We start from the raw sequence: 282,768 nt of genomic DNA on the forward strand, positions 1-282,768 counted from the left end.
AGGAGGTATATTGTTTTGGTGATGGCTTGAGCAAAGCATCCCCTTGAAGCTCCTTCTGTTTTTAATGTGAAGCAAAATAAACATAATGCTTCTCTTAATCTGTCTCAATCAGGACTTGCAAGGACTTGATGAGAAATCTGGGCATAGTCAATGCGTATGAAAAAAGTTCAGGTTTCCTCAGTGCAATCTGAGACAATGTAAAGTGTTTTGTTGAAACAAATTACAATTGCCCCTCTGTCTCCCTAAAATAAATTGCATTGGAATACTTTTCAGGGCAAATCAAAGCCATTGTGCACACGTCAATAGGATAGGATCTAATCTTTCCATGCTTCCTTTCATGAAGATATTTCCAAACTGACAATCTGACCAAATGTTAGCAGTTCTAAGATAAAGTGATTTTCAATGGGAGAACTAATTACCTCCTATAAAACTTTGATATTCATATGTAATTGCTTCCCCCCTTCTAAAATTTATACTCATAATAATCTCATAAAATAGGCCATTTTAAGAGATAACCATAAAATCATACAATTATATTGAGTTGCTTATGACTTGGAAGGGAATCCATCTAGTCCATCCCCTTGCTCAGTACAGGAGTCTACTAAATCATTCCTCAACGACTGCCTATCCAGTTCTCATGAAGTTGTAAGCCTATTGAATGTGTTCAACCCTTTACAAGGATTTGAACTCATAGGCCTTGCACCTTGATGACTATAAGACAGAGTATTCAGCTTTTAATGTTATACTCATCAAGATGCAAGGTCAGCAATCTCCAGAAAGCTTTTGGCCAGCCCAATTTCTGAACTCATTTTCCTCTGATTCCTGCAAGATAAAGCTCCTGGCAATGAGAGTGGGCAGTATCACTACCTTATCTGCTATCTCTCCCTGCCTCCCTCTATCCAAAGCTCCTGGCCAGCATATCTGCTATTTGCCTAGCTTTATCCAGCACTGGCTAATGAGTTGATGCCAGTGGGGGATGTGGAGAAGAGTGTTGCTGGACAATAAATTATGTTGAGGCAAGCAGATGGTTTTACTTATCTACTGAATACCTGCCTCTTTCTGATCTCTGATAATTATCAGTTTTTGGGAGCGCGTTTTGTGAAATAATAATTCAACTGGTCACTGCAAGTGACTAGTTGAATTACTAGTTCATTACTATGAAAATTCAAGCTGAGACTATATTCAAAGCAAATATTCAATAAGTACTTTATTACCTTTTCAATTGCATGTCATCGTTTGTAAAGGTAAGGTGACAACAAGGATTGGAGTTCTACACAACTTAAAATGTATTTAATTTTTCTTGAGTTCAAAGAAAAGTTTTTCCTGGCTTTGGCAAATATTATAGACCAACTTCCATGTGTAATTTTTCCAGATCTGAAAAGTGACTTGTTCAAATGGCATTGACAGCATCAGATATCTGCAACTGGCTTTATCTCAGCCGATCCTTTTCTAAATAAGTCAGACTGCCAGGAAGATCTATTTGATCTTTGGCATAAATCCAACTGTAGCACAACTTTTCTATTCATATCAGATCTCATTGTGTTTTTAGAACTGTTCTCTTAACATTGTGCCTTGCATAAAAATCAGCAAACATATGGCAGTGCACACCACTGAATGCCTGTCAGCTTCTTCTGCCAATACATCTAAGCCCATTTTCTATGATTATCAGTGAACTGAGAGCCCTATCGATCAGTCTAATGATTGTACTATTTATATAAAAACCAATATATGTGACCTTTCTGATGCATACATATGACTCCATTCGTTTTAAATAAAAGGGGGCACAGCAAGGAGTTGAGTTTCATCTCCTTCTATAAACTGCAGGAGGATATTGCTGTACACAGCTCTAGGTCAAGCAAGACTTGTTTGGTCTCATCCTATTTCCATAATAATCTCTGCATTTCAGAACGAATAAGAAGGTAAGTGAACTTTTATTGCAGCAATAAAAACAGCAAAGTGATCTTCTGATGGTACTTAATTAGATTCATTTTATCTTCTCTGACTGATCATGACATACTGTAGTTCTTATTTATGAAGTAAAAAATGAATATCTTATGGTTACTAACACAATTGTAAAAGAAATTACCATGGTATTCAGCTTAATCTGTGTTTGTATCTGACATAAATGATCTTAAGATAAATTACAGGAAATTATTTTCTACTTGTAGTAACCATAACAACAGATGAAAATTGGGTTCTAGTTCAATATACTGGCTTTTGCCTGGCGTTTCCTTAAGGGTTAAATAGAATGGAGCAGACAGACTGCTGGCACGAATTTTACACGAGCAAAATCAATTTGAATCTTAAGACACTTCTGTCTTTGGATGACTGTAGCTCTTATTCTGTCTTTGGATGACTCTGTGATGAAACAGGTTAGTTTGAAGTCCAAAACAAGACTCTCAGAAATAAGCCAATAAGTTGTAGAAGAGCTATCTACAAGGATTCTGAACAACTCAGAATTATTTTGTTTCCATATAGAGTTTTAGCAAAGGAAATAGATCCAGAAATATTTTAGTTTTTAGTAACTAAATAGTGATAACAAAATTTTTAGCCATTATAAACCAAATGTCTCTTCCCCAATAATTTAGTTGTGGTTTTCGGTGGGTTAATATTAACCTTCTCATTTTTGTTACCCTTTTCCCCCTTCCTATGTTTTCTTGCAAATAAAGGTTGTTGTCTTTTAATCAATGAAGGGTTGATCGATTTATGGCAACAGAAATTGACTAACTAGCTTGTCACCCAAGCCTGGCATCATAGGCTAGCAGAGAGTGACTGGCCTAAAGTCACCCAGCCAGCTTTCCTGTTTAAGACAGAACTAGAATATGCAGTTGCCTGGTTTATGGCCTTGTGCATTAACTACTAGACCAAATTAGCTCTCTTTCTCCTATTATTTCTCTTATTTTCTTAAATATTAAAACTTTTAATAAACTCAATATTCAACTTATTTTGAATTTATTTTCTTAAATTTAAGAAGGAATAATAGCAAATCAAGCAAGAGACAATTCTAAACAGTTCCTGAAATCCTTATGTCTATTCTATCAATTGACCCAAAGATGCTTTTTCAAGAGGCAACTGGACTTTTGTGTTTTTCTTTGAAGAAGTTTTACTTCTCATCCAAGAAGCTTGGATGACTGGATAGTAGGGAATGGAAGGAGTTATACTCCTTGCAGATGCTGATCATTTCCATTCTTTTAGAGAGTTGTTGAGGCCACTTGGAGGTTTGTCTGTGTCCTCAGGGTCACCAGAATAGTGCAAATTGGTGTGGAGCCTTCTTGGAACTGCTGAAAGGGCTATGTTGTAGAGCTGTGCTTTCTGCAGGATGTTTTCTGCCCTGTGCCCCTTCTGTCATGCCCCTGGTGGAGACTGACTCTGAGGGAGAGGAGGAACAGCCAACAGGGAGTGGAAGTGTGGCTCAGGAGGTTGTGGAGGAGGCTGGGGAAGGACAGAGGCCGGCTGAGCAATCAGAGAAGGACCTAGGCCCATCCCCTATCCATCCTAGGGCACACAGGGAGGAGAGGATAAGGGAGAGACATAGTCTACTCAGGAGGAGAGGGCCTTGATCCTCTTCATGGGCTGCAGGTGTGAGAACTTCATAAGAGTTTGGACCTGTGTACTGGCAAACGCTGGAAACAAAGCGTGTTTTATTTTGGTCTGAAGTTATCTTGGTTGGCATCCTTCCAACAAACTGTGCCTTGTTATCTCCTTGAATTTGGTAAATACTTTTCCTGTTCCGTTGTGGAAATTTCATCATTGTAGTTTGATTTTTTATTTCACCTCTATCTGCTCATTAAATTTGGACTGTATTGTTTTCTTTTGAAGACTATTTTTGAGTATGCTGTTTCTCCATCTGAGTATTATTGAACAGTGGAGCCAAGTTGGAGGCATTAAAGGACATTTATTTACATTTTGGATTTTGTTACATTTGTGGTATACTCTGGGACATCAAACCTTCACTGTTGAACACAGGCACGTTGTTTGAGATAAGTCTGTTGTCTGCATCTCAAACTGAAATGCAAATGGGTGAGGAGCCTTCTTGGAATTGCATATCTACAGACCCCTCACATCCTGAACATAAATTGTTTCAACTTCTACCCCCAAAACAATGCTATAGGGCACTGCACATGAGAACAACTAAACACAAGGACAATTTTTTCCTAATCCCATCACTCTGCTAAACAACTAATTTCCACAACACTGTCAAGCTATTTACTAAGACTGCATTACTATTATTCTCCTCATCCTTCCTATTACCTATCTCCTCCCACTTATCACTATAACCTTGTTATATTGTTTCTTTACAATTTATATTGTTTTGTTTCCTAGTATGATTTTATTGCTTATTAGTAACCTGTGACTATCTTATAATTCTTGATGAATGAAATTTTCCCTTTATGTACAATGAGAGCATATGCACCAAAAACAAATTCCTTGTGTGTCCAATTACACTTGGCCAGTAAAGAATTCTAAAGAATAAAGAATTCTATAAAGGACTCTGTTGGAGACTACAAGAACCATTTGCACTTCAGTTTGAGATGCAGACAACACAGACTCACCTCACACAACAGGTGTCTGTGTTCAACAGTGAAGCGACGCAGGGCTGAAAACATCATGCAGGCAGCACAGCTTCACAACAGAATCCTTTCAGCAGTTCCATGCAACCTTCTACAATGCTGTAACAAACCTGGGACTGGAATAACTAGTAACCAACAATACTAGACTGAACTCATCTTCTGCAATAGTTTGAATTCAATTTACGGAATACAAATTAAAGAACCCTTTTCCAACAGTGACCACAGCAGACATCCACACAAAAATCAACACAACGATGTGATCCCCAATTATAACTTCAAAAAGGGCAACTATGATCTTATAGACAACGACCATGGAATTTGATCAATGACAACAACCTGGATTGCAGAGATTGTCATCACTAAGCAATGCAGTTGCTCTTTACATGTATATCAAAGACTATCTGTAATTAGAAACTCTAACATTAACTTATTTGGGGAGGAGCGGGTTGGGTCTATGAATGTGTATATTTGAATAATTTTAAATTTGTTGGATCAATTGCACACTGCTCATTTGCAAGTTTCAAATCAATCTAAAGTGGAAGAAGAATGACAGGCACATTCCATGATATGTTCTTAAAATCACTATTTTCAAAGAGAATAACAGAAATTACTTTGAAGCCATGAACATCGTTGAAAGAGAGCCTGAGGAACTATGGATTGAAATTAAAGAAGTTGCTAAAGATGAATGTGAAAAAAGACTGCAAAGATGAAGAAACTGAAGAGAGTAAATTGGATATCAGAAAAATGGTGGAACCTTTGTATTTCTTCATTTTGTTCCAACAATCTTCTGTTTAATTCATTCAGATGTTGTCATAGGATTTAATCTCTCTTCAGTTTTATTTTTCCCATCTCAAAAGTTTCTTCAAGGTTTTAGAAAACTATTTTTTATAAGTTTCTTGAATTAAACTCTTGTTTTTAAAGAGCTTTTAAAGTCTTTATTTTTTTCCATTTATTTCAAATTCTTAAGCATATCATTAATTTTCCCTGTAATCTGGAATGAAGATCAATTCACCAAGTAGTTTTACCAACTTGTCATTTTGAAGATCTATATTAGGCTTGAGATAGGTAAATAGGTAATTTCTAAAACTGATTAAAAAGTGAGGTTAGCAAGGTCAGGAGGCTGTGTAACAACTGAGAACATGATGGCTTCCCTTTATCACCTGAGCTCAAACCTATGGGAAATTTCTGCAAGAAGCAGCCATTTGGAGCCAAAGTGAGCAATCTTCAGTTCTCTCCTAATGCAGAGAGCTTCCATAAGAGCAATCTACAGACTACTCCTTCAGTCATAGCAGCAATGTCATCTCCACTTATTTGGAGAAGTGCTAACTTGCCATTCCTTACTTGGAAATGCATGCATTGGTTTCCTAATGCCTTCACACTCGGATACATTTGTGCCAGAGGTGGTATTCAACCAGTTCACACCTATTCGGGGGAACCGGTAGCAGTTATCTGGCGTGGGTCGCCGAACCGGTGGTGACCCCTGGTTGGCCACACCCCTAACCTGGTCACCTGGTCGCTCACTTGCCCCTATTGCTCCCCTAGCTTTCCGTTCCCCATGTCCTCTTTCTCCCCGGGGAGGAAGAAAGGCATGGACGCTGCAAGTATTGCTTTCCCCATGTGAGTTAAAGTGCCTGGAGTGAGAAGGAGTGTGGTCTGACAGAGGGGGTGGGGGAATCCACTCCAGCCTTGGAGAAATTTAAGGGAGCTGCTTCAAAATGCGTGTCTGTTAAGCTACAAAGTGCTTTGTGTGTGTGTGTGTGTGAGAGAGAGAGAGAGAGAGAGAAAGAAAGGAAGGAAGGAAGGAAGGAAGGAAGGAAGGAAGAAAGAAAGAAAGAAAGAAAGAAAGAAAGAAAGAAAGAAAGAAAGAAAGAAAGAAAGAAAGAAAGAAAGAAAGAAAGAAAGAAAGAAAGAAAGAAAAGAAAGAAAGAAAGAAAGAAAGAAAGAAAGAAAGAAAGAAAGAAAGAAAGAAAGAAAGAAAGAAAGAAAGAAAGAAAGAGGGAGAGAAAGAAAGAAAAAATAGGAAGAGAGAGAGAAAACTCTGCGCTATTATTTTTAATTGTTCCATTATTTATCATGTGTTAATATTTTACACTGTCCCTACACCTAGAGTAATTTTTCTGCCTTTCTTTTGCCCAGGGCTACCACATATTTTTCAGGGTTTACATGCATTCAATGTCAATAGTCCAGAGCATAAAATACACATGTGTTTAACAAGAATTGAAAGGGACTTTGGAGGTCTTCTAGTCCAACCCCCAGCTCAGGCAAGAAAACTGAGGATGCCAGACTCTGAGTAGAGATCCTGGGAAAGGTGTCAGAATAACAAAATATCACTTAGAAGGGACCTTGGGGTGAACCCTATACCATTTCAGAGAAATGGCTGTCCAGTCTTTTCTTAAAAACTTCTAGAGATTGAGCACCCAGAACTTCTGAAGACAGGCAGTTCCACTGGTTAATTATTCTCACTGTCAGGAAGTTTCTCCTCATTTTAGATTGCTTCTCTCTGTTCAGTTTCCATCCATTGCTTCTTGTTTGCATTCTGCTTCTTTGGAAAATACATTGTCCCCCTTTCTTTGTGGCAGCCCCTTAAAAGCCTGTTGCCTATCACACTCTTGGGTAAAGCATGTGAGCCATTTCCTCCTTTCAGTGGTCCATGAAAGTACATCTATAGTATGCAGATAATAAAGTCAAAAAAGGTGAACAACATTTTTACAGAACTATAGATAAGTTGAGGCTGGGTGACAAGGAATGGCTGGGAGGGGAGGGGCCAGGTAAGGTACCCCTTGATGTGAGTGACATTGAGTTGGCCATGCCCACCCAGTCACATGACCACCAAGCCATGACCACCAAATAAGCAACACCCACAGAACCGGTAGTAAAAAAAAATTGAATCCCACCACTGATTTGTGCATTTAAAAAATCTACCCTGTATTTTTTTCTACTTTAAATATAGGATTATCTACCACAAAACTAATGCAACCAGGCTACATGCCAAAATTCTGATTGTACAAATCTGTGAAAGGCTGAACATATCCGAAGCATATGTGGAATAGTTTGAATGAATTGATGAAAAAGCAAGTTCAGTTTCTTTTAGTGCTTTCAATCATATTTTGTTATTTGACTCCACTTGGTATTGCTTAAACAACAAAAAATGACCAAAGGAGAATATGTTCAGAAAGGCTTTCTGGAAAGTGAAGATAAAAACATTTCAAGGAAAACCTCAAAAGTGTTTTCTAAGTGCACTTATGGCTGCTTTTCAACATAAGAAAATATAAGCCTTCTTTTATTTTTTGGTAAACCCTTATACTTCATTTGCTTTTCATCATATGAAAAAAAAAAGTAATCTTCCTTTTTTCATGTGAAATAAAATATACAACAGATACTGTTCTACACCAATGGTTGCCTATGAAAAAAAAAATCAATGATGGACAAAGCTTTATTTCCCTACAACAAGAGAATAACAACTTTCAGATTAGAAATACAAATGCTATTTTTTGATTGGTTCATTTATTTCAACATTTCTGCATTTGTTAACCAGATGATTGGGAGTGCTGAGATGGCTTATGAAGCAATAATAGAAGAAAGAATATTCCCAGTGAGGGCGGAACAGGTAATCCTCACTTAATGACCACAATTGGGACCGGCAAGTAAGTGGCATGATTGCCAAGCAGAAAATCTTGTGTCCATCTTACTTCTCCTCCAATCGTAGAGTGAAGTGGTTCTGTCACTAAGTGAAAAATTGTGAATATGACATACAATTTTACTTCTGCCTTCTGCTTGTTATAAGACAGTTGCAAAGTGCCTGAATGGTGATCATATGACCATGGGATGCTGCAGCAGCCATAAATGTGAGGAAGTTAGAGTATTTTCACTGTCATAACTTTGAACAGTCACTGTAGGAGACAGTCAATAAGCAATGATTACCTGTATTGTAATCCTCACAGGATTATGTCTAGCAGCAAAATTACCATCTTTTCAATGTCTGCTAGGAATAGATATATTCAACTACCATTTTAAACTTTTGTCACTGTTTACATTTGCCTATTTTTCATTCTTCTCTACAGTTTTATAAAGACTGTCCCCTTGTTATCTTGTACTGTTCAGCTAATTCCATTCATATTTATCATATGTTGCCCAGATTCCTTATAAGGATGAACAGAAGATTAATAATAGTTTACAATAAAAACATAATTAGTAACTCTACAGGATGTTATTAATTACATACCCAAAGTTTTAATCACATTAAACTTGGGAAACAGAGGGAATCTTCTTTTAAGTAGCACCCTTTGATTTTTGGCAGCCATGGCTCACCTTCTATAGTATCTAAAACTAAGAACTGAACAGTTTCATAAAGTAGAAAGCTTTGAAAGTCTGAAAAAAAGAGATTACAAAAGGCTTCTACCAGAGACAGCCACAAGGCACAACTACTAACACCTCATTAGGCATATGTTTCCAATTTATGCCCAGTTCCAATCACATACAAAGGGAGAATAGCATCAGCTTCAAGAGCCCCATTTCCTTGAACAAATATCTGCCACTTAAGTCACCTATTTTCCAAAGGCTGATGAGTAATTTTCTATCAAATTCGTGCTCAAAGAAATGGATGGACTCTATCTTCTAGTTCTTCCAGATGAAAAAGGAATGCTCCGACAATATTTCAAAGGCAAGTTTGACCTTTAGCGGCTATCTACTTGAATAGCCCAAAATTTGTCAGTATGTATAAAACCCATAACTGAAGATAAGAAAATTATTCTTCTCTCTCGGTTATCACTCAGAGATGGCCTTTTCTGCATTCTGTTGTACTTCAGCCAGGCACATTTCTATTCTCCCCAAATCTCATGGGATTGCAATTATAGCATGTGAATATTAAGCTTAAGAAACATCATAGGTCTCTAAAACCGCTTCTGGAAAAAAAAGAGAGAACATTCACAGTAGGGTGTTTTTTTACACCCTTAATACATGCATGAGGACATTGAGAAGTTCAGGTGGCCATTGTATTTAGAGATTTCCAAATAACTTCTATATCTCAATTTCCCAAGATCCTCATACAAGAGTTAAAATCTTCAGAAAAGGTCCTGCTGTGCATATACTCTTTTAACGTGACCTGAAAATACATTGGAAATCAATGCATCTCTTTCAAACTACTGAGGCAACCTCAATTTCAAGTTCCATAAACAGCATGACTCATATGCCGAACCACTTTGGGTCCTGTTCAGTAATGCTCTGATGCTCCCTGAGGGGATTGCAAATTGGATTTTAAAAAAATCACTTAGGTGGAATCTGACTGCCACCATGCTGGATCTCTCCTATGATGCTGAACTTCACCTCAACTCTTAAAAGCTTGTTTTAGTTTCTCTGGTCTTCAGAATTTCATCACTGACCCTCTGTAGTGCTGTATTGTTTAGGCAAACATCTTTTTGACTCAGAAACAGTGCTTTCTGTGAATGTGCCTTAAATTACTTCTTATTGTCATCCTTTTTTTATTATACATCGCCACAATTGCTTTCATCTTCTTGTCTATGGTAACTGTAGTATATCAAGAATTAGGGTGGCACTACATCTTCTTGTCAATACCTTTTGATACTTTAATGTTTTTGATGCTTTAGCTGATTTTTGTTATTTTTTAATCTCTACACTCTAAACCAGGGGTGTCCAACCTTGGCAACTTTAAGACTTGTGGACTTCAACTCCCAGAATTTCTCAGCCAGCTTTGCTGGCTGAGGAATTCTGGGAGTTGAAGTCCACAAGTCTTAAAGTTGCCAAGGTTGGACACCCCTGCTCTAAACTGTTGCTTCTTCTGTCAAGAAATAAAGCTATTTGTATTTATGGGAAACAAACTTTCATTTATATGGCCCAATTCTTTTTCATCTCTTGGCAAGATGCTATAGAGAACAAAGACATCTAACTGACCCTTGAAATCTAGACATATAACAAATGCTGTTGTTATCCATGGAGATTCTCAGTCATCCAGGTCATGGTTGTCCCAAAAGTGCATTTTGAAGACATTTCACTTCCCATCCAAGAATCTGAAGCTTGTCATCCAAGAAGAAATGTCTTCCAGAGAAGCGAAATGTCTTCAAGGAAAAAACAGAAAATCCAGTTGCCTTTTGAAAAAGCACCTTTGGGACAAATGCTTTTGTAGATCGACCACATCTGAAGTTTTCTGTTTTCCCAACTAAATCCAAATAACAGTATGCAAAGGTCAATAACATTCCAGGTCCTAGTTATATCTTTACAGGAGTAATCAACATTATGAAAGACCAATTCTTTATTTAACAACTATAGAAAGAGATGTGGTGGATTTTAATACTAACCAAAGAAAAGAAGAAAAATACTAAACATAAGTAACACATACATTTTTGGAATGTGGATATATAAAAAAAATATTGGAACCAAAACCAAACAAGCATTTATTTTAACATTTTATGATAACTATTTTACAATCCATTAAATTCAAAGAACCATTTCTATTTGGAGTATTTATTACTTAGATCTTTGAACTTCAACTATAATTTCTTGTATTATAGTGTAATTTGCATCACTTATAGATATTTTTGATATAATCGAATATGAATTCAAAAAATATGTTCCCTAGGCTGATGCCACTATCAGATACCACTATCCTTAAACCAAAGATAATGGCACAGGGGGTTTCTTTCCCATCTTTTTATGCATATGCTACTGCACACTGTAAAGTTCATGGCCAAAACCAGAATGTCTTTGAGTAATTCCCACATTGTAAATAATGATAAGAGAACGTTTGGTTGAACATACAAGTAATATACATAGGTATTGTGATACCTGCAGTGTCCACCCCCCTAGCCCAGGAGACTAAGAACAAAGATTAAAAGGCTCAATTGGTCCAATTCCCTTTTAAAAAAACCTCTTTAGAAGGATAGTTTTCTTTGAAGGAACAGCAAGCAATTTTCCTTCAGATACCTGCAGGAACAAACTGATGTCTATTGGGAAAATATTGCTTCTTGTTAAATAGTAATACTCCAACAAATGTTAAGGCAAAATGTATTCCACATTATATCAACCATTCTCTCTCAATTTGATCAAGATCAAATTGCTTTAAAAACAGAACACTTTGGTGAAATTCCTGTCGCTCCAAAGTAGTTTTTCAATGCAGTTACCTTAGTAACATGGTGACCAATGGTTATCTTTCACTAAATAAACATTCCTTAGATATTTACAGTAGCTACCTGCCTTTAATATAATTATATATTAAGTAATTATACATTCACGTACTCCCATGCATAATCAAGTATTACAATGTGTGGAAATATAGAGATAAAAACAATCAAAATCTTTTGTTCATAGGAACTGTTCTAGAATTTTTTGGCTAGGCTGCTTCTGTCCAAAATGTGCACTTTGAGTTATTTCTTTTATATCCTTAATCCAGAATAATAATATATATTGAGACCAAAGAGTATCAATAGTAACAGGAGAATATGTCAATGAACACAGTGTTAATAGCAAAATGTGTTTGATTTCAATATTACATCCTATAAATCAGCAGGAAAAACAGCCAATGCATCCAAAAATATTCCAAGTTTCACCGTTGTTTCAGATAAATTACATTTTTACTGGAGAGAGGTGGGGGGAGAGAGAGTGAGAGTAAGAGTGAGAGAGGCTTTTTAAACTAGTACATTTAGAAGATTCATATTAGAGATGGCAAACCAGCCCCATTTTTTTGGCCCTACCAGTATCCTAATTCATATAACTGTCTTTTCTTAAGAAAAATGAACCCTTAAAGTATATGTAGTATGCTTCTCTAGGGCCAGAGGGTTAACATGGGGTTTCCTGACAGCTATCTATCACCCAGCTTTCTGCTAAAATGAAATATATAAATTTCAATCTCACCTCACTGTTATTTACCTATCTCACACATGTTTTCTGACATTTGGAAATGGAAATAATGCCATTGTTGTTGTTTTTAATTACTCCAATACAAAGAAAGTTGTTTGATCCAAAATGTTTAAAATTATATGTTTTTTTCTATTTTGTGTACCAGTTTAAAATTTCAGAACATTGATATTGAAGTTTACAAGTATTTTCTGTAGTTTGAATGCAACCGCAGACTGGAGCTCATCAGTGTTTCTGTGTCTCAAAAAAGCAGTGACTGTTTAATTAATTAATTGGAAGGACAACCCCCTCCTCGTGTGATTTAAGGAAAAGACATGTGCTGATGTCTAAGTAAACAATAAAATCAAATTGCTTCCCAGTTTATGGGACTACTGGATTATAAGTATTAGACCGAAGAGCTGGTGGCTTGTATCTATTGATTCTCTGCCACTAGGTAAAAGTACAAATGCCTCCACCAGAGTGATAAATCTAGGGACCAAGATGTCACAAGTCTATGTTCTTGAGATCCATGGCAGATTGTGCACATAGTGGGGGAACACATAAAAGATAAAATGGCATCAAGAAATCTACATGTTTTGAAATGTATAACCTCTCACAAAACAGAGAATGCTAAGCAACCATGACAAAAATCTAATTAAGAGATTTCCTTACTTGCAAAAGAAAAATTTGCATCCCAGTTGTCTTGCATACAGTTGTCAAAGAGGTAATGTCTAGTCCTCTCCAAAAGCATCAGCATCGGGAAATAGGGCAATGAGATAAGAAAAAGACCATAAGACAGAACTATAGGAAAGAACAGGAAGTGAAACCTGGCTAACTTTGCGCTCTGAAGCATCTTTTGGAATCAGTATCTTTTTTATTTCCTATGAAAACTAGCCATTCTAAAAGCTGCCCTATTCTATGCATCCACCAAAATGAACTAAATAGAGAAGATAGATGGACAACCTATGCATTGCCAAAAAAAGAGGAAATGCTTTTACAAAAAAAAAAAAGAGAGGACCAAACAGGATGCATCATGGCCTAAATTTAGCAGATGGTGTTTTATGTGTGTCAGTACAAATTTAAAAATCAATCATAGATTTTAAAAAAGAAATATATCTCATATACTAGGGAAAAGTATGATATATTGAGGACATCTGCCTGCTGTTCAGCCTACAAGCCAGGAGTAAATGTTCCAGGGCAATACCATGGGCTCTAAAATAGAAATTTTCTGTTCTTTATCTTTTTTCACCAAAAACAAAAAAGTCTTGGACTGAATCTGTATATGAATTTTTTAAAAAAAAACTTTAAAGGGAGGACTTCACCCATCCTAAGTGGAATGGAAGAGAAAAGAATAGCTCAACTGTGAAAATGGATATTAACTTGTGGCAGTGGAAATCAAGAGTAGTCACAGTTTTTGAAGAGATAACTACTAACCTGATCACAGCATGCATTGAATGCTGCTGGATCTTCAAAAGTTCTACCCTGTGTTGGCACATACAATCCCAGTCATTTTCTTACCAGTCATGGCTGCTGTAGCTGCTAAATATAACTCCTACTGTCAAAATCAAGGCATCTCCTTTCCTTGAATGCTTTCAGGAATAATAGACGAACACTACCTTCATGTTTGTATTCATTCAGCAAGCTCCACCACTGACTGCTGGTGGTAAATTACTTACAATTTTCAGTTAAAAGGTAAGAAAAGTGATGATGCTCATTACTCCACGCCCAATATATCTCTTTTCTGAGGAAATCCATTGATATTTCCATATCTGGTGATACAAACCTCAGAGCTTTGTCATTACCTGTCTTCCCCTCATTATATCACTTCCCAATCTGGAGTTTCCAGGGATGAATACAGATGCCTTAGGCATTTTAGGTCACTTAGGTTGTCAATGTGAAGCCAGAATGACAAACTATTGGCCTTCCAGGACCAAGTGTGGTTGGAGCTCATTGATTATTTTTGAGTTGGGGGAGGGGTTGAAGAAAGAGAGGGGGAGAGGGGGAGGGAGGGGGAGGGAGGGGGAGGGAGAGAGACAGAGACAGAGAGACAGATGGACAGACAGAAGTCTTATTTTTCATATGAGAAATACTCCTATGTTTTGTATTTTGCTGATGTAGAGATCTGAGTTCCATGTTTCCAATGTCCTCTTCTTCAGAACCATTCTGTTTCCCAATCCTAGATCTGTAACTCAGTTTCAATCTCTTCAGTGTTTTTTCTAACTTCAAATTTTAAACAAAAAAAAAAAACTTTACTGATACTAATGCTTATACATTTAATTGAAAATTAAATGGAAATTTAATTGGAAAAAAAAAGGTTGGGGTCCATTGGCATTTGATTAATATGAAAACAGTAATGTTTGGAAGGTATTATAAGATAACCTTTACTGGCATTTTGTTTCCTGTGGGTACTTTGGCTCATGTTAAAAATGAAATTCTGTTGCCTGCTCTCAAAAGTGTAGACATACATAACAGACATATATTTATTATTTTATTTATTTATTTGATTTCTCAATCGCTTACAAGATAATAGGTATAAGTATAAACATGAGTAAGAATACAGGAAATAGGTACGAATAAATGGGGACAATAGGACAGGGACGGTAGGCACGATTGTGCACTTATGCATGCCCCTTACAGACCTCTTAGGAATGGAGTGAGGTCAATAGTGGATAGTTTAAGATGGGGGTTAGATGATGTAACAACAGTCAGGTAGTGCATTCCAGACATTGACCACTCTATTGCTGATGTTGTACTTTCTGCAATCAGGAGCGGTTTACATTGAGTTTATATCAGTTGTGTGCTCTTGTATTGTTGCGGTTGAAGCTGAAGTATTCATTGACTGGTAGGACATTGTAGCAGGAAATTTTGTGTACTATGCTTAAGTCCAACTGTAGGCAGCATAGTTCTAGGTTGTCCAAGCCCAAAATTTCAAGCCTGGTGATGTAGGGTATTCTGTTGCGAGCAGAGGAGTGTAGTACTCTTCTCGTGAAATACTTCTGGACTTGCTCAATTATATTAAAGTCCGATATACAGTGCATATTCCAGACAGATGAGCTGTATTCGAGTATTGGTCTAGCAAAGGTTTTTTATGCCCTACTTAGTAATTCAATATTACTGGAGGACAAGCTTCATAAGATTAGATTTACAACTCTATATACTTATATACATCCATTTGTATATACTATACCCTAACATATAATTACATATAAATATTAATCACTGTCCATCTTGAATACATAGCAGAAAGAGAAAGTTTAAGAATTCACAAAGCTGATACTGTATGGAACAAAACCATGGCTGAATCTGGATGTTTTGCTTCGGATATCATGAAGCCTCCTCCCAGAAGGTAACAAGGAAAAGGGGTCATGAAGAGGATGTATAGCATCCGTGGTGATACTGTGGACCCTGATCAAGCAGTGCTTACATGCTATGTCCTGGATAGAAGGGGGTGAACTGCCAATAATTTTTTCTGCCATCCTCACCACTCTCTGCACCGCCTTCCTGTCTGAAGGAATAATGCTTCCAAACCAGAGTATAATACAATATGACAGGATGCTCTCGATCATCCCGCTATAGAAAGTGGTAAGGGCAGGTGGAGGAAGATGTACTTTTCTCATGCGACACAGAAAATGCAGGAGCTGCTCTGCTGTGTCTGTGAAGCTTCTATCTTGCTTTTATCTTTCCCAAACAATTCTCACATAGAATTCTCACATATAGTCCAATACAGATAAAGCTTGAGTCCCTTAAAATAATTTTATAAGCCTAATTTCCTTTCCACAACCCATTTTCACAAACAAAATATAGACTGCGACATTTTCAGTAAAGATTTAATTTATTTGTGGGAGTCCTAGGGGAAAAAAGTCATATATATGAAAACCAGAAAGAGAAAGAAAAGGAAACATTTATTTCAAAATGTTATTTCTGTTATCAGCACAAGTATGCATGTGTCTTAGAATTGCCATATTGAAGCATCAGTTAAATGGAATGTTGTTATTCTTTTCATTATGTTAATACATTTAGCAAAGGAATAGGGCAGTGATAAGATTTCTCTCCAGCCATCTCTTATATCAGCAGAAAAAATGGGATCATTCAAATTAGAAGGTACAGAGAAATAAGCGTTTAAATGAGCAATTATGTGGGAAAGATTGCCATCACTTCTGCACTAGTCACCAAAAATCCATAAGCAGTCTGTTCCATTAATTCCGATCTTATATACTATTTGTTCTCCCATATATCATATTGCCAAACACCTAGCCACACTTTTACAATATTACATTGGACCTATGTCAACCTATAATAAGAATCCAAGCTCTTTCACTGAAAAACATTGCAAATTCAGTCTGAGACAATAAGATAGACTGGTTTCCTTTCTACCAAAGAACCAGTTAAGGGAACATTATTATAAATTAAGGATTTTTTTTTTTGTCAAAGACATTACCAACTTAATACATCCTTGCTTCTCTACTAGTTAGTTCTGATGGAATAATGAATTCTATGAACAAATTGCATGGGCTGCCATGAGCCATGAGTCTAGTTTCTATATTATAAATATGTATATAGAGAGAATGAGTTTTGGACTTTCCATGTATGTATGTATATGAATACATATACATATATGTATACATACATACGGGGTGGGCTGCGGGGGTTCACAGGGGTTCAGGAGATCCTCTTGCTAAGATTCTGCACAATTCAGAGAACCCCCAAATCCCATTCCTGGCTGGCCCCGCCCCTCCCATGAGTCCCCACGTGTCCCATTTTGGATGCAGGTAAGTGCACGGTGCATGCAGAGGCTTGGGGAGGGCAAAAACCAGGCCTCCCGGAAGTTCAGGAAGGCCTGAAACGGGCCTGTTTCTGGATTTCATAGAGTCTCCGGAGCCTGGGGAGGGCAGAAATGCCCTCCCCCATGTGTGGTGCAGGAGGCCGACTAGGCCACGCCCACCATGGCCATGCCCACCCAGTAACCAGGCAGAGAACCCATTGTTAAAAATTTTAAAGCCCACTCCTGAATACATACATACATACATAAATACATACATACTTGTGTGTATGTATATGTATGTTAATATAGTTGGTAGTTACCCAATTGCTTAGCTTTTTGAGAACAAGATTGACTTTCACATAGCTGGGGTGGGGGGAAATTAAAGAAATCCTTGAAACATGCTCAACTCCTGATGACTATAAGGACAGAACTATGCAGACTCATTGTGGTGGGATTTTTTTTTGTTTTTTTTGTTTTTGTCATCAATATAGATGTGGCTTTGCTGTTGTCTTCTTCTAGGATTATTTTTTTTAATATTGAGCCTATAGCCCTAATACCTGATATTTTCCCCTCCATCTATCAATCACTTGACACTTTTGAGGCTTTTCAGTCAAGAAAGATTGACCATGCTTTGTCGTCTGCTTGAAGCTAGAAGATTAATTTGTCTAATTTGTCTAATTCTATGATAGGTTGATGACCTATGTTGGAATATGTTTAAAAAAATGACCCTGAGGCCAGCTTTCACCACTTCTGCATCCTTTAGACATAGATGGGAATTTGGAAATTTGGGGAAAGAACATCTGGATGTCGTTAAGTTGGAAAAAGCTGCTTGTTGGTAAATTAGTCTTTGGGAGAGCACCATGTAGTACATATTCATGTAAATCATGAAGGACTGAACCCTGTTTATAAAATCAAAGTGATCAACTGGCAGGAAAATACAAGCTTTGCTCCAGAAACATTTGAAACAGCTTTTAAATATAACTTTTTTTTTATTAAAATGTGCATAGTCCCAGATGGTATTCTGCATATATTCAGAATAATTAAGATGCAAATGTATTCTAGCATCTTCAGAGATTGTTGAACACACACAGAAGCATAACACACACCTTAAATTAGAAATGCAAATGAAGGAATAAGCTTAAAAACTGAATATTTTGCCAAGTAAAGAATATCATAAAATACAGGTGATATAAATGTCACAGCCTATTAAACTAATGTCCTCTTAAAATTAGCAAAATGGCATCATTTTCAGCAAGAGGTGAATTCTTTTGTTACTGAAGCATAGTAGAGAACTACAACAGAATTTTTTTAAAAAAAAAATCCAGGAACATGTTTTTTTTAAAAAAATACATGAAGCAGTGGAAGCTCATTCATTAAAATGTTTAATGGGTTGCATCAGTTGCATGTAATTGAAATGAAACATCAGCTTTATTCCTGAAGTAGTTTATACAGACTTTGAATACAGGTTCTTTGATGCTGACATGGGTTCTCAATAACAGAGGCATGATATAAAAACAGAAAAAGAATGTTTTTATTCAGTTCAACATAGAAAATACATGCATACTTTTATTTGTATTTAAAGAGCAACCTTCTCCAATTCAATAAATGAAGATGATGTGCACATAAAGCATTGAGATGAAATGAGTGATATCATAATGCTATTATTTAATCAAGGCAACATACAGTACATAAAATTCCGTGTGAATTCTGATAGGTCCTTTTCACATTTGAAAGGATTCCAGGCTATCCTTGAACGCACTGTTACCTTGTTTCTGCTGTTAATGTAGATGACAGATCTTTTTAAAAGTAAGAAAATGACTGGCTCAATTTAGATTCAAGGTGTGATTGAAACCTAGGAAGCTACTTAATACCTAAACAATCCATTCATCTGTCATGCCATCCATAATCCAAAGGCCCAATGTTGCAGGTGGCCCAAAGACACCTTTAAAAGTTAGTACCAAATAGTTGTTTTTAATGTGGCCTAAGGAGAAAAATGTTTAATCACATCAAAGAAAGAGATATGCAAGTAGCATTCAATTTATGAACACAATTGGGAGTTAAACTTCCCTCACTAAGTTGGATCTGATTCTACAGCCTTTGGAACATAGTTGTTAAGCAAATCATCCAGTCATTAAGTTAATCATATGGATATTAAACAAATCTTAACAAAGATGTGAGGATTCTGGCATTAACTTCAGAGGTGGTATTCAGCAGGTTCTGGCCAGTTCTGGAGAACTGGTAGTGGAAATTTTGAGTAGCTCAGAGAACCGGCAAATCCTACCTCTGACTGGCCCCGCCCCCATCTATTTCTGCCTCCTGAGTTCCAGCTGATTGGGTGGTTCTTCTTTTGTTGCCCTGCACAGGAGAATGGAGCTGGAAAGCAGGTTAGTGAGATAGGGAGAGAATGGGGATTTTTCCCCTGCCATGCCCTGCCCACCAAGTTATGCCCACAGAACCGTAAAATTTTTTAAATCCTACCACTGATTAACTTCTTTGTTGGAAACCAGCTGCGAAGTTTACAAATGATGATCATGTGACCTCCAGGATGCTGCAATTATTATAAACATATACTGGTTGTCAAGTGCCCAAATTGAGATCACATGATCACTGAAATGATCATAAGTGTCAGAACCAATCATAAGTCACTTTTTCCAGTCATAACTTCAACTGGTCACTAAAGAAATGGTCATGATTTAAGGACTATCCATACAATGTATGCAATATATGAAGACAGTATTCTTATGTATATGTTAAAGGTTAAGTTTTTTTAGGATGCTATGAAATAGCCATAGATCGTTCACTTTGGTTCTGAGACTTCATAAAGCTACATGTTTATTTAAGCAGGAACCCCCCAGTGACTTATTGCACCTTCTAGAGCCATCCAACCATCTTTGTGTTGATATAACTATAATGAGAACAGGCTTTTTATCACTCTAATGATAGCTGGATATGCTAGAAGTTGCTATAAGTCACTTATAGAAAATGGTCTTATTGACAAGTTGGGAGCTCAGAGTCTTAAGTCAATGGATGATAGAAATCATCCTGAGAGAAAACATTTGTGTAGAGCCCAATCTCTCTCAAGAGAGTCTCTTTGAGAAACAGGATTGCATTTTATTATACAGGAATGTGCTTTGACAGCTACAGAATACCACTTGAAAAATTTGGCCTTGCTGTGCTGAAATAATTCCCAGACCTCTAAAAGTTGTTATCAAACTGTAACTTTTAATGTACTAAGATAAATAAATTGGAGATAATAACTAAATTTAATTTGAATGAACTCTCAAACAACAATGACATGAAATCAAGATAATTTTTGACCTGGTTTTATTCTAAACAACCCCAAATAAAAAGAATTTTAATTGAAATGCAATGGGAAGGAGTCTCCATTAACTTCTATATGAAACTATAATGGACTGTACAGTTTTTCTGGACATGTTCTTTCACTTCCTTTCTGAAGCTGGTCTGCTCATGCATTAAAAAGAGAAAATACAGAACATGGAATTGGCTAATATAAAATGTGGATTTAAGAATTCATCCAACTAGCCTCCCCGCCCCCCAAAACCCACATAATTATGACATTAGACTTGAAAAATGCAAATCTCATAAGGAGCAAGATAAATTTCAATCAGTATATCCATTTCCCCTTTCCAATTCTTCCAAGCAGCTCAATAACAATAGAAAAGATTGTCTGTAAGAATCTTCCTTCCTAGTATCTTAAGCACTGATATTATGGGCATATTATATATTCAAGACTTTCAGGCATTGGGATATCTATGTTGCATCCTTAGAATGGACAGTGAGAATGGTTAAGGTAAAGTTTTCCAAACAACCAGTCTATCAGTTCCTCAGAAAGTTACAATAATTTCATTTAACAGAGCCCAGAATATTTTCAAACTGTCTTTCCCTTTATCAAAGTTATGCTGATATAACCCTAGGCATAAATTTATTTTTGCAAATCTAGAGCTTTCTGAGAATATCAGCCTTTTGCCTCCAAGGTGGCCAATATTTCAGTGTCCTTGGTGCCATCTGCATATCTCAATCACCCCTCTCGAATGCATCATGTAACAAATTCCTTCCAAAGGCATGCCATCTAACTCCAAGGACTCCAAAGGTAGAGATTTAGTAACTAAAGAGAAAGTTGGCCTTGGGGATAGAGATAAAGCTTATCTTGGATGGACCAGAGACAGCAGCTTTGCTGTTTGAGGATATTCCTTGATCCCCCAAATGACACTGGATTTGCAAATAATAGTGGAACACATTTGTGTAACTAAGATTAATAATAACCTTTTCTGAGCCTGTCATCTTTGACAATAATTATCCTTGGTTACAACTCTTTTTCTATGTGGATCTACCCTTGAGTGCTCCCAAATTGCAATTTATTTGAAATGAATGTTATACATTAAAGTATAGGAAATTAAGTGTTTTTTCTTACTTACTGCCAATAAACTCTGCTCTTTGGCAAAAGACCTCAACTTCAGGATGGAAGCATGAGCTATTAACATATCCAATGAACCACAAAGATACAATCCACATTAGTTTTTATTAAAACTGATTTTTTTAACTACGTGGTCAGATGTTTATTCTTTTGCTCATCTTCAGACTTCAATGATATGAAATTTTCAGTGTGTGAATATGCATAGATGAAGTGTCCTATGTTTGATAGGTACCATCATTCCTAGATGGTAAGATGTAGACATAGTCTATTGGCTTAGAAGATGCCATCTAGATTACCTCTAGATTTTGAGTAAAATGTGACTCTAGTTGCTCTTGCGGGATACAGGCTAAAAATTGCCAAAACTAACTACAAGTAGTTCTTCTTATGATTGTTGATTTAGCAACTGTTCAAGCACTCAGAATAGTGGCTTACAACCATCCTCACATTACAATTGTTGCACAATCAATATTTGGATGCTTGGAAACAATCACACATTTACAATAGCTGCAACATTCCATTGCCATGTGATCACCATTTGCAACCAAGCCATCAGGGTAGATCACAAGTCACAATCACATGATGTCCCATTTAATGATTACAATGCTGTGTTTAATGTCCATGGCAAAAAAGGTCATAAAATTGGGTGTGGTCATATGATGCTCTAATTAATCTCAGTGCTTATGTACAAATTTTTTGGTCCCTATCATGATCGTAAGTTGAGGACTATGTGTTAAGAAGGAATACTGCATATGACAAGGATTTAATTATGATACAATTACAAAATTAAAAATAAATATAAAGACCAAATTGATGGCAACAGGTACAACAGCTAACCTGATTGTGAAGATATTGAAATCATAGTTTCTGCCTTTTTAAGATCAACCAACAATCACAAGCAATCAAGAAAAATGCCACAGATTAACACTCAGTAGAGTAGCCATGAAGGCCTTGAGAAAGATATTCAGATGCAGTGATATGTATATGCAGCAAAGATCAGAACAGTGCATGCCATGCTATTCCCTGTGACCCTCTATGGAAGTGAAAGTTAGACTTTAAAAAAGCACATAAGAAGAATATTAACACTTTTGAACTTCGGTATTGGAGAGGATTTCTGAAAATATAATGGTCAACCAAAAGCAAACAAACAAAGAAATAAATAAATAAACAAATGGATCATTAAATAAATCAGCTCAATTTCACTACAAACAAGACTCAACTTATCCTACTTTGTATAAATTATGCAAAGAACTAGCTCTTTAGAAATTCTCTAATGGTAGGAAAGATTAAAAGAAAGTAGACAATTAGTAGCATGATAGATGGACTCAGTTACAGTGGAAATGGGAACACCAGTAAAAAACCTGCAAAGACCAGTTGGGAACAAATCATCACGAGGAAATCTATCTATCTATAAGAGCCATCATGGCTCAGTGTTAGAATGCAATATTGCTAGTTAATTCTGCCAACTGCCAGCAGTTTGATCCTGACCAACTTAAGATTGACTCAACCTTCCATCCTTCTGAGGTTAGTAAAATGAAGATCCAGGTTGTTGGGAGCAATTTACTCTTAAACCAGGGCCCCCCCCCCCCCCCCCCCCGCCCCCCCCCCCCCCCCCACCCCCCCCCCCCCCCCCCCCCCCCCCCCCCCCCCCCCCCCCCCCCCCCCCCCCCCCCCCCCCCCCCCCCCCCCCCCCCCATGCTGACTCTGTAAACCACTTAGAGAGGGCTGAAAAGCACTATGAAGCAGTGTATGAGTGCTATTGTTATTGCTATTGCTATCTGATTGTTAGAAATCAACACCAATTTGGGTGTCACATACAACCAACCAACATGCAATTTATAGTGATATCAAAGAGTTGGATAAAAATGAATCTTATGCATGTACATGTCTCCAAGAAAAAAAAAGTGAAAAGGAAGTCATAAATGTAGTGAAATTTGAAAAAAACGATAAGACTTCAAGTCTAGATGATGTTATTGGAGAAGTGTTCAAATATGATTTTGGCTTGTTTATGAAACGGCTATGCAAACTTGTTTAGAGCCTCATCTGCGCCTGACACATTGAGAGACTATGGAAGCAGGGAAAGAGTTGGAAGAGTTCAGTTCATTTGAGAAGATGGAGCCCAGCCAAATTGCATGTGCGTGCGTGCACGCTTCAGAGAGACTCTTGAATTGTCTTGCTAAAAGTCTGCTTCAGTTTTTCAGATTATGGTTTTGTAGCATTAAAGGTACCTTTCAGAAATTTGGTGGTTCGACTTGATTTTGCCAGTTAGTGGGGTTTGACATGATTAGAAGTGTGTTCCTGTTGCTGGTGGCAAGAGTAAACTTCAGGGAGATTCATTTCTTCCCTGTGCCTGAGTTGGATGGCCAATAAATTTAAATCAGCAACAACAACTTTGGACCTAAAGCTTGATTACTGAATTTTATTTATTTATCAACTTTAGATAGCTGCCCATCTCATCAGAAATGACTCTGAGCAGTGTACAAAAATAAAATAAAACAGCAATATAAAAGAGACATTATAAAAACAGCATTATAAAAATGTAAACAGTCACAATTATTTTTTTAAAAAATAGTTAAAAAGTTGAATGCAGTGATGATGTAAATGAATCTTTATCCATACATAAAAGAATAGGTGGCATGCTTACCATATGGATCACAAGGCAAAGAGAGTAAGATAAAAAACAGCTGGTGTCCTTTTGATTTTTTTAATGTGTTTATGAATTGATTGTTGATGTTGAGGAGTGATGATTGGCAACATGAATGCATTTGCACTTTTTGCAGGCAAACAATGACATTATTTTTGCAGCAAATACTTGAGTGTGATGGCCCAGGGCATGGCACAAAGGCAACACAGTCAAATAAGCAAGAAGAGTCCCTTTATTATCTCCAAGTTTGCCCCCAATGTCCAGGTTACTTTCGGCTGAAGAAAAACTCCCAGGAACTGCCTTTAACTGGAGAAAATTTAGTCCAAAACAAGGTACATACAAAGTGTAACTAAAAATCCAAACAAACCAAGCTGCAGTAATTAACTTGACTCCTTCCTGCATACCCTAGGATAAAGAGAGGGTGGGCCTGGTTCTTCCTCTGAATTCCCTCTCCCTTGCTCTACCTCTCTGCTGCTCTGCCCAGACAGACTTTGCTCTTCCCCAGTTTCTTCCACAGCCAATGGAGCCACACTCCCACTCCCTGTTCAGCCTCACCCCCCGAATCAGATTAACACTTGACTATTAATTTTTCATAGACCAAAAATGAAGTGAAAATTTTCACCATAAAAGGAGGTGGATGAATTTGTACCTAAATAGAATGTTTATCAAAAAGATGGGGAAATTGAGAAAGATATGTTAAAACATGCAAATACTTCTATAGGTGAGAGAGAGAGAGAGAGAGAGAGAGAGAGAGAGAGAGAGAGAGAGAGAGAGAGAGAGATGATAGAATTTGATTCACCGACTCAATGTCTATGGAAATATGAAAAAAAATAGTTGTGCTTCTGCCCATGTTGTTATACAGAAACCTGAGCAGGATCTATCAGAAGAAACATACAAGTAATTTGAAGATGGTGAGAATGGATTATTTAAGAAGTATGTGTAATAAAGAATGAGAAGAGGTAGGGTTAAGAATTAATGGGTGCTGAATGGATGGAGATGGAATAGAAAGGTGAGAATCCAGCACAAGAAAAGCATACAGAGAGATCTGGACATATAAAGAGAATAAATGAACGTCTATAAAAGAAGAAAGGGTTTGTTGGTCTAAAGCAGGGGTGTCCAACTTCAGCATCTTTAAGATGGACTTCAACTCTCAGAATTCCTCAGTAAGCCATGCTGGATGAGAAATTCTGGGAATTGAAGTCCACAAATCTTAAAGTTGCCAAAGTTGGACATCCCTGGTCTAAAGGTGGGTAGGTTGGTGAGATTCTGAAAAAGAAAGAGAATTTTAAAACAAAAGGTAATGACTGAAGCAGAGAATTGATGTAGTGAAATAAAAAATGGTTTTCAAGAACAGAAAGGTTTAGGAGGAATAGTCAGTAGTGTTATTTATAATCTAGATTTAGTTAGATCTCCTTTTCTTTCCTCTCATCTCCTGCCATTCATTTGTTTTGCCTAGCACTGCTCATTCTTTTTCTCTGGCTTTGCATAATATTTTTGTCCCAAAAGGGAATTTTGTGTGTGTGTATGTGTGTTTGTGTACATATATAAATAAGCATCCACTGTCAGTTTTGGGTTTATGTTTTCAGAGAGTTGGCAACCTTTGAAGGACTGGCAAGCCAACCCCAGTCAGCTTCTGATCAGTTAAGAACACAAATATTATCATATCAAAAGGCAATTATTTTCTGAGCATTTTATAGTCCCTAAGGACTAGCCATGAAACACACCTCCTCTTCCAGTGCAATCATATTTCATCTACCAAGGACATGACCCTAGTTATTTACAGACTGTAATGAGACTGCCCACTGCTTGATGTTACCATAAATAAGCAGGTAAGACTGCTGAGTTTCACAAAATCCAGAATGATTGCTTAGTAGACAGGATCATTTTAATAAAAAAGAATGGCATATGTAATCACTAAATTTATATTATGTGTGCCGGAGTGAACTCTCATTTCACACAAGTGCCTAGGCTTCATGCAGATCTATTACCTTTTCAGAAACCATCCTGCCTGTGTTTTTGTGATATGATGGAGTGGCATTTCTCAACCTTGACAATTTTAAGGTAGGTGAACTTCAATTCCCAGAATTCCCCAGCTGGCACAGTACAGAGTTAAGTCCACCTATCTTAAAATCACCAGGAGAGGGGAGGGGAGAAGAAGGGAGGGGAGGGGAGGGGGGAGAAGAGAAGAGAAGAGAAGAGAAGAGAAGAGAAGAGAAGAGAAGAGAAGAGAAGAGAAGAGAAGAGAAGAGAAGAGAAGAGTGGAAGCATTATAATAGCTTTCTCTGTATATCTGGTCAGAATCATTACATATCCCAGGGTAAGCATATATAGAATTGAAGCTTCATGCAATTTTGGGAATTCCTACTTATTACAATGCAATAAAAATAAGTTATGAAATTGCAGAAAGCTTCAATTGAATTGAGGAAAGTTGATCAAGCCAAGGTCCAACAGAGAATATTAACTTTTGAAACTGCATACAAAGTGAAAGGGAGATGAGTGCACAAGTTGCCCCGTAACAATTTGGCTTTCCAGTCAATCACAATCCTGAGAGACAACTGTTGTTACAAACAAATAAAATTAAATAGTTCCACACTTCAAGCTAGAGCAGATGATGCAAAAAATGAAATGAGCTAAAAAAAATTAAATGGAAAAATTATAATAGCTATGCAAATCTTCAGTGAGATAATTCAACTCAAAGATAATTTAATCAAACTACCATACTGAGTATATCTGTGAAGTGAAACATTTTTTATATGGAAAATCAGAGAAACCACACTATTTTCCACTGGACATTTCTCTAGCCCATCAGCATCAAATTCCCTTCCAGCTCTGTTATTCTATTCTACATTGGCTTAATTAGTTATTTGCATATTCCTGTATGATGTGGCATCATGCTACATAATATGTAATACTATAGATTAACAGGGGTGTCAAACTGGCAGCCCAACGGCCAGATGCGTCAGGCACAAGCCACACCCACCCCACCTCTACAAAGGGAAAAACATTGTGATACGTCATGTGATGGCAACCCGTGGATTAAGTGAAATTTAGGCAGGCAGGCATTCAACCTGATCATTGCATCAGGCAGTATTTATCACATTCAAAACTGAATAATCTTCTGATTCTACTCATGCTAGATTTCACTTTATTTTTAACTAGTTTAATTTGATGGAAGAAATTTATTTCAGAAACTCAAAAAAGAAAAACCCTTCTTAAAAAATGATTTTTTTCATGGATGGAATATGAGTCAGGGGTACATGTGGATGCCCTGTTTTTTCATTGAAACAATCCTGTCTTCAGCACTCTGTAGTCTCCACAGAGTTTTGAGCTTCAGCTACATCCTAAGAGAACATTTTGCTTTTTTGATAGTTGTATTATTGTAATTGCAATGGAGAAGTCCGACCTTTGAGAAATTCTTCCATATCAAGAAATTCATACGTGTCTCTGCCTATATATTTGGTGGTGAATTTAGAAGAGTAATTTCAGCTCAGCTCTCACTGCAAATGAAAGGCAGCACAGTTGTAGTAGTTCTATTGTTTGTACAGCCTAGTAGATGGCATGTCAAGTGACACTATTTATTTATTTATTTATTTATTTATTTGATTTGTCAATTGTTTACAAGATAATAAGTACAAGTGTATACATAGTTGTTAATATATGAAATGGGTACATATAAGAAAAATAAAAGAATAAGTTACCACTCTAACGTGAGAGGTAAATTCAGAGTTAACAATTTCATCTGGGACCTGAGATTTGAGGCTTCTATTTTATTTTATTTTTACTACAAGCTCAAACATTCGCTATAGCAGGTGTTGGGAAAAAGACAAAAACCTTTTTTTTTATAGTCCATTATTCTTAACTTCAACATTATGTGGGAAACTGCACTTAAAATGCTATGGCAAAACAAACTGAACAAACAGATTTACTATGTCATTCATCCTAAAGTAGACTTTCCCAGTACATTTTCCCATTGCCGTCCATTAGTTCTAAACAAGCCCATAACTAGTTTATGGTCTCTATAAGATATTTACAGTTCCTTTCTAGTATTTCTCTCTGGCGTGACCTCCCGCTCTCTATGCAGCTTATTTGAAATCTCTAGAAAAATGTTTCCCTTTCCCTTTCTCCCTCTTCAATGGCAATCTCTATTGCATTCCTTCTTAGCCTTGTAAATGACATGTTGATTTCTCTCCTTAGAGCTTCTTTATATACCAGCTTCATTTTTACAACAACAAAAAGGCTCATTATGCACAATGTGGATGAAGAAGGTCTTCCCTTTATTGACTCCTAAAACAGGAGCAGCTTGATCTTATTTTTTCCTTTATTCATCTAACTTTGTCTAGTGTCAAACTCTCCTGACAGTTTGTAGTAAAAGCTTTCTTCACTAGCCCAACTTATTCCTCTTAATAGAACTGATTGGAAGCAGCAGTGGAATCCTACTTGTTCCACTATCATTTCAGTGATTGCACGTGCACACCTAATGCGCATGCACCTAACACATGCGCACAGCTTTCCACACACCAGCTGCTAAGGCCTGCAGCGCCAACCAGCTGAGAGGACAAAGAAGAGAAAAGTGCAGGGGTGGGTGGGAGGGCTGATCCTGCACTTTTCTCTTCTTTCTCCTCTCAGCTGATCATTGGAGGCTTTTTTTTTCCTCCTCTCAGCTGATTGTCGGAGGGTTTTTTTGACTACCGGTTTGGCGGTCCGAACTGGTAGCATACCCCCACTGATTGGAAGACAAATGCTTCCATCAGTAAAATGCAGATTAGTAATACTAAAGAGATGGAAGTTTCGGATCACTACCTTCTTATGAATTTTTTGCTGTATATTCACAGCAGGTTTAAAATGTTCTTCAAAGTTGCCTTTTTTTGCTTAATGCTGTTCCTTGTCAGGGTTGAATCTACCCATGTGATAAGGATACTGTGAGAAACCATGCTGTGTGTCCCCATTCCATGTGTGTTTAGGAGAGCATAGGCTTAATTATAAATCTGCTTTTTTTTTGGTTAGCCCTGTAGAACACCTTGCCCCCAGAGATTCATGAAATCCTAACCCCCAACACACACATAATTTTGTTATTTTGTAAGGCCATCAAAACAACACTTTTCCATCATGATTTTAACCATCATTGAATGCATCTGGTGGTCATCTTGAGAAGATTGATTGTATGCTTTTCATGTTTGTTACTCTGTATTTCATTACTCAGTTGCACCCTCTCCAGAGTTTACAAAAAGGTATAAACAAACAAATAAACTGGCTTTTTAATTTGGATGGCTTTGAAATAGGTATCAAGGGTTATTAAACTTCAAAAATACAATGTTATTTCTGGATTGGTCCCAAATATAAGGTGCAGGGCAGAGGCAATAGGAGAAGGGTATACAGAACCCCATCTCATCTGTGAGCACTGAAAGGCATCTACTTGACCAACTTGAACAAAAAAATGATGAACTACAATGGGCCTTGCCCTGATGCAGTAGAGCTGTTCTTACAGTTATGATTTATAATGTTTAAAAGAAAAGTTAATAGGGTATGATATATAGTCTAATGGGTACTACAGAAGATGTTTTGTGAGCATTGGTACCCATAGAGACCAGGCTGCCTACTAGTGAATTACACATTTCATACAATTTTAGTTAGTCACACAGCAACCACTTGAGAAACATTCAGTATATCTGACTGTATCAGATAGGCAAATTATATGTAGATGGCAAATCAACAACTGGACAATGCTATTATAAATGGCACATGCATGTTCATTTTGATGTGCCGCTAAGCATAAATCCCTGCCAGTTTTTCATCTGTAGAATCATTTATTTTTCTCGTTTCTTTTTTGCACAGATGCGGCTTCCGTATCTGTACCCAGGCCAGAGTCTGAATTGGTGCCACAACAGCAAATGCAGCCACTTGCCATTTCTGCGAGAGCAATGGTTAGAAAAGATTCTACTGTTAGGCAGAAATAGGCAGCTACCACAAGCAATTGATTTTGTTTGGAACTGCAAGCTTTTTATTGTTCAGCAAACTTTTTATTGTTCAGTTTCTTACTGTAGGCTCTTCTGATTGCCAAAAGAGAAAAGACATACCGGTGAGATTGTATTTATTTCATGCACCAAAATAACTTGACCAGCCTTTAATTCTAATGGTAGAGCATTTAGGAGAGGGGGACATTTGTTGCTCTACTTCAGGTTGCTTATTATGTTGGGCTGTTGTGACATCGTTTTCCATTGCCATATCAGATTTCCTTAATATATGCTATAGTGCATGCTCAAATGGAGCATGCTTGCTTAATGCTACATAATGGAGCCTGGTTTCCTATTTCTGCAGTTTTTGCATTGTTCTATTCAAAAGTTAGACACAGTCAATCTAAATTTGATAACAGAGAACCAGATTCTGTTCCGTGTGTTATTTAGTACTCAAGAAAGTCTGAAATATAATGAAATAAATTGTAAAGTTTTAAGGTATGTTTGCAGGGGTATGAAAGATCTTCATAGGTAGTAAAATGGAAGAAAGTAAAAGATTGAGGGAGGAGGGAGGGAGGGAGGCAGAAAGGAAGGAAGGAAGGAAGGAAGGAAGGAAGGAAGGAAGGAAGGAAGGAAGGAAGGAAGGAAGGAAGGAAGGAAGGAAGGAAGGAAGGATAGATTTAGTTTTTCTTATTTCAGGCAAGGCCCGTTTTTCTATCCATTTCACTATCAGAAAAATAAAGCTATTATCCAAAACAGTCCCAGGATTTAGTTAATTTCATGCATGGGATTATTTCACTAAAATTGAACTCACTCGAGGAAAATAGAAAAAGGCTTCAAAAGTATAGTTGCAGTTGAGGTTGTGCCTGGTTATATTATTATTTAATCTGCAACTTGAAATAGATTTTCATTGGAGAGCTGACGGTTACATTCAAGGTTGGGTAATAAGGATTCTTTCCAAATCTATCAGAACAGCTTTTAATTTAATATACATTAGACATGCAACTATAATGTGTAACTTAGTCTGAAGTGTTAGTCCAAATACTGTGGCTTGTTTACTGTGCTTTAGGCTTTGGTGTATTGTGTGAGCCTAGCTAGTCATTATTTTATTTAGTAAAGCAATTCAAATTATAAGAATGCAGCCTTTGTCTGGGGGTCTTTTATGGTTGAAGAGGACAAGCATAGTCTGTGAAGTGTCCTTTTCCTCTAATCTCACATTCCAAATATGGGAAGAAAGGAATTGATGGTTGATCATCACTTAATAATATCACCTCATCGAAAATGTTGAGCAGAGGTGGTATTCAGCAGGTTCTGACCAGTTTTGGAGAACCAGTAGCAGAAATTTTGAGTAGTTCGGAGAACCAGCAAATACCACCTCTGACTGAAGATTTAACAGTACCTTTCCCCTGCCAGGCCCACCAAGCCATGCCCACAGAACCGGTAGTAAAAAAAAATTGAATCCCCCCACTGATGTTGAGATATCTCCTAGCTTACCCCAGTTTACCTTGCCCAAAAAGAATGTTTGAAAACATGTGTACCAGAAAAGTTAAGTCCAAGGTTGAAATGCAGAAGGGTGCAGAAAAAAATGATATTTATGCACCATCTGAAAATATTGCTGTTAAAGAAATTGTGCAAAAAAAATGATGCTACAGGTCTTGTTTGGGTCTATATTTTCCATATTTTATCTCATAGGATTGCGGATAAGGATAATTCTGTGCACATAATCTTGTATCCCTGGATGCAATAATATAGGATCGAAATATGATAAATAAATTAAATGCTAGTTCCTGGAACATAAGTCAAGTGGTATCATTGTGATCTATCTAGGATTATGTGCCCATTCTATCGGCTACCAGAATGCTTTATATGAGAACACTTTTAATTTAATTCTCATTCTCAGGAGAAAGTTATGTTATTAACTCAACTTTTCCTGCTATGCCATGTTTCATATTATTTTCTTCCTGGGAAATCAACTTGTGGTTGCACTTGTCTCAAGTCCCTATAACACCTACATCAGAAGTAAAAGAAAATAAAACAGGCTTTGTTTTATTTCTTTATTTATTGTTATTCAAAGTCATTCCCTGAAATATTCAAGTAGCACATCAAAAATGTGTGATACATCAAAAGCCACCCACAGAAGGTCCTTGCAATCCACAGCAAGTTTTCCAGTTTTACATCCTGTGACAATATAACTGCTATGTAAAATTGGCATGTAAAATTTCCATAGAAGGAAAATAATTCTCCCAATTATACAGTGTCAGAATAAGTCAGTTAAGGAAGAAAAAATGTCAAATAATGGTTGTGAATATTTTAATTATACTTTGCCACTAATTGAAGTCCTTCAAGCAGATCATAACATTAAAATATTGAAATAAATTCACTTTCAAACGTAGCTCCTTGATGACAACATAAAAGCATACATGTTGTTTTCACAACAACATGCAATTTGCCACTGACTTCTTCCAATATTTTTTCTCAGTTTCTTATTCTTGGGAGTTCTGGATACTATCCAACTGAAGGACTAAGTCAGACCCAGCTTAACTTTGTTGAGATCAAACAAAGTCAACTAGATAATGCCATTTTCTGGGATATATTAAGTTGGGAGGGATTTTAAATTCCAGCCATATAAAGGAGTATGGCCTTTAAATGTTTTAATCATTTTATTTATAATCTTATTTCCTTGCATAGCATAAAAACTGTTTACCTTTAATCATAAACACATGTCCAAGCATTCCATTCTTGAGAAAATGATATTTAATGTTCCTTCAATGTCGAATTTGTTTCTGTAGATCAGGTTGCACATGATGCAAATGACTATCCAACTTAGCTACATTTCTGCAGGGCATTGATCTAATTTAACCAAAAGTACAATGTAATTTGCACAGATTTGCACAGTACCCCAAAAAGACATTCCAGTCCACATAAGGGACTTTGAAGCTTCAGCTCTCAATTTCCTGTTGTGAAAATCTTGACTCAAGTTATTCTGAAAGAGTGTATTTTTATACATTCTGCTCAACTGGTGCTGATGTGGAAGAATGAGCATTAATAGGCAAGCTCAGTCTTGCTGAGTAGACCATAGAGATACAGATGCTGCAGTAAGATAAATTCTCATTTTCATGTGCACAGGGAAATGGCATTTTGACATGTCTGGGGATCATTAAGGGGTATCAGCTGAGAAAAGTTGGCCCTGCCTACCCAATTCTGACTCCTTTTATTCTCAAAAACCTCTGGTGTGAGGCCAATCAGAAGGATGGACTATTGGACCAGAAGAGCAAAGGTAAAATAAGTCCAACTTTTTCTCAGCAATGCTTGGTTGCTGACATTATGCTGGAACCTTGTGGAAAAAAAGAATCTTGTATCCTTTTTCAGAGATAAAAGCAGCATGATGATGAACCAAATGCTACACATAATTCTTACTAAAATACTAGGAAATTTTCTTGCCACTCAGATATCTAGAATAAGAAGGAAGAGCTACATAGAATGGAGCAGCTTTGTTCCTTGGAACTAAGTAATTATAATTTCTTGGAAGATCTGCAACAGGGTTTTCACTCGCCTTGCTTCACTGCAACAAAAGGACAAAGCAAAGTCTTATTGGTCTTTTTTTTTTAGAAGGCAGAGTTATTATTTGCCTAAATAGCTAAAACTGGCATGTTTGTTTAATTTTGCATCATCTCAAATTCATTCAATCAGCTTCTGAAGAAATCTGCTGTTCTTTCCTAGAATCTTATGAATAAAAAAGGAAGTGAACAAAATGATCGCTAATGGTCATAATCCCCACTTGTTTATTTGTTGTTTGTAAAACATCATTATATGTGACCTTTTTGTCATGAAGACAACTAATTAGATGTGGTATTTCTTCCTTACTTATTCATGCATCTGTTCCCTTAATACAGAGCTATGAGTCATGTTTGATGTTGGGCAATATGCCCAGCAATTGTACACAAAAGTGAGGTTATTACCATGAAAAGTAGATGGAGCAGACAAAAACAAGGTCTGATGAATTAAAAAATAACAGGCATTTTAAAACAGAAATCTTGCATTTGACAGTGGTTGCCTAAATGCTTCCAATCAGTCCATTATTTCTGTAATTATTATTTTCCCCATAAAATTAAATCTTGTGTGTGTGTGTGTCTGTGTCTCTATGCGTCTGTCTCTGTGAGTGGTTTTCATTATTTATTTTTGAAATGAATTTTAGCAGCACTACTACTTATTTATATGCTGCCCCAAACAAAATTACTGTGGGTCACTAACTAAATTCAAATACATGAAACAATCAATAAAACAATTAAATAATAAATAATATCAGCCAAAAATTGCAGCAGCTGCAATATATTGGGCTCCAAAAGCTCAGCAGAACAGCTCTACCTTATGCTACCCTCCCAGAGGTTAACAAAGAAGTTCCACAAGGCAAGGAAAACCATTGATAATACTTGCTTCTGGATTCTCATCTTTCTAAGAGCAATAGCACCTAAACTTATATACCACTTCACAGTGCTTTACAGCCCTCTCTAAGTGGTTTACAGAGTCAGCATATTACCCCCAGCAATCTGGGTCCTCATTTTTACGGACCTCGGAAGGATGGAAGACTGAATCAATTTTGAGCCGGTGAGACTTGAACTGCCAAACTGTTGGCCACTGGCAGATCAGCAGAAGTAGCCTGCAATACTGCATTCTAACCACTGCGCCATCATGGCTCATGTTATGTCTTCTCATAGGATCAGCAAACCTGGAGAAGATTGTTTTGCAGATAATTAACATCCAAGCCACAATGAGCTTTACAAGTCATAACCAGATCTGTGAATTCTATCTGGAAACATATCAGCAGTCAATGAAGCACTTGCAGTATGCGTGTTATTCTGCTGAAATAGTTACCTCATCAGCAAGTAAACTGCAACATTCTGTTAAATTAGTTTGTGAAAAGACATAAGCCTTATGGTACCCTATGGGGAAATAGATAGGGGCTCAGTCGCTCAACCCAACTAGCAGTAACTGGAACCAGCCATTCTGGAGAAATGGAACCATTGTGATACAGTATCCTCCACTTTGGAAATTGATATTTCAGAAAGATATCATGATCAATGGTCTCAAATGCAGTTGACAGATCCAGTACAACCAGGAGGGCTACACATATACCTGAATCCCACTACAGGTAATCCACAAGAATGATCTGTAATATTGTTCTGCTGTCCTACTGTCAGGCCTTGAATAACCTTGGATGGGCCATGGCTTTTATGGTAGTCATGAACTTCTGAATCACCTCCAACCCAGCTCCCAGAGAAAGCAAATTGATATTCCCTTGGACTATATACCTGGATACCTGGGGAAATCTACCAAGGTTGAAACATATGAACAGTCCCAAGTGATCTCTTGAGTTCAGCTTGATGAGCAGAGTCTCACATCCAATAACTAGCCAAAAGATATTCCCAGATGAAATCAGCATGCCCTCATACTTGCACTGAAATCTCAGCTTATACAATACCTGAAACCCATCTGGACATATTTCCAATAGGTGAATTCCCCTTTCTAGTCCAGTCATGTCTTGATTATGCACACCAGCCCAACCGTCTTATCCAAGGTTAAATCACAGGTGAGTGAGGCTTTATTACAGTTTGACCTGGCATTTAGCAATAGTACTTAGACTTATACACCACTTCACAGTGCTTTACGGCCCTCTGTAAGCAGTTTACAGAGTCAGCATATTGCCCCCAACAACCTGGGTTCTCATTTTACCCACCTCAGAAGGATGGAAGGCTGAGTCAACCTTGAGCCTGATGAGATTCGATTTGCCAAATTGCAGGCAGCTGGTTGTCAGCAGAAGTAGTTTGCAGTACTGCACTCTAACTACTGCATCACCGAGGCTCTATTTAGTAGCAACAACCAAAGACCAGGACCTCTGAAGACCCGCTGTCCAAGAACTAGGGTTGAGATTCGAGGGGGCTGGAACATTAAACCAGTACAAGGCACTGGGGCTTTGTTTTTGCAGTTGGATTTTCTAGGCTTGTACAACTTTTCATAATCAAAAAGTGTATAGAGTGTATGGGATATGAAAGAAGCATTTTTTGGAACTTGAATCCAAAACACTGCCTTTTTTTAAACTCCAAATGTCCTCAGATGACATTAGGCCTAGGACATTGTGAAAAACAAAAAAAAAATGTTGTTGCCAGCTCACCTATTGTTGATGACAGCTATCACGATAGTGGAAACATAGTAACTTAAAACTGAGTTATGCCTAGTGTTGTAACTGAAAGTTACAACTAAGACTTCCAGGGAAGATGGGACCACCTGGCCAGTGTTGACCATTTCAAGACAGAGCTGGGCCTTCCCGGTACCCAATTACTCTCAGATAACTCTCCAAGATTATGATGTCTTTTTGCTAGGAATTAAGTAATGTGTCCACCCCCACCAAGGTCATCAAGGTTCCATTACTTCTCTGGGCTTCGGGATATTTGATTCCGCAAAAAGCCAATAGCCATTGATTAAAAAGGAATATACAAGTTTGCATCAGACACAAGAGGAGCACAGCTTACTAGCCTCTTCCTTCTCTTGACTTATTATTCAGCGTTGCTTAATTTAGAACACAAATCAATATATGAATAAAGAGGCCTATAATTTTTTAATGTCATCACTGCAATCACACTTAAGATTGATTCCACCTTGAACTCATTGTATTATTTCTAATGACAGAAAGCCCACACTCTACTTTATCAACTGAAGTCTGTCTCAGGGAACTTTCTAATTAGAGCTACTAATCACTTATTCCTTCTCTGGGAGAACGATGCATTATTAGACTGACTGGTGAAATACGTTGAACAACATATACATCTTGTTAAAATGACACTTAGGAGATACCATCCTTCACTTCCATCAGAGACAATCTATCAAAAGGAAATATTGCTTTAAATACTGCTTGCACAGTTAGCTTCATTTTAGCATCTTCCCCCCTAGTCCCTGCTAGCTTCTGCATCTCCAAGCTTATGATTTTGGAGAGAAGCCAAGACTCTTAGATCACCTAGCAATTAATGTAACCATACTTGGATAGCTTGAAGTTAGGGAGGCAGCCGAAAGCATCTACAGAGTGGAGGCAGCTGATGAAATTAGCTTCAGGAAATCTATTTTGCAATAAAACTGTTCATAAAAAGGGAAATGTCATTTAAAGGCACAATTTCCATGGAGAATAACTTTTTATATCTGCGTGCTTCTTTAAAACAAAGGAGCTTTGCTTTTAATATGCCTTTTATTTTAAATAGGTTTACCGAAGCTTGGAATTGTCAGAGACCCCAGGGAAACTTGTTATCTTGGTCTTGCAATTCTTTGTCAATGGATTTTTATCCCCTGCTCTACTTCTACATAATCTTGCAGCCATTTCTTTTCATGTGAAAAAATCATCAAATTAACACCTGTAATTAATGGTAGGAACAAGAGGAAATAACTTGTTTTCTCTTTTAAAAAGAAAGTTGGAAAACATGGATTGGCCTGAGTAAAAATAAGGACTGGTTGCAGTTTTCAAATGTGCAACTTAAAAAAAAAATAACCATGTGCTTTTAACAGTAGAGGAAACTGCAAACAATAGCAGATGATTATGAATATCTCAAAAGTGGCATGAACATTTTCTTGGGAAAATTCCAATAGTTGTCAACACATAAATCTATTTGTCACCATTTTATATTCACAATTTTAAGAAAAGAAACCAAAACAGATTATTTTTGAACCATCTTGGAAATTATCAACATGGATATGGATGAATGGATCATAGCATTTCCTAAATCATCATACTAATTTAGGAAAAAGAAAAAAAATGTGGGATTCCTCAAAATCTTTCTGGACAGTTATAAACCTTGCAGGAGCCCTGGTGATGCAGTATTGCAGGCTAACTCTGCCCACAGTCTGGAATTTGATCCTGATGGAGTCAAGGTTGACTCAGGCTTCTATCTTTCTAGGGTCTGTAAAATGAGGACCCAGATTGTTAGAGGCAATGGGCTGATGTTGTAAACCACCCAAAAGCCCTCATGGGTGATATATAAGTCTAAGTGCTATTGCTATTGCTATTATTTTGAAGAAGATGGCTGCCAAAGGCTAGTTGCTGTTATGGCTCTCTAGAAATTTGTGTCATGAATATGGGAAAATATCCATTTATCTGTTATGTTAGCCTTAATAATTCTTGATTTTAAAAGGCTGGAAATAAGGATATATCGTTATTAGTATACACCTGGATAGATAAGAGAAATGGCAAAAGAAAAAAATCACAATAGGCAATTCCAGTGTCAAGGTTCCAAGTAATACACCCATTGCAAACAGAACAGGTTAATTCCTGTTCCTGTAATTTTATTAGGAGATATCATCTTGGCACAGACTGGTGGAAAGCCAACCCTGAGTCTTCCCGTGCTTTCCACCTCATTAAAAAGTAAAAGTTTCCTGTTTTCTCCAACAATAAATCACATTGTCCAATCTGGGTACTGGCTGGTATCCTGGTTACTGTTCTCCCCCTCCTCTGGCCAGCCATCCATTGGAATGTCTCTGACTCATAAGAGAACTATTTTGTTTTGGCTACAAAACCCCAGCTATCTCTATTGCCCCCTCAGCTCCAGGCTGTGTCAAGCCTGAAGCCATGTGAAAAGCAATCCCTATAGAAAAACTAAGAAAATAAGAAAAGAAAAGAAAAGAAAAGAAAAGAAAAGAGCCACAGCCCTGTCAGCTTCAAGGTTGATATCCAGTTTATAAAATCCACAAACCCTTCATTCACATAAGAATTATGTGATATGGTTAAAATCAGTGGTTGGGATTCAAATTTTTTACTACCGGGTTTATAGGCATGGCTTGGTGGGAGTGGCAGAGGAAGGATACTGTAAAATCTCCAGTCAGAGGTGGCATTTGCCGGTTCCCCAAATTACTCAAAATTTCTGCTACCGGTTCTCCAGATCTGGTCAGAACCTGCTGAATACCACCTCTGGTTAAAATGTTTATAATATTAATCAGAATATGCATATCTACAGACATTCCCCATTCCAATGAACACAATTCATTGTATGCAAAACAGAATTTTGACAAAAATAACTAACATACACAATTAGAAGCTCTGAAAACCTGAGGTTTATTTAGCAAGGTAAATAAAGGTTTATTTATCTTGCTAAATAAATGCACAATTGCAATTTTTAGATTAGATTAGATTAGATTCAACTTTATTGTCATTGCACATGAACACAGGCAACGAAATGCAGTTAGCATCTAACCAGAAGTACAAAACAGCAATGAAGTATAAATATATATATACAGATATACAAAATATATAACTATATATGGATATACAGAATATCTATGAATATACAGAATATATATCTATGGAAGGAATATATACAACTGTACAGAGTGTTTATGAACATATTTAATATAAGTAAAATGCACAGAAAGTTTATACAGGATATGTTATATATTATCAGGAAAAATATCAGTGTGTGTGGGGGGATAGACTAGTTGAGGAGTTCAATAAGGAGACCGCTGTGTGGTAGAAGCTGTTCCTTAGCCTGCTGGTCTTGGACTGCAGGCACCTGAACCTCTTCCCAGATGGAAGAAGGGTAAACAGTTTGTGGGCTGAATGGAAGGGGTCCTTAATGATGCTGTGGGCTTTTCGCAGACATCGTTTCCTCTGAATGTCCACAATGGCAGGAAGTAGGATCCCTATAATGTGTTGGGTGGTTTTCACCACCCTCTGTAATGCCTTCTTTTCTTTAATGGTGCAATTTCCATACCAGCCTGAGATACAGCTGGTTAGGATGCTCTCGACTGCACAGCAGTAGAATTTGATCAGAATAGTTGGGAAAAGGTGGTTCTTGCTCAGTAATCTCAGAAAGAAGAGGTGCTGGTGAGCTTTCTTAATCAGGCTGGTGGTGTTGATCTACCAAGACAGATCCTCAGAGAGGTGGATCCCCAGGAACTTGAAGCTGGTGACACATTCTACTGTTCTCCCATTGATGTATATAGGAGAATGTGTGTAAGCATTCTTCTTCCTGAAATCCACAATGAGCTCTTTGGTCTTGTTAGTGTTGAGTAATAAGTTATTGTCAGCGCACCATGTAGCTAGGCTCTGCACCTCCTCCCTGTACTCTGAGTCATCATTATCATTGATGAGGCCGATCCCATGGTGTCGTCTGCGAACTTGATAATGGTGTTAGAGCCATGCATAGGCCTGCAGTCATAGGTGAAAAGAGAGAACAGGAAGAGACTCAGCACACAGCCCTGGGGAACGCCAGTACTTAGTATGATGGTGGATGAGGTGGAGTTATTCAACTTGACATGTTGTGGTCTGTTTGTCAAGAAGTCCAGTATCCAATTGCAGAGAGTAGTATTGATGCCATGGTCGCCAAGTTTAGTGATCAGCCTGGAGGGAATGACTGTATTGAATGCTGAACTCAAGTCAACAAACAGCATTCTTGCATAGGTGTTCTTATTGTCCAGGTGTGTTAGAATGGTGTATAATGCTATGGAAACAGCATCCTCGGTGCTCTTGTTCTTGCTATAGGCAAATTGATAGGGGTCCAGTGTGATTGGGAGACAAGTTTTGAGGTGTGCCAGGACTAATTGCTCAAAGCACTTCATGATTGTAGGTGTAAGTGCTATAGGGCGGTAGTCATTCAGACACTCTGGCTTGGGCTGCTTAGGCACCAGCACGATGGAGGTGGTCTTGAAGCAAGTTGGTACCATTGCTTGGGAAAGAGACAGGTTGAAGATGTCACCATAGACAACTGTCCAGCACAGGCCCTAAATACACGTCTTGGAATGCCATCAGGGCCTGCAGCTTTGCATGTGTTGATCCAACTCAGAACAGTGCAGACTTCAGTGATTGAAAGTGTGAGGGGCTGTAAGTTTACAGAGGGTCTGGTCTTGGTGGCTGTTTCCTGGTTGTCTTGTTCAAAATGAGCATAAAAGTTATTTAGCTCATCTAGAAATGAGACATTAGCGAATGAGGGAGTAAAGCAGGCAGGCTTGTAGTCGGTGATGTTCTGGATGCCCTGCCACATTTGCCAGGGATTGGAGTTAGCGAAGTGATCCTCAATACTTAGCTTGTAGCTATGCATCGCTTTCTTGATGCCCCTTCTCAAATTAGTCCTGGATGCACTATAGGCCTGTCTGTTACCAGATCTGAAGGCAGCATCTCGGGCCCTGAGCAATGATATAACAGTGATAAAGCAAACACATTTATCTGATTTTCTACATTCAATGTGGGGAAGTATCTGAGAACCTATTTCCACTCAAGATTCAAACTGGAAGCAGGACAAGGAGCTGGTTCATGCTCTTCAGGAACTAAGAGCATGCTTAGGACATACTCCCAAAGGAAATGATGAGAGGCTATGATGTCCTAAACCCCTTTCTGTCATTAACTATCTTCTCTTCACAGGTTATCATGAACAAAACCTCTTCCCATGTCCAACAAAATATGTTGTCTTATCAATAGAACATCAGTGCTGTCTCCAGTTCATATCATGTATTCTTATGGCTTTGGTGATGCTAGAATAAGGAGAGTAAATAATCAAGGCTGCAGCATTTAATAATAATAATAATAATAATAATAATAATAATAATAATAATAATAATAATAATAATAATAATAATAATAATAATAGTAATAGTAATAGTAATAATGTTTAGTGGAAGAAGAGATCACATTGTTTAGAAGAAAGTTGTCTGAGATAAGATCCTAAAGACAAAAGCATCCAGCAGTGACAGGTACAGGGGGGGGACAAGGAGAAAGGATGGAACATTTGTTAGCTTCACATTGGAATTATATTGTTAGCAGTATAAAATCTGGCCAGTCCTGTAATGCCATTGCTATCTTAAAAGAGTATTGCCTCTATCTTAACCTAGAAGTGACACCAACTATGTGGTAAATATTTCTCCTTGTGGAAATATAGGGGAGAGAGATTAGAGCCTGGTCCATGTCATTATTTATTGTGTCAATCTGGTACAATTCAATATAGTGGGTTAATTTCCTTTCTCTTCCTTTTTAAAGAAATAATCTATCAGCCTGGTTGTAACGATCCTGTCTTTTTAATGGAAGCACACGAGGCAATGGCATTGAAATTGGATTGGTCCAAATGGAATCATTATTGTGTGTCCATTGAGAACATAAATGGCTCTATCAATCGAAGAGTATAAGACAGTGCCCAAGGTGTTTGCAGGAGACTTTGCACTACATCTAAAGGAACCTGAGCCTTTGTGCATCTTGGAAGTGTGACAGTGTGAATTAAAAAGGCACATTTCAAAAATCTCCCGGAGACCCATTATCTGCAGATTGTATCCACAATGGACTTCTTTGGCACCATGACTGTCCATCATGTCAATATGCATTTAGTGAATCAGCAGCACAATAGATCATCAGGCTTTTCACCCATCAGTAAGAGAGCTTTTCCTTCATAGACCTTCACACAGACAAGGTTTTTAGGGCCATTTTTTAAAAAGCAATCCTACGGATTTTGTTTTATTTTCTCTTTAGAAAAAAGTTGGCAAGGAAAAAGAGAATAACTACAGTGAAGAAAGAATCCCAGTAGATGTGAATGCTGTTTGCAATGTCATTGTGTTGCATTATGGTTTTAAAGCTGGAGCTGTCATTTGCCTTTCTTGTGCAAGTGTTGATTTTTACCTAAATCACACACACACACACACACACACACACACACATTATTTTTGTTTGTTTTTTTGAGCATGATAAAAATATTATCCACCACTGTTTCTTCAACATTATTTCCATTTTGACAATGGAATTGTCCCAAAATGAGTTGTTCTGTGGTGAGTTGGCTGAAGTGAGTTAGCTGCAGTAAGATGGGTGGGCCAGGTTGGTCATGGCAAGATGGCTATGGTGAGTTGTCCCATGTAAATAAGTATATGCTTGAAGACCAAGCAATTTTTTCTGAACTGATAGTCACACTTAATTCTTAAGTAATATTCTGGGGTCTTCCTCCAATATGCAGATAAGTTCAGGATGAGACTTAAATTTTATTTCCTTTATACTAACAAAAATGGCATTACTTAGATCTAGGGAATATGGCTGACCCACAGTTAAATATTTAGTATTTTCTCTCTTCTTCTATATTAGAAATTCAATTTGAAAACAACTTTTTCACTTTTCGGGTCTGCATGTAGTACTAGACATTCAGACTATGAAACTCCAAATGTAGGCCATGTTAATGCCAATTTGTGTCATCCATTTATTCATTCACTCATTCATTCATGATGGTACACAATTCACTTTTTACTAAGGCATCTATGGCTATTCTAACATGAATAGCAAGTGGAAAAAGAATACCTTTAACACTTAGAATCTTTTGTTGTGTTACTTGAGATTTTGGTCCCAGGCAAAATGAATGTAACATACTTCTTCAGATTTTGATCTTCTATACCAGGAGTCGTCAACTTTTTGGACCTCAGGGACCACCAAACTCATAATTTTAAATACCAGGGAACACTAGCCAGTTCTGTGGGCGTGGCCTAATTTGTGGGTGTGGCTTGGTGGTCATGTGACTGGCTGGTCATGGGTTGTTTGTAAATATTATAAATATTTATATAAATATTGAATTTTTTATTAAAAAAAGAGCAACTTTTACCCAAAATCAGGCAAACAGGCAGATTGAGTTGCTCACAAAATCAGAAATTCATTCAGAGATCTATCTATCTGCCATCGGCTAGCTCAATCTGTCACATAAAATTTGCTTGCAAGCAAACTCACAAAATTAACTCACAACACATCATGTATGTAAATATTGAATTTTTTATAAAAAAGAGCAACTTTTACCCAAAATCAGGCAAAGCAGGCAGGCAGATTGAGTTGCTCACAGAATCATTCAGTGATCTATCTATCTGCCATCGGCTAGCTTAGTCTGTCACATAAAATTTGCTTGCCATGAATCTGCACTGAATAATAGAACCTTCAGTCCTAAAGGAGGTTTGGCTATGCTTAAAAGCAGAGCCGAAGATCTAAAGACTAGCTAGAAAGCAAGAAATGCAATGGTTTCGTGCTTTCTAGCTAATCTAAATCTCCCAGCACAGCAGAACAGCTGATGGTTGGAAAAAGAAAAATAGCAATTTAACAGGCATGTTTGCCGGGTAAGGATTGAGTGGCGGGAAGGGTTCCCACGGGCCACATGGGCAGCGTAGCCTTGTGTTTCTGCACAGCCTGGATTAATTGTTTGGGGGGGGTGCTCTGGGGGTGAGATTTCTCTGCAGCCCACCAAAATTTCTCACGGCCCACTAGTGGGCCATGGCCCACCGGTTGGTGACCACTGTTCTATATAATTATGCACTAAGCACAAAAGTATGAGTTCTGCTTGTGCGTTTTGCTCTTAGGGACACTTTCTCCATAATGTCATATCTCCTATCTTTCATTTCAGTCAAACAAAGTAGAAAATGAGCAGTGCTTTTTAAATTACTGTATTATTTTTCTTTTTATGACCCTTATCATGAAGGAGCCAGGGCAACTGAATTGAACTGTGCACTTACTGGCCGGATGCCCTTCTTGACACCTATACATAGTTTGCAGCACATTCTCTTTGTGCGCTGATAGAGAAGCAGGTCTCAATCTTCTACCTAGGTCTGAACTCTCAATCTTCCAAGTGGGAGCCGAGCATCCTCACTTCTAGGCCACTGCACCATTCTCATACATTATTGTAAATATCAGTGATAAAAAATTTGATCTAAAAATGACATCTTGAGACCCTGTATAATTTATACTTTATACAAAAAGAAAAAGAAATTGTAGTTGGAAAGCAACTATAAAATGTGATTCTTCATTATTTTTCCCCATATGTGCAGTGAACAAACAGAGCAACCAGAGAGAAAGTTTGATATAAATCCAATGTTATCTTTTACATTGATGGATTGAGTTTGTATCTGCTGCAAACAGACTCTCAGTGGTTCATAACAATAGGAATAACATAAACAATAATTAAAACATCCACAGGAAGTAAATTAAAATTAAATCATAAAATAGTATCAGAACAAAATATCACATCATGTACCACAACAACAACAACCCTCAAAAACAGATGGCATCAACTAATTTTCTGTAATTCCTCTGAAGTAATTCTTTTTTTCATTGTCCTGATTTTTAAAAGGTACAGTGACAGAGAAGCAGCCCTATGATGTCAGCTTCTCCCACCTTACAGAAATCGGGACTAACCACAGCATTTTCTGGGATGAATAAATCGGTTTGTTGCCTTCAGTTGGAGTAGGAAAAACTACTCCATTGCAAAGCAATATATGGCTTTATAAGTCAAAGGCAGCACTTTAAATTGCAGCTAGAAGCCAAAGGGGAGACAGTGCAGAGCCCAAATTATGTTATAAGCTTGTAATAGCACACACTGACCAATAATTGACCAGCTGCATTCTGGACCAACTGTAGCTTTCAAGTGGTTTTCAGAGACAACCTCTGTAGAACACATTGCAGTGGTGTGAGCAAGAAGAGATAATAAGATGAATCACATTCTCTCACATAGGTAGGACCACAATTGGCATACCAGCCAAATCTGGGCAAAGATATCCCTGGTCACAGCCTCCACTTGACCACCTGCAAGTCCAAGAAGTCCTCCAAGTTGCAGGCTCAGGTGCAGTCTGTTGTGAGCTATGACAAGCCATCATTTCAATAACCTTCCCTAGAAATAGGAAGTTACAGAAAAGTATCTCAAAAGTGCTTTTTCAAAAGGCAACTGCACTATTTTTTTCCTTGAGGAAGAAGAACTACCTCGAGGAAGAAGTTGTTCTTCTTTTTTAAGGAAAAAACAGTCCAATTGCCTTTTGAAAAAGCACTTTTGAAATACCCTTTTTTCATGCAATTATTTGTACTCAGGCTGCAGTTAGTCTTTGAAATCTTCTTGTAGCAGCATATTAATATTATAATTTTGTAATACATTTTAGGTATCCTCTTTTTTCTGAGCTTTTTCTGAACTACAGCAATGATTTCAGCATTCCTTTGAAAATATCTTGGTAAAAAGGACTTGCCAAAAGTCTCCATCCATGAATAGAATGGAGAATTGCAGGTATATTTGAGAACTCCAAGTGAACTTCATAAAGTACCTCAAGTCTTCACCATCCTTAATTAAAAAGTCATTTTCATGTAAGCAAAGTGTTTTATTATTCCTTAATGTAAGTAACCGTCATCCATTTTACTTCTTGTCTCTGAGAGCATTTGATGAAAAAATATTTCATCATCCATAAATGCTCTGGAGAATAAGAAGAGACCAGTTTCCTCAACCATGTATACCACCTGTCATATTACTTTAGGCACATTACTGCATTATGAGCCAGAATTACAGACAGTATAAATTCAGTCTTAAAAACACACATGTGCATCTATATATATATATATTGCATGAGTGCACCTGCACACACCATGCATACTTGCACATAACATTTTCCTTTCTAGACACTTGCACTTAAAGTTAGTCTCAGCTATTTTATGTTTCCATTTGTTTGTTACAGTTTGATTTTGAAAGCTGAAAATATACCTCTTACACTAATCTGATTCACATAAAATATATGCAGAGCTTGAGCAAGGGAGGCAATTCTTGGTTTTGAATGGCCTATAAATCAGGGCTGTTAAACTCCCCGCCCACAGGCTGGATGAGTCACCTGTTGGCCATGCTCACACCTGGTTTAGCAAAGGGAGGGAAAGTCCCGATATGTCACATGATGCTTCCATGATGACACAACTTTGAAACCCCTGCTATAAACGGACACCCTGAAAAAATATAGGCTAGGACCAATCAAAAAGTTAGGTAGGACCATGACTAAAAATTTATGCCATTCTTACAAGGTGACTCAAGGTAGCTTACAGATATTTGTCTTTCAATCTAAGTTAATTAATTAAAAAGTTAATAAAATACCCCCGAGTCCCTAATTCCCCTGCCATCACCTTAAAACCATACTTCAAAGGAGATTTCTGGAAGAATTGTATATTCCTAACAGCACCTGTGATATGAATTTAGATAGGAAATATCATTTTTGTGACTTGTCAATCACAGGCAAAGAAAAGACAACCCACGTATTCCTCCCTGAAGGACTGCTTTTTCTCTGGTACCTCATCAGTATGTTTCTTGTAACAATTCTTCTTTGGAATTGCCCTGACTATAGTCAGACAACTGTCTCACCTCATCATCGTCTCCATAAAGTCAAAATATTAATCAGAAAGCCATACCCCTTACTTCAATATGTTCTGCTTCAGGAGTAATCCAACAAGAGACTTTTCAACCACACGGTAATTTATGAGCCAGCTGGATTGCAATATATTTTTAATAAAAAATTAGGTACAAGCAGATACATAGGATTAATAGTTGTATTATAATTTTATAGTTTTCAATATATGCCATCATAGAGAAGACAATCAAATATGTGTATCATCTCAAGAATATAAAATAGGATATTTATTTTTAATGGAAAGAGAATTTCAGGAATTATTGAGGCATGAAGAGTTGATGAATCCAATCGCTGAGAAAAATAAAGTCCTACCTGTAAGACTATAAAGGACAAACAAAGGAATTGCAGTTGTTTATGTTGGATTAGAGGTATCCTCTGCAGAATTATTTATCATTTCTGTATTTTATTAATGTATAAAGTGTTCTATATGAAATATATATTTTAGATTACTGGCAATGTGCTATTCGTTATGGCTGGAGGTGTCTGGGAGACAGGACTGGGAAATGCAAAGCATCTTTATTTCATTTATTTATTACATTTGTATGCCTCCCATCTCCCCTACAATCTGGGCAATTTAGGACAGCTATTCTTATGAATAGATACATTACACATCTTTATGCAGCATAGTCTTGCCTATCAATTGCAAATGTATAGTGCTTCACATTTTCCATTATCATTGTCAAAGGAGAAGCTACAGTATACATGTCATGCCCTTGGTAGAGTCCGACTCTGAGGGAGAGGAGGAACAGCTGACACGGAGTGGAGGTGTGGCTTTGGAGGTTGTGGAGGAGGCTAGAGAAGGGCTGAGGCCAGCTGGGTAGTCAGAGGAAGAACCAGGCCCATCCCCTCTGCATTCTAGGACACGCAGGGAGGAACGGAGAAGGAAACAACTTGGCTTGCAAGAGAGGAGGCGGCCATGATCCTCCTCATTGGTTGCAGCTGGGGAGATGAGTATATAAGAGAGATGGTTAAAACACAGTATGTTTTATCTCCAACTGAGTATTATTGAACAGTGGGCCCAGGTTGGAGGCAATAAAGGACATTTATTTACGTTTTGTTATGTTTGTGTTACACTCTGAGTCAATCACTTGACAAAATAAAATAAATAAAATAAAATAAATAAATTACATGCTGTCCCTAGACTCAACCATTAATTATTAAAAAAAAATAGGAATTAAGGTTTGGTGCCATCTAGACCTGGTACACCAGGAGATAGCTTCATGGAGAAGCAGTCCCACTAATAGCAACAGCACTTATACTTTAAGCAATAGAACTTATACCACTTCATAGTGCTTTACAGTCCTCTCTAAGTGGTTTACGGAATCAGCATATTGCCCCCAACAATCTGGGTCCTCATTTTACTGACCTCAGGTGGATGTAAAGTTGTGTCAACCTTGAGCTGGTCAGAATTGAACTCTTGGCAGTGAACAGTGAGTTAGCCTGCAATACTGCATTTTAATCACGGTGCCACCACAGGTCCTATAACCTGGCCCCATGCCAGTTTCAGCTTCCAAGGTGATAACAAGCACCTTGAATTGCTACTATATCTAATCTACCAGTGCAGTGCATGCAATACAGCTGAACATTTACAAAGCATGAAGGACCCAGATCTGCATGCACTGGTGTACGCTCTACTAGTTGTAACTTCAAGGTGGTCTTTGAGGATAGCCATGTAGAGTGCATTGCAGTAATCCAACCAAGAGGTGACTAAAGTTCAAGAAAGGGCACAATTGACCCAAAAGCAAAGACCACAGGTGCCACCTGTTCCTCAAACACAAACTGTGAGTCAAGAAGGGGTCCCAAATTGTTTACTGACTCTATTTGGGGGAATCCATTGCACCAACATCACAAAACAGTATGTTCCATGAGCCCAGCCTACCACCAATTCATAATTGATGCCAAGACAGTTTGGAGGGCCATCCCGAGTCCTCCAAAAATCATCCATAAATGTGATTAATGATTTCTGAGAACAATAACCTAGCCTGAACCTCAAATGAAAAGGGTCTCAATCTGCTTCATCTGCATGGATTAAAAATTGTCCAATTTAGTTGGGCCCATGAATTTTATCTTTTCAGAGTAGGTACATACATTTTAATCCTCCACATATGGAAAACTATTACATTAGGAAAATAATTGCATTAGGAAAACTATTAGATTAGGAAAATGATTATATTATGTTTTTCTATTGCATTGTTGTATACTTGTTCCCATCCAGACAAAGCTTCTGTTTTACAAATTTAACATGCACATGATAAAAAGCCAAGGAGGTATCATCTGAATAGTATTTAAAATAGGTAGTCTCGAAAGTATTTCAAACCAAAACTGTTCAGCTCCTTAGAGTAATGGTACATATTTAAACTTGCTTAACAGCTGATGACTAGTTGAACAGAGTTTCTAAACATAGGCCTTGATCTCTCCCCTGTGAAGTGTATAATTTGATATGGGAAAATGACTGTGGTACCAACTGAAAAATGTGTTCATAATCCATCTGTAGCACCAGCATAGCTCAACCTTTAGTTTTGTTTCTTAATCATGTTAAAATGTGACAGATGAGGCATTTGGGCAACTAATTTAAATATTAAATGTTCATCAAAAGATTCCGATGAAAAAGTCAAAGAGGCATTATGGTGCCTATGAACATCAGTATGCTCTCAGATGTCTGTTTGTCCAACAACTCCATACCTACCCAGTTATTTATATTTATATGTTATTTATATTGAAAACAAAATACCAGCAATTTCTAGCATCACCCAACAGTGCCACAGGTCCCTTCCTAGTTTCTGCAAAATACACCCTATGTTCTAAATGTACCCACTAACATAGAAAGGTCAAGCCTTGAGTACTAGAACATCCTACCCTTAAAATGTTTTTTTCATTATGATTTGATGAAGCTTATTGTCTCTATGTTTTAGCAAGCAAGAAATAGGGGGAAGGTACTACTTTAAAATTTCCAGTATCCCACTAGCCTAGAGTGCCTAAGAATTTTATAGCATAGTATAATACTGTAACATCCCATTCAGACAGCTGAAATGCAACAGATTAAGACAGTGTCAGTAATATAGAACTTCTTATTAAATCCTTCCACCATGAGATTATATACAAAGGAAGAAAGGCTTTTCCCCTTCTTTTGCCCAGACTTATAGAGATATACAACTGAAGCAACTGCAAACATTGTGAAGATAGTCATTATATACTCATACTAGCTCGATACCCATGCTTTGCTACGAAACTATGTGGTTGGGTTTAGTATTTGGGGAGGAAAATAAAGGGGGAAGATTCTGCCTCTGCCTACCAGCATCCATTCGTATTCATCTGGCTAGCGCCCTCTCAGTGTGTGAGGGAGTTGAAGGCTGTTTGGAAACTGGAACAGTATTTGCTGTGTGAGCAAGAAGGAGACAGCAAGGAGCCTGGGCATAGCTTAGCTCAACTGTTCTATACTAAATCTGCTTGGTGCTGTGAAACTAAAACTGAAATTGAAACTCCTCTCTGCTTGTGTTTTGCATTTGGAACAGATTTCTTTTCAGGTGGGGAGGGGGAGTAGAGTTCCTTAGCATCAGAGTGTGTTAGTAATAATATATGAAATACTAATGCTCTGATGGACATTTTGACTTAGTGAACACCTAGAAGCCAAGAGGAACATATGTGCCAAATTTCAAGTTTGTAGGCTTTACAGTTCTGGAGATTTTGTGATGATGAGTGAGTGCTTTTTCACTTTTATATATATAGATTACTCCCTGCCCCCATATTTCTCTCTATATATTTCTAAAAATAAACTTGGCAGAACTCAGAAAGCATAAACTAAGAAATTCAACAATTACAATTTTGTGAAAAAGAAATATGCCAAACTGCATAACAAATCTCTCCCTGGACTGGGCTTTCATCAACAAAGATTCACTAACCAGGGGAATTAGCATAAGAGATGGAAATTTTGCAGACATCTCCCTTTCCAGAAGGGATAGCATCTTTAAAGTTACTAAACATCAAAAGGATGTTTAGTAAAAATGAAAAAATATTTCAGCTTCAACCATAACAATGCAAGAGCAAACAATAGATACAAACTCAAGGTTAATCGCACCAAACTTGATTGCAGGAAATACGACTTCAGCAACAGAGTGGTCAATGTCTGGAATACTCTACCTGACTCTGTGGTTTCTTCCCCAAACCCCAAAAACTTTAACCTTAGACTGTCTACTATTGACCTCACCCCTTTCCTAAGAGGTCTGTAGGAGGCGTGCATAATCACAGCAATATGCCTACCGTCCCTGTCCTATTGTTTCTTTTATTTTTCTTATATGTATCCATGTATTCATAACTATGTTTTTACTTATACCTATTATGTTGTAAGCAATTGACAAACCAAATAAAATAATTAATTAATAAATAAACAAACAAATAAACAAACAAACAAACAAACAAACAAACAAACAAACAAACAAATAAATAAATAAATAAATAAATAAATAAATAAATAAATATTTCTATAAGAGAGTGGAATATATGTCAAGGCCTATGGGATGGTCTTTCACTATTTTGTCAACAAATGTGGTACAGTGTTAGAGTGCAGTACTGCAGGCTACTTCTGCTGATTGCCGGCTGCCTGCAATTTGGCAGATCGAATCCCACCAGCCTCAAGATTGACTCAGCCTTCCATCCTTCCAAGGTGGATAAAATGAGGACCCAGATTGTTGGGGGCAATAGGCTGATTCTATAAACAGTTTAGAGAGGGCTGTGAAGCACTGTGAAGCGCTATATAAGTCTAAATGCTATTACTGTTGCTATTATCATGTACAAGCCGGTGTCAAATTTACAGCAGAACACTGCTTTGATGTGAATTAATGTGGGAAGTGGTTTGTTTTCCTTTTTTTCTATAATAAAAATAATGATTCAAACAACAATATTTGCCTATTCCAGGTCTTTGGGAAGGACTTGATACGCAGATAAAAATGCCAAATCCAGTCAAAACATCTGACTATACAAAAAGAGGAATATATGGACAAAACTGAAGCTGACTGCTTATTCCTGATACAGAGAATAAGAAATGTCCCCTCTTCCTCACAAAAAGAAGAGAACGTTAAACACAGATCTGCAAAAACTAGGGGCAGGTCTTTCATATGTGAACTTAAAAGCAATTCTTTTGTTAAATTCAAGGCATCCAACAAATTAAGGTAAAGAAGTTTCCTTCCACATAAAATAGCTGCAGAGATTTTGATTAACTGTTATCTGTAAACTACAGATTCAACTTATATTAAATTTCAAATCAATTCAAAATGGAATGCAACTGGGAAAGATCATGGAAGAAAGAATTACAAAGATTTTAGTATCTTTAATGCTATTTGAGGTAAACACAGAATCTTGAAGATTTATTTATAGTGTATTCATTAAGTGGAGTCTCTTTGGATGATCTGGAGTGCTTCTCTTCCTATTTGTTTCTGTTTATAAGATAAGCTGTCAAGTAATTTTCCCACTGTCTTTTGATTATTTAGGTCTACTCTCTTTCCCTTCTATTCCTTTCCTAGTCTCCTGGAAATCTTGTTGACTTCATATTTTGAATTCAAATCAGATCTAATCTGATTTTCAAACTCTGTATCAAGTTACATGTGAAGAATTATTGCTATTTCACATAGAAAGGTAATATTTTGTTTTGGATTTATACCTCTCTAGAAGATCAATTATGTGACAACATTTAGTGTAATTTTCCTCAAGAATTCCTCTTCATCCTCTAAAGATTGGACTTCCTCCTTCACTTATAGTGAGATCAGCAAGTGTAGTAGCTGCAATTAAAACTTTCTTTCACAAATAACGGAGTTGGGAGGGACCTTTGGGTCTTCCAGTCCAACCCCTTGCTTAAGTAGGAGACCCTATATCATTTCAGACATATGACTGTCCAATCTCTCTTCTTAAAAGCCTCCAGTGATGGATCGCCCACAACTTCTGAAGGCAAGCCATCTCATTGGTTCAGTTTGTGGGACCTCAAATCAGTATCTACAAGAAATGCTTGTAAAAATTTGTCAAAGTGTAACATCCTTATGCTTCAGCCTCCATTAAAAATATCTTGAGTATGAGGAGACATGGAGAAATTTTTCTTCACCTCTGGCATGGAGAAAGCAACATAGTAAGGCGTAAGAGATATTAAGTGTTAAGTTTGGAGAGTAATGGAGACCAGACATCTGACCAGTGACTTCAACTCTTTATTAACAGTAAATAGAACAGAACAGAGCAAGGCTATGGGCAGCAGTAACCCTTTTATAGGGTTGGCTGCTACCCTATTAACCAATAATAAGTGCATAAGGTCCAAACCAATAACCAATAGGAAGTGTCCTAAGTTTGGCCAATCAGGGGCTTTTATGAACCAATCCTTGTTTGCTGTTCAAGGACCAATCAAATGTGCAGGCTTCCAAAACCTACTTTGCATTTGGGCTTATTTACTTTATTCATTCACAACACCCCTCCCCCTTGGGTTCCTTTTGAGGGGAGCTGTAACAAAATCTTCAAGATAGACAGGCCGTTTGGTCTGTCTGGATGATTTCCGTGGCTCCACCGGATTTGTTCTCAAGTCCGGTTCCGGTGGAGCGTTTGGATGATCTTTATTAAGTTCCGTTTCGCTGCACGGTGATTCCGTGCTGCTTCCATTGTTGTTGTCTCCGCCAGTCAGTGTTTCTTCGGGGTTTCGCAGTTCGGTTTCCCCGTGTTCAAGTCCCATGGAAAAATCAACTCCTCCCCGCTTCAATCCCCGGTACTTCGCTGGGCCGTAGGTTTTCCGTTGGCCTGCTATTCGTTATATCGAAGTCAATTTCCTCGATATTTCCTCCCCCCTCAGTTGGTGAACCCGGGGAGTCATGGGCGCTGGGTAGTAATCTCGAATGGAGTTGGTCTATGTGCCGTTTCCACACCCTCCCATCATCTGTTAGCAGGCGGTAAGATTTAGGCCCAGTGAGGTGGGTAACGGTTGCGGGTATCCATAAAGGGTCGCCGGAGAAGTTTTTGGCAAAGATTAAATCGCCTACCTTAAATTCCCGGCATTTGCTGCTGGAGCTGAAAGGCTTTTCGGGTGCTTATGCGGGGTGGAGCCGGTCGAGGTGCGATCGTAGTTTCCGCCCCATAAGAAGTTCGGCGGGCGTTTTGTTGGTAACGCTGTGGGGCGTGATGTGCTGCAACAATAAAATCCGATTGATTTTCTCATCGATGTTTCCGAATTCCATTTTGTGGAGGGTCTTTTTTACAAACTGTACCATGCGCTCTGCACGCCCGTTCGCCGCAGGGTGTGCGGACGAGGTCAGCGCATGGCGGATGCCCCGGTTATCAAGATATTGTTCAAATGATAATGCTGTGAACTGTGGGCCGTTATCCAAGACGAGGACGTCCGGAAAACCATGTGTGGCAAATAACCTGTTTAATTTGTTGATAACTGAGTCCGTTGTAGTTGTGCTCATTCGATGGATCTTGAGCCAATTTGAATAGGCATCTACTGTAATAAGGAAAGTGTGCCCTTTTGTAGGCCCCGCAAAGTCAATATGGATATGGGACCATGGTCCCCTGGAGTTTCTCATTCGGTTGGGCTTGCTTTAGGTGGGGCGTTGCTGACGTCTTGGCAACGTTGACAAGTAGCGACCCAGGCCTCGATTCTTTTGTCGATTCCCGGCCACCAGGCGTAGCTCCGTGTGAGTGCTTTCATCCGCACGATGCCCGGATGTCCGTCGTGCAATACTGCTAAAACAGTTCGTTGCAGTTTGCTCGGGATTACGACTCTATCGCCCCACAAGATGCAGCCCTTTTGAGAAAACAGTTCGGTTTGGCGTGCTTTAAACGGCGCCCATTCAGGTGATAGCTGTTCTGTTGGCCAACCACGCTCAACCCAGCGTAGGAGGTGTTGCAGGACCGGATCTCGTTTTGTCTCGAGGGCAATGTCTCTCACCGTCAATGGTGGCGCGTGTAGAGTCTCAATTTGCAACGTTGTGATGGTTGGGGCTGGATCTTCAACCGATTCTGGAAGCGGTGTTCTGCTCAATGCATCAGCGTGGAGAATTGATTTCCCTGGGCGGTGTTGCAAGGTGTAATTGTACGCCGCCAAGAATTCAGACCAGCGGGTCATTCTGGGGGACAATATATACGGGGTTGGTTTATTACCCGCAATAATCCCCAGTAGTGGTTTATGATCAGTAATTATTGTAAACGCACGCCCATACACATATTCATGAAACCTTTTAACTGCCGCCACAATAGCTAAAGCTTCTTTATCCAGCTGACTATAATTTCTTTCAGCTTTAGCTAAAGTTCGTGAAAAATATGCGACGGGAGCTTCTGCTCCATTCGGTAATACGTGGGCCAGGATTGCTCCAACCCCAAAAGGTGAGGCGTCACAAGTAATAGTTAACGGCAGAGTCTCGTTGTACTGCATAAGTACAGAATCAGAAGTTAGCAATTTCTTTACTTGTTGGAAAGCGTTTTGTTCACGTTGTCCCCAAACCCACGTTGCTTTTTTGTCTAAGAGTCTATGTAATGGTTCAAGCTACGGTTGCTTTATTGGGTAAAAAGACGTTATAAAAATTGATAAGTCCAAGGAACACCTGTAGATCTGCCTTGTTCCTTGGAGTGGGGGCCTTCTTAATTGCCTTTAATTTGTCCTCAGTGGGATGGATTCCTTGACTGTCCAGGAGGTATCCCAAAAACTCCACCCTTTCGGTACATAACTGGCATTTATTTTTTTTAACTTTGAGGCCTGCATTTTGGAACCTTTGTAACACTATGCGGAGTCGTTTTTCTAGAATGTCTCTGTTCGGGGCGGCGATGAGCACATCGTCGAAATACGGTACGACCCCTCTTATTCCTTGTAACAGCCTTTCCATTAAGCTCTGAAAAATTCCTGGAGCGACGCTCACCCCGAACTGGAGCCGGTTGCATTTAAATGCGCCCCTATGCGTGACGATAGTTTGCGCCTCCGCGGTGGCCGGATCTACAGGCAATTGTTGATATGCCTGGGCTAGGTCTAGTTTAGCGAAAACTTTCCCGCCACCCAGGGAATGGAGCAGGTGTTGCACTACTGGCACTGGATACGCACTTTGCTGAAGTGCGTGGTTTAGGGTGGCCCGGTAGTCTCCGCAAATTCTCAGTGACCCATCAGGCTTGATAGGCGTCACTATTGGGGTTTCCCATCGGGCGTGGTCGGTGGGTTCCAGCACGCCCTGTTCTATTAGCTTATCGAGTTGTTCATCGATTTTAGGTTTCAGGGCGAACGGCACCCGACGCGGCTTAAGGCGGATGGGTGCTACCTCGGGGTTCAAGTTAAATGAGATCGGGTTCCCCTTGTACTTGCCTAGTCCGTTCGCGAAAACGTCTTGGAATTCTTGCACGAGGGCTTCCTCCCAATCGTTGCTCTCGGCACGGTGGACTCCGGCTACTGTGATCCCAAGCGGTCTGAACCATTGAAGGTCTAAAAGACTAGGCCGGTCACGGTCCACGACAGTCAGTGGCAATGCGACGGTGCGGTCCTTGAAAGAGACCTGGAATCGTCGGGACCCGACAACGGGAATTCGGTTACCCTGGTAATCTTTGAGGATAACCCTTTGTGGGTTTAGGTCTTGGCGGCGAATCGTCGGAATGAGCTGTCGAAGCGTCTTCCAGGACACCATTGAGAGGGATGATCCTGAGTCCACCTCCATTACACAAGGTTTGTTTTCGATAGCGACCTCTACTCGGATTTTCCCGGCATCAAGGGATGTAGCGTGGCCTATGGTAATTGTTTGGTGGGTCTCTTCCCGCCTGGTTTCTTCACGCCTGGTGCAAGTGGTGGACGGTTTGTTTCTGGGTGTGCCGACGAATCCTGAAGACTGGTATCCAGCCTGCCGGGGTTTTGAGTTTTGTTTGCTTCTGCAAACCTTTGCGATGTGACCTCTTTTCCCGCAAACGCGGCAGAGTGCGTCGAGGAATTTGCAGCTGGATCGGGGGTGATTCGCCCCACATCCTGCACAAGGTCGAGATGAGGGTTGTGTGAACTGGTCTCGTTCCGTTCGGAGTCGGTTGACCTCTTCCTCATCGCTTTCTGATGGGGATTCTAGGTCCTCGTGGTGAGTCGATACCGGGTGTCTCTCTGAGCGAGGCGAGGTATCTTTGGCGAGTTGACGTAGCGGTGCGTTGGTGCGGCGCATTCGGGCTGCCGACTTTTGGTCGCCTCCACTGCAGTGGCTTCTTTGAGGGCATCGGTGAGGCTGATGTCCCCTTAGCCATAATTTTGCTCTGGATCGTGCCGTCTTCTAGGCCCAGAACCAGGCGGTCTCGGAGGGCTTCTTCTAAATCAGAGAATCCGCAGAGGCCTCCAAGGTTGCGGAGATCTGCGATGTAGTTGGCAAGGCTTTCACCTTTCCGTTGGTCCCTCTGGTAATATTCGTGTCTTCTGACTAAGGTTGGCACGGTGGGCGCCGTAGTGAGCCCGTAGTAAAGGCTCGAGGACGTCCCAGTCCATCTCTTTTACTTCGGCTGGCTTGGCAAGTGATTTTGCCATTTTAAACACGGTAGGCCCGCAGTGAGTTAGAAATATAGCTCTTTTTTTGCCGGTTGAATTCTCATTTTTGCACTGTTGGTCTCCTGAAACATCTGGAACCTATCCATGTACGACTCCCAGTCTTCGGTTTCTGGGTTGAATGGAGCGGGTGGTACGGCACCGCTGGCCATGTTGCCGTTGATGGTGCGTGTTCGACCACGTGCTCTGTGTGTTGCTCTGTAGATCAGTCAGCTCTTCGGTCTCCGTATCCCACCCTCGTCGCCAGTGTTAAGTTTGGAGAGTAATGGAGACCAGACATCTGACCAGTGACTTCAACTCTTTATTAACAGTAAATAGAACAGAACAGAGCAAGGCTATGGGCAGCAGTAACCCTTTTATAGGGTTGGCTGCTACCCTATTAACCAATAATAAGTGCATAAGGTCCAAACCAATAACCAATAGGAAGTGTCCTAAGTTTGGCCAATCAGGGGCTTTTATGAACCAATCCTTGTTTGCTGTTCAAGGACCAATCAAATGTGCAGGCTTCCAAAACCTACTTTGCATTTGGGCTTATTTACTTTATTCATTCACAACATTAAGCTTCTCCTACTAAATACAATGTATACCTAATCATCATCCAGTCCACAGGTATTACTCATTTTCCACTTCTTTTTGGAGATTTCTGGATAATCCCTTCCATCTTTTAACTTGACCTCAGTCTATAACAACAAGCCCAGAGGTGGTATTCAGGAGGTTCTGACAAGTTCTGGAGAACCGGTAGCAGAAATTTTGAGTAGTTCAGAGAACCGGCAAATACCACCTCTGACTGGCCCTGCCCCCATCTATTCTCTGCCTCCTGAGTCCCAGCTGATCAGCTGGGTGTTCTTTTGTTGCCCTACACAGGAGAATGGAGCTGGAAAGCAGGTTAGTGGGGTGCGTAGGGAATAGGATTTTGCAGTATCCTTCCCCTGGAGTGGGGTGGGAATTGAGATTTTACAGTATCCTTCCCCTGCCACACCCACCAAGCTAAGCCACACCCACCAAGCCACACCTAAGAACTGGTAGTAAAAATGTTTGAATCCCACCACTGAACAGGCCCCACACAAAAATAAAAATGCTGATCTTGCAAATGCCCATTGTGAAAGTGGAGATTCTGAAGCACCGTATCAATTAGCCTGCACAATAAATTCCCTTTTTCTATAATTTCTCATATAACTTGATTAAAGCAAGTCTGTGTTAGAAATTATTTCATAAGAAAAGGGGAATTCTCATTTTTGCACTGAATAACAAGGTGATTAAGAGGGGTCCAGAAATTACTTGTCTTTTATTCTACAACCATGTCTCCAGCCATCAATAGTTTCCTTGGCTTCTCATGTTTCAATCAAAACTCAGAGGAGGTCATCATACTGGATCTTGCAGAGTTTATTCATTAGCATTGGTGCTGGAGGGTTTTCCTTTCCTAGGAAAATTTCACAGAAATAATTCTCCACTGTCTATGCCCCCAAATGTGAAAATATTGAAAGATTATTTGTCCCCAGCTAAAAATAGATAGCAGTTTTGCTCACAAAGCAATGAAACTAAGAAAAATGTATAGGAAGCTTTTATACAAAAGCTCAACCCAGACCTAAATGTCTATGAACAGCAATTTTTACCAACTGCTTTGGTAACAAATGCATTAAAAGCCGACTCAAATCTCCTGGATTTTTGTTTCATCAGTTGGGATCAGTTTCTCCACACAGCAGAAGCTTATGGAAGAATTAATCTTTGGCACAAATACTGCTGTTTGGATGTATATTTCAAAACAGTTTAACAAGTTACAAAATCCCTATTAAGAAGACAAATTATTCTGAGTGATCAGCACTGATGCACTGTTTAATTATGCAAACATCAGTGCTGAGGATATTTAAATATTAACCAGATTTTTTTTTAGCTAGTGATGACCCAAAGCAACTTGTGTATTTAATAATTGCTCTACTAGCAGTGATAGGGTTCCACAAACTACATCCTTGCAATTTAGGTTAAATAGAACCATATTTTAACATAGTTAATTTCTACTTTCATGGTATCTCATGTTATCCTTGTGGTATTCTATTAGTATTTATTTACACATTTGCAAATGTTATAGACCTGTCCAAAGAGAATACTCTGGTTAATATACAATAAGGAAGCATTATCCACACAAATCCATATTAAAAGCATTAAACTAATAGAATATAAGATGGTTATCCCCAACCACACTACAAGCTAAAAACATATTGGCAAAAAAATAGCTCCAAGATATAACAAAGGGTTAGAACCAAACATATTTCTCACCTTGTGGCGAGATGGGCAGCAAATACTTTTAATAAATAATATTTCTAAGGACAGTGTAGACCAAGGTTTCTCAAATTTGTCTACTTGAACATGTGTAGACTTCTCTCAGAACTCTTGAGCCAGCATGCTAGTCTTCATTCCTCTGACCTCACATATGAATGGGACTTTGAGCACATTCTTATTTAACATTTATACCAAGGAGGCAGAATCATACTAAATAAGGCTGTCTCTCATGTATCTGCCAACTCTTCAAAATAGGCCAGATTATGAAACAGACATTGTAAGAATTACACGAATCCCAAAGGTGCTTTTTCAAGTGGTAACTGGACTGTCTTTGTTTTTCTTTGAAGATATTTCCCTTCTCATCCAAGAAGCTTCTTCAGTTCTGACTGAATGGTGGAAAATGGAAAAATCTATATTCCTTGCAGTCATCTGGTTGTTAGCACTCTTTCTGAGAGTTATTGAGGCTACCTGGAGGTTTATCTGTGTGTTCAGATTCACCTGAATAGTCAAATGGGTGTGGAACCTTCTTGGAATTGCTGAAAGGACTGTTTGTGGAAATTCTCAGGCATCCAGGTCATGGTTGTTCCAAAGGTGCTTTTTGAAGAGGCATCTTTGTTGAAATGATTATCTTATAAACAGAAAATAGGTGGTATTGTATTCCTCCTGCTCCCTCTCCCACCTATATTGTAATTCTAATAAGATCTACCCACACAGCACCAGTTCAATTGGAGCAACACAAACATCATCATCCACACTACCATCTGCCATGCTTGTGAGTTCATCAAAGCCTCCACAAGCGATTTCATCAACAGACACATTAACCTACAATCAGCCTATGAACCCCTTAGAATCCAAATTAACCACACAGCAAACCAGAGATAGCATCAACCCTCAACCAACCATGCAACTTCACCACTTGCAGCAGTTCACTTTCCAATGACCTTGACTTGATGCAATCTCCATATCACAAGGACCATCACAAGACCCATCACAAGACTCACTGATGACTAACAGTTGACCCAACAGTAGATCTTCACTTGACACCTATACCTGAAGCCCTTATAAATTGGAGGAACACAGATATCCCCTAAACTGTGCTGAAGATGTTACCTAGCCTAACAAAATGTTCAATAACCAACACACAAGTTCAGAGAATGAAGCTTCACCCAAGCTACAGATATTCTCCACTATTGCAAATAAGATCTTTATTTAGTGCCCTTCTGACAAGCAAACTCAACGGGGAAGCCAGATGCACTTAACAATCATATTACTAACTTCAACTGTTCCATTTAGCAACAAAAATGTGGGTCTCAGTTATGGTAATAAGTCAAGGACTACCCATATTACACTTTTAATCTGCCCAGTAAAGAAACCAGAAGCCAAAGTTCATATTCATGGTGCTTTTATAGCAACATTTTGAACGTGATAAAAATGAATCCGAATATTAGAGAAGTCAAAAACTGGTGTGGAAATGCATTCAGTCTACTTCATAGTGTAGAAAGTGAAGACCAAGTGAGTTTCAACTGAACTTCACAAAAGCAGAATGCACCTCCCACAACAATTGCTAGTGAATCTTGGCTGTCAGGCAGATAGAAACAGGAGCAGGTGGCCATTTGGCTACTCTGCTCCCAGCCCATGATAGCAGCTTGCACTTGGCAGGTGTTTGGATGAATAAATAATAAAATACCAAGCCTTTTAATGTTCTGCTGTTTTAATGTTGCAAGTTTATTGTTTTAGATTTTAATGTTTTATACTTCTTGTTTTTTAATGAGATTTTATTATAGTCTTTCTTCTGTTTTGTAAAGTATCCAGAACCACGAAGGGTACTTGCTGGCATATAAATTATCTAAATAAATAAATAATCTGAAGGATCACACCAGAAGATTGGTTCACTTCCTATTAAAGAGGCCAATCCACTTCATTTATTCACTTACGACACTCTGGAAGAAAAGCTGGGTATCAACAATCAGAGCTAAGTAATTAGCTGACTCTTTGGCTATGGGTATATTGCATTAATTAGTACAATAACACTTTAGGGAAGAATACTGCCAATGAGTTGATCCTTGCAACTGTTGAGCTCAGGGACTAATTTGTACAAAATGCTAATCTCCTGAAAAACAATGTTTTCTTTGCTGGGAGAAAAAATCCAGCTGCAAAACAGCTTTGCAGCATCCATGAATCTCAATTCAGGCCACTTGCTTTACTAAATCCACAACTGTTTATGGTGATTACATTCATTTTGTTGCAGTGTTAAACTCAAATATGCTAGGAGGAGCTTCTCATTGGCTGACAGTGTATTTTCTACTAGGATCTAGGAATGAGGTTGTCTTTATATTGTAAAGTTTTGTGGGAGAAAATGGAGCTATCAAACCCATCCCCTTTTTTAAGGACACCCTGCTATCTTACATTGTATTGCAAAATGTAAAGATTTTTTTGTGCAAGAAACAAAACAAGATGGAAGGAATGAAGCTCTGGAAGCAGTAGATCTTTCAGGACATTTTTAGGACCCAGTCTTCAAATATACCAGGGCTACCCATTTTTGAAGGAAGTAAGGCCATTGGAAGAGAACATTTAGTTCAGGTCTAAAATGTCATAGCACGTCTACACTGTATTCCTTTCAAAAACTCAAGCACTTCTTTGAAATGTTGGAAACACTTAAATAGAATGTTTGTAGACTCCATTTTTGGAACAAGTCTAATGTTGCACAAATACCTACTTAAGCTGTAGTAGTGCTTTTCACAGTTCGGAAATATAAATGAGTACGTGCATCTGAAATCATGATGTTATGGTGCAAATACAAATATTGATTTAATTCTTATCCATTAGAATAAGCTCAGTTCAAAGTGAGTCTTAGAAAAATTGGTCATATAGCTTTCAGGAGGGAAAGCATCAACATTCCCCAAAAAAAGTTTAAGTGTAATCATGAGTTTATGATTACAGGCTTCAGTTTTCAGTTTTATAGAAGGCACAACATTTATAAGAGCTGTGGTGGCGCAGTGGTTAGAGTGCAGTACTACAGGTTATTTCTGCTGACTGCGGATTGCCAGCAGTTTGGCAGTTCAAGGTTGACTCAGCCTTCCATCCTTTTGAGGTGGGTAAAATGAGGACCCAGATTGTTGGGGGCAATATTCTGACTCTAAGCGTAAACTGCTTAGAGTGGGCTGTAAAAGCACTTTGAAGCAGTATATATGTCTAAGTGCTATTGCTGTAGCTACTGCCTTTCTTCAGAACAATTTTGTTTACCCTCACTGATGTCATTACATAGGCAATTTTGATTGGCTGTGTGGGACAACCTCGTTGTTTCCTTTAGGAATCAATTTCATTGAAATATGAACTGAAATTTTATTGAAACATAAGTAGGTGCATCTAGCCAGGTGAATCTATTTTTTGAAACTTTCTAGCCATCCTTAAACTACAACTTTGGGGTCAAACATTAAATTCTGAGAAAAGGGATGTAGGAGGAACAAACAGAAGAGCCTGCCTAGTTATTTAGGTAAAAGCTAGAGATAATTAAAAGTTTCCCATGCAAACAAACAACAATATATGGCAATGAATAAAACATGTAAGTCCATAATCACTCCTCCTTTCCTGTAACATTGAATTATGATGTTCTATGCTATAGAACGAAGATGAAGATGTGGCTACACACCAAAGAAAATCTGGAGATGCAATATCATGTCCATCTGTTAACTAGAAATCAAATGCTTATAAAGTTCTCTCAAGACCACTAGCAAAATATCCTTCACCTTCAAATTATATGTTCAAAAACAACTACAAACACACATAAACACATACCTTGCAAGACAAGATACCTTCTGAAAATTGCAAGGGTGATTTTGGTGCATTATTTTTAACAAATTTATTTATTTATTTTTATTTATTTATTTGATTTGTCAATTGTTTACAAGATAATAAGTACAAGTGTATACATAGTTGTGAATATATGAAATGGGTACATATAAGAAAAATAAAAGAATAAGAGAAACAATAGGACAGGGACGGTAGGCACGTTGGTGCGCTTATGCACGCCCCCTACAGACCTCTTAGGAAAGGGTGAGGTCAATAGTAGACAGTCTAAGGTTAAAGTTTTTGGGGTTTGGGGAAGAGACTACAGAGTCGGGTAGAGTATTCCAGACATTGACCACTCTATTGCTGAAGTTGTATTTCCTGCAATCAAGTTTGGTGCGGTTTACTTTGAGTTTGTATCTGTTGTGTGCTCTTGTGTTGTTATGGTTAAAGCTGAAGTATTCATTGACAGGTAGGACATTGCAATGTATGATTTTATATACCATGCTTAAGTCGGACCGAAGGCACGGCGTAATTCGAGGTTTTCTAGTTTTAGAATTTCGAGTCTGGTGGCATAAGGTGATTCTACAACGGGTAGAAGAGTGGAGAACTCTTCTTGTGAAATACTTCTGGACTTTCTCAATTGTGTTAATATCACATACGTGATAAGGATTCCAGACTGATGAACTGTATTCGAGTATTGGTCTAGCAAATGTTTTGTATGCTCTGGTTAGTAGTGAGATATTACCAGAGAAAAGCAACGTAGGATTAGGTTAACAACTCTTAATGCCTTTTTGGCTATGTAGTTGCAGTGAGCTCTAGCACTTAGATCATTAGAGGTGAGTATTCCCAGGTCCTTTACAGAGCTTGGGTCATCAACAAGATCTTGACTATTCAGCTTGTATTTTATTTTCTGATTTTTTTACCAATATGTAAGACAGAGCATTTATTTGTTGAGATTTGGAGTTGCCATATGTTAGACCATTCAGATACATAGTCTAGATCTTTTGTAGGGTAGTAGTATTGTCTGATGGTATTGAACAGCACATCATCAGCGAAGAGAACGCAATTGCTCTTGATATGATCACAAAGGTCGTTTATGTAGATTATGAAGAGTTGGTCCTAGAACACTGCCTTGGGAACACCACTATTGACAGGTACTGGATTTGATAGGGCGTTTCGATTTTGACCCATTTGTTGTCTGTTTGACAGGAATGCTTCTATCCAGTTATTCAGTTGTCCAGAGATACCATAAGATTTTATTTTTTAGGAGTAGTTTGTCGTGTACCACTGAATCAAAGGCTTTGCAGAAGTCTATGTAGATTGTGTCTATTGCTTTGCCCTGGTCGAGTTGTGTAGTCCATATGTTTTTGCAGTGTAAGAGTTGCAGATTACAGGATAGTTTTTTTCTGAAACCAAATTGTTTATTGGAGAGTAGGTTGTTTGTCTCTAAATGGAGGATGATGGATTGGTTAATAATTGATTCCATGACTTTACAGGTGACGCAGCATAAGGAGATTGGTCTGTAATTTTCAACTAGGCTTGGGTCTCCTTTTTGAAGATGGGGATGACTGTGGCTTGTAACCATAGGTTGGGCAAGGAGCTGGTTCTGAAAGATTTTTCAAAGATTATGCTTAGAGGTTTGGCTATGGCAGCGGATAGTTTTCTTAAGAAGTAGGCACATATTCCATCCGGTCCAATAGATAGAGATGGTTTTAGGTTGCGTAGTGCTTTTTCAACGTTGTCTACTGTAAAAAATCGATATGTATTAGATCATTATTGTTATCTGTGGTGCGGCTAGGAAACATTGGGCATGATCCATTACTGTTTACAAACACTGAGCCGAAGAATGTGTTAAAGATGTTGGCTTTAATGGTGTCGTCGCTGCAGTCTTTACCATCAGGTCCTATCAAGGGAGGGATGGACCTTGAGTCTTTTAGTTTGTTGTTTACAAAATTGTAAAAAGCACGGTGGAATTGGTGCTTAGAAGGTTTTCCTCTTGTTTAATGTGGTAATTGGTGCATTCGGTCTTTATCTGGTGGCATAAATTTTTGTATCGGTTTTTGAAATTAGCAACGTGACCAGATTTGTTTTCCGCCAGAGTGATCTCTTTTGGATTGAAGTTTCCTTATTGATATGGGTAATCTGCTTTTTGTTTTGTTTTTGGAGTTGTTGTTGGAACATATAGTTTGATGACTCTTTTGACTTCAAGTAAAAAATATGTTGTAATGGTCTTCAACAGTATTGCATCCAGTGAATAGAGATTGCCAATCGAGGGATGAGAGATCGTTATCTATAAGATCATAGTTGCCTTTTTGAAGTTACAACTAGGATGATATCATTGTGGTGATTTTTGTGTGGACGTATGTTGAGGCAAAAGTCAATCATATTGTGGTCACTACTGGAAAAGGGTTCTTTGGTTTGTATTCGTAAATTAAATTCAAACTATTGCAGAAGATGAGATCGAGGCAGTTGTTCAGTCTAGTGTTGTTGGTTACTAGTTGTTCAAGACCTAGATTTGTAATAGCATTGTAGAAGGTTGTGTGTATGATTTCAGTTGTACAATTATTTAGGGTCCAGTCAATATGAGGTAGATTGAAATCTCCAAGAAAGATAAAAGGGTATGGGCAGGATGTAGCCCATGTTAGTAGTGTATTTAGCTTGTTTACATGTTCGATGTCATAATCAGGTGCTCTGTAACATAGTAAGAATCGAATTGTGATATTTAAGGATAGTTCACAGATGATGGTTTCAGGAAGGGCAAGCTCCTGGGTAACTTGGATACACAAATGTTGTGTATTAGGAAATAGCAGGTCTGATTAATCTTGTGTCGGCTCAAAAGTAAGCAAAACACTTAGATGGGAGGCCACCCGAGAAACTTAGGACTGAAAGCTAGACTGAAAAGTTTAAAAAGACCCCCTGAAAAAGATTCTGACAATCCCTTTCTGTTAGCTCTTTCGAGAAGCAACAAATACATGTCTACATAAGTCAGCTAAGAGATAAACTTGAGTGTATCTTTATCTCTTCTTCTTTATTCAAAGCTTGAAATGGAAATCCATCATCAGCACTCTTTTTCCCCATCCCAAGCTTTGAGAAGTAGTGCTTGCTGGTCTGATGCTATATCCTTTTGAAAGTAGATATCACACCATTGTGGAACTGGATCTGTGATTCAGATATGAGAACGTTGTTGCATTCTTCAAAAATCATCACCCATGTTTTAACTATCCAATCTTCCAGTGAACATTTAAAAGTTATGAAACAGTTCATTGACAGGTGATGCATGTTTCAGAAATTTATTTATAATACAAAAGAAGCATTCCTGTCAAACAGACAACAAATGGTCATAATTGGGAGCGTCCTATCAAATTCTGTACCTGTCAACAGTGGTGTCCCCCAAGGCAGTGTTCTAGGACCAACTCTCTTCATACTCTACATAAATGACCTCTATGATCCTATCAAGAGCAACTGCGTTCTTTTCTCTGATGATGTAAAGCTATTCAACACCACAGACAATACTGCTGCCCTTCAAAAAGACCTCGACTATGTATCAGAATGGTCAAACAAATGGCAACTTCAAATCTCAAGAAATAAATGCTCTGTCCTCTGGCAAAAAAAATCAGAAAATAAAATACAGGACCTTGTTGATGATCCAAACTCTGTCAAGGATCTTGGAGTACTCATCCCTAATGATTTAAGTGCTAGAGCCCACTGTAACTACATAGCCAAAAAGGCATTAAGAGTTGTTAACCTAATCTTATGTAGCTTTTTCTCTGGTAATATTATACTAATAACTATAGCATACAAAACATTTGCTAGACCAATACTCGAATACAGCTCATCAGTCTGGAACCCACATTATGTATTTGAAATTAACACAGTTGAGAAAGTCCAGAAATATTTCACAAGAAGAGTTCTCCACTCCTCTACTCATTGCAGAATACCTTATGCCACCAGACTCGAAATTCTAGACCTAGAAAACCTAGAACTACGCCGCCTTGGATCCGATCTAAGTATAGTATGTAAAATCATACATTGCAATGTCATACCTGTCAATGAATACTTCAGCTTCAACCATAACAACACAAGAGCACACAATAGATACAAACTCAAGGTTAATCGCACCAAACTTGATTGCTGGAAATACAACTTCAGGAACAGAGCTGTCAATGTCTGGAATACTCTACCTGACTCTGTGGTTTCTTCCCCAAACCCCAAAAAATTTAACCTTAGACTATCTACTATTGACCTCACCCCTTTCCTAAGAGGTCTGTAAGGGGCGTGCATAAGCGCACCAACATGCCTACCATCCCTGTCCTATTGTTTCTTTTGTTTTTTTATTTTTCTTATATGTATCCATGTATTCATAACTATGTTTCTACTTATACCTATTATCTTGTAAGCAATTGACAAAAATAAATAAATTAAAAAATAAATATCCTAGGCATGTTGTGCATCAGCAAACAATGATGGACTTTAAATACACATCAGTGCACAGTAATGAGCTTCAAAAAGAGTATTTTAATGAGCATTAGTGTACAGCCACAGTCTAAAAATGAGTCTTTTAATTCTGCATTTGTTTTAAAAGGCAAGCATTTATACACATCAGCACACAGTGAAGTGGGTTTAAAAAGAGTCTTTTAACATGTATTTGCATATGCATCAGCTCACAGCAGTAAAGCTGAGAAGAAGAAGAAGAAGAGAGAGAGAGAGCTGAAAGGTAGAATTTTTTTTCCTTATGCTTCCTTTTCTATACACTTCAAAGCAACAGATTTTGCACAGAAAATCAAACATCATGAAAATTCAGTACAAAACTACTGCAGAGTTTAGATAGTTTCATGTCTATATCCACTCCCCAATATTTATCACCAGCATTCTTCATAATATTATAGTCACAAACAAAAGAGAAACTTTTTAAGTAGGAAAACCAGTAACTACAGTGGATAATACACCTAAGAAAATCTATGATTCTTTAGTATTAAGGCATTTTTGTTATTATTATTTACATACTCACTGAGCACTCATACATTCCAAGATGCTACCCCAGATTGGAATTGTGGTAAATGATGTTTACTACTTTACCTTGAAACTGGGTTACAAAATGAGTAAGCGATTCCACTAGAATAAATCCCTTTGAAACCCCTATTGGTTTTAGTGAAGGAATTAACATATTAGTTCAATTTTTGCTGGAACTTATATGTGCTGTACACCTATCAATATGTACAGGCAGAAGTTAGACAACCATCTGTTTGGGATGCTTTAATTCATATTCCTCTTCTAACCAGGGTGATTTAACTGCCTGTGATTGTAAGATTCTTATGGCTGAGCTCCTATTTTTTATGGTAAGTGGGATCCAGCTGCCAGCTCTCTTTTGGCATAAGTCTCTCTGTAAACTCAGGAACCTATGTTGCGGGGTCTTGAGGCTTGGAGTTGCTATAAGTCATCACAACTGCATTTTCACAACATGAATCCACTGATTATCAGACTGAAGCCAGCCCAATGAAAGTCAGCACTCTGTACCTTTGCTGCCCAAGGCAAAGGCAGCCATCCTATTTCAAACAGGGAGTCATGGTGAGTATTAACTTTCAGACAGGGTCTTGTAATGAGCCTGAGGACTAGTGGTCAGCTTATATGTAGGAAGCCTATATTGCACACACAGTTCTCTTTAAGCTCTGCCTTATCCCTCCTTCTGCTGCTTCTGGCAACTGCATCATTCTGTCTATTAATAGGACTGAGATCTCTGGGATGAACTGTCTCATTCAAACAATACTTGGAAATGCAGGTTGTGTCAGCTTTTCATCCAAAATTCCAAATAATAAAAGCTGAGAACTGCTGAGAACATTATCTTACAAGATTTGCAGTATTCTCCAATGATATTTTGGCTATGTGCCTTCCACACATGCTAGCTAATGTTCTGTTTTCTATCTCTAGAATCTGCCCCAGAAGTTATGTGATTGTTTGGCCAAGTTATACTATAAAGTAAATATGAAGAGTGAGTTAGGTGGAGGTTTCCTCTTCATTTTATTGTTTCTTACTTTTGAAATGTAAACTACCCAAATATATATATAAGCCTCAAGTAAGTATATTACAGTTGAAAAAGCCCAAAATGTCCTCATCCATGCACATTTCTGATATATATAGTTGCCTCCCCTTTTGTTGGGCACATTTGGAATTTGCAGATGTTTTTCCATTTACAAACTCACAGCCAGATGCTCATTTGTGCTAATCCAATTTATAGCACAAATTCACATGAAAGGAGGAAATCATCAGAAATGTGCATGGATGAGGACATTTTGGGCTTTTTCGACTGTAATATACTTACTTGAGGCTTACATTACAGTTTTTATCGATCTCCCATTTCAAAATGGCAGGAACCCATTTCAAAATGGCTACTTTTCAGAAACAGTGACCTTTCAGGACCCTTAAAAGGGAACTCAAAGGCCACATGTAGCTCCAGGACTAAGTTGCCAATCTCAGTTTAAGGGAAAACACTATGGAACAGAAAGCATGCATTCAATACAAGCTCTGCCTAATAGGATACTTTCCTCAGTACAAGGAGGGGGAAAACAAAAACTACCTAATCGACATTCTGTTATTAGATAGAACAAAATGCCTCACAAGACTACAGCGCTCATTTCTCACACCCACATCTAACAATATGGTAAGCAGCATAGCGTTACACTGGCCTGATTTGGTATTCCTATCCCGAGTAACTGCAATGGGAATAAGATACTAAAATGAGATCTGCAGTTCCTATGACATAAAGAAAGTTTGTGAAGGAACTTTGATTAGTGTTTCTCACCCCCTATTGCCACATGGGCCTGGCTTGTATTAATATATTTTTCACAAAGATAGCCATGATCAACCAAACATGCCATAACAGTATTGATATAACCAAGGGAAAGAAAAGTTCCAAGAAGTGCTGAAAAACACATTTTAAAAGAAAGACACTTTCCTGAGCTGCTGCAAATAATGGCTCAAAAAAAGTGAGTAATTTCAGCTCAACTTAAATTCAAAGGATTTTCAAGAACAATTCTATGAAGTTCCATTTCCATTCATTTGCATTTGATATACAGTTCACACTTTTATGTGATGTGGTAGTTACAATGAATGCAGTTGTGAAATCTTAAGTTATTACAAGTTATATTCAATTGGATTTCTGCAGCACGATGTCACTTCGTCTTATTATTATTGCTTTGTATTTTATATTGGAGAGCTTTAAAAGCTAAGGCAGACAATTAAATGGACTAAAATATTTATCAGTTAACAGTCCATGGCTGGGTTGCATACTGTCCAATTTTTTTCACTGCTGCATATACTGTTGACATCTGAATACAGTAAACATAAAATAATTGTTGCTATTTTGTCTGACAGTTTCATGAAATGGCTACAGAAAACTCAGTATGAAAAACAAAGCAAAAAATGGTAATTCCTTCAGAGTTTGATTACCCATCATCTATTAGCCTGACATCCAGCATTTGGGCCTAAAATCTCTAAATTACAGAGCAATCTGAGCTTTTCCATTGATCCATAAAAGCAGGCACTTAGCAAAATCCAAAGACAGGTAGAAGCTGCTCAGCGCACATGATGGGTTGCCTTTTCATGATCTCCACCGAGGCATGCAAAAATCAACATATGCTGCGGGAGCCGCACTGGGTGCTATTTGTACAAAGTAACACAGCAGTGACCCGAAGCAATAAAAATATCTGCAGATTTAAACTTCAAGGACCGTCTGTTGCATAGCAATAACAATGAGAACAGCAAAAAATGGACATGTATTATTTATAGGACTATTTATATTTTTAAAAAAAAACTAAAATACCTTGCTGCAGAAGTATTTTCTCCAAACTGAGCTGCTTTTTTATTCTAGCACATTGTGTGGTTTTATGTGGCATGAAGGAAGATCCATTAAGGAAAAGAGTTGCAAGCAAGTGCTAGATTTGCACCCCTAGAAGCACTTTTTCAGAAATGAATCTGATGTGTTCTAGAGCCCTAATGCCTAGCATTAAATAATTTATATGTGAAGTTGAGAACAATGAGAGTCAGTCTGATATAGTGGTTTAACCACCTGGTTAGAAACCAAGAGCCTGTGAGTGAAGCCAGCTGAGTGACTTTCGAACAGTCACTCTTTCTCAGCCCTAGGAAGTTTGCAAATAGAAAATCACTTTTCCTGCCAAGAAAACTACACAGACTTGTCCAGGCAGAGATGATTAGACAGACAGACAGACAGACAGACAGACAGACAGACAGACAGACAGACATGATGGGTAGGAAGGGAGGGGGAGGGAGAAGGAGAAGGAGAGAGAGAGAGGAGAAGAGTTTTAAAGCTGCATTATCCACATGCTACATACATATGCATATGCATACATACACTTCTGTATGTAAACACACACACACACACACACACACATATGTATATACATTACTGTACACTATTTTCACCTGAATGCGTGTTTTATACATGCTTTCCTCTACATGTGTGTCTGTGTGTATGGTGTGCATTTCTTACCTATATCAAGTCTTTCTTTTGCTTGGAGAACACTATTGCAATTTTTTTAAAAAAATAAATGTAACTTTGAAAGTATAATTATTTTTGTTCAGGTAATCTTTTATGATTTGTGAGTGAAGTTAGGTCCATTAAACTAGGAACTCCAAACAAAGTTCTCTCTCTTTCCTGCCATTTCTGATCCATATGTTTCTAAAGTGTATGGAAACTAATTTATACATGTCTGGACCCTAGGCATTCAGGCAACATCTGTTAGGAGGAAACAGATGTGTTTCTTTAAGAAAATCTGGTCACAGACTTCCTGTAGTAGTAAATAAATTTTACTCTGTTATTCTGTATACTGTTCCTTTTAAAGTTTATCTTCTTTTGTGTAGCAAAAGGGGCATACGTGCTCCTTGAGATTATCTACAACTTTCTGGTCCTTTAAATACATCAATTTCAATAATTTTACCAAACGTTTTGTTGTTTTGCTATTTTTTAGATTAAGTAACTTGCAAGCGTGTATTTCATTTACTCTTTAAACCAGAAACAAGTAAGATGATTGATGTGCTTCCCTGATTATTTGAAGTCCAAACAGATGTTGGTAACATAACAGGTTTACTTAGCAAAATCCTACAAAGGGCTGTTAACAGTAGAAGAGCAGTAAAAAAAAATCATCTAATTCAAATTCAAGACAATGACAGAGGGGAAATATGGTGGTTGGGTTGCTTTAATGCATCACAATTTGGGACTGATAAGCAACTAAGGGGTCCTCCTGGATTTGCAGCTACTCTTCAGGCAGCAAATGGCACCTGTGGCCAGGAGGCCTTTATCCAGATTCATCTTGTGCACCAGTTGTGCCCTTTCCTCAATTTGAAGGGCCTTGTAGACAATCTCTCATTCCTGGATCACCTCACAATTGGATTCTTGCCATGAGTTCCACATGGAGCTGCTCTTGAGGGTCACCTGGAAACTACAAAGGTTCAAAATACAGTGCCAGCAATAATGGGCACCTCTTGGTATGGTCAAGTGTTACCATTGCTACACAAGCTGCATTGGCTGCCATCTGGCTTCTGAGTGCAATTCAAGGTGCTGGTCAAGGGTGGTATTCTACTGATTCGGTCCGGTTCAGCCAAACCAGTAGCTACGGGGATCATCTGTGAGCAAACTAGTTTGCTCTGATGATCAGCTGCTGGGCCCACCCATCCACCCTGGCTCTATAGTTTATTTTTTATTTATTTATTTATTTTTATTTGATTTGTCAATCGCTTACAAGATAATAGGTATAAGTATATACATAGTTATGAATACATGAGATAGATACTTATAAGAAAAATAAAAAGAAACAATAGGACAGGGATGGTAGGCACATTGGTGCGCTTATGCATGTCCCCTACAGACCTCTTAGGAAAGGGGTGAGGTCAATAGTAGACAGTCTAAGGTTAAAGTTTTTGGGGTTTGGGGAAGAAACCACAGAATCAGGTAGAGCAGGGGTCTCCAACCTTGGCAACTTTAAGACTTGTGGACTTCAACTCCCAGAGTTCCTCAGCCAGCAAAGCTGGCTGAGGAACTCTGGGAGTTGAAGTCCACAAGTCTTAAAGTTGCCAAGGTTGGAGACACCTGAGGTAGAGTATTCCAGACATTGACCACTCTGTTGCTGAAGTCGTATTTCCTGCAATCAAGTTTGGTGCACTTAACCTTGAGCTTTATTTCCTGGTTTTGAAGCTCAGCTGCTTCGCGTGGCACAGTGGATTGCCGTGCCTCAGCTGTTGAACACACAGAGAGAGTCCAGGATTGCAGGAGGAGGTCAGTATCAAACTCTCTGCACGCACGCAAAGCACGCCCATCAAGCCACACCCACAGAGTTGAATCCCACCACTGGTGCTGGTTATCACCTAGTAAGCCCATCTTGTGGGACCCAGGAAGCATGACTTCTCTGTTGTGGCCCCCACCCTCTGGAACTGCATCTCCACTGAAAATGGATGGTGCCCTCTCTCCTGAGATTCTGGGATGCTTTGAAATTTAGGTGTGAAAAAACCCCCTAAAAAAATTTTAAAAAAAAACTCCCAACAAAAAAAAAAAAAAAAAAAAACCCCCCAAAATAAAACACCCAAAAAAAAAAAATATTTTTAAATTTTAATTTTTTTTTTAAAAAAAAAAAATTAAAAATTATAATTACATCATTAAATTATAAAATTTTTTCCCCAAAAAAAAACACCCTTATAAAAACAAAAAAAAAACCTACCCAACCTTTTTTTCCCCCCCAAAAAATAAACTCCCCCCCCCCCCCCCCACCACCCAAACAAAAAAATCACAAAAAACAACAAAAAACAACACACAAAAAAAACACACCCACACCCCAAAAACACCAAAAAACCCAAAAAAAAAAAAAAAAAACACAACAACCACCCACACACACCACACCCCCCCACCCCCACACACCCCCAAACCCCCCCCCCCTACCTGGCTTTGGTCCCAGGCCTGGAATTGACATTTATTATTGGTTCAATGCCCCCTGTTTTGTTTTGTTTCTTTTGCGATTTATTAGTTTATTTTAGTCCGGGATGTCTGTGTGATTCAACGTTTTAATGAAACCACTGTGTGTGAGTTGGGCAGCTTTATAAATTTAATAGATAAATAAATGAAATGATTTTAGCTGTTTTGATATTTTTCCTAGTTTTGTAAACCACCCAGAGTCCAGTGAAGTTGGGTGGCCAATACATTTAATAAAATAAAATAAAAGAATACAGACTCTAGCAGTGCCAAAATTCAGCACTGCATTTTCTAAGCTGATCTGATAAGGAATGAATTTTATTTAACCTTCATCCTAGATCAATGGTTTCAAACTTGGCTAGCTGGGGAAATCTGGGAATTGGACCACACATCTCAAAGTTGCCAAATTTGAGAAATATGGTCCTAGACATCTAAACCTAATCATAAAATTACATTGGCCTAAGCATTGTAATATCACCTGATTCTCAATCACTGATATGGTTTAATTTTGAACTTCTGTGTACCAACAGGTCATGTCACAGGTCTGGATTTGGAGGCTGCTTGGTGAAGATGAACGGGGACAAATGGATAAGTAGGATAAGGAAGGGACTATATGGAAAGACGAGTTTCAAAATCTCATGTTTCCAAATAAAATAAAAACAGTTTTAGTGATGTTAATGTGTACAGGTAGTCCTCAGCTTACAACCACAACTGGGGCCAGATTTTCTGTTGTAAATAGGGGCAATGGTTAAGCAAGTCATCAATTTTATATTTTTTGACCCAATTTTACATTTTTATAGCAGTCATTACATGACTCGCATGATCATTAAGCAAATCACATATTCATTAAATGAATCCACTTTCCCCAATTGATTTTTTTTGGCCAGAAACTTACTGAGAAGGAACAAATCACAGTCATGTGACCATAGGTTGTTATAACCAGTTGTAAATATTACCCCAGTTGCCAACATCTGAATTGTCATCATGTGACTGTGGGGATGGTAAGTCCAAGGACAGGTCATAAATCATTTTTTCTGATGCTGTCATTACTTTGAACCATCATAAAATGAAAATTAAAGAGTACCTGTATTAGCCTTAAAAACATTTAAGCTGCATTTAAATCTGTAACAGTCAAATTAATTGCACTGTTGTAATATTTTATTTTATATATCTTCTGAATAAGCAGAGCAGACTCTTAATCGTTATCAAAGCTCTAGCTATTGCAAAATGGTGAGCTATCTTTCTGAGTCCCATACTTGGCTAGGAAACTAAAGATCCTGTAGCATTTATCCTTAAATCCTCAAACCTTTTTGCATATATACCTTTGTGCGCTTACAAAGGGTCTTTCTTACCAATCAAAAACTAGTGAGATGGGATTTTTCTGATGATTCAATTAACTGACAACAGTGCCATCTTGTGTTGTACTTTGTCAGCCAGTGTATATTTTATATGTGTCTTTGTACACACAGACAAACAAATGCACATTTAATATAAAAGCTCATTTAAGAAAGTGTTTGAAACATGTCAATTATGCAAAATACTTTACTTATTGCATGATAATGAATAAGTGCTCTTTATTGTTACTTATTTTTCCTTCCATTGGATTTGTGGTTTACTGTTGGCATGAGGGCAATTCAATGATAGCAACAGGGAACTTCTCAAAAAGCTTATGTGGATATAATTTGATGGAGCTGCAAATCAATATTACTTTTTAAATTTTTAATGTTTGCTCTGTGCATAATGCTGCAAATAAAATAAGCTCATCTGTAAAGATTCTTCTTGTGTGTGTGTCATTTCAACAAAATTGCTAACTACAGACTATAGATATGGCCTTAAAAATGTCTAGACTAATAAATCAAGACTAGAATTTGAACAACCTCTAGTGGCAGGTAATTTTTCAGAACTTCTAAACTCTTACTGTATTTCTAACAAATTGGGGAAGGTGGGAGGACAGATGGGAGGAGAAAAGAGTCAATGCAGTGGGTTACAGATCTAAAAGTAAAATCAGACATCCAGTTTCATTATAGCATATCTGTATTTAGTGAAGTAAAATGCAAATGGTGGCATTGATTAGCAATAGCACTTAGACTTATATACTGCTTCACAGTGCTTTACAGCCTTCTCTAAGTGGCTTACAGAGTCAGCATATTGCCCCCAACAATCTGGATCCTCATTTTACTAACCTCGGAAGGCTGGAAAGCTGAGTCATCCCTAAGTCGGTGAGAATCAAACTGCTAGCAGTCAGCAAAATTAGCCTGCAATAATGCATTCTAACCATTGTGCTACCACAGTTCTGAAGAAATAAAAGGGATACAATTTACACAGCTCATGCTGAAACTGAAAACTGTTTAGAATCTTTATAGTGTAACAGCTTTGCAAAATGTTTAAAAGTAACATTGCTTTCAATGTATTCTCTTAAACTTTGTCCATTAAACTAGCCAAAGGGGAATTAACTTAATAGATTCATGATTGAGTAATACTGAAGTAGAATGCCTGTCCCTCATTATTTCTACCCATTCCATAACAGTGGGCATGATTCATAACCCATCCATTAAGCAACAATATTTGACAGAATTTAGGAAATGTACTTTTTCTGTTGTTTCACCTGTTCTGGAATAGCATTACCAGGGAGGTCAAAATGCCACTGCCTGAAAGCCTTTAAATGTTAGAATGAGATGGATAGGTGCATGTCCATCTGGTATACAGTATCTGTTTTGGTTGGGCTGTTATGGTTGAGCTCTTTGGTTAGGCTTTCACATAAGTTACATTCACTATTTTTTAATTTGCTTGTAGCACCTGATTCTGTTTTTAATCTATATCCAGAGTCAGTTCTGAGATGGACAGTCAGATAAATCATGATTCATTGAAGTCACGATAAAGGAAGTTGTAGTTTGCTGAAGAAACCCTTTTTGCCTTCAGAATATTTCATGAGCCAATCTCAAATATCCATTTTCTGGGCAGGTTCATTGAGAAAGTGGTGCTTTCAGGTAGCTGCATATTCTTGGGGGAAATTTATTATCTCTACTCTCTCAATCTGAGTTCAGACCTGGTTGAGAATAGCATCAACCATAGTTACCCCAAAGGCTGCCTTCTGTGGGAGAGAGACAGAGGAAATATCATTGTATTGTTTCTGCTCTTTCTCTCAACAACTGTTGTGAGTACATCATTGTCAGTAGTGCATTTTCTTGAGATGGGGATTGAAGGCTGTATTCTGTGGTGTTTTCACTCCAACTTCTCAAAGCGAAGTATTAGATGACCACCATTCTGAACTTGGCAGTCAATGGACATCTGTAGGAAGTTCCTAGAGGAAGCAATGAAGAATTGAAGTGGGGGGAGGGACTAGATGTCATCAGTATTTATTATGATACTCATCTATATGTCTCCATAATACCAGAATCAAAATAGATTGTTATGTACATGTTATGAATCATTGCTTGAATGCAATGATGAGGTAGATGGAAATTAATATACTAAAATTGAATTCAGATAAAATGAACACCTTGTAAGTAGGTGCCACAAGATCTCAAAAACTGGAGAGTTTGCTATCTTAATAGTTATGCTCCCTAAGAAAAAATAGATACATAGTTTGTGAGTCTTCCAAAAATCATGACTGCCACTGAAGACCTAACTGAGTTTTGCATGCCTTTTACCAGTTTAGGTTTGAGTTAGTATGCTACCTTCCCTTTTCTGGATAGGCAGAAGATAGTTGCAGTGGCTTATGTGGTGATAATCACATATCTAGACTACTTAAAGTGAAATTACCATTGTGAGTCTGCCCTTGAGCTCAGTTAGGAAATTATAGAATGTTGCCACCAAATTACAGGATGGTACATTTAGCTATACATTTGTAAGACTAATTCTAAGCAATTGCACTGTTGCCAATTAGATAATCAAGCCAGACTCAAGGTTTTTATTTAACCAGTGTGAAACCTGAGAGATGTCCTTCACTATTATAAAAAATGAAAATGATTCAGAGGGGTTGGATACATTATATTTAGGCTATTAAAACTTTTTACATTTATTTTTACATTTAATTATTGTTCACAAACTGATTCAAGATTTGTAAGAATGGAAAGCAGTACGAAACTTGCATGAGGCATAGATCACTTACATAGTACAATAGTTTTCACTCCTCAAGTCCTCAAAAAGCAATTTCACAACAGCTTGCTCTTCCTTGCTGCCCAAATCATTGGATTACAAGCCTTGTGGGAGTTTTTTCTTCCTAGCATTTTTTGAATCAATGAAATGTTGATTTAACTGAATTAACTGACTAGCTTGTCTCCAGAGCTTAATATTATAAGCTGAGAAAGAATGATTGATTCAAAGTCACCCAGCTGACTTTCATACCCAAGGCTGTACTGGATACAGGGGTGTCAAACTCATGTTGTCACGGTGGTATCACATGATGTATCGGGACTTTTTCCCCTTCACTAAACTGGGTGTGGGCATGGCCAACGCATGATGCATCCAGCCCATGGGCCAGGAGTTTGACAGCCTTGTACTAGAAGTAAGTCTCCTGGTTGTAGCCTGGAACCTTTACTCCTAATGTTTTGAAAGAGTCTTTAGAATGGATCTCTTTGTGCCACAGTTAAGTAGAGTTACATCAGCTCAACTGCCTAGTAGACACAATGGTGGAGATTACAAGAAGGCTGAGATAATTCAGCACTGACATAAACGTTACATTTAGAAGAGATATTAGATCACAGATCTCCTTTTAAAAAGGAGGAGACAGGAAAATATGCTCCCAGCTATGACCCTTTATATATTATATCCAGGGACAATATCATAGCTAAATGTTTCCCCAGCTGTTACTCAGTCAGAGAGGAGCCAGAGGGGCATCAAAGCATGAAGATGGTGACCGCAACCATCTGATCAAAGCCTTGCCTCTTTACTCCCAAGCAGTTGGCAGTTGGAGAGTTGTCCCCAAGAAGTCCTGCTTCCTAGCACCCTACTTTCACTTTTCCCTGAGGAAGGGTTCCTCAGATTGCCTTCTTGGCCTGCCTAGAGTAGGCATGCCAAGTCTACCCGTATTGAAGCAACTCCGTAGTAAATTGATGATTGGACAGTTTCTATGAATTTTTCCCCAAACAGGACGAATTCTCCAACAGTTGCTCAAATGCAGTACTTCCCCTTGACAAGGAAAATACCTTGAAAAATATAATGGAAGGAGTTCTTTAGAAAGTTCTCAGTTGTTATTTAATTCAATAACAAGAAGCCAGGTGTGGTATACGGGATTATTATTATTTGTATGTGTGATTTTATATTGTTACTTGGTTATTTTAACTTCCTGGTATATATTGTAATTCTTGCAGAGTATCTGAAATGTGTTCATCTGGAGGTTTCAGAAAAGCAAGCAGCAGAAAAAAAAACATAATCCTGACTCAAGTATCATGAGTTTCATTGGTTGAAAAGACACACCAGGAAGGCTGCAATCTGCTAGACAAAGAACTGAACCATAAAGAAGGCACAGCTGTGCAGATGGCCTGAACATCTTGAACAGAGCAGGTACATCATGTTCCACTTTCTCCAAAATTATCTCCTTTTTGAAGAAATCATGCAAACAACTTCATGAGACTGGGTGAAGACTGGTAGGAAAAAAATACACAATTTCTCTGGCTAACTCTAGTCCCATTAGTCACAATTTCCCTGACCATTGGAATATCAAGCAGCAGCAGCAGCAAATGATTGCAGCTTCTTAGATTGCCCAAAAATATTTCTAAAGGGCAGAGTGACCCCCCCCCCAAAAAAAAAACCTGCCTACCACCTGCTTCAAAGATTCCCATTTCTAATATTAGTGAGGTTTTCAAATTGCCTGTTTCCAAATCCAAATGCTCACGACAGACCTAGATGTAGCCCAACCATACAGCTTTTGTGTATTTGATGGAATATCCTATAACTAGGATGGAGGAAACTGTCAACTTTGTTGTTAACATTTTTAAAAATTCTTTTTTATCCCTATAGTATTTATGAAGAAGCTTGCAAATGTTAGGAGTTAGTTGGTTGGTTGGTTGGTTGGTTGGTTGGTTGGTTGGTTGGTTGGTTGGTTGTTTAGTTAATTTATATTCCACCCATCTCACTATCCAAAGACAAATATGGTCAGAGTGCAATCTGAAATTAAGAAATGCTGACTTTAATGTCTAGAATTAATCACATCACACCCAACAATTAAAGATTTTAAAGCAGATTAAGAAATAAAGTGTCTATCAATGAAATCTGACAGATACAATAGATGATAGACAAAAGTTGATGGATGGATAGATGGATGGATGGATAGATAGATAGAATATATATATGTATGTATGTTTGTGTATATATATATTTGTTTTCTGAGGTTTTCGCGGGTATTTGTATGTGGATCTTTGGTTATTCAGGTTTTCTCCTATGTAAAATTGGAAGTATTTTGGTGACGTTTCGACGAAATCTCATTCGTCATCTTCAGGTTTGTGTCTTTGGCTTTGTGCTTCTTGGAGTAATGTGAGCTTACAGCTGTTTTTTCTTTTAACTGCCAGTGGGAGTGTGACTTGACTGGGTGGGGGCTTGGCTGTGTTCTTGGATTCCAAAGAAAGAAGATTACCCACCTAATCCAAAAACAAACCCCAACCAAAATCCAAGACAGAGAATAAGAGAACGGCAAAGCCCTCCTCCCATATATAAAAGGCACTACAGACAAAATCAGCAAGATCCTCCAAAAACACAACATTAAGACAGCATTCTGCACAAACAGAAAAAATCCACCATCCTAAGAAACTCTAAAGACAGAATCGAGTTAGAAAACCAAGGAGTATATGAAATCCCATGCACCGCCTGCCCCAACACATACATCAGACAAACCAACAGAAGAATTAGTGCAAGCATTGAAGAACACAAAAACTCAATCAAAAAAGAAGAACCAACCTCTTCCCTGGTCCAGCACCTCAAAGCCACAGGACATGAGATTGACTTTAAAAATACCAGAACTATCGCCAAAACTCAACACTTCAACAACAGAATAATCAGAGAAGCCATAGAGATAGAAAAATGCCCACACAGCATTAATAAACGAGATGATACCTCCCGCCTACCAGCCATTTGGAAACCCGCCCTCATTAACAAACGAGTACCTAACATGAAGAATGACACCAGACCCACACCCACAAAGGCCACACAAGATGCTACCACTACACTTCCACGTAGAAAGCAGATTCACATTCACACAGATGATGAGACACCACCACGGACCAGAAGCCGTACCGCAGCTGCATCACTACCCGCTTCAAACCCCTCTGACCCATACATGAAGCGAACTGACGCCCAATATGAAGATGTGGCACGACCACAAACGCGAAGCCAAGCAACAGGATCACAGCTCACCAGCTCAAATCCCCCGACAACTAAGACTAACCTGAACACAGCCAAGCCCCCACCTGAACAGAACACACCCCCAGCCAATCAGAACACAGCCAACCCCCCAACCAATCAGATCACAGCCAGGCCCCCAACCAATGAGAACACACCCCCACCCAATGAGAACACAACCAAGCCCCTACCCAGTCAAGTCGCACTCCCACTGGCAGTTAAAAGAAAAAACAGCTGCAAGCTCACATTACTCCGAGAAGCACAAAGCCAAAGACACAAGCCTGAAGATGACGAATGAGATTTCATCGAAACGTTGCCAAAATACTACCAATTTTATGCGGGAGAAAATCCGAATAACCAAAGATCCATATATATATGTTTTCTTAAGTTTTCATGGGTACTTACGTGTATGGTATTCAGCTTTGTTCGGGTATTTTCCCACGTCATTATAGTTGTGCGTATAGTTGTGACAAACACAATACAGAAGCCTGATGATGGCAGATGAGATTCTGCCGAAACATTGCTACAACTTTAAAAGCACAACTATAATGACGTGGGAAAATACCCGAACAAAGCTGAATACCATATGTGTGTGTGTGTGTGTGTGTGTGTGTTTGTTTTCGTAGATTTTCACGGGTACAGGTATGTAGGTCTAGGTGTGTTTGGGTCTTTTCCCATGTAAGATTAAGAGTATCTTGGTGACATTTCGGCGAGGTCCCACTCGCCATCCTCAGGCTGGTGCTTACGGCTTCGTGCCAGTGCAAGCAGTGTGTGATCAGAGCTGCCATCTCTCTATAAATACTGGGGGTGGGGGCTGGTGTGCTGGGCTGGTTGGCTCCTATGCTGCCTCTTGATTGGTTGATGTATTTGATGTTGGTATAATGGGCTGTGTGATGGCCTTGTGAGTTTTGTTGTGGAGATATCCTGGATCTTGTGCTGTAATCTCCTGGGTTGTTTGTTTTGTAGTGATCTTTTTTCCATTAGCCTCTCATGTTTTAACAGCTTGGGTAATGGGTTGTGTGATGGGCTTGCAAGTTCTTTTGTTATGGTATCCTGGGTCCCGCGTTGTAATCTCCTGGGTCGTTTGTGTTTTGATCTCTTTTCCATTAGCTTCCTGTGTAGTAACGGCTTGGGTAATGGGTTGTGTGATGACCTTGTGAGATTTCTTGGTGTGGTATCCTTGGTCTTGTGCTGTGATATCCTGGGTCATTTGCTGTGTTGCAACTTCTTGAGTTCTTGTGGTGTAATTTCCTGAGTTTTCTGATGTGATGTCCTGATGCTACATCACAGCCATCCACTCCACTTAGTAATGCTGATTACAATTGCTTAAACATCATCCATTCACCCATTAATACCCACCAAGTTTCACTAACTAGGTAATACTAACTAGGTAATACAATGACTATTGGAAGAAAAAAAAACTGCTCAATAGATGGTTGCCTGCATGGATGAAATCTTCTGACAAGCCCCTATTCAGTTGTTGTTTTTATTTCAGGCCATCAGTCCTCCATCGTAAGTCACCTTCGCTGTTGTTGTGCTATTGCTTGGTTAAGTATGTCTTGCTTTCTTTTGGTTACCTTAGCTTCTTTATTCTTTCTCAGTCATATACTTTTGTCTGGTTTCGGCTGGTTTGCCATTAAGCATGTGCATCATTCTCTCTGGGTTTTTCTTGATTATTTTCTCTTCTGCTTCTCTCAATTTTGTTCACTTTAGTTCATATGACACATTCTTTTACATCCAGACCTCTTCACAATGTCCTAATAGAGGTAGATTTTCCTGATCTTTGCCAAGAAAAATGAAATAATAAAATAAATGAATAAAAATGCATAATAATCCTAAAATATATAATGTATTATTTCTGTACCATGTTTTGTCCTGTTCCATCAATGTGGTTTCCTAAAACCAACTAAGCTGTTGGTTTTTCTGTATGTCTTGTCTGTGCCTAATTCTTAAATATACATTATCTTTTTAGATTTACATTTCTATTGGCTACCTTGAATTCCAGTGGTTTGGCAATGTATGCACTTGTCCAGTTTCTCAATCTTACAGGTCATATTACTGATGTCAAACACATATGATAGGCATCTTGATAGGCATCTATAAGTACTCCTGGAATTTCTGAAGAGATCTTACAGAGTCCTACTGCATATCTCCTTGCAAAGATTGCATATTCCAAATGCATAGATAAGTGTCTTATTAATGAATCTCACGTGCACGCCAAGAAAAGCCACTGAACATTGGAGGGGTTTGTTTTTTTGAATAATCTATGTATCTAGTTCCAAATTCACTGTCTTCTTAAAAATGTACAGTCTAATGTTTGGGAAACCTATATTATATGGAAAATAAATATATATTTAAATTAAATTATAGTCTTTTTCCTTGAAAATTACAACTGTGCAGAGATGGATAAGTTAACCTTAGCACTTAAGGAAAAAGAAACATCAGAATATTATAGAAGCTGGGAATGCTGGTTTGACTGGATAGAACAAAAATAGAAAATATATTAGTAAACAATGTAAAATGTAAAAGAGGTAGTAATTATATATTCTCAATAAGATGTATTTGTAAAAATATCACCAACATTGATAACAAACAAGGAACCATAGACTGTCGATAATAGAATTGCTAGTTTTTAATCATTTTTTTTCCTTTTTCCTTTTTTTCTCTGTGTTTTGTGTATGTGTTTGTTTGATATTTTAGTTGTATAATCAATAAAGTTTGTTTTTTAAAAAAAGAAAATTACAACTGCCATACGCAAACTCTGATTTTTGAAGTAAACTCTCAGTGAGAAGAAAGAATCAATGACAAGCTGAGGAAAGTGGTAAAGAAAAATGATGTGTTAAAAATGAAACATGCAAATGGAGACCAAGCAAATGAGTAAAAGAACCTTCAGTCCCTAAAACATTAGAGTCTAATTTCTAACAAACCATTAGCAGTGTGGGATATTGTCAAACATTATTAAATGTAATTTGCCACATCTGTTTTATTAGGGAATTCATTTGGCACATACATTATTGTCATACATTATACAGTATTGGAGGGATTTTGCTAGAGTTGCTGTCATCATTGTTAAACCAATCTACATTTCTTGTCTCACAGATCTTTGCATTAATTCTTATTAGTGTAAGATTATATATTTATTCCTTTAACCAGGTCTAATTTTTACTAATGAATAAAATTTTGTTTTTAAATCATTTAAAACAGAGAGAATTTCCCATGAGTGAAGTGTGATTTTTAAACTTTATTTATTTGTTTGTTGTTTATCAAACTTTCTGCCCATCTCACCAGATTTTGTCACCTTAGCACAGGGGTGGGCAAACTTTTTGGCTCGGGGCTGCATTGACTTTTAAAATTTGACAGACGGGCCGGGTCAGCACAAGATTTTTTGGGAATCGCCCCCCACACTTCCCCCTCTTCTCCTCCTTCCCCTCCCCTCGGAGGCCCCTGAGTCAGGAGTTGCTACCGCCGGCGTGGCTCCGCGGCTCCAGTCCCGTGTTGCCTCGGGAAGGGAAAGGCAAAAAGGAAGAGCCGCGGCGGTGCTTTGCAATGGGAGCAGCAGCACCGGGAGGCTCAGGCTCAGCGGCTCCTGGTTTTGCCTTTTCCTTCCCAAGGCAACACGGGACTGGAGCCGCACGGAGCTGCGCCGGCGGTAGCAACTCCTGACAGCCCCAGCCGGACACCTGAGCAGAGCCGGGCGGAACTGCCTGTTGCTGCTGCCAGAGCACCGCCGGTCGCCTCCTCCAAGCAGCCGCCCACCCGCCGGGCTTCCCCTCCGCCAGCGTGGCTTGGGGCCAGGCACGAGCGCCCACGAGGAAAAAGGAAGCCGCAAGTTGCTGGGAAGTTGCTCGGGTTTCGGGGGCTTCAGGCTTAAACTTTGCACAGGCAAAGTTTGCAGGCGGAGCGTCTTCCCGCCGAGGAGCGGGAAGGGTTCCGCCCGGTGGGCAGGTGGGCTGCTTGGAGGAGGCGCCCGGTGGCACTCCAGGTTTCCTCCGCCGCGCGGCTCGGGGCCAGGCGCGAGCACCCGCGAGGAAAAGGAAGCCGAAGTTGCTGGGAAGTTGCTCGGGTGCTGGGAGCAGGCTTTTTAAAGTGCCGCCTGAGCAAAGTTTAGCAGCCCGCCCGCCCGCCGGGCGGAACCCTTCCCACTCCTCGGCGGGAAGGCGCTCCAGCCTGCAAACTTTGCCTTTGCAAAGTTTAAGCCTAGAAGCCCCGGAAAAAAAGGGGATCGGGCGGGGACTCACCTTCGAGAGGTCGCACTCGAAGGTGATTTCGAACTCCCAGCCAAGGCCTTTGCAAAGTTCTTTTCTTTCCTACCCCCGAGAGCGCTCCACACTGTTTTGCAGCTTTGGGGGCCATGCAGCACAGGGCAATACACCACGCCCAGTGATTTTTTTTCAGGGGCGGGCGGATTGGACAGACCAACGGGCCGGATGTGGCCCGCGGGCCGTAGTTTGCCCACCCCTGCCTTAGCACATGCCAGGAAGGAACTTATTTTGTGAGGTTTTTTTCAAGCTGGAAAGTCAGCAAGGGAGATGTTAGAGGGATGGGGGGAAATGGTACAAGAGGCATAAAACTACTGGCTGTTCTGATAGCAATGAAGTACGTAAACTGAAAGTTTTTTTTTTTTTTTACAAAAGAACAGAATTTGCAATATTTAATTAGGAAAAAACCTGGCCCCATTTCCAAATATCCCTTACAAAATTCCATTCCCCCATACATTTTAATTGGAGAAGACTCCTCAGAATAACATAGACTGCCAAGAAAATAAACAAATGGCTTACCAAATTAAACCAACCCAGAATTCACAATTGAAGCACAAAAATCCAGGCACAATTTATCTTACTTCAGGCACAATTTCTGAAAACTTAGGTCTTTGTAGAAGGTCTAATGCTAGGAATAAGGAAGAAAGGAGAAAAAGAGGACAACTTGTAGCAAGATAGATCACCAGTTACAGTGGTGATGAGTGTATTGTTTGGAGACCTGAAAGAACAGGTTAAGGACAGATTATTTTAGATTATATATGCTAGGATTATTTATGCTAGGAGTTAAAACAAACTGAAGATATAAAATTAATCAATTCATAAAATCCTAAATACTATCCCATCTGCCCCTCCTTACCTCCCAATATACTTGGTGGCAAATGAATGGCAGCAGTAGTAGCAATATTATACAGAACAGGAGATTTTAATGCAGAATTGCTGTGGTTTTAAAAACATAGCATAAATTTTTGATAAAAATGGAGAGAATTGGTGAAAAATACCAAGGCAACTGGAGGTTTGAATTCAGAAACAATGTGTGAATGTGAAAAATAAGGCTTTCTGCATATTTGGTAAGTTGGAGAAAACATACTAAAATGAATACACCTGAATAAGGGAAAGTCTTTTGCCAATAGGGAGTTGGAGGTGATTGCTGAATGTGACAAGAATGGTACAGTATATGTTGCAAAGGAAGCAGGCACAAATGGAAGGTTTAGCATATTGTTTAACACTGAAGGAAGTAGGAAGTAACATAAAAAAAGATACAATGTCCCTTTGGCTTAGTGTATTTATGAATAAAACTAAATAAGATGTGCTGATTGGGAATGGAATTGTAGGTGCATTTTTATAAGCAGACACTACTTTATGGGAAGGTACCAAATGAGCTTTGCTACAAATATTTAGTAGATTGCATGTTGCATCGTACATACAAACTGTATGTTGCAACATCTTTCAAACTCAGTCAATGTGGTGTAATGGTTAAGGTACCAGCCAGGGGTGGTATTCAGCCAGTTCTGGAGAATTGGTAGTGGAAATTTTGAGTAGTTTGGAGAACCGGCAAATACCACCTCTGATTGGAGATTTTACAACAGTATCCTTCCCTGCCATGGCCACCAAGCCACGCCCACAGAACTGATAGTAAAAAAAAAAATTGAATCCCACCACTGGTACCAGCCTAGAAACTGGGAGAGCATGAAGTTTAGTTCTATTTAGGCATAACGCCAGTGGGACCATCTAGGGCCAGTCATTCTCTCTCAGACCTGGGAAGGAGACAATGGCAAAGCACTGCAAAAAAAAAAACCTTGCAGGAAAACTGCAGGGACTTGTCCAGGTTGTTAAGTGAATTGCCACAATTAAGTGAATCATGTGGTTGCTAAGTAAATCTGGCTTCCCTCATTGACTTTTCTTGCCAGAAGCTCCCTAGGAAGGTTTCAAATGACAATCCCAGGACCTCAGGATGCTGCAACCATTGCAAATACATGCTGGTTGCCAAGTACATGAAGTTTGATCAGGTGTGAATGCTGCAACTATCATAAGTGTGAGAACTGATTATAAGTCACTTCCTTTAGTGCCATTGTAACTTTGAACAGCCATTTAAAAATGGCCGTAAGTCGAGGACTACCTGTGCTTAACAGGAGAAGAGACACAAACAATTGCAAAATGTACATAAATAGTGAAAAGCTAAAGAAGGTAGAATGCTTACTATAGACATGGGAATGGATGGAGATATTTTAAGACATTAAAAGTAATGGGTATCTTGAATGAATATTGAAAGAAGCAAAAATAGTTGGATAGGGCAGGCTTCTGCCCACTTTGTTATATGAAATGAAATATCTCAGAAGGAATATACAAATAGGTTGAATACAGTAGGAATGGGCTACAAGAAACATATGAAATAAAACAAGAAGAAATGGGATTAAGAATGAATAGATGTGACCGAAAACAAAAGTGAGTCAACGGTATGAAAAAGCACATTGAGTGATTGGGTCATACAGATAGAATGAATAACATATGAATTGGAAAACATATGTAAGAAGGAAGAGCGAACAATCTCAAAAAAGGAAATGGAGAAAATTGGGATGGGGTTTGTCAAAAAAAAAGAAGTGGTGAGAAATTTAAAGAACAAAAAAAGCACTGGGTGAAGCAGATGTCTATGGAGATTCTCAGTCATCCAGGTCATGTTTGTCCCAAAGGTTTTTTTTTTTTTTTCAAAAGGCAATTGGACTTTGTTTTTACTTAAAGAATCCAAGAAGCTTCTTCGGTTCATCACTTTCTTCAGTGTGAACCAGAGTATTGATGTGATGGAAGCAAGAATGGTTTGCAAGGTATAGAGAGGTGTAGCAGCATTTGTTTATTTGTTTAATTTTTATGCTGTCCATTTAGCTATCCCAAGCTACATTTCCTTCCCTGTTTTATGTATACTTTTAATTTCTTTGCCTTGGTATTTCTTATTTTCTCTTTGCACAATGCACACAGACACATGCCTTCATTCATTGGAGACCTTGGGGAAAGAGAATTTTTTTTAAAAAAAACCTCTTCCTGCGATATAACCTGAACTGAGTTTCTTTTTTAATGAATGTTTGTAAATGAAACAGAGGGAAGGCAGAAATGTTGTTCACCTACATATATGTGCCATATAGGTGGACCAAAATTTAAAACAGAAACGGCTGTGAAAGCCTGACACACAGACAAACCCGATACACAAGTCTGATGATGGCAGATGAGATTCTGCCGAAACGTTGCTACAACTTTAAAAGCACAACTATCAGGACGTGGGAAAATACCCGAACAAAGCTGAATACCATCTCCCTCCCTCCCTCCCTCCCGCCCCGCCCCCTCTCTCTCTCCCTCCCTCCTTCCCAGGTCTGAAAGAGTGTGACTGGCCTAAAGTCACCCAACTGGTTTTGTGACCAGGAGTAATATCAATTTACTGAAGATTTTAAACTATTAGAAATGAACTGGAAGATGAATAGCTGGCTCCCTTAAAGGACTTTTTAGAAGCAATTAGACCAATCCTTTCAAAAGTTTTGATATCTAGGCCATGGGGTTAGTTAGATTGTCTAGATTTGGTTGATCTGCTTTGAACAACAGGAACACTTGCAAAATAACCGACTTTGGTCTTCCATGGCTGATACCTCCAGCAAGGCAAGGATGGAGAAGAGGGTTAATGTTGTGCGGAAGTATCAAGAGGTTTTTATATTCTTTCCTCCTATCCTACAATGCACACGGGTACTTCAGGGGCAAGGAAAGTAATTACACTAATAATGACACCCAAGATACCTACTCATTTAAAGCAATAAAAGCAGAGGTGGGTAACCTTGTGTAGCCTGGGCTATTCCACTGCCAAACTTTGGCATGAGGAATGCATGGTAATACACAAGGAATTTGCTGAATATTATTAAATGAACTTAAATGCATTTAAATTCAGTTCAGACTTATTTTTGTTTGACTCCAACATCATTTTCAACTATAGTAGATGATGATCCTAGAGAGGGAATAAAATTCACTTATAAGTTGGGTGGGAGAGATGCTGTTCTGAACTGTTTGCATCTCTTTATTTCCATCCATTTGGAGAAAACAGTAAGTGGTTGCTAACTTCTTCTATCTCTTTTTGAATTGACAAGGTGGGAACAGGGATAAGGGATTGAGCAACGTTGTGTGGCAAATAATTTCTTTTAATAACTTATTTGAGAAAGAAAAGTCTCCATGTCATTCTGGGAGAACAAGATTAAACAGTTTTTTCTTCTTTCCTGTAGATTTAGAAAAGCTGTTCCCCACTGTCCATATTTAGTGTATTTTACTAGATCCTCTTTCTCTTCTTTTTCCTTGCATCAACAGACCACATTATGATCGGGTGATCAGGTTAAAAGTAAACACCCTTTTAAAGAAATTACCATAAAGCAAGAGTAAACAAGAATATCCTAAAACAAAACAAAACAAAACCAATACAGGAAGAAAACAACTCCAGCTGAGTCTTCCAAGTGGATAGGAAATTTTCTCTTGTTTCCCCCTTTTCCATGTTTCCCCCCCTTAGGTGACGAGGAAGTGATGAGGAAGCAAAATCATTTTAATCTATCATGAGCAAGAAGGGGAAAAGCAAGTCTCTTTTGCAAGAACAAAACTCAGCTGGGTGGGTGTGGAAATTCAGACTGCCTTTAGGTAGAACTCCAGTTTATGAGTCTCTACAGGCTGTAAAACCTCTAGTTCAGCTATGCCGATAGTGCAGAACTTTGGATTCAATGCCTCAGACCCCATTTAGTAGTCTGAGATGATTCCACACTAAAAAAAAACCCAAATAATTTTGGAGTCAGAAGTAAAGAAGAAATCTTAGGTCCTCATACAAATTGGATTAAGGTATAGGTACATTTTAAATTGGTCATGGGAACACCATCTTTCCTTACATATAAAGACCTCAAGACAGCCAGGGTAGGTTCAGAGACATCCAGAGTTCTATTCTCCAATTCCTCCTCTTCCAGAATCTGCTGCCTGAAATGAATACATCACTTTCTACCAGACAAAGGCAGGGGTGGGATTCTACAGGTTCGCACCTATTCACTAGAACCGGTTGTTAACATTCTAAGCAGTTCGGAGAACCAGTTGTTAGAAGAAATTACTGGCCTAACCCTGTAAGGAAGAAAGGAAGGAAACATTCTGGTGTTGCTTACAGAAACTGCCTCTCCATTAACCCTTATTACATTCTTGGCAGGACTAGACTTCCTGTCTCAGGAACTTCTCTGGAGTTTTCTTTCCCTCTTTTGCTGGTATTTTGCTTGTGTGGAGTGACCATTCAAAGTTACAACGGCACTGAAAAAAGTGACTTATGACCATTTTTCACATTTACAACTGTTGCAGCATCCCCACAGTCATGAGAGGCCAGGTGAGGAGATGTGTGCCTCGATGTGAGTGATATTGAGTTGGCCACGCCCAACCAATAACATGACCACCAAGCCATGCCACCAACTAAACTACGCGCACAGAACCGGTTGTTCAAAAATTTGAATCCCACCCCTGGACAAAGGGCTAACATTCCTCCAAACATAAGAGAGCTGGCTTGTCCTATTTTGAAGTCAAAGTAATAGAAATACAGATCACTATCTAGAAGGAGAAGGCTATAAGGCCACTAAACTCAGAACATAAAATTATCCAGTTTCATTACTGACCTTGATTAAACCCAGCAAGGAAATGTTGGTTCTGTCATATGATCATACACTAAAGAAACATGTATACAGGTAATCCTTGACTTACGACCACAATTGAGCCCAAAATTTATGTTGCTAAATGGGACATTTGTTAAGTGAATTTGGTGCCTTTTGTGACCTTTCTTGCCACATTTGTTAAGTGAATCACTTCAGTTATTAATGTAGTAGCAGGATTGTTAAGTCAATCTGGCTTCCCCAATGTCTTAGCTTGTCAGAAGGTCGTAAAAGATGATCACACTGCAATTGTCATAAATATGAGTCAGTTGCCAAGTGCCTGAGTTTTGATCACAAGACCATGGGAATGCTGCAATGGTCATAAGTGTGAAAAATGGTCATAAGTCACTTTTTTTCAGTGCCATTGTAAGTTCAAATGGTCGCTAAATGAACTGTTGTAAGTCAAGGACTACCTGTAGTTCTAGACAGAGTCATCAAGTAACTATGCACAGAGACTTTTGTGTGGAAGTTTTGTAGCAGGTCATTTTTTTAAAAAAATATGTTTTCTTCCATGCAATGCCTTGCATTTATACTGTTGAAGAAATGCAGAAATAGCTTTCCCATCAATATCAGTGAGGTATTAAATATTTTAATAGAAGTATGCTCTGAATTGCATTAGCTTTCGTCTTTTTAAAGAAAGTCTAATATGTGAACTGATAGCCCATAAGCATCAACATCAGCCACATCATCAAGTTTCAGCTCTAATCTTGATCAGAACTAATAACACCATCCATAATGCCACAAAGATTTATTAGTTCTGACAGATCTATACATTAAACAAATCACATTGCAGTCCTGAATGCTAAGTCAATGAAGCTGTGCCTTGAAAGGGAGGTTCTTGTGTGTGCATGTGTGATTTACAGTTGTCTGAAAACTCGATTCCAAAGCAACAAGGGCACGGGAATTCTGCTATTTTCATGCTGAAAACAGTGATGGAGTTGAAGGATACTGAGACTCACCAGGGACAATAATTAAGGCTGCAGATCCAGAGATGTGATGCGGGGGGGGCAAAAGCACCAAGAAGGGTGGGGAGATTTTTCAGCTAAGATCAATTCCTTTGATCTTAGTTGCAATCTCACCCAAAAAGTACCACCAGTACACATTATCCTCTTATAAGAAGGTACTTAAGGAAGATGAATTGAGAGTCATCTCATGCAACTTCCTGTACGTGGCATTTCCCTTGATGCAGGAGGTACCTGTGGCCTTTCATCACCTAGGAATCTCAACTAGCATACCGAGAGGTGCTAACAGCATTAATTCAGAAAACCCTGGAGGACCAGAAAATTCATATTCCTATCCATATACACTGTCTATACGACTGGTTTGCTCATGTGTAATGGTATGCAGGAATGACTTTGGGAGACAGGACAAAAGAGATGCAGCCAAATCAGGGATCACATCAAAGACAACTTTGCCCATAGCAGGAATGTTGGTGAGGTAAAAGGCAGAGAAGGACTCTTCCTAGTTTAGAATAGAATGGAATGGAATGGAATGGAATGGAATAGAATAGAATAGAATAGAATAGAATAGAATAGAATAGAATAGAATAGAATAGAATAGAATAGAATAGAACAGCCAAGTGTGATTGGCATACAAGGAATTTGTCTTTTTTTTTTTTAACAAATTATATTCAGTTTTTCACATTAAAAACAAAAATCTCTCTTTAGTGGACAACATATTTCCGGGTCATCACCTTTACATACAAATATGACAGCAATTATACATTCATACATGCATATTTAATTTTATTATTACCTTTTCCATTCCAAATTTTCAGTAAGGAGAGAAACAAACACATTAATTCTAGCCTCTTTCATTAATCTCAATCAAAACATCTTTTTGTTTCATTTCAATTATTTCAAATATAATCCTTTAATATTTATTTTAAAAATAAATATAAACAATATGTGTTTGTATATCATCATCATCATCATCATCAGAGGTTACCAATGTCTCTCCTTGCTTTTGAAGAACAAGAAGAAAGAGCTTCAGAGGAGGAGGAGTCGACTCAAGGAGAAGACATTTTAAATAGACAATTAACACAAAGAACACTACAAAGAAGTGGGGAAAGAAGGAAGGTTAAAAAGTTGAGATTTAAGAAGGCAATCAAAAGGGGGAATACCTGTGAAGTCAGGAAAGGCAGAAAGACCCAGCAGAAAAGGGGAAAGGAAGTTATTAAGAAAGAGAGGGATATAAACTGGAATGAGAAAAGATATGGGGAAAAGAGGGGGAGGAGAAGCAGTAAGAAACAGGTGCATGAAATAAAGAAATACGGAAATAGTAAAATGTTGAAAAGAAATGTTTTTTTCAGAGATAATGGTTGATGAATTAAAAAGGGGATTCTGCAGGGTGACAAGGGGTAATATGAATATTTCTGCAATTAAAAATATTTAGAAAATAGGGGAATATAGATACTGATAACTCTTATTAAAAATATGCTGTGGAATCCAAATGAAAAGATGTAATGATTATTATTTTAACTTCTTAAAAATAATGGTTTATTGGTAATCAAGATGAGGGAATAAAGGTATATTTTAATCATTGAGGTGTCACACTCAAAGCAGTAAAAGGGGTGAAACCTATACTTGTTTTTTTCCCTTAGTGTTAAAATTTGTATTAATCTAGAATTTATAAAAAGAATGTGTAATGGAAAGGAAATATGACAGACTAAAGAACCAACTAAATTAATAAGTTAATATAGACTATTAAAAGCAAGGAATTTGTCTTTGATGCATATGCTCTCAGTGTACATAAGAAAAAATAAAATATATTCATCAAGAATCATAAAATACAACACTTAGTGATAGTTATAGGATACTAATAAGCAATCAAATCATACTTGGAAACAGTAAAAATAATATAAGTTTAAAAGATACAAGCAACATGGGTATAGCCATAAGTGGGAAGAGATGGTACTAGTAAGGATGAGAAAAAGAATAGTAATATTATTCTTGGATTCTTGGATTGTAAAGGAGACAGGGAGAGACAAGTACTTTCAGACTTGCAAGATTCTGTTTATATAATCTTATCCAGTAAATTTAGCTTATGTAGTCAGGTTTCCTGTCTATTCTGATATCATCTCCCAGAGACAGCAGAAAATTATGGTCCTCTAAATATTGCTGCCTCCCCAACACACAATTATCATGTGTTTAAAACTTTTTGGCTATTAGGTAAAGAGTTAGAATGTGACATCTCTTGGCTGCCATCTGATGATCACCCAGGTTTGTGCAGTTGCTGAATAAGTGCCATGGAAGAGATAAATTTTAAACAAGAAGTTAATGTGAGAGCTGTAAATTCTCATATTATTGCATGAGGAAAAAAAATGAGGAGCTAGGGCTTCAGGAAGCAGAGGCATACTGACACATCCTCTGGAAACAGTGGGTGCCTTCACTAATGGCAAGAAGACTGTGTTGATTTATCAATATTCACTTCTTATTTCCACATGATGATTTCACTTCTGCCTTTTGTGTAACAACATAAAACAAAATTGCTCCAGCATCACCACAAGTCATTCTGATATACAAAGGCTGGTATTGAGGTTTCGCTTTAATTGCTTTTCTCCAATATGTAAATATGTGGGTCATTCTTGGCATAGGTTGGAATGATAATTAAAATCATGTTTTATAAGGTGTTAAAGCTACAAAATTGAAAAAAAAAAAAGCCAGCCTTCATTTCTTTAAAAGTATTGTGCTATTAATTAGCAATGGCTTGTGGCCAATCTTATCTTGGCTAGTTAGTCTACTCTGAAGTTAAACTTGAATGGAGACCATCACTATTGCCAAGAATATGGCCAAAAATATTATATGAATGTGTCCATCAATCTATCATGAATCAGGCTCAACTTGAACAATATGTTTCAGTAGCCCAGTCCTCTTCTAAAGAAAGATAAAGATTTATGGTAGTGTACATTTAACCTAAAAGGCATCCTCATTTGTGTTTTGCTTTCAGTCACTAAAACCTGTCATCCAGCTTTACCGTGTCAATAGTTTCTAGACCTTTTCATTGTTATTGTAATAAATCTCTCTCTCTTTCTCTCTCACTCTCTCCCCCCCTCCCCCCCACACACACCATGCACATCACAAACATAGACAGATGAACACACCTGCACAAACACTCCTAGCATCTTTTTAAAATTTTAGGGATAAATCTGTAAGTTCTTCTGTCTTCCTTTTTGGCAATGTATTTTTGTCAACCACATCTAAGTAGCTACTCTAGTAAGGTTGTATAAAGAAAAACAAATATCAATACTGTTCAAGAGTTCAGTCTTGTTCAGTCTAAGATGGAAGATGGCTTTATGCACTGGAGTTAATCGTGGTCAAGACAATGCAAAACCTAATAACTGAAACTCGTGTAAGAAGAAACTTGCCAAAATGTTATCACCTCTCACTCCCACCTAAATTCCACACAAAAAATATATTTAATACCAACATGAAGATATGTTTTTTGTCATTTGTCCTTAAAAATGTAGACCTATTAAGAAAAAAAGAGATTACAATCCTCAATCTTCCCCAGTTTTAATGAAAACCTCCAAACTTGCTGAATCACGAGGATCACATCTTTGAGTAATTATTCTCTCTCTTCTGGACAAGTAGTCTCTCATGCTTTTTCCCATATTTGAAAGATGCATTAAGCGAAAGAGAAAAGAAAAGAGTTTGACTGAACCTAAATTTTTAATTTAGTTTCAGTGATTGCTGCTACTTCTGCTGCTTTAGGCTTTTTCATCCTGAAATATTGCCTTTACCAGAATGTTTAATTTGATCATAATTAAAATTTCTTTGAGATGCCTTGAAAGGTTTCTTCTAATAAGAAAAACTAACAAGCTTATTCGAAAGAATTCAGTGCCTTTGTTTAGCATCAAAATAAGACCCATTTATTTAATATGGTGGCCCAGGAAGAAAGACAGAGTCTACCAGAGATGCATCAAGGCAAATAAAACAAATGTGTGATCCACCTATAAGAAGCAGAAAATTTTATTCGTCTTCAGGATGTCTCCAAATATCACACTCTTTTGCAATAGTGTCATAAATTTCCTGTTTCTGAAGAATTCTAAGCAGTGCAATTGACTGTAAATGTACAGTCATACTGCATATCTCTACAATTCATTTGTGCTTGAACTCACACAATATCCAGTGATGGACATTATGATTGTAGTTGCATTCACAATCATAAATCAAAAACAATATTTTCCAGAAGAAGGCTTTATTGAAATAATATTTCTGAGTACAACGCTTCCTCACCCCACTCCCACCCTCAGAAAAAAACTGTTCCATTAATAGAAGAGATGCTACAGCTTATCTTCTCAACCTGGGCAATTCTCAGGAATGGAAAATTCAGCTATTTAAGCCATACCCAAAGAGTCTCAAATCTTTGAGATAAGTAGTATGGAGTACATGGTCTTTGTTGAATGTTATTCTTATCAGAATTCAGAATGCTTCTTTGTGATCCCATTCTTAAGAGACTAAAAAAAGGAAGAGTGGGGCTTAGAGAGGACTTGCAGCTTAGAAGGGCAATCTGTGTTTTCAATGCAAAAGGGCCCAGATACAATCCCTGCCAACGGCATGAAGGAAAAAATTCTGTCCTGAAACTCTGGAGAACTGCTGCCAGTCTGTGTTAATGTATCTCGGCAAAATGGTCTCAGCAGTCAATATGGCAGATACAATGTTTGCCATATGGTTTGTTGTTGAGGGATTGGTTGATGGGTTGATCAGTTTATAAGTAAATGCTAGTGTGGGAAGGGGGGTTGTGAGCCATGTTATAATAGAGGAGAAGGAATAAATTTAATTTTTTAAAAAATATATATTCCCTTCTGTGATTGGCTACCTTGCAATAAAGTGTCTCAGAATTAACTTAGCATCTGTGCAGAACTTTGAGAGTTAAATATCCTTGCTTCAGCCTGGCCTAAGGAAGATTAATTCATCACCATGGCCACAGTTTTCATCATGCCTTTTTCTCAGCCTAATAAATCTCTCTGAGTCCTTTTAGTTCCAGCAATTTGTCCAGAAACAACTCTGCCATAGTCCTTTACAGTTTTCAGCACTAACAGATTCCTATTGCAGCTTTCTCATTTTTCCTGACCCCCAACCCAAATCCATCTCTCCTCTGTTGTTTAGATGGCTCCCTTATTCCCATCCTGGTATTGATCATGATATCCCTGACTTCCAATACTCCTCCAGTCTTTGAAGATACTTGCAGGAGCCAAAGGTTTTTGTTCAACTGACAAGATAAGGTCAAAACGAATGCCCATCCAAGTTTTCATATTTGCAATGGCTAGTTTACTTTCAATGCTGGGCTGAATGCACAATGCATGTAGCCAAGTATTAGTTATTAGAGTTTGTAAATCCCAGTTCAAACTATGGTCTGGACATACCAGGCCATGGCTGTTTGAAATTTTCCATCTGATTTCTCTAAATATCTCTAGAGGAAGGATAAACTGTCCATCAATTACTCAAGGACAGGATACTCTTTTACAAGTGACAAGGGAATCACTCTTTTTTTTAAAAAAAGCCAGTGAGAAGAATTCGCTCAGGAGGACATACCTTAGCTTTGAATTTCATTATGAGAGCCTGGGAAGCTTACAGATCATTGTAGAGACATCAGTTCAATAAAAGTTCAAACATTTCTACACAGCTCTGTCAGCCTTCCTGGGAAATTAGGAATTTTATTACCAAACCATGTTACTCACTGTCAGCAGGTAAGATAACAATTTATTGCAAATGCATCTCATCTAGATAGGCGACAACAAGAAAAAAAATCTGTATAAAGCCAGTGCTGAGAGCAACTGCCTCTCAGCACCTCTTATCTACATACTCTACCCTTCTTAATTAACCTAATATCTGCCCGCCTGGCTAATTCCCCATGCCTCCTCCCCGCAGGCCTAATCGCAACTCCTCCCACTCCATTCCCTATGCGTGCAACCCAACACCACCACCCCGCAGCATTCCTCCCCGAGAGAGCAGCCACCCTCCAACATCATTCAAACAGCAATCTCTCAAACAGCCTTTGCCCCAATTAGAAGTTCCATGGGCGATGACAAATGTAGCAGGTCAGCAATGTGTCGAACCATGTGTCGGGCTTCATGCTGGGTGGTGGATTGCCGAAGCAATCCACCAATATAGCTGGTAAATCCATTGTCAGAATTGTAGTTCGTAATGAGTCAACATGATCTATACCTGATATAAGGGGTTGAATTGTATTATCCCATTGACTTTTATACTGGGGAAGGCATGGTAAGGCATTTGCCGTAAAATTCTTCCTAGTTGGAACATATCGTTCCAGTCGGATCATTTAAAAAATAACACCCATCGAACTTGTTTCAGAGATAACCTACATGGATTCTGAAGTGCTTCCAAATTCTTGTGATCTGTCCACACCTAAAAAGGGTGTGGACCCTCTTCCAGTAGAGGTCTCCATGTAAGTAATGCCCACCGAACAGCAAAGCTTCTTTGTCCCAAAATGCCCAATTACACTCAGCAGAACTAAATTTCGAAGATGTACACAGTTGTAATATTCCTTCCAAATTCTTTTGTAACAAAACAGCTCACACTGCTACATCACTGGAGTCTGCCTGAATAACAAATGGTAGGTTGGTATCCGGATGTTTTAAGGCCAGTTCCTGAGTGAATAGACTCTTTAAATTATCAAAAGCTGTCTGACATTGTACTGTCCATGGTAATATACTACCCAGTTTTGGCTTCTTACTCCCCCATAAGTTTAGTTCTCAATAGGTCAGTCAATGGGAGGGCAATATCGGCAAATCATGGTATAAATTGCCTGTAAAAATTGGCAAACCCCAAGAAACTTTGTAGTTTTTTCTGTGTGGATGGGGCTTGCCATTGCAACACAGCCTCCACTTTCTTAGGGTCCATTTCTATCCCATGTTCAGAAATACAAGGTAGCCAAAGTAGTCTAGTTGTTTGGTGTGAAATTCACATTTAGACAATTTTACGTAAAATTGGGAATCTAACAATTTCTTGAGTTCATGCCTCACTAATTGAATATGTTCCTCCTCTGTGTTGGAGTATATTAAAATGTCATCTAAATAAACTAATACAACCTTGTACAAATGGTCATGCAGAACACCACTGATCAATTGCATGAATATTGCTGGGGCTCCTTGCAAGCCAAATGGCATTACATTGAAGTAATAACTGCCGAGTGGACAATTGAACATCGTTTTCCACTCATCACCTGGATGAATCCTTACTCAGTAATAAACCTCCCTTAAATCAAGCTTGGTGAAAATCCGTTCTTTCACCAGTGTAGCTAATAAATCTTTGATTAATGGTAGGGGGTACAAGGGCTCTATGTAAATGCTATTTAGGCCCCTATAATCAACACATAAAGGTAGCCCTCCATCTTTTTTTTTCACAAAACAATACTGGAGCTGCCGTGTGAGATCTACCTGGGGTGATGAATAACCTTTTAAAGTTTTTTTTTTACGTATTTCTTCATCTCATCTAGTTCTTTTGGAGTCATTGAGTACATTCACGGTTTCAGTAGTTTTGCTCCCAGTACTATCTCTATAGAGCAATCCATTTTCCAATGAGAAGGTAAAAAATCAGTACCTTCCTCTTTGAACAAATCCGCCAAATCTTCATATTCAATAGGGTATTGTTGTTGTGACATTTTCTGTTCTTCTTCTTTCACTAATTTATTGGAAGATGGTCATACGCCATCAGGTGTAATTGGATGTGGTCCAATCGCTAGGTCTATTTTGTGAAAAAAACCTTCCCAGTGTATCACTGGCTCCCACTTGTTAAGCCAAGCTAAACCCAAGATCAAGGCTTCGGTCATGTGGGAAACCACCATGAAAGATATCCACTCCCAGTGCTTTCCCATCCCCAGTTTGATATATTTTGTTCGGTGGGTTGCTGGAGCCACACCCAATAGAGATCCGTCCACCTGTTCAAATTTGATAGGAGTGCCCAATCAGATCTTCCATAATCCAAGCTTGTCTACCACCGCCTCAGTTATTAAGCACTGTGTATACCCTGAATCTACTCATGTTCCCAATCGTGTCCCCTAATTACTACGTGTATTCCATAGAGCAACAGAAATAATAAAAGGACGGATGGGCCTACCTACCATCATATCATCAGGCACCTCGTCCTCCATCTCACAATCCTCCATGGTGGTAGATGATATGATAGACGTCTTTTCTACATCCCGACTGATTGGTGACTGGATCACTAGTCCTCTAGCTCTCTCATGCTCTTGCCAACCTCGACCTCCCAATTTAACTCTGTGCAACATTGAAGCCACCTGGGGATCCCTGGGTACCGACAATGGTGGTATGGGACAGTCCATTGCCCAGTGTCCAGGCCTGTCGCATCGGAAACACCTCATTGCCTTCTGCCACTTTGGCTTTGGGGCAGTCTGGTTGAAAGCCTAGTTACCAGGCCCACAACCTTACATTGTGGTATAACTCCTTCAGGTCTTGGATTCAATCAACATAGTCTATCATCCAGTTCAATAGCTACTTTATACCATTCTATTAATGTTGTATGCAAACCGAGATATAAACAAGCTGGTTGAGTTTATTGTCTAGTCCTTCCTTGAATAAATGGATTAATAAACTTTCTGGTAGAGTAGGGAGTTTACTGACCACTCGGTGAAAATCACCCACATACTCCCGGGCTGTCCGGCCCTTTTGTTTAATAGCCAGCAAATCCTCCTCTGCTTGTTTATTGGTTGTCCCATCTTCAAAACATGTTTGCAATGCAGCCCAAAACTATCCAATATCTCCTAACTCAACTGCTCAATGGCTATACGTGTCTGCTGCCCACTCATGAGCCTCCCCTACTAATACACCTGTCACAGCAACTACCAAAGACCAATGTGAGGGGTAACATTGGCCGTAGTCAAAATGGTCCCAGGAATACAGCTACTTTATTGGCACTGCCATCGAAAGTCACAGTCAAGGGAGGGAGTACCCACCTCCCTTGTGCTGGTATCTCCCAATGTCCACTTTGTTACTAAATGAATGAAAAAAAAGAACCTGGTGCTTAAAACAGATTTTCAAAAACCCTCTTCGCCTTTTAAAGAATCTTCAATGCAAATTCTCAGAGGAAAGTGAGTGACAATTTGATTATGAGCCCAAGTCCATAACCTAATCCAGGCAACCAAAATCTGCCTCCATCCAGAGGTTTTGAAGTACAGCTCCTATTAAATCAATCCCCAAACACCAATTACTAGAGATTGTGGGAGGCCTATTTCAAACTATATCTGGAGGGTAGAAGGCTGCCTACCCCAATTCCTGGTTTAAACAGAGATGAAAAATTCCAAAATTATAGCTCAAAGCCTTCTTTAATACCAATTTAAAAATATTTTTATTACTGTATTGTCTGACTCATGTCCTTAAATGCAGGTTTTTAATATAGTTACTGAATCATATTATTCTCTTTCTTGAAAGTTTCCTAACAGGAAATTGAAAGAGGACGTGGAAAGGGCTTCATCAGCTTTGGTTTTCAATCCAAAGAGTTGAAAGAGCCTCCATCATCCATGATTCATTGTTTCAAAGGAAAAGAATTTATGAGTTACTGGGAATTTAATTGGCTGCCCTTTTATTTTAATTTCCAATGCTTTGTATTCAAGAATAAAATATAAAGAGGATAATTTCTAGTAAACAGTACTATGTCAGATACTACTTGCCCTTTGTTTTTTTTGTTGTTATTCTTTAAAGACATTGGGTTTGGGTCTTCCAAAAATCCAAGGACTGTAATGAAAATCTGTCTTCAACATCACAAAACATAGTGAAAAGACCACTTTCCATGTGAAAACAACAAAGACTCTCTTCGCCATCATTATTTTTTCAGCTCACCTACCTAACCTGAAAATCACAGACTGAACCATCAAGAGGAAAGGCAGGTCCAAAATGCCATTAACATTGACACAATATGTTCTTCTCCTGCCCGCCGCCAATGCTCCTTACAAAAGACAGAGAGCACCATATGAAAAGTCATCATGTAAAAAAAATTTCAAAATACTTTTCACACACCAGAAGTAGAATTAGAAGGCAAGCACGTTGTTATTTTAAGAAATCTTGCCATCAAAAAAATAGCAAAGGTGAGCAAACCTTTTAGCATGAGGGTGCAGTTTATGGGTCAACCTCTCCCCCCTCTCTTACACACACACACACACACACACACACATGGAGAGAGGGGGGAGAGAGAGACCTTTAGATACAATGCACTCATATAAAGCATCCCTCCAATGATGTCTAATGATCCAGTGATATCACCATCAAAAGTAAAAGGCACAGCCATCTGTTTCATTAACATTGCTGGGTAAGGGGAATTAAAGTATGAAGCTCCCATCTCTGGTAGTCTTAACTGCTTTAAGTTCATCAGGGAGAAAGGTTTTCTTTTATGAGGTTTCAGTGGAGCCAAGGTAGTCATCTTTTCACTGCTCTAAGCAATGGGGAAGCAGTCATTTCAAGCAGCATCAGCAAAAGAGAAACAGCTTTAATTTCCACACCCAACGAATCTCAGCTGCATCAAGATCTCTTGGAAGGGAAAATTGGAGTGGGCTTTCCTCATTCTAGACTTCAATCTCACTGAAATCACTGGTAGCAGAGGATGTGGAAAGTTCAGTGGAGTAAAGAAGTCCAAGAATACATGGCACATTGAAGAAAAGGACTTCAAGAAGTTGGGTGCAGTCAATACATGTTGCCTATATTTGCACTAAAACTACTGCAGTGCAAGCTTCCTATTGCCCCTTTCTTTCCTTATTTTGCTAACGTTTTCTATCTCTATTTTATCCTCTTAAGAATCTGGCTGGTTGATTACACTATGAAGTAGTGTTTGATGGAAGATCATCAGTCATCCAAACAGAGACCCAATGGATTTGGGTCTTTGTATTTCTAAGTCAAAATCAAGCATTATACCACTTGATGCTGACTATGTTGGCCTTTATTGTGTTGTCTTCGGCATGCAGTTCTAGATTTTAATTTTACAAAGACAAGCTGGAATTTATTCTGAGGATAATGATCATGGGTGAAGGATCTGAAAGGAAGGAAAAACTTAGCCTGGAAAAGGAAAGATGAAGAGAGGAGCACTGTGATAGTGTACAAATATCTGTTACTGGATCATGCATGAAAATTCCAGAGAAACAAAATTCTCTTAAAATTTAAGATAGAATTCTCAATGTGAACTTTTAAAGAACAAATCCAACTATCTGAGACAATCTCTCCTTTATGGAATAGGTAGCCAGCCTTCTCTTTGCATTCTCTTTACAGTATAACTCAGTTCAAGATCTTTTCCTGCTTGCATTTCAAGAGTTTCTGAAATTCTTTGGAAATGTATAGGCAGCTCCTAAACAAAAAGACTGAACGATGAACCAATCCACTGGAAAATGCCTTGTTGCTTATCCTTTTTTATTTCCTCGCAATGTGCAGTATAGGAAGTCATTTTGTTTGATGACTTGTTCAGCTGACCTAGGGGAACCAGAGGCTTGGGCAATGCAGATTTGTAAGAAGTATATTAATTTTAGAATATGCCTTTTGAATTCTTTGCAACATGCTGAACTGCTTGATCTCCCAGTATAAACAACTCAATTCAATCCTGTGTTGATTCATTTCACAAGAAGTGAAGCAAAACTTTCTAAATTACTGATAACCTCTTTTCTTTGATGAACCCAGGATGATAGCAAAAGCCTCCACAGAGAATTGGGTTGCTTAGTAAATGTGAAAATTATAGAGAGGTTGGGAAAGGAATGGAAAAGGTAGTGATGTCAGTTGACATCTAATTTCATAAATGGCGAATCCATCCAGATGGGGAGAAATCTGGGAAAAGGAATCTGGGAATCTAAATATTTATAGCAGGTATTTCAACAGGAAAGAGGAATTAATTATTTTGCAGCTCAGTCTCTCTGAAACCAGTCCTGATGATTTGCATCCAACCAAACACACACAATTTGGAGAAAGAATATGAATCTGTGCAATTTCTTTCTCATCCAGGAAAAAGAAGCGAGGGGATTTTTATTACTGTTAGACAGCAGCTCAGAATAGATCAGTGATTGTTAATTTCATGTTCTCAGAATTGCAAGAAAGGGAAGATTATCGTGACTCATTTTCAAATAGCTCTTTCAATAGAAATGATGGCAGTATGGAATCATTTCTATTATGATTACTCCCGTGTGTTTAATAATTGGCCCTTTTATGCTATTAAAAACTGCAAACTGCCAGCAGCTTTATAAGGGACCTAAACCTTTCCAGACTTCAGGTTTTGCATCTCTGCTCTTTATTACCGTAATGAAGTGAAATTATTGCAAGATAGGGGGACCGAAGCTGGCAGTGTTTCTTCAGTTTTCTGGAGCCTGTAATGTTCAATTCAAGACATATCCCATATAAAATCAACTGAGCTTATTTCAAGAGGAATCTAGTATGGATGCCTCAAAAGAATATTTCGTAAAAGCAAAGCTGTGCATAATGATGCCTTTTACAAGTCTGCATTTGATGCATCATTACCATAAATTTGTGCAAAGAAAAAAGAAAGAAGAATGGAAGGACCACCCCTCTCTCCATTCTTTTCAGAGCTGCAGAAAAAAGAAAGAAGAAAAAAGTGTTTTTCTGCTCTATCAGGTCCTGTAATACAGTGCAAGCCTGACTGCTGAGCAGACCGAATAATACCAGAGAATCTCACTAAGTACCCAGCCACAGCTTCAAATTACAAAGCTCTGACACTCTTCAATAACCTTCTTTTAAAAAAGAAATAAAATTGAAGGAGGCATGTGGAATTAAAGAAAGGAAAAGAAAAGGCATGAGGAAAACCCCAAAGGCATCTTAAATGCCTTGGAATGCCATTCAGAGGGATTATTTAATGCCAGCTGAGATGCTGAAAACATGCTGGGTTTTCTTTGCTTTTAAAAAATATCTGACTCCTTTAGGTTCAGTAAATCTTCAATGAGATAGTTCATATACTGTGTGGTGTGCATTGCCTTCCAACAAAGAAATGAATCCTGGACTATCTATAGATGCTGAAATTTTTATATCAAGCATAGGCATCACTAGAAAGTGCATCAGCTCCTTGATATGATTTCACATATCTTTTTTTCCATTCAAAGGGATCACTCAAGGATAATACCTCCTGAAAATTAATATATGCATTCATAGAAAATATTTTTGTTTTTATAGAAAAGCATACCTAAGACTAATCAAAATAGTTAAAAAATAAAGTGGCCGCTTCTAAAACATCCATCTGGAAAGCTGAAGCCATCAAAATTATATTTTTATCAAAACTTCAAAAAACAGGAAAAATATCAAGAGTTCATTCCATGCTTCAAGACTGTTTGGAGAAGAACAAATAAGTATGCCCTCTACAGCCCCCTCCAAAAAAGGAGAAGTTTTTAACTCCTGAGTCCAGGTAGTGGCTACTGATGATAAATTCCAGGCATAACAAGACCACTTTCATCCAGGATTTAATTGTTGATGAACAAGCAGACCTTAGCAAAACCTGGTTGGGCAGCGGAAATCCTCAATTTACAACAGTTCATTTAGTACATTCATTCAAAGTTACAGCAGCGCTGAAAAAAAGTGACTTATTACCATTTTTCACACGTATGACCTTTGTAGCATCCCCATGATCATGTGATCAAAATTCAGATGCTTATCAACTGGGTTCATTCTTATAACCGTTGTTATGTCCCAAAGCCATGTGATCCCCTTCTGTAACCTTCTGATGAACAAAATCAACGGGGAAGCCAGATTCACTTAATAACTTTGTCACTAATTTATCAAGTGCAGTGATTCACTTAAGAAGGTTTTAAAATGGGGCAAAACTCACTTAATAAGTGTCTTACTTAGCAACATAAATTGTGGGCTCAATTGTGGTCCTAAGTCAAGGACTACCTATATACCCTTTCTGAAAAATGCCCTTCAGGATTTTGGGTTCTTTAGCAGTTCAAACTTCAGGGATGGGAATGAAGTAGCAATAGTCTTAAAAGAAACCTTGTGTGTAGCCTGCTTGACAATAGGGACAATTTGAGGTGGGGTGAGCTCCCATTACTTACCCCAGCTTGAAAGCATATGAATGTGAGGAGATAAATAGATACCACTTCACTATGAAGGTAACAGCATTCCATGCACCTTGGAATACATTCATGCTGGCCACATGACCACGGAAATATCTTCAGCAAACACTGATTACAACAAATAAGCTGATTCAGCTAAGAAACAGAGATGAGCACCACCCTCTAGAGTCAGACACAACTGGACCGGGGAAACCTTTACCTTTACTTTTGTCAAAAGCAGAAGGTAGAGTATGTTCAAAATCCTAAAGAAGTGCAAGCAGAACATGGTCCATACTTTTCCCACCTGTAATCTGCACTGGTTGTAAACAGGTCTTCAGAGACTACTTACCCAGTCTTGCCTAGGAAAACCGGGGACAAAACCTGAAGTAGAGCATGTGTTCTGTTCATGAGCTATAGGGTTTTCCTTCAGTAACTTTTGCTTTTCTCAGTTACTCACTTCACTCTCTCCGGGGATTAACTGATTGCAATGGATACAGGTGAGCTGTGTTTTGTTTTAGCAGGACATTTACAACATCGAGAAAGTTCCTTTAGGGATGATGGGTTACCCATAATCTGTCTGACCTTTTCTTCACTATTAATGGCACTATCCATGCAGTAGTATATCATCATCATCTTCCTCACTCACATGATGCATTTCACTAATAGATCACTAGGAGGGAAGCTCCATCTGAAGATATATTAGTGCAATACATCATTGTGAGAACAGACGTCCCCATGGCAGAAGAAGGCAGTAACCAAGAAGAGGCAACACCAAGAACCAGTTTAATTATGCAATGATTAATAGTCCTAGTTGCTGTTCATTATTGCAAACAACATTTTAGATTATTAAATATCACTGTCCCTTGCTGTTCTACATTATCCTTTCCACACAGGAGCAAATGGCTTGTCAATTTCATACTCATTTCTAATTAGTTTCCTTTTCTGGGTCTTTTGGAAATTAGCACAATGCTTACTGTTCAGATTGCCAATTATCCAGAAGAATATTTTACCATTTTAAAACAGCACAAAAAGCTTTTTTGCAATTAACATACTGGGTAACAGCTCCTGTTAAACTCACTATATTAGCCATTGGAACAATATAATTTCCAGAAGGCAAAGGAGGAAAACTTCTGCATTAAGTAATCAGATATTAGTAACCCGACAGTCCCATTTTACAGCATCTCTGTGATAATCACTATTACCTGAAAGAAAAATCCAAAATAAATTTATTTTCTCTCCATAAATATAGCATGTATTTTATTCCTAAAATTCTGTTAGTCCTGCATTCAGAAAGTGAAATATTCCTAATGCATGAAACAGAATATACAACCTCTATTACAATTAATACATTTTAGATTGCTTTAATAATAATAAAAAGCTTCCTTTTTATTAAAATATCCCTTTAATATACATCATCTAATATAATAATGATTAGAGCTAAAGTGGAAGAAAAACTCAGGAGTCAAATGGAGGGCAAAGTGAGAATACAGGTTGAGTCTTCTTGGGTTGGGAAAGGGATTTTTTAAAAAATATCCAGATGTTGTGGAGAAGCAATTCAGAACATTTGCACTCAACATGATCATGGGAAAGAAAATCCATTTATTTATTGAGGTGTGACAAAAATGTTTTCACATCACCGCTACATTCTCAATATGCAAATATAAAACTATTCTATTTACAAACTCAAAGGTAGACGATTTATAGAGTCAATACATGATGGAGTTGCAAAGAGAAAGTCACTGGGGCTTCCCTGCTATGCGCTCAAAGGGCACTGTTCCACAATATGTCCCACTGTCTGCTTTGGAGTACCACGGCTGCATTCCCAAGAGGAGAGCTTTCCCCATTTATGGAAGAGACTGGTGCATCTGGCATGTTGTGTCATAATCCTCTTGAGGGTTGACCAAGTCTTATGGGATAGATTGAATCTTTGTGGTTCAGCTGTAAAGCAGAGAATGTTGTGACACTCTGGAGGAGCAATAGAGGACTATTCTGCTTCTGGCCTCAATGCAAGAATGAGCCACTGTTGCTCACCCAGAGTTCCCTGCTTTACTGCTGAACAGCAAGGATTCAATCTACCCCATAAGACCTAGTCAATCCTCAACAGGATTAGGACTCAACATGTCAGATGCACTAGTCTCTTCCATAAATGGGGAAATCTCTCCTCTTTGGAATGCAGCTGTGTTGCTCCAAAGCAGACAATGGGACATATTGTGGAACAGTGGTCTTTGAGCACATAGCAGGGAAACCCCAGAGACTTTTTGTATGCAACTCCATCATCTATGGGGAAGAACATTAAAAATGTAATTCAGAAGCATCTGGGGACCATATGTGCCATATCTAATCTATTCTTTCAGATTTTTCAAGTGGTAGTACTTAATTGATCATGATGATTACAAAAAAAGCTAAGTAGGGTTTGACTTGGTCATTAATTAAATAGCAACTGTGAGCAAATTCCTATGTGCAGGCTAGATTGGGAAATTTTTAAAAATCCTAGAAGAAAACAGCAGCAAATCACTTCTATGTTATACCCAAAGTATTTATCTGGATACAGACCATTGCAGGTTTAATCCTTGGAACCTCTTGAAGATAGAGCAAGAAAAACTACCGCCTGAAATCTAGACAGTAGCTGACTGTACAGTGCATACATCATTCAGACATGCACATTCCTAGCCCATCCATAAATTTCATTCTTACACCCAGCACTGCATTTAAGTTTTAAAACAGCCTTCATGACTATTTTAAAGCCAGGTCAAACTCAGGGGATGATTTCTTCAATGGGATTCACCATGGGTAGCTGTTTGTCTTCCTACCCTTCCACAGAAGCCTCTCTCCTGCAAGGCAGTTAAGAATTAAACAGCCTTTGTATCAACAGTTATTTTAAAGTTTTCAGAAAGGCTTTTTTCCCCTATTTTGGAGGTTAGACATTTACCTGCTATCCTATCCTGGATACAAGGACAAAGCCTGAAAAAGTTTGCAAAACTTGGAAAAACCTCACTTCCTGCCTTAGGATAGTGGCTTGGTAATTCCTGCTGCTATCTCATATCTTCTAGGAATATATCACCAGAATCATTCCTCTATTTCCAGGGTGTGAGAGAGAGGCACTGTTTTTCTGATGATTAAAAGGTATGAATGCAAAAATCTCAATAGTTACCACCGTTAGCATAGAGATGTGCTCTCAATCCTATATCTTCCTCTTAACAAATAAACCAATCCCATTGGAGATAAACAAAATCCATACTGATTTCAGAGGAAGAAAGAAAAGACTGAATGTAAAGCTTTAAAACATTCAAATACAAGCATTCAAGTTCTGAAGGATATGTTTTTATCTTCTCGCCAATCAATTGGCAAAAGTGAGCAAACAGGTATTTGGCAAGACAGCTGGAAGAAGCAGAAAAGAGGAGAGGAAGAGAGATTGCTGACTTTGCTCTTCATGCTGCTGCAGATTGACTCTTAACTGCTGCTGATAATTTCTTAAGTGCTAGTGGTTCACTGCCACTAGTTTCCTGAGTCTTTGATTGGATCTATGGTTTTGCTGACCTAGATGAAGCAGCTCAAGGTGGCATGTAATAAACTCCAGTTTCCAGGGGTGAATTCATTGAACTGTCAGCTTGAAGTCTCTGAAGGACAAGGTCCTGAAGCCGATTGTTAGATAGCAGATCGTTAGTATTTGTAAATACTTAGATATGCATATGAGGGGAAAACTGGATCCAGCGTAGGTTGGTTTCAAACAATCATATATTAAGCTTTATATATTAAACTTTCCCCAACATTTCCAATCTACAATTGCATAGGAAATTCTTTTCTGATTCTTTCCACAAGTCGATACAAACATGGCAGGATCTGAATCTTCACTCTTTGTCATAATGGAGGAGGCAGAGCACCGCTTCAGTCCCCAAACTGGTACATGCTGACCTCTAAGCATGCAGAGTTAAAAGCATGGGGCAGTTAATTTGCTTGGAGAGCCTTCACTTCGGTTGTCATTTCCTCCACTGCTTTCTGTTTAAAGCCACAGTAATGATGTGGCAGGCAGTGAGAAGTTCTCATACCCATCTCTACCTGAAAGAGTAGAACGCTGATACTTCCAGAGCCTGTACTGGCACATTTGCTTATGTCTGTGTACTGTGACAGTAACACATTAATGCCATCAATGCAATAACGAATAAATCAATTTCCCACAAAAGTGCAAGGAGGGTATAATGTATAATGTTTTGAATAATGACATACAAAACATTTTTATTTTACAGAAAGGTACAAACGAATGAATGGATCCATAAAAAGGAAGAAAAATAACAGATCAGAAGACTTTCCTAATTTGTTCTTCCATCAGCAAAGGCTCCATCCTAAACTACTACAAAAAGAAGAGGGACTGTTATAAAAGAAAATGCACTATTTAGCATAAGCAGAATGGATGGATCAGGCCCAATGGGTCAAACATATTTATCTTTCAAATCCAACTTCTTGTCAAATGATTTACTGCTTCGTTCTATAGGATATGAAACAATTATTCTATTTGTGGCGCTTAGACAAATGATACTCCCAAACTGACAAGATTCGTCTGCTGGCATTTATAAATCTAAGACTGCAGCTGTTGGACTTGATCTAGCTGTCTCTTGTGGACACAGGGTCTAGGAAGGAAATACCAGGGAATCCCTCCTACAAGAGCATCTCTGTTCCTTGAGAGACCGCTTCTTATATAAAAGGAAATATGTGCCAAAAACTATTAACCTCTTCCAAATGAAGACTGTCTCCCCATACAGGAAGTATTAAATAACAGCCCGCTGTCTATCAAACCACATCATATGAGGTTAGATCAGTAATTGGCAACCTCTGGCATTAGGGCACTTTTGCTCCCCAGTATGTACCTTATTTTGTCATGTAATTTTAAACACAAATCAGCAAAATCAGCCTTCAGCCTCTGTTAATTAGAATGTACCTAGTTCACTTATTCTTTTTCATTCCAGCCCAAACAAAAAACAAACTTGCAAAAAAGGAAACCATAATTCCAGCCCCATCTCCTCTGTTATATCCACTGGGTCTGCAAATGCTCTATTCTAAAGGAAAGTGCAGCATTCATTTGAAAAAAAAATCCCTCTTCTAGGGAGAAGCAGGCCTTTCATTCTAACTTCTGAGAAAGCAGGAAAACAGAGAGAAAGAAGAAGAGAGAAGAGAAAGAGAAGTGGAATAAATAACTATTTCAGATCCATAAATTGAAATTAAGCACTGTATGCTGGCTTGTCAGGCAATCTCTGATCTAGAGATTCTAGTTTCAATAGAATAGCAAAAATATACTTGGGATAAAACTGGGTTTGATACCACTTGTGAAATACATGTGGAAATATAACCAACTGAAGGCTGATCTTCATTTTTTGCTTCCCTCAGCACAAGGACAGGCCACCTACTATTCCTGGAGGTTATGTTGGATGGTGTTGTTATCATCCTTCCCCCTATGTTGCTGGAAATGCATGCTCTAGCCATGTTTTCTTGCTCTGCACCAAAATTTAAGTTTTTGATTTTAAGTCATTGATACAGGCAGGATAGACCTATCTTTCTGATGTGTCATCTTCATTCCAGTTTTTTGCTGGAATTCCACTGATGTGTTCTGGCAGGCATGCCCACCTCCACACCTCAGTACCACTCTCTCTCTTCAGTGGTCATTCAGTGGTCATTCTATAGGGAACATTGCTTTGTTCCATATTGTTATGTATGTATACCCTTTTGAAAACAGGCAATAGTCTTTCATTTTTAATGTGTGCCAGTGTGCCCACAGTAAAAAATGACAATAAAAGTTATCTACATTGGACTCCCTGTCCTGAAGGCTGCCCCTTCCTTCCTTCCTTCCTTCCGTATGTATGTCCGTATGTATGTATGTATGTATGTATTATTTATTTATTTATTTATTTATTTATTTATTTATTTATTTATTTATTTCCTTTCAACAGTGTAGGCAGAAGACATAAGCCCACCAGTAGGAAAGCAGTTGCTTTTTTACTTTACATGAGTGGGAGTAAAATAAAGGTGATCCTTCAATCTGAGTCACATTAACCATGGTGTGGACAGAACACCAGACCATCACTTTCATCAAAGCAGAGGAAGAAGCTAAAATCCAGAAAGGAATTTCTCCAACTGACTTCATTTCTAGCCAGATTATGCATGAGTATCCAGCTGCTGAAGCAGCAGCCTTAAATCTGATACAGATTTTTTGTCAGGCAATAAGGGGTTAGGTTGATCTGCTGAAATATAATCTGATGTGGCAGGAACAGCCTTTAATTTATTGGCTTTATTAGCATCAATCTTGAAAGAACTTCTTGGCTCAATGGCTGCAGATAAAAATGGATATTAAAGAATATTGGATGTGTGTGTGTGTTATATATTATAATTTATTATATTATGATATGATATGAAATATAATATAATATAACATAACTCTCTCTCTCTCTCTCTCTCTCTCTCTCTCTGTGTGTGTGTGTGTGTGTGTGTGTGTGTGTGTATTAGAGAAGGATATTAGCAAACTTAGATGCTGGAGAAAGTTATTTGTAATTGTAGATTTACTTACTACTTTAAAATACAATTAACTGAAAATTGGCAAACTTACTAAAGGTTTGAAAGCATCAACTGCTTCAAGGCTGATGAAGAAAACAAGAAACACTTGGATTTTGGAAAGAGCTTGATTGCTAATATGGCAATTTAGCAAAATCTTGAAAGCCTGCCAAAGCAATTCTCCAGATCAATTTATACCTAATACAATTAAGATTTACTCCCTTCTCCATGTTCCCAGCATTTGTTAAACATTCCATCATAAGAAGTATGGTGCATTGGCCCAGATTTAGCATTTTAAGCCTATACAGTACATGGCTACTTAGATTTGAAGAATGTTTTTTCCTTAGTGCAGAGTCTTGGAGGACAGCTGCAATGGCTGGACAATGTTGCACAGTTGCATTCTGTACAACTGTGAATGCAAGATGAAACGGATAATTCAGGCAAGGAAGAGCGACAGAGGCATTTTGCTTCAGTATTAGAAGTGAGGGATCCATGTTATTCCACAAAGCAGCTTCATGGAAGAGCTTTAACTCTTCCTCAAAAACCTGTACCAATGTTTCTTAATTTCAGCCTGTTTAAGACGTGTGGACTTCAATTCCCAGAATTCCCCAGTCAGCATGAGTTGAAGTCCACACATCTTAAACACATCGAGATTGGGGAACTGTAATCTATTTATACAGTCCTAATTTACATATTTTAGAATACTAGCTGTGCCCACTACTGGCATGTTGGCTCTGGTGGAATTATCTTGAAGGAATATAGTCCTCAACAAGAAGTTTCCTTAATCCCAGGGACTTCTGAGGGGCACCTGATAGTTCAGAAAAGTCAGGATCACAGCTGTGATTGCACCATTGAAACTAGAACTTTTTTCCCCCATCATATGTTAAAAGAAGGACTATCTTCAATCACATAGTCATGGTTGTCATCTTCATTTTTTTGTGACTCCCACCTACTCCTGCTTGGTCCTTAGTTGTGTCTTTGTCCTAACCCTCCACAAAGCAGCCTAACAGAGTGAGACTGTTTCCTTTTTTCCCTCTGATTATACTTGAGAATTATAAACTTACAGAAAATTATTTTAAACTCTTGCATCCTATCTTAGTCTAATGGCTCCTTTTTATTTCTCTCTGATGAAATAATATAAAAAAATATACATAGCAGAGCCATCATAGTAATTTTCAGTGGATTTTTTTTTATTAAACTTCCATAAAAATTCAATTAAAAAGCAATGAGCTCCAAGAGTTTTTTTTTCAAATATGCAGTAAACAAAATTATTATATATATATATTCTTCCTTTTTTATTTTCTTACAAGAATATTTCAGCATGAAAATAGTGTTGCTAATCTCAGGGGAGCAATGTGTAATGTCTGCCAAAAGCAATTTTCTTTTTATTGTTATGCTGCCTTGAGCAACTTACTGTTTTCTGAGATGTTTCAAACTCTAGAAAGATCCCAAAGATCATGCACTGAGACCCCTGAAGCAAGATGTCATCCATCCTTGAAGTGTAACTTTCCTTATGAATAATTCCTTTGTACTACATAAAACCTGAGTTATAAATTCACCATAGATGCCAGCAAGAAAAGCAGAGCCTGTACAGTCCTTGTCTTTTGAATATACATAAGACTCAAGATAGGCAAATTCTGCAGTCCTTAGCATTTTTCATGAGTTCCCCATAAATCTATTTGCCCCACTTCCACATAAAATGTTTTATCTAATTGTATCTCTCTCCACCAATGGAGAATTGTGTGTCTGGGACTGAAAGGGGCTTGGAATGGAGAAGTTGGCTATATTCAGAATCCAAAAGAAAGATGCATTGGGAAAACTTTTTTTTCTTTTTTTTTCCATAGCCCCTGGTTCCATGTGGCTCATTTTCAAATTCAGTCTACCCTTTGCCAGTTTCTCCCTCCGTACCTAATTTGGTCCAGCTCTGTTTTGTTATGGGCAAATAATTCTGTTGACAGCTGGAGTCTCAAGCCCCTCCCCCCTTACTATTCTATTTTATTCAGTTGGAAAGAGTAAATTCCTAGCAAGAATGACAAGTTTGAAAAGCATATCTGCTTTTAAACATCCATCTCATTCTAAAGCAAATCTTAGAAAAATCAGTTGCTATTAAGTCTCTTTCTGTTTTTTTTTTTTTTTTTACCAGCCAACAATTTGTACCAGCCAACAATTTCCTTGCTCAGGCAATTTTGCAGTTTTGTCATATATTTTGACACAGTACAATATTGTTTTCTATAAAAGGCAGCTTTCCTCTACTCAAAGCAGCTTCTGATCTTGAAAAACTGTTATGAAGTCCTTGAGATAGTTGTAAGGTTTATTCTTAGCATGAAAGCATTGCTTTTAGAATCTTATTCCGTCTAAAAGAATCTGAAACTGAAGAAGGAATTTTCTCACAATTATAAACCAGTGATAGGAACAAAGGGTGTTTATGAAATTTCCTGACTCTTTCCCAATGTTAGCCAAATTAAGTTCCCTTCACAGCCCTTTTGTAAAAGGAGAAGCTAAGGAGGGTATTACAAAACATAGAGCATGGAGCCTTAAAAGCATAGAAAGCTCCTCCTGCTATTCTCCTCAAATTCCACAGATTCATAAGATCAAAGAAGAACTGCCCTCGTGTTATTTCTGGAATATGGAAATATGGAAAACCAATAAAGATGATTTTATAAGTCCCAGAGGTGCTTTTTTCAAAAGGCAACTGGACTTTCTGGTTTTTCTTTAAAGACGTTTCGCTCAGGGGTGGGTTTCAAACTTTTTAACAACTGGTTCTGTGGGTGTGGCTTAGGTGGTGGGCGTGGCTTGGTGGTCATGTGACTGGGTGGACATGGCTTGGTGGTCATGTTATTGGCTGGGCATGGCCAACTCAATATCACTCACATCGAGGCTCACATCTCCTCGCCTGGCCTCTCATGACTGTGGGGATGCTGCAACAGTCATAAGTGTGAAAAATGATCATAAGTCACTTTTTTCAGTGTCATTGTAACTTTGAATGGTCACTCCACACAAGCCAAAGTACCAGCAAAGGAAGGGAAAAAAACTCATCATATCACACTAGAAAGAGAATATACACCCAGTTTTCAACCATGGATTATTAACATGCTTTGTTGTCAACATTTGAGTTTATTTGTTGGAGTTGTTTAACAAAAGGGCAAGGAAAAAGACTTTCATATGGTCAACATTTCTGGGATTATTCTATTTATAAATTAATTTTCTAGGCTCCCTTTTTTCCCCTTATTATTATTAGGCTTATTAATTTTGAAGCTATATTATTCCATTAATATTCTTGGGTGCATTTATGCTTTTTGTTAATTAGTTCTCCATATTAGTTTAATATAATAAAATATATAAATATAATATAAGCCAATTAAAAAGGCAGGATCCTCTGCTTTCTTGCGCTCTGTAAGTTATGTTCACACTCAAAAACAAATACAGATTTCCTTTGTACCCTTGGTTAAAAGTGTGAAAGATGGAGAGGATAGAGATCAAGTTTAGCATGTGTTCATCCATTTTCAGGCTCTCAGGAATTCTGGTGAAGACTTGAGATGAGGTCATTTATAGTATGCCCATCCTGTTTCCTCCATTCTGCCATACCATCAAGCAGAACATGGATCATTTCAGAGGTTACTCTGGAATCCTCTGCTGCCATCCTTGTCTTTTCACTGTTCTAGAAGATAGGACATAAGTAGTTCCAGAAAATATCTGACCTAACAAAATGTTCTCTCTTCTCCACAGCCTCATCCCCATCTTAATTACCACATGCCACATAGAAATGGAAAAATGCCTTAAGCCAGCTGCACAAATGTGGGCCCTCTTGGTCTTCTATAGCAGTAAGTCTGAAGATTTTTCTTGAATTAATAGATAGATGCATCCCAGTATACTAATGCATTTTTCTCATCTTCTTTTCTCATCTCTTTGTTTCTTCAGCTTCTGCCTCCGGAAATTACTATTGCTCCTCCATCCCCTGTTTTGTAATGATTATAAGTTAAAGCTTTATTAATATGAATGGAAGGCTTGCCAGAAACATTATACTTGAATTTAACCACCGTGCAAGTGACGTCCATATGTATTTCCTTTTATGTGACCTTGATAGATGTGGTTGCCTTAATAAGGCTAAGATGAATGAACCAATAATTTTAGACAAGACAGCTGACATGTGGGTCTCTTTGATTTACAGTGCTATGGTAATAAATACCAATGGCATGTTTAGTTTTTTAAATTCCTAGATGGGTCTCAAGCTATTTTCTTGCTCAGGTTTCTGGCTCATATTCCACTAGGGTGTCAGCCATTCATCTTAAAATAAGCAAGTATTGCACAACCAGATGGTAACTCCAGAAAAAAATAATTTTTTGTAGCCCCCTGTTGATGTGCTGATCATAATGCATCAAATATCAAAATAGGTGATTAGGATTATCAAGTGTCAGAAAAACAAACTAACAATAGAGCAGAGAAACCACGGTGGATAAAAAGGAAACCAAGACTCAGGCAAAAGAACTATGTTTCAAGACTGGACCCAGAATGATTAGTAAGATGAAGATTAAGTCTTGGGGGGGGGGGAGTTGACTGAAAGGAATCACTTAAAGACAAGCACAGACAAAGTGTATCATGCATTGTCTGGTTACTCATTGTATTTAGCAATTTCATTGTATTGGTTTCCTTTCTGAATTATGGAAAGTTTCTCTGCCTTAATATGGGGCAGAAGGGGTTAACTTCCCCACAGCCAACTGCTGCTTTCTAGTGAAAATTCTGAATAACAAAAGCAAATTCCTTCCTCACTATTCAATCTCAAGAGGAAATTTTTCTTTGCTCTGGGATTCAGCCAACTGACCATCATCTTTCTTGAGGTAAAAATGATTTCTTGAGGTAAAAAAGATCTTGCCTAACCTATGGTCACAAGCCACGGTCATCCCCATCTTCAAAAAGGGAGACCCCAGCCTAGTTGAAAATTACAGACCAATCTCTTTATGTTGCGTTACCTGTAAAGTCATGGAATCAATTATTAACCAATCCATTATTCTCCACTTAGAGACAAACAACCTACTCTCTAATAAACAATTTGGTTTCAGGAAAAAACTATCCTGCAATCTGCAACTCTTGCACTGCAAAAACATATGGACTACACAACTCGATCAGGGCAAAGCAATAGACGCAATCTACATAGACTTCTGTAAAGCCTTTGATTCAGTGGTACACGACAAACTACTCCTAAAACTAAAATCTTATGGTATCTCTGGACACCCGCATAACTGGAGAGAAGCAGTCCTGTCAAACAGAAAATAAATGGTCAAAATTGGGAGCGTCCTATCAAATTCTGTACCTGTCAACAGTGGTGTCCCCCAAGGCAGTGTTCTAGGACCAACTCTCTTCATACTCTACATAAATGACTTCTGTGATCATATTAAGAGCAACTGTGTTCTCTTCGCTGATGATGTAAAGCTATTCAACACCACAGACAATACTGCTATCCTTCAAAAAGACCTTGACTATGTATCAGAATGGTCAAATAAATGGCAATTTCAAATCTCAAGAAATGAATGCTCTGTCTTACATATTGGCAAAAAAAATAATCAGAAAATAAAATACAGGATGAATAGTCAAGACCTTGTTGATGATCCAAACTCTGTCAAGGACTTTGGAATTCTCATCTCTAATAATCTAACTGCTAGAACCCACTGTAACTACATAGCCAAAAAGGCATTAAGAGTTGTTAACCTAATCCTACATAGCTTTTTCTCTGGTAATATCACACTACTAACTAGAGCATACAAAACATTTGCTAGACCAACACTTGAATACAGCTCATCAGTCTGGAACCCACATTGCGTATCTGATATTAACAGAGTTGAGAAAGTCCAGAAATATTTCACAAGAAGAGTTCTACACTCTACTCATTGCAGAATACCTTATGCCACCAGACTTGAAATTCTAGACCTAGAAAACTAGAACTATGCTGTCTTCGGTCCGATCTAAGTATAGTATATAAAATCATACATTGCAATGTCTTACCTGTCAATGAATACTTCAGCTTCAACCATAACAATACAAGAGCACACAATAGATACAAACTCAAGGTTAACCAAACTTGATTGCAGGAAATACGACTTTAGCAACAGAGTGGTCAATGTCTGGAATACTCTACCTGACTCTGTGGGTTTTTTTCCCAAACTCCAAAAACGTTAACCTTAGACTTTCTACTATTGACCTCACCCCTTTCCTAAGAGGTCTGTAGGGGGCGTGCATAAGCGCACCAACATGCCTACCATCCCTGTCCTATTGTTTCTTTTTATTTTTCTTATATATATCCATTTCATGTATTCATAACTATAGTTATAGTTATACCTGTTATAATTGCTTGACAAAATAAATAAAATAAAAAAATAAAAATAAAAAAGACATTTCTAGATCAGAATGGTTTGATAATAAAACCCAGGATCCTTTAGAAACACTATTGGGTTAATTTAGAAGGAAATGACACCAAAAAAAGAAGAGCACACAATAAATAGCAAGAAAAAGAAGTGGAAAAGAGAAGAGACAATTAAATTGGCATTAGCACAATTTAAGTGTAATTAAAAGTACACTTGATTATTGTACAGCTCAGAAATGTAATTCTTGTAAATGGTATTTAATTATGAATTGTAGCTTACATAAAATAAGGGCTACATAAAGGCCATGACTAATATTATGTACTGCTTTGCTAAGGAGATTTCAGCCTTTGGATAGTCCTAGTTAAACAGAATTTACGTTACTGGATTAGATAGATTAGCACTCTTGCTCAGTATAAAGCAGCATCATGCATCCTGAAAATAAATAGCATTCAATCAGTATAGTTTACTTCTGTGTAAATAATTTCTTTCCCCCCCCCCCTAAATTTAGTGGGAGGTTGGGATTTTTTCTTTCTTACAAATCATTCTCAGTAAAGAGTGTTAAAGATTCATGCTACTGGTCTGCTATGTTTTCTGTCTCTAACTGGCAGTAAAATGTTGGTGCTGACAATTCATGTTTATGATGCTGTACCAGAACAATGGCATGATTCAATATAAAACATCCAATAGAAAAGAAAATTTGTAGCTTCAGCTGGGTACCCTACAGTATAAAATATATTCTTATGTTCCGTGGATTCATATGTTCCTTGTACAAAAAGAAGAGGAAAGTTCCATTAATTTTATTTGATTGATTGATTGATTTAATTTATATAGCCACCCATTCACTCTCAGTGACTTTGGGTGGCTTAAAATTTTTTCCCCACTTCTTCCTTTTGGGTTATGTTTCATTGGAGTAAGCTCAATTGTTTAACAAGGTCATTAACATTCTAGTGACTTAGAGCATATTCTAGAATCATCCAACCATCACTGAGATGATACAAAGTCTGTCTGCAAGATAACTAGATGGTTCCAGAAGATTCTGGAAGTCTTTATCAAGTTTCCTGTTTATGATACATTAAGCTCATTCCTAGCTGTTAGAATCCCTTACAGCTGAATTGTGGTCTAAGTGTTCAGGCAAATTACTAAAAGTTTTTCTGAAACTGTAAATCGTTTCTTCCTTTCAATTAGAAAAAGCACTGCCATGTTAGACTCTACAATCTGCAGCATTCCTAGCCTTATGACTGATTCTTGTTGCCTAGAAGTGCTGTTTCAGCCATTCTCCATAATCATCATTGCTGTGAAATAGCAACCTCCATAAGAATTTCATGCAAGTATATTAGACTTATTATAACAGTCATCCTATTTTAATAGCAATTAACTCATAATAGGAAAGGATATTAAATTTGAAGCAGCAAGGCTATAATCCCTGATGCATAATAGGAATCACATCAGTTTAAGTGTTGGTTGAATTTGAATTTCCCACATTTGTAAACAGAATGAACAAGCTTTTGTTGGCTAAAATAGCCATTCAATTCTGAAAGAGCACTTCTGCTTCCACACTAATTATTTTTTCTTTTTCATAAAAGCATTGAATATGCCTTTATATACCACTTTAATGTCTCCAAGTATTTCATTTTTTTAACAATCCTGTAAGATAAAACCAGTTTTATTATTTTGACCTTGCAGATGGTAGAGACTGAATGAGTTCTGAACAAAGAATTTCAATGCTTACAGTTTACTCCCTTAGTATAAAGTGTTTAGAAGACTCTTAAGCAGAGTATCCAGGAGCCAATTCCAAGGCCTCTTGTGCTACCAACATTTTTATTCCTGTCAGAGATTAGACAGACTTGGGTTATGTGGCAGGGGTGAAAAACTGCTAATCTTTTCCAGCTGCTGTTGGACCATCATCAACATTTGGTCATGCAAGGTAAGGTTCATGCAAACAACCCTATGAACTGTCATAGTCTCTCCTCAACTGAGATGCTACCTGATTCATTCTTTCTTTCTTTCACTGGCTATCTTACTCTACAAAGCAACTCTGAATAGCTTCCAGTTGAATGAATAATATTAAAATATTAACAAGATCAGGTACCAAACTATAAAACCAAAAACAAGAACAGTACAGTAGTGGCATCTTTCCTATTAGTCCACCAGCCGCTTCCTTTGGCATCTATTACTTCTGGATCTTCTCACCTTTGATCATATGCACTACTTTGATGTTCAGTCATTAATATGTTTATAAGTGATCCCAAAACTGCATTCAGGAGTAACTTAATGTTTCTCCAAAACAGGGATAAGCAGTCCACCAAACATGAGCTTTAAGAACACCTATCTCCTTCTCCTCCTCTTTCTCTTCCTGACAAAAAATAAAAGCTAAAATAGATGCTTTATGCCATGAGTATGCCTAACACATCAATGTTACTTAGCTCCTCACTAACCTTCCACCAAGTTTAAATATCCTTCAATACCTCTGAAGACTGTTTTTTTAAGTGCAGGTCTGGCTGCAAAAAAAAAATAGCCATCAAAAAATTCAGAATGAATATTTTTGTTACACGCATCCTCTAAAGCTCTATTCTTTCTTTCTTGGCTCACCTCCCTGGTTTTATTCATAGTTTCCAATTTCTTGATACTATTGTTTGCTGTTATATCTATATAAGCACACCACAGTGTTAGCAGTCTTTCCAAACCAATATTACAATGTATAATTTTATTGTGGTTCATTTTCTTGGAATGGAGAACATATTCAATTTATATTTTAGTCACTTAGCTATGACAAATATGGGTTGAGCTTACTTGCAAGTCATTCTTAAGTCAGGCATGGAATGACAGGAGATAAAGCACAGAAGTCATTTTAATTCTGGCTGCACCAACAAACATCCTAGAGGGTCATTTGTGTGAAAATTGAAAATATGTCAAGACTGGATAATGTTTTTTTAAGAAATGGGGAAAGTATAAAACGTTCCCACACAAAGAGAAGCTGAGTGTAGCAAAGAGGAAACCTGAGGAAATACAGTATTTATTGCTACAATCTTGTAATATTTTCATATCAATCAAATTAATATTTTCTTTCGATACCATGATTATTTTATAAGTTCAAGTTGTACAATGGCACTCTTTATGACTTTAGTAAAGAACAGATCAGTATGAATCAACCAAATACAGGCAGATCTAAAGATTTTGTAGATATAGTTTTTAAATGAATTCTAAATCATCTTTCTTGAAAATCATAACAAAACACTTTCAGGCTTTGGAGAGGCATTTGGCCTTTATATGTGATTCTGACAACACTATAGTTATTTGTTAGTTTAAAAATGCTGGTATCTTTCTTCCAAATAATGCTGACTATTTATTTGCTTCCTTGTTGTATTTCTCTCATTCCTTTTCAAGGCAACTTGAAAAATTCATAGATTAAACTCACAGTTTAATCCAGTTAGAAAGAAATATGCACTTAAATAACACAATGAAAATAGAGTAATAGGAATAATATACTGCATAAAACTAACATGTTGTACAAACCATTCCAAAAAGAAGAAAGAACTATAGTATTAAATAATAAACAATGCTTTTCTTAGTTTCCATTAAATTTCAGTATACAATACATGATTGCCACAATGTCCCTGATCTAAAGAACTCTCTGACACAATATGATGCCTTCAAATTTTAATTGTTTTAAAAGGAAATTTCATCAGGGAACCATCAGCTCTTTTACCAAGCCTCCACATGTTTTGAAGGCATCAGGTTGGGAAATGTATTTGGTGACATTTATGGGGAAAGAAAAACTATAAGAAAATGGTTAATTTTCTTTAACAGCAATAGCTCCACTCTCTAAAGGTTTTGCCATCTTATTTGCCATCAAATTTCTGTCAAGAAATGGGAGTTTAAGAATCATCTTAGCTGAGATTTTGAGCCTAATATCACTACATCCTACTAGTGGTTACTCTGATGGAATAAAAGGGTCCATCCTTTACTTTCTCCTTTTATCATTTCCCACATCTAGGTAATTTTTGCTCCTGTCATCCAATACTAATGGGAGGGCAGAGGTTGGTGACTATGAACAGAAGCTAAGTTGTCCATTAGAGCAACTTGTCTGTTAGGATATGTCAATCAGGGTGGAAAGGGCAAGAAACCTCCTGACTTCAAAACATGCCTCATTTACTCTTCTTCAAAACAGAGAAGCTGGACCTAATGATCACCCAGGCAAAAATTTCTCCTCGGTTCAGCTCCTCAACTCTTGGACTGAGAGATGCTGCTTGATTGATGGGGTGGCGAAAATGTATTTGTGTATCCAACAGTGCTTAATTCCTGAAGGGTTTTACTGCATTTTGAAAGAAGCTGATTGAAACCTAAAAGCAGTGATTAGTTGCTTTTGAGGGTCCAGTGCAGAGATGGTATTCAGCAGGTTCGGACCACTTCTGGAGAACCAGTAGCGGAAATTTTGAGTAGTTCAGAGAACCGGCAAATACCACCTCTGACTGGAGATTTTACAGTGTCCTTCCCCTGCCAAACCCACCAAGCCACGCCCACAGAACCGGTAGTAAAAAAAGTTGAATCCCACCACTGGTCCAATGGTACAACTGATGAGGACATCCCTCCTTCCTTTTAATTGGCATCAGATATGTTCCTCTATTGTTTTTTGTTTTTTATTTTTTTTCTTCTGTTTTTAATATTACGTTTAAAAGATGCTGCCCAGAGTTGCATGGCCAAATCAATAAATATGGAAATTTCCTTTCAGGACAACAAAGCCTAACAGAGTATCCTTGAATAGTGGTAGAAAAAGTGGGGAGTGACTAATTTACAGTTAATTGTACAGCTGAGCTTGTCCTAGTCATGATCACACTTGAGATGATAGAGAGAAAATCAGGTTACAGATCATGTTGGTGCCAGGGTTTAGGCAAGAGCTAATGGGCCCATAGACTTGAAAATACGTCAAGCCCTACAAACAGAAAATGGTTTTTGAAAATTTTGCCTCCCCATTCTCCCTACCTCAAAAGTTACCAATCCAGGAAAACATTTTAAATCAGGCCCAATAGAACGAATTGGAAGAAGTTATTAGAATAGAGTTAGGAGATGGAAAAGAAATTGGAAATCTCAGCAGGGGGTTCTTTTCCCCTCCTTAATTTATCTTTTATCTTTTTTGGAGAGAGAGACTCTAAACTCTAGAAAGAGTGCAGAGAAGAGTAACAAAAATGATTAGGGAACTGGAGGCTAAACCGTTCATCAACAAATGATGAACAATTGCAGGAACTGAGTATGCCTGGCCTAATGAAGAGAAGGACTACGGGGCAACATAATAGCATTCTTCCAATATTTGAAAGGCTGCCACAAAGAAGAGATGGCAACCGATTCTCCAAAGAACCAGAGAGAAAAACAAGAAGTATAGATGCAAACTTATCACAGAGAAATACAAACCAGAAGGAGAAATTTCCTGACAGTGAGAACAATTAACCAGTGGGTTGCCTTCAGAAGTTGTGGGTGCTCCAACACTGGAGGTTTTTAAGAAGAGACTGGACAGCCATTTGGGCTAATGTATTCTGCTTGGGCAGGAGGTTGGACTAGAATAGTGGCTGCCAACTGGTGGGCTGCGAGAAAATTTGGGTGGGCCTAAGAGAAATCTCCAGAGCACCCACCCCCCAAAGCAATTAATCCAGGCTGTGCAGAAACACAAGGCTGTGCTGCCCACATGGCCCGCGGAAACCCTCCCTGCCCACTCACTACTTCCCCAGAAAACTTGCCAGCTAAATTGCTATTTTTCCTTTTTCCAACCATCATCTGTTCTGATTAGCTAGGAAGTAAATGGTTGGATTTCTTGGTTTTTTGCTAGTCTTTAGATCTTCGGCTCTGCTGTTGAACCTCCCTTAGGACTGAAGGTTCTATTATTCAGTGCAGACTCACGGCAAGCAAATTTTATGTGACAGACTGAGCTAGCCGATGGCAGATAGATAGATCACTGAATGAATCTGTGATTCTGTGAGAAACTCAATCTACCTGCCTGCTTTGCCTGCTTTTGGGTAAAAATTGCTCTTTTTTAAATAAAAAATTCAATATACAAGCCATGCCCAACCAGAACCGGTTAATGGTCCCTGGGATTTAAAATTATGAGTTTGGTAGTCACTGAGGTCCAAAAGGTTGGTGACCCCTGGACTAGAAGACCTCCAACGTCAATTCAAACTCTTGTTATTCTATATTCTGACAATTTTGTCTTATGCTTTCTGGAATGTGGTCTTTCTTTAGAAAGATTTGCTTATTTTTAACATCCACCTTTGATTTTTGTGATAATCTTGGTTTCTTTTGTTTTGATCTTTGGGACTGGAATAAATTCCAGTATGCTTATTTTTCTGGTTTCCTAAGTTTTCTTCCTCATCATTTTTATTTTAAGGCATTCTGTTGCACTTTTGTTGCTTAGCAGCACTAAGTTCTATTTTTGCACTTTATTTTCTGCATTCCATCATGAATTATTTTCTCTGTCAGGACCTTTTTGAAGACCTTTGGCTTCATCCCAATTTTTATCTGAATCCTCAGGATTCTACAGTTTGCTGCTGTGGAAAGCTTTGGTTCCTTTTGTTTAACATCTGATATACTTTAATTGGGAAAGTTATAAAGAGTTACTTTTACAGAGCTGAACTGCAGGAAGTCTTGGTGAAGTTGAAATCGATTGATTGCTGGCATAATTGCATAGGCATTTCAACTGATTGAATTTTATATTAGTGGATTGTTTCTAGCCAAAGCGATTGTTTTATTTATATATTTCTTTCAAAGTGATTTGGCAATCTCATTTTCAGAGAAACAAAGATCACAGACTTTTTGATGGTGCCTGATTGACAAGGTAGGTATTGATTGAACTGCCAGCTGAGACACAGTAAAGTTTCAGACCCATCTGGGACTGGCAAGGTCTGAGAGTAGTTCAGTGGAATCAAAGGATAAATCCAGAAAATTCTATGCTAGAATTGGGAAAGAAAGAAAATTGGCATATAGTTAAATGTATAGGGAATCTAGGACTGGGGTGGAAGGCAATTGAAGAAATTAGGAATATCAGTGGGAACGTGCTATGATTTGGGGTAGAGAAAATATATTTGGAGGTGGATGGAAAGAAATGTTGTCTGTTCCTAAAAGAAAATAAAATATAAATTCAAGGAAATAATGTTTCTGTTAGGACCCACTATGTTTTTTGAATTCTGGTGCACAATATTTGTACTTTAGTTTATTGATTTACTTGTTTGTGGAATGGGCATTCTATAAGGGACTTCACACACTACAGATGCTATTTTGTACATGAGTATCCAATGCCTGTGTCATCTGTGTTCTGACAGTTCCCATGACATTTTCTTCTGTTGCCACTGCTTCTGAAAGTCTGGCTCTTTCTATTAATAACATTTACCCAAATTCCAAATTGTTCATTACAGCCTCCGTATCAACAAATTGTGTAGTTTAGCAAGACTCCTGAAATTACTGAAATGTTTGTTACTTGGTGGCTTCTGCTTGGGATGTCTTGAGTTTGATGTTCTGAACATCCAGACAAACTAAGAAAAGTGTCATATATCCCCACATTACAGTGAATTAAGTCTACTCACAGCTCACAGACTACCTGCCATGTCCTGCTTATTTTTTGCAAAATACATGGCCACAAGGTTTCTGATAATGTCAATAGGTGTGACTCTCCCAGGAACGTGGTAAAGAAGCTGCGTTGCACCAATTACCTGCCAATAGTAGCTTAGACTTCTTATATGATAAATGAAATATAATTATTTATTTAAAAAATGTACTTTTAGTTACAGGTCACAATGTCCAAATGTTTAGGCAATTCAAGACAGATGCAGAGATTCCTAATAAACTTATTTTGAATTGTCATCTCTTGCTTATCAGTCATTATGAAAAGAAAGAGAAATAAGAAAATGCATTTTGTGTTGCGAACCCAACTTGTATTCTGATTGTTCCAATTATCTGGTGGTGGACCTCCTTTAAATCATCCATTGCAGAAATATCATTCAAAAGCACAGTGAGTTCATTTAGGTAAATAGAATATTTTATCAGATACTACTGAAGCTCATATTTGGGACTGGCCTTTTATAATGGTGCCTCTTATCCCAAATCAAGATGTACAATATCCAAAACTGGTCATGTTATTTTACTCACTTAAAAAAAAAACATTGTTATTTCTAAGAATAAAAAATATAATAAAAGTGCATTAAAAAATCACCACTTGCTGTGCTTAAAGGCAGATTCAGATGGCCACCCAGCCATGCTGCCTAATGAGAAGGGAAGCTCCGAAAAGGGCTCCAGGGCACAATTCTGCATTGCTGCTTTTCCAGTTTGCTCTTGCTGTTTTATTTTTTATTTATTTTATTTTATTTGGTCTGTCAATTGCTTACAAGATAATAGGTATAAGTAAAAACATAGTTATGAATACAAGGATTTATATAAGAAAAATAAAAGAAACAATAGGACAGGGACGGTAGGCACGTTGGTGCGCTTATGCACGCCCCCTACAGACCTCTTAGGAAAGGGGTAAGGTCAATAGTAGAAAATCTAAGGTTAAAGTTTTTGGGGTTTGGGGAAGAAACCACAAAGTCAAGTAAGGTAGAGTATTCCAGACATTGACCACTCTGTTGCTGAAGTCGTATTTCCTGCAATCAAGTTTGGTGTGATTAATCTTGAGTTTGTATCTATCTGTTGGTTTGCAAGGCAGTGTAAGAAGGAACAACTGTCTGTCTTACTCTAACATAAAGCTTGTTTTGGGCATCCCAAAAAGAAGCAGTAGTAATAATGAGGAAGAAGAAATAAAGTGACAGCAGAGAGTCTGGGAGTCACCTTGGGAAATCCCTACCACTCTGGATCCTTATTATATTCTGTAGGAATTTGTTCTCATGATGCATGAGGTTTGTGATCCTCTGAGAGCTCAAGTATTGTATAACAATAAAGATTAGATTAGAGATTTATAAGAAAATAGTGACTATTTGTATTTGTAACTGAATACATGCTTAGCTGGTACCTCTGAATCTAAAAATTTGGAGAGCAAGAAGTTTGGAGAAACAGTTGCAGCTCTGTTGGATCTATTTCAAGAATATCAAAAGAAGGAAGAGAGATTTTGCTCAGCCGTTTTGTATATAAATGCAAGCTTTTGTAGGTCAAAATAAGCCAATGTTTATGGCCCAAGCTATAGTGCTTTTTAAAAAATTTCTTGGCATTGGTGTTTTTCTCACTTCATCCTCAGATAAATGACAGGAGCATTAAACATCCTACTCCAGTATAAACACACAGGAACACTCTGTATTTAGCTCATATCCAGATTGAGTCTTTGGCAAGCTGTATCATGCATGGAGGTTCAGGCAAGTAAATGTCTTGACAGTTCCATACGCAACTGTATCTGGGTGTGCATTGTTATTGTATGCTTTGTTGTGCAATTTTATAGATATATACTGTATCTATATTAGAAGCAGGAAGCTCCTTTCAAGATGATGTCTGGAATTCTCCATTGAAAGCTAATGTTCTAGTTCCTAAAATAAACAGTGTATTGATAGCAGTTTCCTTTCTTTTCAGTGTAGAAGTTATTTTAAAGACAGACATCAAGTGCTTTTCCCAAACTTCAAATAGGGATTTAAACCTGTTTGGTATAATAAGCAAGTGAACAGGACTTCTAGATCTGAGCTACAAAAAAATCCAAAGATCCATCAGAAGACATCAAATGGGTCGTGTAGGTCCCATTCTTAAGATGGCAATATTGTTTTCCCATCGTTATTATTATTAATACCACTTTATAATGCCTTGGTAAGGCCATACTTGGCATATTGCATTAGGTTTCGGTCACCACCATGTAAAAAAGATGTTGACACTCTAGAAAGAATACAGAGAAGAACAACAAAGATGATTAGGGGATTGGAGGCTAAAACATATAAAGAACAGTTGCTGGAACTGAGTATGTCTACTTTGATGAAAAGGACTAGGGGTGACATAATAACAGTGTTCTAATATCTCAGGGGCTGCCATAAAGAAGACGAAGTTAAGCTATTCTCCAAAGCACCTGAGGGCAGGACAAGAAGCAATGTGTGGAAACTAATCAAGGAGAGAAGCAACTTAGAACTAAGGAGAAATTTCCTGACAGAACAATTAATCAGTAGAACAACTTGCCTCCAGAAGTTGTAAATGCTCCAACACTGGAGGTTTTTAAGAAGAGATTGGATAACCATTTGTCTGAAACGGTGTAGTGTTTCCTGCCTAAGCAGGGGGTTGGGCTAGAAGACCTCCAAGTTCCCTTCCAACTCTGTTGTTCTAATTCTAAATTTTTGTCCTACCTTCCAGACACAAAGACAACCAATGGGTTCCTCTGAATTTAAATGCTCTGGGCTATATAATAGTTCTAGGTTCAGAGACATTTCCCAGATCTCTGCCTTTCAACCTGGTTCCTGGTCTTTCCTTATTTCTGCCTGCCTCACCTGCTCTCAGTCTACTAATGCTCCAATCATTTTCCATTTTCTTTTGCTTTTTATTTTCATTTCAACCCTTTGGATTTTTTCCCCTCTACTCCACCAATCCAGGATTGACCCTGAATCTAATTTCACTCTCCTATAAGTCTTCTCCATTGATTTTGGGTGTGATTAGGGCCCACAGATTAACTTTCTGTATGCACAGTTGTTTCTTGCCAGCCCCACCAGTTAGAAAAAGGCATGTGCTCAGAGTTTCTGCCCTTTTCCTTTTTATTTCATTTTTAATGCCTTCTTTCACAGACTGACAAGTACAGGCAACATGCATGCACTACTAAGCCAATTCATAAAACAGTGTCCATCTTCCACGTCAACAACTTTTCTTCTGCCTAAATACAAATGTTCTCCCTCTTTCTTAACAAACTTAAGTAATCCACAGATTTCAGCCTTGACTTTCCTGCCAGATGCATCTGGCATTTCTGCCTCTGCCTCTCATTACACATTAACCAATGGATATTGTTAATGGCAAACTGCAAATCAGGAGATCAAATTGTTGGTAGGGACCATTACTAACTACAAATGTGTAGGCCCTTTGGGTATCTTAAATCCTCCTCTCTTCTGCTACTTTCTTTGCAGACATAAAACAAACTGCAATGTTCTTTGTTTTGTTTTCCAAATCTATTTTTGAGGCTTTCACATTACAGACTTGATCAAATAAAAACTTTAGATTATGAATCTTTTTTGGCTTCTGCTGATTCTCCGGTAATAAAACTACTCAGCTGTAAGAGGGGGAGGAATTTGCCAGGAAAACTGCACAGCTAAACATTCAATCCTTTGCAGAATTTGTTCCCATCAATAAATGTTTTAACTGCTTTCAGATTCCATTATGGGCCACATAGAACTTTATCTCACATCAGTTAAAGAAGCAGCGCAAAACATCAGTCCTGCTTATAGCCTTGTCGAAGCTTTGCTTTTCACTCTTGAAACAATTCAAGCCTCTTCATTTAATTTCAATAGAAACATTAAGTGTTCCAGCCTTAGTCCTACTGCAGCTGAACTGCTCATCTTTGGATCTTATTTCCAGGTCTCAGGAGGATTGGGTTTGATAACCTCATCTGATTACAAAATCTTTGACAGCTTTAAAGGAATTTGCAGACAGAAAAGAAAAACAGCTGCTACTTCTTGAAGGATTTGTTAAGCATTCCTCCCAACTTAGATGCACAGGCTTCAGACTTCAGAGTATGCTTTTAACACATCATGGAACAGGTATGTGACTGATCCAGTGTAGAGTTCTGATCTGAAACAGTGTTTTTCTTTGCAATTTTGTCTTTTTGACCTGGTAAAGTACTTAGTACTTAAGAGTTTTAAGAATGGGGAAAGAAGCAGATATGAAAAGAGGAATTGACTGCACTATAATTGGGAAAAGATGGACTGACTAAATGGTTAAAAAACACATACTAAAACAAAATCTAAGAAACACAGTCCAAAGGAGTAACATAGGAATTTTGGAAGAAAAATAAACATCCCATAAGTTCATACCATTTCCATATCCAGTGCCTGGGGGATGTTATGAATCTTCTTTCAATAAAGAGTTGTGTACTCACAATTATTTAAAATCTGATAAGTCTTTAGCAGCAGAGGTCAAAACCAGGGCATATTAATGCATGTATATTCAATGGATACTCTAATATTTAAGAGAATAGAAATATTAAAATTGTATTGGGAGAGAAGCAGCAGTTAAGATCAATGAACACACAGAGAACTCCAAGGAGACTTTTCAGTAAACTTTAAAGGCTTGTAATACCAGTTGAGAAGACATTAAATATTTTCTAATACTGAAGATCATCTAACGGATATGGCATAGGCAAGAAGGTTTTGTTGAACATTTTAGAAATCACAATCCAAGTAATTATTAAATTCATTTTTAAAATTTAAAAATTAGCTGACCTGCCTCATGTTGGAGATCACATGCATATTTTGACAATGCTCTTAGCAAGCATGGGATTAGAGTACAGATCCCCTTCAGTGGTCTTCTAAGAATATTTTTGTTGCTTTTCTGGTGCATCTAAAGCAGAGCATCAGTTATGATTGATACGAGAGTGGCATTGAATCAAGATTCTCACAATGAGCCATTTCTCATTTCACTGTAGACCCTAGGAGTGTTTCATAGTCCCAATTTTTCAGGGCCTTCATTGGCTGCTTTGGGAAGATGCCTTTGTGGTGGGTTTGAATGATATTCCAGGAGTTGCATTTCAAAAAGCAATGGGACTAGAACAAACACTATGTTGGTTTGCATTTATAATTAAGAGATACTAAGAATATTAATATAATGCCATGCATTTAATATAGTTCTCCTCCTGATATGTACAAAATTACCATTTGGTAATAATACTTAGCAATTGTTTTTGGTTGCAAATAACTCTGGTCTTTGGACTTTGGACTGGACATCTCTGTGATAGATAAAGATAATTTAATATAAGACAATGCTATGTATATTGAGCCTTACCACATTTCCTTAATAATAGGACATGTTTTCTGATAAGCTGGCAGATAAGAGAAATGTCCATACCATATCTGTAGAAGTTCCCCTAAGTGTGAATAGAGTATGGAGCTGTTTCTTCCTAGCCAAAACCTGTGCATATCCTACAAAGTGTATTGCTATGAGACAAAGTGATTGTCCAATTTGCACCTGGCAAAAAGGGCTCCGTTCCATCTTTAAGCTAGTGGAGATGGCTCAGAGGCATTAAGTATTTTTTACTTAATGGAATATTATAGCAGGAATGTTGAACAGGGGATCAGTTGGCACCTAGGAAGCCAAAAGAACTCTGGAAGGATCCTTCCTTATTTATTCATTATTTGTTTCTTCTGTGAGCCTTGATATGCAAGCTTCCAGTTACATTGGCATACTTTGCTGCCTGCTCTTACATGGTTTTGTTTTCAGATTGTACAAGATAAGGTTACTTCATTATTAATATATACATAAGTGCATGAACGTATACATATGTATGCGCGCATTCATACCTATGCTTGTACCTACACATATGTAAATGTTGTATTCAGGCAGACAGACATGGCCCCTGGAAGTGCCAATAGTTAAGGTAAATTAAGTCCATTATTCCTGAGAACAACTATTTCTGTGACCTTATTTGCAATAAAACCAGATTCAATGATATGAGAAAATTGCTAGGTTTTGGACTAATTGAACCACACTGTATGAACCCATACAAAGACATCATTTACAAAATACTTTGTTTGTCTCGAGTATTTATTCCTGCAGAAGGAATTGGTGGGAACATAGAGTTCATATTATTTCTGCTGGTCTCCTGTGTGCACAAAAGTGGGTTGGGGGAGTATCACAAAAGGTTTATTGTTTAGACTTTTTACCGCTGGGAAGTATAAAAAGGAAATGGTACACTCCTTTGCCTTTTTGCAGAGTTATAATTCTTGGTGGTCTGCTTTAATACTGCTACTCTGTTCCTACACTGTAAATGGTTTCAGAAATTTTTTGTGCAAGCAGAGTGTCTGTGTTATTATATTTTAACAGCACTTGCAACAGAGAAATCTTTCTGTTATAAGAGGAAGTGAACTGGCTGCCTCAGGCAATGGGTTTTCCTTTTTTTCACACCAGACATTATTAACTGTGCAATTCCATACAGAATGAGGTGATGGCCCTCAACTCTGATGACTTGAAAGGGGGATGAGGCCAATTAAAAGAGAATAAAGCTACTGAAGGCTGCTAGTCATGTGGCTATATGTTACCTCAAGTAGGACTGGCAACATGTCGCTCTGTTGGTTACTGTGGAGCCCAGGGAGGTGGATATTATTACTCATGTCCTGGTTATAGGATTCCTAGAGTGGGTTAAGTTTTATAGTGAATTAGGAACAGCTTGCAAATTAAATTAGTTGTGGTACAGGTCAGTATTAAGGCTGTGCAGCATTTCAGATTCAGAGAGGGGAAAATATTCAGAGTACACAAGGGTAAATATAGCAACTGTTCACTATTCCTTAATCCAAAGGCATATTTTCCCAAGATTGTGCTGCAGCTGTGAAGGGCAGCTATGCAGTCCCAATAAAAGATACTGCTTTAAAAATTACCAACAGGTGACACACAAAGCCCTACATGGACTCCAATACAGTCTTTCCTTCAGATCCTAAGTCCTGCCTAGCCCTACTCAATATTGTTCTTGGGGAAATGAGATTAGTGGATTTGATTCATGGATGCTTTATGATGATAAGAGAGAATGCTCTGCAGAGTCTGCTCCATCTCTAGTGGAATGTATTGGGCTTGCTGTTTGTATCAGTATTCTTGTTTATGTATTTTCATCAAAGAATAGAGTTTTTGTACAATTTCCTTCAATTCAGTTTATAGCTAAGTCTTATTCATGTGTTGCAATAATGAGTTAGGGCACTAAACAAGTCAGGGAATAGGGTGCTGCAAATTGGGACTGTCTATATGTACTCCTCTTTAGATCCCTTGCTATGTTGACCAATGAGATCTCCACAGAGCTAAGTCAAACTCTGCTCTGACAAAGATTTTGCATTACCAAGAGCCTAATCATACAGAGATTTTTATCCAAGTCCATGTGAACACTGGTAGAATTTCTGCTCGTTTCTTTCTGCTCAATTCAAATGAGGTAGGATTGCAACAGAATGGCCTTATCTACAGCAAGAAGCAATGATAAAGGAAGGTTTTTCTATTGACCACATGAATAAATTTTAGAGCTGATGTAAAATAAAAGGTTAGTAGCAGCAAAAGCACTAACTCTTCTTCAACTTTGTTTTTTCATAAGAAAAGGTAAAAGGGTCTTTACCAGACCCTTTTTACCTTTTGGTAGTATTCAGCAGGCTCTGACCAGTTCTGGAGAACCAGTAGCGGAAATTTTGAGTAGTTCGGAAAACCAGCAAATATCACCTCTGCCTGGAGATTTTACAGTATCCTTTCCCTGCCACGCTCACCAAGCCACTCCCACAGAATCGGCAGTAAAAAAAAATCACCCCACCACTGGTCTTTACTAAATGAGGGTGATGTTGATCATGAGAGTAGTGTTGATCAGTTTGCATTTCTTGATTTTATTGATCTGTGTCATTCTTCACAGAAGTATTGAAGGAGCTTCTTTTCCAAGGCTTTCAGAAGTTCTGCAAATGTCATTTTTTGCAGCATAAATGTATGCCTTCAATTTCTCCAATGCACAAGAAAGAAAAGGTAAGAATCTGGAATACTTGTAGCAGATGGTAACAGATGGTAACTAAACCCACAGGATCTATAATGATGCCACAATGATCCTGACTGGGTATGAAATGGAAAGCCATCTGGGCTTAAAAGATTAAGGACTAGAGGAGGGGTAATTTGCATTCTCTAGATCAGGAGTATCAAACTCATATCATCATGGTGGTGTCACATGACATATTGGGGCTTTTTCCCCCTTTGCTAAACTGGGCATGGGCATGGCCAACATGTGACGAATCTGGCCCGTGGGCTGGAAGTTTGACAGCCCTGCTCTAGATCCATAAATTTGTCTGGTTTTATTAAAATGTCGACATTTAAGACAAGCTACACACTTTCAGATGACTTTTTCAGTATATGCGCTTTTTTTTTAAAATTTCTTGATGGCAACATTCAAGGTTTCTTATAATAAAAGGCTTATGTTTAGATGTGATTGGGTCTAGTACGTAAAAGTAACTGACACAATCTATACCACAAAATCGAGCCATTGTAAATTAGATTTTTTAAAAACGGAAAAAACCTCTGGATACATGTGTTTCTCCTTCTAACGCCCACACACACAGACAGAGACACTGAATGAATAGTGTTATCAGCCCAATGTAATAATTTGTCTGCAGTATTTTCCTTGAAGGACAAGATGTTTCTTGCACCATACAAATACAATATTATCATTAGGAATGTAGTACTGGGAATGAATCACAGCATAATATAATACCATACATGCAACCAGGAACCTTGAAAAAAAGACCCCTCAGGCAAAAGGGTTTTGCAGCAATGCAGAAACAGTTCCAGACCTGCTGAATTTCACAAGATCAATTGGTTTGGAGAACTACATTTTCTTCTGCTGGGGTTTGTATTACTTTACTTAAAGTTAAGCAAATATTTTTATTTCTTTGGTAAATGCAGTTCTACTTTTTTTTTTTTTTGCTTTAATATACATTCTTGCCCATTATATCCTATATGTTGATGTAATTTAATGTGATGTTAAGTCATCAGAAAAACCTTGCCAAGAAAACTGCAGGGTCCTGTTCAAGCAGTCTCTGAGAGCTAGATGTGACTGAACAGAGGAAAAATGCATTCTGGTCTTTTTAAGCAGGAACTATATAATTAGAAGAAATTGGGAGAAAACATAGAATTCCTATGTATTCTTCCAGGGCATGAAAATCAGCTTAGTTTAAAAAAAATGAATGAAACTGTTTCTCAAAATCCTTGAGTGGTTCCTTAAAAATGTGACCCATAAACTGTCAATTTTGAAATGGATCTGGCCTATCACAGACATTTTCTCAGTTTCTCAGCTTGAAACTTTGTAGTGGTGGGGAGCTCTGGAATGTCAGACCAGACATCAACACCTTGCTATCTCATGTGAGCCAAGGTCATCCCAACAGGCCAGAGACTGAAAGAGTTATCAAGGAGATGCCAGAACACCTAATTGGACAAGGTGACCTGTGACAAGGAGAGAGGGAGTTGTCTATTCTTTAATTATACTGAAAGTGCAGGAAATAGCCAGAGCTGGTTTTGCTTTTAAATGTGCCAATAAATGAGTCCTTTGAGAAAGCTGAAAGTGCTGAATTGGTTGGGTTAATTAATCGGAACCTTGACATGAACATTAGAAGAGAAATCTAGAATTACAAACACTTTTAAACAGTTTTTTTTCCCACCTGGTGTGCAGAGTCGCTATGGATTTCTTCACAGTTCTGTTCATGTTGAAATTCTTAAAATGGAGGTTTTTCTATTAATAAGGGCAACAATTTTCCCCTTCTCATATGGCAATTCAGGTAGCCTTCACTTACCAACCACATTTGGGGCTACTAAGCAGCATAGTCATAAAATGAAAGAACATGTGATCAAACCTGACAATGACTTCAGTTCCAACTGTGGTTGTTGAGTGGGTCACCACATATTGTTAAGCAAGGAATTACATGACTGCCATTTCTGGCTTCCTCGCAGTTTCTTCACTGACTAGGTATGTCGAAAGCCAACTGTGAAGACCAGAAATATGATTGAAAAAGTGCTTTTTTCAATCACATGACCCTGAGATCACTGTGACTGCCTAAATTTTGAGAACTAGTTATAAGTGTCCTTTATCAGGACCATCATAACTTTGAATGGTTGCTGAATGAATGGTTGGTAAGCAAGGACTATTTGTAAGAGGTATCATCTCTTCCCCATCTGAAGAAGAGTCCAAAGCAATGCAGCCTACAAATAGCTTTAGAAAAGAAACTCTCCCACAGCAGGAACAAATTTTAAAAACATATTTCAGCAATTGGTACTGAATCATCTTAATTCCAGGTACATATTTAATGATGGCAGGACTAGAATATTAAAACTCTAGACTATGGTAAACCACCTTGCCTTCCAATAAAAATTTCTAGGACAATTTTATTATAATATTGGAAGGAAATTCTAATGTTCCAATTCTACTTTATGATTATAATTGATCTAATTTGTATCATATATGTATAATATACATATTACATTAGCATGAGAAAGATAAATGAGCTGTCCACAACTAGGCTGATATCTGAGGATATTAATCTATGTACAAAAACAAACTAAAAGAAACATTGTGCTATTGAGAACATTGGTGTTTGGTCCAAACTGAAAGAACATACTGTAATTCAGAGCACATGTGAGAATATTAAAACAATCACCAGGAAAAATGTACTTGATATAAAATTTTACCCATACTTAACTCTATGAAGATTTGCATCTTTATATAGCCCATATCAATATTAAAAACATACATAGAACAGCAAATAATATTTTGTACTTGGGTCCAGATAACTAACATCATTTCTGTATCAGCTACCCACTGTAAAATAGATATAAAGTTTATCTGCATTACTATTATTTTGGCACAACAATGATTGGATGACTCTTAAGGTCCCTGTTATGTACTTGTTTTGCATATTTGTAATACTGCATTCCTATTAGACAGTGCCGCCTAGCAATTGGTAGATAACAACAATTCTGATTGGCCGCCTAAGCGGCGGAAGTTTTAAATAAATGCCATTGGTTGCGAGCCTCGAGCAGCCGCTATAAAAAGGGCTGCCGCGGCTCAACTTTAGTTGAAGTTACTAACCGTTAATAAAGAGCTGAATTCAACTCCGGTCTCGAGTCTGCTTTGTTCTGGCGATAGAACAGTCCCTTTAAATCATTAGTGGAGAGGGGACTTGTGTATCTCAAGGAAAAGTCTGTGGGCTTCTTTGTGTCCATGGATGTCCAAATGTGGGAAGTAATGTCAAAGTTATTTGCCCTGTTTTTCCTCCAATATGTTTCTTTTTTAACTTTGCTCTGTAGCCTACAGTCATGGGATGTCTGATAGTCTGCCATCTAAATACTAGTGAGCTATAATCCTGTTTAGCTGTTTGAAAAACAGCCAAGGTCAGCTAGATGCTATTATCTGCTATAGGCTTCATATTAACGAACATCCATTGCTTAATTCCAATTGAGATAACACAGCGTTATGGACATTTTAACTGTTGGACATGTTATTTAAGAAGAAAAGTTCAGTACAACTCTAATTGTACTAATCACTTTTAGTGTTTCATGGGTCAAATTTCCCTCCTCTGTTTCTTCTGGAACTTGACTTCTACTCAAAGCTGATTCCCAATTATGGCCCACATTAAACACATCTTTATTTTCTTTATTATCACCTAAGCTTCTTTGAATATTGCTTTCCTATTTAATAGGATTTATTTCCTTCAGTATGGAATACTGAGATATGGACTTGTTACCCAGTTTTGAATATGTTATTTTCATCAACTAAAGCCTACATGGAGGATTCAGAGGTAATAATTATCTGGAATTATGGTAATTTATCCCACTCAAAATGATATACTTGCACCTATAATTACTGTAGATAGCACATTATGTCAAATTCTTAAGTACTTCATATTGTTACTTCCTCCCAACTTGTTTTTTAAAAAAAACAGAATTGTTAAATCATCTCCTAAATGAAATCCCAGATTTCCTTCCTTTTCTTTCCTCCTAATACCAAACAAGCCATTTCTCAATTATTATTCCCTTTTTTTTTCTTTATCCATTCATACCAGTAGTTGCTACCAATTGACTTGAATCAGCTTGGTAATCAATCCTTTCATGCTTACAGTAGTACAAAGAGATTAAAAGAATCTTATAACCAAATTACCAATTCTCACACCATCACATAAACTAACTGGACATTTATCTTATGCTCAACAGTTTTCTTTTTTCTTTAGCCACGTTTTACCCAATGTCCTCCATCCATACTAAGGAAAAAATCTTCCATGAAACAAGCATTGAGAGAAAAGGAAAAAGTAGAGAGAAGAGTTCGATTCCAGGAACCAGGAGAAATTATTACAAATGGTATGTTTCAGGCTTTCTCAGTTATGATCTGTCATACTCAATCTTTTTGAAGGGTTCTTAAATAGCTTTGAATTATTTTTAGGATATCTTTGTTGAATTGTGGCTGTATCCCTATGCAACCCTTGAAGTGACCTCTAAAGGGGAATATGAGATTCAATTTTCTAAGATCAAGAGAAGAAAATCTTATCTTTTGGGGGTTGCTCTTTGGTGTGCAAGACTCATGCTTTAGATTTAAATTGAAAACAGAGTCAATGAATAACCACAAATCTCATTTACACATATTGCATGGGAGTTGTTTTGTTTAAATATGTGCAAATGCTCTACATGCAAATGCTCCCAATTATTTGGTCATAAAAGAATGTACCTAGTGATATTGTTTCCATGCAGAAAGACCCAGGTCAGACAAAGAAATGTTTGAGGGATCAGAATCCAAATATAAGAGGACTCCAAAAGGGCTCTTGAGAACCTGACGAGTTACCATCATTCAAAAAGGATAACTAAGATTTATAAGAATAAGTGGTCTGAGCGGGTATCAGGAAGTTTGCAATATAACTTCACATGAAGATTGATTGATGTTAGAATTTTCTCTGTGAGCTCTCTAGGTGACATACAGTGTACACCATCTATCCCCCAATTTTTTTCTCACAAGAAAATGCTGTTGAAAGAAAGTCATTCAGTGAGTTGAAAGAAAGTCATTCAGTGAGTTACGACTGAGACCGGAATTTAAGCTGGGTTTCACTGAGCATAGCTCTACACATTAAACATTATGCCACTTTACTAAGAAAAACAAGTAGGGGCAGGTAAATCTTCCATAACACAGTAAAATTACAAATAAATGACTTTCCAAAAACTGTTCCTTCATTATCTCAAGATTTAACCAGATTTTTACAAACCTGTCCATCACCACAAGAACATTAAAAAAAACTCAGATTATGTTTAATTTGTGCTTTTATTTCATAAGTACACTTTACTCCCCTCAAAAATGAATAGAAATCTTTGAGAAAGAATTTCAGGATAAAAATTGAGGATGGAAGCTAAAATCAAAGACTATCTTTCAGTCCCAACACTGGTTTTACCCTGGAAATATAACTTTCTCATGCACTAATAGTGCTAATGGGGCTCAAATAAGTTTCATAAGTGTATAAAGAGTACTGGGATGTTCCTTTATTCTCATTTCAAAAATTGCTTTTCACACTATCATAGTGCAATAATATGTAATAAAATGTTTTGTAAATTTCCCTATAACTTGTTAATGTCACCTATTAAGTCAACTTCTAAGCAAGGTCAGGATTAGACTTCTAAGCAAGATCTTCTAAGCAAGGTCAGGACTTCTATCTAGAAAGTATAACTTATCTTTCATTATTTCTTAAGCAACTGCTATTAGTAGTTTGAGAACAATACTAAAATGTGAAAGCCAGAATCCAATTTGAGAAGAGAGGAGATTTGAGATTTTATAGACTGAAGTGGGTACCCAAAGGCCTAAAATATCACCATTTCTTCAAAAAATACAAAAAAGGCAACTTTTTTGGGACAGGCACCCTCAGAGGAACTGCAGAAAGAATGCTGAAAGAGCTCAACACCAAAGTCACTTTTTGCCTCCTCACCCCATTTTAGAACATTGTTGAACAGCAGTATGATAAACTTAGATGTTAATTGTTCTGTTTTTATTCACAATTCAACAATACATCTGAAAAATGAGCTGCTACAATATTATGTATGCAATAATGTATACTAGCTGAACATGTTCATTAAAATGCCTTATTGTAGAGTGAAGTACGTACAGTGTACAGATAAAAAAAATGTATATAGAATTGCACACAGAAAAGGTTCACAAATGCAGAGATTTTTAAAAAGAAAAATACTACAAAAAGTTGAAAGCATATCGAACCTAATTCAAAGTTGTGAACATGAAAAATGGAGTGAAAACAAAACATATGAATTGTTTGTCCCTACTTCTATTTAAAACAGTTACTATAAAGTTACATGAGCTATTTTAAAGTTGCCATGATGACAAAGCTCACAATGAAAAATCATGTTTGGAATCGTAGTAAGAAATCCTCATTTTCTACTGCCAACTCATCCATTTATATCCTTTAGTGCAAATGGTCTCTGATAAATTTTACGTTGCCAAATGACAACACAAACCATCAATCTGGCTCAGCTATATAGACTGAAAAATGAAAGCATTTTGGCAGAACAGACATTTTTCCATTTGCAGTAGATTTCTCCCTAAATCAAGATTTGGATGGCTTTTATCAACAAATATCACTCCAAGATACAAGCAGATGATGTATCCTTATGTACCAAGAATGACTCTAAAAAAACAGATTATTTTTTTTAATTCTGTCATGGGTTTTTTTTTTTTGGGGGGGGAATAAAATAGAAAGCATGGTTACAAAATCATTGTTTTCTCACAACAGGCTATATTTCTGCAACAAGCAAAGCCATATCATCATTCTTATAATTGAAATGGATTTATAAAATGTATTTCTACTCAAAACATTCTATAACATAGATTTGTCTAATTTGATATCCGGGGTGTTGGTTAGTCTACAATTCCCAGAATTTTCAGCCAACATGGTTTAAATATTCCTAACCCAATGACTCCCCATCCCCCAAAAACTCCCTCCCCAAAGTTTTTTCAGTGTCCCAAATAACCCAACTAAGCCACACAGCCAACAGTTGCATTGGGACGATAATACTTGTGTGAAAATCCTGGCATGTATTCTATTCTATGTGTGTGTGTGCATGTGTTTTGTGTGTGTGTGTGTGTGTGAGAGAGAGAGAGAGAGAGAGAGAGAGAGATCTGAGTAATGGAAAATAGTGACATCATATTAGGATCCTGTCCCCATCTGCCATGTCACTGTCCATGTGTAGAAAGCAACCAACCCCTACTTCATGTCTAAAGTGGAGAGCCCCATCTTAATATAAGAGAAGAGCTTGATAAATTAGGATCCTAAGTCACATGGCAATTGTTCCATTGACAGAAGGAGACATCTACTATAGATATTTATCTTGGAGGACAGACCTAATTGCTTGATAATACTTCCCTTAAAAATTAATAGAATGTCATTTTCCAGAATATTCAGAGAAGGATTCATAGTTATTTTTGGAACTTCTTTCAAAAAGAGTAACATGATTACAAAAGAGGTTTTTTTTTTTGTAGGGTAACATATCTTCTTCAGCTGGCATATTTAAGGCACCTGAATAGGTAACAATCCAATTCAAAGTTGAACTATCTTGTGTAAGACCCTCTGTCATTTAAAGCTGCATATAAGAAGAACATTCATTTTGAAACAAATAAAAAGTTGAATCAAATGCAGCCATTTTAATTTATTTCTAAATGAAGTCATAACATCTTACATGGAAGTTTGTTTTTTAAAAATCATGGATATATTAATTGTCTTTTTAGTGCAAAAATGTCAAATAATTGGTTTATCATTTTTCATTATTCCACAATTGTTTAACTCTTCCTTTTGCTTCAATAGATGAGAATAGTGGAGCTAATTTTTGTGGCAGTTTCTGATGGCCACCATTTTGATTTACTGAAAATATATTTCAAAATATGCAAATATTCCTCACCCTGGGGCATCCGTTATTTTATGAAAAAATAATCACACTCTTCAAGGAGAATTCAGCATTGTGTAGAGTCATGTGTCTAGTGGCTAACATTGTTCTTCAGATGTCCCCAGTGATGCAATATCTGACACATTTTGAAGAAATGAAAACACATCTGCAGAGGTGAGATTTTCTATTACCAGCTGTACTTACAATATAGTTAAAGAAAAGGAAACAACAATGAACATAAAAAGGAAATGAAATGCCAAATAATGGATTAGTGACAAAACCAATATCAAAGAAAGACTGAAGAAGTAAAGCCAATAAAGAAAATTGCTGCATAGAGTAAGATAGAGGGGTCAAAAATTCAAGATGGCAGTCATAGCCATGTACTTGAAATCCCACCTGTTTTTATATGCTCCAAGCAATATATTTGAAAAGTACCTCAACTGCATTGATTGTGCCTATCAGTTTGATTTTTGACCCCCCACTAAAGATACCCTGATTGCCTATTTCTCTGTCCACCTAGGAACATAATCATTATTTCGTATAAAAGGCAACATTTAAGTTTTGCCTCAGGCACCATCATATTACCAGAGGTGCTCTAATAGTGAGATGGGTGGCACATACATTTAATTAATTAATTAGTTTAGCTTGGGAGGCTGATATCAGGCTATAAAAAATCATATTTGCTGCCTTCCCTATGCATTGGATTTGTATTACAACAGCATCCAGCCAAAAATCCTAGCATTTCTTAAAAAAGAAAGAAACTAGAATCAGCTAAATTAACTTGAATGACTTTTGAAATAGAAATCTTACTCACTTTGTTTGAAGCTTTTTAAAACAGTTCATTACTTTTGCAATTAAGTAAATCAGCTTTTGCTTCTTAACTGGGCAATTTCCAAACTTACAAATTTGCGTTTTTGTATTAATCCCCAAAGATTTTCTTGGCGATATACTACAAGTGTGCCTGTTATTTTCTAGACATTTCCTACTGTGACTAAATAGCTGTTTAGCAATAACCTTTTATAAACTGACTGTGACATATATATTATTTATTGCAATTCTTATTAATAATGCCTAATGCACACCTTCTATAAAAATACAAATCAGGTGGAATGGATCCAAAGTATTATAATTCTTCCTTAGCTCAAATATCACTCAGCCAGGAATTCATAAGGTGGTCTTGGGCCAGGCATTCCATTTTAGCATTGACCCCTCTTTGCTTTTGAAATAAGATGTTATGTAATAACAATGGCCTGTCTTATAGAGCTATTGTATGTATATTAGGCGTATACATACCACCTCTCCACCTGGTGGAGAGATGCATCAATCAAAGAAATGAAGATGGTATATAGCAATGATGAACTAGCTATACCAAGCATCTCACACACACTGGAATGCAAGATAAAAGATTTCATTTTATTTTTATTCTGCCACACAAATACACACACAGAACTTCTCAGCAAAACTTCAGAGTGAAAGCAAGCAATTTTATGGATTAAAAGAAAATTTTAACTACCAATAAAGAGAAGTATGACTACTAATGACACAGGCATAAAACAGGAGAGAAAGGACAGTCATAAATCATTCTTCCCAGTCTAGGTGGACCTTCAGCAATATGGAATTGCTCAGAATTCCCTTGTCAGCATTGCTGTCCTGAGTATTCTCAAAACCGAGGTCTACTCATTTAAAATATGTGAAAGTTGGGTAAGACTGAGATATATTCTTAACTATTTCTCCTTCTGGTTTTGAATCAGGACTTTTAGAGAAAAATCCCGAGTGCTTTCATGCACCAAATCTGGTCATTTGCAAGCATGTTGCAAAGACTTACTAAAAATATCCTTAATACTTGACATGGGGATTCTGCAGAGCTTTGAGATTTGGGTTTCGTGAAGACTATAGAGGTAAGGTTTGCAGGCATGTCCTCTGTTTTCATTTGGCACATGGCAGCTGAAAGCCTGGCCTAAAAGGATGAATTCCCAAAAGTCTTCTTTAAAGAGTTGCTTTCTAGATAGATGGAGACTATAGCAACCTACATGTTCTGTCCCCATAGCTAGGAATTCTGGGAAATGAGTTGCAATGTCTCTGGGGCAAGAAGCTAATATCAATTAAAATATTACATTTCTGAATACATAATTTGAAGATGCATGGAAGCAGATCGGCTTTTTCTTGCTCAGTTAAGAAACAAGCAATCTAAGATCATTTATTTCAGATAAATAAGTCATGGTACAGTAATACACTGCACTGATTGCTTGTTTGCTTCTGGGTGCAATTCAAGGTAATCATCTTTAAAGCTCTTCATGGCATGGGTCCAGCTTGCCTAAGGGACTGTTTCATTCCCCCTGGGATTGTTGTCCCCCACATCCGTGCCAGCAGAGATGGTATGCTCAGGGGTGGGATTCAAATTTTTAACAACCGGTTCTGTGGGCGTGGCTTAGGTGGCTTGGTGGTCATGTGACTGGGTGGACATGGCTTGGTGGTCATGTGACTGGCTGGGTGTGGCCAATTCAATATCACTATCACATCTCCTCGCCTGGTCTCTCATGACTGTGGGGATGCTGCAACAGTCGTAAGTGTGAAAAATGGTCATAAGTCACTTTTTTCAGTGCCATTGTAACTTTGAATGGTCACTCCACACAAGCAAAGTACCAGCAAAAGAGGGGGGAAACTCCAGAGACGTTCCTGAGACAGGAAGTCTAGTCCTGCCAAGAATGTAATAAGGGTTAATGGAGAGGCAGTTTCTGTAAGCAACACCAGAATGTTTCCTTCCTGCCTTCCTTACAGGATTAGGCCAGTAATTTCTTCTAACAACCAGTTCTCTGAACTGCTTAGAATGTTAACAACTGGTTCTAGCGAATACGTGCGAACTGGTAGAATCCCACCCCGGGTATGCTCTTTCCATTAACCAGGGAATTCTGGATAAGTCCAAGAGAAGGGCCTTCTCTGCTGTCATTCTGGCCCACTGGAATACATCTGCCTCCCCTCTGGAGTGAGGACCTCTTCAACCCTTTTGACCTTCCATAAAAGCCTAAAGACCTGGTTCTGCCAGTTGGCTTGGGGGTCCAAAGGAGGGGCTTCGTGTTGGAGGTGGCTTGCAGATTAATATCAGATTCCACCTCTTTCCCCACTCATGCTACTCCTTTTCTCTCCATCCTTTCTCTCCATCTTTTAGCTATCATATTTTCTATTTTTATAGTTTTGCAACATTCTATTTATAGAGTTTTATTTTTAATTTAATATTGTAAGCTACCCAGAGTCACCCTGTGGTAAGATAGGTGGCTAATAAATTTGATAAATAAACAAACAAATACATAATGAACAAATGCATAAAATTGAGAAGAGAGCAACAACAGCTAATGTCACCTCTGCAAAGAAGGTGAACAGTGGACCACCTAGTTAGGTGTTGCAAGAAGATCGCACTGACTGACTACAAACAAGGGCCTGACAAAGTAGCAACAATGGTGCCTTGGAACAGCTGCAAGAAATACCATTTCTCTGCAAGCAAGAATTGGTGGGACCACGAAACAAAGTAATAGAAAATGAAGAAGACAAAGTACTCTTTAGAATTCAAACAGACAAGCACCCGCCACATAACACCCGAGATTTAACAGTTGTCCAGTAGAAATACTGTACAGATTAAAACATCTGTACAGTGGGCATGGCAGTACTTGGATGCAGAAAAAATAGAAAAGAAAGAACTAGAGAAAATCACAAAATACAAAGAGCTACAAATAGAAGTAGAATGACTGTGGCAAAAGGTCTTGGGTACAATCTCAAAACTCCTGGAGCATCACTTGAACCACCTTCAACACTGACCAAATCACCATCAGTCAATTGCAAAAAAAAAACCACCACCAGTCTATTTGGAACACCTTACTTTCTGTGACAATACCTTGAGACCATGAAACAACATCTGCCTTTCCCCTGTCCTTGGAAAGGACTTGATGGATGGATCAAAATGCCAAATCCAGTCTAAACATCTGGCTGACTATGTGACCAACCATAAAAATAAATGAGATGGAAGCAGAATAACTTTTGCATCAGCATGTGCATGGAGCAAACAAGCTACTGGCAACTATTCACAGAAGGCACAAAAGAGAGTAATTTTAAATAGCAATTGATTTAACAAAGAAAATGGAAGGCTGTTCAAAGATAATTTGCAAGCGGAAAGAACGGCTTCATGAAAGATGAATAAATCATTTGCTGCAAGTAGTTCCCCTGACTCTATTAGAGAACATTGATTCAGTTTCTTGGGTGTTTTAAAATGATTTGCTCTTAGCATTGTGCTTCCCCCTCACACATTTTGATACATTATTATGGGCTGGGTTGCCTGACTTTATGACTTCTGCTTTCGTCGTGTGCCTTGGCCTGACAGCTTAAGTGTGTTTACCATGAATTCTGGAGCGGGTAATAGCAGGTAATTTAAATAGGCCAGAGTGAATGGTGGACCTTTACCCATAATGATACAGCAATGGCAGGGTTTTGTTTTTTGTTTTTTTTTAAAAAAAATCCACTTACTAGCTATATGCATATAACAGACAAATGGCTGTAGTCTATTCAATTTTTAAAAATCATTATCTGAGGCGCAGATTTTCCATGCACAAATAGCTTTATAAAAGAATACCATTATTACAAAATAATAGCAAAGCACCTTAAATAAAAATTGCCATGTTGGGTGAAACAGATGTTTTAACTGGCTCTGCAACCCATCAGCATGTCCTGGCTTGACACTTGCGTTGCTTCCAACACAGAGCAGGATAGAGAGAGGGGAAGCTGCTTTATATACAGACTGCTCATAGGTTCTTCCAGCTTATTATTAATATGATTTATGCAGATCAGTCTAAATCTAGTCATTGTCAGGATAATAACCATTCAACTGTTATTCTGCCCCATTACACTTTGGATAGATTGACTTTCAAAAATATTCATGCACAAATTACCACTATTCTCAGAAATTACTGTTCCTAAAACGCCAATGGTAAGCATCCATCTTTAATATCCATATGTTTATGGACAATTGACCCGGAGGCATCCCAGGTGTGTTTGTGTGTGTGTGTGTGTGTATGTGTGTGTGAAATATTTGAGACATTCAGTACAGGTAATCCTCAACTTAAAACAGTTCATTTAGTGACCATTCAAAGTTACAATGGAACTGAAAAATGTGACTTATGACCGTTTTTCACAGTTACGACCTTTGCAGCATCCTCATGATCATGGGATCAAAATTCAGATGCCTGGCAACTGACTCATATTTATGATGGTTGCAATGTCCCAAAGTCATATGATCATCTTTTGTGACCTTCTGACATGTAAAATCAATGGGGAAGCCAGATTCACTTAAACAACCGGGTGACTCATTTATCAACTGCAGTGAGTCACTTAACAATTGAGGCAAGAAAGGTGGTAAAATGGGGCAAAACGTACTTAACGAATGTCTCACTTAACAGAATTATTGGGCTCAATTGTAGTTGTAAGTCGCGGACTACCTATATTTCAAGAGTGGCATACCCACTGGTGCTGTTTTGACAGTCAGTTTGTTAAGGTGTTGTTTCACTTACAAATAAAACTGAATATCTGTTGGAAATGATGCTTTTTCCATCTTTTATACTGAAATACATCGGATTACATACTTTTCATGAAAAGCATGAGCTTATTCAGCTTTTATCCAGTAATTAACTTCATCTCCTAGCATTAATCAATGTTATCAATGGGGGAAGTAGGATGGTTCTCCCCCTTGTGGTAATTCATTTCTCAAATGATTAAGCATAAGGCTCACCACCATCAACCTTTGTTCTCATTTAGGATACAAAAATCAGGAAGAGTCTGACATCACCTTTTCAGATTACGTAACAATTTTTATTGAAAGACATGAGGTTCTGTGAGCTTATTATGCCTTTTAACATCATGGACATTTAACACATTGCAATTGTTAAGTGATAAGGTACTTATCATCTGCCTCACATTCAACCTAAGCTATATAACCAACCTCCCTTACTTGCACTTTTCTTGCTCCCACTTCACTTCAAATTACACTAAAACAAAAAGATAAGGAACACAGCAAAGAGGTGAAAAATGGCCAAAGTTTGTGAGGATACCGAATATTACACCTATTAATGTCACTGCTACTTGAGCTGCAATGTAAATTAAGCAAAAAGCCAGCTGATATGTGAAAAACTGATATACCAAAACTGGTATGCCAAAGGTTTAGCAGGTTGCCTAATCAACAAGCGCCCCTCTTGGTCAGCTAATTACAGTTTCCAGTAATTCCTAGTGGATGGGTTCTGTTCTGGGAGGAACAAAGAAAAGGTATAAAGGCAAATACTCGAGAACTGTAACTTGGTGTAAGTTCTCAAATAAATGATGCCTCTGCTCCAAGCAACTTGCCCTGTGAGTTCCTTGGATGACCTGGCTTGGTTCTGAACCCTGAACTTCTGACAGTTTTGAACAGTTATATATCATGAGTATCAAGATGGCTGAGTTAGGGTGAGGCTAGTAGGATGCAGCAATCCAGGTGCTGAATAGCATTAGAGTCAATGATTTCAGTAAGCTGGGTTCCTGAGTATTACATGCAAAAAAAAAAAAGGGATTTTTTTCAACTTTCCAGTCTAGCCAATATCTCTGAGATTTCATGATATTGTCTCACTCAGTACTCACGTGTCCTGCTGAACTTTTATTAAACTTAGCCAATGTGTTAGGTCTGTGAAAATGCTTTGCTGAAATCTTTGTGCAAATCCTCATTCCTTTCTGATCATTATATTTCTACCTTTCCACTTTACCTCACAGATATGATAAAGCCACAAACCAAGAGAGAGGAAGGAGCTTTTCAAGCTATTCTGAGCTTCCCAGAGATAAGCCTGCATAAAAAGGACAATAAAAACAATTCTAGAAAAGAATTACCTACATTATTTCATAGGGAATAGAAGCAATAAAGATTTTAACCCTACTGTTAAAGCTTAATATTTTTTTTTACTAAAACTTAAAGTTATGGGTCCAAATCTTCAAACCTCACCAATATTCTGAGCTTTACTCTAGAAAACGGCCAAGATTTCTTCAGATTTTTGTTCTTTAAAAAGATTTTTAAGTGTTTAAGGAAAGATTGTCGAATGGAGAGTAATTGCATCAATTTTACTGTAATTTTAACAAACTAGAATTCAAACCATATTAAAACAAATGTAGCTTTGTCTGACCTCTCTATTGAAGTCTAAAATGGAACTGGTTGAATGAAGTTATAACAGATCTCTCCAGATCTCTCCAACCCTGTTCCAAAGTTCTGTTGGCCACACACACAACCCCATGGTCAGTCACATGATCATATTTTGGGCACTTCACAAACAGTTACCCTTTGTGACTCTTTGCAGTGTCCTTCAGTCACATGACCAAAAATTTTAGCATTTTTTTTGCCAATTTCCAGCATTAACTTCTGGTTTCCAGCAAAAAAAAAAAAAAAGCCCATTGAAGAAAATGGGTCACTTAATGACCACAGTATTTGCATAACAATAACTACAAAAAAAGATTATAAAGACCCACTTAATAACTTCCATGACTTGTAACCATAATTCTGGGCTCAATTACAGTTGTAAGATGAGGACCACCAACTCAATCAAGTATTACAAGAGGAAACAGGAAAAAAGGCAGAGGCAACAGGTGAACAGTATACACATTTTTGTGTATTGATTCATTTCATAGACATAATAGCTTCCCTTTATGACATATATCAAGAATGAATAGTCATTTGGCAATTATTGTTGTTAGTCGTGAAGTCCTATCGTGACCCCATGGACAACATTCCTCAGGCCTTCCTGTCTTCTACCATCCCCCAGAGTCCATTTAAGCTCACACCGATTGCTTCGGTGACTCTATCCAGCCACCTCATTGTGAAAACCCCATGGACAGTACCATTTGGCAAAGGGGTTCCTTAAAGGAGTCAGGACCAAATAGGTAATCAAACCAATTGGTGAGAATAGGAGTCATAATATCCAAATGCCAATTCCACAGATTATTTGGTAGGGCTCCAAATTGTCCTAAGAGCAGCCCCACATATGCAGTACTTCAATCTGCAATGCATTGCTGTTGAGGCAAGATTACAGTCTATCAGGCTGAATTACAGTAAGACAGTAGTAATTACAGTACAACAGGTCCCAGGGTGCTATGGAAGGCAATATGGGTTGTTGAGCAGCAATTTTTAAAAAGCCAAAAAGAACAGGAGCAGGAGATGGTGAAAATTATTGAGTTGGAAGAACAATATTTTTTATTTATTTTGTCAAGCATGCATTTGATAACATATATATATTGATATAAACATGATTATTAATACATGAAATAGATAAGAATAAAAGGGAACATTAAGACAGGGATGGTAGACACATTGGTGCACTTATGCATGCTCCTTACAGACCTCTTAGGAATGGGGTGAGGTCAACGGTAGACAGTCTGAAGTTAAAATGTTTGGGATTAGTGGAAGAAACCACAGAGTCAGGTAGAGTATTGCAGGCATTGACCACTCTGTTGCTGAAGTCGTATTTCCTGCAATCGAGTTTTGTATGGTTTACCCTGAGTTTGTATGTATTGTGTGCTTGTGTATTGTTGAGATTGAAGCTGAAGTATTCATTGATGGGTAGGACATTGTAATGGATAACTTTATGCACTATGCTTAGGTCAGACCGAAGGTGGCGTAGTTATAATGCTGAGAGGAACCCATGCTCCTTCTCAAGTTCTTCAAGATTTTTACTAAGTGCGAAAAGGTTCTAATGTGATAAGGATTTCAATATATAAAGAACATTAATCCATTTCTCTGTTTCCTTTGTTTCCCAGCTCACAAGCAGACAGTTGGGATCCTACCTTTGTTCCTGGGCCTTTCCTTTTGCGTTGTAATGCTGTTAGCCGCAAGTCTGTACTACAACAGCAGGAAACAAGATTTCAAAGTCCTGGAAGAATTTCATTCCCACCTTGTTACAATCCTTATTCTGATCAGACGTATTGCTTTGAAATTGTGGACTTGGTTTTTGAGGCAATAGGCCTATAAGGCTAGAAGTGACAGCTGGCTTATTTTAGATTACATCTGAAGAACTCTGGAGTGAGGGGGAAATGCTTTTAGGAAAATTAAACAGGACAAAGCATTGTCATGTGTAGAATAAAAGTTTGTTTTCAGGCTGCAATTATCATCTATCAGCCATCTTGGTAGCAATTAGAGCCCATTGTTTTAAGATAATTAACATACTGAGAATAATCTTAGTGATGTGCGGGCATTACAAACAAAAGAGCAAAGTATTGCCAGTCAACTTCTTAAAAAATAAGAACTTTCAAACTAGACAACACACAAATAACTTCTTTGTGGCTGTTAATGTGGAAACAAATGTTGGACATCATGTACAGAATGATGTATGGACATAAACACGGAAAGGTGAAAATAATAAAACATTTTTTCCTTAAAATTATCAACTCCTCCTTCAGGCCAGGAATGTCTAAAAACAGCTCTATTTTTTGTATTTTCTGTCAACCAGATGCTATATACGAGATGCTATGCAGGTAGTCCTCAAGTTATCACCATTTGTTTGGTGACCATTTGTAATTACAGTGGCACTGGGGGAGGGAGTGACTTATGACTGGTTTTCACACCAGAATCCATTGTAGGATCCCCGTGGCCACATGATCAATATTTGGGCACTTGGCAACTGGCATGGCAGGTTGCACCATCATGTGATAACCATTTGGAACCTTCCCAGTCAGTTTCTGACAAGCAAGGTCACTGGTGAAAGCTGGATTTATTTAAAGACCGCATGATTCACTCAACAGGTGCAGCGATTTGCTGAACAACTATGGCAAAAAGTTGTAAAATGGGGTAGAACTCACTTAAGTACTATCTTGCTTAACAGTGGAAGTGTTGGCTCAATTGTGATAATAAATCAAGGATTACCTGTAAAACTGAACTGGGAATTGTCTCTTCTTGTGCAGATTAAATTTTTGGCCATAGGTAGACAAGGTGGTTTGTATTTATAATACATTTTATCCATTTTGTTGTTTTAATCTAGTCTATGATTAAAATTATGGGTAGTCAGAAGTCAGAATATGGAGAATCTAAACATTTAAACCAGGGGTCTTCAAACTTGACAGCTTTAAGACTTGTGGACTTCAACTCCCAGAATTCCTCCTCCGGTCACATTAGCTCAGGAATTCTGGGAGTTGAAGTCCACAAGTCTTAAACTTGCCACATTTGAAGACCCTTGATTTAAACTGATAGAAATACTTCTATAGCTTAATGGTATATTTACAAATGTTTTTTCTAAAATAATCATTGAAATATTTTTTTCTAAGAGTGGTATATTATATATATATCTTATGAATGGATTAAGTATTCTGTACTTTAATACAGTGCAAAATACTTTTTGTTTTAGACTATAATAAAATATATATTCCAATATTTCCCCACGTCAAAAGGGAAGTCTGTATATTGCTCTGAAACATAACTTGAAAGATACATGGTTTTTTTATTTATATTTACTGCATTTGTTAATGGCCCCAATTGTGTGATTTTATATGCAAAGTAATAATGAAACAAAAATAGCATAACAGACATTACTACTTAAAATAAATTATATAATACTGGTGATTGGCTGTAGTCATTAATCAAGTGGAGCTGAATATCTTATAAAATAGGGAAAGTTTAGCAATCTTTCTGAATCATTGTGCCATTCAGGCCTTCAGAGTTGCAGGTTTCCATACTATAGAGTGTAGGAGTTATTTGGATACTCAAGCTGGATGTTGACACTGCCTCACCCAGGAATTTCACATAGAGAAGGGACTATCAGAAATAATTTATTAATCAAATGCTCAGTGAGCTAACCTACAGCCTTTAGAATTTAATTAAACATGAAGTATGAATCTGTTGAAAGTATCTAGTCATAGCTTGATTATACTAAATCATAAAGGACTTAATATCAGCTTTGTCCATGATAAAGCAACAGAGATCCATCCAACCAGATGGTATAATCACTTCCATTCTGAGAAAAGTACCAGAGCTGTGCTCTTTCTCCCCTAGGAATAACATGAGGCAAATGCAAACAAAATTATAAAAATTATAAAAGAAAACTATATTAATGCTACCTTCTTCAATCTGTTACTATACATAGGTAAGCAAATGTGGAAACTCTAACAGTTATCTCTACAATTGATCACTCACCTTATTTTACGTTATATTTCCAGCTAAAGGGGTTCAACTTAGCTCCCAAACCCTTCATAATTAAGGTTAATAACAATAAACCCTTTATTAAGGCTATTCACACCTTCAACCAGATGTTTAATCTGAATTTGGCATTTTTGTCCACTTACCAAATCCTTCCTGAGGATCTGGTATAGGCAAATGTTATTTAATAATATTAAAGGTATGGTTGCAGGAGGTAAGCTGATCTAAGTACAGTTGTCTTTTGCAAATTGCCTGATGATTTGGTTAAAGCGGATAGTGTTCAGATGTTGCAGCAGATACCTATTAGTATATTTGGTTTTCTTTTGCCACAATCGTTCTATTTGCATATCTTTGTATTTTGGGATTTTCTCCAAATCTTTCTCTCCTGCTCTACTCCATCAACCAGTCTTTTTTGTCCTACTTGTCAACAATTGTTAAGTTGCATGGCAGATGTCTAAATTCTAAAGTCCCTCAGCATTTTTCATTTTCTGTTACCTTGACTATTTCTTATTTCTGGACAAATGGTATTTCTTGCAGATACCCCAATGCACCACTGTTACTACTTTGTCATCTTATTGCTTGTAGTCAATCTATGTGATTTTCCCCAGAAGCTAACCAGGTGAGGTCTATTGTTTCCTCAGCTTCTTTGCGGAAAGCACTTGCTTTCTGTGTTGTCTACTCAATTCTGACTTTGGATGTGTCAGCCTGCAAGATTTTCTCCCTTTGCTTTGCATCTTTCGGCTGTCATAAGTAACGGGGGGAGAAGGGGGGAATGGTTATGGGAAGTGAGCTGGAGGTGTTACAAACCAGAACTGTATAAACTGGGGGGGGGTGTACATTCTTGCTTAGGTTTCTATCCTATGCTATGCGCAGCTGCAACCCTTTATCAAACTATGTCAAAGTCAACGGACAGAAGCCTCATCATTTTCTAAGATTTTTTTGGCACAATGCTAAGTGTTCCAATAGCCATTAGGATCACCATCACCAGTTTATGTCAACATCTTTCAATTTCAATTTTCAGATCCTAAAACTTTGTAATCTCCAATTCTTTGTCTTCTATTCTGTCTCATGAAGTTGCCACTTCCATTTTCCACACTTTCTTCTTTTCAACAAGAGTTATATCCGGTATGACTTGAGCCAAGACTTTTATCAATCTGTATTCAAAAATGCCACAATAGGTTAACGTGCTTTTTTTTTAAACTACTTTTTCAACTCTATGTTTCCACCAATTTTACATTACTGGTTCATGACAATTTTTAAAGATGCTCTAATGAATCATTTTGGCACCTGTATTAATGTTATTACTTATGATCAGTTTTGTGGGATCTTCTACTTTTCCTTCTTTACGGACCCTGCACTTTGAATCATTAATGTTTTTTTTCCAATTCTGGCCTGATTGCTTTAGTTTGAATACCTTGCTCTTCAAAAACTAAAGCAATTAAGCCTTCAGTTTCTTTTGTAATGTTCCAGTTGTAAACAATTGCCAGGTTTTATCTTTATCCACTTTCCGCTCGATCTATTGTAGAAGTTGATCATGTAATGATTTTTCCTGCCAGTACAATATTCTGTTCATGTTTTTATTACATTATCTCAGTATTCACTTTTTAATTTTTAATGTTAATTAAATTTTAATGTTAATTAACTTTTTAATGTTCCAGTTGTTAAGCCATTGCCAACTTTTATCTTTATCTACTTTTCTCTTGATTCCCCAATGATGGTGGTGGTGATTTTACTATGGGGATAGTAAAAAGCTCCTAAAAACTCTGAAAATAACCCTGGAATGACTGATCCTGTTTGTCACGTTTTTCTGAACAAATGAAATTGGAAAAGTTTGAAATCATTAAAAAGAAAAGGGGGCCCACTAGTAGACTATTTCATCTTGTATCCTCTTTAGTTATTTTTGTCTTGGCTTCTGAATTTTGATTTCCCTTCTGTAAATTCCTATAGAATAGGGTAAAATGTTAAAAAAAATCAAGTATTGCTTTTAAGATGCTTTATGTTTATGTATATACACAATGTGCCTGCATGTGTAACAAGACACTTTATTTTCATAAACATCATAATTAAAATCTATTTGTTATGTAGGCTAGCAGGATTTTTATTTTGACAGATGCTCCTTGATTACATTTAAGCAATTAACCCAGCAGTGCTAAGTTCATTTTAATTAATGTTATTTTTCATACAGTCAAACCGGACTATTATCAGGTTGATTCTGATCATGAATTGTCCTTATTTTCATTAAAAGATCTTTGATGAGCACTGTGATACTACTCCAAAATAAAGGAACAAGGGGGAAGCTAAGCATCAAACGTGATTTAAAATGTAAAGTTCATGTAACACACATATTCATTTCTTCCACTTCCACACTAGAAATCAAACTAGTAATGGGGAAATATTAAAAGAAGTATTTTGGTGCCAAAGTAGGACACTAGAAATATAACCCAACAGTCAATTAGGTGGGTTGGATATTGTTGTTGTGTTACTTTGCATCACAGCTTGGAAAAGAAGTATATTAAAAGAGTGGTAGATATCAAACTCAGCAGCAGCAGCCTTAAAAATTGATAAATACAATCCAATTATGATTCCTTTTAAAGATGAGATGAAAATCTATCTTAGAGAAAAATATAATTTGATTTATAAACAGGCTTATTCAGTTCTTCTAAAATAACATGCCAAAATACACTAAATTTTAGGACCATTTATTTAAGCATGGCACTGTATCAGAAGCTCAGTATGCGCTCCAAAGGGAAACAAAAGCAGTTGATATAAAACACATTCATTAAACAACAACAAGAGTATACAACACTACAGTACAATGCTGTTTAAGCCAACTAAATGCACCCCAAAACCAACATAAGGTCAGCCATTCACATAAGAAAATAATGGACCTTTAAATTTCAGCTTCGCTTGATATTCATGAAGAATTGCAATATAGAATTCTCTGAATGTAAAAAAAGACACCCTGCTCAGTTCTGAAAGAAATAAATACCATCAGTATTGTTAAAATTTATTCTAATATTTGCATGCTATTCATGCCTGAATAAAAAGACTCCAAACACAATGGAAATCAGCCAGAAGATGCACTTTCATTAAAAAAAAGTGCAAAACAAATAAAACAAATGCAAAAAAAAAATTTAATTTCAATTTATTTTATTTTGAATTTCATCTGTTGACCTGGTACATTTTAATATGTTTAGAAGCTTAGAATTCAAATTTGAGGACACAAATAGATCAGATGAAAATGCAGCATTTTGGTTATTTTTTTTTAATTCTGTCCTGATCTTATACCTAGATGGGGGTCATACGCTAAATAAATAAAGCTAGATGGGTGTTAAAATTATTGAATAATGTCAAATTCTAACAAGGCAGTAGAATTTTAGATCATTTGACAATTTCAGTGATTTAATGATTGGTGCTCAGATCTAATTTTTCTGTTTTAATGAGGGGTTTCTGTTTCAAAAATCCATCCTTAGTTTAACCAAAACATTTGTAGGATAGCAGTGAAGGTGTGGTTGACTGCATGCATTGTTTCATTATAATGTACTGTTTCATATGAAAATCACCGATATTGTTTTAAATTCTGAAATTAAATAATAAAAGATTATTCCCAATATGCATCTCAGAAAATGTATTCAGGGAGCAGCATCCAATCTATTGTTTTTCAAAAGACATTTGGAAAACAACTATACTGTAAGGACAAGAGTCCAACAACCTTCTACTATGCTGTAGGATTGTAAGCCCTCAAGAGTCAAAATGGAACTGGAATAGTAAACTGCAGTAAAACAAAATAATAATAAAATATGCTACAAAAAAGTTATTTAGGATTCTGAAGAAGATTTTTAAAAGTTGTAAAACTTTTTAAAAAGTATTTTAGAGTTTATAATCCTAGATTGCCAGGCTTGTAAGCCTAATAATCAGAAAGCATAGGAAGGAGTAAAATCAATGCATTTAATACCTACGTTATATACAATTAACATTAATGATTGATTCAGAAAACAAAGAAATGTCACCTCTGCAGCAATATAAAAAGGGAAGCATCTCAATCCAATATAGCTGCAATGGTGTAGATAAATGCAAAAATGACCAAGTGTCTCCAGATACATGTGCCCATTATCATGAAGATCAAACAAATTATCCCATCACTCAAGTCTCTTGGCATTCACTTCTATTAAAAAAAATTGACAATGTAAGACATGTCTTCTCCAACTACTACCCTCTTGAGATGATGGGTCCACAATTGCCAGCCATCACTAACTCTACCTATGTGAAATGAACCTATATTATTCAAAAGCAACAAATATGTTAATTCATCATTAAATGTCTCTACTTTGTTGGGGCAAACTTTGAAGCTGTAAGAAGCCAAGAACAAGTTATAGAGACTCCTGCATTAGGAGAGGGGTTTGATTGCTTCCATTTCATCTTGAAATAAATAATGAAAGCATGTATAAGATTACATTTATTAAAGATGTAGAAAAAAGGCAAGTTTATTGTATTCTTACTCTCATTAAAGCTTTGGAACTAAGTAGTTAAAAATCCTACTTATAATTCCTTGGAAGAGAGCCCCATTGAAAATGTTTTGGTTTTTTAAATAAATACCTTTGGGACTGACATTCAGGTTATGAAATAAGTAACTTCAAAGAGATATAGAATAACCTGAGATACTGAAGATGAATTACTCCACAAATTTATTCTTCTTTGTAAAAAATAGCTGTAGCTGTCCATCAGTAATGCAGACTAAATTGTTTTATCTCTTGGAACATCGGTAAGAATTGCATCTAACTTTTATGTATTATTATAATTCACTTCAAGCTATAGTATCATTTTCTTGCCTCCCCGTTTTTAAATTCCATGTACATTTTACTACCATAGGATCCCTTTCAAGGGCACAATTTACTTTTCAAACTATATTAGAAAGTTGATTTAGTTGGGGTTTATATTGCAAAATATAACACTAACCATGGAAGAGTATTATGCCTGTACAAGTTTTGAAAATGATGTTGAAAAAGATATATATTAGTTCTACCAATCTTTGAAAAGCAAATTCCCTGGATTGATTAATTAAAAGCAATTCAGTCTCCTAATTCAACCTGGAAGAAACTGCCCAACTATTTAGATGCTTATTTTATAGATTTGGGTAGTTGCACTCAATACTGTATATTACACTCACAGATTTTAGCTAGCAACATCTAACATCTAATACAGTGGAATATATAATTAACATTTTAAAGCATAAATGCTAGTTCCATATAGGAAGAAGCAAGCAAGATATATTAATTGCTTACAAGAGATATTGTCAACTATTATCACTATGTATATTGTCACTATATTTTACTAAGCAATAATAATATCTTTTACGTGCCAACCTCAAAGCTGAAGCTAAGCAAGAGTGCAAACTGCAATTCCTTGAGGAGATCTGGAGAGTATACTAGGATTATTCCTTACAGCAAGTTGTCTACCTCATTATAATAATATAAGAACATGTTATTTATGTATAACATGTTATTCATATATATAAGAACATGTTATTTATAACCATGTTTATACTTATACCTGTTATTTAATACTTGCTTGACAAATAAATAAATAAATAATAAATAAATAAATAAAATGTACCAGCAGGACATTGTTGGGAGAAAAACAACTTTTCAAAAAGAAACTTGAAAACTAAAAAAAGCAAAATACAAAGTTGCAACTTCACACAGACAATATCCAGAAGCATTGGAAATGTTGCATTAAACAATAAGTGTAACAAATAAGTGTAACAAATTACCTGGCAAATCTGCAGTATTTGATGGAGATTTTTAGATGCTAATTCTGGAATATTTTCAGCTTAACCTTAAATAATCAAGATAATATTGTTATCTGTAGAAGACTAGAACTGTTGAGTCACATGATGAGCAGCTAATAGTATGCTTGAATAGCACAATTGGAACACTAATATCATTAAGTGCCATACTTAATGGGCTAATAAAGTGCCATATTTTCAATACTGAACCACAATTGCTATTGTTCACATAATTGTGGCGTCAATTGATGGAAGCTAAATCATATAGATTGTGGTTTCGGACTACTTTAGCAAAAACACCCCCCCACCCACTCCACATGCATCAGATGTATATGATTTGGCCCATAGCTGTGTTTAAAAATAAGAGTTCATTTATCTTGTTCTTCTTAATTAAGATTTTGTCATAGAAGCCAAAAGACAATATCTAAGGCTTATTCACTGAAATTATATATAGAGAGAGCACCAGTGGCCACAAATAATTTTGCCCAAGACATATGGCCAACTCCTACTGAGGTATATATTTAACATGAGCTTGTAACTTTCCATGGATTTACCTACTCCATGGATTTTACCTATATCATGGAAACATTAAATCCCTCCCTTCAACATTATATTTAATAGATACCCAATCACCGACTTTCATTTCCACTCTACTTTGAGAGGAAAAGTCACATCATTTGGATAAATACACGATTAGATATCAATGTAGATTGATCGTATCATGCAGGACACCAAAGAAAGTAGAGTTCAGCTAAGCAGATGGATCAAAATTATGTCTTCAAACATCTAAAAAAAACCTCACAAGCAATGGCAACTTTATGTAAGTAAACAAATCCACACAATGGCAGTCCAATACTTAGTTCAAGCATGTATGACATGTCCATTTGCAGCATCATATCACAATTTGCCCGTGTGAAATGGTTTTCCTAAATTATTTCTCAGAAATTAATTTGATATCACAGATTATTCAATAGAAAGAATATGCGCACATGGTTGAAAATCACAAAGTGCTGATCAATTAAAGGAATCATAAATTGTGATCCAGGTAACTGTGTGAGCTATAGTTATATTTTAACAGGGATATTTTATGGACAATATCTATTTAACAAAATGCTAAGTTCCAGGTTCCATTTTTTTTCCTTAAAGGTTTTCTAGGCATGCCAATTCAGTTTCTATCTTTACCTCCAGCTAAGGCCCATAATGTACAACCAACAACCTGCTATGCAATGAGACTTATTAGATATTAGATTATGCCACTTTTCTCTTCCTGAAAAGAAGTTCGTGATGAAGATCGTCCCAACAAAAATTCCTTCTCATGAATCAGGTTATCCAAGAGATCTTCCTGCCGATAATTATGATAAACCTTCAAAAAGGCTAATATTGTAATTCCTAGCCAAGTCAGCCAGGCAGCCCAGAGGCCAAACTGGAAACAAAAAAAGAGAAAGAGATGATGAGAATACTTTAAATATATAAATATATACCTTTCCAAAAACTATATCATCTAAAACTGTTAATTCCTACAATCCCTAAATTATTGGAATTGCAATCTCAAAATACCTGAAAACCACCATATTGGAAAAGTGAATCTAATACAATATGTAAATCAGTACATTTTTGGCTACAATTTATCAACACTAATGACTGAGTTGATGCAATATGTTAGGCTTAATTCAAACAAACAACGTTAATGTGATAGTTGACTCTAGACATTTTTTTTAAAAAAAAATCTATAACATCTTAAAAAGTCCATTACAGTAAATGTATTTTCCTAACCCCAAAGAACTCAAAAATGTATGAGAATGAATTTTTCAGCAAATGTTCAAATAGATATTTATATAGATATTTATTATATTGAAAGTAAAGCTTTTAAGTATCAAAACAATACCCATGCATTTTTATCATGCTTGCAGTTCAACTGCAACCATAGAAAATTGATATCTACATTTTAAATGATACGGTCAACTGATGAAGAGCAATAGTGAGGCCCATAGTTACACAGTTACTGAGTATTTCCAGGACAAGCCTGTAGATTTCTCTATATCATGCTTGAGTACAGTTGATGAAACATCTGAAAATTATTCTATGTAGCCATCAAGTTCTATTCCGACTTTCTGGATGACCCACTTTCTATAATGGGTGTCAAATTCACGGCATCACAGCGTCATCATGTGATGTAACGTGACTTTTTTTCCCGTTTGCTAAACCAAATGTGGGTGTGGCCAGCATGTGATGAATCCAGCCTGTGGGCCACAAATTTGGCAGCCCTGTTCTATAATATCTCAGAGAATAGTGGCACATCTCTTACATTACTAAAAGGAATCCAGTCCAGATTGACAACACATATTCAGCCTTTTTCTTAGCCTAGTCCTTCTTTATGCTCTATCACAATCTTGCCTTTCCTAGAAATCTCAAGAATGTCATCTAAGAACCAATACACATAACAGTATTACTAGTAAGAGACTAGAGATGCAAATGAATAGAAACTCATCTTCATTTTTCTTGAAGATTTATTTTTGCCATATTTATGTCTGGGTGTGGTGCAGTTTCCAAATAAAAAACTATGCTGTCATCTTAGGGTGAGCTAAAATATGCATTTCCATAATTTCATGACTACAACATTCACAGAATCACAGAGTTGGAAAATTAATTAGAGATTATCAATTCCAATTCTCTGTTTAACACAGAGTCTGCAACTACACCTGTTGGATATCTACGCAGCTTCTTCTTCAATATATATAATGAAGTAGAAGCCATCATCTTCCAAGTTCCACTGTTAAATTGCTCATTGTTAGGAAGCTTCTCTCAGTATTTAGCCAAAATTGGCTTCCTTAGAATTTCTATGCACTGGTTCCAACTGTCTTCTCCAAAGTAATAAAGATCTAATGTGTTCCATCTTCCAAAGTTGACAGATGGTAATAACAGCGGTCCCTTAATTTTCTCTACTGCATAATGTCCAACCATCTCTCCCAGAATTTGGCTTCTACCTTTTTTCCATCTTGATTCATCTTTGGATCTGCTCAAGCTCAACTAGTTTACATGAATGAACCATGTCAGATCAATTACTACAGACAGAAATGTTGTTTCAGATGAAATACAATGCAAATCATCAAGTGCAGTGTGAAACAATGATGAGTGTAACATTTGTGAACTGATTCTAGATAGCATTAAGTGAGGATGGTGCTATTTTAGTAGGAAGAAGACATTTTGTGACATTTGAAGTCTCTCCAAAGTTATGTGTCAGTTCTGTGAACAAAGAGGCTTAACTTACCTGTGTGATGGCAAACTGGTCATAGAATGATGAGTTTTCTAAATTCAGCTCAAGATCTATATCTTGTAATTCTTCACAGCTAAAGGAAGAAGGCATTTTGGATGAGAGAAAGAAAGGAAAAGTAATTTGGTAGTTATAAATTATCTTTCAATAGAATCCATCCTCTATATCACTAACTCGCTAAATCACTCTTACGTACACTGCTTCTCTCTCAAGCACACCTAGACATTCACTAAGTACATGACAACTGATGATATGTCTTATTATCACACAATCTTGTGGCTGTCTTTGAAACACAGATAAACTTTTGTATTACAATCTCCCTCAAGTGTTTCAATGAACCAGTCACAACTCATTGTAGTTTTATTGCAGACAAGAAATAATAGAGCAAAGGGTCAACATGTCAATGTTTTCTCCAACATTTTGTCAATTGTTCCCATTCTGGCCAATTTCCTAAAGATTATAAAAAGAGACAAGCTAATGAAGGTTTCAGCTGAATTGGTGTCATCTCAAACTGCTTTCTTACTTTGCCAGGACCTCTCCTTGGATGTCCTTTAAAAAGGGGGTCAAACAGCCAGTTAAGCCATTACAAAAGACTCATATTATGGACTTTTTTTGAAGACTCAATGGCACAGCAGCCCGTCACTGCATATAAATCATGGAAGGAAAATCTTGTTGAGCAGCACTTTCTGTTTTGTTAATTCCCTGTTTCTGTGCAAAATTTCTAGTATGATCACCTAGAAAGATTATGGCAGAGTCAAACAGTTTCATGGAACAATGAAAGACTAGATAAAACTTTGCTGTAAACTTGCAAGATTCCTTTTAAGGTTCTTCTTCAGATGAATGTTCCTTTATAGGAGAAACTCAGCAAAGAACAAGTATATAATATTGTACAATTACAATAAACAAACTGAGTAAATAAGTTCAAATAAAAAGTTTACAGAAACTTGTAGGAATGGGCAAAATTAACAAGATCACCAGATCAATGGCCACTAGTAATGCACATATTGGGAATCTACCTAATTATAATTAGCTATTGTTAAATCAATAAAAGAATCCAGAAATCATATATTGCATTTTCAGTGCACAGGATCTATGATAGCCTTGCAATTGAAGCTTTTACTTAAGAGATTATGTACAAACTGTAATGAGAGTTCAAGCCTCAGTGGCAAAGTAATTTGCACAGAAAAATCTCAGGGTGAACAACAGTCATTAATCTGGGACTTTGGAAATTGCCACCAATCACTATAGCCAACAATGAGCCAAATGGTCTGATGCTATGTCAGAAATAAATTTCAATAGTCCTATCAGCTGCAGCTACTATTTTCTCTCTACCATTTTGGCATTGCAGGGATGCTGCTTCATGATAGCCCATCAGTGATATTACCACCCAACACAGGATATTTTATCATTGGTCTGTGCATGGGTATCTATTGGAGGGAAGTGCCAAAGGACAGGGTTGGGGTCATGATCCATGTTGTAGATTTTGCCCTTCCAAGTCAAGTCAATGCATACTATTTCACTGGCCATGTACCAGTACTATACAACCGGGGTCCCCAACCACCAGGCCCCGGACCGGTACCGGTCCGTGCATCATTTTGTACCGGGCCGCCTATTTTGCTTGGGCGCCGCCATCTTGTTTCGACGGCGCTTGAGAAAGTGCTTCCGGGTGAGCTTGTCGGTCGTCAGTTGGAAAGCGGCGTTTGGGTGCTGAAGGAATCCTCGCGCCTTAGTTTCGTCGAAGGGGGGGTTTCGAACGAAGAGCCGTCCCGATGGCGGTGGAGTTTCGCGTTACTTAGGAGATTAAGAAAGAGCCCGAAAAGCCCATCGACCACGAGAAGGTACAAAGGAGGAGTTGAAGGTGGCGGGGAAAAGCGGGGGACAGCTGGCTGGCCGGTCGCTCAGCTCGCCTTGCCTTGGTCGTGCGTGCTGATGCCGGTACCGGTCCGTGGATCATTTTGAACATTTTGTACCGGTCCGTGGTACAAAAAAGGTTGGGGGCCACTGCTATACAACACAGAAGTTTTACCTCTACCCTCCAATATTCTCTATAGCGTTTTTTTGTAAGGGACTAGGATTTCTAAGTACTGTATTTCCAACAATATAAGTATATCACGTTTATATGTATTATATCAACAAAAGAGGTCTCCAGATTCTAAATTTAAAATCAATACACGTCCTTTGTATTATATCTCTCCAATTATCCAACCCATATGAAAATGCCCTCTTTGGCATCATGCCAGAGACTTTCAACCATGATGAAAAGAAGCTTGATCAGAAGATAATATTTGCATGTTGATCAGAAGATAATATTTGTATATTTTATTTCCAATGTTCCTGGCAAAATTCAATCAAAAATAAAGTCTGCATATAGATTGTTTTCTGTTTTCATTTTTAATAAGTATCTTGGAGTTTTACTTGGCAAATCACAGGGTTTGAGATTCCTGAAGTTATTTTCTCTCTTTCTTACCTTTCTAAAACTGTCAATCACCTTGGAGGCTTATCTAAATATTTAATTAGCTGGTTAGATTTTAAAAAAACACCCTGAGAGAATATTTTAGCCAAATATTCAGATAATCATGGCAGTCTTAAATAAAACATTCACTGATGGCATATACAATATATGGCAAGGCAAAATGTAAAATCAGTGCTTTAATCATTATAAGACATAAATTCTCACTACATACTGTACTTATTATTCACAAGATTTCTATTAAATCACACACATTTAATCACTTTATACTCTTTTCCAAATCCCATAGGTATTGAGTATATTTAGTTAATATGAATATATTTAATGTGCAGTATGGAACTTTACACACATCTGATTTCAGTAGAAATTCCCTGAGGCCAATTCAGTTGAGTAAAGAACTGAATACAAGTCCCAGTGAATATTTTTGTTCACCATAAGGCCATATTAATCTTCCAAGTTCTTATATTCATTTTAAGATGTCAGAAGAAACTAGTGGATCTCAACCACATATAATTTGCAGTGTTCTAAATATGGCAAGAAAAACTTTATCATTCTGGAGTACAATCACTTCAAATTCCAAGATTTTCCAGAAAGAAATGCAGAGGTCTTTTTATTTATACAGTTATCAAAATCACTTATTTATTTGATTTCTATAACTTCCCATCTCAAGCAAATTACTTTCATGCATATTAGGCTCTTGCCAGGCAGCCTTTCAATGTAGTACTTCAATAGGGATGATGCTATTCTCCATGATGTGTCACAAACATAAGACTCATTATATTAAACCGTTCTCTGTCACTTTGGTAGCGCACTGGAAGTGAACTCTGTGAACTCTGAAGGGAACACATGGGTATCTTCCTTTAGCTGTTGGGGTGGAGAGTCCTGAAGCAATGCAAATCAGTGGTTTTGCTCCTCAGAACCAATGCAAAGCTATGTCACTTGGCAAAGCACCTTCAAATCATACTGTGCACTAAGTATCATAAAAACAAAGCAGCCCTTCAAAATTTTGCATAATCCTAATGCATCTCCATTTTTATTTTTATTTTTGGAATTTGGCTATTTTGGGATGCATACTGTACTCCAAGTTCTGAAAATTATATTTAATTCATATTTCAGCCATTTATTTATATACTATTATTTATACCATTTTTTTCTAAAAAGCAAACAAAAAAGCACACAATAATAAAATATATGTAGTAAATTCTACATTTTAGCTGGCTATAGGTACTCTAGTATTTAGCTACGTGCACTAGCTCTCCTCAGCTTTGGTTCCACCATACTTCATGAATTATAGAAGACAATTTATTTTTAAGTATAGCCATCAACTGAAAAAGAATTGTCCAACCCTTTTCTTTATAATAGAAGCCCCAGACCTTAAGAACACGATGACAGAAATCTATTATTCTCCAAAGCACCTGAGGGCAGGACAAGAACCAATGGGTGGAAACTAATCAAGGAGAGAAGCAACTTAGAACTAAGGAGAAATTTCCTGACAGTTAGAACAATTAATCAGTGGTACAACTTGCCTCCAAAGGTTGTAAATGCTCCAACACTGGAGGTTTTTAAGAAGAGATTGGATAACCATTTGTCTGAAGTGGTGTAGGGTTTCCTGCCTAGGCAGGGGGTTAGACTATAAGACCTCCAAGGTCCCTTCCAAATCTGTTATTCTATTCTATCTCTTATGTAACCAGTCTTGCTTTAATAAAGCTCCAAATTATACAGTTCCTTACTTGTTTTCCTTGTTTTGTTATCTGCATATATGTGCTATTTCCCATTTCTCCACCCCAATGTATCATGTTCAATACTCACCTATTTGGCATGCTTCCTTTTTCAGTAATAGCATCACACCACATGTTAAACCCAACAGTCACAATAGTGCTGGCAATAAAGGTGACAAAAACCACGAAGGCGCTAATCAGAAGATTCAGGAAAGCATAAAAGAAAGAGCTGCAGTGAAAATTGGAGATTGGGAAGAAGAAAAAGGAAAACATATTTCATCAGTAACACAAACAATAACTCTGAACCACATGCAATGCTGGAGTCAAATCAAAGGAAAGGAATCTAATCCACATCTAGGTCCACATTTCCCAACAAGTCTACTTCCTTCTGATTCTCCAAACCTTCTCTGGTTTGAGTCGTTTTTTCTAACTTGGCAATGGTCAGAATAATACAAGATTATCTCCCTCCTCAGGATGGGATACAACAAACAAAAACAACACTGAGTTTGAAACATTCTTTTGAATGCACACCTGAGAAGGCATTTTTTCCTTATCTCAATCAATTCTTCAGACTTTGATTTTCCCAGATCAGCGTCAAGTTTTCCTTTCAGTCCTTCCTGCCTGAGTCTTTGGGGGATGGGATTTCTTCCCTATCTCTACCATAATGAAGACAATCTATTTAACATGTAAACACCAGCATGCATTGACTCTATAACCTCGCTTGATCATTCCTATTTCTGGTTGCATTAGGTAGAAGATGACATTTTTAATTATTCTCTCGTGGAGAAGAGTTAACAATTACACGTACATATATGAAAGGTTCTATCCAGATAGTTCTAATCATTTGGCAAGCCATAAGGAACAATTTAAATGACCAGCAGAAAGAAAAACTAAAAAAAAAGGTATGAGCAAAAGTATTGGCACTCAAAAGTAACTATAAATATTATCTTGCAAACATTACTGCCTGGATGCAATAACCAAAAATGTGATGTTTCTCATCACCTGCATTACTTTGAATAAATCAATAGAGTCAGAAAACTTCTGAAATTGATTTTAAAACCTGAATATGTTCATATGATGACAACTGGTTTTTAATAGAAGTGCTGGTGCTAAACTGTTTAAATGAAATGCCATACATAGTCCCCTGAATGTAATGTGGACCTCATAGTATATACTAAACATGTCTCTCCAAAAATACATATCTATAGAGGTTATGGAGCTCTCTGAAAAGTAATTTTCTTATAGGAGAGGGGAATCCTAAATCCTTAAGGGAACCACCTGTGGACTTAAAATTCCTTCTTGGGATATGCAGAGTTCCCCCCTCTGATTCTGAAAAGAAAAGCAAGTATTTTTAACTGTTGATAGGACTGAAACTTCTCACAAGTAGACCTTTCTGATTGTCTGCAGCCAATCTCAAATGATCTTCTGATGTTAAGTTTCAAAGATTTTGGAAACCATATTCATTGCTGTTTCTATAATGTATATGATACATTATGAGGAGGCCTGAATATTATTTCCAGGCTGTGCAAAGGTTCAGATTTGATTTGTGAATGGTGTCTTGAAATCTAAAGGGGTTTTTATGAAAGTTCTTGTACTCAGCTATGTACATTACAGTAGACCATTTTAAATGCAGGATTGTCTATAACAATTGAAAAAAAGTAATCTTAGCTGCAGGATTTTGCTGTTTTAGATTGAATAAACACACACAAAATGTGCATCACAGGGATACATAGAAAAATAAGCTGCTTTAATGAGTTGGAGATATTTTGGAACTGATATGACTCATTGCAGCATCCTGAATGTTTCTGATCCTCAGATGCAGCAGATCCTAGGATAATTCTATATTCTGATAATTTTATTTTATGTTTATGAAATCTGCTAAACCAAAAACTTCCTCTCCCCTTTCTTTGATCAAATCATAAAGAAGCAGTCTTAAATAACTTCATAGTATAATATCAGCAAATGGTATAGAAACACATTTGCAGAGAGATCAAAAAAAAAGAATTTGTTATACAAATTGGCTTGGGTTGCTTAGCGGAATATGTCTGTTTAGCCCACATTAAAATAGTACATATTGTCTGTTTTAGCTTCTGCTCATCATTCTGCTTTGGGTTAATCTGGATGCTAATTTTAAGAAAATAAAACTATCTCCAAGTCACATCTCCTCTTTAAAAATATTCATTTCTTTCTTATTCTCCACAAAGTTTGAGAAATTCCATAATGCAACTTAGCACAATCTTTATATCTGATGAAACTTTCATGTCTGAGATGTGAAATTTTCTTCTATTTTCCAAATGTTATAGCTTGATGCTTCATTTTAGGGTATACATAAAAATGCTTTCTACTTGGAATGGAAAAGAAATGTAAAGACAAGACTCACAGGTGATTTCAAACCGGCAAAGTAACGAGTCTGAAATTCTGGTTCAAAAGAAGTATATGAAACACATATATACATCCTCAGAACTAGAAGAGCCATACCGTTATGGAACATTCACATCTTTAGAGTTTAGAGCTGAAACATCTCATTGGTGGTAAGAAAAAAGCTAGACCCAATGGAAGGAAAATTTTGCACTGATGTAGGTCTTCAATAGCTGTCACATAAAATTACAATAATGAACTATGCACAAAGAACATTGAAGAAGCTGCCTGGAATCACTCCTACTTTTCCATTGAATAGACAATGCCAACATAAATTTTCTAAATGGTCTGATTGACTTTTATAGCAATAGAGTAACACAGGATATGATGGGAATAATTCAGTACAACGTAAGCTTTTAGGAAAATATTTGCAAGTATTAACGAAAATCTTGTATCTACAGATCTATTGCACTACAATTTCCAGCATCTCATTCATCTAATGCAGGCCTGCAAACTCACAACCCGCAGACCAGATGCATCACGCACTGGCCACACCCACACCCAGTTTAGCGAAGGAGAAAAAGTCACGATACGTCATGACAATGCCGTGATGACACAAGTTTGACAGCCCTGATCTAATACATCCATAGGGCACCCAACTGGGGAATGAAAGGTCTAACTAGAATTAATCACTTATCTTTAGTCCTGCAAATGTTTTTGATTTGTTTAGCTTCTAGGTATGTATGTATTCTATTATTGGTTTTACAGGTAATCTTCACTGAACAATCAGCAACTCTTTGAAGTTAAGGTGGTGCTGAACAAGGCAAATGTATGACTCTTCCTCATAGCTGTGCTATCTCAGCATCCCCACAAACACACAATTGTGATTCACAATTGTGGCTCACAATTGAAACAGTCACAATGTCCTGTAGTCGTTTGTGAACTTCACTGCCAGCATCTGACAAGCAAAGGCAATGGGGAAGCCATCAAGAGGTTGAAAATGGCAATAGTATGACCAAGTAACACTGTAAACCACATGGGATTCACCTAACAATGGCAACTGGGACTGCCACCACTGCCATTGTAAGTTGGTGTGGTTACATGATGTCATGCTTGATGACTATGGTGCTTAGCAATACAAATTCCGGTCTCAATTAAGCAAAATCTGTATTTATACATTGATTTGGACACTTAAAATATATATTTAAATAGTTTTTGGATGTTTTATCCATCTGTTTGGATGACCTTGCCTGTTTTATTAAGTCATCATCTTGTGCAGCCATATTTCAAAGTAAATCCCATTCATCAAAGAACTTGGTCAAGTTATACAGTTGTACAACAATTAAGCAATGAATATTGCTACACTTTCTATCAGGATACTCTCCAGATTAGATTTACTCTAGCTGGCTGTGAAAATCTGGAAGGCCAGTAAATGACAGCAGAGAGATACAAAAAAAAATTATGCCAACAAGTAGTTGGCTGGATTTATGAAGTCCCAAAATGGTATGCCTACCCCAGTTGTCTGGATTCCACCTCTCACAGACACTACTCCAATGACAGGGTTGTTCAATATTATGGGAAGTAGTGTCCATTGCAGTAGGAGAGCTCCAGATTATAGAATCTTCCCATCCCAGATCAGTCATTGTTTATTTAACCATAGGGATCTTCAAACTTGACAGCTTTTAGACTTGTCGACTTCATCTCCCAGAATTCCTCCTCCAGTCATGTTAGCTCAGGAATTCTGGGGGTTGAAGTCCTCAGGTCTTAAACTTGCCAAGTTTGAAGACCCTTGGATTGCCCCCAAATTCGTTGTGAGATAACAGAACGAAGAACTGTAAACAAGGGTGGCAAAACTCTGGGTGAGTGTGTTGCAGGAACCAAGCCGGCCAGAGGAACAACGGAAATCCCCCTCCCCAGGGAAATCAATGTTTGAAAAATCCCATTTGGTCCCCTGGAGCCCCAGGCATTGCATCTGCAGGGCCCCAAGCGCAGATCTTCCCCCCTTTCTTCTTCAGTCCCCTTGGTCGCCTCCCCCGACCTCTCAATAAGCATCATCCCCTTCGCTTCGGTTCCCGGCCCAGGTGGAGACAAGACCAACACTTACTCCTCGTGGCCTTTGCAAAGGAAAAAGAGGGTCCTCCAGGCCTGCACTGCGGCGAGAAGAAGGGAGAGGAGGCCGGCGAAGAGGCTGAAGCGACAGGCGGATTCAGGTCCCCACTCCTGCACGGTGAAGCGCTGCCGCTCGGCCGTCAGGTTGGCGTTGAGCCACATGCCCTCGGTGAAGAGCAGGCAACGGCCGTGGAAGTCGTTGCTGTTCTCCGATAGCGGCACCACCACGATGAAGCTGAAAAGGAAGGCGAGGAAGTAGCAGATGCACTGCGCGAAGAGGAAATTGCTCAGCGCCATGATCGCCCGCCTGCCGCAGACCGAACCCGCCGGCAGCCCAAGAAACAAGGAGCGAGCCCGAGGATGCGCAATGAGAAGTGCGCCTACGCCTTTTCTCGCAACTGCCCTCCGAACCCCCGCGCCTCCGAGGGGAGGGGAGGGGAGCGGCACCTGCCAAATCTGCTTATGGTGAGGTTTCTCCCGAGTGTCATTCTCACTGACAGACATTTTAACTCTTGCCTAAATAGGGCTAGGACTAACCTCGGGCCTTCGAGATGAGTTGCCTGGCCTTGAATTAATAACAATTCAAAAAAAAAAGAGTCAGTTTTACCTCAGAAATATTATTTCACAATGCAGTTTCAAAAAAAATAAATCAAGTAATCAATTATCTGAGCCTGCAAAAAATATGCATGTCATGCAACATCCTCCCCAATGTTTTAAAAGTATCAAGGTACTGAAATCCAAATGGTAAAAATCAATGGATGTATATATAAGCTCAACTGAATTCCATGATTCTTTTATTTAATACAGAGACTAACTCATTCACTTGTACATATATTTTGTCCATGGACCACAAGATACATGAGTTAGCTGTGATTAAATACCATGCTATTGTATCTGTACAGTACAGACTGTGATCCATGAAACCAGCAGGAGCTAATGTCTGATCTAGAAAACGTAAGTGGGGTCAGTCCTGTTTAGTGATGGATGGATGAATTCTCCTTGAAAATCCTGATGTGTAGAATTGACCAGGAAAATAATATTAAGGTGACCTCTCAGAACACAGCCATGGCAAATGGTGTCAGCATTATGCCAAGAAAACTGTGTGAATGTGTCCCTGTAAGTTACCAAACTTTTATTTTCTTTAATATGCCACAGAAAACTTTATCATGCTGAAAGAAATGTACACAACTGTCTCTCTAACTCCTAAGTAGTTGTGCTTAAAGTTGAAACATTAATAATTGGGTGGGGAACCTTCAATTATATAGAAACTAGGCACTACAATCTACTACATTTTTCAGTAGTAGTTCTTTTCTCAGGTCATTTATTTATTTACACAAGAGGATAATACCTTATGATACCTAGATTTCTCTACTTTTGAGTTACACCACAAACTTTTATATGATATAAATTATACAGGAACCCCAGTTGACATATTGGCAGTGTCTCTCTCTCTCTCTCCCTCCCCCCCTGTGTGTGTGTGTGTGTGCGTGTGTGGTGTAGTGCATTGTGAGATATCATTTGTCCAACTTGGACCAGTCATTGGCCCAACAACCTTGGTCCAATTGCTTCAAAGTGTTTTCTATAATTGATCAGCCATCAGATTATTGTGGAATGCATTGATTTTTCCTTAAGGGACCATCTCTCACCATATGTTTCTACCGATCCTACTCTCCTTTTATAAAGCAGTAAAGATTTGGTAGTGTTCTCAGGCCCAGGGCATCGAGGGTGTGAGAGGCCCTATTTCTTGGGTGTTTTAGCATCTATTGATTTTATATCTTCCTCAACTGCTATGTACTTTAATTTTTCTATTGTTGCTCTATTGTTTTAAGTTCATTTTAATTTTGTTTGCTACCTAGAGTCATCTATTAAGATGGGTAGCCATATAAATTGATTATAAGTAAATTTTCCTCCTACATAAAAAGTTGTAGGCAAATATACTGGAATACTAAATGAACTTATGATATGGACCTTTTTATGCACAATGCATATAAGTTTTGAGAGAAATGTGTGTAAATGGAAATATTTGCATGTGTGTACACACACACATACTTTATCTTTGATGCACAATACAATGAGCTGTGGTGGTGTTGTAGTTAGCTAGCAGTTTGGCAGTTCAAGTCTCACCAACTCAGGGTTGATACTCAGCTTTACATCCATACATGTTAACTTATTTCATTCAAGATTCAGCATGTTGTATTTTGTGTTTATTCCAGCAAAGAGAGGAACAAAAAAATAGATTCATGCCACGACCTAATGGTTCCAGTGCTTTTTAAAAGCAATTGGATTCTCTTGGCAATACGACTCTATTCTATACATGATCAAAAATGTAAGTAGCATTAATCAGCACCAAAAAGAGTTCCCCCATTCTGAGTGCAACCAGTGCCTTGCTTATGTGGATGCCGCTGTCCATGGTTCTGACCTATGGTACTGTTGAAATTAAAATTGATTCTGGCCATTTACCCCATGAAGTATGGAGACTTAGTTCAAGTAAAATTTAATAGTCTGAACTGGAAAAAATGTTGACATTAATAGCCATGAATAAAAATTATATTAAAATTAAGATATATGTATTTCTAGTCATTTTTTTCAAATGTTTTTAGGGCTATGCGGGTTAAATTAAGTGTATGTGTTTTTAATAAATATATGCTTGATCCTAAAAAAACACATACACTTAATATTCATCTGGCCCCATCCTCTTTTTAGAGTGCAGTCTCCAGTATGCTTTTTATAATCAAATTCATGGTCTGAGAAGGTTAAGAAACTTTTCAGAAAAATGCCCTAAGAAGTAAAGTGACTAAATATGTCCATTGAGAACTGAGCTCAATGGGCAAATATTATTCAATGACTATTGTGGGGGGGGAGGGGGAGAGAAAATGATAATGGTGAGATAGTTTCTTGAAAATGGCTATCTAGAAATCTTTGTTAGTTTCCACAACTGTAAATGGCTGATCTCTAGAATTCCACATCATGTATAAATAGAAGACAAATTTTCATATTTGTTTGTAATACCCTTTTTGTCAGCACTATTGCAATCAATAATCTTCAAATAAACACTTCAAATAAACACTTCAAATAAAAATAATTGCCTCTACCCCACCATTCTCAGTGAAGCACTCTTCCCTTCCTCCACACACACACCCCCTCAGAAACCCTCAAATCTTTCTTATCTTAGGCTACTTCAAAAATATGATAGATAACTAATCAACTACATTTTTTGTATTTAAAAAATATCAATTCCAAATTGATAGTGGTATTCTACACTTCAGTGATAGGTACTATTATTTCCAATACTGAAACAAAGAATATACTGTGGATTTAGATACACTATACAGATTATGGCAATAATGGGAATAGCGAGCAGTTTACATTTGCATACTGATGATCCCTCCAAATGTACCATTTGGAGACAGTGGTAGTCTGAAGCTGCATCTAGGTTGGACAGAAAAAGCAGAGTTAGTTTGTGCTAATTTTGTAAGAGGGGATAAATATAGCAACATTTGCCAACTGGTAATCAGCATGATGGCTGTCTCCCATATGAATGCCCAATCCACATTGTAGAAAAATTATCATTACAGCAGCAATGGAAGAAATGTCTTCAGAGTAATTTCATATTTCATTGTGTAACATACAATGATTTCTCCCTCCAGACTAACTCACTGGACTTTGTATCCAAGGATAAATAAAATACCTAAGACTGAATATGGCTATTTTTGTTCAGGGGATAGCGGGGTTGTTGGGGGGGTTGTTGGGTGGAGAGTGAGAATTACAGAGCTAATAGACAGATAAGGCCCTTTTGAAAGATTAAAAAATGCAGCTTCAATTCTTGCCTTACTAAAACCAAAACTCACATTCTGAACTATGTTTTCATTGTAGGTATAATCTATTATCCTGGAAGTTGTGCAATATTCTATTTCCACTGCTGAGAAATTGATTAATTTCTAGTAGAGCCCTAGCCCATTTTTCAAAGGATGGAACAAATTGCAAATGATGATGCCCTGGGGCAAAGTGATTTTGCTGATAATTCAAGGTCTTAAGTGTGAGGACAAGAGCGGGTAGCAGTAGCCTTTTCATTAGATTCCCAGATATTTCATTTTACTTGTGTTGGGAAGATTGGGAAAGAGAAAAATCTAAACTGCTGAATGGCATTCTCAAGTTATCTTCTATGAAATGTAAACCTTTATGATTCCTAGGTATTTTCTACAATTAAAATGGGAATCAATGAAGATATGAAGCTCAGTTTGTTCCTTACTGGAGGAAAAGTAGGAAAAATTGCTTCAGTTTGTATCAGTGATCTTTTTTCTATTGCAAGGTGTGGAAGATGAAATGTTACTCACAGACTGTAAATTCTCTTAAGACAATTCCATTTTCTCTCAAAATACCAAATTCCACACCATCTACTTCTTAGAATTGATACATTCATTCACTTTTGAGACTAAAGTCAAACCAAAGATATAAAATAGAAACTTCAGAATTGACTTGAGATGGTGCCCCATTTACAAAAGAAGGAAGAAATGATAGTCTGTTCATATGAATCATGCAAGAGGTTCTCAAAACAAAGGCAAAATGTGAGAATGGATTTTAGAAACAGCCTTGTGCAATCCTACACAATGCAAAACTACACAATTCAATCAATAGCAAAGACATCAACATAAAGTGGGAACTTGACCAAAGAAGTCCATATGAAGTTGATGAAACTAAACCAGTGAAGATAGCTGGAAAAATTATATAACAATGGAATCACAACCAAGAAGGATATCACTTGTTGGTTGGTTTGTTTATAAATTTATTTGCCACCCATTCTGTATCCAATGACTCGGGGGCTTCACTAGGGTAACCACTTGTAGAATATTGCTCAACAGCACTACCATAAAAATTGTTTCAAAAAAAAACAGCTACATAGTGGGAGAAAGCCATATTTGTCATCTTAAAAATCAGAATGCTGATATTGTTAACAGTACTTTAAGGGAACCATTAATTGTTCAGTGTTAGCAGTAATCCTCTTCTAGAAACTGTCTTTAAACATGGAGAATTGTGACCTAAGGAGACTCATCCCTTCAAATTAGACAAATGCCATTTTAAAAATATCTCAATGAAAAGCCATAATCTGGAGATTAGGAGCCTAGGAGTCTCCAGAACTTTCAGTAAGTTCAATCAACATGGTCCATATTGAGAGACAGTGGGAATTGTATTTCAGCTATATCTGCAAGTTCCCCAAACTTGCTATAACATATTTTAGATTGGGCCTGGCCCAAAGCTTCTAGACTGAATTCAAGGCTCTCTAATCTTAATCCAACACTTTAACCATTATATCTAAGGGCCACAATTCAGTAATTCAGTGCTTTATATTAATCTGTTAAATGTACATTTCAGTACAGTATTCAAAAATAATTTTCTTAAATTAACCATTTTTCCCTTTGCTTTCTGTGCAATCTCAAAGCATGGCTTTTATTAAACCTGATAAAATGCTGGGAAAGGGTGAACAGCATTCAGTGAGCACCTTTGCAAAGAGATGCTTGGGTTTGCACGTGTGTAGAATATACAGTGCTATCTCAGAGACAGAATTGGCTGAGCTGAAATGAAATCAAAGCTAAGCCTCTCTGTTGCAATTGCCAGAGAATGGGCAATCTTATTTAGCTCAGTAGCATGGCAGGAAAGGTCAGCCTGACCAGAAGAGAAAAACAGCCTTCTGTCATAGCAAGGAATATTCTTTGCATGTTTTCTTTTGACCCTTTGCCTTTATCAAACAAAAAGGTGAATTTCTATTAAGTACTTAAAAATAGCATTGTACTTAAAAGCACAAGTCAGATAAAAGTAGCCAAATGCAGGGTCTTTGCATGAAAGAGACAGAATCTGTAGCTGCCAAAAGTTCATTTTCAAATTAAAGGTGCACGAGAAAGCTATTCGTGACTATTCACACTAAGGTTGGCATCTCCAGTGTATGTCCATCTGCCTTATCTAAGCTGTGTTAAAGCATAATGAGGCTACTGACTTTCCCACATGTGCATTCCCCAGAAATATTATCAAAATTATTAAATGTTCCTTACCATGAACCTCACTCCTTGCTTCAACAGTTTTCAAGTGTAAAAAAAAAAAATCAATATTCCATAATGGAAAATCATACCTGTCTTTTAGGTGTTATGTATATGAGGCAAATATATGATAACTTTTTTAAAAACTATGGAATTTATAGGTGGAAAGATTTAGAACAGTGTTTCTCAGCCTTGGCCACTTTAAGATGTGTGGACTTCAACTCCCAGAATTCCCCAACCAGCCATGCTGGCTGGGGAATTCTGGGAGTTGATGTCCACACATCTTGAAGTGGTCAAGGTTGAGAAACACTGATTTAGCATACCAAGGGTGTCAAATCCTCATTCAGATTGAAGCTTTGAATCTAGCTTGTTAGCATCCCTCAAAACTAACCACCCTGATAGAGTTGGCTGTGAGTTTTAAGTCAGAATCTTCTTAAGAGACACAGTTCCATAAGTCTGCCTAATAGGGCTCTTTTGAGGATGAATTGGGAAGTGAGATAAACCATGTTGCCATCTTGAGCATCCAGAATAAAGAAAGAGACCACAGTAGCAGCAAGAGACATCACTAACTTCATTATGCAGTTCAACCCTTCACTATGACTTTGATTTATATTAAAAGTGATACCTCCAGTCCCTGGACCTCTGTCAGAAATATGGCGTGGCCCGAGAGTATAACCTGTCACTAGTTTCTAGCTGAGATACCCAGCCAGCATTACAAATCAATCATAATAGGGTTCAATGTGATTCGTCTTTCGCTCATATCTCTATCTGACCCCACCCATGCAAGGTAAACCAAATTGTGTGTTGGGAGTTTTTTTTCCCCCACAGAATGACTGATGGGGGAATATATTTTTATCTCTTGCTTTTTGATCCCTCATAGGTCATTAATTATTCTACCTGACATAAGTAAGGCTCTCAAGTCAATTGCTGTATGATAAATGATAGATTTCTTTGCCTCCAAAGAGCTCATTAAGACATGTTTTATTAGGAGGGAATTTGCTGATTAATCAACCATTCATTTGTTTCAAGAGCATCTTTTCTCCAGGAAAATGTCCCCCAATCAGGGCCCCAGCTTCCACAAAATATTACTCTTTATTCCAAACATACAGGGTTACCTTGATGTCAAAGATGATTCCCTACTTTATTAAAAAGATGCAGAGTTCTGGGATTCTAATTACTTATAGGCAGGTTGAGCTTCCCTGATGTACTTCTGTCATAATTAGAAGGCCTAATCCCACAGTTTAAATAAACAGCAGCTTTGGAGTTGACAAAAAGAAATTACACTAATGTTAAATTCCCATTCAGCCTCACCACCACCAAAAGAAGAAATTTCACAGGTAGAAATTGTGTCAATGATACAAACCAGGGTTCAAATCAAACAAGAAAATTAAACTATGTTGTGCTCTCAAAAAAAGTTGCCAATATTTGAAATTGTGATCATGACCTTGCAATAAAAACCATGCCCCTTTTGATACATATTAATGCAGTTGTGACTGCCACCTTAACATTTTTGACACATGTCTGTGGACATCCCTCATTTAAATACAGATATCTGGGGATGGAAAGATCATCCGTGCAACAGTATGGAGGAGAGATAGTTATGGAAACATGAAAGAACAATGGCTGAACCCGACAACAATGTAACCTTGTCATGCACTTACCGGCATGGTTCACACATATCCTAAATCACAAAACGTTGCTTGTTGATTTAGTGATGTGATCTCTGAACCCAGTTAAATGAAACTAGTTTTTTTAAAAGGCATAAATTGCTGGTATGGAGGGACTATTTAAGCTTTTGAACCTTTCTCTAAAGGCCTACTCAGACTCATATCCAAATAAAACGTTGTGTTGATTACGCATATTGAAATAATAAGCAATAAAATTCAATACTGGAGAAATTGGACATATTTAGAGGGTGAAGGGGATAAAGGGGTACTATGCCACTTTCCAAGAATTTGAATAATTATCCCTTAAACAGTCATGATGTGTTCTTGCTATTAGCCTAGAATGTAGCACACAGAATAAAGGATTTAAGTTATAAGGAAGGAAAAGTTTAGTTCATTGTTATGAATGGATTGATTGACTAATTAATTTGCTATTAGTACAAAATCAATAATTTACAATTTGGATTAAAAATCAAGGCTTTAAAAAGAATGAGATAGTACAAATGATTGGCGCATTGCCCTCAAAAGTTACAGCATTCTCAAAAAAAAAACCAGATTCAACATGGATATAACTTGCAGAAGTAATTTTGTCTGCATGAAAATCTAAAGTAAACTAAAGGGATGAGCTGATGTTTGTGAGAAATACCCATATCCGCAAAAAAAGGCTTTTTCAGTATGTGAGAAATAAAAGAGAAACCTAAGAGGATAAAGGGCTGTTGCAAGGAGAAAAGAATGAATTGATTGTAGGTGATGGCAGAAGGCAGATTGCCATAATTCATATTTTACATGTCTTATATCTGGAAGGAAATTAAACCCAAGATGATCATTCTTGAGCCACTAGGGGAAGAATGTAATGCAGCATAGAATAGAGAAGAAGAGGGTGAAAGAACTCTTAACAAATTTAAATGAATTAAAGTCTCTAGGGCCACATAGATATCATCCTAGGATATGGGAATAACTAGTGCATAACTGTTCTCAGTCAACTTTTACAACTCTTGGAGAAAAAAAAACTTAAAATCCCAAAAGAATGGACAAGACCAAATGTCAAAAAAAGGAAGAAGGATCCAGGAAGTTACAGATCTGTTAACTTGTAATCTGCAATGGCTCAGGCTCTTAAATGATTAAACATATTTATGAACACTTGAATAGAAAACCACAAGAAAATACAGCATAGTTTCTTCAAAAGCATGTCAGTCCAGACTAAGTTGATTTCTTTTTTCAACAAAATTAGGTTAGCAAAGTTTCTTAAAATATCCTCATTATTAAATTGGTAATATATGGGCTAAATACTAACTGTTAGATGGGGTCATAATTATTGTATCTGGAGAATATTCATAAATAGTTACTTATCATTTTGGAGCGCTGTATTAAAACCTAGGCTTTCCTTTGTTCAACATTTTTATTCATGACTTGGATGAAGGGGAATGATTATCAAATTTGCAAATGACACAAAACTAAGAGCAGTGGCTAACTCTCTAGTACAGGAAAAGAGTCAAAAAGAGCTAGACACATACAAACAATGGGATAAAACAAACTGAAAAGAATTTAATGGAGAAATATAAACTCTTACAATGGTGGTAAAAACAGGAAGGCACAATCAAAAGTTTCACTGTATGAAAAAGATATTAGTATTCTAGTAGTTCATAAATTGATCACGAGCCAATAATGTGATGCAGCTGCTAAAAAGGCAAATAATATTTAAACTGTATTAACAGTAAGTAGAGACCAGATCAATGGAAATACTTATCCCTTTCAGTTCTGCTTTGGTCAACCCCCTTGGATTATTTATTTATGCATCTATCTATTTATGTATTTGCTAATGTCACAAATGCAACTCTGGATGGTTTACACAGAGTTTAAAACATAAAAACACATTTTACAAACAATTAAAATACAAAATAGCAACAGCACATAGACTATATACCACTTCATAGTCCTTTACAGCCCACTGTTTACAAAGTCAGCATATTGCCCCCTATCATCTGAGTCCTCATTTTACCAACCTCGGAAGGATGGAAGGATGAGTCAACCTTGAGCTCTGTTCACTCCTTGCAGTAAACAGAGAGTTAGCCTGCAATAATGCAATCTAGCCACTTGCACTACCATGGCTCAAACAGCTGCCTAAAACCCATATATCAACAATGTGGATTCAATTACTGAACTCTGTCTTCAAGAGTTTCCCAAAGATTAGTTAGAGTTAATCTAATCTCAGGCAGTATGGTGTTCCATTGAAAGAGCAGGCATAGCTGTGGAAAAGGCATGCCTTCTGGGTCCCACTAGATCAGTGGTCACCAACCGGTGGGCCACGGCCCACTGGTGGTTCACAAGAAAATTTTGGTGGCCCACAGAAAAATATCACCCCCAAAGCAATTAATCCAGGCTGTGTGGGAACACAAGGCTGCACTGCCCACATGGCCCACGGGAACACAAGGCTTGCGTCACTTGCACTGTGAACAATGTGATGTAGTGAGGGGAGGGGGGAACTTGCCCCACATGCCCCACATACCTCACCTCGCCACCAGGCTGTTCCTTTCTGCTTCTTTCTTGTTCTGCTTTTGGCTGCATACAAGGAAGGCAGCAAAAATCTTTCTTTTTCTTCCCCAAACTCCACCAGAAATGAGTCCTGCAAGGCATCCTGCTCCAGGAGGCTGTGCTGGTATGACAAGTCTCACAAAGACTCATTTCTGGCAGAGTTTGGGGGAGGGAAAGAAAGACTTCTGTTGCTTCTGCTGCTTTCCTTGCATGAAGCCAAAAGTCTCTTCCCCTCTTCCCTGAGAATGGAGCTGGAGACAGTAAAGAATCATCGATTGGTAGGAAAATTACCAAACCAGGGTCTGCAGAGACCCTGGGAAAATCCCCAAAAAAAGTCTGCAGGAAAATCCCCCACCCCGTTTTCTTACTGAACGATCATTCTTTATTTAGGATCACATAATACCATCTCTCTCTCTCTCTCTCTCTCTCTCTCTCTCTCTCTCTCTCCCTCCCTCCCTCCCTCCCTCCCTCCCTCCCTCCCTCCCTCTCCCTGAGAATGGAGTTGAAAAGCAGGTTAGGAATGTGGCTGCCTGGGAGGGGGTGGGGGGGTGAGGGACCTCTATGTGTGTGTGTGTGTGTGTGTGTGTGTGTGTGTGTGTGTGTGTGTGCAGAGAGAGAGAGAGAGAGAGAGAGAGAGAGAGATTGAGCACTCCAAAGTTAGATTGGATCTCTCTCTCCCACCAACATCAGCAAGCTACCATCAGTCAAAATTCATATTAGTGGTCCGCGGGATTTAAAATTATGAGTTTGGTGGTCCCTCAGGTTCAAAAGGTTGCCAACCACTCTTGATTGATGGATAGATATAGAGTAACAGATTTGGAAGGGACCTTGTAGGTCATCTGGTCCAACCACTCACCCAAGCATTTATGACAGATGGCAGTCCAATCTCTTCTTGAAAGCTTCCAGTGATGAAGCTTCCACAACTTCTGAAGGCAAGCTATTCATTGGTTGATTGCTCTCACTGTCAGAAAATTTATCCTTATTTCCAGGTTGAATCTCTCCTTGTTCAGTTTCCATCCATTATTCTTTGTCTGGCCTACAGGCACTTTAGAAAATAGCTTGACCCCTTCCTCTCTGTGGCAGCCCCTCAAATATTGGAAGACTGCTATCATGTCTCCCCTGGTCCTTCTCTTCATTAGACTAGCCATGCTCAGCTCCTGCAACCATTCATTGTATGTTTGAGCCTCCAATGGGATGATGATGGGAGCCCTAATGGGATGGGCAGAAAGAATGGGAGTATGGCAGCCCCTCAAATACTGTTCTTAGCTTCACAGTCTTAAAGGATATTGGCAAATAGGGGAAAAGAGTGTTTTTCTTGTTAGGAAAACTAGAACAACTCAAAAAAATAGGAATGGATGAGAAAGAAGCAGAATTTGATGAGATGGGCACCTATACAACTTTGATTAATATATAGTAACAAATAAATTCAACATAGATCTGCCTTGACTCTTTAGAGAGAGACAGACAGACAGACAGACAGACAGACAGAGAGACAGACAGACAGACAGACAGACAGGAAGAGAAGGAGAGGAGAGGAAGAGAGAGGAAGGAAGGAAGGAAGGAAGGAAGGAAGGAAGGAAGGAAGGAAGGAAGGAAGGAAGGAAGGAAGGAAGGAAGGAAGGAAGGAAGGAAGGAAGGAAGGAAGGAAGGAAGGAAGGAACAGGCAGACTTCCAATATTTCTTGTGGTGTCTATTTACTGACACTTGGCTGTGCAAACAACAAACAACTCTTACAAAAGATCGCTCATGTGGAAATAAACCCTTAGGACTCTTTTGGGTTCAATAGACCTTTGTTGATTTACACCCATCAATAATCTGTCTACTCTTCTGTCTCAATAGTTTCTGTACTACATCCACAGACATGTATGCTAATAGAAACTAATGGATGATCTGCCAATTAACTGCATGTTCTTGCTTTTGTGTATGACATATTGTACTGTGCATTGATTTTTAATCTGCCTAGGCTAGCATTTATCATGCAGGATACGAAGTCTGATGTAAAGAAACAGCCTCTTTATTTTTCTTGACAATTATTCACCAACCTGGTCATTCTGACTTTTCTGCTATAGGCAATGGCAATGGCACCCAAAAGTAAAGAAAAAGGGGGAAATAATGAGAAAAACAATATACAGAACATTTTTAAAAATTAAATTAACCCCACAAAAAAAAAACACCAGACACTACATGCCTAATATTCAGTCTTGAACATCTGCAGTAGAAGAATTTCAAGTCCTAAGGACAGGGCGGTGGAAATAAGGCAAGATATTTAAGAACCACTGATTCAGAGAAGTCATGTTTGTCTAAATCGGTACCTTTAACTGAGTTGAATTTCAATTGCTTTAAATTTCAGCCAGCACAGAGTTGATGTACAATAAATCTGTAGAGCACTGTTTTTTGGAAAACCGAACAGATACTACTGGACTAGGTGATCCAATCTCTCTCCTAAAACTAGAAACAAAGGCAGTCAGCAGAAACAGCCTGCAGTACTGCACTCTAACCACTGTGCCACCGTGGCTCACTTTTTTACTTCTTTATAAAATAAAAAAAATTAAACACTACATCTTCTCCCCCCAAAAAAAAAAAAATAAGAACAAATATTTAATTATTTACAAACATTAAGAGGAAGAGATGGAATAACAATAACAACAGCATTCGGCACTGGGAAATCAACAGACATTTGAAAAGGCCTCAAGCATATTGATTTTAAAGCCATTAGGCCTACATTCTCTGCGTTGATTACAAATAATTAAATTCAGAGACACTTGCTGATGTATATGTAATGTCCAGAACAAATTATGTGTTAGATTACTATAGGAATTTCATGTCAAATAATTAATGGGTGTTGGTGAAATGGGTTAGAGATATACATTACTGTTTACTACAAAATAACATTAATAGCATTTTCAGCTCTTGGTATTAATTATAAGATTTGCAGAACATTTGTAATAAAAGCCTTAAAGATAGAAGAGAAAATTTGAACTGTAACTAAATATATTTGGGGTCAATTAAAATAATTCCAGCAAAAGACTTGCTGAACTCATTTTATCTTTTTTGTTTTGAGTATTATTTTGCACAAGGTTTTTGAAATTGCGCAAGGTGTATCATATGTTGCCTTAAAGTAACAGACTGCTTGTTTCATAATAAACGTTCTGATATAGTGCCTTTTATAGGTGTTATAGAAGTGGTGGGATTCAAAAAAATTTTACTACCGGTTCTGTGGGCACGGCGTGGCTTGGTGGGCGTGGCAGGGGAAGGTTACTGCAAAATCCCCATTCCCTCCCCACCCCACCAACCTGCTTTCCAGCTCCATTCTCCTGTGCAGGAAAACAAAAGAAGACCTAGTCGATCAGCTGGGAGTTGGGAGGCAGAGAATAGATGGGGGCGGGACCAGTCAGAGGTGGGATTTGCCGGTTCTCCCAACTACTCAAAATTTCCACTACTGGTTCTCCAGAACTGGTCAAAACCTGCTGAATACCACCTCTGTGTTATAGGTGTTCTACTACATCTCCTCAAAATCCAGCCTAGCCTTGCTGGTGGCAATGTTGGAAACTGAAATTGAATATGTCTTAAAGCTTCCAGGATGGGAAAAGTTATGATTGATTCGATTGATAGGATTGATTGGATTAATTATTGATTCATTCATTCATTCACTCATTCATGCATTACAGTACATGCCATCAAATTGGTGGTGGCTGTTAGTGACCACATATATAGACATTCTCCAAGATGATCTGGGTCTAAACTGGTCCTTGGGTCTTTGAATGGTGCACCCTTTGTCTTGCTCTCCAACTGTCTGGCTGCTAGTTAAACTGTTCTCTTTTCTTCCACTTTCTCCAGCATTATTCACTTCTCTAGTGAGTTAGGTCTTTGCATGAAGATTGCACTCTGCGTGTGTCTGTCTGTCTGTCTGTCTCTGTCTGCCTGCCTGCCTGCCTGCCTGCCTGTCTCTCTGTCTGTCTGTAGATAAGGACTAGAAGACAGTGATGGTGATGTCGTGGTGCCAAATGACAGTAACATCAGAAAGAAAGGAATATGAGAAGCTGGAGAAGTTCCAGACCTGAAGGAACAAACTAGAAAAGATGTGGAAACTAAAGGCCAAGGTGGTCCCACTGTTGATAAGAACTTTGGGGCTGTGATTCCTTAACTGGGAGAGTGGGTCCAAAAGGACCTGGGAGTAACATCAGAGCTCTCTTCAGGAGATCAAGAACCGTCACATTCTCCGGTCTCTGGTAAAGGACACCAGATTGAGGAAGCCACATACCACCCATAGATATGAGAAGAGACATAACAAGCTAGCATGGGGCTAGCTTATTTGAGCAGTTCCTCTACCCAGTTATACCTTCCCATCCCATCAGGTCTGTCAGGACAGGATGTTAAGGGTTCTACATATTAAAGAATATAATCTGATAGGATCCAGAAGGACAACCTTTTCTGCTGGGGCACCAGGCTGCTTGACAACATTTAAGGCACCCCTGCGGCCTTCCTTCCTTCCCATTTGACCCTTTTCCCAAGCATCAACACTGAAGGGTTTATAAAACAAGCAGCATTTCTTGTTTTTCTGTGTCTGTTTCCATCTTCAATGTCTTTACAGCTGTCTTTATAAAATTGCTTCTTGTCTTGTTCACAACTATCTGAAATCTTTCATTATATTTCTTTCTAAGATCTTCTTGCCTTTGGCTTTTTATCTCTTCTTAACAATTTCCATCATCTGCTCTTATATTCAGTTTGTACTCTCATGTTTCTTGGACTTTGACAGTTGGTTTTTCATATTCATCCTTAGCAACTTATTTGATTTCATTCCTTAATTCTTCTGGTTATTTATTGACTGGGTTCAGGACTTCCAAGCAATTCCTGATGTTGGTTAAGTATATAAGCATGATTTTGGTTAATGAATTAATATGTTAGCTACAAGAAAACATGGATTTGGCAGAAATTGATTAAATCATTCTCCTGATTAATTTCTGTTTCTTAGACCATACATTCTAACTATTGTTTTCCTTCTTAACTTTTTCCACTTTTATTGTTCTAGTACCAAACAGGACTTCTTCCTTGCATTTCTGTTGATTTCAGATTGAACTTGGTCATAAAACTCTTCAGCTTCCTCTTCTTCTGCAGAAATGGCAAATATTGACTTTGCTGTGTACTTCCTGACTATGAAAGCAATGACATTCATTATTTGTTTTTTATGTCCTGAGTAGTAAAGGACAGGATCATCTGACTGTAAGTGTTCAATTCCAGCCAATTTCAATTTCCTGATGTCTGTCAATGGGTAATCAATTCATATAATCTTTCACTGTGTGGAGCTTTCCTATGTTCAGTCTTCACCTGTTCCATATTCCATAGGTATATTTATTTTGGATGTTTTTTTTTTTCATTTTTTTATTATTTGAAAATGTTTTAGTGTATTCACTGTAATTTATTTTTTTGGGATTGTAAGCCACCTAAAGTCATTGACTGAGGTGGGCAATTATAGAAATGGAATGAAGAAACAAATGAACGAATGAATGAATGAACGAATGAATGTTCCTACTGTAATTCTGTCTTTGCAATTTCAGATTTTGGCAGTATCAACAATGAGATGTCCTGGAGGCTTTTATCCAGTGGTGGGATTCAAATCATTTAACAACCAGTTCTCTGACCTAATGATTTCTTCCGACAACCAGTTCACCAAACTGCTCAGGAAGTTAACAACTTGTTCTCCTGAACTGGTGCGAACTGGCTGAATCCCACCACTGCTTTTATCATAAACGTCATTAGTACCCTAAAAAATCCTCAGCTCTTCCTCAGTAACATGTTGGATGCTACCTTACCAGAGGGACACATCACCTTGCATTATAGCATCATCATTTTATTTTGTATTTTTTTCTAGGTAATATCCAGAAGTAGTACACCATTACAGTCTAGAACGAAGGAGAAATTTCCTGACAGTGAAAATAATGAACCAGTAGAGCGGCTAGCCTCTAGAAGTTGTAGTTGCTCCATCACTGGAGGTTTTTAAGAAGAGATTGGACAGCCATTTGTTTGAATTTATATAGAATCTCCTGATTGGGTGGGGGTTGGACTAGAAGACCTCCAAGGTCCCTTCTAATTCTGTTATTTTGTTTTGTTGTTCTGTCATTTTTTTTTCTGTGTTCATATGTATTCATCCCATCAAGCCCAAAGGAAGTCTGGAATGGTATAAGATATCCTGTCATGGACAGGGGGTTGGACTAGAAGGTCCCTTCCAACCCTATTATTCTGTGCTGTATCTTCTATCGCCTTCACCTGTAGAATAGGAAATGATGCCTCTGCCTTTGCCCCTAAAGTGGCCATCTGTCTCCAGCATCTTCTTGTATTGCTGTTGCACAGTATAAGCATGTGCTTGCATTGGCTCCCTTTTTAATTACTATGGATTTTATTGTTCACTAATGAAATGCCCTCTATAAAAGTAATCATACAGTTATAGCCAAGGTATTTTATTTGGCAATCAATTTTACAAAATTAAGCAGGCAGGTGTGTTCTCCTTGGTTCCATTAAAAAAAAGTGTAGATCACATTGCCCCAACCTTGTCCTTCTAGCTGAGTTAGATGATTACTTGCAAATTGCCATTCATATATAATTATCTTGTTCTGGTCTTCATTACTAGCATAAAGATATTGCTGAAATCCTGAATAAAAATTTATAACATCAATACAATATTCTCATATTCTCATTTCTCTCTCTCTCTCTCTCTCTCTCCCTTCTCTTTCTCTCTCCTCTCTTTCTCTCTCCTCTTTCTCTTTCTCTCTCTCTCCCTCTCTCTTCTCTCCCCTCTCTCTTCTCTCCTCTCTCCCCTCTCTTTCTCTCTCCTCTCTCTCTTTCTTTCTCTCCTCTCTCTCCTCTCTCTCTTTCTCTCTTCTCTCTTCCCTCTCTCTCTCTCTCTCTCACTGTGAGAGAGAGAGAGAGACAGAGACAGAGAGACTGTGTGTGTGTGCATATCTTGAAGGGAGTGTGAAAGGTTTTAGAATTCTTTATGTAACGTTTATAAAATGCTTTGTATTCCAAAGTATTAGCTCTACTAAAACCCACCAATTAGGATGCGCCTATTAATAATAATGTTCAGTATTTTTTCTGGCAGTCATCAGATCACTGTTTACAAGATAAACATTCTACATCTCAGATACAAAAAGCAAATGCTGTTATGTGATGCGGGTTATTTTTCCTTTTAACCCCACAGCAATGCAGAATCAAAGCATCAGTTGTCTGAATCAATATTTCACGACTCTCTGACATCAGTTTTCCAAATGATCAATTATCATCTTGTTATTAGTATGTCAGACACAACACAGCAGGTTCAAGCACACGGGTGTGGGAATTATTTTCTGAAGAAAAACAAAATGGAAAAAGCAAATGAATAGTATGCTGCCTGTATATAAATGGGTAGCTGATCCTTGAAAACAATAATAATGCAAATGACCTCTTCCACAATATTGATGCATGAAAAATGTACTTCTAAAATCTTAGATTTTTTTTCTATGTGTTTGCCATCATGATACCAGTGTTCCAATATTTGAGGAGCTGTCACAAAGATGAGGGGGTCAACCATGCCTTCCAAAGAAGGCAAGACAAGAAACAATGGATTCTTATCAAGGAGAGAAGCAACCTAGAACTAAGGAGAAATTTCCTAACAGTGAGAACAATTAATCAGTGGAACGGCTTGCCTTCAGAAGTTGTGGGTGTTCCATCACTAGAGGCTTTTAAGAAGAAACTGGACAGCCACTTATCTGGAATGGTATAGGGCAGAGGACGCCAACCTTTTGGACCTCAGGAATGACCAAACTCATAATTTTAAATTCCACGGACCAGAAACCCTGGGAAAATCCCCCAAAAAGTCTGCAGGAAAATACCCCACCCCATTTTCATACTGATCCATCATTCTTCATTTGGGATCGCAGCTCCAGCTACATTCTCAGGGGGAGAGAGAGTGAGAGAGACTTTTGGCTTCATGCAAGGAAAGTAGCAAGGAAAGCAGCAGAAGCAGCAGAAGTCTTTCTCCCCCAAACTCCACCAGAAATGAGTCTTTTCCGGCACAGCCTCTTGGAGCAGGATTCCTTACAGGGTCCCAAAGACTCATTTCTGGCAGAGTTTGGGGGAGAGAAAGAAAGACTTTTGCTGCTTTCCTTCATGCAGCCAAAAGCAGAAGAAGAAAGAAGTATAAAGAAACAGCCCGGTGACCAGGCGAGGCACATGGGCAAATTCCACCCCCTCCTCCCTTTCCCCTGCAGCTTTCTTGGCAAGAGTTGGAGATTCTTTGTCATTGCCTACTTTCTAGAGCTGACAGAGAAGCCCAGGATCACCCAATTGACTTTGTACCTGAGGTGGAAATAGAACTCACAGTCTCCCAGTTTCTAGCTTGGTATCTTAACCATTACACCAAACTGGCTATTTTGATTACTATCAAAGAAGATATATCACAATTCTTTAAATATTTGATTTATATGTTACTTTTATATTATGTTCTTTGTTGCTTTTCATAATTGCTCAGAGAACTTTCTAGACCAGCAGTCGCCAACTGGTGGGCTGCGGCCCACTGGCAGGCCATGAGAAAATTTTGGTGGGCTGCTCACTCCCAAAGCACGCCCCACCAAAGCAATTAATCCAGGCTGCTGCAGAAACACAAGGCTGCACCGCCCACATGGCCCACAGGAACCCTCCCCGCCCACTCACTCCTTACCCAGTAAACTTACCTGCTAAGTTGCTATTTTTCCTTTTTCCAACCATCATCTGTTCTGCTGTACCGGGAGATTTAGATTAGCTAGGAAGCGGGAAATGGTTGGATTTCTTGCTTTCCAGCTAGTCTTTAGATCTTCAGCTCTGCTTTTAAGTACAGCCGAACCTCCCTTAGGACTGAAGGTTTGCAAATTCAGTGCAGACTCATGGCAAGCAAATTTGAGAGACTGAGCTAGCCGATGGCAGATAGATAGATCACTGATGATTCTGTGAGCAACTCAATCTGCCTGCCTGCTTTGCCTAATTTTGGGTAAAAGTTGTTGTTTTTTTAAATAAAAAATTCAATATTTACATGCATGGTGTGTTGTGAGTTAATTTTGTGAGTTTGCTTGCTAGCAAATTTTATGAGTTAGCTTGCAAGCAAATTTTATGTGACAGACTGAGCTAGCCAATGGCAGATAGATAGATTTCTGAATGAATCTGTGATTCTGTGAGCAACTCAATCTGCCTGCTTTGCCTGATTTTGGTAAAAGTTGCTCTTTTTTATAAAAAAAATCAATATTTATATAAATATTTATAATATTTACATACAAGCCATGCCCAGCCAGTCACATGATTACCAAGCCACACCCACAAATTAGGCCACACCCACAGAACCGGTTAGTGGTCCTTGGGATCTATAATTATGAGTTTGGTGGTCCCTGAGGTCCAAAAGGTTGACGACCCCTGGCTTAGAAGAAAATCTGTGGGAACTATGATTGAGGTGGATTCAGTCCTGGACTATTGTACCAGATTAAGGTAGAGGAAAAATGGCTTTTAGTTGTGATCCTTTGTATGAGAGGCGAAGTTTAGATTGGAGGGCCCTACTGCAGTAAGAGGACAAGTAATCTTTGCCTAGAAGCTAGATTGAAGGTGCAATTGTTATATTGGGGGCTACTATGAGCTATATAAAGAGATAGTTATGAGAAGTTGTGGTTTTGGACAGTATGAAACCACAAATTTCACAGGTTAAGGGATGAGTAACCAATGGACTGAGAGATATGGGAAAGGGACTAATCCATATGAATGATGATCTCCTCTTTTGACCCAATGATTTTACTTCTAGTGGTCAGATCATTGGTAACTTGGGCTTAGGTTGCTGCTGGTAAATTCCAGGTTCATTTCCAATGGAACTATTTTCATCCATACACACGTTGTGGATAAACAAAAGGACTGTTTTGGTGATGGTAATCAGAGATCTGCTGTTCTGGATTTTGTGTCCTATAGAAGCCACAAATCCAAGGCTGGAAAGGGAGAGCACCTTTCAGGATATTAACCCCGAACGAGGATACTATGTCTCCCTTTCTAACAAGCCCTCCTTTGATTTAGCTGTGTTTGATAACGGCTATCTGAGAAACCATCTCACTCCAATGAATGCCCCACCCCACCATTTCAGCAGCAGGGATATGCTGTAGACCTCATCAGCCAAGGAATTTTGGGAGGTGGGATCCAAGAGAAAATACTTTTTTTCAGTGGCTCCTGCCATTTAGAACATGTATTCTCACCCCAAGGTGAGATTCCACCCATCCTCCCGACCTTTCTTAAAGACCTAGCTCTGCAAGATGTCTTGGAGCCACAACAGGTGTGCACCACTCCGGGTGTAGATATCAGATTAAGAGAAGACCCCCCACCTCTCTCTATGTATTTCATCATCCCCAATTGTTAATTATTATTATTTATTGTTTTAATGTTGACTGGTTTTTAATGTGTGTAAACTGCCCAGAGTTTGTCTAGTCGAATCAGGTAGCACACAAATCTAATAAATAAATAAATACCCCACAGTATTGCAGAGAGCCCTGAAAGATATAGAATATCTCTAGACTCTTTTCAGTCAGGTTTTAGACACTTTCAATGAGATAAATCACAGTAACCATCTCAGCTGCCTATGGAGCATGAGTGTGAGAGGCACAGTGTTCCAGTGTACCCTGCTTTCTCTGTGGCTGGAACCAGTTGCTACTGGCAGTGGGGGAGAGATTGAATCAGAGACTTCTGACATGTGAGGTTCCGTGCTCTCACTCCTCTTGCTTAACATCTCCATGAAGCTGCTAGACAAGGTCATTCATTGCTTTGACTATATTGTACTGAACACTGATGTGCAAATTGACCCTGGCCTGACCAAGTGATATTGTCAAGATCTTTGTCCAGTGTCCGGAAGCTAGTGGGGGGGGGGACTGAATAGGAAGCAAAAAAAACTAAACCTCAAATTTAATGTGAATTACTGTACATTGTTTGTGGTCTTCTTTAACCCACAGCCTCTACTTAAGAAGAATGTAGCCACCGTGGCCAGGAAATCCTTTGCACAGATTCATTTTGTATACCAGTGTTTAGCTTTGCTATACACCACTGTCGCATGTTTGTGAGAAGGGTTGCTATATAAATTGGACAAATACATATGTCAGCATTCCATGTAATTTACCCATAGAAAACAGAATTCTGAGGCAGGTGAGTTCCTCAAAGAACATATTATTGGATACATCATATTCAGGGGTGGGATTCAATTTTTTAACAACCGGTTCTGTCCGTGTGGCTTAGTTCGTGAGCGTGGCTTGGTGGTCATGTGACCGGGTGGACATGACTTGGTGGTCATGTTATTGGCTGGGCGTGGCCAACTCAATATCACTCACATCGAGGCACACATCTCCTCGCCTGGCCTCTCATGACTGTGGGGATGCTGCAACAGCCATAAGTGTGAAAAATGGTCATAAGTCACTTTTTTCAGTGCCATTGTAACTTTGAATGGTCACTCCACATAAGCAAAGTACCAGCAAAGGAGGGGAAAAAACCTCCAGAGAAGTTCCTGAGACAGGAAGTCTAGTCCTGCCAAGAATGTAATAAGAGTTAACGGAGAGGCAGTTTCTGTAAGCAACACCAGAATGTTTCCTTCCTGCCTTCCTTACAGGATTAGGCCAGTAATTTCTTCTAACAACCGGTTCTCCGAACTGCTTAGAATATTAACAACCGGTTCTAGTGAATAGGTGCAAACCCACCCCTGATCATATTGGCACAACTGGTGAAAACTGATTCTGAAATTTCCTGCAGTTTTCACCTGATTAAGAGTAGAAGTTTCCCTTTCCCCCACCCCCAAGTCACTGGCCAATATGTCCAATCCAAGTGCTGGCCAGTCTCTTGGTTACTTGCTCCTCCTCTGGACAGCCACCTGTGAGAATGTTATTTGTTCCCACAGGAAAACTTTATTGTTTTGGCTACAAAACTCCATCTAACAATTTCCCCCCTCCCACCATTGTGTGGCAACCCTGAAGTCTCCAAAATGACTTCAGCCAGGCTCACTTCAGGGTTGACAAAATAAATTGTACCCATATCTAACCATGAGGCCCCATAACACTCATACTTTGTTCATCTAGCATTGTTGTATTATACTCTACTTGGACCTCTCCTTGAAGACCACTCAGAAGCTGCAGCTGGTTGTGAATTCAGCAGCACAAGAACTTATAGTGCCGCAGTATATGCCCGCAGTATTACAACCATATAATACTTCTGTAAAACTGGTTAGCAATAAGTTTCCTAGATACAATTAACAGTGCAAGATTATCACCTAAGAAGCCATTCATGGCATGAGGCCTGGTTACTAGAGGTACTACCTTTCTTCCATAGTTGCTGCCTTCCTAAAGAGTTCAGCAGAGTCTGCATGCTCTAGTTCCCATTGATTAAGCAATGCCACCTAATGGGACCCAGAAAGCAGGACTTCATTGTCAGAATGGTTGTTCTCTGGAATAACATCCCCACCTTGAGTTTCATACAGCTTCCTATTTATAATATTTATAAAAAGCTTTAGCCCTGACTCTGTCTGGCTTTGGACTAATATGGTGGTTATTTGAGCTGAATATTTATTTTTGTATCATGTTACAGATCGGTAATTTGTTCCAAATTTCATACATGCTATATTTATTTCCCCATAAAGACTTATCTAAGACAAAAAAAAAATGTTATCTTTTAAACTTCTAGTTGCTTTCTTAGCATTGGTTTGTTTTTAAAACAAAAAAATATCCCTCACTGCTATCATTCTCTGGGCTTCCCTGTTCTCCTTCTAAGCGTTTAATTTCTTTGTTTCCAATCCATCAGCCACAGGTTAACTGGATTCTACAGGTCTATTACCTTCAGTTTTTTATCTAGTTTATTCTTCTGAAGCTTGGGTAGTTTCCAATATTGGTCCTGTAAAACAGCATGGTTGTTGTTTTTCTCCCCTTAGCTATAATCTTCTCCAAGAAAAACCAACATAGGACAGCTGGCAGGTGCCTTGGGTCTCCTGATCCTCTTTGCTGAACTTCAAATTGCTAGATCAGAAAAGGTTGAACTCCAAAGTCCCCAATCCTGATTTTTTTTTTTGAAAGCATCATTTGCCATCCCAACAAATTATTTGAAAAGCTTCTATTAATTCTTTACAGACTTCCATTTTGCTTTGTTTATTATTTTTTTCACTAAAATACTATGGAAGAATTCACCAGACTGAATTTTTTTGGTTGAACTGCCTGTTGCATTTATTTTAGAAATTAGAAGGTACAACTGCGTGAGCAGTATTGAAGAGTAGAAGGATTTTACCTATCACTTCCCAGAATGGCAATGTAACTAGGCAATGCTGTGTGTTGTAGCTTCCATAAATTTTTTAGTTAAACGCTATGAGAATGGAGTTACTTTTCAAATGAAACTTGAGATAAAAAAGAGGTATATTTCTGTTGTTTTCCTAGAAGTTGCATAATGATTATATTATTTTATCACTTTAAATATGGTAAATGATATAGCTAAACTGATTAAATGGTAAGACAATAGGGAATCAATTTCTATATTTTTGTTGTTGTAGTAGTACTGGTATTAGTAGTATTACAATGGCCCTGTAATATTCTAGTCTAATAAGTTAAGACCTTGAGAAAACATAATTTTTCATATGCAAAACCCCATTCATCATTTTGTAGATTTGTAAAAATTAACAAGCCTTTATCACATAGGACCACCCACTCTATAAACTGTATTCACACAAAACCCTTTACTGTGGATATCAAGGTCAATTTTATATTTACTAGTCATGGCTATGCAAATTGGAATTGTGGATAATAAGGACCATTTATATTGCTTTTATAAAACTGCAATCATTGTTATTGCAGGTCTCGGAGTTCAAGGTACAAATTCTAGTTTACCAATTGTGATTAGCCTGAGAGCTAAAGAAGCATTTTAACTGAATGTAAAGATAAAGACATACAGAGAAGGTGTCTGTTGATATAGACTATGTGCATTTAAATGCATGTTTGTCAAATTGCTTCACTATGTAGTTTAACATTTTTTAAAAAATAAAAGTCTCATTAAGTTTTATCTGAATCTAGCCTCATAGAATCTACATTAACAGAGACTCCTAACAACTCCCTGGATACATCCCAGTAGTTTTCTTGGCAAAATCTCTGGAAATGCCTTCTTCCTGGGGCTAGGAAAAGTAACTGGCCCAAGGTCATCTAGCTGACTTTACACCTAATGGTGCTTTAACTGCTACTGTACCCCAAACTGGCTCTTAATTACTATTATTACAAATATTAATTTAATTAATGCACAGATCATCTTTCTGTGTAAACAAGAATGCTTAAGGGAATAACAAACAAAAATATACAAATTAATAAAACAATAGAAAACCAATAGAAGCAAAATATAACGATGTGCAGATCGGCTACAAACTATCTTAGCAGGATGCTTCATCTCCAGGATTCGAGTCATACCAACTTTGAGGCATGACTTTATACATCTTGACAATCTTTTTTTTTTAATAAAAATTTTATTTGGGTTTTCACAAAACATAATACAAGTAAAATTTCTTTTTTTGAGAATAGTATGATCCCAGGTTATCACTTCTCCGTACAGACACAAATTCAATTTCATATTCATCTTTGTGTTCTATTCCATATCTTATTACTATTTTAACATTTTCTCAATAATTTTCCCTTCCCTTAGTTTTCTCAATCTTACTTTTAATTATCTCATTCCTTTCTAAATTCAATTATATATATATATATATATATATATCTTTTTCGAAGTTTCAATACCTTTCTAGTCATCATATTTATACTTTTGTCTGTCCTGTTTCAATTTCATATTTTCTTTTCTCATTAATCAAAATTTTCCCCTGTAGTTACTAATTGGAGTATGACACCTTTGTATCTTTTAATTTTTATCCATTCAACTCTTATTTAAACTTCAATTTATGCCTTTACAATTACAACATTCAATATAACACATAACTTCCAGTCGAATTCTGCTTGGTACATTCTTAAAATACGCACTAAGTTCTTAATGATATATATATATATATATATATATATATATATATATATATATATATATATATATATATATATATATATATAAAAAACAATAATAAATAAAATACTTATTCTATTCCAATTCAGCTCTATCATTAATGTTAGTTATAATCTTTGACATCTTTAACATTCCTTTTCAATAGGATATCATACTTCTAGGAACACTTATAATATTTCCATAATTTTTCATGTTTCTTTCATATTTCTCTTCACTTAAATTTTTATAACACATTTATAATAATTAAAATGTTCCCCTCCTTTCCTAATTTCATTCTCTCATTCTCTTTATTTCATTTATTTATTAAACATTCTATTACATTACAATGAGTATTTTATCTATCATTTTAATATACTTGTTTCATATTTTCAAAGTTCATTTCTATTTCTAATATAACAATACTATCTTATGTACCCTTGCAGAATCCCCCCAATTAAGTTTTCACCCATTGTATGGGTCTTGTATGTTTTCCCTGTTTCTCTATGTCCTGATTCTGTCCTTTGTAATTTCTTTTCCTTTACCTCTTCTCCCTCTTCTTCTCCCTTCCCTTTTTGACCCCTTCTCTCTCTAATTCTGATTCTCTCTTCTGTAATCCTCTCTTCTGTTTTTTCCTAATGTTATAATTACTTTTCAAACTATTCTTTGGGGGGTTGTTTTTTCAGATCTTAAATTTTTCACTCTCTTTCCCCCCTTCCCTTTCTTTTCACCACATAGAAATACTTGGTCATTGAAAATGGCTTCTTCTTTGTCCTGCCTTTCTTGTTCTATGGGCATTTCTTGTTGTTTCTCATTGTTCAGGATCTCCATTTCTAAAAATTGAAATACAAAGTCAAAAGAACCTCTTCCTTCTTGTGCATCTTCTTTATGTCTTTTAAGTTCCATTCTCAATTCTTCCAAGAGTGATACCATTTTAAAAACTTTTAAACAACCACCCGATTGATTTTAGTCCTTTAGATCCAATAGCCAAAAATCCAAAAATCACCAAGTAATCCAAATAATCCAAAGCTGTTTCTTCTTGCTTCTTTTTTCCACTTTCTCTTCCTGGAGTTCTCTTATCTTGTTACAAAGTTTCAGTTAAAATGTATCTTTTAGGAATCTTGTTAAAGTTTCACTGTTAATTCCTTTCATTTCCAGGTGGTCTCCTCCCTTTTTCCAGATCCCACCCTTTTGTTTTTTTCCTTCTTTTAAACGTTTTTGAGAATCCAGAAATCTTTATTATCCCTTTGACATTTTATTTTCAGTTTAAATACCTGTTAATGTCAAAGTGGATTTTTTCCAATTTCTTGCTTAAATCTCTTAGTTGTCAATATAGGGAAGAAAGGGGAAAAAACCCTTCCCTCTCTCATTTGCAGCTTCAAAGTCTTCTTTGGGAACAATGTTGTTCTTTATAATTCAAATACCAGGGTACCTTGTATTGTTGTTTTTCCAGTTCGACCCAGTCAGCCAAAACTTTCTCTTCTTATCTTCCTCCTGCACATTCTTTTCCATTCAAGTTCTTCTTTGAGATGGCCATGTCTGACCACCGCTGCAACCGCCTTCGGGAAAGGGAGTAATGGACAGCTGGGGAGGAGAGATGCAGGTCTCCTCAACCCTGCTGGCAGTCTCCCCCTCTTCACCACCTCTACGGGATGGCTTAGCCCTGAAACCAGCTGGCTCGGGGCACTCCAGCGGGGAGCACAGATCGAAACTGCGCACGGTCACAGATTTCGGTCTATCACCGAAGAAGTTCAAACCGGAAGCCTTACATCTTGACAATCTTGTTTTAATATCAAGGGGTTCTAGCCTGAGCATGACTAGAAGCCATTCTTATCTACTAATAAGTGTGTTGTATTCCATTCTGACAAAAACAAGTCTCTTGGAAAGGGCATGTTAGCCAAAGCTTTGATGAAGCAAAGCATTATTTCAAAAAACTAAACCTCATTAATAGAATATAATTTAAAATCAATGAAGAACAGATGCCATCATTAAGATATTACAACATTAAGATTGTTCAGAAGGCCAGGTTAAAGAGATGCCTAAGTTGGTTATTGTCTTGTGCGCTTATCATATGGGGCTCCACCTCTTTAAAAGGACCTCCTCCTGAAGTTTTAAGTGTCTGAGCAGAAGTGAACAAGAGAGACAATTCTTCACAAAATCTGGGCTGAAGTCATTTAAGGTTTAAGAATAAAGTCAAAGTTAAGATAATAGAAAACCCTTTAAGTTGAACTCAACTGTAAATAACTTTATAATTAGATGAACATCTTCATACTTGAAACTATGGTGTGTAATTAAGATATTTCCAATATTTTTGATCCTGTTTGGAATGGAAACTTCCAGAGATTGTACAGTTATTCAGTATTCTTTTCTCTTAATTGAGACCAGACCCCTAACGTCTTTAAGTATCTTGTAACAAACTTTGAAATGGTAAAGAAAAGCATATATGTTAAGACTAGGTACTGCAAATGAAGCCAGATAATGGGATCCAAGTCGGAAGTATCAATTTAGTAATAGTTATGCACTGAGGAAACCTACTTCTGGATGTTCAGAGGCAAAAATGGAAGAACAATTTGTAGGGGAACTCTAACAATGTTTTGCCCAACCAGTGTTTTGCCCAACAAGCCCCTTGTGCAAATTATGTCCTGCAATCCAAACAATCTGGAGTTCCTAGGGAATTCTCCAATGAGCAGAGCCCCTATGGTGAGCAGCTTTTGGCAGTGCACTGACATCTATAATCAACATGCCCAACATGAAGCTTGGTCCTCAGATTTCCTCCAAAAGATGCTCCCAAACTGTCATTTTTAAAAGGTTCCAATTCTTTCATTTTTATTTATTTATTTAGTGTCCTGTTGTCACGCATTTATTTATTCTAACCCTGAACTTTGTCTCCTAATTGTCTGCATTCCCAGTTGGAGTGCAGACAATGTCTTGCAAATCGAGGGTATATATCTGGCTTTGAAGAAGAATTCCCACCAAGAAAGTTTATAGTGCACAATTATGTCCTTCCTCCTAAAGTGGGGAAGATTCTTAGATGTGTCAGTGTTTCCCCCAAGAAATCTCAAAATAAGAGCATGACCACGTCTTCAGACAGAGCTGGCTCTTCGGCTTTGTAATGGAGATGAGTCCCCTATAGCCGAAAACGACTAGCACGTATGTGTGAGGGGAATTTTTACCTTTACCTTTATACTTCTGAGAAAGATCCTTTCCAAACTATAGATTTCACTGCCTTGTGAAGAGAACACCTATATTCCAGACAGCTATTCTCTATTAAGCCCCACTAACTTTCACATTTTTGTCTGTTTGCTGCAACCATTTCCTCTCCTCATATTAGCATCATAAATGTAAGACTTCCATTTTCTGCTAAAAATTACATTATTAGTATTTGCATCTTCAAGTTTCTCTTCCCTTCCTGAAAAGTGTAAAACAAATAATCTTTTACTACTGTCTCAAGAGGACATATTTTATAACATCAAAAATCACTCTAAGTTTTATAGCCTCTCAGCCAGTTCTGGATATGTTTAAAGAAGGCATACCAATTCACCATTCCCATTTTTCATGTAGAGGAAATGTTTGTGGTTCAGTATGTTTTTTTCTTCCCCTTACCAATCTCATCTTATGACTTAACAATGTCTTAGCCAACAAGAATTTGGGATAGTCACATTTTGCAATAAGGTTACGAACCATAAAGAAAGACAAGCAGAAGAGATAATTGGAGAGGGAGAAAAGTATTTCTTAAGCTTTACGAAAGGATAGATTTACCAGACAACCATCCCTTCCACACAACACCTAATCTTCAGTTTAATCTCCAAAGGCATCTACCTTTTCAGTAATGAGGTCTGCAGTCATCTGAACCTACTGCATATTTATTGCCTTAGTTGATCTCTCAATTCAGTTAAAACAATTAAATTAAATTTAAATTACCCATTGTAACAATGTAAAATAGAGTTTTTATAGCCTTTCAAAAGCCATAAAAAAGGTTAGTCCCCTCAGTTCAGTTCAAATTTATTCAAGGGAGCAAATATAAATAAATTTCTTCACAGGATTTCCATCATACTGATCAAACCACTCTAAACTCTGTAACTCACTCTAAATCCCCTTAAAATACATCAAGATCAGGGGTGGTATTCAGCAGGTTCTGACCAGTTCTGGAAAACTGATAGCAGAAATTTTGAGTAGTTCAGAGAACCGGCAAATACCACCTCTGACTGGCCCCGCCCCATCTCTTCTCTGCCTCCCGAGTCCCAGCTGATCGGCTGGGTCTTTTGTTGCCCTGCACAGGAGAACAGAGCTGGAAAGCAGGTTAGTGGGGTGGGGAGGGAATGGGATTTTGCAGTATCCTTCCCCTGCCATGCCCACCAAGCCATGCTCACCAAGCCACACCACGCCCACCAAGCCACTCCCACAGAACCGGTAGTAAAAAAAATTGAATCCCACTACTGGTCAAGATAGCATGATTTCTCCAGGAATGTAATTGAAAAGTTCTCTAAATCACTTTGTCCAATCATGGAAGGCTAGATGTTACTGTCCTGGACTTTCAACCAATCACTTAGTGACTATTTGAACTTATGAAGGCTCCCCAAAAAGTACTTCCACATAAATCTGCTCCCCCCTGCAGTCACATGATCACATTTGGGGGCTCAGCAATTCATATTTGCAAATACAATCTAGATTTGATAAAGATATTAAAACAGAAGGTATCTATGATAAGTTGACTGACTTAGATAAAATTTTGACAGGTACTGATGAAAAAGTAATTAAAAAACTTTATGGACATTTGCTGGAGTTTAAATTAGAGGAAGAACAAGTTAAAGAAATGATGATTGCTTGGGGGGAAAATTTTGGATATGGGATTGACTTAAATAAATGGCAAAAATTGTGGTCTCAAAATATAAAATGACAATGACAACTGCATATAAAGAAAATTTGTATAAGATGTTTTACAGGTGGAACTTACTCCCAATGAGAATTGCGAGAATGTTCAAGAATAAATCGGATAAATGTTGGAAATGTCATCAGATACCTGGTTCATATTACCATATGTGGTGGACATGCTCGGATGCAAAAAGATACTGGATTATAATCCACACATGGTTGGAAAAAATGATAAAACAAAACATAGATTTTAAACCTGAGATATTTTTATTGGAAATTATACCGGAAATATACAGTAAAGAATTGAAATATTTGATTGTAAATGTTTTAACAGCGGCTAGAATTGTATTTGCTAAGAATTGGAAAAATGAAAAAATATCTATGCAGGAGGAAATTATTAAGAAAATCATGGACTATGCCGAAATGAGTAATTTGACATTTGAAATCAGAGAACAAGAAGACAAACAATTTTATATGATATGGGATTTATTTTATCAATGGTTAGATAAAAAGACATGGTAAAGAAATAGATTAGGAAGCTTTACAATAAAAAGTTAATAGAATACAATATAAAATATATAACCATTGGATGAATGTATAAGATTAGATTATAATGAAATTTAGAATATCTCGTATAGGATGATGGAAAAATAGTTTAGTCAAATGAATGATTAATAATTGATATCACATAATAAGCATGTTAGATTGATAAGGTGAGAATTTATACAACTTGTGAGTAATTGTAAAAAAAAGGATAGCACAAAAGATTGTAACCAACTGACACACTGTATGTATATAATTGAAAGATGGTTTTATGTTTTTATGTTTCGTTTGTATGTTTGTTGTAAAAAAATAAAAACTTTATTAAAAAAAAAAACAATTGGCCTGTATTTATAACCATTGGCAGTATCCAACAGTCCATGATCAAAATATATGATGTTTCTGCCAGAAACTGGCATTGACTTCTAGTTTCCTGCCCTATAGAGAGCAATGAGTTTGTTATTGACCACAGTATTTGCCTGCCACAAAAATAGGTCATAAAATCAGTTTTTATGTGGTGGTGACATGGTGACTTGCTTAATAACCATCACAACTTGCAGCTGAAATTGCAAGCTCAGTTATGGTTGTAAGTCAAGGACTACTTTTAATGAATAACCTATCTTCAAAGCATCCTACATAGACTTTCTTAAAAGAAATCTATTATGTGCTTCTTTTAAATTAGGAAGAAAAAGAATTATGATGTTAGCTAAGGGGCCTCTAATATCTTCTCCAATAGAACTTACAAACCAACTTGTGCAATGATTCAAGTTCAAGCCATGTTTGTTAATAAAAGATATTAAAGACTCCTTAGTTAATATCATAAGATCAAAAGTCAAACATAAATCATCTAATAAGTAAATAATGACATTTTGTGTTCAATTTGCAATGGTCATATTTATCAAAACTGGCCATTCAGTGCCCCAACTCTAAAATGGCAATTTATTTTCTTGCCCTCGGGAAGAAGGATCCTTATTTTGAATTCAGGAACCTTTTGTTGCCCTTGCAAGTATTAATTAAAAGTTGTAAGTAATTAAGATGACAATTAATTCCTTCATTTTAATCTACAGGGTAATCATGCATGCCTGATCAGCATGGACAGCAAATGGCCTTAACTAGCATGAAATAAAACATATCCTGTTTGAGGTACTGTTACAAATGTAAATTAAAGAAGGAAATATTAGGCCAGGGGAGAAAAATCCTTCTCTGAATAAATAACATCTCAAGCATGTCTGCTTTTCTAATTGTTTGATGGAAAACTGTTCCCTGAATTCTGCTTCACAGATTCTTTTGCTAATAAATTCACATATCTAAGGCAGTTTATAAGCAGCGTTAGTAACATTGTAAGTTTTTCTATACATTTTTGTTATTAGAAGGGTTTGGCTATTATAATTACAGTTCAGTTTTCAAAGCATGCCTGCCTATCCTAGACAAATGTTAAATTAAAACATCAACCAAATTTACTTTTAGAGGAGGCAAGTCCATCAATGGATAAGTGGAATCTCCAGATTCAGAGGTATTACCTCTCTCTTTAATGTGAAACTCAGATGTCCAGTGTAGATATTGAGATAGGACACTTATAAAGAACACCGAGATATATAGAGCTACCTTCATTTAATTTAAGATATATCCTAAAGGCTTACTGAAAATAGGATGTCAGTTCGAAAAAGAACATAGAAAATTGGACATGCAGGAGACAACAAATGCTATATTTCAGTTCTTTCAACTTAAGAGAATTCTGGAGGACAACATAAGTAATAGAATGGCTGAAATTCTGAACAGGGTGGAAAGGTTATTGTTCAAAATGTTTGTGCAGGTCAAGTCCCAGTTGCAGCACTGAATGCCAAATAGGAGAAGGGTATTATCTGAGGTTATAGGCATCTGGTTGAGTACTATCAGAAACAAGGCCACTCTAACCACAGTCTTCTCTAGGACAGATTGTTTACAGGAACTCCACTGCCTACATCTGACACTGAAAATCTTTATAGTCTAGTACAGGGATGTCAAACTCGATTTCATTGAGGGCCACATCAGGGTTGTCTTTGACCTTGGGGAAGGGGTCGAGGGGGCATGGCCACAGTGGGCATGGCCAGCTCAACATCACTTCTGTCAGGGCCTCCTGCAGTGCTCTGCCAGTGAAAATGGAGCTTGCATGTGGCCCACCCAAGCTCCATTTTCACTGGCTGAGGCACCAGGGGCCGGTCATTTGCTGTTTGGCCCTGCGGGCCAGATCTAAGCACCCTGTGGGCAGGATCTGGCCCACAGGCCTTCAGTTTAACACCTCTGGTCAGGGATGGGATTCTACCAGTTTTCACCTATTCGTTAGAACTGGTTGCCAACTTTCTAAGCAGTTAAGAGAACCAGTTGTTGGAAGAAATCTCCTTTTGTTTTTATCATCCTTATTACATTCTTGGCAGTATGCTTAGACTTAGGGAAAGGAGGTGGTTTTTTTCTTTGCTGGTATTTTCTTAAAGGGGAAGGGTTGCTTTAAGCTTTTTACACTGCTGTTGGGAGGAAATATTCTCCTGGAAATACTTCCAGCCGCATGCAATGATCAGCACTTTGAAGAAATAATTGAATAATGAAGCAGAGCTGCCGGAAAGGAGCTTTTAATGACAAGGAACCAAGATGAGTGACATTCAGCAAGGCTTCTTGGCTAGCTAGAAAGATTGACATTCAAACGTGAGTTTACAAACCCTTTCTGAGTTTTGGTCTAAAACTGGTGACCATTCAAATTTACAATGGCACTGAACAAAGTAACTTATGACAGTTTTTCACACTTACGACTGTTGCAGCATCCCCACTATCATGAGAGGCCAGGCGAGGAGAAGCACCCCTCATGAGTGATGTCGAGTTGACCATGTCCGCCCAGTCACATGACCACCAACTAAGCCACGCCCACAGAACTGGTTGTTAAAAAATTTGAATCCCACCCCTGCCTCTGGTCTAATAGGTGCATCTGGAACTTTGAGGGCATATTATGAACTCTGTCATAAAATAGAGTTTTGTGATGGCTATAACTAAACATTAATCAGCCATTTACAGAAGACAGACTATATGTAACACTTATAGGTGCCAGAATACTCCCTACTCCCTATCTTTTTATTTTTCCATAAATAGGCAGATAAATGAACACTTTCTTCTGCAGCCAGAGCATTTCTATGCAAACTCCCAAACCATTTTGGGAAATAAAGATAATAGAGGTTCTTGTTTTACTTTGCAGTATGGCCACTTTTTCCCTAATTAAAAAAGTTTAAAAATATTACAATCAGACATGGGTGCAAAGTAGATGTCTGTCAATATATGAACAACTATGTATCACTTGGCAGGGCTTTTATCTTAGTTTTCCCTTGCCCCATCCTTTTAATTGTCCTAATATGCAAAGCTATTGTTTGCTAAAACTGGCTAACTTGTTCATATTCCAGATGATTATTATGCTTGGTTGCTTATGCTACTCCTAACCTCCTACTTCATTAAAACAAAATGGTTTTGTTTTTTTTAGATTTTGATGACAGTAAAACAAATTAAACAAGAAAGCTAAAATTGATAGAAGGGACATTTCCTCCCTTTCTAAGGAGTTGTTTTGAATTCATGGGTTTTTTAGAAAGAAAAAGCAATAATTTACATGTTTCACTTCCAAGGTTATTACAGTCATTCTCTTGGGATTCTCTTTGCATACAAAGCTTGCTAAATTGCTAAGCAAAGATACTGCTAAGTAGGTTTCAATGCAATTCTTGAAAAGGTTCCCACAACCTCCAAGTTAGCTTTACAATATGCTGTTTACCTGTGAACCATTGTCCTCTTAACACAGTTAATGTTTCATTTCCTTTTAACCTCTTTTTTTATGACATTGTTTCTTGCTCCCCCCTCTTCCTCCCTAGAGTAGTTTCAACCCTCTCCAAGAATGTAATAAAAGATGCATCCTGTGGTATTCTTCCCTCAGATTCTTAAGCATTGGCAAAATCTTCTATAAGAGTCTGTATGTGGGCTGTTCAATGGAGAACAATTCAGAATTAAATATACCAGTAACCCATGCAACTCCCAAAGGAGAACAATTCAATACTAAACATACCAATAACCCATGCAACTCCCAGCATATAAATAACATGACAATGCTAAGTTTGCAGGCAGCTCCCTTTTGGATCCTCTGAAGTTTATGCGAGTTCTTCATGACAGCCCCAGGTACTGTAGCATGAATTACAATAGCCATCATGACAAGAAGATGATTGACCATTCTCAGAGCAGCCTGTTCCAGATAATGCCACAATTGGCATGCTAGCCAATCAGAGCCCCCTGGCCAGAGCTTTCACCTATTATTCCAGCAACAGCTATTAATACCTATGGGTCCTCTGCTGGGCCTGTGCTCTCACTACTTAGTTTGAATCTGATCCTGTTTCTCGCCATTTATGCCTTCATATTCTCCAACTATTAAGCCAGAATTCTACTGCATCCCCATTTGGTCTAGGGTGGAGCTACATAATTGGATATCATTAGCACACAGATGATACCTCATTCTTCACCAGCAGATGACCTCCCCCAACAGCTTCAAGTAGATGTGAAACAGAACTGAAGAGAGAATGAGCCCTGATGTAGGGAGTGCCTAACCTCTCCTCTTCTGTTACCACCGATTCAACCCACCTAATCAGGTAACAACAGAACCACTCTAAAGCTGTTCCACCAACTCCCAACCTTTGCAGGTGGCCCAGGAGGATACTATGTTGTGAAAGATGTTCACACTCTTTCTATTCAAGTCTACCAGAAGTGAAAAATTGATGCAGTTTCCCTTTTATATTATGTACCCTGGGAATATAGTGAAATGTTCTGCCAGTGAGAACAATCAAACAATGGAACATTTGCCTTTGGAAGTTGTGGGAGTTTTCAAAATGGTGTAGGGTCTCATGCTTGGACGGGGGTTGGACTAGATGACATGCAAGGTCCCTACCAATTCTGTTAATCTGTACACATATACATAATATATATTCTGGATATATTAGTTGAGTTTATTTGGGACATTTAGATGGCATAAATCAAAATGTTTAAGTCATAGTATGGACAAACCCAGTATTTCATTCCCAAATATTCTTTTCTTGTTTCTAGTTTTTTTTATTTGTGAACTGTCCACAATTTTGGGGCACCAGGCAGCATATAAATTTAAACAAATACATACATTTTTGTATTTAAATATCATAATTGATTGCAATATTTATTTAAATCCTATCCTCCAATGAAATTGCAAAGAACAAGAAATAAATCATTTGAGTGTCTCCATTCATTCAGAGCTATTGCTTCTGTTCTCTACTTTTCAAGTGTAATGTGAGGAAATTACTTCCAAACCATCTCAATCTCCTTTGGGTGGAGGCCAGTTAAGCAGAAAAGTAATAAGAGGGTGGCAAAAAGGGAGATTCAGATCAGCATTAGTGTTCTGAAAGCATTCTGAAAGCACTTTCATATTGACGTACATTTTTTCTACCAATAAAAGAGAATATTTTTGTAGCTCAGGGTTGAAATGAGGGAGTCCTTGGTGCTCTCTGGGCTTGATTGGTTTCTTGCAGATGTTTCATTACCCAAACTAAGTAACATCAATCATGTTACCTAGTTTGGGTAATGAAACACCTGCAAGAAACCAACCAAACTCAGAGAGCATCAAAAACCCTTCAACCTGGTATTGTATTCAGTTTTGCAAAAGCAGTTGATAGCAGTATTTTTTAACCCAGTAGACATAATCCATAGATTATAGCATAAACATTATTCACTCCTTTCTGCTTCTAAATTTTAAATTAAGGCACAATTTGCATTTCATTCTTGCATGAAACAACCCAAAGCTTAATGGACATTTGTATTTCACCATAAGCCATGGGTTTATTTTGGGACCTTTCACCAAACATGGTACTCTACTCCTATCTCACATCTTAGTTATACAATATTTTATTTCACAAGTTTTTATTCCCATCATTATTTTTGTTATTTCATGTTTTAGTGCTTTGTAATTAAGCCCGAAGCAGTGACAGTAGTTGAGTTATGGCTGGGGCGAGTTTCGCCTTGTGTGCTGTTAAGTGTCACAGAGAAGGCCAAGTGTTCCAAGCTGGATTTACTGTGTCGTAAACAATACCCTTGTGTGTCTTCATGGAAAAGTAAACCTGTGCAAGAACAGGAATAGATTTCCATGCTAACAGTATTATCTTGTGTTAAGGTGAACTCACGTTGCCTGCAAAACTAGATGTCAGCATTTTCCTTAGAATAAAGGGCTAGGAACTAGGTGATGATTTTGATTTTCTTTCCTTCATTATGCAATGTGCTATTTCATTTATACCTAAGGAGGGGGTCATCTAGAGACGTAATCTAACAGGTCCCTAACAAATAGTCTCACCAGGATCTCTTTTGGGAATTGAGTTTTTCATTACCTGTGAATAACAGAAGGATGAAAGCTAATAATTTATCCTTCCTCAGAAAAATATCTGAACCAGCCTCTGAAAATGGTTTTTTTTAAATTGTCCATAGCTTAAGTGCCCCACCTTTTACAATACAGTTGAATTATCTGACCATCCTGTTTCTCTGCAGCATTTTGGGGTGTGAAGAAAGAAAAAAAATAGATTATCAGGTCTGTCATACATTTTTCACAAACATGAAAACCCAGATGTTCCTTTCAAAATAGCTGAAAAATATCTACGTATAACCATCAAAATGGCAAAGGGGCTCGCATAATGTATTAGATTTATCCTATTCCATGTAGTCTTGCTAAGGAAGAATGTTGAGGTACAATCAATGCAGTTGCTGCTTTTTGACAAAAATGTTACCAAGATCTCTGGTTAGTTTGAGTTGTATGGCATGAATTAATTCATATAAAGGAGGCAATTACGATGTAATATGTTGTAACATTAAAAGAGCACTGTGATATAATCCCCTTAACGAGAGAAATGACTTCCCATTATTATCATATGCATTACCACTGATCATAGTGCAATTCCAACAGCTTGTTCATTCCCATATTGCGCAAGCTGTTTGGCATGGGAACAGAAATGTATGTGATTCAATGTGCTATGGTCATACAGTTATATGCTCATCTCTTATAATTTCTCCCTTGGTTATTCACCCAACAGAGAACTAACTGTCTTAGCACCATGTTGGGATGAGGACCTTACATTGTACATAACGTCAGATTGTACATAATGATTTTGAGTCTGTGCGTCAATGGAAGTTTCCCTGTCTAGAAATTACAGTGAGATTGATAAAATTGGAAGGGGAATGTAAAGACCAAGTTACTGAGTTCCCAGAAAACCAGAGTTTGAGCATCTCCATAATGAAGGTCCAATCTTTTTTTTTTTCAAACCACCCAACCATCATTGTGATCTTTCTCTCCTACCTACACGCTTGTATTTCATGGCTACTCAGTCTGATCCTGCCTCTTGGAGGAGCAAAAAACAAAAGAAGTAGCACTTCCTACCTTAATTGTAGCCAATGCCAATTTAAGGGGGGAACCTAATTTTTCCCATGGCAATGAATGAGTGTTGAATTATTAATGACTGAGCAAAACTGTGAGGGGCATCCTTTTTTCTTCCCTGCTCCTGTTCAGACTTCCCTTCTTGTTTCAGCCACTTGCCAACATTCCTCTTGTTTCCACCTCTATTAGCAAGCTGCTAGAGAAACTAATCATTCTAACTGAAGTCTGAATTCATCACTGATAGAACTTTGGAAATTAGGGGTAGATCAGTATTTCTCAGCCTTGGCAATTTTATGATGAGTGGGTGGGAACACACCCACATCCCCCATCCAGCATGCTGGGAGTGGAAGTCCACGCATCTTAAACTTGGAAAAGTTGAGAAGCACTGGACAAGATCAGCAGTCTCCAACCTTTCCAGTGCGAGGGGGAGGGAGGGAGTATGCAGGCCCTCCACTCACACCAATGGAGCTTTGTGCATGAGCGGAGGGCAATTCGTGCATGAGCAGAGGGTACTTGCACATGAAGCTCCACTCATCCGAGTGAAGGTTGTCTGTGCTTGCACATGAAGCTCCTCTCATGCAAGCAGGGTGCTCGCATGCGAAGCTCCATTAGCATGGATGGAGCTTCACACGTGAGCATCCTTCACTTGTACAAGTGGAGCTCTGTACATGACTGCCTCCTACTCAAGCAACCTCCACTCACGTGAAGGAGATTCGTGCACACACATGCTTGCCCATCCCTTTTTGAAACAGGCCGCAGTCCAGTAGTGGGATACAGCCCAGGAGTTGTAGACACCTGGACTAGATGATACAATGTAGTCAGAGAATCAAGTTGGGGAGTGCAGGTGTGATTTGGGTTCCTGGAAAAGGCACTATTGGCATCATTTGAGAATAGCAGACAATGCTATCCTTGCAATTTCGCTTCAGGTGAAATGGCGATATATCTGGCCATCCTTGATCAATGTGTAGGATGCTGCCCAAACATTTCAGCATTGAATGAATGAATGAATAAATGAATTAATTAATTAATTAATTCTTTATTGGCCAAGTGTGATTAGACACAAAAGGAATTTGTCTTCGTGCATATGATCTCAGTGTACATAAAAAGAAAAGATACATTCATCAAGAATCATAAGGTACAACACTTAATATAGTCATAGGGTACAAATAGGCAATCAAATCATACTATGAAACAGTCAACATAAATTGGATACAAGCAACAAAGTTACAGTCATAAAAGTGAGAAGGGATGTGTGATAGGAACGATTAGAAGATTAATAGTGATAGTAATGCAGTATGTCCTTATAGTAGAACACAGATAACTATCTTAATCTCTTAAAGTAGAGCAACCAACAGGCAAGTCTGGTTTAATTTCTTTTCAGGTTCTTGCAGTCTCCTGCATATGGCTTAGCACCTACTCTAAAAAGCATATCAGCTGATGTCTCCCACCGTCCTTCCTTTTGACATAAGGGCTATAACTGTATTCATCATTTCTGCAGGAAAACAAAGAGAACAATTTAAACACCTACGCAGATTTCTACAACCATAAGGGTGTGTATAATAACATATGCACACATGCATACCTTTCACTCAAAACTCTATATCTCATGTAAGTGAATTACCTCACAATCCATTATGAAAAAGCTAATCGGATTTCAATATGTTCTCTCTTCACTTCCTCACCCACCCCCTGTACACATATGTTTTATTTTGCCCTGCTAATTGCAATCTTCCCAACATCTTCCACTTTTCAGCAGTGCGCCCTTTACTGAAAACTAACACCACATTCCTGCTTTTATGAAGTTAGCATTCTTATTTTATAGATCTGATATATTTAGACCAATCCATCTTTTACCTCTTTAGCACATTTAGAAACTGGCACTGATTAAATGCTTATAATAGAGCCCATTAGTTTCCCCGTCAGTTGAAAAAATCACCATTGTAAATTTTTCTCAGTCACTTTGTACATACCACGTAGAAGGATGCTCACTGTGTGTGCCTGTTTGTGTACTATGCAAATGTGGCTTTCAACTGTGTGGCCTGGAACATATAAGGAAAAGCAAAGGTGCTAAAGGATATTTTGATGCCCCAAGGCAGAGCATCAAATAATGCCCCCAGCCATACTGTGCAAACTACCTGAGGCTTGTCATATTATTTTATTTATTTGGTTTGTCAGTTGCTTACAAGATAATAGGTATAAGTAAAAACATAGTTATGAATACATGGATACATATAAGAAAAATAAAAAAAATAAAAGAAATAATAGGACAGGGATGGTAGGCACATTGGTGCGCTTATGCACTAGTGAGAAAATTAACTGCTTCTCTTCTCCTTGGCAGTAAAAATATAGCCCTAATAAATTAAACTGCCATAACCTGCCCTTTCATGACATCCAAAATATGCTGCTGAAATAATTGCTGCACTCTATGCTTGTTGATAAGGTGGCTTCCAAAAAAGCAGTTTAGCCTGTCTGAGGCCTATGCTTCAGTCACTACAGAATGCTTTAGTTAAAAAAAAAAAGATTTAGTAGAAACCCACAGCTTGAATTAGACTAGAAACAGAGAGTTTTCATTGGATGTTGGCAGGGACATCTTCAACAATTGATAAAGGGCCAAGATGACAAGTGCAACCACATGACCAAAGATCTTTCTCTATATATCTGTGAAGTTGCAAAAGGCAGGACTTTGACTACATAGTTGTGCCACTATTTTAGCCCCACCACTTCTGTCTATCAGATGCAACTCAGCACTAGAGAATGATTTGTGACTTTAACATCCAATATTTCCCCTAATACATTCAGGTCAGTTATATAGTCTTTCCATTTTGCCTTCACAAGAACCTTCAGAGGAGAAATAATAACACAATGACCTTCTCACTCTGAATCTCATACTTTACACATTGGTTTTTAGGACTTAAACTAATGTCTCGCCCTAGAAACCCCTGAATATTGTCATCTAGAAGATGGCATATTAGGTAACAGAGGGCATATGCCTTCTTCTAAATATCTATGTATTTATAAGGGATATTTACAATAGTTCTTGTATATGTCTTTGTAGCTGTGATGTGATGATTTCTCATTATCTATTTGGTTCATTGCCACAGAGCCTCACTCTTACAGCCAGACTGAACTAAGATTAAGGTATTTTAGCATTAGTGATTTAGCAGAAGATTTCCCATGTGGACATTCTTAGTTGTGCAGAAGAATCTTTAGAGGGTGATGCTAGTGCAGCCTTTTTCTTCTTCTCCTGTGATAAAAATATTGACCTCATGAAAGAATGGTTTCAATCTTCCAAAATATTGATATTCCCATTGGAAACATAAAATTGAAGACTCCAGGACTCCCATGGTAGCCTACATCCTTCTTCCTACATCACGTACAAGAGCTCACTTCCGATGAAGTGCTTCTCTTCATCCAGAGGTTGCGAATCACATATTCTTCTTAAGTTCTTTCCATAGGAATATGGAGAAGTTAATATTCCTATAACTAGAATTGTAAAAAAAAAAACAACTTGGTTTTCAATGCCTACCTCAGATCTAAGAGAAGCAGCCTGGGATCTGCATATCTACTGCCACTCATGTGAAATTCACTATCAGAGAGACTCATAGTGTTCCTCTAGGGACAACTTTGGGAGGCAGCAATTGATGGATTATTTTCTTGCATGTGAGTGGGATGGTGTGAGTATCACTAAGTAAATCAGGCTGGAAATTGAACTCCACTATTCTTGAGATAGGATACAAATAACAAAATCTGCCATATATCCTCTCCTTATATTTCAGTGAATCAGGGAGGAGTTTGCTGCAATGGCTTCCAAATATATCTTGTTTCCCAGGAATGTTTCACATATCACTTTGCACCAGTTTGTACCTATTTCTGTCAAGGTCACCTCTCTTATCTTCTGGAGCAGTGGTCACCAAGCAGTGGGCCAGGGACCACTGGTGGTATGGGAAAAAAATTTGGTGGTCCACAGAGAAATGTCACTCCCAAAGCAATTAATCCAGGCTGCGCAGGAATACAAGGCTGCACCATCCACATGGCCCGCAGGAACACAAGGCTTGTGTCGCCTGCATTGTGAACAACACGAGGTAGTGAGGGGAAGGGGGAAAGGGCAGAGGGGGGAACTTGCCCCACTCATCCCATGAGCCTCGCCTGGCCACCAGGCTGCTTCTTTCCATTTCTTTCTTCTTCTGCTTTTGGCTGCACACAAGGAAAGCAGCAAAAGTCTTTCTTTCTCTCCCCCAAACTCCACCAGAAATGAGTCTTTGGGACATCTCAAGGCATCCTGCTCCAGGAAGCTGAGCCAGAGCGACAAGTCTCACAAAGATTCATTCTGGCAGATTTTGGGGGAGAGAAAGACTTCTGCTGCTTCTGCTGCTTTCCTTGCATGAAGCCAAAAGTCTCTCTCTCCCCCCCCCCCACCACCACCCGCAGAGAACGGAGCTGGAATTCTGCAATCCCAAATAAAGAATGATCGATCGGTAGGAAAACAGGGTGGGGAATTTTCCTGCAGACTTTTTTGGGGGGTTTCCCAGGTTCTCTGGTCTGTGGGATTTAAAATTATGAGTTTGATGGTCCCTGAGGTCCAAAAGGTTGGTGACCCCTGCTCTGGAGGTGGGAGGATAGAACTGCCTTGAAACTATTTTGCATTGCAGTATGTGCAGGTAGCAACTGCTTAGGTAAACATAAAGCTGGAGGTGTGAGATCACTTTTCTTATTAACATACTTTCCTCCAGACATGAAAACAGAAGGAAAATACATTACTATAAATGTGAAGAGCCCACAATGAAGAATTTCAGTCACCCAAGGTTTCCTGGCAGAGAGAAACATCAGAGCTGACATCTACTAGAACAGATGGCTTGTTTTGTGTTTTAAATTCTGCACTGTCAGCTGTAAGCATCATTTTTTTTCCATCGGGGAAGGGAGATAATTTTATTTGGTACACATTTTAAAGTTTATTGGTTAATACCTGAAAGATAACATATTCTATCCTGCAAAATATCCTTACATTTTCACATTTTTATAATTTTTAATGTAATTTTCAAATCTAACTTGTATGCTACCTACACAACCAGCATATATTCTCTTTTCGGATAATTTTTGTTATTTCCAAACCCAAAAATTTTTAGGAGTGAAAGAGAATGAGTGGCCCAAGATTACCCAACTGGCTTTGTGCCTAAGGCAGGATTAGAATTCACAGACTCCCAGATTTTAGCCACTAAAGCATATGGGCTCTCCTTTCAGATAATTAATATTGTGCGAAGAACAGGAAAGGAATAAGAAAGCTAAACCAAAGAAATTAAAGCGACTAATAGTTGATTGTTTGGCTAAATGCTTGACCATAAGTCTAGTTTACACTATAACAGTATGTAGGAAAGATCGTGGGAGATGAGAGGGGGCAAAGAGATGCTACTCAGAGAATGATCAGATAAGAGACAGCATAGTCCACAACTGCATAGTGGGTGGAACAAGTAAGGACACTCTCTGTATGCTCAAGCTGTAAAGTTAATGGCGGAATAGAATAGAATAGAATAGAATAGAATAGAATAGAATAGAATAGAATAGAATAGAATAGAATAGAATAGAATAGAAGACTTAATTGGCCAAATGTGATTGGACAGACAAGGAATTTGTCTTGGTGTAAATACTCTCAGTATACATAAAGAAAAGGTACATTCATTAAGAATCAAGAATCATAACGTACAACACTTAATGATAGTCATAGGGTATAATCAACAATCAAATCATACTAGGAAACAGTCAAGTGGGAGGGGATGGGTGATAAGGAGTGGTGAGAAGATTAACAGTAATAGTAGTGTACACTTTGTAAATAGTTGAACTGTGTTGAGGAAATTATTTGTTTAGCAGAGTGATGGCTTTCGGGGGAAAACTGTTCTTGTGTCTAGTTTTTCTGGTGTGCAGTGCTCTATAGCGTCGTTTTGAGGGAATTGAAACAGTTTGTGTCCGGGATGTGAGGGATCTGTAAATATTTTCACAGCCCTCTTTTTGACTCGTGCAGTATACAGGTCCTCAATTGAAGGCAGGTGAGTAGTAATTGTTTTTTCTGCAGTCCTAATTATCCTCTGAAGTCTGTGTCTGTCCTGTTGGGTTGCAGAACCAAACCGGACAGTTATAGAGGTGCGGATGATAGACTCAATAATTTCTCTGAATTGCAAGATTCTGATTAATGTAACTTTGTAAAAAAAAAAAAAGAGTAGCATGAGTTTTCTGGTCATGTTTCTTGTCTGGTCTACCTGTCTGGTCACCTTTGTTCTTACCATGTTCGTACAGTAACTTTTGTTTTTTAAATTTTTGCCTCTCTCTTTTAGAACCTCATGAACTCCATCCAACCATGCCTTAAGGAAGCTAGTGACATCTGTGTTAGAGTAACATCTTATTCAAAATGTGCTTACCCATTTTCAAATTGAAACAAAATTTTAAAATGTATTTTTTTTAAAAAAAATAAAGTCCAGTTTTAAAATCTATGTGAATTGCATGCTTCCAAATCAGTTCAGATACTTCTCTGCCTTCTCCGAAATGCCCAAGTTACTTTGATTCAGTGATCTGATGTGAAATATATGAAATTTATCAAATGTATATAATTGGATTAAGGTTTTGGGAGGGTGGAGCTGGCGTCGCTACGATACGGCATGCGATCTTGGAGGTCTGAGATTGACAGTCCAAACGGATCTAAACCGTCCCAAAGAGATGGTGAATCTAAAGAGCGCATCCTGTCAATCCCAGGGATACCGCAAAGTCCCTGGTAGATCCAGGAGAAGCTCTTTTTGCCAGCGGCAAAGAGGCAGCCATTAAAGCTGCTGAAGTTGGGACAGCTCTTTGTCTTTCTTTTTGTTTTTGAAGTCTAATTTTTACATTTGCATTTTATTTTAAAGGAAAAGTTTTAGTGTTAATGTTTTCCTTCTTTCTTTTTTTTAAGGGAGTACCGTATATGCCGGCGTATAAGACGACCCGGCGTATAAGACGACCCCCAACATTTCCACTCAAAATATAGTTTGTTATATACTCGCCCCTCTTCCGCACGCCTTCCACTTTTGCACTTTTTTTTTTTTGAGGCACTTTTGTCTACCGTGGGAAGCGAATCCCGTGAAGCCGAAAGGAGCAGCCAGCCTTCTCCCAGCTCCCAAGGAAGCGAGGCTCGCACCGCCCAGGCTCCGCTGAGGTATCCGGCTGGGGCTGTCAGGAGTTGTTACCGCTTGCGCGGCTCGCGCGGCTCCAGTCCCGCGTTGCCTCGGGAAGGGAAAGGCAAAAAGGAAGAGCCGCGGCGGCGCTTTGCAATGGCAGCAGCGGCTCCTGGTTTTGCCTTTCCCTTCCTGAGGCAACGCGGGACTGGAGCCGCGCGGAGCCGCGCCAGCGGTAACAACTCCTGACAGCCCCAGCCGGATACCTCAGCGGAGCTCGGGCGGTGCGAGCCTCGTTTCCTTGGGAGCTGGGAGAAGGCTGGCTGCTCCTTTCGGCTTCACGGGATTCGTTTCCATGGTGCGCAAAAGTGCCTCAGCCGCGGGCAGCCGCAGTGCTTCCCAATTACTATTTGCTGGCGTATAAGACGACCCGGCATATAAGACGACCCCCCCAATTGGAGGCATCTTTTTCAGGGCAAAAAAGTCGTCTTATACGCCGGCAAATACGGTAGTCTCTTTTCTTTTTTCTCTCTCCCTCCCGTGTATTTTTTTTCTATTTATTTTCCTTTTTTTTTATGGCTTTCTTTTTTTTTTTTTGTACATCTTTTTATACCCGAGACTTTTTAATTGGATTAAGGTGTTGAAGAACCTGAAGAACTTCTTCTTTTTCTTCTTTAGTTTTTTATTTTCTATTTTTCTGCCTCTTCCAAGATTTAACAATTTTTTCCTTTTTCTGTTTATGGTCTTTTCTTCCATTTTTGAGTTTTTACTGCTATCTAATCAATCAATTGGATTAAGGTATACAAGAACCTGAATAATAATAATAATAATAATAATAATAATAATAATTATAATAATAAGAATTACAAGTGGTTATTTCACAAGTGGATTAAGGTCTAAAAGAACCGGAAGATTTTGAAGTGTCTGAAATGAGCAGGAAACTAACAGTGGCTGGTCCTTCAACTTCTACTCCTTCCTCTTCACCATCTGGAGGACAACACTAAATACAGATGATGTTACAGCAAGAAAAAGAACAGGAAAAGGTGACACTGCAGATGATTATGCAAGGAATTCAAAATATACAAATAAGAATAGAAAATATTGAAAAGAGAACAGAGAACATTGAACAAAGAACTTGGTGTTTTTATGTTTTGTTTGTCTATGTCTTAAAAAACAATAAAAAAAATTAAAAATGGATTAAGGTTTTGGGAAAAAATGCTAATCATATGGAATTTGCAGGTCAAAATTCAGTTATTCACAGAAATACATATAAAATAAATGAACTGATATGTTTAAGTTAAATGCTTTTTAAAACTAACATTGCAGAGTGAGATAACAATGTGATGACACACAGTTTGAGCTTCACTTAACTCTTGTAGGAATTCAGTCTTGGACAGAAAAAAGATTGCAATCTAAATGCGCAAAGCCACACTTCTTAGAATTTTGAGAAATCACTCTAACACACATCTGGAGAATCTGTACCAGGGGTGTCAAACTCAAGGCCCCAGGGCCCGATCCATCCCACAAATTACTTAGATCTGGCCCACAGGGCCACCTTGGAAACAGTAAAGACCGGCTCATGATGCTTCTGCCAGTGAAAACGGGCTCCTGAGCTCTGTTTTCAGCTGCCATGGCCTCCTGCAACTCAGTGAAAAAGAGCTCAGTTGGGCTATATGTGGTGGCCCTCCCAAGCTCCGTTTTCAGTGGCAGAGGGTTGCAGGAGGCCATGGCAGCTGAAAATTGAGCTCAGAAGCCTGTTTTCACTGGCAGGGTGCTCAGGCCACCACAGGTGCCCCCGACACGAATGACGTTGAGCTGGCCATGCCCAACCTGGCCACACCCCACACATACCCCCAGGCCAAACACAACCCTGATGCAGCCCTCAATGAAATTGAGTTTGACACCCCTAATCTAGATCTATACAGAGGCACTTTGGTGTAGTCTAAAATCTCCAACTCCTTCAAAGGAACCAAATGCTTTTTCCTCTTTCCCTTCCCTTAATTTGTCAAGCTGTGGATACATACAGAATTCTTCTTTAGTCTGTACTATTTTTGTTGCTGCCATGGGACTCACAAGCACCCATTTGCTAACTTTTAAAATGCAGCCAACTAAGTATGAAAATTCACTGAGAGACCATCAGAAAATGCAAATGCCCATTAAATAAAGCTTTCCGAGTAGAAAAATCCAAGTCTGATATTGCTGCATTTTGAATATTTAAATTCAGCCCAGAGAGTACATATGAACTTATGTTTTCATTAATTCATTTGAAAAATTTATGTAGCTGCTACATTATATAAAATAAAGCAACTCAAGAACTCTGGCCACTGTACAAAGAATCAAAGAGTCCACTACAAATACAGGTAAAAAGAAAAACAATAACACTATATATTAACTGCCCCCAACCTCCCTGAAATCAGCAGTCATAACAATTGAACCGAACCGAACTGAGCAATTGAATTGAACTGAATTTCACCTATAATCACAAAATGACAGCAAGACTAAAATATAGTGCAATTCAACAAATGGGCCTCGACTCATCCAGACCCAATGGCCTGAGGAAAGAGTCAAGTGTGAGCTACTTTTCCATTGGAGTCTTCTCAGTTGGAGTCCACTGTATTTTGAAAGGAAGAAGATTATTCCCAAAAGTAGGAGCCACCACCAAGATCTTATAATGTGGCATTGCCCAATAGAGTATTCCCATTCTATTGGTGTGTAGGACAGGCAGATACCTTATCAATCATATGGTACCATAATTCACCTGTGCCATGTGGGATTATGGCTTTACACTTTTCCAGCTCTGTTGTGTGAGTTGAGAGAGTTCCACATTATGTTTTTCCTTCAGATGGAATTGAAGCCTGGGAAGTCAATGACCACCAAACTGATGATTGTACAGTAAAGGGCAAGACACTCACATGAACTTCGTAAATGAGTTAATTCCAGTTATATTGGCAACCAGGAGGCACCATGCAACCAGTTTCAACCTTACTTGAACTCTTCAGACTTGAATAACCAAATGTTATTCTGTGGTATCCAAATTCTCTATCAGGAAATGGACTCATGAAAGATTTAGAGGACGCTATATAATGCTTCAGCTTTGCAAGAAATGGCTGCATTTGAAGATGGCACTAGTTTCATTTTTCTTAAATGTAAGAAAAATCTTAGCTTCCCCAGACGTAGCCATCTAGTTAAGGTTTCTTTGAGATGCATTTGAATTCAGTATCTCCTGAATTCCTGGCTGGAATTCAAGTCAAAGAAATTCAGTTCTAGTCAAAACATACCTTGAGGGTACATGCCTTTAGAGGAAGGCCAATACCCGACCTTTCTTTAATGGCTAAAGAAAACTATTAAGGAGAGCCTGTAGTCCATTCTTCCTCTTGCTCTCTGGTGACTAATATTCAATGTTATCCCCATCAATTCATGGATGAGTGAGTATCTGAATCCACATCTCCCAACTGTAATACTATATCCACTATATCACACAATCTCTTGTAATGATTCTTTATGAAGGACATGGCACAGGAAAAAACAAACCCAATTTTAACCACGTGTGACCTGTTCAATCAATTATGGTTTGTTTGTTTTTTCTTATCCCTTTGCCATGAAAGAAAATAAATTTTCTCAGAGTAGTAAGTTTCTTTTTTTGTCTCCTGTACCAGGGAAGCCTATCACTTTCTGATCTGAGGAACTAGTGCAACCTGCTTCTAGCAGTAATAAATCCCTTGTGTATACCGCCACCTCCTGGTTACCTTTGAAGATACAACTTAAAAACAACAACCGGCCTGAACAGATAGTACTGCTCCTTCCCTGGAGCTCAAGAGGCAAAATAATATGTATTATTTGCTTGTGGAAAGTCAAATTTCGTTTGCTGACTTAATCCCAGAGCCAAAATTAATCAAACAACTCAGCTAACTGGATCAAGAAAAGCAATAAATTATCCTGCCTCCCATGTAACAGTGGCATTAATGGTACAAAAAGAGGAGGAGCTTCTGTGTGATTAATCACTGTTGAAATTGCCCAAAGGGCCTTTGAAGCTTCCTGCTGACTGGCAACGTGAACCCTGTTTTGCATTCAGTGAGAGGAAAAATTGCCTTTAGATATGACTGATTTGGCACATGCAGCATAGCGGAATATGAGATGCCAGCTTAATATTTTTTCCCCAGAACTTTAGCTTGTGTCATCCAATCTTAAGGTGTTTAAGTCCCCTGTTTTCCAGGGACAAAAGTTGGAATTTCATTGCAATATTAGATTTTTGTTGTGTTTCATGCTATAGACATCTCTGCAGAATATTGGAAAAATAGGCAAATAGAAACATCAGATTTACACACAGGCTTCATTCCTTTATTGTCTTGGCAGTATTACATCTAGAGGTTTTTCTATCACTGATAGAAAACAAGTCAGCCTTAAGTAACTTGTTATTGTTTTTTAATCTTTTGGTTCATTTGCATCCCCCTCACCTCCATCCTCATGTAATGTTTTGCCAATATATATATATGCACAATAGTAAAGCATTACTTTAAAAAACAGCCTTTATGCAGTCTATGGAGATTCTCAGTCATCCAGGTCACAGTTCTCCCAAAAGTGCTTTTTCAAGAGGCAACTGAACTTTCTTGTTTTTCTTAGAAGACGTTTCGTTTTTCATCCATTCTGGATTTTCAGAAATATTGCAGATTAGAGGAATCCTTTCAGCTGAGTCAACCTTGAGTCAGTCAGGATCAAACTCCTGGCAGTCGAATGCAGAGTTAACCTGCAATACTGCATTCTAACCACTGCGCTACCACATCAGGCTTTATTCATATCTGTGAAGAAGGATGTAGATTGTTCTGCCCTCTAGATAATTCAGAGACCCAATGTCAGCCTCAAGAAATCTTCACCCCTCTCTATTCTTTATTTGCTGCTATCTATTCTTTATTTGCTGTTATACCATTTTCTCTTTCGGCTGCCATGAAACGGTGGGAGGGGGGGAAACTTGGAAGGGAAGAAGGCAGGAGGTGTTTTGCATTCCTTTGCTGGGTTAAGAAGGGGAGGGGGGATTCTTTTCTTTAACTTTCCATTTCTTCGCTAGCCTCTGTCCTTTTCTGCGCAACTGCGAACTTTTATCAAAATATGTCAAGGTCACTGACAGTAGCCTCATCATCACCTGGAGATGACCACATGATCCTATTCAGAAGTTTTAATTGGAAGAATCATTTGATCTTTGGAGGGGGGGCAATTCTATCCTTTTGTATATGTGTTTTGCCCGCCAGTTTTTTAGTTTCGGAATTGATTCTGTTGCTACCACATCATCTTCCAGTAAAAGAATAATTCTGCTCTACACCATGGAGTCTGAGTATTTCTTTCTTGGGATTTAGAGGGAGCACAGTCTGACACCCACTGTGTCCCAGCTACTTAAAATTATACTTAACTAAGTTGTAAAGGATTATAAAAAATCATATATTTTTCAGTTACAATTATTGTAAAATATTAACAACACTTTTTTCTTTCTTCCTAATTCTTTTCCTTCTTTGACATACCTTTGAGATTATGAGCATAAAAGCAAAGATTGTCTAATAACTTATTTCTGAAACCACTTTAAAATATGGGATAAAAATATGTTAGGCAATTATAGGATAATCACTGCAATTTATGTAAAACTAAAATTGGTACTGCAAATCTTTGGCACTTACTGTGTAGCTTTCTAACTTTCTCTGATGGACAGCATCATCAGAGAACGACAATGACAAATTATTATGGGCAACAACAGGAGAGAATAAGGGGAGGCAAGTGACATATTGTATGTTGCAACATCACAAGGCAAGCTCTGCCCTTGTGCACTAGTCTGCAAGCTCTGCCCTTGTGCACTAGTCTGTAGTATACAATGTTGACATCCCTATAGTAAAGAAAGGACAGCTAAACGTACAAGAATGGATTCATAAAGCTAGACGGGGAGAGATCTTGGCAAAACACACAATTTGAAAACATAATGAAATGTTTCAATCTCCTGATCAATTTCATAAAATGTGTGGAAACTTAAGCTATACAGTTTTCACTCCCAAGTACTACATTGTACAGGGTTTTCATGTATAGTACGTATCATATTTAGCTATTTTTTTTAATAATAAAATTATGGTTTGATAAAATGGGAACCCAGAGAAATCATTTTCACAAAATGAATAGCAGATAAAGTAAAACACCAGGATTTTCAATCCTGGAAGTAATGACTAGAAAAAAGAAAAGGTGGCAATTAACTTACAAAAGCAACCCGAGAAAATAAAAAGATGTTAAGGTGAGACAGAAAGCTGCTCACGAGTCAGAGAGAAAAGAGTTGAATTTTTAAAACAAGAGGGAGGTTTATCTTAAATTGGACAGATTAAGAAGTTGAAAGTGAGATAAGAAATAAAGCTTTCCAGTAAGGGGTGTTAAGAAAGATTACCTCTAAGCCAGAGATAATATGCTACTGCTATATGTCTGTTGCTGGCGTGCCTTTCTGCAGCTTGAATGTATGGGTGGCGAATCGGTGAGCAAATTCCATCTATGAAGAAAATCAACCCAAGGTATCGTTTAGATTGAGACTACAAAAGCAGTGAAACTACAAAAGCAGTCAGAAGTGTTGCCAGTTCATAACAGCTGCAGTAGTGGAGTGTGATTAGAACAGCTTGCAACAATCCCCCTGAATTTGGATAAGGGCAAACAAGAAGGCAGCGTAGAGGAATTGAACCAAGAGGAAGAGAGAGGAAACTTTCACAAGGCAACTAAAATTATTGAACTTTGCAAATATGTTTCAGTTGTAAATTGTAACATATTCTGGATATTACAAAGAGCCTGCTTAGTTGTCAGGAGACAAGTCATTGTCCAACCAACCAACCAATCAACCAAGTATCTCGGAATAGGAAGGAGGAATTTGTTACCATTGAATTCAACAGTTATTGTTGTTCAAATTTATTCTTGCATCTGTATATATCTGGTTGCAGATCTGCATGGTTACTGGTTAGTGTCTATAGGAAAATAGAGCTGATCTTAATCTTTGGTTCTGAAGGTAGGGAAGTGAAGGTGTGTTCATATCTTTGGTCAGAATGGTTACAATAGGGGAATATCTCTTAGAGCTTCCTGCTTGAGAGAATGTTGGCAACAAGTATAGTTGAAGAGATTTGGAATAAGAATTAAACACTGGCGGATCCAGCTTCAAATGCTTCATTATGGGAATCCCATAAACTGTCTGTCAAGCCCGAAATTGACATAAGTGTAGCCATTTTAGTCTTAGTACATATTCTTTTTCTTACTTTCTCTGTGGTAGTCATGGGGGGAAGGGTTTCGGGCTTGACATATTCCTCGGGGGGGGGGGAGCGGAGATAAAGAGAGTTGTTTTGGCTAGGTGATTCTTCTTCCTGTGGGAAAATGAGCTGTCCTTGCTGGGGCCTCTTGAGGTGTAGATTTATGACATCAAGCAACATTAAATTACTTCTATTGGAGAATGTAACTTATGGGGTTTGTTTCTAACTTGTAATATTGGCGGGGGGGGGTTCCGGGTTGTGTCAGATCTGGAATTACCATGGACTTTGCCAATTTGATGCTTTCCTAAAATAAATCTTTTTTAAATATGGACTTCCTACTTTTCTTTTTAAATGGATTTCATCACTTGGAAACCTGACACTGTCATTAACCAACTCTCTTATAGTGAATGACATTGAGAGACATGGTTGATTTGTTCCTAGCTGAGGCAAAAAAAACCTGTTGCATTTATTGTCATATCCACAATGGTTTTGTTTAATTGGAAGCAGCTGTTTTTACAAATTGGTACCAATGTCAGTATCTCCTGGCAACAGATTGTATCATGTAAGAGAGCTATACTAGTTTTGAGGGACATTTCACTTCAGCCAAGGCTCAGCTGAAGCACCCCCTTAAAACCATTTCATGAAGAAGCAGATGCGGAACAAATAATGCTGTATCCTGATTCTTAAAACATTTTCCCACAATAAGTACAATCCATATGCTTCTAAGAATTAGGCTAAGCAGATGCATTGTGCTGTGCTTCAGCATCCTCTTAGCTTTCTCCAGTCCCTGGAAATATCAGGTGAAGCATTTGCACATGCCTGAAGTTCTTTGCATTGTACACCAACAAGACAATTCAAAGAAATTTAATGACATGAACCAGAGCTGTTTTAAACACTGTGGTATAGGCAGAAATGCTTCCTTTTGTCTTTCTTGAAACTCCCATCTATCCAATGGTCTTGGATCCAATTCATTCATATATATATGAATGAATATATATATTATACACATATGCATACACTCACATTCACAGATACACACACATACACATATAATTAAAATGCTACACATAAAATAATAAAAAACCAGAAAAATATATATAAACATAAACCTGCAAATACAAAACTAAAGATCTGACATAAACAACGTATAGTCCACTTCTGTCCTTTATTTCCCTCATGGATCTATTAACCATTCCTTATTGTTTTATACCATTGTATTTAAATATTCTGTTATCTCTTCTTTCTGAATCTATAAGATTCCTTATCATTAAGCGATTTTCTTTACTTTTGTAATATAATACATATATGGACACCGGTCCTTAATAAAAGCCTCTGTTGATTTCTCCCACATCAGATATGTCAGTTTTGCCATCTCTTCCAAGTCCATAACTTTAAATATGCAATCTTCCACATTTGGTACTTCTTATTTTTCCATTTCTGCACATATAATTTTCTTGCCACAGTTATCATATACAACAATGAGACACCGTGCTTTTTACTCAGTTCTTCTTCTATAAATTCTAGTAAGTACAATTCTGATTTTGTTTGAAAAGAGATTCCTGTTATTTTTACCAATGTTCTGTAGATTACCAGCCACATTTTTTCATAAGTTCACCACATAGGATAATAGTTTCCATCCTCATTTCTATATTCTCAACGTTTACTTGAGATGGTCTGATTCATTTCTGATGATTTTACAAATATCAAATTCCATCTATATATCATTTGACAGGTTTTTTCTTAAATTATTGTACAGAATAAATTTTAATATTGTTAGACCCCGATTTCCCAACTATTCATGCCAATACTGTGCCCAAAATTTAGCATCCATATTACATTCTTTAATTTGTTCAGATTCTGCATCACATTTAACACCAATTTATAAATGATTGAAATTAAATGTTTGCCATCTTGGCATAATTCTATTTCAAATGCAATCTTATTCCCTCTTATACCACCTCATTTCACACCATTTTCAAATTGTGTCTTTATTTCACCTAGGCCGGGTGTCAGCAAGCTGCGGCTCTGGAGCCGCATGCAGCTCTTTGGGCCCTCTGCTGTGGCTCCCTGTTGGGTGATCCTACCACTGGCTGGCCCTGCCCCGGCCCTCCCCTCCCAGTCACTCCTTGCCTGGCCTGAGAAGGTAAAACACAAAAAACAGAAATGAGAAGGAGGGAAGGAGGGAGAGAGAGAGAGAGACCCATTTCCACAGAAAACACTGGGAGCCACAAAACCTGAGTTGGTGTGGTGGGGGGGCATGTGACTGGGGGGAATGACATTGAGTTGGCCACACCCACCCAGGTTTTGTGGCTCCCGATGTTTTCTGTGGGAAATGGGTCCAAATCGCTCTTTGGGTGTTTAAGGTTGCAGACCCCTGGCCTAGGCAAACCAAGTGAAATTTATACCTTCTATACTTAACTGTGAACCCAGTTTGGACTTTCTGAGAAAGGTAGATCCAATTTCTCTATAATCTCCACAACAGGTACCCTTGCTCTTCCTTTTTTACTTGGAGCATTTTTCGCAAACATCAGAGCCTTTTTGATATTTTAAAAGTCCCGGTGCTGGTTATTCATTTGGGCCCCTTCCTTTTATCTGTCCAATATCTGCAGGGTTTTTTCCCCTCTTTTTTTCTGCTCCACTATAATCAATGGTCCCATCAACAGCAGATATAGAAAGTCAACAATACAGAACCAACTCTTTTGATTCAAGGTGAACTGTTCAGTTATACTCCCTCAACTGAAATGATCAGGATTTTTGATTAGTTCTAATACTGAACCATTCCTGGGATGGGCCCTCTTCTCCATCAACTCCTCTCCCCTACCCCCATAAAACAGATGTCAGCTAAATTGTTTCTCCATTTACAGTGGTAACTTGGTACTCATTGTTAATTAGATCCAGGAGGTGCGATGAATACCTAAAAAAATGAGTACCTAACAATTTTTCCTATAAGGAATAATGTAGTGAGTCACCAGGCAACTGACACCAACAAGTTCTAACTTATGCATTGAGTACCAAACAAACGATGAGTATTGGGACAACATGTTCATATCAAAATGCATTGAATACCAAATTCAATGAGTTTCAAAGCAGTTCAGTACCAAGGCAGTGGTAGAATTCAACTTTTTTTTACCACCGGTTCTGTGGGTGTGGCTTGGTGGGCGCGCTTTGTGTGCATGCAGCGGGTTTGATACTGACCTTCTCCTGCAATCCTGCACTCTCCCTGTGTCTTCAACAGCTGATGCATGGCAATCCGCTGTGCCGTGTGAAGTAGCTGAGCTTCAAAACCAGGAAATAAAGGTCACTATAGAGCCGCGGCGAGCAGATGGGCCCAGCAGCTATCGTTGGAGCAAACCGGTTCACTCAGAGATAATCCTCAGAGCTACCGGTTTGGGAGAACCGGGCAGAACTGGTAGAATGCCACCCTTGTACCAAGGTATCACTGCATTTCAGAACAATGCACAGTTTTATTTGTGTAAAATGATGGAATTCTTCCAATGAAGTGAAGAGAATAGAGTCAATGCACAGATGAAGCCCCTGATATTTCTGGATTTGAACACTGCGTGTTTGAAAAAAGAAATACTTTTATATCATCCAAAATGCATTGCTTTTTTTTGCCATACTTTAAGTTCCAAACAGGCTATAACCACAAATACTTTATTTAGTACTTTTAAATTTAATTGCTCACAGGGGCCAGCATCTGAATTACTGTCTTCTTTTTATGGTGAAATTAATATTATATACACAAGAGCATTTTTAAAACACCCTATAGGGTAAAAGAAATGATTGCTTGGTTGGAAAATATAAATTTTTATGCATGCAAGTTATTAGCACAGTGCCATTGCCTAGTCCATTAATGTGCCATTAAGGTACATTTTTCCCTTTGACCTTTTATTGTCAGACAGGTTACTACTGTCTGTTATCTTGCAGCTTTTATAAAATCATAAGTCACTCACGCATTTTACAACTTTCTAATTTGTCTGTATTCCCATATACTGTATCCCATATACTTTCATATGAAAATCAGCAAAAACTTGGGTCATTTAAAGGGAACATCAAATTGAAACAAGGCTGAGCCAAACTGTGGAAATGGTATCTCCTTGATTTACCTACTTCTGCCTATTCCGATCCTCCCTCTTCCCATCAGAAAATTACTTACCAACCAATTACTGCTACAGAAGTCTCTCTTGGTCAGACTTCAAACTTTCTTCTCCAATCCCTTACTTTGGTCTAAAGTACAGGGGTCTTCAAACTTGGCAACTTTAAGACCTGTGGACTTCAACTCCCAGAATTCCCCAGCCAGTTGTGCTGTCTGGGGATTTCTGGGAGATGAAGTCCGCAAGTCTTAAAGTGACTAAGGTTGGACACTACTGCTCTAAAGTGAACCTTAGATAAGGCACACCCAAGACTGATCATTACCTAGACTGGGGAAAGGAGAGAAAGAGCAAAAAATTAGGCCTCCTACTATCTCCTTCTTCTGGCTTTTTTTCTTGAAAGGTTTAGATCCAAGCAAGCTTTTTTCCCAATTTGTTGCTGGAGATCTCAGGAAGATTTTAAGGGATTGCTTATGGATCCTATCAGCTTCCCCCTTCAACACTACCACATCTATTCTGGCTCTTGCCATTTGAAAAAAATGTTATGTAGGTCTCCGGCCTACAAAATGCTTATTGCTTATGATGGCAGTCAATTTTCAAGATTACTAAACTAGACTAATCAATAAGTGATGCAATATTATGCAATAAGTGATTATGCAATAAGTGATGCCTGACTAACATCTTGTATTCTCAAAGAATTAATTTTATAACAGTAAGGAGTCTACTTATTTCTGAGAACTCTGTGCTATTCACTACCAGTGCCTTCTAATATTTATTCGTTGGGATCTTCTAGCTATAAATAAAATTGATTGATATTTGTTAATATCAGGACTGGGTAAGCTAATGTATTTAAACAAGGAGCAACCCCCACATTGATAATGTTGCCTAGTTGGGCAATTCAATGTCTGCAAGCAAACAACCAAGCTCAGAGAGCACCAAGGGCTCCACAATTTATAAACTGCTTTGATCTCAGATTTCAGGTAATGTGCAAGAACAATAACACCAATGCCGATGCAACAATACAATAAGTAGAATTATACCACAAACAATTTTGCATGATAATAACTTTCACACCTGCTATGAATAACACAATTGTCAATTCTCAAAGGTCTTCCAGAACATCCATTTTTTTACAGCCTTATGAAAGGCCAGAATTGTGAAGCTACCATTGCCTTGGTAGCAAACCATTCCAAAAGATGGAAACTACAATATTCAACAGACCTCCTCTGTTCAGAAGAAAAACCTTTATTTTTCCTGTCCAGATGTATAGTACATACCCTTCAGACAGACACTTGTAAAATTTTTGATGGCATCAGACAAAAATCAGCCCACAGTAACAATATAGCCAAAAAGGCATTAAGAGTTGTTAACCTAATCCTGTGTTGCTTTTTCTCCAGTAATTTTGTACTACTAACTAGACGGGATACAAAACATTTGCTAGACCAATTCTCAAATACAGCTCATCTGTCTGGAACCCACATTGCATATCGGACATTAATACTGTCAAGAGAATCCAAAGATATTTCACGAAAAGAATCCTCCACTCCTCTACTTGCAACAAAATACCTTATGCCACCAGACTTGAAATTTTAGGCTTAAACAACTTAGAACTATGCCCCCTTCAGTCCGACCTAAGCGTAGTACATAAAATTATCTATTGCAATGTCCTACCCATCAATGACTACTTCAGCTTCAACCACAACAATACACGAGCACACAATAGATACAAACTCAAGGTAAACCGCACCAAACTTGATTGCAGGAAATACGACTTCAGCAACAGAGTGGTCAAGGTCTGGAAAACTCTGACTGACTCTGTGGTTTCTTCCCTAAACCCCAAAAACTTTAACCTTAGACTGTCTACTGTTGACCTCACCCATTCCTAAGAGGTCTGTAAGGGGCGTGCATAAGTGCACCAATGTGCCTACTGTCTCTATGCTAATGTTCCCTTTTATTTGTATCCACTTCATGTATTCATATATATGTTTTGCTGCTATAAATCATGTTTATACCTATATCTATAAATCATGTTTATACTTATATCTATTATCTAATACATGCTTCATAAATTAATAAATAATATTTAAAATCATGTAGAGGATTAGGGAGACAGCAGAACCATGAGGCATCCCAGAGATCTAGATCCAGATCTACCAATAAAAGCAGATCCTTCCTAGAGAAAAGAACCATAACATTGTCCCACTCCAAACTCCTGAGCCAGTCTAGAAGAGTCAAAGGTGACTGAGAGATCAAGAAAGACCAAGATGGATGTTTTGCCTCTATCCCAGTCTATCAAGAGCAAGAAACATCTGCCATGTAGGCCCAACACTATTTTTTATGAAGGCTGTACTAACAGAACATTGCAAATCAGAATATGCTTCTCTTCTTTCCTGTTTTATATATCCTATGAATTAGGAAGGTGCCTGTCTGAGACTTTTCATAACTGCCTCCCTTTGTCTAGGCTTCTGCAATATTTATCTCCTCATTGCCATGGTAACAGATTTTCCCTCTTTCTGTCAAGGTCATCTTCTTTACTCTCCATGCAGTCCAGTTAACATGATTGACAAGTATGATCGAACAATGTCTGCACTATAACCAGGTCTAAAATCTGATTGGAAAGGGCCCAAATAATCCTCTTCTTCCAGGATTCTCTGGAGTTTCATGCTATCTACTTTTCTCAACAACTTTCCCTGAAAGGAAAAGTTGGGATCTGATGAAAATTGTCTGGTTCCATTGGGGCACAGGTGGCTCCTTAAGGAGAGGGCAAACTACTGCCTCTCCCAGAACAGGCAGAACCATCCTCTCCCTCAAAGACCTTCCTCAAACCATCTCATGGACAATACAGGTAGCTGAGTTCACAGCAGCAAGCATTTATCCACTTTATTAGGACAAATAAAGATGTGGCAGGCAACGTTAACTATGGCTTATTGAATAAACCACAACACACTAAACTAGCTTTTCCCAACCTAAACTCTCATCTGCTATTGGTGGAAGATGCAGTTGCTTGTATGTTTGCAATGGGCTAACAAAGAAGCACTCTCAGAATATTATTTATAAGCCCCAAACATTGGATTTGCAAAAATCTACATTAAGACTTCATGTAGCAAGTAAACCAAATTTCTTGCTTTTGTTGCAGGGGTGGGATTCTACTGGTTCCCACCGGTTCTATAGAACTGGATGTTAAGATTCTGCCCAGTTCAGAGAACTGGCAAATTGTGCCCCTGGCTGGCCCCGCCCCTTCCCCTCCCAGCCACTCACCTCTGATGAGGCTGAAGATATTTTGCTGGAGCTGCCAGGCTGCCAAGCCTGGTGCAAGAATCCTTTTCTCTCCTCCTCCCTCCTCCATCTGTGCCTATCCCATTGGGAAGATATTGAGGTAGTTTTGCTGTTGCTGACTTCCCCTCCTCCATGCTTCCTAAATGAGGTAGATCGAGTGGAAAGTGTGAAATTAAGCCTCCTTCCTATAAAATCCATTCAGAGCAGATATGGTTTAATTCTGCTTCAACCCAGATTGCTGGAGAGAAATTATTTAATTGACTAATTCATTGGAAATTACTGTGTTGTGGCTTTTCATGGGATGTGGTGCTTATGATGGGCTATAAACAGGTATACTCAGCCTTAAAATTATGTTATGTAGGTAGAAAGGCAATTAGATTTGCTGACCTTCCTAGGTATCATTTTCAGTAGTCAGACTCTGCTGCTTTACACTACTAATATAATTAAACCAAATACCTATCTCTAAATTTAAGACAGCACTAACCCTAGAACATTTTAATGGACTAGGAACAGCCATCCTGGAAGAGATATTTGGGGGGGGGACTTTACTCTTTAAAGCTGTATCCCAGGGGTGGGGTTCTACCAGTTCACACCTATTCTCTAGAACCAGTTGTTAACATTCTAAGCAGTTTGGAGATCCGGTTGCTAGAAGAAATTATTGGCCTAATCCTGTAAGGAAGGCAAGAAGGAAACATTCTGGTGTTGCTTACAGAAACTGCCTCTCCATTAACCCTTATTACATTCTTGGCAGGACCAGGAACGTCTCTGGATTTTTTTCCCCTCCTTTGCTGGTACTTTGGCTTGTGTGGAGTGACCGTTCAAAGTTCCAATGGCACTGAAAAAAGTGACTTATGATCATTTTTCACACTTACTATTGTTGCAGCATCCCCACAGTCATGAGAGATCAGGCGAGGAGATGCGTGCCTCGATGTGAGTGACATTGAGTTGGCCACACCCAGCCAATAACATGACCACCAAGCCATGCCCACTACCTAAGCCACACCCACAGAACCAGTTGTTAAAAATTTGCTGTATCCTTATGATGAAGGGGCAGTTTATATTACATTTTATAGATTAATCCACCAGTAGAAAATAGGTAACATCCATTTGAGGTCAATCCATGCATGTAGCGAGAGGAGGAGGAGGAGGAGGAGGAGGAGGAGGAGGAGGAGGAGGAGGAGGAGGAGGAGGAGGAGGAGGAGGAGGAGGAGGAGGAGGAGGAGGAGGAGGAGGAGGAGGAGGAGGAGGAGGAAAAGAAGAAGAAGAAGAAGAAGAAGAAGAAGAAGAAGAAGAAGAAGAAGAAGAAGAAGAAGAAGAAGAAGAAGAAGAAGAAGAAGAAGAAGAAGAAGAAGAAGAAGAAGAAGAAGAAGAAGAAGAAGAAGAAGAAGAAGAAGAAGAAGAAGAAGAAGAAAGGGAGGGAGGGACGAATATACATACTGCAAAGACAATTACAGGCAGTCCTTAACTTATGATCAACCAACCTGAAAAACAGGTTTTATGACCTATTTTACACCCAACATGACATGTGACCATAACGGCTCTATTGCATTATGACATATAACCATACTGGAGCAGACTCCCTTATGCTCATATGTTGAGGACTATCTGTGAATGGAGAACTATCTGTGATTGGAGAAGTCCCTAATACTTCAAAAAACTGAAAGGAATAGAAAACATTTGAGAGGACAATATGATTAAGATGGTATCACTGGTGTCCATTAGATCATAGAGAGTCAGAAATAACTGAACAAGCAAACTACCCTGAGTTATATAATGAAATTGATTTGACATTCTCCTAAGGTCCAGGATGATTTCTGCTCTTCTCTCATCTACTAGGATGGGCTGGCTCGCTTGCAAAAATTTTGTTGTGACTTTATTTGCCAAAGTTGTGTACATTGCCCTGCCTGGTAGTTTCTCCTCTAGAAAATTATGCCTTCTACTTGCTCATTCCATAATTCAGTATCTAAATAATTCTACTCTGTGAACCTATAAAAGATTCTTATCAAATATTTTATAAGATATTCTTTTTATAGGTCCTGTAAAAGATTCTCTGTGACTTCTTTCTTCAGCAGTAGCAACCTTTGAGAGCTGATAGAAATAGCGTATCGTGGATGCTATCATTCAGTGACAATCCAGGTGGTCAAAATAGGTGTGTCCATTCACAAAATACTTATTTTTCATTAGAAGTCTCTCTATCAACTCTTTTCACTCCCAAGAATGCTAACACTTCAACTTAACTTTCTCTATTTTCTGGGTAGCTGGGAACCCTTCCAAACAAAGCAGTGAACAGTAGCCAGATCTCTCTGTGGATGACTTTGGGCCAGCTAGTTTCTTTTAATCCAGCCTTTATAAAAGGCAGGGTATGAATCCATCAAACAAACAAATAAATAAATAATTTATGACGCCCATGTGGGAAGCCGGAAACATTTTTGTAAATGAAAAAGTTGATGGATATGATGCTTCAGTGTGCAACATGCCATGTCGCATTTTCTACCATTATTGAAATATCTTAACAAAATGTAGCCAGTGGAGCAGATACATTCTAATCCATAACTTATAACTATTTTCGCAATTTTTTCAATAGCTTTTCCCTTTATTTCCTATAGCCTTATTTTAAATTATCTCATTCCTTTCTTAATTCAATTACATATCTTTTTCTAATTTTTAAAATCTTTCTAATCAATGTTTTTATACTTTCGTCTGTCCTGTTTACAATTTCATATTATCTTTTCTCATAAAACAAATTTTCCCCTGTAATTACTAGACTGGAGTGTAACACCTTTGTATCTTTTTTCAAATCTTGTTTAAAATTTTAAGTTACACCTTTACAGTTACAACATTCATTTTTTAACCTCTATTTTATAATACATACCTATTTTCAATTGAATTCTCCTTGGTACATTCCCTTAAAATGCACACTAAATTCTTAAAAGAAAAAAGTATATATGTATATATATATCTGTGTATATATGTATAACAATAGTAAATGGAATAATTATTCTATTCAAGTTCAGTTCTGCCATTAATATTAATAACAATCTTTTACATTTCTATTTCTTTTAACAGAAAGTTAAAAATAAGTTCTTCACAGGATCATTGATACCCCCATCAAGTTGCTTCCACTTGCCTTACCCTTACCCTATTGATTTTTTGGATAAGGCCTCCTCCATACCCTGCCAAAGGAGATGAAACATACGTGCTGCGATGTATTTCCATGAATTCATTAAGGCAGTTATGATTATGCAGAGCACTTAAAAATACTTTGTCTTTGTCTGAGAGATGCTGTTGCGATTGGACAAAGAAGAAAGCCTTATATAATGAAGGAGTTTTATTTCTGCTTTGCTAATGAGGAAAGGGCCAAAGGTTTAGAGTCTCCCTCGCTTCATCCCATTACTGCTTGACAGCAAAAAGGTGTGTCCTTGAAATGAAACAAATAGTTGGTCTTTTCCATTAAAGACAACACGGAGACAATTGCAGCACCATTTCCCCCACCCCCCACCCTCGACCAAGAAATAGCTGGAAATAATTGCAGAAGTGGGAGAAGCAACATTAATTATGATGTACCAACAGGAAAACAAGTTCCAAAGACCTTGTCACTAGAGAAGGAAGAGCAATAAAGTATGTGGCACTTTTAATATTCATGATGGAGCCCAGGCATAATGCACTTCAGGAAGAAAATGAATTACTGAAGTTGACCAATAGTGCTTGTCTACTCAGGATTTCCAAAAAAAAAAATCCCTCTTATATTCTGGACAATATGTAATATCTTTTTTTAAGGACTAAAACCTAACAATGCTTAACCAGCAATCTGTTCTGACTGCCACCAGCCAAATTCCTTCAAAAAGCCACAAGCAGGCAGAATAACGAAAATGGCAGTGATATAAATGCAGCAATGACTGAATATATTGCCTTGGACACTGAAAGTAATGTAAAATCATTATAGCGTAAGCAGTAGCTACTGATAGTGGTCTTTTGTGAAACTGTCCCAAAGTTTTTGAAATTGTTCATATTGATGGATGTATTACCTTTTGTCGATAGGAAAATAATTCTCTTGTTTATTTTGTTCTAGGTGAAAAAAAATACTTTTTTAATCTATCCTGATCTTCATTCAGATTCTATGGGATCTGGGAAAAGGACAAAAGATATCTTTTGACTCACTTTGTCTGTATCATGAATGCATTCCAACAGAATATTTTTTGTTATCTCTATCATAACCCCATTTATTTTGCTTTTCGGAAAGGTGCGATTTCTTTCTATTACCCTTCCTGTTCTTTTTCCAGTTGTTTAGCTAAGTGCATTTATCTATCATTGCATATTGTCCTTCCCAATTACATACTTGCAGATTTTTTTTTTACTATTGATTAATCAAGAGATGGCAACATGTTCATTGTTTCTGCCTGAATACTGCTAAAGAAAAGGTTGAAGTAGGAAGATGGAGGATGTAGCAGACTGATTGTTTTACATCATTCACAATATGAAAGGGCTTTGATTCCAAAAAACCCTGCTCCTCCCTCAAAAGATGCATATCAATCAACTTTAGTTTTCAGTTTCTTAAAAGTAGAAATTGCAGTGACTATACAGATATACTGTGTAGCTATAATGACATAATCAAACAGTATAGGATTTTTTTTACTAAGTTAAGACTGAGTCTTTTACTAAGTCAGACTGAGCTCTTGGAATGATTATATTCCCCTAGTTTTGCTAAGTTACATTCACAGACTGAGGATATTTTGGCACCTTAGTGTCACAGAGCAGAGTACAGGTTTTCCCTAGATTTAATTAGCATTAATTCAGAATACAGTAGTGAAATAATCTTATGTCATCTACAATTGCTTTCAGATGCAAAATTCATATGTAACTCTGAAAATAATATTCTGAAAAATTTAAACTTTAAAGCGACCACTTGCTCCAAATTAAACTTAATTGCCAAATAAAGGAAAATCAGGAAGGCCAGGAAGTTCAATTGATAAATGCTTATTGCAAGCTTATGCTTTCTACAAGAATCTGAACTACTAACAAATAGGGGATAGATAAGGGTCAATGGAATTCAAGGTGGGCTGTACTTAGGTCTCTTGTGGGAGCCTAGTGATTCTAGCCTGATGACGCATTCAACCTCTCCCTTGGGCTCAGCCTGCTCAATTTCCTACATTAATATTGGATTATGCCAGAGGAAGGAAAAGATCTACTACTTTTTTCTTTCCTTTTTAATTTTTAATTTTGTTTGGTTACAACAAGAATATATTTTCAGAAAAAATTATATCAATAAGTGGACAGAGAATTACTGAATTATCCAATTCATGCTCAATATAATATAAACAAAAGATAAACCATGACAAGCAAAGCATACTAAGTTGTTTTTATGGTATAAAAAGAACTGTAAATATTTGAGCTTAGTGCCAAAGTGTCCACTTTATTATTGTTTATAAATATTTAACAAAGGAAAAGTAAAACACTGCTAAATATAATATAGATAAGCATTTGATTTCCAACTTCCTCCTTTTTGTACTCTAAAGAATTTACAGTATTTACTAACATAGACTTTAAGAATTATAAGTATTTATATTTGCTTTGCTGAGTAATATTTTATATATTTAGAAGTGATTCTTGCTTAAATCTAGTTCTTATATGTATAGACACTGTTAATTTCAAAATTATTGCATATTCTCCAAGTTTAAGTTCCTTTAAGAATATTGCATATTCTCCAAGTTTAAGATTGTTAATAGTATGTCTTTTTTTCCCATTGTCGTGTAAATTTTATCCTCACAGCCTTGAATATGTATCTGTTTGATTATTTGTCAAATCTATATAGTTGATCGTCTCACCCAAAATAACTCTGGCCATCATACAACAATTAATTAAAAACAATAGCTATATAAAAATAGTCATTATTTAAAAATATTAAAAATCACTGTTAAAATATAAAAACCACATGGCATAGAAGAGAGGCATAATGATGGTGCCATCTTAGAATGTCACCAGTTCTTTGCGAAGCCCCTCCCCCTGGCTTGATGCCATAGCCAGTCTCAAGGGACTTCCTGAACATTAATAGGGATGGGGGGGCAAGGAAAATATTCCATAAGGTAGGCATTGTGGCAGAGAAGGCCTGTTTCCTAGGACCTGCCAAACGTAGATCCCTAGAAGAGGTCTAGGACAACTTGCTAAAACCACCTCGCCGTGGGACAACTAAACACAGGATAACGCAATGCAGTAAATGTTATTTGCCAGTTTCTTCAACATTATTTTTATTTTTGTCCATTTCCATAAAAATTAAACTTATGTCAAAGAAATAGTGGTGGCCTCTAATGATCTAAGTGCTAGAGCCCACTGCAACTACATAGCCAAAAAGGCATTAAGAGTTGTTAACCTAATCCTACGTAGCTTTTTCTCTGGTAATATCACACTACTAACCAGAGCATACAAAACATTTGCTAGACCAATACTCGAATACAGTTCATCAGTCTGGAACCCACATTACGTATCTGATATTAGCACAATTGAGAAAGTCCAGAAATATTTCACAAGAAGAGTTCTCCACTCCTCTACTCGTTGTAGAATACCTTATGCCACCATACTTGAAATTCTAGAACTAGAAAACCTTGAATTACGCCGTCTTCGGTCTGATTTAAGCATGGTATATAAAATCATACATTGCAATGTCCTACCTGTCAATGAATACTTCAGCTTCAACCATAACAACACAAGAGCACACAATAGATACAAACTCAAAGTTAACCGCACCAAACTTGATTGCAGGAAATACGACTTCAGCAATAGAGTGGTCAATGTCTGGAATACTCTACCCGACTCTGTAGTTTCTTCCCCAAACCCCAAAAACTTTAACCTTAGACTGTCTACTATTGACCTCACCCCTTTCCTAAGAGGTCTGTAGGGGGCGTGCATAAGCGCACCAACGTGCCTACCGTCCCTGTCCTATTGTTTCTCTTATTCTTCTTTTATTTTTCTTATATGTACCCATTTCATGTATTCACAACTATGTATACACTTATACTTATTATCTTGTACACAATTGGCAAATCAAATAAATAAATAAATAATAAATAAATAAATAATATGTATTGCTTTGCATTATCTCACGTGAAATTGTCCCATGGTGAGTTGTTCTGTGGCAACCAATGAGCAGAGCAGAGGTGGCATTCAGCAGGTTTTGACCAGTTCTGGAGAACTGGTAGGTGAAATTTGGGTAGTTCAGAGAACCGACCAATATCACCTCTGACTGGCCCCACCCCCATCTATTATCTGCCTCCCAAGTCCAGGCTGATCAACTGGGTCTTCTTTTGTTGCCCTGCACAGGAGAACGGAGCTGGAAAGCAGGTTAGTGGAGTGGGGAAGGAATGGGATTTTGCAGTAACCTTCCCCCAGGAGTGGGGAAGGAATGGCGATTTTACAGGATCCTTCCCCTGCCACACCCACCAAGCCATGCCACAGAACCGGTAGTAAAAAATGTTGAATCCCACAACTGTTAGAGGTGTAACATGTGCTGTTTGGCAGCAAACATAACTGCCCATGCCACTGCATTCTGCACCAGTTGAAGTTTCTGGAGACTTCTTCTCTTCAATCACCATGGACTAGAATCAATATCAGAGAAAGGGGGAAAACCAACACACCACTATGCCTATCCCCAACCTCAGAGACGATCTAGAAGGAAAGCTTGGTTGATGGTATCAAAATCTACAGAGAGGTCCATATGCAAAATCTTCCCTTCACCAAAGGTCATCCAAAAGTGTGACCAATGCCGTTTCTGTCCCAGGTCCAGGCCTGAATCCTGTCTGAAAGGGTAAGAATTATGATAAGAAATGGCATATTACTTGACCTTTGATTTATACTCACTCAGTAGAAAAGCCCCATTATGGTCAAGTCTGCAGTACAAACAAGAGACTTACTTGGAAGTAATTTAACTTTCCTCCCACATAAATATCTATAGTATTTTGCCTTAAACTTTTAAGCTACAATTCTATGCATTGAAAGTAAGCTCTACCCAAACAGTAGAGTTTGTATAAGTAGAAATGCATATGATTAAACTGTCAAATCTTTTATAGCACCATTATCAGCCTCATAGCATATCCTGGGGAAGAGGCTGCATTCCACTAGATTCCCCATTCCACTAACATGACTGAGAAGCATTGGTTAGTGATTCCCCTTTCCATCTTGCTCTACTGAATTTTTATTTATTTATATTTTATTTTGATTTATTTTGATTTGTCAATCGCTTACAAGATAATAGGTATAAGTATATACATAGTTATGAATACATGAAATGGGTAAATATAAGAAAAATAAAAGAAACAATAGGATAGGGACGGTAGGCATTGTGCGCTTATGCACTCCCCCTACAGACCTCTTAGGGAAAGGGGTGAGGTCAATAGTAGACATGTTATATTCATATTTATATTTAATATTTTACTGATAAGATTAAGTTGTTCAGATAAAAACTTCATGTCTTTATATTCTGCACAGCTTACCAGACAGGTAATCAAACCATAGAGACCTTTCAGTTGCAACTACATGATAAAAATGCAAACAGTTTTCAAACATCACTGGAAAGAAAGATCAATGAACAGAGACATATGCTTATAGATGGACAGCTGGGAAATGAGACGATGGCATTGATATTTGCACTGAAGAACAGCTAAAAATCTATAGAGTAACCATTTCCAATTCTAGGGAAAGTTTACAGGAATATAATGGAGGGTTTGTCTCTGTTAAGAGTTGGATGGAAGCATACCTGGAATTTGTAGGGCTATTTGCTAGACTGAGGAATTGAGAAAACTTGAGGAAAGCAAAATCACTTCCACAGCTACTAGGGCAATATCACTTGGAATTGAGATGGATTTGAATCCATCTTTATCATTTGAATGCAAAGCGGTGTTTGCATTAATTTCAAATATCACGTTAAGTCATATCCTGATCTGCATGTGTTCAGTAATGAATCCCATTAACTTCAGTGAATCAGCTTCCATCAAAATAGGTATGCAGAGAGGCAGTCTTTTAGAATTTTAACTAGTGACTGAAATCACTTCTGAGAAAGTATGCATTAGTTAATGTATAATTGTAAAAGTCTTGGCTCTACAACTGGGGACTATGAGCCATTCCTTTGTTCAATTGTGGTTTATTTGATTTTTGGCTGGAGCAGCCTTTCAATCCCTCGGTGTTTTTATTTATACAAAGAGCTAACAGGTCATCCTACTTAAAATTTCTAACCATGGCTAAATCCTATTACTTCCCAATTTCAAACCAGATGACTAAAAATGCAAATTCCAAGAATAAAACCAAAGAATTCATTGATACTTCAATGCCACACTGTTAACAACAATAAATAATTGCTAGGACTGGCAAGAAAACAAAACAGTGGCACCTTAATGTTTTCTTTATTCCTTTCTCTTTTAATTCAGCAGTTGAATGTGTAAGTCTGTGCACATGTGTGTAGATGTAGGCACTGAAGGAAAGAAAAGTGAAAATATTGCTTATTACAACACAAAGGAGAAAACCCATTTAGTTCTTATCTCATCTAAATAGGGACATTCCAGAAGATAATGTACAGTATTTTTCACAGCGCTGTTGCCAGAGACATAAATATAGTCAATGAATATTTTTAAAAAATACAGACATCAGCTCTTATAGGAAAAGTAATTTATGAAGAAAGATGAGGTTTTAGATATAAATCCCTGCGTTCACTCCAGCAAGGTTGATTCATACTCATATAAACATGTGATGCCTCTTTCTGCATTCTTACGAGCCAGATAGGAAAGGGGTGGGGAAAAAATCCACTCAGCATGTTTGTCAGTGCAATGTCTGGTCTGAAAGTGAAGGATCTGGGGAATAATTGCTGACCTTTTTAAGCACTTCAGAGGCATTTAGACTGTTGGTTTGAGCTCCAAGGTTGGCAATTTGGTTGCAAACATTTCATCACCATTCGAGGAGACATCGCCAATGTGCTTTGACTTGAATTCAAAATGCACTGATGATGTTCCTCCAATGGTGACAAAACGTTTGCAACCAAATTGCCAAGCTCGGAACTCAAATCAACAGCCTAACTACTAATGTGAGCTACTAATATTCAAACACATATCAACTTCAGAGACATGTATGGGAACCACTCTGCTAGTAATGTTAATGTAGACTTGGCCTTCATTTACTTCTCATTCTTCATGGTCCAATGGACATCATTTCATCAAGATTGCTTGGCAGTTACTGTTTGAGTTGTTGTAGGCTTACAGTATCCTAATGTTATAAACTACCTAATGTTTGATTGGATTCTTTCCAAATGGCTTTGGTTCTTTGGTCCCTTCCAATGACTCTTGCCATTCGCAGTTTATTTAAGCTTTAGCTCCACTGTTAGTATTTGCAGTGAACAGCCTGGATTAACTTCATCTAATATTGAATAATGTTTACTTTTAGTGGTCTGAGATATTCTGAACAATTTCCTCCAGCACGACAGTTCAAAGCAATCCATTTTTCTTTGTTCAGTCTTTCTGATGGCTTAGCTTTCACAGCCATATGTTACAAACCATGTCATGTCAATACAAGCCTTTGTTGTCTTTCTACTTTAATATTTTGTCTAGATCTGTCAGAGTATTTCTCCCAAGCAGCAAACATCACTTTACTTCATGGCTTCAGGCACTGTCTCAAGGAATTATTTGATTTTACGAAGGTAAAATCTATAACTACTTCAACATCTTCTCTGTCTGTTGCATTGACCTGGCATTGCCCATTGACATAATCTTAGAACATTTTCAGCAGTGAGCTGAAAACTAGCATTTGCATTTTCTTCTTTTATCTTGAACAATTTATTATTACCTTTATTGTCAAAGTACAACATGTGTACAATGAGATTGGCTGAGCCTCCCTTCATGCACTCCCCCCCAAACAGCTCACAGTGAGGACAGAAGTCCCTAACCCAGTCCCAATCTTATTACACTATGTGACCTTGTTGCACAATAGACCTGCAAGTCTATCATACTATGTTGACATGAAATTATTTTTCGTTCAGAAGTCTGACAGCCTATGGGTAGAAACTGTTCTTCAGCCTGTTGGTGCAGCAAGAGATTCCTTAATTTTTTCTATCTTCTGACCATCAAAGTGATATTATTAGGATGCCTGAAGTTGTTGATTTTTCTCCCAACAATTTTAATTCAATTTCTATTTCTTCTACTCCATCATTTTTACATAGTGTCCATGTAAGTTAAACAAAGATAAAAAACAACAACAAATCAGCTGGCAGAATATATTATCAATTTGATTTCAGTGTCATCTAGCAAGTATCATCCATGTGTATAATTGTCTTCTAGGCTGTAAAAATAAAGCATTATACTATACTTCCATGTTGGAAACACCAAAGCACTTCTGTGGTGAAAGGATTAGTCAGTGACATCATTGGCTACCCAGGAAATGCTCAATTGGTGGCTCCTTTCATGAGCTCATGTATCTATTTATCTATTCACGTTTGCACACTTTCAAACTGCTAGGTTGGCAGGAGCTGGAGCAAATGACAGGAGCTCACCCAATCACATACAAGCACTCAGGCTTCGAACGTGGGCTTGCAAATTGTCAACCCAGAATCTTAACCACATGAGCCCCTGCACTCCTATAAAATAAAGTATTGACAGAACTATATTAATCTGTCTTCTGCTTCTCATACCTTGAGATTAAACTTTTTTTTATTATACTGGATACCATTTTACTTCGAATTTTGGCATTCCAGTCTCCTATTGTTAGAATGGTGTCATTGTTGGTGTTGGGTCAACAAGGTATTTTTACCAAACACAAGATTGTTGGTTTTGTTTCATTTTCTTCAATATGCTATAAAGACCAAGAAAACATTATATCATTGTTTACTTATGTAGAGCAATAGCTAATAGGAGAAAATATGATGAAACCTTTAGAGCAGGGGTCTCCAACCTTGGCAACTTTAAGACTTGTGGACTTCAACTCCCAGAGTTCTCTGGGAGTTGAAGTCCACAAGTCTTAAAGTTGCCAAGGTTGGAGACCCCTGCTTTAGAGAGTTTGGGAAGAAAGTAAGGGATGAATGGACTGAGGAACCAAAAGAGAAACAGTGCTAGGAAGTGAAAATAGCACATATTCACCTTAGGGCAGTGGTGGCTAACCTTTTTGGGCTCCTGTGACGAAAATTGTGTGCACGCATGCTCATGTGCCAGCACCCAGAAGGCAATGCACGTGGAGGGCCCAACAGCCCCTGTGCATGCGTGTGTGATTCCCCCCCGCTGTCCCCTTACCTCACTGGGCATGCGTGTGCCTCCCAGCTGATTTTTGGCCTCCCAGAAGCTTGTCACTTCCGGTATTTTCGGAAATACTGGAAGTGACAAAACGGGCCTGTTTTTTTGGGTTCCAAAGGCTGCAGAGGCTTCCCTTGAGCCTCTGGGGGGCCGAAAAAGGCCTCAAATGGGCCAAAAATCAGCTGGGAGGTGCACGCATGCCCAGTGAGGTAAGCTTGGCTGGGGGTCACATGCCTGCACAAATGGCTCTGTTTGGCACCTGTGGCACGCATGCCATAGGTTCGCCATCACGGCCTTAGGGTTTGCTAAGACTACGGACTTTCTAATTCCATTGGGGGAGGGGAGGAAAAACAGAGGGAAGGAGGGATGGAGAGAGGAAGAGAATAGAAAGAGGAGGGAGGGAGGGAGGGAAGGAGGGAGTGAGGGAGGGAGAGAGCATTGTTCCTGCCACACCTGGGCTGCTGCCCCAGCTGTAATACTTACCATTCCCAAAACCAGAAGTCCTCTTCATATTCTGATTTTGCAAAAGCCAATGAAAGAAAAACCTTTACCCTCTTCATCCCATTCCACTTCTCATATTTTCCTTCCTTGAAGTTGCAGTTTTTTTTGTTCCTGACTCAATTTCTTTCTTTTTTCCTCACATTTCCTTTCTCGCTTTTTTTCCTGATCTTCTAGAAATAATGTGTGACCTTCGTGGCATTGACTCAAGAGACCCAGAATGTGCCTTTTTTTGCAAAAAAAAAAAGATCCTTTCTAAATGAAGATAGGATTCTGTTCTGCATGAGGCAATGTACATCAATATATCTATATACTACTGTGACTCTTGACCTGGATTACATTTTAACCTCTGGCCCACTGGTTACAATGGTGAACATTCAGGCTCATTTTAGAGCATCGTATTAATCTCCTATAGAACAGATCCTGTTTTTCCTGCAGCCTTTTCTTTGCAGTTGTTGCTGGTGCCATGCAGAAAAAAAATAGTATTTTTTGCAGTTCTTATTTAATTTGAAGAGATCTGATAACTTACTTTTGAACTTTGTTCAAAGCACAAGATAATTTATATCAAATCTTATTAGTGAACAAATCTTCAAGCCTTTCAAAATGAGCTAACTCCACTTGATCAATATTTCTTTTTTTTAACCTGAACAATATTGAACGTTTTATTTCCCTGGAACTCTAACCTGTAAGTGTGTTTAGGTATTAAAACGGATTTGTTCAATGATAACACTATATCGCCCTCTGGTGTCAAAGAACTGATATTGCAATGCCTTACAATGGGTAATATGTGCAAAGAACAAAATTGTATGCATTATTTTCAGATAATGCCAAATAGGCATGTCTTTGATATAAATATAAATATTGGTTCTTACAGATTTATAGTGATTTACACTTATTTTTCAAGATGATATAATGGGTTTTATACTTTCTAATAATTATTTAATCAATGAAATACTGAATTTTAAATTTTATGATAATTGTAAATTCTCTCTTTGTTTATTAACATTTTATTTTCCATCCACTTTTCTCATTTCCCTTCCTTTTCTTTTTATGTGTTAAAATTTTAATAATTTAATATTTATATTAAATTTTGCTTATATTAATTTACTTTATTAACAATATTAATATTATTGAAGGTGATGTTAATCTTAAATTATGAAAAAATGATATAGTTATTAAATTTTATTCTTTAAACATTTTTATTTTTAAAAAAAAGAGCTGAAGAATTTTTCCATAGGCCTCCAAGTGGCATGGGAGAATTTTCATTCTGATTATTGTAGAAGTGCTGGGATATACATTTATCTTAGAAGGAATTCAAACGGCAGTTCACTCCACAACTATAGTGTCTGTGTGTCTGTCTGTTGTTTTGTTTTGTTTTTAATGATGACACTGCTTAATCTGGAGAATGGCTATCTCCTAATTCTTCACTTAAGAAGCATTGATTTTAAATTCATGGCAAATTTGAACAATATTTATAAGATTAGTAGTCATGCAGCTGGATGAAATGAAGCACTGGCCCTCCCTTGTTTCTTTGATTTTCTTAAAGGAACTTATATAACTGATAAGTTTTGCTTTCCAAACCCTTATGTCATTTCTGTTTCCTCTTTCTTAATAGGCTTTGATGCCAAAGCTGTGGTTGGACTGACTTGAATAGCAATGAGTGACAGCTATATCATATTAAAGCATATCTCTGACCTTGGGGAGAGGCATAATCCATATTCATAGTGCCATTTAATTCCTTCATTAGTGACACAGTATACCTAATTTATCTCTATAATCACACCAGCCATTTCCATGTCAAGGAAAAAAAGATTCTGATTCTCCTCCCACATACTTGAAGGGTATATAATAATAGCTTAAAACATCAGTTCTGTGACTACTTTGAAATACACAAACAGTTAAGCAATATTTCTCCAGCTTCTGAAGCAGCCAATGATTGCAGCAATCTTTCTCTCTGCCCAATTAGTTACATCCTGGATGAAGATTCTCAGGCCCGTATAACCCCTGATCTACACAGAATGTATGCAGGACAATGCACCCAGATTTCTTATCTTCCCAGAATAAAACCTTGACACTGTCTATATTATTTTCTACTTCTTTTCAGATAAAGTTTATGAAATTCAGAGACCAACCTTGCATCTCAACGTTGATCACAGTCAGATCCCATGGTAGCTTTCATGCAAGTCTCTTCTCCAGAAGAGGAGCTAGACAAGTCCTTGAAGGACAACTAATGCAAGGGACCATGGTCCAGCACTCAAGGTAGTGGTCCTTTTGAAGTTTGGAACCTGGCGTCATTGTAATAAGAAGGTAAAAAGTTATAAGGCACAGGTGTACAAGATACCAAGGAAAAGCTACTTGGAAAGAAAAGTATTCTGATAGCAAAACAGCATTTGGAGCTGAATTAGGAAACAGTGAGGGGAGTTTTGAATAAAACTCCACATCTGGGAGTAATCCAGTGCAAAAAAAACAACTTTTATATTTTGTAAAAAGGTATCTTGAATTATGCTATGAAAATTTAGACTTAGTAGATTCTGGCCAAACTTGTACTTTCTCTGTATCTTTGGGACAGGAATTCTGATTTGGGAAGGGGTGTCATGGCTGACACTAAAACTGCCCCTGGGCTATGTTTCCTTTCTGACCTTTTTGCCTAATGACTGTTTGGCTAAAGCTTTCATTTATCCATCTAAATCTACCATTCCTCTGCTGGACCCACTAGCCAAGACCCAGCACACTCCAGTTGTATTTTCTCTCACATTTATCCCTAGCACTAGCATTATTTTGAAGTTTGGATGGCTGTGAACATACACAAACATACACATGCACAGACACATGTTTGCATTTTGGACACTTAACAACTGACTCACATTTAGCAACAGCATTTCTTCAACTTATATACTGCTTCACAATGCTTTACGGCCTCTCTAAGCGATTTACAGAGTCAGCCTATTGCCCCCAACAATCTGGGTCCTCATTTTACCCACTTCAGAAGGATGGAAAGGCTGAGTCAATCTTGAGGCTGGTGAGATTTGAACTGCCAAATTGCAGGCAGACGGCAGTCAGCAGAAGTAGCCTGCAGTACTGCACTCAAACCACTGTGCCACTGTGGCTCATTTATGGTCAATGGTGGTATCCCATGACCACAATTTTCAGCATTTTTTGCTGGTTTTCAATGTATACATCCAGTCCCTGGCAAAAAAATAACCCCTCAATGCTCTCATTTAATAACCATGGTGTTCACTTAATGATTGCTGCAAAAAGATTGCAAAATTAGACATGGTCACATGCCTAACAATCACCCCAACTTAATTCCGGGTTCCATTGGAGTCATAAGTCAAGGACTGCCTATATTACAATTAGCTACTCACTATATAGGGTGGCCAGATGGAACCACAACAACCCTTGAAGTGTTTGTGGTTTACATAAAATTAAGTAGTAGCTCTTACTTTACACCCATCCCTATTAATTGCCTCAAATTGCTTCTATATTTTGCCTAAAGTTGAGCCCAGCCATATACAGATAATGTATCATACTGCATAGTCGATTAGAGAAAGGAATCCTTGCTTCATTCAGAATTTGAGAAAGGCTAAATCCTACAAAAAGTAATTAGCCTAAAAGGAGGAAAGACTGAGAGGAGACATGAGAGCGTATTCCAATTCATGAAGGGATGCCACAGGGAAGATAAGCACCTGAAGATGACAAAAACCAAGTGGATGGAAAGTTTACAGAAGGAGATTCAAACTTGAAAGAAAAAGTAGTTTCCTCACCATGAATGCTATTAAGCAATGGAACAGCCTGCTTCTTGAAATCAACGGAGGTTTTCAAGTAAAGATTGGAGAGCCATTTGTTTGAAATGATATGAGAATTCCTTCACTGGAGTTGGAGGTTGGAGTACAAGACCTCTAATGGACCTTCCAGCCCTATTAAAAATTGAGCTTTCTCAGGAAAAACAAAAACAAAAACAAAACCTACAATCCAAAGCTTGTCTAGTCCAAACTTCTGTTCCTAACCAGGAGTCTCTAAGAAGCCTACAAATTGATAGTAGGATATAACTGCAAAAGACTCTGTTGCTTATATATTCTACCAACAGGGAAATAATGTAGAGGCAATGAATCTGTTTCTCTGGCTACTGAGCTTCATTGGATGGCACCCAGATCAAGATGAAGATATGAGACCTAACAACCACTTCACTGCAGAATCCCTCATTGTAGAAGTAAACTGATGAAAGATATAGAAACTGCAGGACAAAAAGGGCTCAGTTATATCTCTATTGGCTATTCAGTTCATAAATTACAACTTTGGTGATCGTGGCAACAACAGTGAAAATAACTGTATGCTTTTCCCACACGAAAGTGCTCATGGCCAATGACTATAAAGAAAAATAAAATACAGAACAATCATAAAACAGGATTAAAGCCAGAATTAGCAGAGTATAATAATGACGGACATAAAAACCCAACTAGAATAAAAACCATTATAATGCAATATAAAGAGAGAACCACAACAAATGCCCTTTATAAAAGAGGCTTGGAGTGGGTTTTGAAATTTAAATATACCCAAGAGCAGAGTTTAGATAGTTGCTGCATCTTTCTTGACTCTATCCCAACCCAACACTTTAAATGATATCCCTGAAGACTAGGTTTATTTTAAGAGAGAGAAGCCTATTGTTAAATGCTAGGAAAGATCTAGAGATAGAGGCAGAAGGAAATGTAGTTCATGGAATCACATTTGAAATGTACTTCAGAGATCATTTAGTCTTAACTTGTCCCAAAGGTGCTTTTTCTCATTTTGGATGAGAAGCGAAATGTCTTCAAGGAAAAACCAGAAAGTCCATTTGCCTCTTGAAAAAGCACCTTTGGGACAACCATGACCTGGATGATTGAGAATCTTCATAGACATTTAGTCTCACTTCCTACTTAGTACAGGATCTACTTTTTCAACATTATTTTTATTAAAGATTATACATACAATAATAAGAACTAATACAAACTAAAAGAAAGAATAAAAAAGAAAAGGTGCAGAAAAAAGAAAAAAGAGGAAGGTCAGAACATAGTAAGAAAACAAAAAGGAATAGATAAAGATGTGGTTTCCAACCTTCACCACAAGTACAAACAATTTTAGTAGTTTATTACGTCCTCTTAAAATGCAACAAATGCATTCATCCCTTATCCCATCTCTTATATATAAACAAATCCTTAAAGCATTGTCATTTCAGTCCTAATGTCAGCAAAAGACCATTAAAGGTTAGCAAAAATAACAACATATCTTTGTTAACCTTGATCAAATAAATCAACTTTACACTTCTTCCTTGAATTCTTTACATTTTTCTTTGTCCCTTCTTACAAGCTTCTTCAAAATTTTAACAAGATTCTTTTATAAATCCAATATAGGAAAACTATCCAGGTCACTCCCTTGGTTTATGGTTTGTATAGCCCTTTTAATTATTAAAACATCAATTTGTTTCTTTTGTATCTCCGATGTAACATCTTTTTCCATACTATTCTTGTAGGCTGTCCTTTATAAACCACTTTCAACTTAGTCTCAATCTTGTAAGGTAAAATTTGTTCCTCTTCTATAGCAACTTAGAAATACCTAATCTTTCTATATCAATTTCTGAGTCCATTATTGAAACATATTCTTCAATATGTCCAATATTAGAATATTTTGTTCCACTCTAATTGTAAGTCATGTCTTTTCCTCCTTTAATCTTTTAATTCCTTCCAGTGTCAATTTTTTGAAATGTTATTGTCTTTTTTCAAACAAATCCCAAATCAAAGATTTTCCTAAAGGAAGGATTCTTTATAATTGATAGTATTTTTTTGTATCCTTAGTTCGTTTATAACTTTCTAAAATCAAACTTCTAGTCGCCCATTTGCTATTTATTCCCAAAAAAATTAAATTCTTAAATTTGTAGTTAAAATTTTCTTTTAGTGGGATTGAAGAGAAACTCAGCCAGTGCTGTCAAACTTGTAGATAAAAGGTTTCTAATAGCTTAAAAGCAGTTAACAAGCAATTTCTGAAGGTGATTAGAAAAAAAGATAATAAACATATTTTCCATATCCAACGTAATATTCTTTCATAGAAGCCAACCATAATTTGAGAAAGATGGCCATTTCCTTATCTCCCAGAGCTCTAAACCCATTTGAGTCTGCTATGAAGGGCAGCTGTCTGGAGCTCTTGTAGATATCTCAAATCCTCTTTGACTGGAAAGGTTAGAAAAGCCTGGTCTGCTCACTAGCTCTTCATTCTTTACCGTAGTCATTGGCTTCTTCTTCAGTTCTCCATTTATTTTTTTCAGAAGGGGCAGTACAGGATCTACTATGACAAACAGCAATTCAGCCTTTGTTGGAATACCTCTGGTGAAGAAATGTTCACCAGCTTGTAAAGCCAGGAAGTTCATCCTAATATCTAGCCTTAACCAACTTCCTAGGAACTGCAACTGCAACCCATTCCCTCTCTATACAACAAACCTTTAGATGTCTAAAGACAACTGTCATATCACTCCCCAGTCCTTTTCTGTTGGTTCAACATATCCAGATGCTTTGACCATTCCTCATAGATCGTGGTTTTCAGACCCTTAACCATCTTGATGGCTTTTCTCTGAATTTGACACAGCTTGGCACTGTCCTTATTACACTAAGATACTCAGAACTGGATACAATAGTCCAAGTAGTATCAGACAGGGCAGAATAGAATGACACAATTACTTCCTGCAGTGTCATTGTTATGCTTCTGTTACTGCACACCAAGATAGCATGTTCATTTCTGACATCATGCTGTCAGCTCATGATTAAGCTGTGCTGAACAAAAGCACCCGGTTTTTTTTCCCATGATGCCAAGTCACCTTTCCTTTATCCTATAGGTTAACCCAGTTATTTTTACTAACTAGATGCAATACCTTACATTTCTCCTTATTAAATTCCACCCTACAAAAAAAGCTACTCAAGCCTTTTTGAATTTTGTCCTTCTTGAGCCTTCTCCCTTTCATCTAGCTGCCTGTCCAGGCATTGTGTCATCTACAAAGTCTATAGCTGTCCCTTCAATTCCTAATCCAAGTCACTGACAAAAATGTTAAACTATATAGGGCTCAGGTCAGAACCTTGGGGCATTCCACTTGATACTTCCCTCCAAAAAGAAGTGGAAGAATTGCAAACAAAACCTACAAGGGGGAGAGAAATCTAAACATATATGCAGGACTCTAAAAATGCTCAAGAGAAAAAGAGATGTGTTCAGGAAAGAGGTGAACACATCTAGTGTCCAAAAACTGTAGGAATTATGTCAGAAAGGCAAGTCAGAAAGACTTGAGATTTGCAGGAGATACTATTTCATATGTTCTACTCCTTTAGACTAAGTTGTAGCTTTCCAGTGCTACATGCCCATTGAATTATCCTGCTAAATTTCAGTTATCTTTGCCACAGTACATTAGTTTTGTTACCTTAGGACCAGGGGTGTCAAACTCAAGGCCTGGGCTGGATGTGGCCCATGGAGTGCTTAGATCTGGCCTGTGGGACCACCCTGGAAACACCAAAAGACCTTCCCACAGTGTCTCTGCCAGTAAAAATGGAGCTCGGGAGGGCAGCCCTCCCAAGTTCCATTTTCACTATCCAAGGGTTGCAGAAGGCCATCACAGCCGAAACAGAGCTCAGGAGCCCATTTTCACTGGCAGTGTGCTCGGGCCACCAAAGGTACTCCTGATACGAGTGACGTTGAGCTGGCCATGCCCCCCCTGGCGACACCCATCCCACTCACCCCCAAGGTCAAACAACAACCCTGATGTGGTCCTCAATGAAATAGAGTTTGACACCTCTGCCTTAGGATGTCTTTTTCTCCCTCTATTTCTCACACTCTGCCTCAATGTAGAAACATCTGAAGTATTGAGTTGCACCACCTACTGGCTTCAATTGTAATTTCCTGTGAAAATCTGAGCCCAACTGTAGCTTTCTGCTTTTCTTCTGCTTCATGTTCAGCTTTCTTGGCCCCTGTCCTTGGCTGTGTATTATGTGGGCAAACTCCCACATAAAATGTCCTAGTTTGTTTCCTATTCATTTGTTCTGATTATGGCTTTCCAGAAGCTGTCTCTCAGGGTGAAAATGGAAAGAGGGAGGGTGGGGAAGATCTGTACCCATTACCTCTCCTGCTGAAGTCCCCTCCCAATCTCCTGTTGGCTTTTCCTTGTTACTCTCTTAGTAATTTAAAGATCCACTAGAATTATGAAGGCTGGCTGGTTGATCTGCGCAGTAATGGAATTCAGCATTTCTCCGAATGCTTCTTCTTTAGGATCACCAGGACGGATTATTGCCATGCCACTGTTATAGTTAAAACCACAGCTGTCTTATGTTACACTGTTAATGGAAATGTACAGTTTATATGCTTTGGTTTCAGTTACTGCAGCATTCACATTTGATACTAGTTTTTAAAAACAGCTGTGTTCCTAAAAACACATGCAATTTGGCCTTGAGTTACATAAAGCAGTTATATGGTTGGCATTTCCCCCTCCCCTAACATCTTTTTTTTAATCTCCTAAACTCTTGTTTTCTAAGTCTCAGAGAAATACCTTTTATTTCTATTGCTTATCCTTTTCTCCTTTTCCTTTTGATGCTCTAAATTTCTCAGAGCTGCTGTTACATTTATATGAGATGGAAAGGTTGGGAGAGACATGTAATTCATTGATGTGTCCTTCTCTCTTCTCCTTGTAGATCTTGCAGTTGGACAGAAAGAATTTTAATTAAATCCTCAAGTCACCTTTCCCCAAAATCATCTTCCCATAACTTCTGGGAAATGTTCCTTTTCTTCAGAACCCATGTGGCAAGTAACCTTTTAAAAGTGGTAGTTGAAAGACTTGGTCTCGAATCTGGGGCTGTGCACGTCACTGCTATGGTACTCCTCCACATCGGTACCATTTAATTGGGCTTCATAAGAGGCTTGGTCTTGGGTCAGATTGTGGTATGCCATCCTGTTGGCTTGGTGGCCTCTGGTCTGGTTGCCCTCTGCCTCTGGTTCCCGGTGGCTTCCTCATGTCGCTAGCATGTAATGCCCCGTCAACTTTTATGGCTACTCAGAACCACTCAGAGAGTCTGTTCGGGATGTCATGATAGGCAGTTACTTTACTAATTTGCTGGTCCAGAATGGTTCTGAAAAAATGAACCAGCATCCATTCAGGCAAAAGGGGAAGCTTCCCACTGATTCTCCTGAATTCATAGATGTGTCCTTTGAAGGGTCACCCTCCCTGCTTTAGGTTGCTGAGTTCATCTTCTGCATAGGGGTCATCCTCTGCCTCCTCAAATCTGGCCTCCAGCAGTCGTAGGAAGTCATCTGCGTCATGCAGTTGGGGAGCCTTTAGGAATGATAGTCACCTAACAGTTGGGTTGGCAATATATAAACCAGGATAGTCATTTAATACTGTTGTATCTTTAAGAGAATGCTGTAATTGTGATTGGCTGAAGTTCCTCCGATGGCCATAAGATGGAGTCAGAAACTCTTGCATTTCCTTGTTGCCTTTCATTCTGCTTGGATTGCTGTGAGTCTTGCAACTGTTAGCAAACTCCATTTACTGAACTTTGTTTATGATACTGGACGTCGTTTTTGGATTATCTCTGGACTGATTGTATTGAATACTACCTGCTTTAACCGTGTATGATTTGGACTGTTTGTTGGACTTTGTTTGCCCGTTTACTGGAAGTAAAACCTACATTTTACTATTCAGTGTATCTGTACGCTGGTTGTGTGTTATTCAACACCACTCTCACTATGTTTCCCTGAGTGCACTCATTCTCCTAAAGGAGAATACCTCAACAGAGCCCTTCTCTTGTGGAGGGTTGCTAGCCATCCTCTTGCTTCTCCCTCCAGCCCCTCAGAAATGGCATTCACCATGGCTCTAGGGGAGGGGGAGGGTCCATAATATTCTAGGTGGATCTCAGCTGAGTCAAGGAAAAGAGCTAGCTGGTCTGGATCCCCATCAAATTTCCCGCTGAACCAGGGCAGTTCGCAGAGCTCTGCTCTGCCCTCTTCCTATCATCCTCCTTAGCTTCCAAGATCAGATAGAATCTGGCACATTCAGGGTAGTATGGTCTATTCCATGGTTGTTCCATTTTACCTCCCACTGTTTAGGAATTATTATTAGTTAGGCAATAATTTTAAGATAACATTAAACTACTCCAGTTGTTTCTTTTCATTCCTCTGTCCAGAGCCATCAGACAAAGGCCCTGGGGCTTGATGTTTCCTACCAATCCTTGGCATCTGGAGAACAGACTAAGCAGAACAACTGGCCATTCAGTTATAATAGCTCTCATTATGGTAAGCTCTTCTCCTTCTCTCTCCCCCCCTCCCTCCCTCTCTCCCCCTCTCCCTTTCCATCCCTCGGACTTGCTTTTTCTCTATTTCCAGCTAATATACATTAGTATTTATAAAAAAATAAGCAAATTTTGTTTCCTTATTTTGTCCTCTTTTTTATTTTGCTTTGACTACACCTATAAATACAACTATAGATTTGCATTACAGGAAGTCCTCAAGTCACAATCAATTGCTTAGCAATCATTCGAAGTTACAAAGGATCCCGAGAAAGCTATTTATGACCCCAAAGTCAAAGTTCCATCATCTTCCTCTCCCCTCCATCATCACATGACCATATTTTGGACACTCAGCAACTGCCTGTATTTAAGCAGTTTGCAATCTTGTTGTAAATAAACTTTCTGGCAAAAAAAAAAAATCCCGTTGGTGCACAATGGCTTTGCTTAATGACTGCCGCAGAAAGAAAGATTATAAAGTTAGGCAAGGTCATGCAGTGATCCTCTTTACGATCATCATGACTTACCACTTAAATTGTGAGCACAGATATAAGCCCACAATTCATAAGTCAAGGACTAAATACACAGTGTCTTTCAGAGTGTGTAGTTCATGCTTGTTCCACTGGTGCTTTGAAAAGATGAAGCAGGCCAATGTTGCTCTTGACTCATTTAAGGCTAAAGATGTGCAGAAACTACTCTTATCATGGCTATTGGTTGGAAACCAGATGGCTCTCCATACATTGGTTCAAAGGGAGGTTGCTAGACTATTTCAAAAGAACTACACAGGTCAACTATATCAGGGGTCCCCAACCACCGGTCCGCGGACCGGTACCGGTCCGTGGAATAACTCCTACCGGGCCGCTGGCTTGCTGGGCGCCGCCATCTTTTTGTGATGAAAAAGTGCTTCCGGTGAGCTTTTCCGGGTAGAAAGCTCACCGAAGCGCTTTCATCAAAAAGATGGCGGCGCTATGCCCTCGTGAGCTTTTCTGCAGAAAGCCATTTCTACCCGGAAAAGCTCATCGAAGCGTTAACACCGCCATCTTTTTGATGAAAAAGTGCTCCGGTGAGGTCACCGGAAGCACTTTTTCATTAAAAAGATGGCGGCGCCCAGCTGATGCCGGTACCGGGCCGTGGCGCCCAGCTGATGCCGGTACCGGGCCGCGGCGTAAAAAAGGTTGGGGATCACTGAACTATATGATATGCCCAAGAGTGTGGTTCTCTCCCATGGACCTTTTGCCACACACATACACAGGAGGTCTGTGAAGAAATGTTATTATTTAAATCTTGAGTAAAGATCTGGGGGGATCCGTGGCCACAGAAGCTATTTAAAGAGGGCCCATGGTGAAGAAAAGGTTGACCACTGCCCTCTACAGGCAGGATGGACAAACTGTGGCCTTCCAGTTACTTGTTGCACTTTAATGCCCATCATTTCTAACTACTGGTTGTACAGTCTAGAATTAATGGTAGCTGAATAATATCCCTGCTGCACAGTATAATGTTACTTTCCTCTTTTTTCTTTCTTGCTTCCCTGCCTTTCCTGTCACATTTGACTCAACAATTCATAATAAGCAAGCCCATATTGAGCCTTAGAACTGATTTCCTTAATGCTAATTTTATGGGGGTGGAAACAGGTTGTGTCTGGAACACTGGTGTTCCTGTATAATGTCCATGGAAATTTGCCAACCTGAAAAAAAAAGTCTGCTCCCCATTAACATTTTTTATCCTGTGGAATGATTCAATTATGTTCAAATTTTGTTTGCAGAAAAAGAAAATAGCGATAGGCAGCTGTTTCATGTCAAGAGGCCACATTCTGATCATAGAGTGGAACTGTCGGCTGCAGCTGTAAAACTACTGGCTTGTGCTGTGCAAATTAGTCTCTAATTTACACCGCTAGAATGGGGGAGAGTGCTCAGCTGCCATCTGTCTGGTGTAAAGAGGGATTAATCTATTCAGAAACTCCTAAATCACAAGTGATTTGAAATCATACCTGATGAAATCCCAAGTGATTGTTGAAATATAAGCATGCAGGGAACAAAAACCTTACACTTACTTGTCTGTCACCATCACCGCTAGCAATACTGAAACGAATAAACTCATTTTCATTCTCTCCTCCCCTCTACCATGTCACCACCAAAACTCAAAAGAACAAACATAGTAAGAAAGTGGTAACATTGCTTGTCATGTTGCCATTTAGCAAAATGAAGTACAGGTGATCCATGATTTATGACCACAACTGAGCACTACATTTCTGTTGCTAAGCAAAATAATTGTTAAGTGAGTTTTGCCTCATTTTATGAACTTTCTTGCCACAGTTACAGTAAGTAAATCACTGCAAGTTGTTAAATTAGTAAACATGCTTGTTAAGTGGATCTGGATTCCCAGACTGACTTTGCTTGTCAGAAGGTCGCAAAAGGTGATCAATGACACCTGGGCACTGCAATCATCATAAACACAGGCAGTTGCTAAGTGTCCAAATTTTGATTTTGTCACCATGGGGATACGTCATAAGTCACTTTTTTTCAGTGCCGTTGTAGCTTTGATCAGTCACTAAATGAATAGTTGTAAGTTGAGGGTTTTCTGTATGTGTTTGTCTTTGACTTAAGGTGCTCCTCTGAACCACATCTGAACCACAACCTCCTCTGAACCACATCATCAGAAAGCAGGAAAACCAAAATGGCTCATACTTTGAGGGAATCTTCAACAGACAATTTCTATTATTTGTTCAAAATGTTCGCATTTACAGCAAAAGCAATAGCACTTAGACTCATATACCATTTCATAGTGCTTTACAGCACTCTCTGAGCGGTTTACAGAGTCAGCATATTGCCCCCAACAATCTGGCTCCTCATTTTACCAACCTCGGAAGGGTGGAAAGCCGAATCAACCTTGAACCAGTCAGAATCGAACTGCTGGAGTTGAGCAGTAAGTTAGCCTGTAATACTGCATTCTATTGGCCACCACTACTCAGTATACTGCAATGAATCTCCATTTATTTTACTGAACAAATGTTTTCAATACTATAAATGTGTAAAATTATTTCTGTAATAAAACAGATAATTTAACACTGATCATAATTATTTTTCTACACTATTTATTTATTTATTTATTTATTTATTTATTTATTTGATTTGTCAATTGTTTACAAGATAATAAGTACAAGTGTATACATAGTTGTGAATATATGAAATGGGTACATATAAGAAAAATAAAAGAATAAGAGAAACAATAGGACAGGGACGGTAGGCACGTTGGTGCGCTTATGCACGCCCCCTACAGACCTCTTAGGAAAGGGGTGAGGTCAATAGTAGACAGTCTAAGGTTAAAGTTTTTGGGGTTTGGGGAAGAGACTAAAGAGTCGGGTAGAGTATTCCAGACATTGACCACTCTATTGCTGAAGTCGTATTTCCTGCAATCAAGTTTGGTGCGGTTTACTTTGAGTTTGTATCTGTTGTGTGCTCTTGTGTTGTTATGGTTAAAGCTGAAGTATTCATTGACAGGTAGGACATTGCAATGTATGATTTTATATACCATGCTTAAGTCGGACCGAAGACGGCGTAATTCGAGGTTTTCTAGTTTTAGAATTTCGAGTCTGGTGGCGTAAGGTATTCTATAACGGGTAGAAGAGTGGAGAACTCTTCTTGTGAAATACTTCTGGACTTTCTCAATTGTGTTAATATCACATACGTGATAAGGATTCCAGACTGATGAACTGTATTCGAGTATTGGTCTAGCAAATGTTTTGTATGCTCTGGTTAGTAGTGAGATATTACCAGAGAAAAAGCAACGTAGGATTAGGTTAACAACTCTTAATGCCTTTTTGGCTATGTAGTTGCAGTGAGCTCTAGCACTTAGATCATTAGAGGTGAGTATTCCCAGGTCCTTTACAGAGCTTGGGTCATCAACAAGATCTTGACTATTCAGTTTGTATTTTATTTTCTGATTTTTTTTACCAATATGTAAGACAGAGCATTTATTTGTTGAGATTTGGAGTTGCCATATGTTAGACCATTCAGATACTATCATGGTCTGTCAAATAGCAAAGTCAATAAAAACCATTTCCAGCATGCACCTAAATTGCAACAAAATCAGCGAAGCTTTTATTTCTGGGGGAAGGAGGATGGCAGAGACTATTAAGATGTTTTGAATCACAAATTTATCTTAATTTAGGGGAAGAATGGGATAGTAATATGTAGTTCACATGGACATTCATGGTTTACATTTTCTGTACATCTTTTTTTTTAAAAAAAATCATGTAAAACAAGAGCTGTCAATTGATTAAGCAATCTAACAGCTCAATTCAGTGCATATTTGCACAAAATAAACGATGATTAGGTTTTAAGTAAGTATTCATAGTGCTTTAGACTTTTGGGTACCTATATCCACATCTGGATTTACTAAATAAGGCCATTATGGCTTTTTGGATGCTTAATTTAAAAGTTGTTGGTAGAAGCTGTTATGCTATAATTTTTTTAAAAATTGTGATCCTTCCCCGAGTCTCTGGTAATAATATATTTAGCAGGTGGGATCTATAAACCGTATCCTCAGTGAAAATTGCATTTAAACAGGCCTATTTAGCATTGCAACTGCCATGTGTTGTTCCACACAGCATAGATATTGACATAGGTATTTGAACCATTCATCAGATGACAATTTTTTTTCTTAATAAGATTTTTAACAACCAATGCCAGTTCTGATCTGATGGAAAACATCATTATAGCATGAGCATGAGTATATGTAGTTTACAAGAAACAGACTGCATGTCAAACAGTGACTTCTGCGGTGGGAACAGGTCTGTCAAATGTTTACAGCATTCATTTATGATTTGTTAGAGAGGACACCTTTGGTAAAAGAAATGAAACTTCTAGAATACTTATGGTTGTGTTGCATGTACTTTATTTTGTTTACAATGCAAGCCTACCTCCATGGAATTTATTCATTCTAGTTTAATAGCAGTAATAATTTAAACAAAAAAACCATCCCTCTATGCAACCCTGGAAATCGCCTTTGATTCATTGGATCTGTGTGAGTTTATGAGTCACCAGATTCTCGTATCCATGCCAACAGCTGCTGCAGATAGACAAAATTATTGCATAAGTCTTGCTAAATGCCAATTGTGAAAGAATAGTTTCCTTCCAAAACGATTTTTATTCCACAAAGTATCTGTTTCAGTTACTTCCCTTTTCCCTGTTTGTCCCCCACTCTCCTCTTCTACTAGCCTTAAAGTAGACCACAAAGCACTCATCCAACAAAATCTTCCAGAAACTATAATGTAGTTCTAACTCAAAACACACTCAAAAGATATTTATGTTCAGGGGAAGTACCTAGATCAATGCATTAAATTGAAGAAAACCCCTCACAAAAACATAGGCACTCTAGCTAAAGCCATTCAAAGATACTTTTTAGGAGAGCTGTCCTCAGTCTTTTGTGCTGAATTTGCAAACAGATGCAAAAATGGATTGGAAATAATTTACAGTCATGGAAATGAGAAATTGAGGAAAAACGGAAGTGACAATTTTATGTCTAAATATGTTGGACTAGATTCCAGGCACTTTTCAAAGTAACTATACCTTTTCTTCTCTTCTCTTCTTTACGCTTCCCTTCCCTTCTCTTCTCTTACATTCCTAAACAATTTCTTCAGCTGCTCAACTGTAGCTTTTTTGTTTGCAATCAAGCTTGAATCTTCCAAAACCATTTATTTTTTGCTCTTTTGTCTGTTTTCAGCTGACAAACAAAAACAATTCTTTCTAAAACTAAAGGCCAAATGCATTCTAATCATTGTCTTTTATGCAAACAAGGCTTCAATTTCTATCTACTTCAGCCTAAAACAGTCTTTTTAAACAACCCCTGTCTCCCAATTCCATTCATAACAGGAGAAAGTACTCAGACCAAATGTCGCGTTGAGCGACCGGTCTGTTGTTTAGATCTTCAGGTTGATTGCTGAATTCCTCTCAGAACGGAACCCTCGCAAGGGTGAGATACAGAGAAGCCTCTCCTCTTTGCAATGTTGCTATAATAAACCCTGAATAAGTATCTACTGATACATGAATGTATTTCCAGGGAGCAAAGGGAGGATAATGAGTTACATCCATTTGCCATGTATCACAGGCTTGAGTACCCCTAGGATTAACGCCTTCAGGGATACCTTTGGCCTGCAAGCTACATGTTGGACATTGTTGAATTATTGCTGTGGCTTCTTGATATGTAATTCCAAATTGTCTCACTAGGGCTTTCCTGTTTTGATGAAAATAATCATGACTCTCCCCAGGTGAAAGCTGTTGGAGAAGGGGAGAGGAGGCCATAATTTTACAAGCCTCATCTGCCATATGATTGCCTTCTGCTAGGAATCCAGGCAATTGCTGATGACTTCTGATATGAGCTACAAATAAAAGTTTTTCTCGCTTTTTCAGCAGTGTCTGAAGCTGTAAAAAAAGTTTCATTAGAGAGGGAGGAGTAACAGGAGAAATATATGCATCAAAAATATGAGCAACCATCTGAGTAACATACATACTATCAGATATTACATTTAAAGATTGTTGTGAAAAAAGAGACAACGCCAATAAGAAAGCAGCTAATTCAGCTTGTTGTGCTGATGATTGTGAAGTAGTTAAGCGTTTATGCCATTGAGCATTTTCATACCATGTACATGCTCCAATATTTTTTTTGAACCAAGGTGGGTTGAGAAAACAGATACAGAGAGTTTTACTCAGAAAAGCGATGGGCTAGTATTGCCCCTCCCTTTCTCTGATATTTTTTGGTGAAATCCATCTATGTTCTCTGAAAAGAGCAGCCCACTAGGGGTCGCCCTCTCATTTCTTTTTTCTTTGCTACTTTCTTGTTTACTTTCAAACAAACATCCAGAATTCCCTCATTGCATTCACAGACATACACATCCTTCTCAATTTGTCAAAGCCTCTTTCCTTCCTCCAAACAACACATCCACAAACCATCTCTCTCCTTCCTACTTCCATTTCCTTCCTTCATCTTTATCATCAAATCTACATGCAATAAACAATCTTAGCTTCCCACTCTTGTCTTCTCAAGTACATCAGAAATTGTGGAAAAGCAGAACAATAGAGTAGCAAGACATTATTTACATAGTATTGACACATGGTAGAGTTTTTGCAAAAGATTCCATTAATCAATAATGAGTTTTGTGTTAAGTTGAGACATAAGATCACGGCCCCACAGGTTGAACAGACACAACAGAGAAGTTATAAAAGACAGTTAAATGATTTGTTCTAAGATGGAACACACTAAGAATAAGAATGAAAAATCTGTGGGGTCCTTGAAGAATTTTGTTAAAAGACAAAGAAGGTTGAGAAGGACCTTTCTCATGATGGGATAACCCCCTGCCCCCATCTGAATCTCATCCTGTGGAGTACGGGATGGCTCCCTGACAAAGAAGATGGTCCAGGGTAACAGCTTGAGGAAAGCCAGCTGTTGCAACAAATTGAACTGCCAAGCGACAGTCATTGTGCCAAGCAGCAAGTTGAGAAGATGTCAGAGAAAAGAATCCTTTAATCAGCGCCTTCTGAAAGGTATTACAAACAGGCAAGGAGGCAGGAGAATCAGTGGAGTTGATAGGGTTAACATCAGGAATGTGAGGTGGGTTGTAGGAAGGAGGGGGAGGAGGGGAAGAAATGTCAGGATATGGAGATAAGGAAGAATTTGTATCAAAATGAGCTGCAAGAGGCTTGGAAGTTTTTAAATTAGAAGAAGGGGAATCAGAGGAAACAGGAGAAAAAGATTTTTCAGGAAGACTAGAAGATGGATAAACAATTGTTATAGCAGCCATTATCGCTCTCCAAGAGATAAGTATATCCATGGGAGCTCTGGGAATTTCATGTAAATATTTTCCTAATTTTTCCCATGAAGAATGGCTAAGAGTTCCAGCAGATGGATAGGCTGGACAGTGTGCCTCAATATAAATTATAAATTTATTTAAAGATTTCTTCGAAATTGGGTACACAGTTGTACCATTAATTTTCTGAAAGGAATTAGCCTTCTTCACTAGACTATAAAGTTCGTCCCTGTGCCCTGACGAAACTTGAGAAAGTGAGGAGCCCATTACTTATGTTCGTACGAAACCTATGCCAGGTGCGTAGCAATGGGAGTGAAGGAGATGCACCTCTAGCCAGAAGTCACACCTTGGAACCTGAAGATCGAAGAGATCCCGGACAAATCAAGGAATTCCGGACAAATCAAGGAATCCCGGACAAATCAAGGAATCCCGGACGAGCCCCCATCTGTCGCGTTGAGCGACCGGTCTGTTGTTTAGATCTTCAGGTTGATTGCTGAATTCCTCTCAGAACGGAACCCTCGCAAGGGTGAGATACAGAGAAGCCCTCGCAAGGGCGAAGTTTGGCAAAAGCAGGACCCTAGCCAGGGTGAGTTTAAAAGTGATTGCAAAAGCTAAAAGAAAAAAGAACACAAGACGAAGATTTCTTTAGGTGAGACAGCGCATTGCCTGGGGCAGATTGAATTGTCCCAGTTGAGCCTAAGACAGATGGAATTGTTCAGGCTGCTAGCTTGCTCTACGCTGTGCTCTTTTATTATGCTGAAAAGAGGGGGGTGAGGGGGGTTTACAGAAAGACAAAGAAGTTACAAACTTTATCTTTTAGACCAGGCTATAAGTGATACAAATAACGAACTTCTTGGCTGTTATTGATAAGCATGTTTTTTTCTGTATTTTTATCTGACACAAGCTTCTGTGATGATACATCGTGACTGCTATCGAATACACATCCTTTCACAGGCTTTTGTGAAGTTAATCTTTATCAGCTTAGCTTCTTCCTGTCAGTTATTTTCCTGTCAGTTTGGTGAACTTTGCTCTGAGAGGTATACGTGCTTATGGAAAAATACTGAGACAGAATAGCCACAACCAAATATTAATGCCATTTCATAAAAACCTAGCAAAAGAAAAGAGAAAAGATTGTAGCACCTGTATAAAAACATTCAGAAAATGAATACTGACTGAATATACTAAAAGTGATAGGAATTATAACTATCTCATCTTTTGGATTAGTTTAACACATTTATGCCCCCGTGGTTTGTTTAGACCTGTTTGTTTTCTTTATTACATTTATGTCCCACCTTTCATCCAGGAGCTCAAGTCAACTTCTGTAGTGTTTGTGAACCTTAGGAACTTTAAGATATGTGGACTTCAACTCCCAGAATTCTCCAGCCACCAGATCTGGCTGAAGAATTCTGGGAGTTGATGTCCACACATCTTAAAGTTCCCAAGGTTGAGAAAAACTGTCCTATAATACTCCCTCCTCCAATTTTCTCACAATAATATTAACTACAGTCTTTCAATCATCAGGCACAAATATAGCCTTCACAATCTTCACACACACCACCCTTGCGATCTGGTAAATTTTTAGATTTAGAATACAGGTGAATGCTGGGAAGAGCAGAGAAAGACCATGTTCTCATTTTTTCTGGAAAAGAAATTTCTAGGTCTAACTCTGGGTTGGAAATATTTATCTTGGCTGATGAGAGTGGTTGCCATTATATATGCTTCTTTCTCTTTCTTTTGTAGTGCCCCTAGGTAATTTGTTTAAGAAGACTTTGGACTATTTCCTGCTTTTGCTTTTTCACCCTTCAAAAGATCTGGCATTTGGTAAACTCAGATTTTATTCTAGCATAATTGGCCTTTCTATCTCATTTATAGACATGAATGGAGTTCTGAAAGAAAGTGTCTTTATTCAATTACTCTCTAAAGTTAATACTCTCTAAGGTTTGACTCCCAGTCAAATCGATTGTAAAAAGCAATAGCACTTAGACTTATAAACAATTTCACAGTGCTTTGCAGCCATCTCTAAGCAGTTTACAAAGTCAGCATATTGCTAGTTATGTTAAAGAAGAAGATACACCAATCATGGTCAGAAGCCTACATCACATTCATTCCAAAAGAAGAGACTGATCCATTGCAGATTAAGAACTATAGACCTATTTCCCTACTAAATGCAGATTATAAAATTTTTGCTTCAATATTCGCAGAAAGACTTAAAAATATCTAAATAACTTTATTCATCCTGATCAAAATGGATTTCTGCCAAAGAGACAAATCAAAGATAATATGAGAGTAATTTTGGATACTTTGGAATACTATGAAGCACACCCTGAAAAGCAAATGGCTTTGATATTTCTGGATGCACAAAAGGCATTTGATAATGTGAATTGGCGATTCATGTTGTTATTGTTGGAACAGGTGGGGTTTGCCAGAAAATTTATTCAAGCAATAGAAGCCATATACTACAAGCAAATGGCAAAGGTAATGATAGAGGGAGAATTGACAGACTCCATTAATATAAGAAAAGGAACAAGACAAGGGTGCCCACTATCACCTTTGCTATTTGTGTTAACTTTGGAAGTGTTAAATAGAAATATTAGAGATGAAAAGAGTATAAGAGGAATGAAAATTAAAAAGGAAGCATTTAAATTGCAAGCCTTTGCGGACGATTTGGTTTTTATCTTAGAAGACCCTTTAGAAACAGCACCAAAATTGCTGGAAAAGATAGAGGCATATGGCAAGGTGGCTGGTTTGAAAATTAATAAAGATAAGACAAAGATTTTGACAAAGAATATGTTATCAAGACGAAAGGAAGAATTGGCAGATCTATTGAAAATTCAAGTCACGAACAAGATTAAGTATTTGGGAATACATCTTACAGCAAGATGTAGTACATTAAAAGAGAACAATTATATTAAACTTAAGCAGCAGATAGCTCTTGACTTGGCAAAATGGGAAAATCTACAACTGTCATTAATAGGGAGAATTTCAACAATCAAGATGAATATATTACCCAGAATTTTATATTTGTTTCAAACAATTCCAATTAGGCTTGGAAAAGACTATTTTGAAGATTTAAACAAAATTGTGTTGGAAATGTCATCAGATACCTGGCTCATATTACCATATGTGGTGGACTTGAGAAAATACCATCGCAGGAGGAAATCATTAAGAAAATATTGGAATGTGCTGAAATGAGTAGATTGACATTTGAAATTAGAGAGCAAGAGGATAAACAATTCTATAAAATTTGGGACCTTTTTAATCAATGGTTAGATAATAAAATACAATAATGAAATATGTAGAATCTTAGAAAATAATAAGTATATAAAGATGTACTCTTTTTTTTTCTCTTTTACTATATCTATAAAAAAAATTAGGATAGATTTGGGAAGATTATATGAATTGTTATAAAATGATACTAAGTAAATTATAGTTATCTCGCAAAATATGAATGAATAAAATTATTGTCAAATGATTGAATAATAATGATACTAGGGTAGTTAATCTCTGATTGAGAATATGAGTTATTATACAATGTAACTGTAATTGATGACTATGAAATGGATGCACAAAAAATTTGTAAACCAACCAACACACTGCTTGTATATTCATGGAAGAAAGGTTGATGTTTTTATGTTTTGTCTGTTTATGTTTGTTTTTAAAAATCAATAAAAATTTAATTAAAAAAAAAACAAAGTCAGCATATTGCTCCCAACAATCTAGCTCCTCATTTTACTGATCTTGGAAGGATGGAAGACTGAGTCAACCTTTAGCAGGTCGGGATTGAACTGCTGGCAGTGGGCAGAATTAACCTGCAATACTGCATTCCATCCACTGTGCCACAATGGTGCAGTTATTAGAATGCAGTAGATGATATAGGTAGGAGATAGAAAAAGTACTTCAATTGTGAAGGATAATTAACAACACTACATAGACAGGAAAAGCTCCCAATTCTATACTAATATGTCAGGTGCACCTTGGTCTTATTGTCAACCCTGATTTACCTTAGACAAAGAACAAGTGAAAATTAAGAACAAGATGGAAAAACTGTCCAAAACTAACAGAAAACATACACAAACATATTCTACAAAGGACTGCAGCTATTCTAGTTGCAGGGTTTGGAGAAAAATCAGCTCTTTGAGATGTTTTGGATCTCAAGGGAACTTCATTACAGAGGGCAAGTGCTTTCTGGATCCCCAGAGATTACACTGTTAAATTGAATTAATTTGGCTATTTACCAAAGCTATTCTTATTATCTTCTGCTAATAAACATAAGGTTTCATCTGATTTTTTTGTTTCTTAATTTAGAAAAAAATGACCATGGGAGATAATAGTTATGGTACTATGCTAGAAACCAGGAGACTAGTCCTGCTTTAGACATGAAAGCTGCATGGGTGACTTTGGGCCAGTTATTCTCTCTCAGTCCACAACATAAAGGTCAGGCAACAAGCTGCTCAATCAATTCCTATCACAACCAATGGATCAAGACTCAGTTGACCCAAAAAGTAATGGAAGTAGTATTTGCAGAAGAATGCTAGGAAGAAGAAAAAAGTTAAAGAAAAAAAACCATCCTTACTTGTAGAACAAACCAATAAGAGATAGTCTGATTTTTGTTATTTTTAATTTCCTCATAAAAAGTGAAACCTTGGCAAAGCTTTGCCTCTTCAAGCCAGGAAGCATCTGTTCTTTGGAGTCTTTTGACTTTCATGCCAAGGAATATGTACAAGTGGCTTATGCTTAGGATTAACATTTCACCAGTGCTATTGTACAATTATACAGCTCTGCACTTCAAAAGGGTCCAAGCTTGAAGAAAATTCCCATAATATTGTAACAATGTAATATAAAACATGAGTTATTCAACAAGATTTCAAGAACACAATTCACTGAGCCAAGGGATGAGTGAAATATTAGATCTTTTTCTGAGTACTAATTGAAAGCAATTCTGGTATTCCAAGGCCTTTAAGCCTCTCCAAGAGCTTAAATGAGAGGTGTCAAACTCGCAGCCCGTGGGCCGCACCCCTGCCCAGTTTAGCAAAGGGGGGAAAATCCCAATATGTCATGTGACAATGACATGATGACATGGGGTTTGACACCCCTGGCATAGATCCACCTTCAACCATGATATCACAGAATCATAGATTCATGGGATAGAAATGGTCTTTGGAAATCCTCTGCTCCAACACTCTGCTCAAGGTAGGAATGATCATACCATTCTGCAGGGGTGGGGTATGACAGGGTTAACTACCAGTTCGGGATTTACGAGCTTCCCTGCCCGCTGTGAGCCACGTGCCTGTTAATCGTCATTAGCACACTGTGTGCCAAGAAGCAGCCTTTGAAACAGCCCTCTTTTCTTGTTTTTTTAGCTGCAGCTGTGCCTTGTTCGGCAGCTGAAGTTGAAAAAACAGGAAATAAAGATCAGGTAAGAGCCTGTGTGGGCGGGTGGGCAAAAACATCAGCAGACATAGAACCGGTTCTATGTCTGCTGCTCTTCAGAGCTACCGGTTCTACAGAGGTGGACAGAACCAGTAGAAACCCACCCCTGCCATTCTGAGACAAATTACTATTCTACCTTTCTATGAAAACCTCCATTGTTAGTATATCCACAACTGCTAGACAGACGGGGGGGCTATTCCATTGTTTAATAGCTGTCATGGACTGGATCTCTATCTCTATCTCCATCTATCCATCCTCAAGCGCTATGAACCACAAAGCCAAACCCTCCTCTTAATAGCCCTTCAAATGTCAATGACAGAGTATTACTTGACCTCCTCATATAAATGGTTTCCATTGTAGAGACATAATTTAATGTAAGATTCTAAAAACAATGATTCTTCAAACAAAGAAAAAAAGTTTTAAGCCTGAAAATAATTTTGTGAGAAAACAGAAATATGCAATTGATATTATACATACACACACACACACACACATACACAGTAGCAAATTGGTGCCGTAAGCTCAAAATAACATAGCGTACAGCATACATTAGAAATGTAAAAGAATCCCACAAATTCTAAAGATTGATTTGGGGCTGGGCAATTCTACAGAGGAATCTGTGGAGTTAGTATTTATGCTTTAATGGATCTTTGCATGGCAAGGTGGGTTGTATGTAGTCTTTTAAAATACATGTGGTGAAAGAGCAATTTGTAAAGAAAAAATATAGTACTAAGCCCTTAATGTTTAATGCAGGTTGTGTGTTCTATGGTCTGGTCAGAAAGTGCCAGAAAGGGAAGCCTTTGTGTAAAAAGTCCTACTAAAAATATATCCTGTAAATGCTAAAAAATTAAGCGAAGTTGAAAAGGAGACTTTTGATATCTCGTGCATTCTGAAAAGGGAAATACAATCATCTTGAGGGATTTTTCCTCCATGTTTGTGTCAAGAACTGATCTTGGAAAAAATGGGAGGGAGGGAGGGAGGGAGGGAGGAAGGAAGGAAGGAAGGAAGGAAGGAAGGAAGGAAGGAAGGAAGGAAGGAAGGAAGGAAGGAAGGAAGGAAGGAAGGAAGGGGAGTCAAAGAATTACTACAGGACGAAGTATAAAAAGTTAGAAGATAGATGAGACAAGAAAGAATGGGCATTGATTTGCAAAGATAGAAAGTATGAAAAGTTCCATGGAATTCTGTCAGTATGTACTCATATTTATTTTGTTAAGAAATATAAGAAATTACATTAATTTAATATTTATTCCCCTTTTTATGCTTGGCATTGCTTACCCCAAATGGGAATAGTGTAATGGGTATGATGAACAAATAATAACAACTTTTAGAGTGATTGGGAGCTTCTTCCAAAGTTTCTGGCCCTACTTGCTACTCTGGAGTTTGGAGCTACAAAGTATGAATTACAAAACCATAAAGGCAAGTTCACATTTTTATTACCTTTATTGTCAGAGTACAACATGTGTACAATGAGATGGGCTGAGCCTCCCTTCATGCATCCCCACCCCCCCAACACAACTCACGGTGAGGACAGAAGTCTCTAACACAGTCCCAATCCCAATCTTATTACACTAACATGAGTTGTTCAGCTAAAACAAAACAAACTGCATTGGGCATTTGGACATGGGACTAGATATCTTACATGTCCTATGGCTTTCTACTGCGAAATCTGTATTTCCTTTCTGACTGTTTCACAAGATTGTTCCAATCTCTTTCATTTTCACTGATTGCAATAGAAATGACTGGCCCTGAACTTTGAACTTCCAGGCGTATCCTTCATGTTGTCCTTTGCCAGATTTTACTAAATGGAGCTGATGTTTTGTGTGAGTACATCAGACAGATGTACCCATTATGATGAAAGTTGAAACTTGGAGTCAGGGAGCAGTTGCAGAAGGGAAGTATTTGTTTTTTTAAATCCAATTTTAAACTAAAGTAGATATAAACAGTGGTCCTCTTTTGCATACAAAATAATTATTAGAAGGCATGTGGCCTTTATTTTTACAAAGAGCTGGTTGTGCTTGTCAGCTAAAGTCCAGGCAAAAGGACAAAAGGCATATAAATATGCTGGTTCCAGATTGGAAGATGTCATGCTTGGCTGTAAATGAACAAAAAACAAACAAAACAAAAAACAAAACAAAACAAAACAAAACAAAAGTACAATTGACCAGTTGAAGAAATTGAAGTCACATTCAGATGGAGTTGATAAGATCCTGAAAAAAGAGAGTTGAGAAGTTCAAAGAATAAAAGGCAGTCTATGCATGGACATGCCAAGCTATGCATGGACATTGCAGAATAAAAGATGGTTTGTAATAGATAGATATGCAAAGATTTGTTGACTGATATTAACATTTGTTAGATCGTGGGAAAAGAGACTCGAGACCAGTGTGACTTTTCAGCTCTTTATTTAATGTATAGATCTGTACTAGATCTTGGAGCCGCGGCAGCCCTTCTTATAGGGATTGCCCGCGGCTCGCAGCCAATGACGGCTCTTTGAATCTCCCACGATCGGCCCAGCCAATCGCGGTTGATTCGTATTGAGCCAATCACGGTAGTTCATTGAACCAATCAGCTTGCAGTATGTGTGGACCAATCAGATACGGGTATTTCGAGTATGTTAATATAGAACAGCATTTGTGTATTTTATGTTTTAATTTCTTTAACTTATATTTCTGACTCCTTTTCTGTGCAGTGGTAATATCACATGGTGGTAATATATGTGTATAAGTATGTATGTATTCACTTTTTCATCCTTTCAAAACTTGCCAGATCTAAAAACTGTTTTGATAAAAGGGGCACCACAAGGAAGTCATATGGGAAGGAAATCAAGTCCTCCAGCAACACAGTTCCCCCCAATATAATTAGACAACACATTCAGAATAAACAAATTAGAATAGTTCCTACACAAAGATTAAAATGCAGTGCCAATCTTATCACGCAAACATTCCTCCCAGTTTGAGCTTAACTTGAGATCTCAGGAGAAAAAAATGTGATTGCACTGTACCATTTCAGTCTTCCACTGAGGACTTACATGTCTGGATTGTCCTAAAAAAAACTGAATCTGTACATTGAAAATACCATGGCAGGGGGGAAATTGGATTAGAACTTTCCTCTTTGTCACAGGGTTTTCTACACAGCTATATTTTACCAAATACAAATTTACCACCTGGAGAACGAAATGTTGAACTTCAGTGTTTAAAGTTGTAACTTAACTTAATCAACACCTGAGTGGTTTTATTATGCACTGTGTGTAAACACAGCAAAACTAGCACTTGATATCTTCAGCTAAGCTATTAAGAAAAGATTGATATGAAGCAAACTTGGCCCTGCCCCTCTGAGTTTTTGAATTATCACACTTTCTCAAGAAAAACAGATAAGAATGCTGCTGAAATCACCGCACCCCTTTCAGTCATTCAAGGCAGGGAACGCAGTTTAAAACTGCAGCCAAATCCTGATGTGTTTTCTGGTTATCAGGAAGCCTTGATTTGCAGCTTGCAAGTTTAGGCTGTAGGCTACAAACACCAATGTGCCTGCAGAACTTACTTTAATTCCTGCCACTCCCTGCCTCACACGGATTTTTCAAAGGTTACTTTAATAAGAGTAGCTGATAATAATTTTTAAAAATCAGAAAGTTATATTGCAAAGCACAAGCCTCTAGCATAATATTAAAAGAATGCCCCTGAGTCATACATGATCACTATATACATATTTGCCAAATGAAAAAGCAGTGAGTGGCTTCAGACTAGTATTTGGTTGCTCAGTTGCTCAGAAAAGATATGAAGATGTAGGATTATAAAACCAAATGAAGGGCTAGAGGGGATGCCTGGGAGCAGCCACATATTTCTCTTTGGATAAATGGGTGAATTGAAGCTTATCATATTATTTATGGCCTCTGTATTGATTGTACAAGTCTCACATGGCAGCCACTTTTTGAGTGTATGCATGATATGCTATCAAGAAATCCAACTGTGTCTCCCCATCTGGAAAGCTTATTAACCCTGGACTACAACTATTCCAGCTTTCAAAAGACTGCTGATGGCAATTAGTCTAGAGAATTACTTCTCTGCTTTTTAATAGAGCTACCGTATCTAAAATTCAACATCCAGAGAACTACTAGATGGCAGCAAAGTGCGTTTTCTCTCTCTCCTTTCCTGCCCTCCTTTAAAAAAAAAAATCTCAACTGTTGGATAAGTTATTTATTATGTTGCTATAATGTTTTTACCTTGTTTTTATCTTTTTATCTGCCCAAACATGTATTTGGGCTGAGCAACTGTATAAAATGAATGAATGAATGAATGAATGAATGAATGAATGAATGAATGAATGAATGAATGAAGTGATCCTTCAGTTTTCTGCAGCCTAGATAAAGGAAGAGTACTCTTAAACTTCCCAGTGCCGTTGTAGCAGCTGTAGCTGTGAAGGAAGAAGCTAAACTAGGTTGCCTTTTGATTTTACACCTCCTTCTATTTATTAAACTCAGGGTCAAACAGTTCAATCTTCCTCAAAATAAGGTTCTGCATTTTCTTACTCTATATTACTGACCGTACAATTCAATATTTAATTTTCAAAGGCTGGCTTAATCACAGACTGATGCATGACATATCAGTTGGGCAACACATTATTTTTTTCCAGAGTATCACTTCAGCATTTTCATTCAGTGTCCCGCCTACTTCTCTGACATAACTGGAAAGAATTGCATACATAGAGGAAACAATGATGTATGCAAATGATGACAATTGATTACCAACTAATGCTGTGACTCAACTGACAATCCTGAACTCATCCACATTTCAATTTCCTCAGAATCTTCTTTACCACTATGGTCCAGAAATGGAAAGCATCCTTAACTGATAGCCAGACACATTATGTATCAAGATGATGTTGACTTATAGTGATAGACATAGATAGATTTTCTCTGTCAGCTATAAATATATGATAGACAGCACAATATGCATTAACAGGCAACCGTAAGCCAATAACCGTGAGCCCCACTAAATGGACCACTTCATGAAGCCAATTGTAATGAATTAAGGAGATAACTGCCTGAGTGACTTCCAAATTTTACCTGGGTGGTCTGGGCTTTAAAAATGCCCTTTTACCTAGGGAACAGCTCCTGCACAGTTTCATCAAAATCATCTTCCTTACTCTTTGTAGGATGGGATTCCATGATCAAGGCAATTGTATCAAAAATGCCCCCTCTTGAGTTGCTGCACAGCCTATCTTTGATTGGCATGACATGCTCAATAGGGCATTTTTCATGCCGTATAATAGGGCACAAAAGAAGATGCTTTATAAAATATCATGCAAGTCATAGTACCTTACAAATACTTGGAACAATTTTGGAATATTTGCCTACAGGCAAACATCAGTTCATTAGCACCTTCTTGTTCATGTTCTCCATGAGACTGATATTGACAGACATGCAGATTCCTACACTGGATGTAATTCAGAGCCATCATAACTAATTTTATTGGTATCTGGCTTTATAAGTCTTCCAAAAATTGTTTCATTCCCCTTTAAAGCTATCCAGGTTGATGTCATCACTGTCTTATGGTAGCTGATTCCACTATGAGAAACAGAGTGCCTTTTCACCATATCTTGAATGGAGTCTTAGTCTAAACCATTATCAGGGCTGCCTTAATGCATGGGCCTGTGGGCCCCACAAGCACAGGGGCCCCATACTGATCTGTGTATGTTAACCCTTCAATCACCTTGTATCATATAAATACAGCAACTGTATAAGCTATCATAGGGGCCCCAGTACACTGCTTTGCCCAGGGCCCATAATGCTGTTAAGATGGCCCTGACCATTATACATTACTGGATGACCTTGAAGGCATTTCCACTCAGTCACCATTTCCCCCCAAACACACAAAACCATATGTTCCTGCCTTGTTCACAAGTGTCTTCGCCATTAGCTGCCATTCTCTCTAGTGGGACAATAGGAAAATGCAAACTCAGTGCTCTAGGTAACACACAACCCACCTATCCCTCCCCTTGTGGGGTTTATACTACTACCATGCAAGGAAGCAAGGAAGCCAACTCACTGATTCACTGGAGAGTACAGTGGAATGGTAATTCAATGTCATACTGCTTCTGGAGGGAATAAGAAAAAACTGGGAGCCAGGAGATGAGTCAAAGTAGGAAAACATAGAAACTGCCTTCCTGACATCTCCAGGAGATACTCTTCATTGCTATCCTCAGAGTAGTTTCTGTGGTGCAATTGCTAAGGCAGAAGTTAATCAACTGAGCTGCAAAAGACTCCTAATCATTGATACCATCATAATGACACCAGGATACATGGACCAATGTAGCCCAAGTGTATGGTGGGTCCTAAGCTAAATATAAGTTGGTTTGGTTGCGCAAACAGAGGAAAACTTCTTCCAACCGGCTTTTTTAACACTATGCGTAATTTTACATTCCCAAATAAGTTGTAAGTTGCTTGATTTGAAGGTGAAAAGTTCTAACCGCTGTAACTTTCCTTTAATGTAATTTCTCTGGGCCCTTTTCGGCAATTGCTTCTATTCTTGCATATATATTCTGAGGTCAGAACTATAGAACTGCAAAGAACCAGTATGCTATTGCCACTTTTACTTTTCTTTTTATTCCTTTTCTAACAATGACTGTATTCAAGTAATACCCATTAATTCTTTTACACATCTCACAGAATAAATAAAGTGAGAAAGAATAACAATGGTGAGAATCAATTCATTCTTCTGATTAATGTTCAAGCTTAGATATCAGACTGTTTCTTTTTTCTTACTGTGCTTTTATGAACAAAGACGAAACTCACACAATACACTCTGCTGCAGTTCGTTACAATTATGATTTGGTGAATAAAGCACAATTGCCTGCATTTGTATAACATATTGGTAATGCAGTTAACCCACTTTCTAGGTTCTCATAATAGAGATTGTGAACCGTAAACCAACCCAGGATATCTAGGTGTCTTTCCACAAGAGAAAACGAATCAAGCTTAATATGTTGTCCAGCTATTCATTGGATACACATATTGTGTGAGTTCAGCAGCTATGTGGAATTTGCTTGGCTTACAAAAGTTGCACGCTGGGGGATCAATTACACAGTCTGGAAAACCATCAGGTAGCAGAAGAGCAAAAGCTCTGGTTTTGCTTTATTTTATTTTAACGTAAGTATATTTGAATATATAGAATCCGGCCTAGTCCAGATCAGCATCATTTTATGCAGAGATGGGAAACTTAATCCTTCAAGATGTGGGTTGCAACACTGGTATTTGCAAGCAATGGGAGGGTCATGGAATTTTTTAAAAGCTGAGGTTTGCACAAGCAAAGCTGAATTGCGAAATGTCTATGGAGATTCTCAGTCACCCAGGTCATAGTTGTCCCAAAGATGCTTTTTTCAAGAGGCAGCTGGACTTTCTGGTTTTTCTTTGAAGACGTTCCGCTTCTCGTCGAAGAAGCGAAACATCTTCAAAGAAATTCAGAGCTGAAAAAGCTTCTTGGATGAGAAGTGAAACATCTTTAAAGAAAAACCAGAAAGTCCAGTTGCCCCTTGAAAAAAAGGCACCTTTGGGACAAGCAAAGTTAAAGTTTTGCCAAACCCCTTCCTTTTGTGGATAGTACTCTGATTGTGCAAGCCTGGCAGAATAGGTTTGTACAAAGTGGAAAGCAAACCCCGGGGCAAGTTTTAAGAGGTGACTAAGCCCAGAGGTCTAGACACTGCCCAAATGCATAACAAGTCACTGTAGTTAAGTTATTTAGCTGGTTAGTTTTATTCATGAGGGGAATTGCAGAAATTCATTTGTTATTTTGAAGATGTCAAATACATTCCCAGGTTACTGTTGGAAGAAATATCCTTCTGGGTTCAGTTCCAAGTGTGGAAGAAAGACACTGGGAACATGGTGACTGCTTGGAAAGATGGTTTAATGGTGGATAGGACCACATGGCTTGGAGATCCTGGGAGAAAAAGGGAAATGGTCCTGAGAGTCCCTGGATTTTATGCCATCTTTTGGCTTTGAACTTCCCGGGGCACAGGAAGAGTATCCTGATTGGTTGCTGTCAGAGGTCAGCTAGCTTTGTAGATTGTCTGCATGCTAAGTTTGGTTGAAACTTGGTGAGTGATGCAATGAAGGGCAATTCAATGGCTCTGCCTGAAGGAGGTAGATCTTTGTTATGCAGAACAGACTGGCCCAGGTCTTAAAGGCCCATTAAAAAAGGATGAGGGAAGGTGGGTTTCTGCCTCTCTGAGTTTCTATTTGTCTTTTAGGGGAAATATTCTGCCTTTTTAGTATATCCTAAAATATTTCACTTTTTCTAGAAGAGGGGTGGGTTTTAACTTCCAACATTACTTTCCTGGACATTCAGAGCAATCTTTCAATTGCTTTAATTGTTGCTTATGTGCCAACCAGAGTCAAGTTTTGTGAGATGGGTACGTTTGTTAAATAAATATATTCAGTGCAAAAAATAAATGCATTTCATTCTGTCAACACCTTTGGGGAGACATTTTAATTCTGTCTCTTCTCTCTTTAATTGCAAGGGAACATTTATTTTAAAAAACGAACTATCAACATTTGGATAGCATTACTTTTACATATAATATAAAGCCGTGATGGTGGCATGCAGAGCCATTTGTGCTGCCATGCGAGCTGCAGGCAAACTTACCGCACTGGGCATGTGCGTGCCTCACAGATGATTTTTGGCCAGTTTGAGGCCTTTTTCGGCCTCCCAAAGGCTTGAGGAAAGGCTTCTGCAGGCCGAAAACTAGCACCATTTTGTCACTTCTTGTTTTTCTGAAAATACCGGAAGTGATGAAATGGAGCTAGTTTCTGGCCTGCAAAGCCTGTAGAAGCCTTCCTCAAGTCTTTGGGAGGCTGAAAAATGCCTCAAACCAGCTGAAAATCAGCTGTGAGACACAGTGCAGGTAAGGGGGTGGTGGGGGTGGGTGGGTAGGTGGGGATTACCTACGCATGTGTAGGGGGTGGGGGGGGCACATTGCCTTCTGGGTGCTGGCACGCGAGTGCAAGCGTGCAAGTGTGCGGCACAATTTTTGGCACAGGAGCCTTTAACCACTGATATAAAGCGTAGGGGGGAGATGAGTTGGGAACCCAGAAAGTGATGATGGAATGTACAACCAGGTCATTAGCCCCTACACACACACACACACACACACACACACACACACACAAATCTTCATTCAGGGTCTTAAACAAGAGGAAAACCTTCTATGCACAAATTCCACCCATGCTTTCTACAATTTTGTAAGCAACAAACTAAAAGACTCAAGGTCTATCCCACCCCTGAAAGGACCTAATGGCAAAGACTGCAACAATGACACCATCAAAGCAAACTTCTTTAACACATTCTTTGGCTCAGTATTTGTAAACAGCAATGGATCAAGCCCAGTACTTCCTATCGAACCACAGACAACTACAATGATCGAATACATATTAATTTTACAGAAGACATTGTTGAAAAAGCACCGCGCAATCTAAAACCATCCCTATCTATTGGACCAGACGGAATATGTTCCTACTTCTTAAAAAAGCTATCCACTGCCATAGCCGAACCTCTAAGCATTTGAAAAATCTATTAGAATCAGCTCCTTGCCAAAACTATGGTCACAAGCCACGGTCATCCCCATCTTCAAAAAGGCAGACCCCAGCCTAGTTGAAAATTACAGACCATTCTCCTTATGCTGCATCACCTGTAAAGTCATGGAATCAATTATTAACCAATCCATTATCCTCCACTTAGAAACAAACAACCTACTCTCTAATAAACAATTTGGTTTCAGGAAAAAACTATCCTGTAATCTGCAACTCTTGCACTGCAAAAACATATGGACTACACAACTTGATCAGGGCAAAGCAATAGACGCAATCTACATAGACTTCTGTAAAGCCTTTGATTCAGTGGTACACGACAAACTACTACTAAAATCTTATGGTATCTCTGGACACCTACATAACTGGATAGAAACATTCCTGTCAAACAGACAACAAATGGTCAAAATTGGGAGCGTCCTATTAAATTCTGTACCTGTCAACATTGGTGTCCCCCAAGGCAGTGTTTTATGACCAACTCTCTTCATACTCTACATAAATGACCTCTTTGATCATATCAAGAGCAACTGTGTTCTCTTCGCTGATGATGTAAAGCTATTAAACACCACAGACAATACTACTACCCTCCAAAAAGACCTTGACTATGTATCAGAATGGTCAATCAAATGGCAAGTTCAAATCTCAACAAATAAATGCTCTGTCTTACATATTGGCAGAAAAAATCAGAAAATAAAATACAAGCTAAATAGTCAAGACCTTGTTGAGGATCCAAACTTTGTCAAGGACCTTGGAGTACTCATCTCTAATGATCTAAGTGCTAGAGCCCACTGTAACTACATAGCCAAAAAGGCGTTAAGAGTTGTTAATCTAATCCTACATAGCTTCTTCTCTGGTAATATCACACTACTAACTAGAGCATACAAAACATTTGCTAGACCTATATTTGAATACAGTTCATCAGTCTGGAACCCATATCATGTATCTGATATTATCACAATTGAAAAAGTCCAGAAATATTTCACAAGAAGAGTTCTCCGCTCCTCTACTCATTGCAGAATACCTTATGACACCAGACTTGAAACTCTAGACCTAGAAAACCTAGAATTACGCCGCCTCCGGTCGGATCTAAATATAGTATATAAAATCATACATTGTAATGTCCTACCTGTCAATGAATACTTCAGCTTTAATCATAACAATACAAGAGCCCACAATAGATACAAACTCAAGGTTAACCGCACCAAACTTGACTGCAGAAAATACGACTTCAGCAACAGAGTGGTCAATGTTTGGAATACTCTACCTGACTCTGTGGTTTCTTCCCCAAACCCCAAAAACTTTAACCTTAGACTGTCTACTATTGACCTCACCCCCTTCCGAAGAGGCCTGTTGGGGGCATGCATAAGCGCACCAATCATACCTACCATCCCTGTCCTATTGTTTTTTTTATTTTTTCTTATAAGTATCTATCTCATGTATTCAAAACTATATTTTTTTTTATACCTGTATCTTGTAAGTGATTGACAAATCAAATAAATACTAAAAAATACTAAATACTTTTGGTTTTGGTTTGTTTTGGTGTTTTTTTTTTTTGCATGGTCACAGCCATATTCTTGGACTGTTTTTGGACCCTTTCCCCCCACAAATGCCTATGTAGTAGACCAAGCAGGCACATGACGACCTGATCACAATTATCCCCAGACTTCAGAGGGGTGTTTTGCAACACTATTTAAATTACAGATGTTGTCCGATTCTTCCAATCAAGATATGGCTGTCAGTTACAGTTTGTGATTAAGTTTCAAGGCTTAGCTTAACTTTTTGGCTTGCCTTGGCAGAAAACTCACAAACATAGCTTAGATAGATTAGAATGTTTATTGCAGGTCAAAATTATAAACATTTGATTTGCAATCACAAATAAATACAAATACAATATAAATACTGCATCATAGTACAAAGGTAGCAGGGATATTTGCACTCTGGACTTTAAACCCAATTCTTCCTCCTTCCTCTTTACGGATTGTTTGAGGCCTTGAAAGTTAAAGGCTCTTATACATTTTTGTTATGATCTTTTTTAGCATGGGAACTGCTGGCCCTCTCCTCACCGGCTTCAATCCCTACAAATATGATTTCTCAGCAGTGGTGGGATTCAATTTTTTTTTACTACCGGTTCTGTGGGTGTGGCTTGGTGGGTGTGGCTGGCATGGCATGGCGTGCCTTGCTGGGTGTGGCTTGGTGGGCATGGCAGGGGAAAGATACTGTAAAATATCCATTCCCACCCCATTCCTGGGGAAAGGTTACTGCAAAATTTCCATTCTCTCCCCACTCCACTAACCTACTTTCCAGCTCCGTTGTCCTGTGCAGGGCAACAAAAGAAGATCCAGCCGATCAGCTGGGACTTGGGAGGCAGAGAATAGATGGGGGCAGAGGTGGTATTTGCCGGTTCTCCAAACTACTCAAGGTTTCCGCTACCGGTTTTCCAGAACTTGTCAGAACCTGCTACCACCTGTTTCTTAGTGTGTATCATCTCTCCCTGTATTGATCATCTGCAAACTGCATGCAGTTCTGTGCTGATTTTGAATAGAGGAATGATGCATTTATTCTTTTAGACTGACATATGGCCATTCTGCTAAAATATGGTGCAGCCCATCATATTAAAACTATACCACCCCCTATGCACATGTTAACTCAGCTTTGGGGCTGAATTTAGCTCAACCAAAGACATATCTCTGGGATGCGAAATCTGTCAGCCTTTAACGATACAACTCACAGCTGTAGCTTGAATTGACCTAGCAACTTAGGTTCACCTAGCAACTTAGAGTTACAAATACTTTTTTTAAAAAACTGAAATATCTGCACTAGTATGAAAACTTACTTCCAACAATCCTGACTTTTGTCTGTGAGAGGTTGAGTAGCAAAGCTGGGTATTTTGAGAGAGGGCTAAAACCATGGAATTGAGCAGCTGCCAAAATGGGTCGCAGTGTTGTTTATTATTTAGTCATTTAATTTTTGGCTAATTAATCACTATCAGTTATTTTGTGATTCAGAGGGAGGTTGCAGAAATTCATTTAACCCACATTACTGCACAATCTGGGAATATCTATCTTGATCCATTTTTTGAGTTACTACTTATTACAATTTATTTTATTATTTAAACCAGGGGCATCAAACTTGATTTCATTGAGGGCCACATTAGGATTGTGTTTGACCTCGATTGGGTTTGAACTGAGGTGGGCGTGGCCAGGGTGGGTGTGGCCAGCTCAATGTTACTCATGTCGGGGCACCTATAGTGGCCTGAGCGCTCTGCCAGCAAAAATGGGCTCCCGAGCTCCATTTTTGGCCTGCAATGGACTCCTGCAACCCTCTGCCAGTGTAAACGGAGCTCCCAGCGGCCCTGCCAAGCTCTACTTTTGCTGGAAGAGGCACTGGGGCCAGTCCTTCATTGTTTCCAAGGCAGCCCCACGGGCCAGATCTAAGCACCCTGCGGACCTTGAGTTTGACACTCCTGGTTTAAACCAAGGATTTTTTTCTTTTTTAAAAATGACTTATTCAATACAAAGAGAAGGGAATTCTATATTGTTCCAAAATATTCACACTGTGAAGCTTGGTTCCTTGCATTGTCTCCAAAAAAGCACTACAGAAATACTTTATTTTGAATAGATTAAAGTGGGAATCTACTGTGAGTCACTCCCAGCAGCAGCCCTAAAAATAGAGATGTTGTAAAAGCAAACATGGCTAGAATGATAAAATGGTAGGTTTAACCCTGCGACCAGTATATCGGTTGACTCATTGTAAGCCTGGCTTTGTGAGCAAAGTCACACAGGCACTGAAAAATAGGAAACTGCTGTATCCTTTTCTTGTGTGTGTGCCTTTGAGTCACATCATTTGCCAAATCTATGACTTGTTGCTCTTCTGAAAAGCCCTGAATATGTGGTTTTGTTAGTGGTCCTGTGGATCCCAAATGGAGATGGAGCTGATCAAGTGGTTGATTTGAATGTGTTGCTGCTACCTTGGGGCATGGGGTGGGATGGGACTTGTATGATTTTTACGTGGTTGATTTTTTTTAATGTTGTAAGCTGCCCAGAATCACCTGTGTGTGAGTTGGACAGCCATCTAAATTAAGAAGGAAGGAAGGAAGGGAGGGAGGGAGGGAGGGAGAGAGAGGGGGAAGAGGAAGGAAGGAAGGAAGGAAGGAAGGAAGGAAGGAAGGAAGGAAGAAGAAGAAAGAAAGAAAGAAAGAAAGAAAGAAAGAAAGAAAGAAAGAAAGAAAGAAAGAAAGAAAGAAAGAAAGAAAGAAAGAAAGAAAGAAAGAAAGAAAGAAAGAAAGAAAGAAAGAAAGAAAGAAAGAAAGAAAGAAAGAAAGAAAGAAAGAAACCACCTGGACAGGTCTCTGCAAATTTTCTTTTCAACATTTCAACAGTGGCTTGCAATTGCCTTCTTCCTAGTGCTGAGTAAGAGTGACTGGTCCAAGCTCAGCCAGTCTAAGGCAGAACTAGAACTCCAGCCTGATGTATGACTAGACATACTGGCTCTTGAACTGGATCTGTCTCCATAGAGGCTATTTATAAACCTGTCATTACAATTGCTTAAACTG

At 38.0% G+C, this 282,768-nt stretch overlaps 2 protein-coding genes and 1 long non-coding RNA gene across 5 annotated transcripts; 2 read left to right on the plus strand and 1 right to left on the minus strand.

Annotated features, from left to right (window-relative positions):
- The first annotated feature begins 1,821 nt into the window (after positions 1-1,821).
- Positions 1,822-30,389, plus strand: LOC148133488 (uncharacterized). 2 transcript variants are annotated; one of them, XR_015747417.1, is made up of 4 exons: positions 1,822-1,919; positions 8,107-8,178; positions 26,251-26,315; positions 30,087-30,389. It is a non-coding gene; the product is annotated as an uncharacterized LOC148133488 (long non-coding RNA). The 2 variants fall into 2 exon arrangements; XR_015747418.1 differs by lacking the exon at positions 8,107-8,178.
- A 49,858-nt stretch (positions 30,390-80,247) lies between these two features.
- On the plus strand, positions 80,248-153,237 carry LOC113413638 (uncharacterized). Of its 2 annotated transcripts, XM_087952245.1 has the most exons (4): positions 80,248-80,436; positions 131,608-131,789; positions 139,968-140,094; positions 152,467-153,237. In XM_087952245.1, the coding sequence occupies exons 2-4, from the start codon at positions 131,781-131,783 to the stop codon at positions 152,667-152,669; spliced, it is 339 nt and encodes a 112-aa protein (XP_087808371.1). In that variant the 5' UTR covers positions 80,248-80,436; positions 131,608-131,780; the 3' UTR covers positions 152,670-153,237. The 2 variants fall into 2 exon arrangements, with proteins under 2 accessions (XP_087808371.1, XP_026525845.2); XM_026670060.2 differs by lacking the exons at positions 80,248-80,436; positions 131,608-131,789 and adding an exon at positions 135,622-135,726.
- A 4,280-nt stretch (positions 153,238-157,517) lies between these two features.
- Positions 157,518-172,918, minus strand: TMEM179 (transmembrane protein 179). Its single transcript, XM_026670057.2, has 4 exons — positions 172,541-172,918; positions 168,170-168,307; positions 163,888-163,966; positions 157,518-162,042 (listed from the first exon to the last, which is right to left on the minus strand). Exons 1-4 carry the CDS (start codon positions 172,840-172,842, stop codon positions 161,863-161,865), a joined length of 699 nt encoding a protein of 232 aa, XP_026525842.1. The 5' UTR covers positions 172,843-172,918; the 3' UTR covers positions 157,518-161,862.
- Between the last annotated feature and the right edge of the window lie 109,850 nt (positions 172,919-282,768).

Source organism: Notechis scutatus, chromosome 1 (assembly GCF_049901735.1).
Source record: "Notechis scutatus isolate UNSWTSFEM ecotype Mainland chromosome 1, rNotScu1.2, whole genome shotgun sequence".
Classification (NCBI taxonomy): Eukaryota; Metazoa; Chordata; class Lepidosauria; order Squamata; family Elapidae; genus Notechis; species Notechis scutatus.

Coding starts and splice junctions, on each gene's coding strand:
- LOC113413638 (XM_026670060.2), top strand. CDS start 135,691: ATGCCTTCAATTTCTCCAATGCACAAGAAAGAAAAG. Junction 135,727..139,967: donor CAATGCACAAGAAAGAAAAG/GTAAGAATCTGG, acceptor TTTTTTCTTTAG/CCACGTTTTACCCAATGTCC. Junction 140,095..152,466: donor AGGAGAAATTATTACAAATG/GTATGTTTCAGG, acceptor TTTGTTTCCCAG/CTCACAAGCAGACAGTTGGG.
- TMEM179 (XM_026670057.2), bottom strand. CDS start 172,842: ATGGCGCTGAGCAATTTCCTCTTCGCGCAGTGCATCTGCTACTTCCTC. Junction 163,967..168,169: donor AAAGGAAGCATGCCAAATAG/GTGAGTATTGAA, acceptor TTCTTCCTTTAG/CTGTGAAGAATTACAAGATA. Junction 162,043..163,887: donor ACCAGTTTGCCATCACACAG/GTAAGTTAAGCC, acceptor TTTTGTTTCCAG/TTTGGCCTCTGGGCTGCCTG.